Source organism: Amphiura filiformis, chromosome 11 (assembly GCF_039555335.1).
Source record: "Amphiura filiformis chromosome 11, Afil_fr2py, whole genome shotgun sequence".
NCBI classification, from domain to species: Eukaryota; Metazoa; Echinodermata; class Ophiuroidea; order Amphilepidida; family Amphiuridae; genus Amphiura; species Amphiura filiformis.
The window spans coordinates 1,373,377-1,623,376 of NC_092638.1; the positions used below are offsets into that span (position 1 = coordinate 1,373,377).

General features: G+C 36.0%; 4 protein-coding genes across 4 annotated transcripts in view; all 4 read left to right on the top strand.

Moving 5' to 3' along the window:
* Nucleotides 1-21,539: 21,539 nt before the first annotated feature.
* Nucleotides 21,540-156,606, top strand: LOC140164185 (voltage-dependent T-type calcium channel subunit alpha-1G-like). The gene is made up of 32 exons (XM_072187428.1): nt 21,540-21,615; nt 23,060-23,491; nt 24,088-24,219; nt 24,707-24,844; nt 27,555-28,241; nt 29,132-29,481; nt 84,023-84,177; nt 85,151-85,339; nt 85,936-86,050; nt 87,250-87,405; nt 92,832-92,982; nt 96,107-96,309; nt 98,189-98,382; nt 99,454-99,670; nt 110,572-110,663; nt 111,801-111,924; nt 112,738-112,991; nt 113,518-113,644; nt 114,274-114,402; nt 115,465-115,554; nt 116,116-116,335; nt 124,557-124,708; nt 125,718-125,827; nt 126,804-126,934; nt 133,349-133,419; nt 138,500-138,578; nt 139,477-139,598; nt 140,858-141,115; nt 143,330-143,362; nt 149,842-149,892; nt 151,697-151,874; nt 155,849-156,606. The coding sequence occupies exons 1-32, from the start codon at nt 21,540-21,542 to the stop codon at nt 156,604-156,606; spliced, it is 6,174 nt and encodes a 2,057-aa protein (XP_072043529.1).
* A 29,155-nt stretch (nt 156,607-185,761) lies between these two features.
* On the top strand, nt 185,762-220,843 carry LOC140163889 (bifunctional arginine demethylase and lysyl-hydroxylase JMJD6-like). The gene is made up of 4 exons (XM_072187202.1): nt 185,762-186,584; nt 214,768-214,903; nt 218,171-218,300; nt 220,758-220,843. The coding sequence occupies exons 1-4, from the start codon at nt 185,857-185,859 to the stop codon at nt 220,841-220,843; spliced, it is 1,080 nt and encodes a 359-aa protein (XP_072043303.1). The 5' UTR covers nt 185,762-185,856.
* A 1,520-nt stretch (nt 220,844-222,363) lies between these two features.
* On the top strand, nt 222,364-222,804 carry LOC140164186 (uncharacterized). Its single transcript, XM_072187429.1, has one exon. It carries the CDS (start codon nt 222,364-222,366, stop codon nt 222,802-222,804), a length of 441 nt encoding a protein of 146 aa, XP_072043530.1.
* Nucleotides 222,805-244,553: 21,749 nt separating this feature from the next.
* LOC140164187 (uncharacterized) overlaps nt 244,554-250,000 on the top strand; it is a 37,822-nt gene continuing 32,375 nt past the window's right edge. Inside the window, exons 1-2 of the mRNA XM_072187430.1 lie at nt 244,554-244,579; nt 246,100-246,573. Coding sequence (XP_072043531.1) covers nt 244,554-244,579; nt 246,100-246,573 — 500 coding nt within the window. The remainder of the gene's footprint in view (nt 244,580-246,099; nt 246,574-250,000) is intronic.

Sequence of the window (250,000 nt, forward strand, 5' to 3'; positions counted from 1 at the left end):
AACCTATATAAAGATATTAGAGTGAGAAGTGTCCCAAGTGGAACAGTGGAACAGGGAAAAATGTAATAGTATAATATAGTAATACCAGTACCAACCTATATAAAGATATTAGAGTGAGAAGTGTCCCAAGTGGAACAGTGGAACAGGAAAAATGCAATGAAGAGTATAATATAGTAATACCAGTACCAACCTATATAAAGATATTGAAATTGAGAAGTGCCCAAGTGGAACAGTGGAACAGGGAAAAATGTAATAGTATAATATAGTAATACCAGTACCAACCTATATAAGATATTAGAGTGAGAAGTACCCCAAGTGGAACAATGGAACAGGGAAAAATGTAATAGTATAATATAGTAATACCAGTACCAACCTATATAAAGATATTAGAGTGAGAAGTGTCCCAAGTTGAACAGTGGAACAGGGAAAAATGTAATAGTATAATACAGTAATACCAGTACCAACGTATGTAAAAGATAATAGAGTGAAAATTGCCCCAAGTAAGTGGAACAGGGAAAAATCTAATAGTATAATATATATTAATACCATAATACCAGTACTGCAACCTATATAAAAGATATTGAAACGAGGAAATTGTCCCAAGTGGAACAGTGGAACAGGGAAAAATGTAAATGAGTAAATATATAAGTAATACCAGTACCAGCTTCTATATAAAAAAGATATTGGGAAGTGAGAAAGTATGGCCCAAGTGGAACAGTGGAACAGGGGAAAAATGTAATAGTATAATATAGTAATACCAGTACCAACCTATATAAAGATATTAGAGTGAGAAGTACCCCCAAGTGGAAAAGTGGAACAGGAAAAAATGTAATAGTATAATATAGTAATACCAGTACCAACCTATATAAAAGACTATTAAATTGAGAAGTGCCCCAAAAATTGGAACAGTAGAGCAAGGGAAAAATCTAATAATATATATAGTAATAACATAATACCAGTACCAACCTATAAAAAAATATTAAGAGTGAGAAGTGTCCCAAGTGGAACAGTGGAACAGGGAAAAATGTAATAGTATAATATAAGTAATACCAGTACCAACGTATGCTAAAAGATAATGAGAGTGAGAAATTACACTTGCAGTGGGGCAATTAGAACAGGGAAAAATCTAATAGTATAATATAGTAATACCATAATACCGAGTACCAACCTATATAAAAGATATTGAGAGTGAGAAGTGTCCCAAGTGGAACAATTAAGAACGAGGAAAAGAAAATGTAATGAGTATAATATAAGTAATACCAGTACCAACCTATATATGAAGATATTAGAGTGAGAAGTAGCCCAAGTGGAACAGTGGAACAGGGAAAAAATGTAATAGTATAATGTAGTAATACCAGTACCAGTACCAACCTATATAAAGAAATAAGAGTGAGAGTGTCCCAAGTGGAACAGTGGAACAGGAAAAATGTAATAAAGCATAATATAATAATACCAGTACCAACCTATATAAAGATATTAGAGTGAGAGTGTCCCAAGTGGAACAGTGGAACAAGGAAAAATGTAATAGTATAATATAGTAATACCAGTACCAACCTATATAAAGATATTAGAGTGAGAATGACCCAAAGTGGAACAATGGAACAAGGGAAAAAATGTAATAGTATAATATAGTGATACCAGTACCAACCTATATAAAGATAATAGAGTGAGAAGTGCCCCAAGTGGAACAGTGGAACAGGGAAAAATGTAATAATATAATATAGTAATACCAGTACCAACCTATATAAACGATAATAGAGTGAGAAGTGGCCTAAGTGGAACAGTGGAACAGGGAAAAATGTAATAGTATAATATGGTAATACCAGTACCAACCTATAAAAAGACATTAGAGTGAGAAGTGGCCCAAGTGGAACAGTGGAACAGGGAAAAATCTAATAGTATAATATAGTAATACCATAATACCAGTACCAACCTATATAAAAGATATTAGAGTGAGAGAGTGTCCCAAGTGGAACAGTGGAACAGGGAAAAATGTAATAGTATAATATAGTAATACCAGTACCAACTCTATATAAAGATATTAGAGTGAGAAGTGTACCCCAAGTGGAACAGTGGAACAGGGAAAAATCTAATAGTATAATATAGTAATACCATAATACCAGTACCAACCTATATAAAAGATATTAGAGTGAGAAAGTGTCCCAAGTGGAACAGTGGAACAGGGAAAAATGTAATAGTATATAAGATAGTAATACCAGTACCAACCTATATAAGATAGATATTAGAGTGAGAAGTGTAATACCAGCCCAAGTGGAACAGCTCCAAGGAGACAGGGAAAAATCTAATAGTATAATATAGTAATACCATAATACCAGTACCAACCTATATAAAGATATTAGAGTGAGAGTATCCCAAGTGGAACAATGGAACAGGGAAAAATGTAATAGTATAATATAGTAATACCAGTACCAACCTATATAAAGATATTAGAGTGAGAAGTGGCCCAAGTGGAACAGTGGAACAGGGAAAAATGTACTAGTATAATATAGTAGTACCCGTATATAAAGATATTAGAGTGAGAAGTACCCCAAGTGGAACAGTGGAACAGGGAAAAATGTAACAGTATAATATAGTAATACCAGTACCAACCTATATAAAGATATTAGAGTGAGAAGTGCCCCAAGTGGAACAGTGGAACAGGAAAAATCTAATAGTATAATATAGTAATACCATAATACCAGTACCAACCTATATAAAAGATATTAGAGTGAGAATTATCTTAAGTGGAACAGTGGAACAGGAAAAATGTAATAGTATAATATAGTAATACCAGCACCAACGTATATAAAGATAATAGAGTGAGAAGTGCCCCAAAGTGGAACAGTGGAACAGGGAAAAATCTAATAGTATAATATAGTAATACCATAATACCAGTACCAACCTATATAAAGATATTAGAGTGAGTATAATATAGTAATGTCCCAAGTGGAACAGTGGAACAGGAAAAATGTAATAGTATAATATAGTAATACCAGTACCAACCTATATAAAGATATTAGAGTGAGAAGTGGCCCAAGTGGAACAGTGGAACAGGGAAAAATGTAATAGTATAATATAGTAATACCAGTACCAACCTATATAAAGATATTAGAGTGAGAGTGTCCCAAGTGGAACAGTGGAACAGGAAAAAAATGTAATAGTATAATATAGTAATACCAGTACCAACCTATATAAAGATATTAGAGTGAGAAAGTGGCCCAAGTGGAACAGTGGAACAGGAAAAATGTAATAGTATAATATAGTATACAGTGGGAGACAGTACCAAACCATTACCAATATAAAGATATTAGAGTGAGAAGTGGCCCAAGTGGAACAGTGGAACAGGAAAAATGTAATAGTATAATATAGTAATACCAGTACCAACCTATATAAAGATATTAGAGTGAGAAGTGCCCTAAGAACAGTGGAACAGGGAAAAATGTAATAGTATAATAGAGTAGTAACAGTACCAACCTATATAAAGATATTAGAGTGAGAAGTGCCCCAAGTGGAACAGTGGAACAGGGAAAAATCTAATAGTATAATATAGTAATACCATAGTACCAGTACCAACCTATATAAAGATATTAGAGTGAGAGTGTCCCAAGTGGAACAGTGGAACAGGGAAAAATGTAATAGTATAATATAGTAATACCAGTACCAACGTATATAAAGATAATAGAGTGAGAAGTGCCCCAAGTGGAACAGTGGAACAGGGAAAAATCTAATAGTATAATATAGTAATACCATAATACCAGTACCAACCTATATAAAGATATTAGAGTGAGAGTGTCCCAAGTGGAACAGTGGAACAGGAAAAAATGTAATAGTATAATATAGTAATACAGTACCAACCTAAATAAAGATATTAGGGTGAGAAGTGGCCCAAGTGGAACAGTGGAACAGGGAAAAATGTAATAGTATAATATAGTAATACCAGTACCAACCTATATAAAGATATTAGAGTGAGAAGTGTCCCAAGTGGAACAGTGGAACAGGGAAAAATGTAATAGTATAATATAGTAATACCAGTACCAACCTATATAAAGATATTAGAGTGAGAAGTGGCCCAAGTGGAACAGTGGAACAGGGAAAAATGTAATAGTATAATATAGTAGTACCCGTATATATAAAATATTAGAGTGAGAAAGTGCCCCAAGTGGAACAGTGGAACAGGGAAAAATGTAATAGTATAATATAGTAATACCAGTACCAACCTATATAAAAGATATTAGAGTGAGAAGTGCCCCAAGTGGAACAGTGGAACAGGGAAAAATCTAATAGTATAATATAGTAATACCATAATACCAGTACCAACCTAAAAAAAGATATTAGAGTGAGAGTGTCCCAAGTGGAACAGTGGAACAGGGAAAAATGTAATAGTATAATATAGTAATACCAGTACCAACGTATATAAAGATAATAGAGTGAGAAGTGCCCCAAGTGGAACAGTGGAACAGGGAAAAATCTAATAGTATAATATAGTAATACCATAATACCAGTACCAACCTATATAAAGATATTAGAGTGAGAGTGTCCCAAGTGGAACAGTGGAACAGGGAAAAATGTAATAGTATAATATAGTAATACCAGTACCAACCTATATAAAAGATATTAGAGTGAGAAGTGGCCCAAGTGGAACAGTGGAACAGGGAAAAATGTAATAGTATAATATAGTAATACCAGTACCAACCTATATAGAGTGAGAGTGTCCCAAGTGGAACAGTGGAACAGGGAAAAATGTAATAGTATAATATAGTAATACCAGTACCAACCTATAGAAATATATTAGAGTGAGAAGTGGCCCAAGTGGAACAGTGGAACAGGGAAAAAATGTAATAGTATAATATAGTAATACCAGTACCAACCTATATAAAGATATTAGAGTGAGAAGTTTCCCAAGTGGAACAGTGGAACAGGGAAAAATGTAATAGTATAATATAGTAATACCAGTACCAACCTATATAAAAGATATTAGAGTGAGAAGTGCCCCCAGTGGAACAGTGGAACAGGGAAAAATCTAATAGTATAATATAGTAATACCATAGTACCAGTACCAACCTATATAAAGATATTAGAGTGAGAAGTGCCCCAAGTGGAACAGTGGAACAGGGAAAATGTAATAGTATAATATAGTACCAGTACCAACGTATATAAAGATATTAGAGTGAGAAGTGGCCCCAAGTGGAACAGTGGAACAGGGAAAAAATCTAATAGTATAACAAAGTACCATAATAAGTACCAACCTATATAAAAGATATTAGAGTGAGAAGTGTCCCAAGTGGAACAGTGGAACAGGAAAAATGTAATAGTATAATATAGTAATACCAGTACCCAACTATAAAAAGAAAATAGAGAGAAAAGTACCCCAAGTGGAACAGTGGAACAGGGAAAATGTAATAGTATAACATAGTAATACCAGTACCAACCTATATAAAGATATTAGAGTGAGAAGTGTCCCAAGTGGAACAGTGGAACAGGGAAAAATGTAATAGTATAATATAGTAATACCATAATACCAGTACCAACCGATATAAAGATATTAGAGGGAGAGTGTGCCAAGTGGAACAGTGGAACAGGGAAAAATGTAATAGTATAATATAGTAATACCATAATACCAGTACCAACCTATATAAAGATATTAGAGTGAGAAGTGTCCCAAGTGGAACAGTGGAACAGGAAAAATGTAATAGTATAATATAGTAATACCAGTACCAACCTATATAAAGATATTAGAGTGAGAAGTGCCCCAAGTGGAACAGTGGAACAGGGAAAAATGTAATAGTATAATATAGTAATACCCAGTACCAACCTATATAAAGATATTAGAGTGAGAAGTGTCCCAAGTGGAACAGTGGAACAGGGAAAAATGTAATAGTATAATATAGTAATACCAGTACCAACCTATATAAAGATATTAGAGTGAGAAGTGCCCCAAGTGGAACAGTGGAACAGGAAAAATCTAATAGTATAATATAGTAATACCATAATACCAGTACCAACCTATATAAAAGATATTAGAGTGAGAGTGTCCCAAAGTGGAACAGTGGAACAGGGAAAAATGTAATAGTATAATATAGTAATACCAGTACCAACGTATATAAAAGATATTAGAGTGAGAAGTGGCCCAAGTGGAACAGTGGAACAGGGAAAAATCTAATAGTATAATATAGTAATACCATAATACCAGTACCAACCTATATAAAGATATTAGAGTGAGAAGTGTCCCAAGTGGAACAGTGGAACAGGGAAAAATGTAATAGTATAATATAGTAATACCAGTACCAACCTATATAAAGATATTAGAGTGAGAAGTGGCCCAAGTGGAACAGTGGAACAGGGAAAATGTAATAGTATAAATAGTAGTAATACCAGTACCAACCTATATAAAGATATTAGAGTGAGAAGTGTCCCAAGTGGAACAGTGGAACAGGAAAAAATGTAATAGTATAATATAGTAATACCAGTACCAACCTATATAAAGATATTAGAGTGAGAAGTGGCCCAAGTGGAACAGTGGAACAGGGAAAAATGTAATAGTATAATATAGTAATACCAGTACCAACCTATATAAAAGATATTAGAGTGATGGAAGTGTCCCAAGTGGAACAGTGGAACAGGGAAAAATGTAATAGTATAATATAAGTAATACCAGTACCAACCTATATAAAGATATTAGAGTGAGAAGTGCCCAAGTGGAACAGTGGAACAGGAAAAATGTAATAGTATAATATAGTAATACCAGTACCAACCTATATAAAGATATTAGAGTGAGAAGTGCCCCAAGTGGAACAGTGGAACAGGGAAAAATGTAATAGTATAATATAGTAATACCAGTACCAACCTATATAAAAGATATTAAGAGTGAGAAGTGCCCCAAAGTGGAACAGTGGAACAGGGAAAAATCTAATAGTATAATATTGTAATATCATAATACCGGTGCCAAGCTGTATGAAGGTATTAGAGTGAGAGTGTCCCAAGTGGAACAGTGGAACAGGAAAAATGTAATAGTATAATATAGTAATACCAGTACCAACCTATATAAAGATATTAGAGTGAGAAGTGCCCCCAAGTGGAACAGTGGAACAGGGAAAAATCTAATAGTATAATATAATACCATAATACCAGTACCAACCTATATAAAGATATTAGAGTGAGAAGTGTCCCAAGTGGAACAGTGGAACAGGAAAAATGTAATAGTATAATATAGTAATACCAGTACCAACCTATATAAAGATATTAGAGTGAGAAGTGCCCCAAGTGGAACAGTGGAACAGGGAAAAATCTAATAGTATAATATAGTAATACCAGTACCAACCTATATAACGATGTAAGAGTGAGAAGTGTCCCAAGTGGAACAGTGGAACAGGGAAAAATGTAATAGTATAATATAGTAATACCCGTACCAACCTATATAAAGAAATTAGAGTGAGAAGTGGCCCAAGTGGAACAGTGGAACAGGGAAAAATGTAATAGTATAATATAGTAATACCATAATACCAGTACCAACCTATATAAAGATATTAGAGTGAGAAGTGCCCCAAGTGGAACAGTGGAACAGGGAAAAATGTAATAGTATAATATAGTAATACCAGTACCAACCTATATAAAAGATATTAGAGTGAGAAGTGCCCCAAGTGGAACAGTGGAACAGGGAAAAATGTAATAGTATAATAATATAGTAATACCAGTACCAACCTATATAAAGATATTAGAGGGAGAAGTGTCCCAAGTGGAACAGTGGAACAGGGAAAAATGTAATAGTATAATATAGTAATACCAGTACCAACCTATAGAAAGATATTAGAGTGAGAAGTGCCCCAAGTGGAACAGTGGAACAGGGAAAAATGTAATAGTATAATATAGTAATACCAGTACCAACCTATATAAAAGATATTAGAGTGAGAAGTGCCCCAAGTGGAACAGTGGAACAGGGAAAAATGTAATAGTATAATATAGTAATACCCAGTACCAACCTATATAAAGATATTAGAGTGAGAAGTGCCCCAAGTGGAACAGTGGAACAGGAAAAATGTAATAGTATAATATAGTAATACCAGTACCAACCTATATAAAGATATTAGAGTGAGAGTGGCCGACGTGCAACAATGGAACAGGTAAAAATGTAATAGTATAATATAGTAATACCAGTACCAACCTATATAAAGATATTAGAGTGAGAAGTGCCCCAAGTGGAACAGTGGAACAGGAAAAATGTAATAGTATAATATAGTAATACCAGTACCAACCTATATAAAAGATATTAGAGTGAGAGTGTCCCAAGTGGAACAGTGGAACAGGGAAAAATGTAATAGTATAATATAGTAATACCAGTACCAACCTATATAAAAGATATTAGAGTGAGAAGTAGTATAATATAGTAATACCCCAAAGTGGAACAGTGGAACAGGGAAAAATGTAATAGTATAATATAGTAATACCAGTACCAACCTATATAAAGATATTAGAGTGAGAAGTGCCCCAAGTGGAACAGTGGAACAGGGAAAAATGTAATAGTATAATATAGTAATACCAGTACCAACCTATATAAAAGATATTAGAGTGAGAAGTGCCCCAAGTGGAACAGTGGAACAGGGAAAAATCTAATAGTATAATATAGTAATACCATAATACCAGTACCAACCTATATAAAAGATATTAGAGTGAGAGTGTCCCAAGTGGAACAGTGGAACAGGGAAAAAATGTAATAGTATAATATAGTAATACCAGTACCAACGTATATAAAGATAATAGAGTGAGAAGTGCCCCAAGTGGAACAGTGGAACAGGGAAAAATCTAATAGTATAATATAGTAATACCATAATACCAGTACCAACCTATATAAAAGATATTAGAGTGAAAGTGTCCCAAGTGGAACAGTGGAACAGGGAAAAATGTAATAGTATAATATAGTAATACCAGTACCAACCTATATAAAGATATTAGAGTGAGAGTGTCCCAAGTGGAACAGTGGAACAGGGAAAAATGTAATAGTATAATATAGTAATACCAGTACCAACCTATATAAAGATATTAGAGTGAGAGTGTCCCAAGTGGAACAGTGGAACAGGAAAAATGTAATAGTATAATATAGTAATACCAGTACCAACCTATATAAAGATATTAGAGTGAGAAGTGGCCCAAGTGGAACAGTGGAACAGGGGAAAAATGTAATAGTATAATATAGTAATACCAGTACCAACCTATATAAAGATATTAAGTGAGAGTGTCCCAAGTGGAACAGTGGAACAGGGAAAAATGTAAGTATAGTAATACAGTACCAACCTATATAAAAGATATAGAGTGAGAAGTGGCCCCAAGTGGAACAGTGGAACAGGGTATAATAGTAATACCAGTACCAACCTATATAAAGATATTAGAGTGAGAAGTGCCCCAAGTGGAACAGTGGAACAGGGAAAAATGTAATAGTATAATATAGTAATACCAGTACCAACCTATATAAAGATATTAGAGTGAGAAGTTACCCAAGTGGAACAGTGGAACAGGGAAAAATCTAATAGTATAATATAGTAATACCATAATACCAGTACCAACCTATATAAAGATATTAGAGTGAGAGTGTCCCAAGTGGAACAGTGGAACAGGGAAAATGTAATAGTATAATATAGTAATACCAGTACCAACGTATATAAAGATAATAGAGTGAGAAGTGCCCCAAGTGGAACAGTGGAACAGGAAAAATCTAATAGTATAATATAGTAATACCATAATACCAGTACCAACCTATATAAAGATATTAGAGTGAGAGTGTCCCAAGTGGAACAGTGGAACAGGGAAAAATGTAATAGTATAATATAGTAATACCAGTACCAACCTATATAAAGATATTAGAGTGAGAAGTGGCCCAAGTGGAACAGTGGAACAGGGAAAAATGTAATAGTATAATATAGTAATACCAGTACCAACCTATATAAAGATATTAGAGTGAGAGTGTCCCAAGTGGAACAGTGGAACAGGAAAAATGTAATAGTATAATATAGTAATACCAGTACCAACCTATATAAAGATATTAGAGTGAGAAGTGGCCCAAGTGGAACAGTGGAACAGGGAAAAATTTAGTGATTATGGTATTACTATATTATACTATTAGAGTGAGAAGTGCCCCAAGTGGAACAGTGGAACAGGGAAAAATGTAATAGTATAATATAGTAATACCAGTACCAACCTATATAAAGATATTAGAGTGAGAAGTGCCCCAAGTGGAACAGTGGAACAGGGAAAAATCTAATAGTATAATATAGTAATACCATAATACCAGTACCAAGTAAAATAAAGATATTAGAGTGAGAGTGTCCCAAGTGGAACAGTGGAACAGGGAAAAATGTAATAGTATAATATAGTAATACCAGTACCAACGTATATAAAGATAATAGAGTGAGAAAGTGCCCCAAAAGTGGAACAGTGGAACAGGGAAAAATCTAATAGTATAATATAGTAATACCATAATACCAGTACCAACCTATATAAAGATATTAGAGTGAGAGTGTCCCAAGTGGAACAGTGGAACAGGAAAAAAATGTAATAGTATAATATAGTAATACCAGTACCAACCTATATAAAGATATTAGAGTGAGAAGTGGCCCAAGTGGAACAGTGGAACAGGGAAAAATGTAATAGCATAATATAGTAATACCAGTACCAACCTATATAAAGATATTAGAGTGAGAGTGTCCCAAGTGGAAGAGTGGAACAGGGAAAAATGTAATAGTATAATATAGTAATACCAGTACCAACCTATATAAAGATATTAGAGTGAGAAGTGGCCCAAGTGGAACAGTGGAACAGGGAAAAATGTAATAGTATAATATAGTAATACCAGTACCAACCTATATAAAGATATTAGAGTGAGAAGTGCCCCAAGTGGAACAGTGGAACAGGGAAAAATGTAATAGTATAATATAGTAATACCAGTACCAACCTATATAAAGATATTAGAGTGAGAAGTGCCCCAAGTGGAACAGTGGAACAGGGAAAAATCTAATAGTATATAGTAATACCATAATACCAGTACCAACCTATATAAAGATATTAGAGTGAGAGTGTCCCAAGTGGAACAGTGGAACAGGGAAAAATGTAATAGTATAATATAGTGATACCAGTACCAACGTATATAAAGATAATAGAGTGAGAAGTGCCCCAAGTGGAACAGTGGAACAGGGAAAAATCTAATAGTATAATATAGTAATACCATAATACCAGTACCAACCTATATAAAGATATTAGAGTGAGAGTGTCCCAAGTGGAACAGTGGAACAGGAAAAATGTAATAGTATAATATAGTAATACCAGTACCAACCTATATAAAGATATTAGAGTGAGAAGTGGCCCAAGTGGAACAGTGGAACAGGGAAAAATGTAATAGTATAATATAGTAATACCAGTACCAACCTATATAAAGATATTAGAGTGAGAAGTGTCCCAAGTGGAACAGTGGAACAGGGAAAAATGTAATAGTATAATATAGTAATACCAGTACCAACCTATATAAAGATATTAGAGTGAGAAGTGGCCCAAGTGGAACAGTGGAACAGGGAAAAATGTACTAGTATAATATAGTAATGTAATAGTAGAGTGAGAAGTGCCCCAAGTGGAACAGTGGAACAGGGAAAAATGTAATAGTATAATATAGTAATACCAGTACCAACCTATATAAAGATATTAGAGTGAGAAGTGCCCCAAGTGGAACAGTGGAACAGGGAAAAATCTAATAGTATAATATAGTAATACCATAATACCAGTGCCAACCTATATAAAGATATTAGAGTGAGAGTGTCCCAAGTGGAACAGTGGAACAGGGAAAAATGTAATAGTATAATATAGTAATACCAGTACCAACGTATATAAAGATAATAGAGTGAGAAGTGCCCCAAGTGGAACAGTGGAACAGGGAAAAATCTAATAGTATAATATAGTAATACCATAATACCAGTACCAACCTATATAAAGATATTAGAGTGAGAGTGTCCCAAGTGGAACAGTGGAACAGGAAAAAATGTAATAGTATAATATAGTAATACCAGTACCAACCTATATAAAAGTTAGAGTGAGAAGTGGCCCAAGTGGAACAGTGGAACAGGGAAAAATGTAATAGTATAATATAGTAATACCAGTACCAACCTATATAAAGATATTAGAGTGAGAGTGTCCCAAGTGGAACAGTGGAACAGGGAAAAATGTAATAGTATAATATAGTAATACCAGTACCAACCTATATAAAGATATTAGAGTGAGAAGTGGCCCAAGTGGAACAGAGGAACAGGGAAAAATGTAATAGTATAATATAGTAATACCAGTACCAACCTATATAAAGATATTAGAGTGAGAAGTGCCCCAAGTGGAACAGTGGAACAGGGAAAAATGTAATAGTATAATATAGTAATACCAGTACCAACCTATATAAAGATATTAGAGTGAGAAGTGCCCCAAGTGGAACAGTGGAACAGGGAAAAATCTAATAGTATAATATAGTAATACCATAATACCAGTACCAACCTATATAAAGATATTAGAGTGAGAGTGTCCCAAGTGGAACAGTGGAACAGGGAAAAATGTAATAGTATAATATAGTAATACCAGTACCAACGTATATAAAGATAATAGAGTGAGAAGTGCCCCCAAGTGGAACAGTGGAACAGGGAAAAATCTAATAGTATAATATAGTAATACCATAATACCAGTACCAACCTATATAAAGATATTAGAGTGAGAGTGTCCCAAGTGGAACAGTGGAACAGGAAAAATGTAATAGTATAATATAGTAATACCAGTACCAACCTATATAAAGATATTAGAGTGAGAAGTGGCCCAAGTGGAACAGTGGAACAGGAAAAATGTAATAGTATAATATAGTAATACCAGTACCAACCTATATAAAGATATTAGAGTGAGAGTGTCCCAAGTGGAACAGTGGAACAGGGAAAAATGTAATAGTATAATATAGTAATACCAGTACCAACCTATATAAAGATATTAGAGTGAGAAGTGGCCCAAGTGGAACAGTGGAACAGGGAAAAATGTACTAGTATAATATAGTAGTACCCGTATATAAAGATATTAGAGTGAGAAGTGCCCCAAGTGGAACAGTAGAACAGGAAAAATGTAATAGTATAATATAGTAATACCAGTACCAACCTATATAAAGATATTAGAGTGAGAAGTGCCCCAAGTGGAACAGTGGAACAGGGAAAAATCTAATAGTATAATATAGTAATACCATAATACCAGTACCAACCTATATAAAGATATTAGAGTGAGAGTGTCCCAAGTGGAACAGTGGAACAGGGAAAAATGTAATAGTATAATATAGTAATACCAGTACCAACGTATATAAAGATAATAGAGTGAGAAGTGCCCCAAGTGGAACAGTGGAACAGGGAAAAATCTAATAGTATAATATAGTAATACCATAATACCAGTACCAACCTATATAAAGATATTAGAGTGAGAGTGTCCCAAGTGGAACAGTGGAACAGGGAAAAATGTAATAGTATAATATAGTAATACCAGTACCAACCTATATAAAGATATTAGAGTGAGAAGTGGCCCAAGTGGAACAGTGGAACAGGGAAAAATGTAATAGTATAATATAGTAATACCAGTACCAACCTATATAAAGATATTAGAGTGAGAGTGTCCCAAGTGGAACAGTGGAACAGGAAAAAAATGTAATAGTATAATATAGTAATACCAGTACCAACCTATATAAAAGATATTAGAGTGAGAAGTGCCCCAAGTGGAACAGTGGAACAGGGAAAAATGTAATAGTATAATATAGTAATACCAGTACCAACCTATATAAAGATATTAGAGTGAGAGTGTCCCAATTGGAACAGTGGAACAGGGAAAAATGTAATAGTATAATATAGTAATACCAGTACCAACGTATATAAAGATAATAGAGTGAGAAGTGCCCCAAGTGGAACAGTGGAAACAGGAAAAATCTAATAGTATAATATAGTAATACCATAATACCAGTACCAACCTATATAAAGATATTAGAGTGAGAGTGTCCCAAGTGGAACAGTGGAACAGGGAAAAATGTAATAGTATAATATAGTAATACCAGTACCAACCTATATAAAGATATTAGAGTGAGAAGTGGCCCAAGTGGAACAGTGGAACAGGGAAAAATGTAATAGTATAATATAGTAATACCAGTACCAACCTATATAGTGAGAGTGTCCCAAGTGGAACAGTGGAACAGGGAAAATGTAATAGTATAATATAGTAATACCAGTACCAACCTATATAAAGATATTAGAGTGAGAAGTGGCCCAAGTGGAACAGTGGAACAGGGAAAAATGTAATAGTATAATATAGTAATACCAGTACCAACCTATACAAAGGGAATAGAGTGAGAAGTGGCCCAAGTGGAACAGTGGAACAGGGAAAAATGTAATAGTATAATATAGTAATACCAGTACCAACCGATATAAAGATATTAGAGTGAGAGTGTCCCAAGTGGAACAGTGGAACAGGGAAAAATGTAATAGTATAATATAGTAATACCAGTACCAACCTATATAAAGATATTAGAGTGAGAAGTGGCCCAAGTGGAACAGTGGAACAGGAAAAATGTAATAGTATAATATAGTAATACCAGTACCAACCTATATAAAGATATTAGAGTGAGAGTGTCCCAAGTGGAACAGTGGAACAGGAAAAATGTAATAGTATAATATAGTAATACCAGTACCAACCTATATAAAGATATTAGAGTGAGAAGTGGCCCAAGTGGAACAGTGGAACAGGGAAAAATGTACTAGTATAATATAGTAGTACCCGTATATAAAGATATTAGAGTGAGAAGTGCCCCAAGTGGAACAGTAGAACAGGGAAAAATGTAATAGTATAATATAGTAATACCAGTACCAACCTATATAAAGATATTAGAGTGAGAAGTGCCCCAAGTGGAACAGTGGAACAGGGAAAAATCTAATAGTATAATATAGTAATACCATAATACCAGTACCAACCTATATAAAGATATTAGAGTGAGAGTGTCCCAAGTGGAACAGTGGAACAGGGAAAAATGTAATAGTATAATATAGTAATACCAGTACCAACGTATATAAAGATAATAGAGTGAGAAGTGCCCCCAAGTGGAACAGTGGAACAGGGAAAAATCTAATAGTATAATATAGTAATACCATAATACCAGTACCAACCTATATAAAGATATTAGAGTGAGAGTGTCCCAAGTGGAACAGTGGAACAGGGAAAAATGTAATAGTATAATATAGTAATACCAGTACCAACCTATATAAAAATATTAGAGTGAGAAGTGGCCCAAGTGGAACAGTGGAACAGGGAAAAATGTAATAGTATAATATAGTAATACCAGTACCAACCTATATAAAGATATTAGAGTGAGAGTGTCCCAAGTGGAACAGTGGAACAGGAAAAAATGTAATAGTATAATATAGTAATACCAGTACCAACCTATATAAAGATATTAGAGTGAGAAGTGCCCCAAGTGGAACAGTGGAACAGGGAAAAATGTAATAGTATAATATAGTAATACCAGTACCAACCTATATAAAGATATTAGAGTGAGAGTGTCCCAATTGGAACAGTGGAACAGGGAAAAATGTAATAGTATAATATAGTAATACCAGTACCAACTTATATAAAGATATTAGAGGAAGAAGAGGCCCAAGTGGAACAGTGGAACAGGAAAAATGTAATAGTATAATATAGTAATACCAGTACCAACCTATATAAAGATATTAGAGTGAGAAGTGCCCCAAGTGGAACAGTGGAACAGGGAAAAATCTAATAGTATAATATAGTAATACCATAATACCAGTACCAACCTATATAAAGATATTAGAGTGAGAGTGTCCCAAGTGGAACAGTGGAACAGGGAAAAATGTAATAGTATAATATAGTAATACCAGTACCAACGTATATAAAGATAATAGAGTGAGAAGTGCCCCAAGTGGAACAGTGGAACAGGGAAAAATCTAATAGTATAATATAGTAATACCATAATACCAGTACCAACCTATATAAAAGATATTAGAGTGAGAGTGTCCCAAGTGGAACAGTGGAACAGGGAAAAATGTAATAGTATAATATAGTAATACCAGTACCAACCTATATAAAGATATTAGAGTGAGAAGTGGCCCAAGTGGAACAGTGGAACAGGGAAAAATGTAATAGTATAATATAGTAATACCAGTACCAACCTATATAAAGATATTAGAGTGAGAGTGTCCCAAGTGGAACAGTGGAACAGGGAAAAATGTAATAGTATAATATAGTAATACCAGTACCAACCTATATAAAGATATTAGAGTGAGAAGTGGCCCAAGTGGAACAGTGGAACAGGGAAAAATGTACTAGTATAATATAGTAGTACCCGTATATAAAGATATTAGAGTGAGAAGTGCCCAAGTGGAACAGTAGAACAGGGAAAAAAATGTAATAGTATAATATAGTAATACCAGTACCAACCTATATAAAGATATTAGAGTGAGAAGTGCCCCAAGTGGAACAGTGGAACAGGGAAAAATCTAATAGTATAATATAGTAATACCATAATACCAGTACCAACCTATATAAAGATATTAGAGTGAGAGTGTCCCAAGTGGAACAGTGGAACAGGGAAAAATGTAATAGTATAATATAGTAATACCAGTACCAACGTATATAAAGATAATAGAGTGAGAAGTGCCCCAAGTGGAACAGTGGAACAGGGAAAAATCTAATAGTATAATATAGTAATACCATAATACCAGTACCAACCTATATAAAGATATTAGAGTGAGAGTGTCCCAAGTGGAACAGTGGAACAGGGAAAAATGTAATAGTATAATATAGTAATACCAGTACCAACCTATATAAAAATATTAGAGTGAGAAGTGGCCCAAGTGGAACAGTGGAACAGGGAAAAATGTAATAGTATAATATAGTAATACCAGTACCAACCTATATAAAGATATTAGAGTGAGAGTGTCCCAAGTGGAACAGTGGAACAGGAAAAATGTAATAGTATAATATAGTAATACCAGTACCAACCTATATAAAGATATTAGAGTGAGAAGTGCCCCAAGTGGAACAGTGGAACAGGGAAAAATGTAATAGTATAATATAGTAATACCAGTACCAACCTATATAAAAGATATTAGAGTGAGAGTGTCCCAATTGGAACAGTGGAACAGGGAAAAATGTAATAGTATAATATAGTAATACCAGTACCAACGTATATAAAGATAATAGAGTGAGAAGTGCCCCAAGTGGAACAGTGGAACAGGGAAAAATCTAATAGTATAATATAGTAATACCATAATACCAGTACCAACCTATATAAAGATATTAGAGTGAGAGTGTCCCAAGTGGAACAGTGGAACAGGGAAAAATGTAATAGTATAATATAGTAATACCAGTACCAACCTATATAAAGATATTAGAGTGAGAAGTGGCCCAAGTGGAACAGTGGAACAGGGAAAATGTAATAGTATAATATAGTAATACCAGTACCAACCTATATAAAGATATTAGAGTGAGAGTGTCCCAAGTGGAACAGTGGAACAGGGAAAAATGTAATAGTATAATATAGTAATACCAGTACCAACCTATATAAAGATATTAGAGTGAGAAGTGGCCCAAGTGGAACAGTGGAACAGGGAAAAATGTAATAGTATAATATAGTAATACCAGTACCAACCTATATAAAGATATTAGAGTGAGAGTGTCCCAAGTGGAACAGTGGAACAGGGAAAAATGTAATAGTATAATATAGTAATACCAGTACCAACCTATATAAAGATATTAGAGTGAGAAGTGGCCCAAGTGGAACAGTGGAACAGGGAAAAATGTAATAGTATAATATAGTAATACCATAATACCAGTACCAACCTATATAAAGATATTAGAGTGAGAGTGTCCCAAGTGGAACAGTGGAACAGGGAAAAATGTAATAGTATAATATAGTAATACCAGTACCAACCTATATAAAAGATATTAGAGTGAGAAGTGGCCCAAGTGGAACAGTGGAACAGGGAAAAATGTAATAGTATAATATAGTAATACCAGTACCAACCTATATAAAGATATTAGAGTGAGAGTGTCCCAAGTGGAACAGTGGAACAGGAAAAAATGTAATAGTATAATATAGTAATACCAGTACCAACCTATATAAAGATATTAGAGTGAGAAGTGCCCCAAGTGGAACAGTGGAACAGGGAAAAATCTAATAGTATAATATAGTAATACCATAATACCAGTACCAACCTATATAAAAGATATTAGAGTGAGAGTGTCCCAAGTGGAACAGTGGAACAGGGAAAAATGTAATAGTATAATATAGTAATACCAGTACCAACGTATATAAAGATAATAGAGTGAGAAGTGCCCCAAGTGGAACAGTGGAACAGGGAAAAATCTAATAGTATAATATAGTAATACCATAATACCAGTACCAACCTATATAAAGATATTAGAGTGAGAGTGTCCCAAGTGGAACAGTGGAACAGGAAAAATGTAATAGTATAATATAGTAATACCAGTACCAACCTATATAAAGATATTAGAGTGAGAAGTGGCCCAAGTGGAACAGTGGAACAGGGAAAAATGTAATAGTATAATATAGTAATACCAGTACCAACCTATATAAAGATATTAGAGTGAGAGTGTCCCAAGTGGAACAGTGGAACAGGGAAAAATGTAATAGTATAATATAGTAATACCAGTACCAACCTATATAAAGATATTAGAGTGAGAAGTGGCCCAAGTGGAACAGTGGAACAGGGAAAAATGTAATAGTATAATATAGTAATACCAGTACCAACCTATATAAAGATATTAGAGTGAGAGTGTCCCAAGTGGAACAGTGGAACAGGGAAAAATGTAATAGTATAATATAGTAATACCAGTACCAACCTATATAAAAGATATTAGAGTGAGAAGTGGCCCAAGTGGAACAGTGGAACAGGGAAAAATGTAATAGTATAATATAGTAATACCAGTACCAACCTATATAAAGATATTAGAGTGAGAAGTGCCCCAAGTGGAACAGTGGAACAGGGAAAAATGTAATAGTATAATATAGTAATACCAGTACCAACCTATATAAAAGATATTAGAGTGAGAAGTGCCCCAAGTGGAACAGTGGAACAGGGAAAAATCTAATAGTATAATATAGTAATACCATAATACCAGTACCAACCTATATAAAGATATTAGAGTGAGAGTGTCCCAAGTGGAACAGTGGAACAGGGAAAAATGTAATAGTATAATATAGTAATACTACCAACCTATATAAAGATATTAGAGTGTTTCATCCTCTACTAAAGATGTTAGAGTGAGACCCGTTATATAGTTATCTTTTGGGGGTTTATTGTAACACTTTTAAGTGATGGATTAGTAACAATTTCTGCCTATATCTAATTGTTTCTGCCACGGACTATATATATGATTTTCTACTACATTATTTCGTGAGTCCTTACTTGAAGGTAGAACCCATGATTTGCACGATTCTATTGTATTTGATCTGAAATATGTTGCACTAATCATGCTAATATGCCCAGCGTACGTAACTATAATTCAAGTATAAGTTACATCAACTTTTTGCAAAATATTTACAGCAAATGAAACTAGACTGGGGGGAGAGAGAGTCCGAGGTGCGGTTTTCCAAATATTGTGTCCACATCGTATAAAAGCGTTGCCTTCCTTTTTCCCCTTTAGAGGGGCGGGGCGGGGGGGGGTGGTGTGGGGTGGGGACAGGGCCCACCCCACTACTTCATCAACTATCTACTGCTGATATCATACTACTTCATCAATTATCTACTGCTGATAGCATACTACTTCCTCAACTATCTACTGCTGATAGCATACTAGGGCCTACTTCATCATGATACAGTCATGTCTACAGTAGAATTCACCGCGACCTTTGCAGGACTTAAACCCCATTAAAAGCTATTAAACCAAGATAACACTTATTGAAAACAGCTCAACTGATTAAATCAGATCGTCTCTGGTTGAATCCACACTACACATGTTTCTATTTTTCCTGTGCGGTATTGCAATGAACTGGTATTATAGTTTCAGTTGGGTAACCGATTATAAATCAAATGCAAGGTAACAATACTATGTGGGCCTTTGTTCACGAAATGAGACAATAGTATGCTTATTGTTAACCAGCATTCTTGAAAATGAGAAACATAATGGTTGTTGACTTAACACGGTTTGGAAATAATTTCTTCTAATTTTTTGATGGTCGTTTACATATCCTTCCTAAAACACAAAAGTGCGAATATTTTCAAACACCTAAATTAGCTAAAAATTTAGGACATGTTACAAAACTATATTTTCTAGAATTTCAGAGAATACTTTAAATACTGGCCGGTTATTTTTTACACAGTGACGTTAACTAGGCAATATCCTATACTTCTAACATACAATGTTTGTAGACGTCACGCGTCAATGGTGAGAGCACTGTGTATTGTGTATAGGAAAACGGACAGTAACTGCAGTATGTCAACTATCTACTGCTGATAGCATACTACTTCATCAACTATCTACTGCTGATGGCACACTACTTCATCAACTAAACGGTTCCAAAAAAGTAAGTCCCCCTAAGACATATTGGTACAATCCAAAAACGGATTGATCAATTCTCTTGTTTTAAAGTTTGGAACATATACTGAATAGTTATGCATCAAGTGAACGGGGTTTTGTTGTTATCTTTTATCATCTTCACTGTGAAATACCGCCATTTATAAAGGTTTCGGACAAAAAAGTTGCACTTTTCTACATAGGCTTTTTATGCATCACTTTTGGTTTCAGACCTCTTTCACTTAAAGCAAATAAATAAAAAAGGAATGTCTTTATATTTCCCTTTTGGTTTTTTTTATCAAAGCAACTTTATGTTCATGAATTAATTTTTACACATTTCAAACGTGTTTTATGGTTTTAGTGAGAAATCAGAGCCGTTTACGAAGTTTTAAACAAATGTTGCACTTTTCTAAATTGACTCTTTGTATGCATTAACATGCGTAAATTGAAAGTTTTACATTCTAATTAGATTTATTAGGAAGGAACAACTCTAACTTCAATGATAAATCTTGTGTTCATTGATCAATTTAACCAATGAACCAACAGATGTTTGGTTAAATCTTTTATACTGGATCCTATGATAAATATTGTAATGATGTGAATGAATATTGATTGTCCAATTATGACGTCACACTGCGTCTCATAATAAGCACCTGCTTGCTGCAGATCGATATCGGTTTGAAAATAAAAAAATCACACATTTTAATAATTATAAGTTAATCTATATTATATGAAAAACGATCGCATAAAATAATCGATTCTGTGATTGATTTTGAATTTTATCATCCTACTAATTAGTAATTTAACGTGTATACTAGAGGTTTGTGAATGTGAATATTACTGATTGTGAGTGGAAAATGTTATATTCTACCGAGAGAAGATGTGATAATTTAATCAAGTTTCTATGTGTTATATAAAGCAGACGATTTATATGTTGGTAAATTGATAAAAATACAACAATGGCGTTGGCGCCAAAACATCTCTGGCTAATTGTATTAGTTGTTAGTTTGACATCAAAGCAGCTTGTATATTGTGGTAAGTGGTTGGATATTTTCATCATAAAGTGTTTACTATTTAAAAGAGAGATCCTTTTTTTTATCAGGATTTCTCTTAATCATGATTGAATACTACATGTAACTGTGTAGACTCTCATTCATCTGGGTATGTTGAAATTAAGATTTAATTTAAATCTGGTCTACCAGACATACCTATTTTGACGGACGAACCGACGTTGCGACTGAAACCTTCAGTCTTCAGCTGGGTTGTGATGCAAATGACCTTGAGTACCGGACACTTCCGGTATTGATGACAATCGACGAGTTGAGAATATGGTCCAGATAAAGCTGAAGAATTACGTTCGCGGGTGAGTGCGAGTATTAAAAGTGCCAAACCACCTCAATATAATCTGAGCAAGAATGAGTATAGTGCGCTAGAAAGCTTAAAGAAGGATGAAAACATCACGATCCTCCCTGCTGATAAGGGCGTTGTACTGTGGTTTTAAATAGCAAAGACTATGATCAGAAAGCTAGAGCACTGTTAGATGATGCCAAAACTTACACTCCCCTTAGGAAAGATCCAACGAGTGGTATAAAGCGGAAATTGACTTCGAAACTAGGCGAACTTGAGAAAAACGGGTCTATTGACTTCAAATTAAAACATCAGTTATAGCCGACATCCGAATCCATACCGGGTTTTTACGGCCTTCCGAAGGTTCACAAGGACACCATCCCCTTGCGTCCGATAGTGAGTAGTATCGGCTCTGTTTCTTATAATATCGCCAAATATTTGGCTAGAGTTTTGAGTCCTGTGGTTGGCCTATCGGACCACCATATTCTCAACTCTAAGGATTTTTCGGAAAAATCCAAGGCTTAGTGTTAGAATCCGATGAGACTATAACATCGTTTGATGTCACCGCCCTCTTTACTAGCATTCCTCCGAAGGACGCAGTCTCAGCAGTTCGCGAAGTTCTGAACCAGGATACCACACTTCATGAACGGACAAACTTGTCTCCTGATCAATTATGTGATCTACTTAGTCTCTGCTTAGATAACACCTACTTTTCGTACAGTGGAAAATTTTACCAACAATGTCATGGATGTTCCATGGGTTCGCCCGTCTCACCGATTATCGCTAACTTGTATATGGAAAGATTTGAGCGCATTGCTTTGTCAACTTTTCCCGGTATAGCGCCATCTAGATGGTATCGATACGTGGATGATACTTGGATTTTAATTAAATCCAACGAACTTGATAGGTTTTTCAACCACATCAATGAAATCGATCCCCATATCAAGTTCACGCAGGAAGGAGTGTCAAATAACAAACTCGCGTTTCTTGACTGTTTAGTGTCCGTGGAAGAAGATCGCTCCCTTACTGTGTCTGTTTATCGAAAACAGACACACACGGACCAGTACCTTCAATTCGGTTCCAATCACCCGCTCATTCAGAAACTCGGCGTGGTCAACACCTTGTTCCACAGAGCTGAGTCGATCATCACCAAAGACTCAGATAAGATTGCTGAACAACAACATCTTCGCAAAGCGCTGGGTAACTGTGGTTACCAGGACTGGAGCCATAAACAAGGCCTTGAACAAGGACAGCAATAAACCCACCGCCAGTAGCACGAATCAGACGGGGAGAACAACAAGTATTACCATCCCATATCACGGAGACTTATCGGAAAAACTCAAAAGAATCTATCGCGACCACGGAATTACCACCCACTTTAAACCAACGAACACGATCCGCCAGTCCTTAGTGCATCCTAAGGACAAGCAGCCCAAGGGGAGGATCAGTGGAGTGGTCTACGGGGTCCGCTGTTCCGAAGAGCAAGCCTGTCAAGACTCTTACATAGGAGAAACCGCCCAACCTCTTCACAATCGCATGTTACAACATCGCAGAGCCAGCTCAGGTGGAAACGACTCATCAGTGTATTTACATTTGAAAGCCACCGGACACCATTTTGACACCAAGGATGTCCGAATCCTAGATCGCGAGCATCGTTGGTTTGAGCGTGGAGTGAAAGAGGCAATCTGGGTGAGGGCTGAGCAACCATCCCTCAACCGCGGTGGCGGTGTCCGGGCCAAACTATCACACGGCTGGGACAGGATCATAAAGGACATTCCTCGTCGATTGTCATCAATACCGGAAGTGTCCGGTACTCAAGGTCATTTGCATCACAACCCAGCTGAAGACTGAAGGTTTCAGTCGCAACGTCGGTTCGTCCGTCAAAATAGGTATGTCTGGTTGACCAGATTTAAATTAAATCTTAATACTACATGTACTTTTATCTTCCTGGCATTAGTCAAGAAGGGGGATATTGCGATGGTGTGTTCCTTCTGGCTCTATGCGTATGAAGACGTATGAAAACTGTGTTTTTGAAATAACTGAAAACGTTTTTAGGCTTTCTCAATCATTATGATGAAGTTTTAAAAAAGTCAAACAAACTGAAATAATGTTGATATTAAATGAACGTTTTCAATACTTGATTTTAAATTATATTCACAGCTCCAGTTGATGTTCAAACAAACCCGGGGATCATATCTCCTGGCGTAGCTCAAGTAATTGGTGCAGGTGCTACACAAGTCGGCTTATCGTTAGCTGGTGAAGCGGCACCAGCAGCTGCCGAAACGTCTACTGGTAATGTTTAGGGACCAACACAATGAATTGGGGGTTTGATACCAAAATGGTGTAGATAATAAACTGACATCAGCGCAATCTTTATCAAAGTATACAATATCAAGCTGAAAAACAAAAACCCTTTCCCCTCGCCAATACTTCTCCAAAATCCAAATCCTTCGTAATACTATGTTTAAATAAGGTGATTGTTTGTGGATACACAACATTAGAAAAATAAAATATAAAAGTTACAATGAATAAAATCGAGCACTCATTATATTAGAATACATTGCGGGAATGGAGCTGACTCTGGATATATTCACTTTAAGGATAATTAATGGTCCACCATTTTATTATGCACTTTGATATTGTCATTGTGCTGAAGGTGTTTATGTCCTATTTTTCAACAACACATCAAGGAGATTTGGAGAATTATAATTTTTTAAGTTCTCCATTTTGTCATCCCATCTCGATCTCAAGACTCACATTTTCCTTTAATTTATTACAGACCAGCAGCCACCTGTCGACCAATCCGCATCGGTAGCAGCATCTAATACAAAGAAGGAGTACCCAAAGCCAACCTTTCCTTTCCTTGCCAGTTTCAAGTTTCCCCCTCGGACTCCGTTTCGTGTCTCTTCCTCAAATGGTATACAAGTCAAAAAAGGAAATAAAAAGGTAAATGTAAGGCTAAAACAAGGCTTGTGTCATGTATGTGCATTGTTCCTGATCTTGATCAGTTTTGTTACATTTTTGTAAAAAAAAATTAGGCAAAACAGAGTTCAAATCAGTGGAAAATTAGGTTAAATGTATAAAACAGAATTTAAAGAATATCTAATATTAGCAATAAACAAAACTAAGGAAACAAGGTCAAGCTGCTCCCAAAATGAAATGTCCGCGCCCTACAGGAAGAAAGTTTTTTCTTGGCGTAATGATGATTTGATTTTTACTAATAATATCCAAGATGATCATAGTTAATATAATATCTAGAGTGCTGTCTACCAACACTTCTGCTGTCTACTTACTGCTACTGCTGCTGCTGCTACTGCTACTGCTACTTCTACCAGGGGCGTCGCCAGACCTTTTTCATTAGGGGGGTGTAAGAGTCAATGATTGCCGACGAGCCGTCTGTGTGCCGACATACCAAATACTAGAGCAGTTGTCACCATGTAGCTGAACCATGTTGCATCAGCCGGGGGGACTTTGTTTTCATTTTACACCTTGGGAATCATAGGCACACCTTCTTGGCATTTCGAAATAGACCAAAATATGAATACTGACATTTTAAATGTCGAAAGCAGAAGCGAAAATGGTCATTTGATTGACCACAACGTAGGGGGGTGTCTGAGGGGATTTGTCCCCCTGAGAAGTAAGAAACTTTTGCAAAATGAAGACCCAATTGAAGCGATTTGGTGGACCATTTTGACACTATTAGAGTGTAAAATTTTAGTTTGAAAATGCCCCCACATTTGTGAAATGAGCGGTCCATGAAGCCTTTTGCGCGAATTGCCCCCTATTATTGTAGGCCTATAAATTGTGTTAAACAAAAATTTGGAAATGTCAGGAACAGAAGCGGAAATGGTCATTTGTGTGACCACAATGCAGGGGGGTGTCTGAGGGGGATTTGTCCCCCTGAGAAGTAAGAAACTTTTGCAAAATGAAGACCTAATTGAAGCGATTTGGTGGACCATTTTGGCACTATTTTGTGTAAAATTTTACTTTGAAATCTTTCGTGGACAAGTTTTCCCTATTATTGCAAGTGTATAAATTTTGTAAAACATGTTAAACTATAGGGCCTAAACTGGCAAATATTGAAAGCAGAAGCGAAAATGGCCACTTGTTTATCCACTACGCAGGGGGTGTTTGAGGGGGGTTCCCCCCTCAGAAGTTGCGAAATTTTGCAAAATGAAGGTCCAATTGAAGCCATTTGGTGCATCATTTTTACACTATTTAAATCATTGCTTTACAAGACTTGAGACTCACAATATTAAAGCACGCATGTATTGATGTTGAAGTCAGCACGGAGTCCATCTTAATATAATACTGACTTGGTGACAAAATGTGACGACGGGCCCTGCATTTCGGCGGGCCGGCAGTAATTTTCACATGCTTTTAGGACGAGGACCCGCCTGCAAGCAATGCCTAAAATAATAGCAGGCCTATTATAAGACCTACTTCCGATCGACCCGACTGCATGTTTTTTAGGCATAGGCCTACTATACGTGCAATTTAACTTTTTCTCCTCTTTCCTTTTCCCTTTCTCTTTCTTTCTCTTCTCCTCTCCTCTCCTCTCCTCTCCTCTCCTTCTCTTCTCTTCTCTTCTCTTCTCTTCTCTTCTCTTCTCTTTCTTCTCTTCTCTTCTCTTCTCTTCTCTTCTCTTCTCTTCTCTTCTCTTCTTTCCTCTTTTCCTTCTTCCCCTCTCTCTTTTTCTTTCCTTTTCCTCCTTCTACCCCTTTCTTTGCGATTTGCCGACGACGGCACGATTTTGCCGACTGATTTGACGATTGGGGGTGCCACCCCATACCCCCCCTCTAGCGACGGCCCTGACTTCTACTACTACTACTTCTACTCTACTACTACTACTACTACTACTACTACTACTACTACTACTTCTAATAGTAATAATAATAATAATAATAATAATAACAACAACAACAACAACAACAACAACAACAACAACAACAACAACAACAACAACAACAACAACAACAACAACAACAACAACAACAACAACAACAACAACAACAACAACAACAACAACAACAACAACAACAACAACAACAACAACAACAACAACAACAACAACAACAACAACAATAATAATAATAATAATAATAATAATAATAATAATAATAATAATAACAATAATAATATTAATAATAACAATAACAACAACAACAACAATAATAATAATAATAACAATAATAATAATAATAATAATAATAATAATAATAATAATAATAAATAATAATAAATAATAATAAAATGACACGCCGATGTAAACCACGTTGGAAGGTTAAGGAAGAGAGAAAAGAAGAGAAGACTGGATGACTAAGAACACTCACTAATCAATAAGCCAGACCATCCAAACCGAGCATCATTCTCTCTGTGGTTTGTATGTTGCATTATAAAACAAAATAAAGTAAATAAATAAATGCAGTTTTCTTCGCAGTCTAGGAACCACACTGTGAAACGCCCTATAACGGATGAAAAATGAACGAAGTTGACGTGGAAGTCGACATTCTACAAACTCTCCAATACCTTCGGGATGACTAATATGTTATTCTGTTTGCCTGATACCCGTATTATCTTCATGAATAGATAATGTATAATCTTCTCAATCTTATTCTCATACACAGACTCTCTATTTGGCACTAAAGGATTCACCAAACCTAAATTATCATCTTTTAAGCTTGCTAAAATACCTGCTCCCGGAAGACCAGCCAACCTCAAACCAGTTGAATCTGTTCCCGGTGGAAATGACGCTAAACCATCACCAGGGAAACCAATATTCAATCTACCTGGAGGATATTTTCCTAATCAATCCTTCCAAGATCATATTGCTGCAGGTGAAACTGAGCAACCAATACCAGAACAAGGAACAGGTCAACCAAGTCAAGGATCAGGTCAACAAGGTCACGAGTCAGGTCAACCAAGTCAAGGATCAGATCAACCAGGTCAAGATTCAGGTAAACCAGGTCAAGGATCAGGTCAACCAGGTCACGTGTCAGGTCAACCAGGTCACGGGTCAGGTCAACCAGGTGACGGGTCAGATCAACCCAGTCAAGATTCAGGTAAACCAGGTCAAGGATCAGGTCAAGCAGGCCAAGAATCAGCTCAACCAAGTCAAGGATCAGGTCAACCAAGTCACGGGTCAGATCAACCCAGTCAAGATTCAGGTAAACCAGGTCAAGGATCAGGTCAAGCAGGCCAAGAATCAGCTCAACCAAGTCAAGGATCAGGTCAACCAAGTCAAGGTTCAGGTGAACCCAGTCAAGACTCAGGTCAACCAAGTCAAGGATCAGGCCAACCAAGTCATGGATCAGGTCAACCAAGTCAAGGATCGGGTCAACCAAGTCAAGGATCAGGTCAACCCAGTCAAGAATCAAGTCAACCAAGTCAAGGTTCAGGTCAACCCAGTCAAGACTCAGGTCAACCAAGTCAAGGATCAGGTCAACCCAGTCAAGGATCAGGTCAACCCAGTCATGGATCAGGTTAACCCAGTCAAGGATCAGGTCAACCCAATCAAAATTTAGGTCAACCAAGTCAAGGTTCAGGTCAACCAAGTCAAGGATCAGGTCAACCCAGTCAAGACTCAGGTCAACCAAGTCAAGGATTAGGTCAACCAAGTCATGGATCAGGTCAACCAAGTCAAGGATCAGGTCAACCAAGTCAAGGATCAGGCCAACCAAGTCATGGATCAGGTCAACCAAGTCAAGGATCAGGTCAACCAAGTCAAGGATCAGGTCAACCCAGTCAAGACTCAGGTCAACCAAGTCAAGGATTAGGTCAACCAAGTCATGGATCAGGTCAACCAAGTCAAGATTCAGGTCAACCAAGTCAAGGATCAGGTCAACCCAGTCAAGACTCAGGTCAACCAAGTCAAGGATTAGGTCAACCAAGTCATGGATCAGGTCAACCAAGTCAAGATTCAGGTCAACCAAGTCAAGGATCAGGTCAACCCAGTCAAGACTCAGGTCAACCAAGTCAAGGATTAGGTCAACCAAGTCATGGATCAGGTCAACCAAGTCAGGTCAACCAAGTCAAGGATCAGGCCAACCAAGTCATGGAAGGATCAGTCAAGGATCGGGTCAACCAAGTCAAGGATCAGGTCAACCCAGTCAAGAATCAAGTCAACCAAGTCAAGGTTCAGGTCAACCCAGTCAAGGATCAGGTCAACCAAGTCAAGGATCGGGTCAACCAAGTCAAGGATCAGGTCAACCAAGTCATGGATTAGGTCAACCCAGTCAAGGGTCAGGTCAACCAGGTCAAGGATCGGGTCAACCAAGTCATGGATCAGGTCAACCAGGTCAAGGATCAGGTCAACCAAGTCAAGGTTCAGATCAACCAGATCAAGGATCAGATCAACCAGATCAAGGATCGGGTCAACCAAGTCAACCGGATCAGGGGCCAGGTCAACCAGGTTTTCCAGGTCAAGGCAAACCGGTTATTCCTCCAAAAGTATATGAACCGGAAGCAGATGAAATACCTGAACAGCACATTCCTTCATTACCAGACTTCGGGCAACCTCCGGGTGGTGGTCGGGGTGAGAATACTAACCACAATGTTAGACCAATTCCCAATCGTTTCCATCATAACTATATACCATTTCATTCTGAGCACCATCAAAGAGGCTTTTTCTCCCATCATCCTTTTGTGCCACATCATGTTCGAAAGAATGATGTATTGTGGCTACTTCCATATATGTCACCAAGACAGCAAAAACACATTTTGCAAAATATTGAGAAGTCAAATAAAGTAGTAAATGAGCTAGGTACTGGTGATAAAGCCAGTGCGGGCTAAAAAGGCGCATGATGTTGGTGCAGCGGTAGGAGCTGGCACCGGGGCTGTGGCTGGTGCAATTCGAGGCGCCATGGAAATAGAGAAGTCTATTACTGGTGATGGGAAGCTAGGGAAGCAACCAAGTGAAAGTAAAAATAACGAGTCCAATATATCAGGACAATAAAAGCAAGGGAGGAGGAGCAGGGGCAGGAGGTGAAGGAGAAGGAAGAAAATAACCTCCTGCCACAAACAAGACCAAACGATCCATTATTACCGGGAGAATTACAACCATAAGAAGCAGATATTATCCCGTCCAGGGGCGTAGCAAGAGCCTTGGGGGCACATGGACAAGGAACAGTGCGGGGCACTTTTAACATCTCCTTTTAAATAATCATGTTTATTCTATAACACAACAATATAATTCGTAAATTCTCTTCGATAGTTTTTATTTAATTCCTGGTAATTATATTACTCTTATATGTAACGAGACATTTACCACAATTATATACACATAATGTTAACGCCTACTACAGTGTATCACACTGGCGGTATAATTCCCCCCTTTTGAATATTGAACGCTACCATGATTCCTATTCCGACCCTAGAGATACAGGGTGATCCAAAATGAAGTAAACTCATGTTTGTGGCGCTTTTGCACAAAATCTAATAGGAATCCGCTGTAAATGAAAACATCATTGAAAAGAGCAGATTCTGAACGTCTAAATTAAGAAAAGAATTATTGTATTTCCTTGCACCAAACCCGAGTTATACTTATTTGAATAATAAATAATTTTGTAGCGGCACACGTCTTCACTTACCATGTGTATTGATTGATAGAATGAAAGACAAAGATAAAAAGACTAGTTTGCGTCTGACGTCACTGGCAATCAAATTCTCTACGATCCTTGATTGGTTAATAGCGCCTACAAGGAAGGTCGATTTATCTGGTGCCGATCGGAGAAAGGGAATAGCAGTTAATGGCAAAAAATCACGTACTTTTACAAGGCAAAAAGCAACTTTTCTAGGCAATGTTGACATGGTGCCTTCGCGAAAGAAAGTTTCCTACTATAAATACCTAACTTTTGAGATGGTTTGTATGTTTGAAGGTGCAAAATTGACTCATATCATCACGACACTTGTAAACAAACCGTGTTCGAGTTTGATTGACAGATGACGCCAGACGCAAACTAGCCTTTTTATCTCTGTCTTTCATTATAGGGCGCTATATTCGAATACAAAATCCACGGTGTGGTTACCTCCTCGTATAATCACGATAACAAGCCCAATTGCCATTGCAGCTTCCGGTTTTTGAGAGCACTTTTGGGACACTTTGACCTCTGACATATAGGGAAAATTATTGCTCTAATTATTATTCATTTTTTTATTATTGTAATAATGTTATCATTAAAAATATTTAAATATTTAATTTTATAATAAACATATTTTTTGGATTTGTTTTTATTCTAGTAAAACTTTTTTAATTATATTTTGTATGCACAAAAAACAAAGGACAAAGTGTTCTAAAAATGCAAAAACTGTCCCACAATGCATTGCAAATCTCTAATGCCGATTTGGCTTATTCATAGTGTCCCGAACGGTCCAACTGAAACCTGCTTGGGAAATGTTGAGAAGGGGGTTGCATCTTGAGCTGCTGATCTTTGGGTCTATTTCCGGGTCTATTTACAAGGCACGCCTAACTCTAGCAATGTTTACACTGGATGTAGCAGTTCGCGGGTTTCCGGACCTGAAGCTCCAGACTGACATGTACTTGCTTACTAATTACATGTACTTAATATCCGATCAGCTATGGGAAACTGGAGACGAAAGAGACAATGAACTTCACGCAGACTCCTAGTTTCAAAAAACTTTGTCGCCATAATGGAAGTGCCATGTTCTACATGGCTCGTTTCTTTGTGTGCTGTGCAATATGATGAAATTGAAATTGAAAAATTAAACAAAGAACTCTTGAGGACAATCTTTAAGCCATAATGTAGTCCGTTAGGCATTATTGATGGAAACTACTCCTGCCAAACAACTTTATTTTGCATTTGAATATCGCGCTATACCAGTCAACACGCTACCATGATCATAACTACATGATTGTAAAGAGAAATCGTGTGCAGCTACACAAATGGGTGGGTTTATTAAAATGTGACCCCTCGGCACAACTGAGCCCGGATGTCGCCAGTGCCACTATTGAGATATGCTCCATCGAACTTAACAATAAACAATAGGAAACAAAGGATTTATTGACTGTTTTATTGATTTTTCACTACTTAAATGTCAAGTACTATAGACATGATATACATCATTTTAAAGCTAATTTCAAGCAGAATATTTTGGTTGAATATCTCAAAAATGATGATTGGCGACTTCAGGGCCCAGTTGTGCCGAGGGGTCACAAATTAGTATAACTCGGGTTTGCTGAAAGCAAATAAAGCTATTTTTTAATTGAGACGTTCAGAATCTGCTTTTTTCAATGATTTTTTCATTTACAACGGATTCTTTTTAGAGTCTGTACAAAAGCACCACAAACACAAGTTTACTTAATTTTGACTCACCCAAACACAAAACGTTTTCGACATCATTCGCCAAAGGTTAGAAAGGGTTGCCAGAAAACGTTTAAATGTCGGGTTATATAAAGGGTATATAAAGGTTATAAAACGTTTTCATAACATTTAAAAACAGTTTTTGATAACCTCCAACAAATATTCTAACATAAGGTTATTTAAATGTTGACAAAATATTTGGCAAAAATTGTTTGCAGAAAAATAGTTTACAATAACATTTTGAAAACATTTTAAAAACAGTTTTGTAGTGTGTTTTTATACATAACGTTTTAAAACGTTTTCATGACCTTTATATAACCCGACATTTTATTGTTATTAAAACGTTTTTACCAAACCCAAAAACCAAAATATAACCTGTTTAAAACATTTTAAAAACGGTTTGTGTTTGCTGGGTATGGGGTAGCTGGGCAGCAGTGTACCGTTGGGGTGGCAACAAGTGTAATTTTGTACTTTTTGAACATTTTACGACTGGGGTATTCCACGGCTTCGTAGGTAACGTGAGTAAGCAACACTGTGCGGTCCTCTTTCATGTAACAGTATTTAATATCATACCAAGATCAATACTTTGCGTCTTGTTCTTGGTATAGTATGATATTAAATTTTTGCTGACTTGCTTGATGTACGGATGAGCTGCTAGGGCTGCGTCAAGGCGTTATCTCCTTTGTTTTTAGTGTACAGCGCGTATGAAAATATTTTATTCGCGTTTGAGCGAAACTCATTTAGCGAATAATTGTTGGTTACTCACGTTATATATATATCTAGCTTTGTCCCGAAGCCGAGTAATGGAACAATTCAAAATCGGTAAACATGCATGACAATGATAGGCCTATGCTGTTGAAAATATTGAAAACATTGTATATTATATCAGTGCACATTAGTCCCAACTGTTTTTCTCATATTGAATAAATTGTATAATATCAGTACACATTAGTCCCAACTCTCTCTCTCATATTCCCTCGTTTCAAGTTATAAGTTTTTGTTTCTCTTTTGTTCAAGCTGAATGTATTCTACAGAGCTGAGCGACAGCGATTGGTTTTTTTACCCGATGAGGTAGAGCGCTTTTTGTTGCATTTTTCGTGTATACACGGTCTGGATTTTTGCAATTTACAGGATATTTCCACGCAGGTCCCCAAAAGTTTCTTCCAGATATTGGAGATTAGATTCCCATAAAGACGAAACAGTAATCTTTAGTCGGGACCTACGTAAAATTTACATAAAATGTTTACCATCAATTGAGTGTTAATTTTGACTAAATTCAGAAAATATTTTGCCGTATATAAAATTGAAATAAAATTCTCCGCCTCCTAAATCACATAAATTTTAGCACGATTGGGTATCACGAATCGTTATATGTGATGTGCAATTAATATTCATATATTCTTTTATACATAGGATACTTCAGTTTTAACATTCATTTTAATATTAAAATATTTCATTGAAAACCCTCCCACTCGGCGATTTCAAAAAGGTAACCACGCTTCCCTAGAATGTGCAATAAATTAACATTAAAATTTTTCTTATTTTAGCAGCATTCCAGAAACTCTGGCGTAGGCCTACGGCGAGTACTGCTGTACTTGAAATATAAACGGGTTTTTTTTTTCAAACTAAAATTGTGCACAATAATAGTGCCAGAATGGTCCACCAAATGGCTTCAATTTCAGTTTATAAATGTTTCTCACTTCTCAGGGGGACACATCCCCCCTCAGACACCACCCTGCTTTCGCCCTTTTTCTGCTTTGGACACCCGACACTTAATGTTTACAGTAATAATTTATACAGTTAATAATAGTGAGAACTTGTCCACGAATGGCTTTAATAGCTTCATTTCACCAATTTTCGGCTTTTTCAAACTCAAATTATACACAATAATAGTACAAAAATAGTCCATAAAATGGTTTCAATTGGGCCTTCATTTTGCAAAAGTTTCTCACTTCTCAGGGGGCACATCCCCTCAGACACCCCCTGAGTCGCGCAAGCTCTCGATGTCCGCTTCATGCGGCCATTATTTTGATTTTTTTATATAACCCTGACACACCCCCCACTTTCAAAATCGTTCCGCCGCCCCTGACACAACCCATACCTCTCCCTTCTCCACTCACCCATATTACCTCCTCTTACTCCTTCTCCTCGGGATCCTCCCCTCCCCAGTGTCTCCTTCTCCCCTCGCTTCTCCCCATACACTCGATATCTCCTCTCCCCTACATAATTCCTGGGTGTTAGAACCAAATCTTTTTAAAATCCTGAGCATATGTACCGGTTTTGGACACAATTTCCGCTATGTTTCTATCCCATTTGAGGTTGTCCTGCATCCAAAAACCCAAACATTTTGCCTCGGAAACAAAGATGAGAGGAATGTCATTAATTTTGATAATATTGTTGGGTGGAATCATCTTAAAGCAGACCTGTAGGGCTTGAAATTTTAAAGGATTAAGTTTCAGATTATTATTGGCAGACCATTCACTGAATTCATCTAAAACATCTTGAATTTGGCTATATCAGTACAAATTAGTCACAACTGTATTTCTCATATTTATTAGTTTGATATGTATGTGAAATAATTACACTCACAACATCATAGAACACCATGTTAACATTTAAACGTGTATACATATTAACAGGGTTAACTTTAATGTCTGTTGGGCGGGTGAAAAAAAAGCGCCACGCACAGGCACAACGCCTAGACGTTGATCCACAAGCCTCAGCACACTTTACAGGTTGTCGCTGACCACTACGGCCCCACATCATTCCATAAACCATTCAGGGACTTTGCTGCTTTAAGGTTACACACAATTTTGACAAATTTTTTTCAAAAACTGGCTGTACGTATAGCCACCTAAAAAAATTATTTTTTCAAAAAATAAACATGGTAGGCCCAAAAATTATACTTCATCTTAAAGGTGGCCCTCTAGAGATTATTATTATAATATTTTTAACGTCATAGCTCATACACAAATGTACTTTGCAAGTGTTTCAATTTTGTTCACGTGTCATGAGCATGAAGATTTTTAAGACAGAGGCCATAATTTCCTGACGCATAGCCCGATTTTACTCTCGATTTGGCTACTGATTATAAACAGGTCAACAAAGTAATGTAGCTATTTATTTTCTATGCAGCTTGCGTTGATTTAATTTTCATAGCTCAGTGTATTGACAGAATTTCAATGGAATCTGGTACCACTTTGTTGTCATTTTGCAACAATAATATTGTTTTCGTGGAATATGTTGTCGACATAATTCTTAGCTACATTATTTCCATGATCCCTTTACAAACAGCATGTGGTATCCCAGCAAACACAAAAATGTTTTTAAAACGCTTTAAATAAGTTATATTTTGTGTTTTGGTTTAGGTAAAAACGTTTTAATAACATTAAAATGTCGGGTTATATAAATTTATTTATTTATTTATTAAAATCATATTTATACAGGGTTACCCTTCAGATAAATCTGCTATTACAGGGGCCCTGTGTCATGTCATAAAATACAAAGTACATACTAATTGGTCATGAAATCGTTTTAAAACGTTTTGTATGAAAACACACTGCAACAATATTTTTAAAATGTTTTCGAAATGTAATTGTAAACCGTTTTGCAAACATTTTTGGCCAAATATTTTGTCAACACTTAATTAACATTATGTTAAAACATTTGCACCCAGCAAACACAGAAATGTTCTTAAAATGTTTTTTACAAAGCGTTTTAAAAGCATTTAAATGTCGGGTTATATAAAGGTCGTGAAAACATTTTAAAAACGTTATCGTAAATATTTTGGGCAAACATTTTTTGCAAAATATTTTTTCAACCCCAAAATAACATTCTGTTTAGAATGATTTGTAACAAGTTTTCAAAAATGTTTTTGGAATGTTATTAAAACGTTTTTATTCCCTTTATATAACCCGACATTTAAATGTTTTCTGTAAAACATTTGTGTTTGCTGTGCAGTAAATTACCAACAAATGTTTTTTAATGTTATGAAAACGTTTTATACTCTTAATATACCCTTTATATAACCCGACATTTAAACGTTTTCTGACAACCTTTATAACCTTTTGCGAATGATGTCGAAAACGTTTTGTGTTTGCTGGGATGCTTATTTTACTAGGATTCGCCAAAAACGAAATATCCGTGCGTTTATTCGCATCCATGCCGTCATTTTCAAGGATTTCAATATCTCGAGTTATAGCCAATGACAGAAATACACATGACAAAATCACCCGTTTTAACTATACCTTTCAATCTGTTGAATGCGCAATGGACATGATGATTACTAATAAACCTGGAATTGTAATCGCCAACTAAATACTCACCATTTATGTAGAAAAGTGCAAAATTTCATCATAATTAGTTCCGAGATGACAGCGCGTTCACATGTTCACGATTTAATACTTGCAAATCAAAATAAACAGGTTTTGCACACGTCACTGATGAGGTCAACTCGCTTCAGAACCAAATTGACCCAATGCAAATTTGCCCCGCTATGGCAAACAACTGTGTCCAATTTTATCTGCCGTTTTCTTCTTCCTCTCTTTCTTTCTCCCGCACTCCCCTCCGCTGTCTCTTCCTCCTCTCCTCTCTCTCAAAAAAAATAAATAAAATAAATCCATAAAATATATGAAATTTAATAAAGAAGGATACGTAAAAATAACATAGGCCTAAATAATATAAAATAAATGAACAAAAATTTAGAATAACATATAGGACTAGAAAAACCTCTAAATAAGAACAAAATGCATAGGCCTAAACGAAATGCATGAGAAAAAATATGAAAATAAATGAAATAATATTTACCTAAGGGAGTGTTTATAAAAGTTGTAACCTCAGACATCATTCGTAAAAAAGGGTGGTTTTTTTTTTATCATGGGCTAAATATTTTGACCCCCCTTCATAAAAAAAAGAAACCAAAAATATATGTCATGAACTCATTAGCTAAAAATTACCGTTTGGAGTTATTACTCATTTGAGTCATAGTGTTACACCCAAATTGTAAAGTGTGCACATTTTGTTAATTTGAAGCTTGAGAGTAGGCCTATAGGGCTTACATAATTAAATGCTTAACATTCCCTGTAAGGACTGAATTGTTATTATCCCCTTTTTACGACCTCTCCCCCCCCCATATTTTTCAAACCCCCCCCCCCATCACCAAGTTAATTATTTCACTCCATAATGGGCAGATGGGTAGTGAAATAATAATATGGCCCGGGGGCAAATTTAAATGGCCTGGCAAAAAATACTTGCACCCCGCCCCCCTTGGCATGCCAAAAGCCTTGCCCCCACCCTCTCCGCCTGCAAACAAATCCCTGGTCCTATTTTGCAACTCAAAACACAGAAAATACCACCCTTCTCGATCAGTATCCTTTGCAATATGATACATCCCCTCAACAAATGACGCTCCCATTTACTTTGTTTTCAGAGAACCTAATTTGCAAACCCAAAATGGTATAGATAGATAAATACGAGTGTAGTGAGTACTAGGATATTTTTCATACTGTTTAAAAGGAGCCCATAAATGATGGGTGTCAAAAAAGTCGTGTCCTCTTTTGATTTGCCAAATATATCTGCCCCTTCCAAAAATCGTTTCACATTTGCCCAATGGTGCATGCTGCCCCCAACTCTTTTGTGCTATTAATTTTTTTCTTGTTTGTCCGGGGCCACATACTCTCATGTTACGCATGCGCGTATTTTGATGGACAAAATAGAAGGGGCGGCGGAAGATGAAGGGGTGGCAACAGGAATTATTAAAGACAAAAGGGCGGGACAGAATGAGTGGGAGAAAAAATTATTAATTAAAAAGGGCGGATTATTTATGGAAACTAATGTAACTACTAGGTATTCCTTAATTTTGGTCGCCAATAGGGCCACAGCTCGAAGTGGTAGGGGTAATTGAGGTGTGGGGAGGGGTAACACCTCTCGTTCTTTAAATACTTTTTTGCTCCAGCTTCCCCCCGCCCCCAGGCTTTTTAGATTTGGGTCAACCTCGGCCTGTTGCTGCAAGGGGCGGCAAAATTTTTTCCCCGGGGGGCACTCAAATATGACAGTGTACGCATGCGTGACCAAATTTTTTTCAAACACCCCCTAACCGAGTTTTACCCTACCAGCAAATTTAGCCCCTTAATAAGGTAATTTAGTGTAGAATTTACCCCCTAATGAGTTTTTGGCTGATGAAAATGCAACAAATGTACCCTTTTTGGACTCATAATTTTCCAAAAATTTGAAAAGGTACCCTAAACAAGTTGTCCAGTTTCAGAAAACTACCCTTATTCTTGAAAATCACTGTTTTAGACCCTAAACGCGTCACGCGCGTAACTTGCCTTGCCTAAAAAAACACCCCCTTTACTTGTTTTTTTGGTCACGCATGCGTACAGACCATTTATGTGAGTGATCCCCCAGGACATTTTCTTATAGCCCCGGGGTTGGAGCGGCCACGCACGATACGCTTATGTTACGCGTGTAAGTACTGGCATACAACCGACGACGGTGCACCGCGGTGATCAATTCTACCGCACCGGGGGTGCTCAAATATTCGCAGACCAGATCACGGTTCGTACCATCATTGTATTGGAGATAAAACTTACAGTAGGGGGTGATCTCTGAACCACTTTGTGAGGTATTTTTTCAAAACTTGTGGAAATAGTTGTAGTGGCATTGTGTTAGTGGGAAACTGCCTTTTGTTTCATCTGATTCGGTTATTTTACCCCCTGGACATGGGGTCTGAAGATATCGAGCTTTTTTTTGCATGTTGCAGCATAGGCCATATAGGGCCAATTACACCAAGGTTAACCATATTATTTCCATGTTATTTTTGTAACATCACTTGTCATTAAATTTGTTACAAAATGGTATCAATGTAATTTCATTCTTTTGATTTAAAAAAAGAAAAGATCCAGCACCCCAATTTGACATCACAATGACGTCATAATATAGATGTCATATTTGTGGGTTGCCCCAATACGCATGGAAGGTGCATGGTATGCAATGCTTTTTTTCCACACAGAATAAAGGGTGGTGCAATATTTATGTGTACCCCGGGGTCAATTGTAGGGGGTGGCAATGATTTTTTAGCAGGCCAAAAAAAAAGGGAGGGGGGCATTTTGGCAGGTTGAATGGGGGAGGGGGCAAGTAATATTGGCACATATGTTTTAGGTACCGTTTCTATATTATGCTCTAAAAGGTGTAGGAAAATTGTTCAAATATAATGCAAACTTTCCTGCTCACTGTGCTCATATTAGTATGATAAGACAAGGTTTTAAATTTGGGTTCCCCAAAATCATGCACATGTGTGTTTAAGCGGGGCAATTCAGATTGTTTTTGCTTTTGGCATGTCAAAAGGGAGGAGGGCAAAGGTTTTTGGTACGTCAAAAGGGGGGAGGTGATTTTTGGCAGACCATTTTAGGAATTGACCTCTCCGGGGTACACATGATTATTGCACTGCCCCTGATAAGGAATTTACTCTTAATTTCGGCGTCTTGGATCAAGTCTCTGCCATAAATAATGTGCCCAAATATATGTAGATCGAGTAAATGTATACATTAGAGTTGGGTTTTTATGTCCCATATTTGAAACAAACAATTGTAATTGCAATATTTCCGTTTCGAGTCCAAGAACCAAAACTGGGTGCTATACTGTGACAACGCTGGGCTACAAATATTCCGAAGTTGGCAATAGGGATCTGCTTTATTTGCATATTCGTGACTTTCTTTCGATGGCCTTCAAGAGATGTGACTATTTTCAGAAAAGAGATGGGGTTGTTTATTCTGTTTGAAGAATTTAGGCAGATATGAATATGTGGTGGATGTATGATTTGTTTTTGGATGACACCTGGCACATTCAAATTGATTACATTTTGATAAAAATAGGAAAATTCTTTTGAAATCACACATGTGGCCAAACTTTCTTCCAATCAACATGATCAACAAAATAGAAATGAAATGACCCGAGAGGTCAAAGTTCAATTGATTTTAGACGTCAGTAGTATTATACATCCATCTTTGTTATCAGGTGTTCAAAAGCAAAAGATTACATAGGCATACAGGTGGAGATACCGGTGCTGGAGAGTGGTACCGCATGGGGGTCTCCCTGTCAGTCCGAAACACCATCAGTTCGAACCACCGCTAGTCCGCTAATTTTTAGGGTTAGGGTTATGTTTAGGGTAAGGGTTAAGGTTAGGGTTATGTTTAGGGTTAGTTTTATGCTTACGGTTAGTTTCTGGGTTAGGGTTAGGCCTCTTGTCATGGATATTTCGTTTGTTTCCGACCTCATATAGGGCCACCTTCACAACCGGCGTAGAGTGGGTGTGGTTACCCAGGCTGATGTACAGATTGCATTCCCCCCCGGCTGGACATCTTTTGTTTACATTAAATCTATTTTTTGCAAAATCATGACATATTTGCCCCCGATTTGCACACTACCAATGATTCCCTACACTGATTTTCTTCAATTAGGAAATGTTTTATAATACTCTTGAGGAAGGGGTTGGATTAGGGAGTCAAAATATTTTTCCGCCGAATTTCAGCTAAACGATAATTAAGAGATTAAAATTCAGAATCCAACCAACCCATACCATAAAAATATCTCTGAATATTCCATCAATAACATCAGTGATTCTTGTTTTTCATCAGTCTGAGAGTACTGAAAACAATTCTCATATGTTAAATCACATGCTTTATAGGGAGGGCTTCAAAATACATCTGCCGGTTGCTCGCCAGTTCCGCCCGGTTCTACCCGGTTAGATCCGGTTTGTATTGTTCTAAACAATATGGAACGCGATTCAACCGCCACTAACTGCCGGTCAACCGGCGGTTGAATTTTGAAGCCACTCATAAACTATTATTAGCTAACATGTGAGCCTAACAATACTATACATTACAATGCACTAAAATAGGCAAAAACGGGAAAACTTAAGAAGCCATGTCCAGGGGGTAAAATGCCCGAATTGAACGAAATAAAGGCCATTTTCCCACTCACACTAAGTCACTACAAAAATTTTCACAAGTATTTGAAAACTTTGGTTCGAGATCACCCCCCTACTTACAGTGCCATTGAAATTTTATTGATTTTGTTGGTCGTATAAAGGCAGCCGCGGGGCCTGAGGAAATTAGCTGGACATAGTATAAGAGAGAGTGTTCAACAAGACTAATCCAAACCATGTACGTTTTAGGTTTACAAATTGCACGTGTTCCTAACAATTTGGAATTTACAGGGCACACCGGCACAGTGTCATCGCCCCTATATCTTCATGGTAGAAATCACCATGGTAGGTTGAATCCACAGCCACGCATGGCAATTTTCTTCCGATCTTTGATATGAGACGCAGTAGCCAAGTGACCTGACTAAGGCTACTGACAATAGCCGGGGTTGTATACGACATTGCGGTCAATGGTCATACTGCCTCCACTGTGCGGGGGTATACAGTATGGTAGCCGACGCTGGTACTTTGGTGTAGTACCAACGTCGGCCACAAAGGGCTTGTGTACTCGGTAGTAGCAGCGGTAGTAGCCGCGAAGTAACATTGCAGCAGAGGTACTCCGTCGTCAGGAATCTTGTAGTGTATAGCCTGCGCGCTGTAGTCCATACAGGACCAACGCAATATAAAATTAGAATTTTGGTCAGATTTTGAGTTCAAGACGCATGGCCTTTTCTCAAGACGCAAACTAACGACTATCATATCTGTTCATCACACGTATTTTCAAGTGTATGAGACCAGATCTGGTTTCTTGAGACGAAATCATTTACGGGAGATATTCATCATTTTCCACCCCGGTATCCGAAGATTTTCGTCTGATATCAAAATCGTGCATAGCAATTCACGTGTATCGATCCCGTGTATTTATTTTAGTATCTCTGCTGCACCAAATAATTATTAGCCAGGCGATGTCGGTGTGCAGGGGGTGCAAAGATTTTGACAGTCCATGAAGGAGGGCATATAGGGGCAAGCAATTTTAGCAGGCCGTGCAATTTCTGGCAAGCCAAGGGAAGGATTTTGGCTGGTCATTTTTCCATTCCCTCCTCCCACCGGACAGATAATTACCACCCCCGGTATTGCACAGGAGTCCAGCCACATGGCATAATTATGTAGTAGCCTGAGACCCGTTAGCACTAAAGTGACCTGGTGACCTTTTACTGTTTAGTCTATTATAGTGCGTCTATACCAGGGGTCAGTTGTCAATAGGAAAAACTGAAAAAATATTCTACATGAAGCTAAGTGTTTTAGTTTCTACGGTATATTGGCAGTGTTTTAGTCTGAATACTAGGCTAAAAAGAAGATTCATAGGGCAATTCTGGTCGGTAGAACTTCAGCTCCACCCCCAAGTCTTGTTCAGATGCTGACCGCCCTGAAATTTAAAATTAGTAAGCCAGTTTTGTGTGCCTTTTAACCCATTTTTGATTACCCCCCCCTTGACAGTTGCCCTGCCACCTCCGTCTCAAAAATGTCCTGTCTACGCCACTATTCCCTATAATAATTACGCAATATTTGTCAGGATTGCCAGTCACGAACTATTATAATAAATTATTTTTATTGGCCTAGTTTTTATCTTTTTCTGGCTTTTAAGTTTTATATAGGGAGGGCTGTGCGTTTGGGGCCGAGTTAGCACTAGGTCGAGTTGGTTGGTTTGCCTTGGTTGGTTCCAGCCAGTTGGCGCGGCGGCTTGTGCTAAAATACGAAGGAGCACCAAGCTGACTGGGACTGGAACAAATTACATTGCCTTGTGTTCTGTTCAGTTCAATATCTATATTTGAATAGGAATTGTTTTGCCCACTTACAAAATTTTTATGGAACACATTTTCTTCAATATTTTGTCAAGTTGACGTCAAATGTTCTGTTCTATATTATTTGGCAATAGTGTCTTTTATTCAGAGCACATCCAAAGTTGTAATTTTGTGTTTTAGATTGCAAAAATCGGATATTTTTATTCACGACTGTACGTCCGGGGGCTTCGCAAGCATTGGCAAGGGTGCAGAATTCGACAAAACTTTGACGGTAATTTTGCCTGTTTGGACACTAAAAGGCATTCGATCCTTAATTTTGTTTGAATAGAGTTTTGAATAGAGGTAACACAATGAGATATGTACCGATTTTATATACAAAATTGTGAAGAATTGTTTTCAAATGTCCGACCTGTGTACTTTTTATTGATTACAAATTGGCGTGTGTTCGTCCTAAATATACATAGGCACGTCGTATATAGAACTGGTAGCGAGTCTAATACTGTAAAATGTGTTTATCGATGAGACTACTTACATCGCTAACAAGCGTCCCTAACAACCCGTCAACTTTAAGACAAATAGGTGAAAAATAACACTTTCATGATTTGTTTTCATTGATTTTTTTATTTCACGTGATCCATGCTCATATGTGATGCGATCAAGCCAAATCAGTCGGAACTCGGAAATATTGGTTTTGAGATATAGCCAAACAAAGAAAGTTTTTCCTTTTGTTTCCTCTTGTTTTGGAAACTCTTAAATTGCTCAGATCTTTGGAACTGGTTGTTCAATTTCAATGGGGTTTTCTGCAAAATCCAGCTTTGTAAATGCTTTTTACTATCCTACAGGAAACTGAAAATTTATTATGGCCGAGTTCCGACTGATTTTGCTTGATCGCATCACATATCGCCTAGCTAAAAAATGAAAAATATTTTTTAGACTAATCAAACCAATATATAAGCCTATATAACCTTAAGAGCGCACATTCTAGACATTCCACAAATAACCTTTGCAACCAGGGTCAGTTCCCCGAGTTTCGTACGGGTTACAACGAGACAATTAGCAGTAAGTTCCTTGTCCAGGGGAATTTCAAGCTAACTCAATTTTCCCACGAGAGCGTACTAGGCAACGCCAGGGTTCGAACCCGCAACCTCTCGCACCATAGTCGAACACCTTAACGATTGAGCTAACTTGACTGAAATAGTAGGCCTACGTACTATACCCACCTGTCTGGCGATAAATTGTCAACCTGTGCGAGTAGTGTCTGGCACGGTAAATTTGTAGTCGGGCTTTTTAGAATTACCATGATTACTAGACCAACTGGCAATGTTAAACATAAAATGTGACGTGTCATGTCAAAAGGAGACACTTTTGGGCAGATTATCAATTTTGAGGTTTTTACATATCTTAAATAAAGAGATATTTTGCTCCACAATGCCGTTTTCCTCAATGAAATCGGACATTCGTAGGCGAAGATATTGATGTCGTAAGGTATGGTATTATAATATAGGAAATTGAGATATCGGCCTTTAAAAATAGTATTGACTATCTTGAGAGTATGAAATACCTTGAAAAATGTTGGCTATTTCTCCATTTACGATTCTGCCCAAAAGTGTCTCCTTTTGACATGACACGTCACAAATAAGAATAGCCATGGTGGCTATCATAGCCGCACCCACCTGCTCCGACATTGGACTATTCTAATTGAAATTCATACATCACTTATTCAAGACATGACCTTAATCTTCCACGGAGGGAGTGCGAATTTCAAATGGAGTTACCTGAACACCTGAGTGGAGAACTCCATTTGAAATCTACACTAGTTGTGTGGGATATCAAGGTCATGTCTTCCATAGCGGGTGTGTGGATTTCGACTGGAATATCCCATTTCTGCTATATATCAATGGACCTTTTCATGTTTTATGTTTTAGTTTTGGCTTTAACTAAAAGTTGAAGTAAATAACATTGTGATGTGCCCTGAGTAATTTAATTTAATTATTTAGCTTTTTTTACAAGCTGCAAGTATTTCATGAGATGGGAAACCCCCTTGTACTTGCAAGAGTTGGTGTTTTAAGTCATTTTGGGATTCCCCAAAATTATTGTAAACAAAGTCAGATCTATGTTTGGAACTTGGTCAGATCTATGTTTTAGAACTGTCAAGCTTTCGTCAGGAGTAGCTCTGACTTCTTCAGGACAAACAATTTTTAATACAGCAACAGCAACGAAGGAGATTTATGAGTACACGAATGTGCTCTTCGTCATAGAAGGATTAAAGGTCTTCTGTTGACTTGCTGGAGTCTGGTATTTTAAAACCACACATCTATCAAATACAGTGGAGCAATGCAGAAAAAGCCTGGAGAAAGAAAAATGTTTGGAGAAAGCACCAGAAGGAGATAAGCGTTTAGAGAAAGCAGCGCAAGGAGATTATTATTTGTAGTAAGCATTGTGTGAGGATTTTATTCGCAAGGATATTTATAAGTGCAAGTGAACAAATGACGTCGCTGATTTTCGCAGGACAAGTGATTAAGGATATTTACATCAGCCGTCCAGAACATTGCAAGAACTCTATGTTATCTTCAAGAAGAAGAATGCTGATTTAGTAGTAATTAGTTAGAAGAGTTATCATTATTTGATTACCTTTGTATGTGCATTTCTTGTCATATATTGTACCAATCATATTTTGCTTTCAATTAAAGACTTTGTTTATTTAAAGATTTTGTTAGCTTAATCAAACAGTGTATTTGTGTTGTGTATTCGTGTGAGTTCGGGTAAAAGGTGATTTTGGCCTTAAGTCAGTACGACTCGTAACAACATATAGAGGCAGTGCGTCTATCTTCGCTCATGCCAGGCCTGCACTTTATATAGGAAGGAAGGAAGACGAAGGAAGTTATATTAAAAGAGGATCAATTTCATCAAGCTTAGTTGAATAACTCCGACCCACACTCAACCAGGTATTTCTACCTTTTCATATGAGAGCCAAAGATTTTCATATGAAGACCATATAGAATATGTATGGATAATAAGTGTGTGTTAACTAACTTTAACTAACTTTAGCCATATTTTGGTTTACACAATTTATTTGCCCTAAAACTTCACAGGGTCCATGAAAAAAACATGGGATTTCCACCGATACAGGGTGTCCCTAAAAGAACTGTACAGTCAAAAAGTCATTGTATGCCCCAACCAAACAATTAATAACTACGTTTTTTTTTATTAATAATAATTTGAAAATCACACCTCAATTTTCAATATATTCCACAGAACAGAATCAAAAATAAACATTTCTTGAAAATCTTGAAAATCTCATGCTCAGTGCTTGGTGTACTCATAATACAGATCATTAATTGACAGTAAATCCTTGGAATGGATTGAAAACTAGGTATTTTCGTAAAATTCACGAGTCATAGTATATTGGAGCTCTTCTGTACTGCGCAAATATATAAAGTATTCCTTCATATTTAATTCTACGCATCTTCCTGTAGTCCATTATATAATTTATAATTTTACCCTCACGACCCATTATTGAAAATCGCCCAATGTGATTGGTCTAAACGCGTCACGTGAAAGCCCTTTATATAATATGCGTATGCAACTCAATAAAGCGTGCACATTCTACGAAGACCATTCATTACCCGTGATGTCGCGTACAATTGTTTTCGCGCTGTAACTTTCGCTTTACCTCAATGTAATTGTAAACGACTTTAATATTTGGTCAAAAAAGGATATGTTTTCCTTAACTTAAGGTTGTGATGTGCCCTAAATAATTTAATTTGATGATTTATCTTTGTTTACAAAATTACATGAGTGATGACATTTTGGGGGAATTCCCCTCTCAAATTGAGCAAAACAAGTTGAATCATATATAATTTGGAATATTTGGAAACCCCCCTGAGGATGTAAAGAGAAGATGATGTCACGGGATTCCCCTCAGGAAGTGATGTCAGGGGATTCCCCTCAGGAAGTGATGTAATGAGAAAGGTTAATGTTATAAGTAGGACTTGGGAATTTCCCAGATTGAGCATAGTATGAAGGTAGTAAATGGCCCATAATAGAATGGGGTTTTTTCGAATGCTTGATATATAAGAAAATGTAAACACAATTATTGTCACAGTTGATAGTGTTGATCTGGGCTAGCTAGCTAATATGCTTACAGTCCAATTCCTTCAAAGAAAGGAAATTGCAAACCAGAAATATTTTATGTAGTCAAAGTACTACTATTTGCCAGTGTTGTCGGAGAAGATTTAGAATACGTCAAAGAACGTACTTCCAAGAAAGTGATTGCTTAGTTTTGGTGCGATACAACAAATATTTCTCAGTGGTAAATTTTCATTCAATTTTCATTGAGTATGCATTTCAATAATTCCAATTACTTCATTTAGCATTTAGTATGTTAAAAGATAACTGGAAAATAGCAACATTTCATCAGTTTTGGTGTTGTATATATAACCATGAGAACCTGTGATAGTTTGCTGAAAAGTTTTAGTTGGTAGTGACTAGCTTTGGCACCAATTAGGATGTAACCAAGTAAAGTGAGTTGCTTCTCGGTCAGATTGATATTGTGATTGAACCAAAGTGAGAACTCAATATTTGCAGCCACAATGAAATTAGCATAGCACAGGCAAGGCAGTTAAGCGAATGCCCTGGTGCCGTGTGTCGTTACCGCTCATGCACTGATTAACCACACGATAAAAAGATTCGGGAAGCACCGTAAGAAAACTTGGCAAGTGGTGGCAAGAAAGTTTCGCACCATCTACATTGAAGTTCACTTTTCAAAGGGCGAACTGTTGTTACGAAAATCAAAACGACTGGTAAACAATATAACACTTTTAATGGAAAGAAAACTGAAATTGTTCGTCATTTTTCGGCACAAAAATTTTTGGCAAAAAATGACGTCACGGACATAAACAACAATCTCCTAATTAGCATTTAATGGTCGCCATTCCTCCAGCTAGCTCGTCCTGTGATTGGTCCTTTAGTTATCTAGTTTTTATTCTATATCGCTGAGCACAGGAACCAATAATGGTACTTTTGATGGGATATTCATCATTTTGAATATTGCAAAGCAAGCTATAATACTCCAAGAAAATTGATTTTTTACCTGACAAAGGACCGGCTTTGGTTGATCATATCGCTTATACAATCATGACAACCAACATTGACATCATAGAAGGTCTAGATAACCTTGTCAATGTTACAAGCATAAATAGCTCATATATGAAATATTTTTCAGTGGGAAAATATTATATAGATTTAAAGTATTTTCTGAAATTGGTGGATATGAATCCCAGGAGAACCAAGTTTTGATATAAAATTGGATCAGTTGAGCCCATATTTATTGGTCGAGCTATGAGTTTTAAAATATTGGACGAGACGTAGTCGAGTCCAATATTTTACAACTCATAGCGAGACCAATAAATATTGGGCGTAAAACATCCAATTTTATCATTATTATGTTTTGGATCCAATATTATCACAACTTGGATCCATCAAAACATAATAATGGGCAAAATTGGGCTTCTGAAATTTTGCTATGTTTTTGAGGGTGTAGTGAACTAAAATTGGCCAAATGGCTGTAGAGCTAAGAAATTGAATTTTTTCCTTAATTTGTGCTAAAGAGCTACACAATATTGTCAGAGTTTTATCCAAGGTGAGGCTAAAGAACTGGAGCTTGATCTCCAAATGTGTGTCTTCAAAACTGCCAGAGAGCCTACAAATGGGGCCCTTGACCGCCGCACGTTACCTACCACCTTGACATGTGAGTGCTTCCTCCAGGGTTTAGGGCAGATATATGCCCAGGGTGTGGCTTTGGATCGATTCTAAAAAACAAGGAAATTGGTGAAACTTGCTTGTGGGTGTCATGAAACTATTCTGTACATTTTGGGGCCCCGAAGAAGCCATGTACTATATCTGCTTGACACTGATGTAAAGCTTAGCTTAATATGAAAAATCCAATTTTGATTTTGCTCGAGCTAGAGATGAACATTTTAACCATTTCACATGCCTTATTACAGGCAACCTTGACCAGGGAAGACAGAAATAGAATAGTTTGCCCTATTGAAGATATACATAAATAACTAAAAGTGTATTGAGTGATATATCTTGTGGGTTACTAGGCATGTTGGTACCATCTCACCTGCCTTATTTCATGCAACCTTGACCAGGGAAGACAGAAATAGCTAGAATAGTTTGCCTTATTGAAGATATACATAAATAACTAAAAGTATATTGAGTACTATATCTTGTGGGTTACTAGGCATGTTGGTACCATCTCAACTGCCTTATTACAGGCAACCTTGAGCAGGGAAGACAGAAATAGCTAGAATAGTTTGCCTTATTGAAGATATACATAAGTAACTAAAAGTGTATTGAGTACTATATCTTGTGGGTTACTAGGCATGTTGGTACCATCTCACCTGCCTTATTACAGGCAACCTTGAGCAGGGAAGACAGAAATAGATAGAATAGTTTGCCTTATTGAAGATATACATAAGTAACTAAATGTGTATTGAGTGCTATATCTAGTGGGTTACTAGGCATGTTGGTACCATCTCAACTGCCTTATTACAGGCAACCTTGAGCAGGGAAGACAGAAATAGCTAGAATAGTTTGCCTTATTGAAGATATACATAAGTAACTAAAAGTGTATTGAGTACTATATCTTGTGGGTTACTAGGCATGTTGGTACCATCTCACCTGCCTTATTACAGGCAACCTTGACCAGGGAAGACAGAAATAGATAGAATAGTTTGCCTTATTGAAGATATACATAAATACCTAAATGTGTATTGAGTGCTATATCTTGTGGGTTACTAGGCATGTTGGTACCATCTCACCTGCCTTATTTCATGCAACCTAGAGCAGGAGCTAGCAGGGAATACAGAAATAGATAGAATAGTTTACCTTATTGAAGATGTACATAAATAACTAAATGTGTATTGAGTGCTATATCTTGTGGGTTACTAGGCATGTTGGTACCATCTCACCTGCCTTATTACAGGCAACCTTGACCAGGGAAGACAGAAATAGAATAGTTTGCCCTATTGAAGATGTACATAAATAACTAAATGTGTATTGAGTGCTATATCTAGTGGGTTACTAGGCATGTTGGTACCATCTCAACTGCCTTATTACAGGCAACCTTGACCAGGGAAGACAGAAATAGATAGAATAGTTTGCCTTATTGAAGATATACATAAATACCTAAATGTGTATTGAGTGCTATATCTTGTGGGTTACTAGGCATGTTGGTACCATCTCACCTGCCTTATTTCATGCAACCTTGAGCAGGAGCTAGCAGGGAATACAGAAATAGATAGAATAGTTTACCTTATTGAAGATGTACATAAATAACTAAATGTGTATTGAGTGCTATATCTAGTGGGTTACTAGGCATGTTGGTACCATCTCACCTGCCTTATTTCATGCAACCTTGAGCAGAAGATAGCAGGGAATACAGAAATAGATAGAATAGTTTACCTTATTGAAGATGTACATAAATAACTAAATGTGTATTGAGTGCTATATCTTGTGGGTTACTAGGCATGTTGGTACCATCTCACCTGCCTTATTACAGGCAACCTTGACCAGGGAAGACAGAAATAGAATAGTTTGCCCTATTGAAGATGTACATAAATAACTAAATGTGTATTGAGTGCTATATCTAGTGGGTTACTAGGCATGTTGGTACCATCTCAACTGCCTTATTACAGGCAACCTTGACCAGGGAAGACAGAAATAGATAGAATAGTTTGCCTTATTGAAGATATACATAAATACCTAAATGTGTATTGAGTGCTATATCTTGTGGGTTACTAGGCATGTTGGTACCATCTCACCTGCCTTATTACAGGCAACCTTGACCAGGGAAGACAGAAATAGATAGAATAGTTTTCCTTATTGAAGATATACATAAATAACTAAATGTGTATTGAGTGCTATATCTTGTGGGTTACTAGGCATGTTGGTACCATCTCACCTGCCTTATTACAGGCAACCTTGACCAGGGAAGATAGAAATAGATAGAATAGTTTGCCTTATTGAAGATATACATAAATAACTAAATGTGTATTGAGTGCTATATCTTGTGGGTTACTAGGCATGTTGGTACCATCTCAACTGCCTTGTTACAGGCAACCTTGACCAGGGAAGACAGAAATAGATAGAATAGTTTGCCTTATTGAAGATATACATAAGTAACTAAAAGTGTATTGAGTGCTATATCTTGTGGGTTACTAGGCATGTTGGTACCATCTCACCTGCCTTATTACAGGCAACCTTGACCAGGGAAGACAGAAATAGATAGAATAGTTTGCCTTATTGAAGATATACATAAATAACTAAATGTGTATGGAGTGCTATATCTTGTGGGTTACTAGGCATGTTGGTACCATCTCACCTGCCTTATTACAGGCACCCTTGACCAGGGAAGACAGAAATAGATAAAATAGTTTGCCATATTGAAGATGTACATAAATAACTAAAAGTATATTAAGTGCTATATCTTGTGGGTAACTAGGCATGTTGGTACCATCTCACCTGCCTTATTACAGGCAACCTTGACCAGGGAAGACAGAAATAGATAGAATAGTTTGCCTTATTGAAGATATACATAAATAACTAAATGTGTATGGAGTGCTATATCTTGTGGGTTACTAGGCATGTTGGTACCATCTCAACTGCCTTACTACAGGCAACCTTGACCAGGGAAGACAGAAATAGATAGAATAGTTTGCCATATTGAAGATGTACATAAATAACTAAAAGTATATTGAGTGCTATATCTTGTGGGTTACTAGGCATGTTGGTACCATCTCAACTGCCTTATTACAGGCAACCTTAACCAGGGAAGACAGAAATAGATAGAATAGTTCACCTTATTGAAGATGTACATAAATAACTAAAACTGTATTGAGTGCTATATCTTGAGGGTTACTAGGCATGTTGGTACCATCTCAACTGCCTTATTACAGGCAACCTTGACCAGGGAAGACAGAAATAGATAGAATAGTTTGCTTTATTGAAGATGTACATAAATAACTAAAAGTGTATTGAGTGCTATATCTCGTGGGTTACTAGGCATGTTGGTACCATCTCAACTGCCTTATTACAGGCAATCTTAACCAGGGAAGACAGAAATAGATAGAATAGTTTGCCTTATTGAAGATATACATAAGTAACTAAAAGTGTATTGAGTGCTATATCTTGTGGGTTACTAGGCATGTTGGTACCATCTCACCTGCCTTATTACAGGAAACCTTGACAAGGGAAGACAGAAATAGATAGAATAGTTTGCCTTATTGAAGATATACATAAGTAACTAAAAGTGTATTGAGTGCTATATCTTGTGGGTTACTAGGCATGTTGGTACCATCTCACCTGCCTTATTACAGGCAACCTTGACCAGGGAAGACAGAAATAGATAGAATAGTTTGCTTTATTGAAGATGTACATAAATAACTAAAAGTGTATTGAGTGCTATATCTCGTGGGTTACTAGGCATGTTGGTACCATCTCAACTGCCTTATTACAGGCAATCTTAACCAGGGAAGACAGAAATAGATAGAATAGTTCGCCTTATTGAAGATATACATAAATAACTAAAAGTATATTAAGTGCTATATCTAGTGGGTTACTAGGCATGTTGGTACCATCTCACCTGCCTTATTACAGGCAACCTTGACCAGGGAAGACAGAAATAGATAGAATAGTTCGCCTTATTGAAGATATACATAAGTAACTAAAAGTGTATTGAGTGCTATATCTTGTGGGTTACTAGGCATGTTGGTACCATCTCAACTGCCTTACTACAGGCAACCTTGACCAGGGAAGACAGAAATAGATAGAATAGTTTGCCTTATTGAAGATGTACATAAATAACTAAATGTGTATTGAGTGCTATATCTTGTGGGTTACTAGGCATGTTGGTACCATCTCAACTGCCTTATTACAGGAAACCTTGACCAGGGAAGACAGAAATAGATAGAATAGTTTGCTTTATTGAAGATGAACATAAATAACTAAAAGTGTATTGAGTGCTATATCTTGTGGGTTACTAGGCATGTTGGTACCATCTCACCTGCCTTATTACAGGCAACCTTGACCAGGGAAGACAGAAATAGATAGAATAGTTTGCCTTATTGAAGATATACATAAATAACTAAAAGTGTATTAAGTGCTATATCTTGTGGGTAACTAAGCATGTTGGTACCATCTCAACTGCCTTATTACAGGCAACCCTGACCAGGGAAGATAGAAATAGCTAGAATAGTTTGCCTTATTGAAGATGTACATAAATAACTAAATCTGTATTGAGTGATATATCTCGTGGGTTACTAGGCATGTTGGTACCATCTCAACTGCCTTATTACAGGAAACCTTGACCAGGGAAGACAGAAATAGATAGAATAGTTTGCCTTATTGAAGATGTACATAAATAACTAAATGTGTATTGAGTGCTATATCTTGTGGGTTACTAGGCATGTTGGTACCATCTCACCTGCCTTATTTCATGCAACCTAGAGCAGGAGCTAGCAGGGAATACAGAAATAGATAGAATAGTTTACCTTATTGAAGATGTACATAAATAACTAAATGTGTATTGAGTGCTATATCTTGTGGGTTACTAGGCATGTTGGTACCATCTCACCTGCCTTATTACAGGCAACCTTGACCAGGGAAGACAGAAATAGAATAGTTTGCCCTATTGAAGATGTACATAAATAACTAAATGTGTATTGAGTGCTATATCTAGTGGGTTACTAGGCATGTTGGTACCATCTCAACTGCCTTATTACAGGCAACCTTGACCAGGGAAGACAGAAATAGATAGAATAGTTTGCCTTATTGAAGATATACATAAATACCTAAATGTGTATTGAGTGCTATATCTTGTGGGTTACTAGGCATGTTGGTACCATCTCACCTGCCTTATTTCATGCAACCTTGAGCAGGAGCTAGCAGGGAATACAGAAATAGATAGAATAGTTTACCTTATTGAAGATGTACATAAATAACTAAATGTGTATTGAGTGCTATATCTAGTGGGTTACTAGGCATGTTGGTACCATCTCACCTGCCTTATTTCATGCAACCTTGAGCAGGAGCTAGCAGGGAATACAGAAATAGATAGAATAGTTTACCTTATTGAAGATGTACATAAATAACTAAATGTGTATTGAGTGCTATATCTTGTGGGTTACTAGGCATGTTGGTACCATCTCACCTGCCTTATTACAGGCAACCTTGACCAGGGAAGACAGAAATAGAATAGTTTGCCCTATTGAAGATGTACATAAATAACTAAATGTGTATTGAGTGCTATATCTAGTGGGTTACTAGGCATGTTGGTACCATCTCAACTGCCTTATTACAGGCAACCTTGACCAGGGAAGACAGAAATAGATAGAATAGTTTGCCTTATTGAAGATATACATAAATACCTAAATGTGTATTGAGTGCTATATCTTGTGGGTTACTAGGCATGTTGGTACCATCTCACCTGCCTTATTACAGGCAACCTTGACCAGGGAAGACAGAAATAGATAGAATAGTTTTCCTTATTGAAGATATACATAAATAACTAAATGTGTATTGAGTGCTATATCTTGTGGGTTACTAGGCATGTTGGTACCATCTCACCTGCCTTATTACAGGCAACCTTGACCAGGGAAGATAGAAATAGATAGAATAGTTTGCCTTATTGAAGATATACATAAATAACTAAATGTGTATTGAGTGCTATATCTTGTGGGTTACTAGGCATGTTGGTACCATCTCAACTGCCTTGTTACAGGCAACCTTGACCAGGGAAGACAGAAATAGATAGAATAGTTTGCCTTATTGAAGATCTACATAAGTAACTAAAAGTGTATTGAGTGCTATATCTTGTGGGTTACTAGGCATGTTGGTACCATCTCACCTGCCTTATTACAGGCAACCTTGACCAGGGAAGACAGAAATAGATAGAATAGTTTGCCTTATTGAAGATATACATAAATAACTAAATGTGTATGGAGTGCTATATCTTGTGGGTTACTAGGCATGTTGGTACCATCTCACCTGCCTTATTACAGGCACCCTTGACCAGGGAAGACAGAAATAGATAAAATAGTTTGCCATATTGAAGATGTACATAAATAACTAAAAGTATATTAAGTGCTATATCTTGTGGGTAACTAGGCATGTTGGTACCATCTCACCTGCCTTATTACAGGCAACCTTGACCAGGGAAGACAGAAATAGATAGAATAGTTTGCCTTATTGAAGATATACATAAATAACTAAATGTGTATGGAGTGCTATATCTTGTGGGTTACTAGGCATGTTGGTACCATCTCAACTGCCTTACTACAGGCAACCTTGACCAGGGAAGACAGAAATAGATAGAATAGTTTGCCATATTGAAGATGTACATAAATAACTAAAAGTATATTGAGTGCTATATCTTGTGGGTTACTAGGCATGTTGGTACCATCTCAACTGCCTTATTACAGGCAACCTTAACCAGGGAAGACAGAAATAGATAGAATAGTTCACCTTATTGAAGATGTACATAAATAACTAAAACTGTATTGAGTGCTATATCTTGAGGGTTACTAGGCATGTTGGTACCATCTCAACTGCCTTATTACAGGCAACCTTGACCAGGGAAGACAGAAATAGATAGAATAGTTTGCTTTATTGAAGATGTACATAAATAACTAAAAGTGTATTGAGTGCTATATCTCGTGGGTTACTAGGCATGTTGGTACCATCTCAACTGCCTTATTACAGGCAATCTTAACCAGGGAAGACAGAAATAGATAGAATAGTTTGCCTTATTGAAGATATACATAAGTAACTAAAAGTGTATTGAGTGCTATATCTTGTGGGTTACTAGGCATGTTGGTACCATCTCACCTGCCTTATTACAGGAAACCTTGACCAGGGAAGACAGAAATAGATAGAATAGTTTGCCTTATTGAAGATATACATAAGTAACTAAAAGTGTATTGAGTGCTATATCTTGTGGGTTACTAGGCATGTTGGTACCATCTCACCTGCCTTATTACAGGCAACCTTGACCAGGGAAGACAGAAATAGATAGAATAGTTTGCTTTATTGAAGATGTACATAAATAACTAACAGTGTATTGAGTGCTATATCTCGTGGGTTACTAGGCATGTTGATACCATCTCAACTGCCTTATTACAGGCAATCTTAACCAGGGAAGACAGAAATAGATAGAATAGTTCGCCTTATTGAAGATATACATAAATAACTAAAAGTATATTAAGTGCTATATCTAGTGGGTTACTAGGCATGTTGGTACCATCTCACCTGCCTTATTACATGCAACCTTGACCAGGGAAGACAGAAATAGATAGAATAGTTCGCCTTATTGAAGATATACATAAGTAACTAAAAGTGTATTGAGTGCTATATCTTGTGGGTTACTAGGCATGTTGGTACCATCTCAACTGCCTTACTACAGGCAACCTTGACCAGGGAAGACAGAAATAGATAGAATAGTTTGCCTTATTGAAGATGTACATAAATAACTAAATGTGTATTGAGTGCTATATCTTGTGGGTTACTAGGCATGTTGGTACCATCTCAACTGCCTTATTACAGGAAACCTTGACCAGGGAAGACAGAAATAGATAGAATAGTTTGCTTTATTGAAGATGAACATAAATAACTAAAAGTGTATTGAGTGCTATATCTTGTGGGTTACTAGGCATGTTGGTACCATCTCACCTGCCTTATTACAGGCAACCTTGACCAGGGAAGACAGAAATAGATAGAATAGTTTGCCTTATTGAAGATATACATAAATAACTAAAAGTGTATTAAGTGCTATATCTTGTGGGTAACTAAGCATGTTGGTACCATCTCAACTGCCTTATTACAGGCAACCCTGACCAGGGAAGATAGAAATAGCTAGAATAGTTTGCCTTATTGAAGATGTACATAAATAACTAAATCTGTATTGAGTGATATATCTCGTGGGTTACTAGGCATGTTGGTACCATCTCAACTGCCTTATTACAGGAAACCTTGACCAGGGAAGACAGAAATAGATAGAATAGTTTGCCTTATTGAAGATGTACATAAATAACTAAATGTGTATTGAGTGCTATATCTTGTGGGTTACTAGGCATGTTGGTACCATCTCAAATGCCTTATTACAGGAAACCTTGACCAGGGAAGACAGAAATAGATAGAATAGTTCGCCTTATTGAAGATATACATAAGTAACTAAAAGTATATTAAGTGCTATATCTTGAGGGTTACTAGGCATGTTAGTACCATCTCAACTGCCTTATTACAGGAAACCTTGACCAGGGAAGACAGAAATAGATAGAATAGTTTGCTTTATTGAAGATGAACATAAATAACTAAATCTGTATTGAGTGATATATCTTGTGGGTTACTAGGCATGTTGGTACCATCTCAACTGCCTTATTACAGGAAACCTTGACCAGGGAAGACAGAAATAGATAGAATAGTTCGCCTTATTGAAGATATACATAAATAACTAAATGTGTATTGAGTGCTATATCTTGTGTGTTACTAGGCATGTTGGTACCATCTCAACTGCCTTATTACAGGCAACCTTGACCAGGGAAGACAGAAATAGATAGAATAGTTTGCCATATTGAAGATGAACATAAATAACTTAAAGTGTATTGATTGCTATATCTTGTGGGTTACTAGGCATGTTGGTACCATCTCAACTGCCTTATTACAGGCAACCTTGATCAGGGAAGACAGAAATAGATAGAATAGTTTGCCATATTGAAGATGAACATAAATAACTTAAAGTGTATTGATTGCTATATCTTGTGGGTTACTAGGCATGTTGGTACCATCTCAACTGCCTTATTACAGGAAACCTTGACCAGGGAAGACAGAAATAGATAGAATAGTTCACCTTATTGAAGATGTACATAAATAACTAAATCTGTATTGAGTGATATATCTCGTGGGTTACTAGGCATGTTGGTACCATCTTACCTGCCTTATTACAGGCAACCTTGACCAGGGAAGACAGAAATAGCGAGAATAGTTTGCCTTATTGAAGATAAACATAAATAACTAAAAGTGTATTGAGTGCTATATCTTGTGGGTTACTAGGCATGTTGGTACCATCTTACCTGCCTTATTACAGGCAACCTTGACCAGGGAAGACAGAAATAGATAGAATAGTTCACCTTATTGAAGATGTACATAAATAACTAAAAGTGTATTGAGTGCTATATCTTGTGGGTTACTAGGCATGTTGGTACCATCTTACCTGCCTTATTACAGGCAACCTTGACCAGGGAAGACAGAAATAGATTGAATAGTTTGCCTTATTGAAGATGAACATAAATAACTAAATGTGTATTGAGTGCTACATCTTGTGGGTAACTAGGCATGTTGGTACCATCTCAACTGCCTTATTACAGGCAACCTTGACCAGGGAAGACAGAAATAGATAGAATAGTTCGCCTTATTGAAGATGAACATAAATAACTAAATGTGTATTGAGTGCTAAATCTAGTGGGTTACTAGGCATGTTGGTACCATCTCAACTGCCTTATTACAGGCAACATTGACCAGGGAAGACAGAAATAGATAGAATAGTTCGCCTTATTGAAGATATACATAAGTAACTAAATGTGTATTGAGTGCTATATCTTGTGGGTTACTAGGCATGTTGGTACCATCTCAACTGCCTTATTACAGGCAACCTTGACCAGGGAAGACAGAAATAGATAGAATAGTTTGCCATATTGAAGATGTACATAAATAACTAAATGTGTATTGAGTGCTATATCTAGTGGGTTACTAGGCATGTTGGTACCATCTCACCTGCCTTATTACAGGCAACCTTGACCAGGGAAGACAGAAATAGATAGAATAGTTCGCCTTATTGAAGATATACATAAGTAACTAAATGTGTATTGAGTGCTATATCTTGTGGGTTACTAGGCATGTTGGTACCATCTCAACTGCCTTATTACAGGCAACATTGACCAGGGAAGATAGAAATAGATAGAATAGTTTGCCTTATTGAAGATATACATAAATAACTAAATGTGTATTGAGTGCTATATCTTGTGGGTTACTAGGCATGTTGGTACCATCTCACCTGCCTTATTACAGGCAACCTTGACCAGGGAAGACAGAAATAGATAGAATAGTTTGCCTTATTGAAGATATACATAAGTAACTAAAAGTGTATTGAGTGCTATATCTTGTGGGTTACTAGGCATGTTGGTACCATATCAACTGCCTTATTACAGGCAACCCTGACCAGGGAAGACAGAAATAGATAGAATAGTTTGCCTTATTGAAGATGTACATAAATAACTAAATGTGTATGGAGTGCTATATCTAGTGGGTTACTAGGCATGTTGGTACCATCTCAACTGCCTTATTACAGGCAACCTTAACCAGGGAAGACAGAAATAGATAGAATAGTTCGCCTTATTGAAGATATGCATAAATAACTAAATGTGTATTGAGTGCTATATCTTGTGGGTTACTAGGCATGTTGGTACCATCTCAACTGCCTTACTACAGGCAACCTTGACCAGGGAAGACAGAAATAGATAGAATAGTTTGCCTTATTGAAGATGTACATAAATAACTAAATGTGTATTGAGTGCTATATCTTGTGGGTTACTAGGCATGTTGGTACCATCTCAACTGCCTTACTACAGGCAACCTTGACCAGGGAAGACAGAAATAGATAGAATAGTTTGCCTTATTGAAGATATACATAAATAACTAAATGTGTATTGAGTGCTATATCTAGTGGGTTACTAGGCATGTTGGTACCATCTCACCTGCCTTATTACAGGCAACCTTGACCAGGGAAGACAGAAATAGCTAGAATAGTTTGCCTTATTGAAGATGTACATAAGTAACTAAAAGTGTATTGAGTGCTATATCTTGAGGGTTACTAGGCATGTTGGTACCATCTCACCTGCCTTATTACAGGCAACCTTGACCAGGGAAGACAGAAATAGATAGAATAGTTCGCCTTATTGAAGATATACATAAGTAACTAAAAGTGTATTGAGTGCTATATCTTGAGGGTTACTAGGCATGTTGGTACCATCTCACCTGCCTTATTACAGGCAACCTTGACCAGGGAAGACAGAAATAGATAGAATAGTTCGCCTTATTGAAGATATACATAAGTAACTAAAAGTGTATTGAGTGCTATATCTTGTGGGTTACTAGGCATGTTGGTACCATCTCAACTGCCTTACTACAGGCAACCGTGACCAGGGAAGACAGAAATAGATAGAATAGTTTGCCTTATTGAAGATGTACATAAATAACTAAATGTGTATTGAGTGCTATATCTTGTGGGTTACTAGGCATGTTGATACCATCTCAACTGCCTTGTTACAGGCAACCTTGACCAGGGAAGACAGAAATAGATAGAATAGTTTGCCTTATTGAAGATGTACATAAATAACTAAATGTGTATTGAGTGCTATATCTTGTGGGTTACTAGGCATGTTGGTACCATCTCACCTGCCTTATTACAGGCAACCTTGACCAGGGAAGACAGAAATAGATAGAATAGTTTGCCTTATTGAAGATATACATAAATAACTAAAAGTGCATTGAGTGATATATCTTGTGGGTTACTAGGCATGTTGGTACCATCTCACCTGCCTTATTACAGGCAACCTTGACTAGGGAAGACAGAAATAGATAGAATAGTTTGCCTTATTGAAGATATACATAAATAACTAAATGTGTATTGAGTGCTATATCTTGTGGGTTACTAGGCATGTTGGTACCATCTCACCTGCCTTATTACAGGCAACCTTGACCAGGGAAGACAGAAATAGACAGAATAGTTTGCCATATTGAAGATGTACATAAATAACTAAATGTGTATTGAGTGCTATATCTAGTGGGTTACTAGGCATGTTGGTACCATCTCAACTGCCTTACTACAGGCAACCTTGACCAGGGAAGACAGAAATAGATAGAATAGTTTGCCTTATTGAAGATGTACATAAGTAACTAAAAGTGTATTGAGTGCTATATCTTGTGGGTTACTAGGCATGTTGGTACCATCTTAACTGCCTTATTACAGGCAACCCTGACCAGGGAAGACAGAAATAGATAGAATAGTTTGCCTTATTGAAGATGTACATAAATAACTAAATGTGTATTGAGTGCTATATCTAGTGGGTTACTAGGCATGTTGGTACCATCTCAACTGCCTTATTACAGGCAACCTTAACCAGGGAAGACAGAAATAGATAGAATAGTTTGCCTTATTGAAGATATACATAAATAACTAAATGTGTATTGAGTGCTATATCTTGTGGGTTACTAGGCATGTTGGTACCATCTCACCTGCCTTATTACAGGCAACCTTGACCAGGGAAGACAGAAATAGATAGAATAGTTTGCCATATTGAAGATGTACATAAATAACTAAAAGTGTATTGAGTGCTATATCTTGAGGGTTACTAGGCATGTTGGTACCATCTCAACTGCCTTACTACAGGCAACCTTGACCAGGGAAGACAGAAATAGATAAAATAGTTTGCTTTATTGAAGATGTACATAAATAACTAAATGTGTATTGAGTGCTATATCTTGTGGGTTACTAGGCATGTTGGTACCATCTCAAATGCCTTATTACAGGCAACCTTGACCAGGGAAGACAGAAATAGACAGAATAGTTTGCCATATTGAAGATGTACATAAATAACTAAATGTGTATTGAGTGCTATATCTTGTGGGTTACTAGGCATGTTGGTACCATCTCACCTGCCTTATTACAGGCAACCTTGACCAGGGAAGACAGAAATAGATAGAATAGTTCGCCTTATTGAAGATATACATAAGTAACTAAAAGTGTATTGAGTGCTATATCTTGAGGGTTACGAGGCATGTTGGTACCATCTCACCTGCCTTATTACAGGCAACCTTGACCAGGGAAGACAGAAATAGATAGAATAGTTCGCCTTATTGAAGATATACATAAGTAACTAAAAGTGTATTGAGTGCTATATCTTGTGGGTTACTAGGCATGTTGGTACCATCTCAACTGCCTTACTACAGGCAACCGTGACCAGGGAAGACAGAAATAGATAGAATAGTTTGCCTTATTGAAGATGTACATAAATAACTAAATGTGTATTGAGTGCTATATCTTGTGGGTTACTAGGCATGTTGATACCATCTCAACTGCCTTGTTACAGGCAACCTTGACCAGGGAAGACAGAAATAGATAGAATAGTTTGCCTTATTGAAGATGTACATAAATAACTAAATGTGTATTGAGTGCTATATCTTGTGGGTTACTAGGCATGTTGGTACCATCTCACCTGCCTTATTACAGGCAACCTTGACCAGGGAAGACAGAAATAGATAGAATAGTTTGCCTTATTGAAGATATACATAAATAACTAAAAGTGCATTGAGTGATATATCTTGTGGGTTACTAGGCATGTTGGTACCATCTCACCTGCCTTATTACAGGCAACCTTGACTAGGGAAGACAGAAATAGATAGAATAGTTTGCCTTATTGAAGATATACATAAATAACTAAATGTGTATTGAGTGCTATATCTTGTGGGTTACTAGGCATGTTGGTACCATCTCACCTGCCTTATTACAGGCAACCTTGACCAGGGAAGACAGAAATAGACAGAATAGTTTGCCATATTGAAGATGTACATAAATAACTAAATGTGTATTGAGTGCTATATCTAGTGGGTTACTAGGCATGTTGGTACCATCTCACCTGCCTTATTACAGGCAACCTTGACCAGGGAAGACAGAAATAGATAGAATAGTTTGCCTTATTGAAGATATACATAAATAACTAAAAGTGCATTGAGTGATATATCTTGTGGGTTACTAGGCATGTTGGTACCATCTCACCTGCCTTATTACAGGCAACCTTGACTAGGGAAGACAGAAATAGATAGAATAGTTTGCCTTATTGAAGATATACATAAATAACTAAATGTGTATTGAGTGCTATATCTTGTGGGTTACTAGGCATGTTGGTACCATCTCACCTGCCTTATTACAGGCAACCTTGACCAGGGAAGACAGAAATAGACAGAATAGTTTGCCATATTGAAGATGTACATAAATAACTAAATGTGTATTGAGTGCTATATCTAGTGGGTTACTAGGCATGTTGGTACCATCTCAACTGCCTTACTACAGGCAACCTTGACCAGGGAAGACAGAAATAGATAGAATAGTTTGCCTTATTGAAGATGTACATAAGTAACTAAAAGTGTATTGAGTGCTATATCTTGTGGGTTACTAGGCATGTTGGTACCATCTTAACTGCCTTATTACAGGCAACCCTGACCAGGGAAGACAGAAATAGATAGAATAGTTTGCCTTATTGAAGATGTACATAAATAACTAAATGTGTATTGAGTGCTATATCTAGTGGGTTACTAGGCATGTTGGTACCATCTCAACTGCCTTATTACAGGCAACCTTAACCAGGGAAGACAGAAATAGATAGAATAGTTTGCCTTATTGAAGATATACATAAATAAGTAAATGTGTATTGAGTGCTATATCTTGTGGGTTACTAGGCATGTTGGTACCATCTCACCTGCCTTATTACAGGCAACCTTGACCAGGGAAGACAGAAATAGATAGAATAGTTTGCCATATTGAAGATGTACATAAATAACTAAAAGTGTATTGAGTGCTATATCTTGAGGGTTACTAGGCATGTTGGTACCATCTCAACTGCCTTACTACAGGCAACCTTGACCAGGGAAGACAGAAATAGATAAAATAGTTTGCTTTATTGAAGATGTACATAAATAACTAAATGTGTATTGAGTGCTATATCTTGTGGGTTACTAGGCATGTTGGTACCATCTCAAATGCCTTATTACAGGCAACCTTGACCAGGGAAGACAGAAATAGACAGAATAGTTTGCCATATTGAAGATGTACATAAATAACTAAATGTGTATTGAGTGCTATATCTTGTGGGTTACTAGGCATGTTGGTACCATCTCACCTGCCTTATTACAGGCAACCTTGACCAGGGAAGACAGAAATAGATAGAATAGTTCGCCTTATTGAAGATATACATAAGTAACTAAAAGTGTATTGAGTGCTATATCTTGAGGGTTACGAGGCATGTTGGTACCATCTCACCTGCCTTATTACAGGCAACCTTGACCAGGGAAGACAGAAATAGATAGAATAGTTCGCCTTATTGAAGATATACATAAGTAACTAAAAGTGTATTGAGTGCTATATCTTGTGGGTTACTAGGCATGTTGGTACCATCTCAACTGCCTTACTACAGGCAACCGTGACCAGGGAAGACAGAAATAGATAGAATAGTTTGCCTTATTGAAGATGTACATAAATAACTAAATGCGTATTGAGTGCTATATCTTGTGGGTTACTAGGCATGTTGATACCATCTCAACTGCCTTGTTACAGGCAACCTTGACCAGGGAAGACAGAAATAGATAGAATAGTTTGCCTTATTGAAGATGTACATAAATAACTAAATGTGTATTGAGTGCTATATCTTGTGGGTTACTAGGCATGTTGGTACCATCTCACCTGCCTTATTACAGGCAACCTTGACCAGGGAAGACAGAAATAGATAGAATAGTTTGCCTTATTGAAGATATACATAAATAACTAAAAGTGCATTGAGTGATATATCTTGTGGGTTACTAGGCATGTTGGTACCATCTCACCTGCCTTATTACAGGCAACCTTGACTAGGGAAGACAGAAATAGATAGAATAGTTTGCCTTATTGAAGATATACATAAATAACTAAATGTGTATTGAGTGCTATATCTTGTGGGTTACTAGGCATGTTGGTACCATCTCACCTGCCTTATTACAGGCAACCTTGACCAGGGAAGACAGAAATAGACAGAATAGTTTGCCATATTGAAGATGTACATAAATAACTAAATGTGTATTGAGTGCTATATCTAGTGGGTTACTAGGCATGTTGGTACCATCTCAACTGCCTTACTACAGGCAACCTTGACCAGGGAAGACAGAAATAGATAGAATAGTTTGCCTTATTGAAGATGTACATAAGTAACTAAAAGTGTATTGAGTGCTATATCTTGTGGGTTACTAGGCATGTTGGTACCATCTCAACTGCCTTATTACAGGCAACCCTGACCAGGGAAGACAGAAATAGATAGAATAGTTTGCCTTATTGAAGATGTACATAAATAACTAAATGTGTATTGAGTGCTATATCTAGTGGGTTACTAGGCATGTTGGTACCATCTCAACTGCCTTATTACAGGCAACCTTAACCAGGGAAGACAGAAATAGATAGAATAGTTTGCCTTATTGAAGATATACATAAATAACTAAATGTGTATTGAGTGCTATATCTTGTGGGTTACTAGGCATGTTGGTACCATCTCACCTGCCTTATTACAGGCAACCTTGACCAGGGAAGACAGAAATAGACAGAATAGTTTGCCATATTGAAGATGTACATAAATAACTAAATGTGTATTGAGTGCTATATCTTGTGGGTAACTAGGCATGTTGGTACCATCTCACCTGCCTTATTACAGGCAAGCTTGACCAGGGAAGACAGAAATAGATAGAATAGTTTGCCATATTGAAGATGTACATAAATAACTAAAAGTGTATTGAGTGCTATATCTTGAGGGTTACTAGGCATGTTGGTACCATCTCAACTGCCTTACTACAGGCAACCTTGACCAGGGAAGACAGAAATAGATAAAATAGTTTGCTTTATTGAAGATGTACATAAATAACTAAATGTGTATTGAGTGCTATATCTTGTGGGTAACTAGGCATGTTGGTACCATCTCACCTGCCTTATTACAGGCAACCTTGACCAGGGAAGACAGAAATAGATAGAATAGTTTGCCATATTGAAGATGTACATAAATAACTAAAAGTGTATTGAGTGCTATATCTTGAGGGTTACTAGGCATGTTGGTACCATCTCAACTGCCTTACTACAGGCAACCTTGACCAGGGAAGACAGAAATAGATAGAATAGTTTGCCTTATTGAAGATGAACATAAATAACTAAAAGTGTATTGAGTGCTATATCTTGTGGGTTACTAGGCATGTTGGTACCATCTCACCTGCCTTATTACAGGCAACCTTGACCAGGGAAGACAGAAATAGATAGAATAGTTTGCCTTATTGAAGATATACATAAGTAACTAAAAAGTGTATTGAGTGATATATCTTGTGGGTTACTAGGCATGTTGGTACCATCTCACCTGCCTTATTACAGGCAACCTTGACCAGGGAAGACAGAAATAGATAGAATAGTTTGCCTTATTGAAGATATACATAAATAACTAAATGTGTATTGAGTGCTATATCTTGTGGGTTACTAGGCATGTTGGTACCATCTCAACTGCCTTATTACAGGCAACCTTGACCAGGGAAGACAGAAATAGATAGAATAGTTTGCCATATTGACGATATACATAAATAACTAAATGTGTATTGAGTGCTATATCTTGTGGGTTACTAGGCATGTTGGTACCATCTCACCTCCCTTACTACAGGCAACCTTGACCAGGGAAGACAGAAATAGATAGAATAGTTTGCCTTATTGAAGATGAACATAAATAACTAAAAGTGTATGGAGTGATATATCTTGTGAGTTACTAGGCATGTTGGTACCATCTCACCTGCCTTATTACAGGCAACCTTGACCAGGGAAGACAGAAATAGATAGAATAGTTTGCCTTATTGAAGATGAACATAAATAACTAAAAGTGTATGGAGTGATATATCTTGTGGGTTACTAGGCATGTTGGTACCATCTCACCTGCCTTACTACAGGCAACCTTGACCAGGGAAGACAGAAATAGATAGAATAGTTTGCCTTATTGAAGATGAACATAAATAACTAAAAGTGTATGGAGTGCTATATCTTGTGGGTTACTAGGCATGTTGGTACCATCTCACCTGCCTTATTACAGGCAACCTTGACCAGGGAAGACAGAAATAGATAGAATAGTTTGCCTTATTGAAGATGTACATAAATAACTAAATGTGTATTGAGTGCTATATCTAGTGGGTTACTAGGCATGTTGGTACCATCTCAACTGCCTTATTACAGGCAACCTTAACCAGGGAAGACAGAAATAGATAGAATAGTTTGCCTTATTGAAGATATACATAAATAACTAAATGTGTATTGAGTGCTATATCTTGTGGGTTACTAGGCATGTTGGTACCATCTCACCTGCCTTATTACAGGCAACCTTGACCAGGGAAGACAGAAATAGACAGAATAGTTTGCCATATTGAAGATGTACATAAATAACTAAATGTGTATTGAGTGCTATATCTTGTGGGTAACTAGGCATGTTGGTACCATCTCACCTGCCTTATTACAGGCAACCTTGACCAGGGAAGACAGAAATAGATAGAATAGTTTGCCATATTGAAGATGTACATAAATAACTAAAAGTGTATTGAGTGCTATATCTTGAGGGTTACTAGGCATGTTGGTACCATCTCAACTGCCTTACTACAGGCAACCTTGACCAGGGAAGACAGAAATAGATAAAATAGTTTGCTTTATTGAAGATGTACATAAATAACTAAATGTGTATTGAGTGCTATATCTTGTGGGTAACTAGGCATGTTGGTACCATCTCACCTGCCTTATTACAGGCAACCTTGACCAGGGAAGACAGAAATAGATAGAATAGTTTGCCATATTGAAGATGTACATAAATAACTAAAAGTGTATTGAGTGCTATATCTTGAGGGTTACTAGGCATGTTGGTACCATCTCAACTGCCTTACTACAGGCAACCTTGACCAGGGAAGACAGAAATAGATAGAATAGTTTGCCTTATTGAAGATGAACATAAATAACTAAAAGTGTATTGAGTGCTATATCTTGTGGGTTACTAGGCATGTTGGTACCATCTCACCTGCCTTATTACAGGCAACCTTGACCAGGGAAGACAGAAATAGATAGAATAGTTTGCCTTATTGAAGATATACATAAGTAACTAAAAGTGTATTGAGTGATATATCTTGTGGGTTACTAGGCATGTTGGTACCATCTCACCTGCCTTATTACAGGCAACCTTGACCAGGGAAGACATAAATAGATAGAATAGTTTGCCTTATTGAAGATATACATAAATAACTAAATGTGTATTGAGTGCTATATCTTGTGGGTTACTAGGCATGTTGGTACCATCTCAACTGCCTTATTACAGGCAACCTTGACCAGGGAAGACAGAAATAGATAGAATAGTTTGCCATATTGAAGATATACATAAATAACTAAATGTGTATTGAGTGCTATATCTTGTGGGTTACTAGGCATGTTGGTACCATCTCACCTGCCTTACTACAGGCAACCTTGACCAGGGAAGACAGAAATAGATAGAATAGTTTGCCTTATTGAAGATATACATAAGTAACTAAAAGTATATTAAGTGCTATATCTTGAGGGTTACTAGGCATGTTAGTACCATCTCAACTGCCTTATTACAGGAAACCTTGACCAGGGAAGACAGAAATAGATAGAATAGTTTGCTTTATTGAAGATGAACATAAATAACTAAATCTGTATTGAGTGATATATCTTGTGGGTTACTAGGCATGTTGGTACCATCTCAACTGCCTTATTACAGGAAACCTTGACCAGGGAAGACAGAAATAGATAGAATAGTTCGCCTTATTGAAGATATACATAAATAACTAAATGTGTATTGAGTGCTATATCTTGTGGGTTACTAGGCATGTTGGTACCATCTCAACTGCCTTATTACAGGCAACCTTGACCAGGGAAGACAGAAATAGATAGAATAGTTTGCCATATTGAAGATGAACATAAATAACTTAAAGTGTATTGATTGCTATATCTTGTGGGTTACTAGGCATGTTGGTACCATCTCAACTGCCTTATTACAGGCAACCTTGAGCAGGGAAGACAGAAATAGATAGAATAGTTTGCCATATTGAAGATGAACATAAATAACTTAAAGTGTATTGATTGCTATATCTTGTGGGTTACTAGGCATGTTGGTACCATCTCAACTGCCTTATTACAGGAAACCTTGACCAGGGAAGACAGAAATAGATAGAATAGTTCACCTTATTGAAGATGTACATAAATAACTAAATCTGTATTGAGTGATATATCTCGTGGGTTACTAGGCATGTTGGTACCATCTTACCTGCCTTATTAAAGGCAACCTTGACAAGGGAAGATAGAAATAGCGAGAATAGTTTGCCTTATTGAAGATAAACATAAATAACTAAAAGTGTATTGAGTGCTATATCTTGTGGGTTACTAGGCATGTTGGTACCATCTTACCTGCCTTATTACAGGCAACCTTGACCAGGGAAGACAGAAATAGATAGAATAGTTCACCTTATTGAAGATGTACATAAATAACTAAAAGTGTATTGAGTGCTATATCTTGTGGGTTACTAGGCATGTTGGTACCATCTTACCTGCCTTATTACAGGCAACCTTGACCAGGGAAGACAGAAATAGATTGAATAGTTTGCCTTATTGAAGATGAACATAAATAACTAAATGTGTATTGAGTGCTACATCTTGTGGGTAACTAGGCATGTTGGTACCATCTCAACTGCCTTATTACAGGCAACCTTGACCAGGGAAGACAGAAATAGATAGAATAGTTCGCCTTATTGAAGATGAACATAAATAACTAAATGTGTATTGAGTGCTATATCTAGTGGGTTACTAGGCATGTTGGTACCATCTCAACTGCCTTATTACAGGCAACCTTGACCAGGGAAGACAGAAATAGATAGAATAGTTCGCCTTATTGAAGATATACATAAGTAACTAAATGTGTATTGAGTGCTATATCTTGTGGGTTACTAGGCATGTTGGTACCATCTCAACTGCCTTATTACAGGCAACCTTGACCAGGGAAGACAGAAATAGATAGAATAGTTTGCCATATTGAAGATGTACATAAATAACTAAATGTGTATTGAGTGCTATATCTAGTGGGTTACTAGGCATGTTGGTACCATCTCACCTGCCTTATTACAGGCAACCTTGACCAGGGAAGACAGAAATAGATAGAATAGTTCGCCTTATTGAAGATATACATAAATAACTAAATGTGTATTGAGTGCTATATCTTGTGGGTTACTAGGCATGTTGGTACCATCTCACCTGCCTTATTACAGGCAACCTTGACCAGGGAAGACAGAAATAGATAGAATAGTTTGCCTTATTGAAGATATACATAAGTAACTAAAAGTGTATTGAGTGCTATATCTTGTGGGTTACTAGGCATGTTGGTACCATATCAACTGCCTTATTACAGGCAACCCTGACCAGGGAAGACAGAAATAGATAGAATAGTTTGCCTTATTGAAGATGTACATAAATAACTAAATGTGTATGGAGTGCTATATCTAGTGGGTTACTAGGCATGTTGGTACCATCTCAACTGCCTTATTACAGGCAACCTTAACCAGGGAAGACAGAAATAGATAGAATAGTTCGCCTTATTGAAGATATGCATAAATAACTAAATGTGTATTGAGTGCTATATCTTGTGGGTTACTAGGCATGTTGGTACCATCTCAACTGCCTTACTACAGGCAACCTTGACCAGGGAAGACAGAAATAGATAGAATAGTTTGCCTTATTGAAGATGTACATAAATAACTAAATGTGTATTGAGTGCTATATCTTGTGGGTTACTAGGCATGTTGGTACCATCTCAACTGCCTTACTACAGGCAACCTTGACCAGGGAAGACAGAAATAGATAGAATAGTTTGCCTTATTGAAGATATACATAAATAACTAAATGTGTATTGAGGGCTATATCTAGTGGGTTACTAGGCATGTTGGTACCATCTCACCTGCCTTATTACAGGCAACCTTGACCAGGGAAGACAGAAATAGCTAGAATAGTTTGCCTTATTGAAGATGTACATAAGTAACTAAAAGTGTATTGAGTGCTATATCTTGAGGGTTACTAGGCATGTTGGTACCATCTCACCTGCCTTATTACAGGCAACCTTGACCAGGGAAGACAGAAATAGATAGAATAGTTCGCCTTATTGAAGATATACATAAGTAACTAAAAGTGTATTGAGTGCTATATCTTGAGGGTTACTAGGCATGTTGGTACCATCTCACCTGCCTTATTACAGGCAACCTTGACCAGGGAAGACAGAAATAGATATAATAGTTCGCCTTATTGAAGATATACATAAGTAACTAAAAGTGTATTGAGTGCTATATCTTGTGGGTTACTAGGCATGTTGGTACCATCTCAACTGCCTTACTACAGGCAACCGTGACCAGGGAAGACAGAAATAGATAGAATAGTTTGCCTTATTGAAGATGTACATAAATAACTAAATGTGTATTGAGTGCTATATCTTGTGGGTTACTAGGCATGTTGATACCATCTCAACTGCCTTGTTACAGGCAACCTTGACCAGGGAAGACAGAAATAGATAGAATAGTTTGCCTTATTGAAGATGTACATAAATAACTGAATGTGTATTGAGTGCTATATCTTGTGGGTTACTAGGCATGTTGGTACCATCTCAACTGCCTTACTACAGGCAACCTTGACCAGGGAAGACAGAAATAGATAGAATAGTTTGCCTTATTGAAGATGTACATAAGTAACTAAAAGTGTATTGAGTGCTATATCTTGTGGGTTACTAGGCATGTTGGTACCATCTCAACTGCCTTATTACAGGCAACCCTGACCAGGGAAGACAGAAATAGATAGAATAGTTTGCCTTATTGAAGATGTACATAAATAACTAAATGTGTATTGAGTGCTATATCTAGTGGGTTACTAGGCATGTTGGTACCATCTCAACTGCCTTATTACAGGCAACCTTAACCAGGGAAGACAGAAATAGATAGAATAGTTTGCCTTATTGAAGATATACATAAATAACTAAATGTGTATTGAGTGCTATATCTTGTGGGTTACTAGGCATGTTGGTACCATCTCACCTGCCTTATTACAGGCAACCTTGACCAGGGAAGACAGAAATAGACAGAATAGTTTGCCATATTGAAGATGTACATAAATAACTAAATGTGTATTGAGTGCTATATCTTGTGGGTAACTAGGCATGTTGGTACCATCTCACCTGCCTTATTACAGGCAACCTTGACCAGGGAAGACAGAAATAGATAGAATAGTTTGCCATATTGAAGATGTACATAAATAACTAAAAGTGTATTGAGTGCTATATCTTGAGGGTTACTAGGCATGTTGGTACCATCTCAACTGCCTTACTACAGGCAACCTTGACCAGGGAAGACAGAAATAGATAAAATAGTTTGCTTTATTGAAGATGTACATAAATAACTAAATGTGTATTGAGTGCTATATCTTGTGGGTTACTAGGCATGTTGGTACCATCTCAAATGCCTTATTACAGGCAACCTTGACCAGGGAAGACAGAAATAGACAGAATAGTTTGCCATATTGAAGATGTACATAAATAACTAAATGTGTATTGAGTGCTATATCTTGTGGGTTACTAGGCATGTTGGTACCATCTCACCTGCCTTATTACAGGCAACCTTGACCAGGGAAGACAGAAATAGATAGAATAGTTCGCCTTATTGAAGATATACATAAGTAACTAAGTGTGTATTGAGTGCTATATCTTGAGGGTTACTAGGCATGTTGGTACCATCTCACCTGCCTTATTACAGGCAACCTTGACCAGGGAAGACAGAAATAGATAGAATAGTTCGCCTTATTGAAGATATACATAAGTAACTAAAAGTGTATTGAGTGCTATATCTTGTGGGTTACTAGGCATGTTGGTACCATCTCAACTGCCTTACTACAGGCAACCGTGACCAGGGAAGACAGAAATAGATAGAATAGTTTGCCTTATTGAAGATGTACATAAATAACTAAATGTGTATTGAGTGCTATATCTTGTGGGTTACTAGGCATGTTGATACCATCTCAACTGCCTTGTTACAGGCAACCTTGACCAGGGAAGACAGAAATAGATAGAATAGTTTGCCTTATTGAAGATATACATAAATAACTAAAAGTGCATTGAGTGATATATCTTGTGGGTTACTAGGCATGTTGGTACCATCTCACCTGCCTTATTACAGGCAACCTTGACTAGGGAAGACAGAAATAGATAGAATAGTTTGCCTTATTGAAGATATACATAAATAACTAAATGTGTATTGAGTGCTATATCTTGTGGGTTACTAGGCATGTTGGTACCATCTCACCTGCCTTATTACAGGCAACCTTGACCAGGGAAGACAGAAATAGACAGAATAGTTTGCCATATTGAAGATGTACATAAATAACTAAATGTGTATTGAGTGCTATATCTAGTGGGTTACTAGGCATGTTGGTACCATCTCAACTGCCTTACTACAGGCAACCTTGACCAGGGAAGACAGAAATAGATAGAATAGTTTGCCTTATTGAAGATGTACATAAGTAACTAAAAAGTGTATTGAGTGCTATATCTTGTGGGTTACTAGGCATGTTGGTACCATCTCAACTGCCTTATTACAGGCAACCCTGACCAGGGAAGACAGAAATAGATAGAATAGTTTGCCTTATTGAAGATGTACATAAATAACTAAATGTGTATTGAGTGCTATATCTAGTGGGTTACTAGGCATGTTGGTACCATCTCAACTGCCTTATTACAGGCAACCTTAACCAGGGAAGACAGAAATAGATAGAATAGTTTGCCTTATTGAAGATATACATAAATAACTAAATGTGTATTGAGTGCTATATCTTGTGGGTTACTAGGCATGTTGGTACCATCTCACCTGCCTTATTACAGGCAACCTTGACCAGGGAAGACAGAAATAGACAGAATAGTTTGCCATATTGAAGATGTACATAAATAACTAAATGTGTATTGAGTGCTATATCTTGTGGGTAACTAGGCATGTTGGTACCATCTCACCTGCCTTATTACAGGCAACCTTGACCAGGGAAGACAGAAATAGATAGAATAGTTTGCCATATTGAAGATGTACATAAATAACTAAAAGTGTATTGAGTGCTATATCTTGAGGGTTACTAGGCATGTTGGTACCATCTCAACTGCCTTACTACAGGCAACCTTGACCAGGGAAGACAGAAATAGATAAAATAGTTTGCTTTATTGAAGATGTACATAAATAACTAAATGTGTATTGAGTGCTATATCTTGTGGGTTACTAGGCATGTTGGTACCATCTCAAATGCCTTATTACAGGCAACCTTGACCAGGGAAGACAGAAATAGACAGAATAGTTTGCCATATTGAAGATGTACATAAATAACTAAATGTGTATTGAGTGCTATATCTTGTGGGTTACTAGGCATGTTGGTACCATCTCACCTGCCTTATTACAGGCAACCTTGACCAGGGAAGACAGAAATAGATAGAATAGTTCGCCTTATTGAAGATATACATAAGTAACTAAAAGTGTATTGAGTGCTATATCTTGAGGGTTACTAGGCATGTTGGTACCATCTCACCTGCCTTATTACAGGCAACCTTGACCAGGAAAGACAGAAATAGATAGAATAGTTCGCCTTATTGAAGATATACATAAGTAACTAAAAGTGTATTGAGTGCTATATCTTGTGGGTTACTAGGCATGTTGGTACCATCTCAACTGCCTTACTACAGGCAACCGTGACCAGGGAAGACAGAAATAGATAGAATAGTTTGCCTTATTGAGGATGTACATAAATAACTAAATGTGTATTGAGTGCTATATCTTGTGGGTTACTAGGCATGTTGATACCATCTCAACTGCCTTGTTACAGGCAACCTTGACCAGGGAAGACAGAAATAGATAGAATAGTTTGCCTTATTGAAGATGTACATAAATAACTAAATGTGTATTGAGTGCTATATCTTGTGGGTTACTAGGCATGTTGGTACCATCTCACCTGCCTTATTACAGGCAACCTTGACCAGGGAAGACAGAAATAGATAGAATAGTTTGCCTTATTGAAGATATACATAAATAACTAAATGTGCATTGAGTGATATATCTTGTGGGTTACTAGGCATGTTGGTACCATCTCACCTGCCTTATTACAGGCAACCTTGACTAGGGAAGACAGAAATAGATAGAATAGTTTGCCTTATTGAAGATATACATAAATAACTAAATGTGTATTGAGTGCTATATCTTGTGGGTTACTAGGCATGTTGGTACCATCTCACCTGCCTTATTACAGGCAACCTTGACCAGGGAAGACAGAAATAGACAGAATAGTTTGCCATATTGAAGATGTACATAAATAACTAAATGTGTATTGAGTGCTATATCTAGTGGGTTACTAGGCATGTTGGTACCATCTCAACTGCCTTACTACAGGCAACCTTGACCAGGGAAGACAGAAATAGATAGAATAGTTTGCCTTATTGAAGATGTACATAAGTAACTAAAAGTGTATTGAGTGCTATATCTTGTGGGTTACTAGGCATGTTGGTACCATCTCAACTGCCTTATTACAGGCAACCCTGACCAGGGAAGACAGAAATAGATAGAATAGTTTGCCTTATTGAAGATGTACATAAATAACTAAATGTGTATTGAGTGCTATATCTAGTGGGTTACTAGGCATGTTGGTACCATCTCAACTGCCTTATTACAGGCAACCTTAACCAGGGAAGACAGAAATAGATAGAATAGTTTGCCTTATTGAAGATATACATAAATAACTAAATGTGTATTGAGTGCTATATCTTGAGGGTTACTAGGCATGTTGGTACCATCTCAACTGCCTTACTACAGGCAACCTTGACCAGGGAAGACAGAAATAGATAGAATAGTTTGCCTTATTGAAGATGAACATAAATAACTAAAAGTGTATTGAGTGCTATATCTTGTGGGTTACTAGGCATGTTGGTACCATCTCACCTGCCTTATTACAGGCAACCTTGACCAGGGAAGACAGAAATAGATAGAATAGTTTGCCTTATTGAAGATATACATAAGTAACTAAAAGTGTATTGAGTGATATATCTTGTGGGTTACTAGGCATGTTGGTACCATCTCACCTGCCTTATTACAGGCAACCTTGACCAGGGAAGACAGAAATAGATAGAATAGTTTGCCTTATTGAAGATATACATAAATAACTAAATGTGTATTGAGTGCTATATCTTGTGGGTTACTAGGCATGTTGGTACCATCTCAACTGCCTTATTACAGGCAACCTTGACCAGGGAAGACAGAAATAGATAGAATAGTTTGCCATATTGAAGATATACATAAATAACTAAATGTGTATTGAGTGCTATATCTTGTGGGTTACTAGGCATGTTGGTACCATCTCACCTGCCTTACTACAGGCAACCTTGACCAGGGAAGACAGAAATAGATAGAATAGTTTGCCTTATTGAAGATGAACATAAATAACTAAAAGTGTATGGAGTGATATATCTTGTGGGTTACTAGGCATGTTGGTACCATCTCACCTGCCTTATTACAGGCAACCTTGACCAGGGAAGACAGAAATAGATAGAATAGTTTGCCTTATTGAAGATGAACATAAATAACTAAAAGTGTATGGAGTGATATATCTTGTGGGTTACTAGGCATGTTGGTACCATCTCACCTGCCTTACTACAGGCAACCTTGACCAGGGAAGACAGAAATAGATAGAATAGTTTGCCATATTGAAGATGTACATAAATAACTAAAAGTGTATGGAGTGCTATATCTTGTGGGTTACTAGGCATGTTGGTACCATCTCACCTGCCTTATTACAGGCAACCTTGACCAGGGAAGACAGAAATAGATAGAATAGTTTGCCTTATTGAAGATGTACATAAATAACTAAATGTGTATTGAGTGCTATATCTAGTGGGTTACTAGGCATGTTGGTACCATCTCAACTGCCTTATTACAGGCAACCTTAACCAGGGAAGACAGAAATAGATAGAATAGTTTGCCTTATTGAAGATATACATAAATAACTAAATGTGTATTGAGTGCTATATCTTGTGGGTTACTAGGCATGTTGGTACCATCTCACCTGCCTTATTACAGGCAACCTTGACCAGGGAAGACAGAAATAGACAGAATAGTTTGCCATATTGAAGATGTACATAAATAACTAAATGTGTATTGAGTGCTATATCTTGTGGGTAACTAGGCATGTTGGTACCATCTCACCTGCCTTATTACAGGCAACCTTGACCAGGGAAGACAGAAATAGATAGAATAGTTTGCCATATTGAAGATGTACATAAATAACTAAAAGTGTATTGAGTGCTATATCTTGAGGGTTACTAGGCATGTTGGTACCATCTCAACTGCCTTACTACAGGCAACCTTGACCAGGGAAGACAGAAATAGATAAAATAGTTTGCTTTATTGAAGATGTACATAAATAACTAAATGTGTATTGAGTGCTATATCTTGTGGGTAACTAGGCATGTTGGTACCATCTCACCTGCCTTATTACAGGCAACCTTGACCAGGGAAGACAGAAATAGATAGAATAGTTTGCCATATTGAAGATGTACATAAATAACTAAAAGTGTATTGAGTGCTATATCTTGAGGGTTACTAGGCATGTTGGTACCATCTCAACTGCCTTACTACAGGCAACCTTGACCAGGGAAGACAGAAATAGATAGAATAGTTTGCCTTATTGAAGATGAACATAAATAACTAAAAGTGTATTGAGTGCTATATCTTGTGGGTTACTAGGCATGTTGGTACCATCTCACCTGCCTTATTACAGGCAACCTTGACCAGGGAAGACAGAAATAGATAGAATAGTTTGCCTTATTGAAGATATACATAAGTAACTAAAAGTGTATTGAGTGATATATCTTGTGGGTTACTAGGCATGTTGGTACCATCTCACCTGCCTTATTACAGGCAACCTTGACCAGGGAAGACATAAATAGATAGAATAGTTTGCCTTATTGAAGATATACATAAATAACTAAATGTGTATTGAGTGCTATATCTTGTGGGTTACTAGGCATGTTGGTACCATCTCAACTGCCTTATTACAGGCAACCTTGACCAGGGAAGACAGAAATAGATAGAATAGTTTGCCATATTGAAGATATACATAAATAACTAAATGTGTATTGAGTGCTATATCTTGTGGGTTACTAGGCATGTTGGTACCATCTCACCTGCCTTACTACAGGCAACCTTGACCAGGGAAGACAGAAATAGATAGAATAGTTTGCCTTATTGAAGATGAACATAAATAACTAAAAGTGTATGGAGTGATATATCTTGTGGGTTACTAGGCATGTTGGTACCATCTCACCTGCCTTATTACAGGCAACCTTGACCAGGGAAGACAGAAATAGATAGAATAGTTTGCCTTATTGAAGATGAACATAAATAACTAAAAGTGTATGGAGTGATATATCTTGTGGGTTACTAGGCATGTTGGTACCATCTCACCTGCCTTACTACAGGCAACCTTGACCAGGGAAGACAGAAATAGATAGAATAGTTTGCCTTATTGAAGATGAACATAAATAACTAAAAGTGTATGGAGTGCTATATCTTGTGGGTTACTAGGCATGTTGGTACCATCTCACCTGCCTTATTACAGGCAACCTTGACCAGGGAAGACAGAAATAGATAGAATAGTTTGCCTTATTGAAGATATACATAAGTAACTAAAAGTGTATTGAGTGATATATCTTGTGGGTTACTAGGCATGTTGGTACCATCTCACCTGCCTTATTACAGGCAACCTTGACCAGGGAAGACAGAAATAGATAGAATAGTTTGCCTTATTGAAGATGTACATAAATAACTAAAAGTGTATTGAGTGCTATATCTTGTGGGTTACTAGGCATGTTGGTACCATCTCAACTGCCTTACTACAGGCAACCTTGACCAGGGAAGACAGAAATAGATAGAATAGTTTGCCTTATTGAAGATGTACATAAATAACTAAATGTGTATTGAGTGCTATATCTTGTGGGTAACTAGGCATGTTGGTACCATCTCACCTGTCATGTTTGCCTTTGGTGAAAAACATTTCAGTAACATTTAATGTTGGTATATAAAGGTCATGAAAAAGTTTTTAACTGTTTTAAATGCAAAAATATGTTGTCAAAATGTTATTGTAAAATATTATTTGGCAAACAATTTTGCAAAATATATTGAATTATCTACACTTAAATTATATTATGATAGAATGTTTTGCACCAAGGTTTTAAAAACTTTTTGTGTTTGCTGGGAGTCCGTGTAAAATTCTATCTGCCTACTGATGTTGCCATACCATGGAGAGGAGGGAGGGGGGATAAGGTTGTCATAGGGTGATTGGTAAATGCATTTGTTTTGAAAAAAAGAAGAGAATCAAACAATATCATGCTGTTTATAATGTAATGCATGCTTTCAAAAAGTGGCAGATATTTTTTTCAATATACAGTGAGTGATAATGGGCTATTCCAGTTGAAATCCATACACCCCCTATAGATGACATGACCTTAATATCCCACACAGGGAGTGTAGACTTCAAATGTAGTCACCCATTCAGGTAACCCCATTTGAAATTCACACTCCTTGTGTGTGGGGAACATTAAAGTCATGTCTTCCACAGGGGGTGCATGGATTTCAACTGGAATAGCCCGTTTCCAATAATGTAATTAATATAGAAGTGACAAGAAAGATATAGGTTTTGCTAAATGAATTAGTCTGGAGTGCACTTGAAACGGATATGTAATGTGAAACTCATGTTTCTTATTGAATCTGAAAGAAATTATGCTTTATTTTTAGCATAATTTACTTCAAACTCATTTTTCAATGTAATGTAAGATGAATGTGTTCTGAAATGGGCCTGATAGCATCGTATTTTATGCTATGATACTAACATTGTAACTTAAGTTGTCTGGTTTGGGATTTTACTTATCAAGAAAAACAGTAATCGATCGAGGAACCAATTTAGAAACTAATTTTAACAACCAAAATACAGCTTTTATTGTAAAGAACAGTTAATAAGATGTCATCAGGGGCACAGTCGTGCAGCAGTCTGTGACTCATAATCATGAGGTAGATTGAGGTTGTGGGTTCGAGTCCCTACAATGTTAACATGTTATGCACTTAGGCAAGGCTCTTCACCTGTATTGCCTCTCATCACCCAGGTGTACAAGTGGGTACTGACTTTATTCAATGTCGGGAAGGAAATAAGTCTTGCTATGGAGGCTGTGTAGCAATCACCCCACAGCAAATTATATGGAGGAGTCTAGCCCAATCACTTTAACCCCATGAGAACTACTTGCCGATTGGCCAAAAAGAAGTTTTCATTATCAATTGGCCCAATCAGCAACATTGTTAGAATAATTTCACAATGCAAAAATATTGGGGTGAATTATTTGTATTGGTGATTAACATTAAGATATCATGAAATTGACCAATCAGAGGCAATGATAGATCGGCAGGTAGTGCTCAGGGGGTTAAAAGAGAGATGGGCTCTCCGGGCCTGTGAACACCGCTTTGTCACCTTTTTATAACTTTACCTATCATCTAAAACAACCACACAAGAAACAAAAAGAAAAAATGAACACCAGAAGATTGAACAAAAGAAATATGGTAATTTTTATTGACATGACACAGTTTCAACAAACTTCACCCACTTCTTTGACAAAAACAATTAAAGATTCATCAGATCATCTCAGATTACATGTATTGCAGGTAACTGAGTCTCGTATGTCATACATATAAGGCTATTCCAGTTGAAATCCATACACCCCCTATAGAAGACATGACCTTAATCTTCCACATAGGGTGTGTGGATTTCAAATGGGGTTACCTGAATGCGTGACTCCATTTGAAGTCTACACCCCCTGTGTGGGAGATTAAGATCATGTCTTCAATAGAGAGTGTATGGTTTTAAACTGGAATAGCCCATTGCACACCATCAGCTTGAGTTTGTCAAAACAATTCCTAGAATTGGATCCAACCATAAATAGCTATAAATAGGGTAATGCGCCTGCGCAGATTTCATGCTTTGTAATAAGTGATTGACAGATGAGTATAGCGACAGATAAAGGATTGCATATGTAATTTCGAAGTCTACTCTTATTTTCGAAATTCCTTGCGCTCGTGGCCCACAGAAATCTTTGCAATCATAGAATTTAAACAGCAGCTCACCACACTTAAGTCTGTTGGTGGGCCGCTGAGAAAAATTTTGACAGTCTGTGTCAAAACAGATTCAATCAGTTTCGCTATAGTAAACCATTGAGAATGAAAACCTGGCGTGGCTTGTGGATGAAATTTAGAATTGTTTTACACTGTGGTGATACAACACTGAATCAAACAAAGTAACCACATCCAACTGGCGGTGTGGTGATATTTAGGAAGTTGCTAGTTTACGTCTCTCCCATCAGGATGTGGTTGAGTTGTTTGTCATCTTTTTTAATGTCACCCATCAGGAAATCCTTAAACCATGTGGGTATATATATATGTATATCCCACCTCAAAGTTAACCTTTATTTGAGGGTGTATTAAAGGTGGGTGTTCTGGTTTTTTCATATTCTGTTTTATATCTTACATTGCAGCCTAAAAAAAGATATAAAAATACATTTTGGATTTATATAGTGCCTCTTTCCAGATCTTAGCGGATTCAAAGTGCTGTAATTTCGCTGCCATGATGAATCATCACAATCAGATTGCATCAACTAGGCTGTGGCCGGTTGCAGCGCAAACCTATCCACACTTAGCTTGTAACATCTGTGAAGCCCCAAATTGGGTGAAGGAAGTTTTGGATAACAAAAAACTAATCACCGATTATTAAAAGCAGGATTAAACTGGAGATCCCGGAGAAAACCTGTGAGAGCGAGCATGGAATCGGAATAAACCAAGTGCACCTACAGTCCTTGGGCATGGCCGGGGCTTGAACCCAGAACCTCAGTGGTGCAAGGCGAGGGAACTACCACTGTGCCAACTCTCTTTCCCATACCATTTAAGCACCAGTTAGCCTTCCATACCATATGTTTTGAGTTGTATTGCTCCAGCAGTTTTTATATGAGAAGCAAAAACATATATTACAATGGCCCATAGGATACTTCTGGTGGTAGCTCCTTTCTACCACATTTTTTTCACAGTGTCACAAGAAATTATTAACTTTTTTCTGGAATCTCAGAATATCAGTTTTTATGAAGACAAATGGGGATGCGGCTGTTGATTTGAACCGGCATCCTCATGATCATGAGTCATGGCTTGTACCATTATGCCACTGTTGGAGTGTGCAGTATCCATACAGTTAAGTTATCTTAATGGTGGGGAGAGTGCATGGATAGATACAAATGCAGGGGAAGGGGCATGCCTAAGAGCACAATATGATGGTGCCACTTGAGATTCGAACCCACACCCTCATGATCACGAGTCAAGGCTTGTACCATTGTGCCACTGTGCAGTATCCATACAGTAAAGAAGCCTAATGGGTGGAAAGAGTGCATTGATAGACACAATGGAGGGGAAGGGGCATGCCTAAGAGCACAACATGATGGCGCGACTTGAGATTCGAACCCACACCATTATGATCATGAGTTAAAGCCTTCACTGCGCTGTAATCCATGCAGAAAAGTTACCTAATTGTGCCAACCAAACTCAAAGCCTAAAGTATATTGAGTAATATAATGACCTACATATTGCTCCAGTTCTTACATGCAATGGGAATAATAGACGCATAAATTGCCCTGTCTGGTAATGTATTTGTATTGAAACTCGGATCTCTTATGGGATATGTGAATTTGCTTTAATTATTCTCTCAGCCGTCTACTCAAGATATAAATGGTTGTGACTATATCAAAACCTACATTGAGCTATTCAATTTAAAATCCACACTACCCCTGTGGAAGATTTAGCTCAAGTCTTCCATAGAGGGAGTATAAGTTTTGAATAGAATAGACAATTGGGTAACTTCCATTTGAAATACTCCAGCTGTGGAAGATATAGGTAAAGCCATACTACATTTCAAAATGATTAACCCTGATCATTACATTTGAAAAACATACTCCCTCTGGAAGATATTTCCAAAATCTTCCACAGGGGGGAGTTTGTATTTCAACATGAATAGCGCATTGTCTGACAATTAGATTGCTGTCTGGTGCAATTGAGTGTTACAATAGGATCTAATTACAAGTTCATTTATTTCTTATCTTCTCCGTCATCTCTCTCTCTCTCTCTCTCTCTCTCTCTCTCTCTGGGTCAGATGGCACAGGATTGCGCTGCTGTGGTCTTCACAAGAGTACGCCATCTACTTCTATCAAAAGCCAAACGTGTTGCACCATACATTCCGTGTGATGAAACGTTCTTCACATCATTTGTCCAAGATGTTGATGGACGTCCCCTTCCACAATGGCCTTCACCCTAAGTTAATTGTTTCCAAGAATCATCATAAATTTTTTCTTTCCAAGTAATTTATTTAACACTGTTTATTGGATTAGCAGCTGTGATGTGCAGCATTGGGCTATTCCATTTAAAATCCACACTACCCCTGTGTAAGATTTAGCTAAAGTCTTCCACAGAGGGAGTATGAGTTTTGAATACAATAGACAATTGGGTAACTTTCATTTGAAATACTCACTCCAGTTGTGGAAGATATAGGTAAATCCATAATACAGGGGGAGTATGGGTTTCAAAATGATTAACCCTGACCAGTTACATTTGAAAAACATTCTCTTCCGTGGAACATAATTCCAAAATCTTCCCCAGGGGTAATGTGGATTTCAAATGGAATAGCCCATTGCAGTTGCATTAATTGACTAGCGATATGTCACAAAGTCATTTAAAATACTTTAAACATGATGTAGAGGGCGCTATATGCAGCAGGATATGTTTACATAATTTTTGTCTTTTTGACTGATTTCTTATGCATTTTTTAATGTTTGTTTCATCATGGTTTAGTACCTTCTATTACCCTGCTGTAGTATCGTAAGTTTCCTTTTAAGGAAAAAAACTTTTGAAAACTTACGATAAAGTTTAAAAACTTTTGAACATCTCATAATACGGTATTACGTCCTATAAAGCATTTGTATGACCGATATCTTCCATTTTGTATTTTTCAGCCATTGGAACTAACAGAAGCAATTGAAATCAGCAACCTCATCTTCACAAGCCTCTTTGCTCTAGAAATGTTGCTGAAGATCATGGCTTTATATGGTGTGTTTGGATACATCAGTAATGGCTTCAATGTATTTGATGGTGTCATTGTCATTGTTAGGTAAGTGTGTCTTGGGTGGGGTAGGATGGGGAGGGGACCAGTCTCTGCTCTAGAAATGTTGCTGAAGATTATGGCTTATGGTTTGTTTGGATACATCAGTAATGGCTTCAATGTGTTTGATGGACGGTGTCATTGTCATTGTTAGGTAAGTGAGTCTTGGGTGGGGTGGGGTGGGGTGGGATGGAGACTAGTCTCTTTGCTCTAGAAATGTTGCTGAAGATTATGGCGTATGGTTTGTTTGGATACATCAGTAATGGCTTCAATGTGTTTGATAGTGTCATTGTCATTGTTAGGTAAGTGAATCTTGGGTGGGGTGGGGGGGACTAGTCTTTTTGCTCTAGAAATGTTGCTGAAAATCATGGCTTATGGTTTGTTTGGATACATCAGTAATGGCTTCAATGTGTTTGATGATGTCATTGTCATTGTTAGGTAAGTGAATCTTTGGTGGGGTGGTGACAAGTCTTTGCTCTAGTAATGATGCTGAGATTATGGCTTAGATGTGTTTGGCTACATCAGTAATGGCTTCAATGTATTCGATGGTGTCATTGTCAGGTAAGTGAATCTTGGGTGGGGTGGGTGGGGAGGAGACTAATCTCTCTGCTCTAGAAATGATGCTTAAGATCATGGCTTATGGTGTGTTTGGATACATCAGTTATGGCTTCAATGTATTTGATGGTGTCATTGTCATTACGTAAAGTAAGCCTTTGGGGGATGGGTTTGAGGGTCGATTGTTTGATTAACTGTGTGTAACAAATCACGCATGTGTTGCTTGTCTTTGTTGTGTGTCTTTGCATTTACGCAAAAGATCACAAAAATATTCAGTATGTGCGTCGCTGTTTTATCTCTCTCACTTCCCGAAATGATTGGCCCTCATTAACGTGTGATGCTGTGACATTGCCTGTTGGCAATTGGTCTGTTTATGGTTAAGCCTCATCAGTAACGGCTTCAATATATTTTTGTTTCTCACCTACAGTATAACAGAAATCATGCAACCAGGAGGCAACGGTGGACTCTCAGTTCTACGGACATTCCGCCTCATGCGTATTCTCAAGCTCGTACGATTTATGCCGGCGTTACGACGACAGCTCCTAGTTATGTTGAAGACAATGGACAATGTAGCTACGTTCTTTTCTCTACTAGCTCTTTTCATATTTATATTCAGGTAAGCTTATTTGTTTGGTGCACTGTTTCTGAGAAAATATTTTGTTAAAAATAATAAGCAAACAGTTCAATCTGAATTCTTGAGAATTCACTGTCAGGGGGAGTATCTCTCTTCTTTATTCAGAAGACAAACTTGTCTAGTGCAAAGTAAAGGAAGCTATTTGTGCAAAGTATACCAGCCCTGTCCGAAATAGGGACAGAGGCTGTGAACTCTCGAGGATTTCTGATTATCTACTTAAAGTCACTATCAAATCACAAATTTAAAAAGAAATCATCAAAAATCAGATTTGTGCCTGTTTTGTAAAGAGAATGGATGTGTGTGGTAACATTCCCTGCATATGATAAGACTGAACACAGTATAATAAGGGTCAAATGTCACATTTTGGCTTATGTTTACGGTATTTTCCTTGTGGACATTTATAGCTACATGTGATTTTCTTCAATTTGGATTGTACTAATCTGGTATTTCTTAACCTTGAGCAATCACAATAATATGGCCAAAATGTGGATGTTGAAAACTCCCTTTAAAATTTGAATACAACTATTAATACGCTGCAATATAACACAATACTTTTGCATCTGATTGTTTTTCTCTAGTGTGTTAGGTATGCATCTATTTGGGTGTTCATTCTGCAAATATGTCTCGGGTCATCAAGTTTGTGACAGAAAGAACTTTGACTCGTTACTATGGTCCATTGTCACTGTCTTCCAGGTAAGTCACATCCACTATGGACCACAATGGCCTCATCCTAATGCCATAGTTCAATGACCTCAATTAAACAATCATAGAGCAAAATTTGACCTCAAGTTGCAGAGAATGAGTTTGTGTACCCAAATTTCCAAAGGTCATCAAATGAATGTGCAACTGTATTGGAGTTTAAGAAATTTGCCCTGATAGATGAGCATGTTGTGGATCCTAGTGATCTCAAAACTAATGCACTGTGGGGCAAGATTTTTTCCACCTTGAAATTGGCATTCCCTGAATAATACCAACCCGACTCGACCCATCCTAAAAAATTTGGAACAAACCCGCCAAATTCAGACCGATTCATTTATTTTGCACACTGGACTGGCCGAACCGAACTTCTGTTAACCTCATTTTGATCTGTTCTAATTTTTCCAAATCCAATCCGAAGTTTCAAATCAGATCCCGTCAATGTTAAATGAAAATTAAGAATGACCTGAGTGTATGCAATCACCCATATTCATAATAATTAGGGATTTATAATATCACTTGAAGTGAAATTTTACTGTGAATATAGAAATTAATGCTGCTGTTGTGGGATTTTTCCTGTTCCGACTCATACCAAAAGAAAGGACCCCGTTCCGTTTCACTTGGCAAGAACTCACCCTGATCCAGCCTAATCCGATGATATACGCCCCGATCCGTAAATTTTGTAAAATTTCCGATCCGCTTTCCGTCCGAATCGGATTTTCAGGTTGCCCCACAGGGAGTTACTCACAATTTATAAGATGACAAAGGGTTTTGCCCTCAATCCTACCCATCCTCTGAGGTCCCTGAAAGAGACTTTCACTAGCCATCTAATTGGATCGAGGATGTATTGGTGTAGTGATTGATTCGTTGCTGTGCTGCAATTGAGCATGGTTACTGATTCATAACCATCCTCGCAGTTGTCACCAGTTTTCCCCCTGCATTTCTAAAATCGGACCTTTCCGATAATCTTATCTGATTCTACTTTATATGTTGTATTTGTTTGTTTGCTTGTTTATTTTCACGACAGCTCTGTTTTATGTATCTGACCAGCCCAAGCAAAGATATTGATAATTGGGATCGCCATCCAACATAGTGGCTTCAGAGCCACAATTTTATTACTCTCCTTTGCATTGTTTATTTATTTATTAGATAATAACTTAATTAATTTCTATACTTTATTGTGTTTATTTTGCCAGATTTTAACACAAGAAGACTGGAACACAGTACTGTATAACGGCATGTACACAACCTCACAGTGGGCAGCCTTGTATTTTATAGCATTAATGACCTTCGGCAATTATGTACTCTTCAATCTGCTTGTAGCCATCTTAGTGGAAGGATTCTCTGCAGAGGTATGCTAATTAGCTCATTTGCATAATTTATTAATTACATGGATAGGAATATTTTATTGGTATTTTGAATGTATAAGGATGTTTAAACAGGACAAAAACTTGGTATGATTATCTGGTTGTGGTACTTTGAGATTTTTGGTTTTCATAATTTTGGGATTTTAACGGGAGATGGTTTGTTCATACTTGGTATTATAAACCTTCATCAAAATCATTCTTGTTGCACACATTCTCACCACGGTACTTTGAAGACTAACTACAAATTCACTAAGACAGTTTCACTGATGATTTCCTATGATAGGCTCACAGTTTATGTAAAAATAGTAAAATTTTCGGATATCAAATGATTTTATTTTTACATTTATATGAAGATGATTGCAAAATTTGTTCTTTATAGAACTAACAGAATGTAATTCCAGCAAACACTAAATGTCTTTGATTCGTTTGAAACAGGTAATATCTTGGGTTTTGGTTTTGGTAAAAACAATTTAATAATTATTAAATATTGGGTTATATAGGCTAAAGGTCTTGAAAATGTTTTTGAAATGTTTTGTATGAGAATACATGGTAACAACATTTTTGTGGGATATTGATTTTGAAATGCCTGTGGTTAAAGATGTGTGTCATCTTTTTTCTTTATTTAAATTATAATTTATATCTTTCCTTTTTGTAGAGCATTATAATGAGTAATTTTGGTTTAAAAAATCTGATATATTATTTTATATCACTCATACATATATTCTAGACAGTTCATTGGTTGATTACTAATGAATATTGTTACCATTGATCACCACACTGTTCTTACGCCACACAATACATTATGACCCTTTGTGCCGTAGCCGATTTTGATATACACACTCCCTATGTAAGAAGATTAAAGCTATGTCTTCCATAGGGGGTGTATGGATTTCAACTGGAATAACCCATTTGAATTGAATCTATATATGAGTGGTATAAAACAAATATTAACCGTAGTAAATTTTATGTAGTGTTATTGCAGAAATATAATCATATAGTGACATATGTATTGTTCCATTTTACTCGCTGTACCAGCTTGTGAAATGGAACAATCCAGAAAACCTCAGGGTTATCTTTCAACCATCACACTCAACTCATAGCACTACCTGACGATCTAACATTGCCTCTGATTGGTCAATTACATGATATCTTCACTTTAATCACCAATCAGAATGGAGCTTTGCAAATAATACCCAATTTTTTTTTTGTGTGGTGAAATTATTCTAACAATGTTGCTGATTGGGCCAATTGATAATTAAAACTTCTTTTTGGCCAATCGGCAGGTAGTTCTCATGGGGTTAATATTTTGTACAATATTTTTCTTTATTAATTATTGGGCTAGTCCATTTAAAATCCACACTACCCCTGTGAAAGATGTTAAAAATATCTTCTATGGGGAAGAATGAATTTAAAATAGAATAAACACATTAAGGTAATACACAATTTTAAAGTGTTGCGATTTGGTAGTTCACAACATCTTGCGAATGGTAGTGAGTTTCGGCAAAAATTGCATTGCTCATTTCCTTGCGAGCGTGTAGAAGAATTCAAATATCACAGAAATACTTTTATAGGTCCTGTGGTTCTTGAGTTATGTTGTAAAGAGGGCTAAAACAACAACACTTTTGTAAAATGTACATAACTCATTAACAACAATAAATTAAGCAAGTTTTCAAAGTATATGATTTGTAGAATGAACTTTTGCAAAACATCAAAGTGTTATTTTTCACTAATATATTGATTTAGACAATAAAAATCGATTTTTTGGCTGCTTCGACCAACAATACCCTGTCTACCCTTAAGCAGCTCAATTTGAATTTCATTCATCATGAATCTTCCACAGAAGGACATTTCAAATAGAGAAGGTTAATCATGTACTAATTCCAAAAGATATTTCCAAAATCTTCCACACAGGGAGTGTAAACTTTAAATGGATTAGCCCATTAAATCTTCTAATAATCCTTCTTGAATTATTGACTATCATTTTCACTATACTTGCATTCATTCATGCTGGCGTATATCACTTTGCACCATTCCTTATATATGCTTGGTAAGTAATAAATGTGTGGAAGTCCATGCCATGCCTCTGTCTCTGTTATCTATGTGCAGTGGTTTGCTTTCTGATCCCTGTCTATCTATATGTTGCTTGCTTGTTTTAGGGTATGGTGTTTCATGTTAATGCAAGTTGTAGTAATCATTTTATGAGTATGTTTTAGATCCCATCTGGCCAATAATTTTCTGTGACTTCTCTCTAGTCTGAAGGTTTTCTAACCTGAAGGGTCGCTAGTCCAAAAACCAAATTAAGTTCGCTAATCCGAAGGTTCTATAGACCGAATATAAAACACAAGGGTTAGGGTTATATTCAGACTAGAAAACCTTATTTATTATTTGGACTAGCGAACCCTTGGATATTCAGACTAGCGACCATTTTTCAGAATTCAAACTAGCAAATGGTAAATTACGTGTTCGGACTAGCGAACCTTCGGACTAAGGAGCCTTCGAAATAGGGAGCCTTCAGACTAGCGAGTTGTCACCGTGGGCAACCTTTTCAACCCATCTGGCCAATAATATTCTGCCACATACACTTCAAGTACAAAGCATCTGGTGAAGAAGCAGCTAATAACTGAGGGTAGTTTTGTTCAAAAACCTCGCTTATATAGGCTAAAAGAATATATAATGTTTTTCTTCATATTTATGGTCTTGCAGGTGGCACAAAAATTACGGCAGGCCGATGCGGTTTGTGGGCCGTAGGTTGCCCATGTCTGTTTTAGATGTATTTTCTTATTGAATCACCAAACACATATATAAACATTTTTTTTATGAATTTTGTTTTTAGTTTTACTTTTATTGGCATATTGGGCTATTCTAGTTGAAATCCATGCACCCCCTACGAAAGACATGACCATAATCTCACACAGAGGGTGTAGATTTCAAATGGAGTCAAAGATTCAAAAAGTTCAGAAATGTAAATTATCGTGCCCATATTTGGAATCAGCATGAAAATTGCATTAAAATGAGTACAAACAAGCCTAGTATTGGTTGAGTAGTTCTTAAGATAGCTCTTGATATTTTGAGAAAAAATTTCAAAACTGGGAACTTTTTCTGTTGAAGCGCATGGCTAGCAGGTAGAGCATTAAGGGATGTATGAATTTCAATTGGATCAGCCTATTCTGATTATTAGGTTATGTCAAATGTTGAATAATTGATTAGATCAGACTTGACATATTTACAAGATGGAATATTAAAGATAAGTGGCCTTAAAAGGGATATACACCCAAAACTAAGATTGACATTTGATAGAATGTGTCAAATGTAATGAAAAATGACAGAAAAAAACAAAGAAAAACTCTAATATAACCCTGCTACTGAATTTGAGTTCTTCATATAGTCTAAATAGAATAGAGCCCCTGAAATAGTATGTGGGGATTTTTTTTATCTTTTGGCAGCAGTGGTGCTTTTTACTTCTGATTTATTCAAATCACTACATATAACAATGGCTGATTTTTTAAAATTTTCACAAAACAAATCAAGATAATCATCAACAAATCACACCAAACTGCAGCAATTCTTTTTATTGGATATTATTCACGTTATTCCTTGAATTGGTCTTGTGCACTTTGAAGTGTGAAAAACTGTTTGGTTTTCATCTCAGGTCGATCTCAAAAATGAAACCTATTTTGCCGACAAAATAACTGTATATTCCTTTAATACATGTGTCAGGTGCAGTGTTACCATGGTAACATCCCACATTGAGGGACAAGACCTTGTACTTATGTGAGAAGAAACATAATAAACTCAAGACTGGAAACTGTTTTTTTGAAAAGAAGAACTTAGCAGTTGCCATGGCAACTGTTAAGAGCGCTTGAGATTATTGTGAATCAATCACTCTCATATACAGTACTTAATGTCTGCTTATAAAGCAGGTGATTCCGATATTACTACTTATAGCATGTATAGTTCATGTGTGCTATTCGTTTGTGATAGATCAATGAACAATGAAGTTGACTATGAGAATAATTTGTATGAAATATTCAGACTGTGTAAACTTATGCATTGTAGTATTTGTGCTGTGTGTTAAATTATGGACAAGTATGCATATTACAAGTCATTATTTCCCTTTTTCAAATAATAAGAAAATAATACATACAGAATTTCAATAATATAATTTTTCTTTGATGGGTAAAATTACATGCTTTTTTTATTAGCTGTGATGTAACCTTTGATATTAAAGTCCCTATCCTTTCAAAGTAAGCACATTATTTACTATTACAGTCAGAAAGGAATGTTTGGAATACTAAACATACATTGTATTCCTAAAATAGTATTAGTATTAGCAAGCATACAAATGAGCTCACTTTATTATGTGTGGTGTACGTGTTGAACATAACCGTTATAAGAAAAGATTGAGACACTGCTTCAGAAATACAAACAAAAATTCAATATAATATTTTCATGTACCATATTTATTCCATTAACCACCCATGCCCCTATAAGCGCCTTCCCAGCAACTGTACTACACATGATCATCTATCATTATGTGTAGGATCCATGCAAATGTAGCCGTCTATCAAACAATATAAAAAATGACTTTGGTAAGTGCCCTGGGCAGTTAATGGAATGAATATGGTAGGTTATGTCTTGCTCCAGGATGTTTTGTAAATATTTCACTAATCTAGTTTTATACTGCCATATTCCTGCAGTGATCATTGCATTTTACAAATCTTACAAATTCATTATGAAGGTATTTCATACTTCAAAATAAACATAGAATATGAACAATGAAGTACACAGCTGTAGTCTTGGTAGTGAAGTGTCTTTCATTTTAATCTTTTCATCCCATTTTCATCACTCCTAAGTAATTATGATTTCACATCACATTATCCCCAATGCAATATAACCTTTGACCCACTAAATCATATATGTAACCTTTGACCCTTAAAACCTGCAAGTAACCCTCCATGATCAAACCCTGCAGTGCAATAGTGAGGTGCTAATGATTGTGTGTGGATAATTAATATTTAGTGTGATTTTAGTTAATTATTGTATGTGTGTAGTTGGTGTTCGAAACATAGGTTTGTATTTGGGCAAATTCCTGATGATAAATGTACCCTGTACATGTAGTTAGTGAAGTTAGTGATAATTTTTGGATAAATGTAGAGTATTTATAGTACCAAATAGCTGATTGGTCTAATTGATAATAAAAACTTCTTTTTGACCAATAGTCAGATAGTTTTCACGGGGTTAAGTAATGACCCTTCCAACAAGTGAGGACTTTCTTTTTTCAGGCCTTATATTGAAATCAATATGGTAATATAGCTCAAAATTTGTAACAAATATGCATAGAAAATTTAGTAGGAAAGTTTTTACAGCAAGTGTTAACTGATTTCTCTCTCAATTCTCGGTCTTTTTCTTAGGATGAAAGAAAGAAAGAGCAAGCGGTAGCGGAGAAGGAAGCTTTGAGTAGTATGGAGGCATCACAACGGCAAGGTATGTCTGGGGATGAGTCTAAGACAGGAGATGGCAAACATGAGATGATTTCACTAGCCTCCATCAAAGACTCACCAGGTTAGTAATCAGGGCTCTTCTATCTGAAAACCATACCCCTACTGTGGAAGATGTTGGAATTCCAACCAAATTCATCAGTTTAGATTATTCCAGATCCAACCATTTTCATCTGTAGGAATTCAAAAAACCAAAAAACATTGTCTAATTTTAGGCCTAATTGGTCAAAAGTCAACTGAATTTGATAAATGGGCTGTTCCAGTTGAAATCCATACACTCCATTATAAAAGACATGACCTTACTCTATCGCACAAGGAGTGTGCATGTCAAATGGGGTTACCTGAATGGGTTACTCCCATTTGTAATCTGCATCCCCTATATGGGATATTAAGGTCATGTCTTCCATAGGGGTAGTGTGGATTTCAACAGGAATGAGCCCAATAGTTTTCAGCTGGAATTTCACATAAAACTAAGAACATTTTCCAGCTGAATTTATCATAAGGTGCAACCAGTGGCAGTGAAATCTTCAATAGGGGGTTGTGGATTTGAAATAGAATAGCCCAATGCCGTCTATAACCACATGGGTACGAGCCCACATGCAGGTGTAATCCCACCCCATTTTTTTCAAAATTATCTAGAAACAAGGGTATAAGCCTAGCAGTATAATATTAGCTTCATATCCACAAAAAAAGCAATGCCCATGATTGGGTGATTATTTTTATTTGAGTGGAATCTAGTCTAGTCTAGTCTAGAGACCTAATATGAAGATCCTGGTATCCAAGTATCCAATATCTGTCCTAAAATCGGAGACTGAATTAAAAATTCTAATTAGTGTCTGACGATCAACTCCTCACAGCCTGTAATTGGTTAGTATAGTGTGTAAAAGGAAGGTTGATTTATCTGATGCCTTCACCAGAGAAAAGGAATCACAGAAAATGGCTAAAAATAATGGTACTTTTTACTAGGCAAAAAGCAACTTCTTTAGGGCAGGCATTGTTGATATGGTGCTTTCAGAAAGAAAGTGTTCTATTAGTAAGACCCAACTTTTGAGCCGGTTTATATGTTTGAAGGTGCAAAAGTAACCATAGGGCATACTGTTCTACTGCTGCGTTTAGAAATTTCAATCATCATGACATATCGTACACAAATCGTTTCCGATTTTAATTCACAGGTGACGTCAGACGCAATCTAGTCTTTTTAATTCAGTCTCTGATTAGATAGCAGGTGGATTATTGCATTTATATGTTGGTTACCATGGTTACATGCTAGCCCATCCCTCAGTAATAAGAAACAGTCCATAGTTATCACAAACAAGCTTGTTAAAATAAGCAAAAATATTAACATAGAATTGAACTTGTAAGACAAATGACTGTTGTTTGTTTGATTTTGTGTCATTTTGTAACACATATTATGTATGTGATAAGCCAATCACATCAACTTCAAAAGATACTGATATGCAATCACCTGCCAGGAAGTCTTGTAGTCATGTCATCAGATATGGCAGAAAATCATATCCCATGATGCATTGCATCATATTGAGCTATACCATTTTTCACCCTGGTGTGGCAGTGATGTCAACACATTGAGGCAACTGTTTTATGCGCGCATCTATGCGGTGTCTTTAAGCGCTCGAGTGTGTATGCTAGTGCATTGAGCGAACACGAGCGATTTGTAGCAGCGCCCCATGAAATGCGCACTGACGTCACTGCCACATCAGGGTGGAAAATGGTATAGATTACATTATGAACCTTGCTATTCTTTGCTTTATAGGGTAGTCATCAGAACATCAGCAGGGTTAGTTATACACCCTGAAAGTATTATCAAAAATTTAAAAATTTCAGAATTGTACATTTTCATGACCATATTTGGAATTAGCATGAAAAATGTATTAAAATGAGTACAAAGAATCCTACAGTCAAATAATTTTCTCAATTTGGCAACATTACAGATTATGTGCTGGTTATTATCCCTCTCTACACGAGTGTCGACTGCAGACGACAAGTTCCTTAAAAAATTTCAGAATTGGACATTTTGCCGATTCCATATTTTGAATCGGCATGAAAAATGTATCAAAATGAGTACTATCAAGCCCCGTATTGGTTCAGTGGTCCTTGAGATAGCTCATAATATTTTGAGAAAATATCACAAAACTATTTATGTTTTTAAGCCTATGGCCATCACGAATTACCGCCATCACCATAAAACAATATAAAACAATGCATCATGGGATGGTATTATTGGGCTATTCCAGTTGAAAGCCATACACCCCTATGGAAGACATGACCTTAATCTCTCACACAGAGAACCCCATTTGTAATTCATACTCGCTGTGTATAAGATTAAGGTCACATTTCCATAGGGTGGTGTATGGATTCCAACTAGAATAGCCTAATATCTTTGCTGTAGCCAGCAGACAAGCAGCTGGCCATGATGGCAGCATAAATGCCATTACTTCATCTGCTGCCAGAATTAATTGATGACATTCTTTGACAAACCAGATGACATTATGTTCATTATCTTGTTAGAGGAAGGCGTAGTAGATTAGAGTGATTTGACAATCAATCATATGAGTGCATTCGTTCTGCTTTTGGATGTTATTAAAGTTCAAGAAAAAGTTGGTCATTTTGTGTCTATGACCCAGAGAAGGGGCACTCACTGAAAATGGGTGACAGGGGATATGCAGCCACTTTAACCCCAATTTTTTCAACTCTCTTTTACCCAATGACCCTGTTTCTTGTTTTTTGTCACCAAAAGACCCCTGTTTTTTTAAAGTATTCTAAACAACTTTCTAGTAATCTCCCTGTTTTTTTCTCTCTCTAAAATTCACAAAATGTCTTTATTCTTGTTCAAATTTTTGAAAAAAAAAAATTAAATTTGTTGACAATTTCATATCATTATCATCTTTTATGTTTTGGCAAACAAATGACCCCATTTTGGGTGTCAAATCTCCCACCCAAAGATCCCTTGTTTCAAACTGGTATCCACACATCCCTGTTACTCCCTACAAAACCAAGCACAAATGAATACACATGCAATCCCGATATGTGTTGTAGATATAAGCATGACAAAGGGATACTTCCATAAATAGTATATTGCATACACAAGTAATGATAACATTTGTAGTTTAAAAATCATTCTGAAATTTGTCACTCTAACTAAATTTCTCACCAACTGTTGAATTTGACAGATGACAAGCAACTAGTAGCCAACCCAGTCATAGACTCCAGCCAACAGCAGATGGGCAGTTGCTTGACCAGTCCACCAATCATCACTCGGACTGCGGCCACACCAATGGCTACTCCGCAAGGCTCTCCTATGTGTGAATCTCCTAGGGAATTTAAAGGACCATTCTCAGATACTCAATCTATAGACTCGGACTCTCAATCAGTGGTAAGGCCGGGACTAGGTGCATTATTAGATATTCTTAGACATGTGTTTCACTACTATCTCTCTTTCTCTCTCTCTCTCACCACCTTAAGGGTATATGCCCATGAGTTTCATTCAGGGGCGTGTTTGTAAAACGGCACAGCGCATTAGTAAAAAGAATAAAAAATACTAAAAGTTTCACCGGGGTTCGAACCACTGCCAATTTCACTGAATGCTAAAGATGCCTATGCTGTGCCACGGTGACTGTGGTTAACATTCGGCGATTTTCAAAGATATACATATCAACACGTTTCTAGTGTATTGAAAATCATTTTGATTTTGATTTTGGTAGGAATACGGTCATAGAAAGACATATGACTCTACTTGTCTGTTCGTTTTTCATTTAATACAAATTAATTTTGATGAATTGAACTGGTACAACTCTTAGCACTCGTGATAAACGACGATTAATTTAGTAATAATAAAATGAAAACGCTGGGTCATTCACGATGTCATTTGTAATTTATGTCAAAACCTGGGGAGGACCACACACATCCGTGCTGCATGTATACGTGCTCAATCGATACTCAATGATCCAGACAATAGCGTTTGAATATACCGCCCTGCTTGACACATCTTGTCACTTGCGGGAAGATATACTATAGGCCTACCTAGCTTACAATAGATACCCCACCGTAAATAGCTCTGTTCGTTATCTCGCTGTGCTAGTTTATACACGCAGCGTACGGACTTTTGAACCATATTTTGTTCAAAAATGATAGGAAGGGACTGTTTTCAGCTAAAATGTTGGTTATCAGCAGATGCTTAATGATACCGGGAAGTGTTGCAGAAAGGTAAGCGTACTCTTTATTTATTCAAAATATGTATATCAATAAATTTAAATTTGAAATCCAAAAAGTAAATGTCAGGTCAAAATTCTCACCTTAGAATTATTGTGAAATAAAATCAAACCAAATTTAGGCTCCGCAAACAACGTCCAATTATTCCCATTGGTGTTTGCTACACGTGCATATAATAAATTATGATTTGGGACTAATTTGAGAAGAGTTAATGCCTCGAGTTTCAAAATACACCGAGTGATGTTTTTTGATCAAAAACATCGACAATTCAAGACTCTGTAAAAACAAATCAAGAATTTTCTGGGATAATTGCAACTAAGTGCAATGAAAGTTATGATCTAAGCTACCAGATGCATCATTAATTTCCTGACTATGATATTTAGTTGTGGGAAAAGATTACTTTAATGTTTTGGCGGGATTATTTCCCGCCAAAAATTTCAACCAAAAAGAGCATGTAGCCTTAATGGTGGGTCAGAGGGAGCGTGACATAGCAGTGTTTGTACTCAAATATTGAGATAAATAAAGCTGACACACAAAAGTTAAATGGCTAAATACTGGATAAATATGGCTACTGCCATCTCACTCACCCAATAAAGATAACACATGAAAGCAAGGGCAAATCCATATATTAACAAATACGTAGGAACAAATGCAGCACATGCTTTCACATGTTATCTTTATTGGATGAAAGAGGGCGATTCCACATAGGAACAGGCCCTAAAATTTCCAAAAAAAAAAAACAGGAATAAAAAGGAGGAACAGGAACAATGGAGGAAGTAAAAATGAAGAAAGAAACATTCAAATCCTGTGAAAGTGTGTTATAATATCATTGTTATATTCAATTAGTATGATTAACCAGAAAGAAAATTAAAGAATGTTCATATAAGATTTTATTGCCCTTAGATTTGAAAAAAAAATCAGATTTTGGGTTTCAGTCATCATGCATTTGTGATCACAGCGCGTACAAGAACTCTATAATTACAATTTCGAGTGTAATTAACTACATAATAAAAACATTAATTTTATTTCTTTGTTTGTTGCAGTCTTCACTCAACATTTCTCCGAGATTACCCAGAATTCCTAGCACCCAGCACCTTGCAGCTCATAAGTCAGTGGTGTCGAGAACGCATCCATCGGACAAGAACCTTCTGTGTCCTTCTGGTCCTATGGGATTACCAGTAGAGACTGACCATAATGACCATGATAGTGATGGCCACTCCTGTATTAGTATTGGAAGGTAGGAGATAGCCCCTGAGCACTACCTGCCGATCTAACATTGCCTCTGATTGGTCAATTATGTGATATCTTCACTTTAATCACCAATCAGAATGGAGCTTTGCAAATAATTCACACAATTTATTTTGCGTGGTGAAATTCTAAAAATGTTGCTGATTGGTCCAGTCGATAATGAAAACTTCTTTTTGGCCAATCGGCAGGTAGTTCTCATGCGGTTGAAAATTTCAGAGTGTTTTTGTTAGTTTTAGTTCTGGAGTTTTGTTGTTATTTATAAGGAAGGGCTGTATGTTGAGGTGCAATATCATATGGAAATAGGAGTATTAGGTGCAATATAGAATGCTTATCGTTTAAAAGAATTGAAGAATTGCACTCACTTTTAAAGTTGTAATTAATAAAATAATAAATAAAGTAAATAAATGTTGGCATGTATACAGTACCTTTCACATGTATCAAAACGCTTTACATTTATTCCACTGTTGTGTCGTTAGAATATGTTAGCTGCCATACAAAGGCATGCTCATACCTTTGGGTGGCGCTCAATGGACAATATTCCTAACAGCTCCCCATTTCACCCTTAGGTAGAGAGAGGCAACTTAGGTTAAGCGCCTTGCCCAAGTGAACAACACGATGGCACTGCAGGGGCTCGAACTCACAACCCTCCGATTGCAAGTACCGCTGCCTTTACCACTGTCCCTTGTATTGCAACAGACACTATTGGAGTGCAAATTGTATTTTGGTGCATGTTAAGTCAAGATCTGTTGGCAACCTATAAAATTATGACACAGTGGCACAGCGGTACAGACTCTACCTCCCAATCGGAGGGTTGCGAGTGCACTTGGGCAAGGTGCTTTACCTCAATTGCTTCTCTCTACCCAGGGGTTAAATGTTGAGCTGTTAGGAATAATGTCCATTGAGCGCCGCCCAAAGGTATGAGTGTTCCTTGGGCAATGTATGGCAGCTGACATATTCTAATGACAGCGGAATAAATGTAAAGTGCTTTGATACATGTGAAAGGCGCTATATAAATGTCAAGATTTATTTAAAATGTCAACATTTTATCATTTGTTCTCAGACGTTCATCAGTGGATAATTCCGACCACAATGGCTACCTACCAGACTCAGACAGCAGACGTACATCAATAGCTAGTTGTAATGGAGGTTCAAGGCGTACATCATATATCTCCTGCAATGGTGGCTCCTTCATGGCTCAATTAGACACTCAAATACCATTCTCTGAGAAAGAAAGCGGTTCTGATATCATTGAGGATCCTGATGCATTGGATGAAGCTGTAAGTTGGTCATTTTTTTAAATTTTTTTAAGTTGGTCAAATCTTTATGATTGTCATGTACCAAGTATTTAGAAAACTTTACATATAATTTAGAGTTATAGTTGTTATTTGTTTTCAAGGTACCAAGTTTCAAGTTAACATACAGATCATTCTTGAGTTATTGAAACAAACAGGTTTTGTGTTCATTGGACTATTCCATGTTAAGTCCACGCTCCTCCTGTGGAAGATGTAAGAAATATCTTCCAAGGGAATATGAATTGCAAATGGAATTAGCACATTAACCAACTCTTTGAAACTCACCTCTCTCAAGAGGGTGTATGAAATTCAAATGCCTAATGTGTTCATTCCATTTGAAATTCATACTGCCCATGTGTTAAATATTTCTTAACATTGTCCATGGGGATAGTATGTATTGTAAATGGAATAGCCCAGTTAGCAAGCAAGTTTATTGCTTACACAAGAAAAGCAGGTTTTGTTTACATTTTCTTCATGGACAGCATATAATATTACCTGAAAGTTACGTTTTCATCAAATTTGGTGAAAGGAAGGCCTGAATGACTGAATTCACATTAATGCTGTCTGCAGATTATATGTGATGTATGGTTTGATCTAGGTAACACAACAAATTATTGTCAAATTAAGTTGCACTGATAAACTGCATCATTATACATTAGGCACCAGAACCAAATTAGTTTGATCTTTGGATCGACCGTCGATGCTGCTTCAATGCTTGTTATTAATGAACTAACAACTAAATAATGGGAATTAATGCTAAATTTATACTGGTCAATATACTAAGATTCATATGTTATCACAATTAAAAATAGCCAATAAATTGATTTCATAAATAATAAGGATCGACCAAGCATCGATGGTCGATCGAAAGATTGAACTAATTTGTTTCTATTGCCTTTTTATCATTTATTTTATTTTATCATAACAAGGTGCTTAGGTTATTCATTTTGAATCATATTTGAAATAATTTTGCAACTGCATGTCTCATTCATTTCACCCATATCAACCTGTGACTACATCCATGTTAATAATGCTATATGATGACCAACACTTGAGTTGTGTTGAAGTTCAGATAAAATTTATTTCTAATGAGAAATAATGTTGAATCGCCTTTTCGGTAAATCCCGTACACCTTTGCAAGTACAACTGAGATGTCATCATTTGACATCACGCTGATCTGCGCCCATGCACACATCGTTTATCAAACATCGTTACTGCGCATTGCAAGTCAGAGTGACGTCAAATGACGACATCTCAGGTGTACTCGCAAAGGCTTATAGGGATTTACCAAAAAGATGCATTGGTATTCTTAAAATTGTAATTTTAGTTTCAAAATGGCTGCATGTTATACCAGGATGGTATATGATAAACTTTTCACAACATTGGGACTGTATCATCAATCCTATATCCTATAACCTTTGACCCTTAACCTTTATCATTAACCTTTAACATGTAGTCCCAGTCAGCAAACTTTATCATTCATTCGTTATCATTAGGATCCTACTTTTATTTTATCATTTACCTTTATCCCAAACACATCACAATCATCATCATCACAATTTTATTTGTTTCTGCACAATCATCATCATAGTCATCACATTGTAGTAGTTCCCATCATATCATCATCATGATTTCTGTTTATTTGATACAATTAGAGAAAGCAGGCTCCTCATATTGGAAGATTTCCTATAAACATAAGGGTAACTCTGCATTGCTTCATTATGTGCCCAGCAAACTTGCATTATTGAACAATGACCTGTCCATATACCAAAATAGGCCTAGAAAAAGGGGTCATTGATATGCCAAATGGCTGACCCACGTTTGTGGTGCACCCCCCCCCCATGGTAATTTGTAAAGAGTACCTCAGGTTTTACACATGGGGCCAATGGGGCTATTTGGAGTTTGCCAGTCTAATTCTATCAATGATTTTTTGTATTCTTCACCATTTATTTGATCATTCATTCATTTTTTTCATTTGTTCATTTATTCATTTGTTCATTCATTCTTTCATTTGTGTATTCATTCATTCATTTCCTACATTCGTTCGTGTGCCTTATTTTTGCAATCACATCACATCTTCAGGAAGAGAAAGTGGATGTACCATCATCTGTTCTTGGTCTATTACGGGTAAACTAACATCTAGTTCATTGTTAATACATTGATGTTTATTACTCACCACCATCTCTCTCAAGTAGTCCGCCACCTTTCTTCTATCAAAGAAATTCACTGATTGGTTAATTATATGATATCATCATCTGAGTAACCAATCACAATACAGCTTTCTTTATTGCCCTAGCTGCTATCAGATAAATAAACTCTATGTTTGAGTTTACATCATTCTGCAGATTGTAACATTGTACACACTACAGTATTGCAGTTATTTATAATGGTGTATTTTGCACTGCAGTTTTGTAATCTATATATATGTATATATATATTTATACAAAATGTTGCATTGGTGATTAACAAATAATGAATATTGTGCTATTCCAGTTGAAATTCATAACCCCCCCATGGAAGACATGATCTTAATCTACCACACTTGGAGTGTGTATTTCAATAGGGACTACCTGAATAGGCGACTCAATTTGAAATCTTCACCCCTGCATGAGAGATTAAGGTCATGAATGTCTTCCATAGGGGGGTGTATGGATTTCATTTAGAATAACACAATAGTATAGACTTTGCAGATATTATATTTAATATTGGTTGTATATAACATGTATTTTATTCTATTATTACTGTTCGGAAAGCAAACCAAATGAATATTGGAAGTTTTCAAATTGATATTAAAAGAATGTTGAAAGAGACGGAATAAGATGAGAAACAGACAGACAAACTTATCTAATTGATTGATTGACTGACTGACTGACTGATTGGCTGACTGACTGATTGACTAACTGACTGACTGCTTGACTGATTAACTAACTGATTTACTAACTGATTGATTGAATGACTGACTGATTGACTGACTGACTGATTGACTGATTAACTGAGTGACTGATGGACTGATTAAAACTGACTGATTAACTAACTGATTGACTGACTGAGTGACTGACTGATTGACTAAATGGCTGATTGATTTACTGACTGACTGGCTGACAGATTGATTGACTGACTGAATGATTGACTAACTGACTGATTGACTGAATAACTGACTGACTGACAAACACATAAATTGAGACAATTCACTTGCCATGTTTCTATTGGTTTGCTTTCATATTTTTCTTCTATTCTGTGCATGTTGAGAGCATGTTTTGCCAATCTTTTTTTGACATGTGAATGAAAGATATCAGTAGAGGTTAATTAATAAGTGTTAATTGAAGGAGAAAAAAACATAAGATATGTGGCTGAAACAGGTGTAAGCCAGGAATGGAAACATTTATCATTTCCTGGAAGATAAGGCAATTCATTGGGCTCTTCCAATTGAAATCTATACACCACCTATGGAAGACATGACATTAATCTCACACACGTGGAGTGTAAATTTCAAATGGTGTTACCTGAATTGGTGACGCCATTTGAAATCTACATTCCATGTGTAGGAGATTAAGGTCATGTCTTCAATGGAGGGTATAGATTTCAACTGAAATAGCCCTTTGTAAGCTTTATTGGCAAGTTAAAACTCAACAAACCAGTAAAATTCTCAAAAGAAAAGAAAAATATTGCAAGGTTCTTCCAAAACTAAACTGAGCTCAAAAAGAAACTTATAATTTTTCACAAAGTCATATCTTGAAATCCTGTCCATCAAATTGAACCAAAATTACACACAGATTTACTTCAATACTCTACTCTTAACACATGTCAGTAACCAAGCAGTTATCCAACTGACACAACAGCAAAATGTACTGACATGGGACAGCTTCCTGGACCACATTAACAGCCCAGCCCTGTTTCATGAAAAAAGTGTATGAAAAGCAGAAAGCAGCACCGTTTTATCATCTGTGCAAGGACCTTGTGTGCATTCTCACAGAATTTTTGTCCTGGGTGCCAAATGTTGGGCTGTGAAAGTGAAAGAAGTCCGGGAAGCTGTCCCATGACAGTGCATTTTGCTGTTGTGTCAGTTGGACAACTGCTTGGTTACTGACATGTGTTTTGAGTAGAGTATTAAGGTAATCATGTGTGTAATTTTGGTTCATTTTGATTGACAGTATTTTAAGATATGACCTTGTGATTCACAAGTTGTAAAAAATTATAAGTTTCTTTTTGAGCTCAGTTTAGTTATATCTTTTCATCACATGTCAAAATTAATACTTCTCCCAATTTAATGACATTTTAACCCATATTTATCAAATATAATTCGAACTCTTATACTCATTATTGTATGTTATTTATTCTATTGTGTTAATCTTTATCATTATTTGCATGACATTATCAAGCTTGCTGTGTTTGACTTTGTGTTTGATTTTACTTTTCTGTATTCTTCCATCAATGTGTGTTGCCTGACTTTATGCTTCTGACTTCATGGCTGCCATCTTGTATCTGTCCCACAATCCTTTGCAAACCAGAACCCAGATGCATCTCCTTTATTGAAACAAAAGACACTGAAATATACCAAGATAAGAAATGAAGATGGCATTGTGGGTAGAGATCAAAATCATAATGGGATGCGCAGACGAAAACAAGGACAAAAGTCCAAAAATAAACGGCAAGAAAATCAGATTGTGATAGTGGAGACAAGTTTGAATAACAATGAAGATGTTGATTTGACATTGGGGATAAAACAAAAGAAAGAAAGAATTATGAAAGATGTGATTTATACCGAGTTGAATGAAATGGATAATCATCCAGGATCTATTAAAGGAGGAAGGGGAGACCGGTATAAGATTGACTCGGATGTCATATGCTTCTGCTGTAAGGTAATTCATAGATTGCCATCATGTCATTGGACATAATATAGTACAAAAGGCAAATTTCAGTTCTTATTGTAAAACATACTTAGTCCACTATTAGCCCACATGATCAGTTATTTAGAATAATAATATGCAAGTCCAATTGCAGAAAAGCCCATCACTAATTGCACTAGAATCTGTTTTACATACATCTATCTCCCAAAAGCTCACACAGCAACATTAAAAGGCCAGGAAATTCTTCAGTAGTGGAACAATGCCTAATTTGCATAAATCCAAAATGGCCACAGGGATGAAATTTTAAAGTTAGTATAATCTGGTTAAAATTCCACGCCAGTCATCTCATCATAACGATTTAAAAAGTATAGTTTGACCTATTGCTGATGCTTAGTTCTTCAGTTTTTGGCAAAAAAGATCAAAATTCTGGTGCAATTAGTTGTGGGTCGTTTCAAAATTTTACTTGCATATAAGCAAGATTGGTGCCTTAGTAAGCTCAAAATTATATGTGCCACCATCAAGAATTGCGGTCATGAGTGGCCAAAGTGAAATTTTATATCCAAATTAATGTGATGTTATAAAGAAATACATAACAAATTTCTTGAGACTTGCTATGGCCCTGAGCAACATCATAGTCAAGAGTGCATACCGTAAACGTTCGCCTAATGGCGCTATAGGCTCCCTTGACGTTAGTGGTATTTTAGGCACAACCTAAAAATGCCCTCACATAAAATTGCCACCAGTAAATAAGGGCACCGAACCTTAATTCTTGTTGGGATTTCAGGAGGAAGCTCTCTATTTGCATATGAAATTTACCCCAGGTGCGCCATTAGGCGAACATTTACGTTAGTTGACCTGCATAATATTACATGTGATTTTTGGTCATTTAGACCTGCTGTGTAGAGGGATGAGTTAGGGCATAGTTATTGTGGCTATGTAGGGTTTTGTTATTAGAACCAGCTTGGAAAAGCACTAACCCTGAACTGACCATGAACTGTAGAAACTACAGTCCATGAACTGACAATACCACACCTTTGGTAGCCTACCCACCCAAACCACCTCAAAGTGTCATGATTTTAAAATGGTTGAAATCTCACTCACAGCTTAAAAATACATCCTTTTAAAGTTTGTATTTGACCTGAGGAAATCATTCAATGTCAGACACTGTTAGCTCCCATGATCCCCAGGTAGGGTGTACAGACAGCCAGGCGGTACCATGATTGGAACTGACTGTGAGGTCTTTGTCATTTGCTGCAAATTTCAAATGTAGTAATAGAGAGAGCAGATAATAAATTTGTTGATAGTTGCCTCCACCGGGAATTGAACAGGGGACCTTTTGCACCAGAGTCAAAGACCTTAACCCTTGGGCCACGCTACTCTAAGATTTTTAGAGTTGCTTAATGTGTTCATTCCATTTGAAATTCATACTACCCCTGTAGAAGATATTTCTAACATCTTCCACAGAGGTAGTGTGGATTTTAAATGGAATATTCCAATTGGAAAATCCGCCTCTTGCTTTAAATGTGCTTTGCTTACCTTGTTTGTCTGTTTGTTTGCTTTGGTATGTTGCTTGCATGCAGTATATGATCATCATATCTGTTGTCGTAAATCCACATTCAAAGATAATCCAAAATATGCATGAGAGATTAAAGAATATGATAAGGAAATGTAAGGAATTTGTAATGGGCGATTCCAGTTGAAATCCATACATTCCAAATGGAGTCGCCCATTCAGGTAGCCTCCATTTGAAATTCACACTCCCTGTGTGGAAGATGAAGGTCGTGTCTTCCATAGGGGGTGTATGGATTTTAACTGGAATATTCATTCTCAAGACAACTGCTGTGTTTTGATGCGATGGGTAACTAAATGGGAGGAAGATTCTGGAATTCCATTGATTAGGAAGATTCTGGAATTCTAATCGATGAGGAAGATTCTGGAATTCCAATTTATTAGGAAGATTCTGGAATTCCAATCGATGAGGAAGATTCTGGAATTCCAATTTATTAGGAAGATTCTGAAATTCCAATTGAGGAAGATTCTGAAATTCTAATTGATTAGAAAGATTCTGGAATTTCAGGAAAATTCTGGAATTCCAATTGATAAGGAAAATTTTGGAATTTAAATCGATGAGGAAGATTCTGGAATTCCAATCGATGAGGAAGATTCTGGAATTCCAATCGAATTCAGCTGGTTTGGCTTTTTAGATCCAATCATATTTTTATCCAAAAAAAAAAAACAGTCAGAAAGATGGGGAAGATTTTGAATTCCAAACAAAATTTGACATTTGGGTCAAATTGTGCAAAGTTTAAAAATATTGTGACATTTTACACAGCTTCCAGCTGGAATTCAACATAACATGAATACAAAAATTCCACCTGGAATGACCATCTTCCAGAGGGGTGTGGATTTTAAATGGAATACCGTAAAAACTCGATAGTCAGCATATGTGCTTACTATCGAGCGCTTTTGAAACATGCAAACATGAAGAGCCCCATCCACAAAAGTGTAAAGGGTTTTCAGCAAATCATCGATACACATTGTTATCTACGATCAAGTAACCTGCAAATTTGTGTCTCAACCCCATTAGCTCAGTTGGTAGAGCGCCGTACTTTGGTACAATTTTAAAAGCGCTCGATAGTAAGCACATATGCTAACAATCGAGTTTTTACGGTAGCCCAGTTGATCTTTCTCTCAGAATAAATCTTTATAAAGCCAAGGGTTGTCTCAGGTCTCATGGGACGTTGGGAATGCATTACAGTATATGTGCTTTTCCCCTGAATGGTCTTTAAATTATTTTTGGACTTTTTGTTATTATTTTGCTGGACATTTTCTTGAAATAAATTTTTTTTTAAATCTTAAAAAAAGAAATGTATCTGCACGATTTTATAAACGACCATGAAGTGCATGCACCACCATCATTTAATATAGACTACATTTAATAGTCATTACATACTAGTAAATTTTAATAAATTTCATTTATTAATAATCTAACAATTCATGAAATATTTTTGCCATTGTATTTTGTTTCACATGTTTGATTGCCGCTGCATGCCATACGCACATCACAACATAAATGTATTGCTTCTGCACAATGCTCACCCCTATTCGTCAAAATGGTAAGTTCCCAAGCAATTATGCAAAGCATATGCAAATTAGCTGCTTATGTATGCATCAGGTTGTGGTTCATTTGCATTGATAAATGTAAATAGTTGCTATTTTTTCTAAATTTTTCATATTTTTTTTTTCAGGTTTACTTCTAATTGTAATCGTGCTATAATATCTAAAAACTTTGCAAAATATTCACTTGAATTTCTCTTCTCTTTCATTGTTAGCTGAAAAAGAGTTAAAATATTTTATGATATTACTCTATGTAGTACTCTTTGAATCACTATTTACTCTATGTATTACTCTTTTATACTATGTATTACTCTTTACTGTAGGTATTACACTTTACTCCTTGTATTATTACTCTAATGTTTCAAGTAGACAGTTTTGAAGATTAAGGAAAATTTTCATTAAACAAAACCAAATAATTTACTCACTATTGACGGTTTCGCCTATCATGGTCGATAGGCATCATCAGAATGATAATGGATGATCCTTACTTCCGGTTGGACGTATCCTGACTGTAGAGGGTGTATTTACAGCCAGGAAAGGATCATACACATGACTCAGGTAGTGGGCCCCTCGTCTCTGTTCATGACGTTCCTCTTCTCCTGATCCATATTGATTCTTTGACATGTCTTGCGTCATCAGTTGGGACAAAGCAAAAGTTCTCTGCAAGGAGTGTGATGCCTATTGACCATGATAGGCAAAACCATCAATAGTGTGTAAATTATTTGGTTATGATGCCTATTGACCATGATAGGCGAAACCATCAATAGTGTGTAAATTATTTGGTTATCTATTCAATGAGTTTTGAAGATATTTTTCAGAAGTGACCAAAAACCTGTTTTTAGTTCAGAATCACATTGAAGCTTTGAGCCTGTTTGCAGAACTGTTGCAAGTCTACATGTATCCCAGCAAACTCAAAAATATCGTTAAAATGTTACAAATTAGGGGTTCATTAATAGAATTGAGTTCTGACCGATAAACAACATTATTATGTTTTCAGGGTTATTAGGAGTTAAGAAAACCTAATAATGATAATATTGGATGGCTTATTTCGCATGATACCATAACATATCGGATTCGTCATACAAATATCGAACTCGCCGTTGGCTCGTCCGATATTTTTATGACTCATCCGATATCTTATGGTATCATGCTCAGCCATCCAATATTATATCATTGATGCTCTTTATTCATTTAATTATCCCCGTTTGTACATTCCCCAACATTCTGTGATTATACTTCATCAAATTATAACAAAATATAGTAGGTAACATTCTTAAAACTGTAATTTTCTGCACCTTTTTTAAATACTGGAATCGCCACATGAAAGCAGTGGAGTAAGGTCACTCAACCCATCTATACTGTCTCTCATTTCTCTTTCTTTGGTACTATTGGTAAATTTCTACTATAATCTGTTGCAAGGTTCCTTTTATGCCTTAACCACTAGGGCCTATACATGCACGACATCAAGCATGTGCATAGGACCTTGTAGAAAATAATATGCGCTGGACGGTTAGCAGTACGCTTATCTTGTAGAAGGAATTCTGCAAAAAATTATATGAATAGTAATATAATTATAGACTCTATAATTAGAGAATAAACGAAAGGATGGTTTGTTTTTACTATTCTTAATCATGCCATAGAGATCACAGTGTCATAGAGGATAGTCTGGTCCAATATTTTGGATAGTGATGCAGTGATGAATTTTAGTGCTACAAGCTAAACTGCACACACTGACTATGAGTGTATTGTAATTTAGAACATTATCATATTTGTCCTAATAATGTTTAAAACCGATTAAAAAGACTTAGTTCGAATCATCCAAAATGAAGAGTATTAGTTAAACAGATAGTTGTATGGTCAGGCCTGTTGATGTGATTTGGGGGGAAAGTTTCCAATTTTCTAATACATTTCTGAAGTTCATAAGTGTTTGTGTCTGATCGCTGTATAGCAGATAGGCAATGTAATCACAAAATTTGCAGAGAGATTTGTCTATCCCAGTTGAAATCCACACACCCTCCGTGGAAGACATAACCTTAATCTCCCACACATGGGGTGTAGATTTCAAATGAGGTCACTCAGTCAGGAATAACCCATTTGATATTCACACTCCCTTTGTGGAAGATAAAGGTAATGTTTTCCATAGGGGGTGTATGGATTTCAACTGGAATAGCCCATGATAACAAGGTTCATGTTATCGTCGCTTACATTCATCCAAAGTAAATGACAATTGCAGTGTTCAGGATTGTAAGTTTATGCGCAGTATTATTGCTTCAAATACAGTAAGCCAAAAAAATTAAGTTACTAGTTATGTTCACCTCAGTATATCCTAAACAAAGACAGATATGTCATAATTGGAACCAGCAGCCAATAGCTGCATCTTCTAGCTCGAATTTAAGATCTCATTCGTTGATATTGTTCAAGAAATAAAGACACGGCGATCCAAAAACCCAAGGAAATGCCAATTTAAATGTTGCACTTTGCTCCATTGAATGTCCTATTGATTTGTACACAAAGCGTTTGTGAACAACTAGCGTCGTGCTTTCATTGACAAAAGTGCAACTTTTGATTTCGTTTTTTCATTAGGTTTTAGATCACTTTTTCTTTAGTTCTCAACCAATTTCAACAAAGAATAAAGTCTTAAATCGGAGCTAAAGAGTACAGGTATTGGCTGTTTGTTTAAATTTTGACATATTTGTATTTATTTAGGATATACAAGGATAAACCCAACTGGTACCTTAATTCTTTGGCTTACTGTATTTGAATTGAATATATAATAGAAAGAAGCGTCAGTAACAGAATTTTACTTTGTGCAGTGAGTGATATTTGAGATTTATAACAGTGGTGAATGAATGTTTATTGCACATGATGAAATTCTTTGTAAGCTTATTATTCTTGTGTTCTGTTTTCTTTGGTAATATTTAGAATTGCGACTGCACAAAGTTTTTACCAGAGCCTAAGGGGTGCTTCAAGACAAGAGAGGAATACGCACTCTATATACTATCACCTCATAATAAGTAAGTGTGACTGCAATGCAAGGTTATAACTGTGGGAACTACTCCCAAACTAATAAAAAAGCCACCTTATACCGACAGTTCCTGGTCTGATAGAAGGGAGTAGCCACTACTGTAATGTGATTCCCTGATATCAACAGTAGCTGCACTGGAGAGGGAGGGTTCCTGGGACCAAAGTGCTCAAGCCACCACTGCCTGTCCCAAGTTGGGGGCAGTGCAGCAGAATGTTAGATTGATGGAACAGGATTTATAATATGTCTACCTGGGCTTGATACAGCAAACAATAACTTGCTTCATCTGTACACGTCCTTAAAAAATATCGATTGCAGATCAAGCCAGGAAGCAGCCACTCCACGGCTATGGAATTTCACTAGTGCATTACTTAAGGTCATTGCGCTTTACAGAAAGTTGCCAATTAATATGGCCCACAACCAAGAGATATACTATTTAGCATCATACTGGGATGCACCTCTATACAGACACAGAACCCTATTCAGCCTACATATAATAACCATCACAGCCAGGAGCAGCACTCTGAGTTTTGAACGAGTAGACGAATAGATACAGCGGCGGCTCAAACGAATAGATACAGCGGGGGCTCAAACAGTTAAACTCGTATTGTTGAGTACTCGCACACCAGAGTCTAGTTATAGTGCCTCACCAATTGAGCAAAGTGGATGCTAATTCAATGTATAAGATGAAGCAAAATTAAAGAAAAAGGAGAGGTATGAATTATGTAGTCTTGTGTTGTTGATTAGTCTTATGTTGTTGAGTAAAGGCCAGCAGCTAACTATAGATATTTCAAGTTGGAATTCTTGGCCCTGGCAGAACACTCAACTCGCTTGTAGCTCTGTGACAAATGCACAGCATACAATGCTGTCCATAAACATTAATGTGTGTGCAGTACACTGCGTACACACTTAGTATGTGACATGTACAAATTGGACACTTTCATCCAGGGCAAAGAATCACTTGAAATATCGAAGTTCTGATTGCTAGTTTATTTTGTATAAAACTGAATATACCAAAATTATTGGGCTAGAAACTCTATTCAGTAGGTCTCAACTCGTGAATAAACATTGTTGTTGTACTCGTATGTATTTATTATAAATGTTGCCATTGCATATTTTCATTTTTTAGATTTCGTCACAAACTTCAGTTCTACATAGCCCAGAAGTGGTTTGATTACACCATTCTTGCCATCATTTTTACCAACTGTGTGACATTAGCTATGGAAAGGCCTGCTATCAAACCTGATAGTTTGGTAAGAAAACCCTAACTCTAACCCTAATCCTAACCCCCTACATAGCCCAGTGGTTTGATTACACCATTCTTGCCATCATGTTTACCAAATGTGTGACATTCATAGAATTAGAGAAGGAGAATCGGGACTCGGCTGCCATCTTGATACAGGCATAGAGCAAAAATTGGGGGTATTCAGTTTCCCTGGGAATGCGCTCGAGGCAATCTTTGCCATGTAAGAGCGACATGGATGATGGGGCATTTGAGAGACGCACTTAATGCTACCTGCACACGATACCAGGATGCTAAAGATTAGACGCAGAATTGTTTTCGTTCATCTACGCGCACTGTCGGCAAGGACCGGAATACCCCCAATTTTCTCCCCATAGCTGACGGTGCGATTGTATGTGCTAGTATAGGGAGTCCAGGTTGTCTTTCTTCAATTCTGTGGTGCCATTAGCTTTGGAAAGGCCTATACTGGAGATGACAGTTTGGTAAGAAAACTATGGCAATGCATTAGAGGTGTATGAGGAAGGGTATGAAGGGTAGTAGGAGGAGGGGGGTAGGACAAGAGTTGTAGGAGGGGTAGGAGGAAAGCGGCAGGATTTGCAGGTGATGGGGATGGATAGAAAAGATATTGGGAGGGAAAGTTTATTGGGGCGTGTTATTTTTGTTATGTGACATTGAGCTATGGAAAATGCGCATCAAGTTAAATAGCCCATTGCTCAACCAAAACTCTGACGGATTTAACATTACATTTGTAAATGTTGAGATAGGTACGTATGTTTTATACATGCACCCAATGTATTCCTCTTAATTGTTTCTCTAAATCCAGGAGCGCAAGTTTCTCAACATTGCCAATTACATCTTCATGGCTATCTTCACCCTGGAGATGCTTGTTAAAGTCTTAGCCAAGGGGTTCTTCATTGGTAAACATGCATACTTACATAGTGGCTGGAATATCATGGATGGATGTCTGGTAGGCATATCATGGATAGATGTTCTCATCTCGCTGGTGTCATCAAGTAGTCCACAGATCTTTGGCATCTTGAGAGTCTTCAGATTGCTGAGGACACTAAGACCACTCAGGTATGTTTGTCTGTCTGTCTGCATGTGTGTTGGACTGTGTACTTTTCTATTTCTAGGATATAATGTTATAATAATGCTAGCATTGTTATACAGTCCACAAATCTTTGGTATCCAGAGAGCGTTCAGTAGAGCTCCTGGTCTCAAGCTTGTAGTGCAGACATTACTATCATCTCTCAAACCTATTGGAAATATTGTCATGCATGTGTTGCACATTCTTTGTTATTGACATACTGTTGTTTTATTTTATATCACAGGGTGATCAGCAGAGCTCCAGGTCTCAAGCTTGTAGTGCAGACATTACTATCATCTCTCAAACCTATTGGAAATATTGTCATCATGTGTTGCACATTCTTTGTTATTAACATACTGTTGTTTTATTTTATATCACAGGGTGATCAGTAGAGCTCCAGGTCTCAAGCTTGTAGTGCAGACATTACTATCATCTCTCAAACCTATTGGAAATATTGTCATCATTTGTTGCACATTCTTTGTTATTAATATACTGTTGTTTTATTTTATATCACAGGGTGATAAGCAGAGCTCCTGGTCTCAAGCTTGTAGTGCAGACATTACTATCATCTCTCAAACCTATTGGAAATATTGTCATCATTTGTTGCACATTCTTTGTTATCTTTGGTATTTTAGGAATACAAGTAAGTGAAATTAATTGGACATTAGATTATGTTATGTAGAAATTTGGCATAATTTGATCAGAATAAAGGCATAAACAATGATCATGTTCAAACCGATACTATTGAGCTGGGTTCATCACATCCAAACAGTTTAAAATAATAATAATAATAATAATAATAATAATAATAATAATAATAATAATAATAATAGTAATAGTAATAGTAATAGTAATAGTAATAGTAATAGTAATAGTAAAGTGCAATGATTTCTAGTGCTCTAGGCACAGGCACAATGCCTAGACATTGATCCACAAGCCTCAGCACACTTTACAGGTTGTCGATAACCACTACAACCCCACATCATTCCATAAACCATTTAACAACAACTCTGGGACTTTGCAGCTTCAGGAGCACACACCCTAGATTTCCACAATTGACCTAATAACATGTAACAAATAAGTGACCTATGATATCAGTATTTCTTACTTTAAGCAGAAAAGCATTTATCGCTGCTGACAGGCTCTCCACATATCACACATAGCATTATATTATCTTAGTTATATCTGTTATGTCATAGGGTTGAAAGAGTCTCTACATACACATTCATACATGATTTTATCTATTATGTTATTTTATATTTCTTTGCTTAGCTCTTCAAAGGAAAATTTTTCTATTGTGATGGACCCGATATCCGCATGATCAGGAACCGAACTCAATGCGAGGCTAATCCACGCAATCAATGGTTGAATCAGCAGTACAACTTTGACCATCTAGGACAGGTATGTATGAACCATAGACTAGAAAATGTACAGACTATACACCACCGGCCAAAGTCCTCAAGCTTTGTATGCTTTGAATTCTGACATATTCATGAAGTTTGATTGTTTGTGTCTGCCAAATCACCAGCATTGCATGTTTGTGTTCAGGGGAGGATCCAGGAATTTTCAGGGGGGCATGCCCACACGAAGTCAGGCACCGCTCTTCCAAAATTAGGGGGTACAGCACTGCATTGCAAAAATTAGGGGGGTCGTGCACCATTTAGTTTAGTTTATTCTTTCTTTATTGAGGGTAACAACTTCAGTGACCAGCACTGCTTTCCAAGCAGGCCCTCAGTCAATACAAAACATAATATTCATAGTATAATACAGTATAACCTAGTATAATAGTACACAAAAGTGATACAGTATGAGATAAAAATGCAATAACAACAAGGAATTCATAAAATATACTTTAACATGAAATGAGAACATTTGTTCCCCTTAAATCCGCCTCTGATATTATGCGATAGAGGGGTATGTGCATAGCAGTTTCATCGCTTGCACTTTATGGAATGATTGGCCCTCATTAACAGGTGATGCTGGGACTTTACTTTACTTTACTTTACTTTACTTTACCGTTGATGAATAGTCTATATTAGTCTATGGTATGAACTTAATGCGAGGCTAATCCATGCAATCAATTATAAATGGGTCAACCAGTAGTATAAATTTGACCATCTAGGATAGGTATGTGTGAATCCAGATAAGGCACCACATTTTTTCTCCCCAGGTGGACATAGGGGGTCATTTCAGGGGTTATCTGAAAAATCTGAAAAAGTTTTTGTTCATAAAGGTGTCACCTAAAAATGACATGGGACATCAAGGTAGTTGACCGTGATGTCCTGTGCTCTTAAAACATGCCAAATCAATATAGGACAATATAGCTATTAACATGTGAAATGGTCTTGCTGTATAACTTCAAGCCTTTCAATGTTCTAGTTCCCAACATGTGTAAACACTCTCAGTCACCACATCTAATTCTAATTACATATAATGATTTCTTTTCATTTTGATTTCTTGCAGGCATTGATGGCGCTGTTTGTTCTAGCATCTCGTGATGGCTGGGTTGAGATTATGTACAATGGTATTGATGCTGTGGGCATAGATCAACAGGTAAGGCATTGGGCTATTCCATTTAAAATCCACACTACCCCTGTGGAAGATTTAGCTAAAGTCTTCCACAGAGGGAGTATGAATTTTGAATACAATAGACAATTGGGTAACTTCCATTTGAAATACTCACTCCAGTTGTGTAAGACATGGGTAAAGCCATAACACGGGGAGTGTGCATTTCAAAATAATTAAACCTGACCAGTTACATTTGAAAAACATACTCCCCCTGTGGAAGATGTTTCCAAATCTTCCACAGGGATAGTGTGGATTTTAACTGGAATAGCCCATTAAAGGCTTTATCAGTGATTGCTAAATCATAAATCTAAACATCATTAAAAAAACACATTTTCACATTTTTTTAAAGAGTATGTGATATAGGGAGTGTAAATTTTAAATGAGGTTACCTGAATGGGTGACTCCATTTGAAATCTTCATTCCCTGTGTGGGAAATAAAGGTTTTGTTTTCCATAGGGGTGTATGGATTTCAACTGGAATAGCCCGTTGCCTGTTCTTATTTCCAGCCAATCATTGCACTTATTATTTGCGCATTATTATTTTCAGCCAATCCGTGACTACAACGAGTGGCTTATCCTCTACTTCATCTCGTTCCTTCTCATCGTCGGTTTCTTCGTCCTCAACATGTTTGTCGGCGTTGTTGTGGAAAACTTTCACAAGTGTCGTGTGGAGCAGGAAGAGCAGGAGTTTGCCGAGAGACTGGAGAAGAGGAAGCTGAAGATTGAGAAAGCCAGACAAAGTATAAAATGTGGCACTGTAGAGGAGGGTTTGTATTGGATTTCAAATTTGTGCCTAGCTTCTCTTATTTCTCGCTATTGCCTCTATTATATGCTATTACTGTGAATTGCTATAACATCTTCTGGATGGGTTGTGTGGACGTGGATATTAAAATATATTCACATCAAGTTTTGATTTGTCTTTTCTGATTTAATCCCTGATATATTTGTTTGTAGCCAAGAATTACAAAATAAGATAGTTCACACTTATGACTCAAAAATATTTGGCCACGGAGACACTTGTGAGAGGTTTAGGGTCTACCACTTTTTCCCTTCTCTTGACAACTCATGTTTTTATCTTAAGTAAACAAATCAGTCAGCATTTTGATTTAAATTTCCCATGTTATGCCCCTGTAATAGATTTTTAACATCATCAATTTCAAAAGTTGTTATAGTTTTTGGTTTATTGAGCTTATTTCTGGAGGAAAATGCAGGTGATTTGGAAGTTGCTAGCCCCTATTATAGGCCTATTAGTATTATGACAAAACAATGAAACAACTCATCCAAAATAGATGCAATTCACAGTCCTCTATGACTCAAGCAAATTTAGTCTCAATGATATACATAATATTCCTCATTCTCTCTGGCTTTTCATTCAATTTAACATTTTAACTCATGATGATCATTTAAGGTACCAGCATGAAGAATGCTGTGCTGGTATATACCATCCATCCAAGATTAACAAGTAATAATGAACTCCATGGGCACTGCTGACTGAATTCCTGGCCTCTAAGAACTATTTTGATTGGTTACCAATAGTTACAAAGAGAGCTATATCATGTATTGAGCCAATCAGAGAAACTGTAAAAAACGGCCAGTAAGGATGATATGAAGGTGCTAAGAGATCTAAAAGCTCTGTTTTGATTGGTTACTCAGTTGATTGTATCATGTAATCAACCAATCAAAGGCATTGTAAGATTATTATATCACTGTAAGAAAGACAGTAGTGCTCATGGAATTCAACATGTAATATTGAACATTTTCACTTTGTTGGGTGAGGTCTTGAAATCCCTGTTATTGTTTTTTGTTTTGTTTGCTTCATGTTAGTACCAAGGACAGAGTTGGGATTTTTGTTGTTCCATGAACCTGTCAAACCAGAGGGGCAGCAGGAAATCTATTTTTGTGTTTTTGTGAATTAAAATTCAGACACAAAGAATACATATTAATGTTAAGTCAGCATTTTTGGAATTGTTACTCATCCAATCAGGATAATGATCTCAACGACCACACACTCTTTTTCTCCATTAGAACGTCCAGACTGGTTATATGCCAGTCCGTAAAAGCGTCAACCAGTGTGGTTCAATTTGACGTATTTAGATATATTGTTGTTCTTGATGTATTGTGCATTTAAAGAGTTTGTTAGCGGTACAGCTCTTGCCTCACCCACCAAGGCATGATGGGGAGCTGTTTTGCCACATCATATATCATATATCTAAAGTAGAGAGATTATGTACCACAAATGTGGACCAAGTTGACATGAAATAATTTTTTATTTATCTCAGTCAGCGGAATAACATTATGAATCTAAAAGGTCTCATTCCAGTGCCATAGTTCAATAACCTCTATACAATACTAATAGATCAGAAAGTGACCTCAACTTGTGGAGTATGAGTTGGGTACCCAAAACATACAAAGGTCATGTGTGTGTACAAGCATATCAGGGGAATAACTGTGTGTTGATAGAATAGCATAATCGAGATCATAGATTAAATTGTGAAATTAGCTGGTATTGATCTCATCTGCAATATATGAACAACTCTGTCCTTGGGTTCAAATCTTTGTTGATGTCCACCATCAAGTTGAATTGCTGTGTTTAGTTATTATGTGAAATTGACACCAAATCATTTCTACCCTTGTGTTGTCTTTCTGTCACATATTGTATAAAATGGCATAACAACAAACATTTATTCTGCACAGAAAACAAACTGATTCCACAAAACCACCTTCAATCTTCATGTTCAGTATAAATGGGCTATTCCGTTTAAAATCTACACTACCCCTGTGGAAGATGTTAGAAATATCACCCACTGGGGGAGTATGAATTTCAAATAGAATGAACACATTAGGCAACTCCGTTTAAACTTCATACATCCTCTGAGAAAGATTCAACCTGAATCTTCCACAGAGTGAGTTGGTTAATGTGCTTATTCCATTTGAAATTCATACTCCCCCTGTGGAAGATATTTCCACAATCTACCCCAGAGGGAATGTGGACTTTAAATGGCTTAGCCCAATTGTTGCATAGTAAATAGTTGCATGTACACAAATTCTATGATTTGCCATAAAACATTTTTCTGCGTTTCTACTGCTATCTAATTTACACTTTTAATTATTCCAATTAATATTGAAATTAATTTTGTACAAAAGTACCACTCATCATCATATTCTTTCCATAGATTAAAGAAGTTAACAGAAGATATTTTTATTTTTATTTTATTTTTTGTTTTTGTCATTCATCCAAATTATTGCAACTATTTGTCACTATTACTGCTGATGACGTTTAATAATTACATCAATCAAAGAATGCTGACAAAAGAAGCATGTTTAATTCATGTTTATCAACACAAATTTGACAAATCCTTTAGAGATACATGCCATTGTTATAATTCTGTTGTAAGTGATTGTTTTTAAGTCAATCATCTCCAACATGTCTAGAACACTGAAAGACCTCACCCAATAAAGAATAGAAACACTGAAAGATCTCACCCAATAAAGAACAGACAGTTCATTTGACGATATTCTTTAATATTAAATTGCAATCATCTAATATATTTATTGCAGCTTATCATTTTACTCACCAAAAATCATGTCAAATCATTTCCCTAAAAGTGACCATCATCAATTAATTCCAAAATCAAATCAGTTGGTATCAAATCACCAAATGGTATATTTGTGATAAACATCAAATCATTTAGTTATCCCCGAAATGTGATCAGATCACCAAATGAACTAACAGTGATAATCATCAAAGTCACTAAATGACTTATCAATGGTATACAACCATCAAGCCATTTACTATATCACCAAATACTGTAAAATACTTAAATTTCGCGAGGTATTTAATTTCGCATTTTTCGTTAGGACCTGAAATTTGCAATATTAAATTCCCCGCAAATTATAAAATTTTACATTGAAACTAACAGTAAATCTTCTGGATTCAAGAATTAAAAACCCTAAAAAATCCTGCTTTTTCTCAATTTGTGAAATAAAGTACCTGTGAAATTTAAGTGTTTTGCAGTACTTCATTGGTAAGTCATTTAATGGTCATCACATCATAATCATGTGCTGATTATCACCAAAAACATCCCAGTGATTCTACCTTCATCTCATCACACTTCCTATTTATATTACAAGAATTAAAAACTTTTTTCAACCTTTTTTGTCCAAAGTTCTATCAATGTATTCTTGCTTCTATAAGGCATGCATGACCTTTGACATGACCCCTTCCTATTTGACCCCCTTGTACAACCCACAGTACCCCCTCATAACATTACTGTAACTGATTGCAATTCAAATGTGAATGCAAGAGTCTGTTAATTCATTGTGAATCTGCTAGCACAAATTTTGAAGTTGTGCTGCAATATGCTTTCAAAGTCAAACTGTTGATTCACTATACTTGTTAATTTCATGATAACTGATGCAGAATGACATGTCATGACACAGGTGACACAATCAACAGCAAATCAGATATCAATAAAACAATTAAACCCTGTGTCCAAGTAATAGTCTGTGCATTAAGTCTTGGAGCCTATCTTTAACCCCCATATCTTGCATTCACATGAAGAGCTTACTATCACTGTTGAAATAGTGTGTGTAGATCATAATTGATGTCTCATAAAACATGTCAGTCTTATTCATAACTAGTTATTACAAACATACAGTAACCATGGTAACCATTAGTTGATATAAAGGTCTTCTGTGAAGTCTGTGATGGTTTTCATTAAAATGTCAAATTTGATCAAACTTAGTAGCATCAAAGTTGATATATTTATGGAAACAAATGTATACAGAAGTTTGTTTCAATTCAACCTTACTATACTTGTGGAGCAGTGCAGGTTGAGTGTAATTTGCCAACCCAGTCTCTCTACTAAAGTGTTAATATTAAGCACTGTACAACAGTCTTAAAGTACTAATATTGAGAATTTAAAAAGTTTGTTTCAATTCAATCTTACTATACTTTTGGAGCAGTGCAAGTTGATTGTAATTTGCAGTATTAAAGCCATCACAATTTCAAAGGGGATCTGTGTTATGTAGTTCAGAATTAGTAATTGCGTGATTAGTTGAAACATTAATAGATTTATATATAAACACATAAGTATTTAGCATGGTTTTCTTATTCTAGTTATACTAATACTTCAATTTGGCCAAGATATTTCTTCAAACACTAATATAATATTACGGTAATAGTTTTGAATTCGGGTATTTTTTAAAATTTAGACTGCACTATTAAATGCTTATGTATTTATAAGGGAGTTCTGTTGACTCCTCTACATGGATCCTGGGTTTCTTTATAAAAAGTAAGTTTGACTGACATTCCTTCCCACAAGGTATATAATCAGAGGAGGCTTAAAGGCATTCCTACAATGCACTATGATTGGGAAATTTGATCAATATAACCTAATTTTAAAGGCAAAGTCCCCATTGCCACACACACAAAATGGTAATTTTAAAACTGCAGCCAACGAGCTAATAGTTGAGACTTAGGACTGATATTTGATTTTCTTACAGGAAACATTCATATTGTCCCACTGCATTAATTTTATTCCTAAGTCTCGATGTTATGAATGTTAAATAATAGGATGAAAACACCAGATATTTGCACACAATTCCAATGCAAGGCATGATCAAATGTACCACATGTGTACAAAAGCCAGACATACAAGGTCAGAAACCCCATTGGGTTGTGGGAATGTCTTTAAACATCCTCTGGTATATAATAGACGTATAGCATAACAATAGATAAAGCTCTGAGGTTAATCTATCTCCTTTTTATGCAATATGCTTATTGTTTTGTGGAAAGGAATTTTGGTCAAACTGACTTATGGTAGATAAACCTACGATTCACATAATATATGATACCTGTGACAGTTGCCTTTCTAATTCAGTAATTTATAGCGGAAAATACTAGTTTTGATAACCACTTGTTTCTTAAATATAATCAATAAATTAATAGTGACTGCTACATACAAATATAGGCTTAATATGGTTTAATTTTGTGAGTCAATTTTGAAAACGACTTGTGAAATTTGACAAATCACAGCTACGTAAAAAAATATATCAAAAGTCGTTGTGACGATTTGGTAAGAGGTTCATAGTATTGGACTATTCCAGTTGAAATATGTTGATCCCCTATGAAAGACACGATGCCATATTTTCACCTCATGTGTGCGAGACAGTGACGTAGCCAGCACTTTTTCAGAAGGTGTGCAAAAGCGGGCAAGGCAACTTTCGAGGGGAGCAAACTTTTGATGAAAATGGTCAAAAATTAGCTGTCAGAGGGAGATTAATGTCATGTCTTCCATAGGGGGTGTATGGATTTCAACTGAAATAGGCTGTTTTATCCTAAACCTTGTAAATTAACTACGTTTAATCAGAATTAACTAGGTTTAATCAGAATTCAACGTACAGCTAAAAATTATTGTATAGTTTATTTTGCATGCAGCGCAGCTGTTTGTTATTGTCGGTTATCATGCCACAAAGAGCTTGTGCTTTCAGTCCCGCCTGCCGCTTTAATGTGCGCATTTGGCTTATAGGGTTAAGGATAAATAAAAAGTTATAATTTAATTTTAATTTTTGCACTACAAGCAAGGATGCAAATTGCCCATTGCATGATAATGTCCATCATTTTAATAGCTTAGCAAAGATGGCGAGAAGAATTTTGAGCAAAAGAATTTCATGTCTAGTTATTAGAACGTAAAGTTGATACGTTAGAGGTTTCCAGTACAGAAAAATTCAGGTAGAATTTCAGGTAAAAATAGAAAGAAAAAGAGAAATGAAAATTTTAGAGTTTGGTGCATTTTTATTATTTCATGTTTGGCCTCAAATGTGTAGACATTGGCATTCATGCAAGATAGCTTTCAGTGGAGTAAGTGGTATGTATCAGATAAATGGTGCCAAATTATGCACTAGATGAATGGTGCCAAATTCTGCACTAGACAAATGGTGCCAAATTCTGTACCTTGATGTGGCTTTTCTGTTGATTGCACTTGCTGTTAAGCATGGTATAGCATGTCAGTGTGTGCACACACTGCATTCACGCTCTCATATGCTTTGTCCATTGTTATTACGCAGTTTATTTAATGAGTGAAAATTAGAGCATGTTGACATGTAGTTTTGATGTTAGCTGATACTTGTATGTTCGTTCCACTCATCATATGTGCTCTTTTGGTGAGCTGTCACTGCTGCTTTCACACCTGGATTGATTGAAAGGAAACAAATGAAAAGATGTTTAATATCATCAAGAGCTGAGTCAGAGGTCAGAGGTCACTTTGAGAAGCTAGCCACAAGGTCAGGTCATTGTATGAAAGGTGAAAGGTCATGTCAGCCGATGTTTGATTCTTGAAGAAAGTTTACAATTTAAGCGTGTGTATAGATTAACAACACTGTCACTGCTGATGGAAGTAGTTGATAATTGAGTAAAGTTATGTGATAGTAGTATTTGAGAAATCTTTGCGTAGTGAAAGGCTGAGGTAAAATTAGCATACATTTTGCATAAATTATTCATTATTCATCTTTTTTGACCTGACCATTTTGTATAATCCAAGCAAACCATTCTTGTAATGTTAAATACTAGAAATACCAATTGTTAAATACTAGAAATACCAATTTGTATTTGTAATTAAGGAAATAGCAACATTAGGTCACAAGTCTGTAGGTATATATTGTAATGAAGTTTGTACCTTCTTTAGATCTGCTTACACTGGGATAAAGTTGTTATTTAGACTCACACTATTGAATTCGGTGCCAAGTATAATTGTGTAAACAGGTGCAGTCATTAGTCAATTATGTCCCTATCAAATTTTGCTTATTATAAGAGCATCAGTTAGTCATTTATTTGAATTGCATCTTGCTGCTATAAACCCTCATTCGCATTGATTTTGCTGAAGAAAAATTAAAGCTCACTTCACATTAACCCAAATATGACTGTTAGGCCTACTAAACAACCATTGACTCAAATTAATTTAATTCTCTGTCGCAATTGAATTTGAGATCAGAATTGAACTGGACTATTCCAGTTGAAATCCACACACCAGTATGGAAGACATGACCTGAATCTTCCACACAGGGAGTGTGAATTTCAAATGGGGTTACCTGAACAGGTGACTACATTTAAGTCTGTACCCTGTGTGGGAGATTCAGGTCATGTCTTACATCTGGGATGTATGGATTTCAACTGGAATAGTCCATTGTGGTGATGTTTTCTTAGTGTAAGCAGGGTCTTAATTAGTACTTGAGTAAATGAGTAAATCAGTCCCCAATTACATCAAGACTGTGGGTTTGCAAGGCAATACTTTACATAGTCCATTCCACAAGGTCCTGCATTTGGCCCATCTTTATTTATTGCTATTAAGGTCTATTGTATCTATCATACTCTTAACAAATTTAGATTTTATATGACCCTCGCTTATATATTTGTATATTTTTAATTCAAAACATTTTATCTATTGCTAACATATATCTAGCTTTTGTAATTTAAGCATGCTCGGTTCATCATAAATTAAATATTTACAACCCCTCTCATGCCTATTCCAGTGTAGGAAGCATATAGCATTTTCAACCAATTAAATTATATAATACCTTTTTTATTGACTTAAAACAGATATTCTTGTAATATAGAACCCATTATCAAATATTTATTCAATATATTTACTCATATAACCCACACTGACACATTTTAAGCATATATTTATGATAATATGACATTGCACTGTTTCTAACTTTTTTCTTATTTTTCTTGTCCTGTTTTCTCTGTCTATATCTTTTCACTGCTATTTGTCTTTATTTCTGTCAACTTTTATTCCTTGTTTTGCTTCTGTCTGCATATATGTTTGTCTCTGTTTTTCATGTGTCTGTCAAAATATCTATCTTTTTGTGGATATATCAATGTCATTGTCTGCCCTCATATGTCTGTCTCTCTGACTGTTGTCTTTCTCTTTGTCACTCTGTCTGGACGTCTTTCTATCTGTCTTTACATAATGATACTACCTACAGAAGCACGAGTGATCCCATACTATAGCAGTTACTCTCCATACCGTCTCAAGGTCCATGATTTTGTCATCAACAAGTATTTTGATTTAGCCATCGCTGGGATCATCTTCCTCAATGTTATATCCATGGCATTGGAGCATTATGGGATGTCCCTGGTAAGTATTATGGGATGGATGTGATAAGTACTTAAAGTTCAATAAAAAAGTGCAGTGATTTATATAGTGCGCTACACACAGACACAAGGCGAAGTGTCCAGGGGAATTTCAAGCTAAATTTCCCCCAAGAGCGTACTAAACCACCGTCAGGTTTCAAACCTGCAATCTCTTGCACCATTGTCGTGCGCCTTATTGATTGAGCTAACTTAACTAACTTAATATATTCTTGGCAGAAAATTGTTGCGATTTGAAAAATAACACTATCATTTTTCCAACATGTAAATTTCATGAAAATGATATATATTTAAATTGCGAATCCATGTCATTAGTGAAATTTTCATTCACATGATCAGTGAATGCTTCTCAGTATTTTAAGGTAATATTATCAACTGAACAGCTCTATACTGTGTCTTGTCTTGTCTCAAGTTGAGAGTAACACCATGTTGGATTTCTTAGTGACAGATTCAAAATGCGCACACTAAGCGAATCGTGCATGGCGTATATGCATAGAAAGGCGATTTGTCCATAAGCTGGCGATGCAACCACGTAAACTCGCCGATTTGAGTCTGCCACAACTCTCAACTTGAGACAAGACACACTATAGTGTAGGGGTTCAGTAAGTCTACACTAACTAACCAGCATTGTAGTGCCTCTTACAAATGATTGATTCAATAACTATGTTAAATTTGTTCCCTATTTTAAGCAATGGGTGAGGTCTACTCCTGATTTAAGAAAAATACAGCGCTAATTTTTGTGGATTAAAACGTTATTATCTTGTTTTGCCAAATGAATGGTAGCTAACTCCTAATGCGTTATTAGTTATTTCTAACTGGCAATAAAAATCAATTTCAAATTTCAATATTTGGTCAATTTTTGGAAACAAGGGCCAAACCCATGCATTTTTAGGGCATTTTTAGAACTGTTCTTAAAGAATACTGACATATGAGCATGCTTGAAATCCTAGTATCAGTGATGATGCAATCTATAATGAGCGTTCTTTCTTTTTCAGGTTCTGCAAGTAATCATGCAATATCTCAATTACATTTTCACGGCCATATTCATTATAGAAGCGTTTGTCAAAATCGTTGCTCTTGGGTTTAAAAGATATTTCAAAGAGAAGTAAGTGGCATGGTTGTTATTTTATTTTAATTAAAGCCTTATACTTTGATCAGCTCGTAATCGGCGGGAATTGTTAGGTTTTTATCACTACGCCAAAAAGTAGACCGCCGTTAAAAGTGATATAGTTAACCTGAATGGTCTATATTTGCATGTTAAAGAAAGTAGGCAAAGTATTATGACTTAATGAATAAATTATTATGCTTCTGGCAAGATGCCATAAGACAATCCTCAAAATAAAACATATTGATATTAATCTGTGATGTTATAAAGCCTGCCGATTACGAGCTGATCAAAGTATAATGTACCATTTCCTTCAAATTTTCAATTTGTTATTCTATACTCAAAATGCTGAAATAATACTTGTAATAATTGTCAGGAAGGGTGGTTTCTGTCCATTTTGAGCTAAACTAACAAGGTAAAGTGAAAAAAAAACCCTACTGGTTATTTTGGCTGTTTAACATGCAGTTTTATAGGAGGACATAAAAGTCATAATTCATGGAGGACATAAAGTCATGAATTATGACTTTATGTTGATCTTTGCTCTGTGGACCTACAAACACAACAATGACCACAATGTCGGTGATAATATCTAACCAAAACGTGTGATTCAAGTTCTGGTTGACATGATTTAATTAATGACAATTCAAATATTTCCCAGATGACTTTTAGCTGTAAAAACATAAATTTGCTTGGAAATCAATGTTTTGCAACCCCTAATTTAAACTAATTAGCAGTGAGTTGTCCATGCGTGTTGTAATAAAGAAGTGTAAGAAGATGGAAGCAAGTGTCGGGGTTTGTCATAGATTTTACTTACGACTAAATTGGTTTTATATGAATGCAAAAATACTTACGTTCAAAGTTTTGACAAACCTGCGACAAACTTCGCATATGATTGTTGGAAGGTCATATTCACAAACCCATCCTTGTATTGAGCAGTCTCTTACACCATCAACCATGTTGTTGCTTTTCTGTACAGATGGAATCAGTTAGATATGTTAATAGTGGTTCTATCACTAGTAGGCATCGTCCTGGAAGAGATGGAATCAGATGTAATCCCTATCAATCCAACCATTATACGTATTATGAGAGTCTTGAGAATAGCAAGAGGTAAGATTCACAAACAAACAAATGATGCTGAGAGGAAACATTCACAAACAAACAAATGATCCTAAGAGAAAACATTCACAAACAAACAAATAATCCTAAGAGAAAACGTTTACAAACAAACAAATGATAAAACATTGACAAACAAACAATTGCTCAGAGAAAACATTTGCATACAAGCAAATGATAATTTTTAAAAGAGAAGATCACAAACCAATAAATGTCAGTAAAAATATTTTAGAATTCATTAAAATTCCATAATTCTTAAGTTTGCTGATCCATAAATTCTGTATCTCTTTCATTTAAACCCAAGATAATATTATATTTAACCCAATATTGTTTATCATTTTGATGATGGCATAGTGACGAATCTTAGATAACTAAAATCAGTCTTTTTGTAAGATAGCCACAATAGAGGCTGACATAATTCAACTTTTTTGGAATGCAAAGCAGTTTTTCTATCATCACTGTCTGTGATTAGCTAATTGCATCACACACTTCACTGGCTCTGATGATTTATCATAATGGACTATTCCAGTTGAATTCCATACACCCCCTATAAAGACATGACCATACTCTCCCTCCGGCTCTTCCATATAGGAGTGTGCATATCAAATGGTGTTACCTAAATGGGTGACTTTATTTGAAATCTACACCCCCTGTGTGGGAGATAGAGGTAATGTATTCAATAGGGGTGTATGGATTTCAACTGGAATAGCCATTTGTCTATATGCAGAAATCACAATGATACAATTGTTCATTTATTTATAGAATATAATTTGCTTTCAATTAAAGTACCTTTTTAATTTAAGAACAGAATGTGATATATTTATAGATCATTAAATTGCTATTATCAGATCCTTAATACTTGACATTCTTCAGCAATAGATCTAACAATTTTTATAGAAATTTGTGTAAAATGCACTCAATTCTTTAGCATAGATTTGCTGCTTTGACCTCTTAAACCAGTTTAATTAAGTCAATACCTAACTAACTTGACCTTTTGTGTAGAATGTATTTGACTAACCCATATTTAGCTCAGCCATTTTCCTATAAATTGTCCCGTTGTGTGCCTGACTGCAACTGAAATTGCAATTTTGCACCATTTAGTTAATAACCAAACCTAGCATAGTATCTCCACTAATCCAGTTTAAGGCACCAAACTTAGATTAGTGTCTTCACTAATCCAGTTATATGGCAATTTTATATCCAAAGTTATAATTTATTCATAGAATCTCTATCAACATTTTCCTAGTTAGTCTAACACCCTTTGTTTCTAGAATATGTGTTCATCCAGTAGAGTGTAGTTAAAGTAGGAAGAAATCTAAAAATCTATTTTTGCAGTAACAAAATTATTAGTTATTGAAGATTAAATAAATACATTTTCCTTTTCAAAACAAATGCACACTGTAGAATTATTAGTTTCAGGTGGTTTATATTATATAATTATCATAAATAAAATATGAATAAATTATTTTGATGTTGAATATGTAAAATTTTTCATTAAGGATATTTTTATTTTAGATTTATGCTAAGTACCCAGCACAAATGCTTTCTTTGCACCAACGTATTTGCACATTTTATTGCTCTGCAATTTATTTACCTTTCTTTCTTTTTTATTGTCATTTTAATGATATTGATTACAATCTTTAAAAAAATCTATAAAACATTGTTATTCTCAAATATGATTTATTTGTCTCAATTAAATTTTACTTAATCAAATTATTTGTCTATAAGTTTTGTTTGACCAATTTAATCACATATTCTGATTTTTGATTTTTGTAAAATAGTTGGAGGTAAAGTGATATTGAATTTGTTAATTTTTGTGTAGTTTTCACTAATTTGGGGCCCTTATACAGTTAATTTGTAAACTATTGTTAGTTTCAAATACAAATTAAACTATGATTATATTGAATGATGTGCAATAGCAATTTATATATAAATTAACAAATATAAATATAGACAGCTTTAAATTAAATGTTGAATAAATGACTTGGTTTAATTTTGAAACAGACACTGGGTTCCAGTTCCAGTGTCTATGTTTGAATAATATACATGATAAATTTGTGAAACTAATGATTTCAGAAGTCTTGGTGCTGTACACAGTTATTTTCTGTATAGTGTCTGTACCGGGTCAAAGTTCAAACAGGTCAAGGGGCTATTCCAGTTGAAACACGTATCTAAATGCTTTCCAATGGCAGTTTGATACAGACTGTCATATGAGCTGACAATAGTGTTTATGTGCTTCACGTCTAAATAGGCTCGCTGCACAGTTGTCTTACAAATGCTGTTTTTAGTTTTTTGGGTTAAAAAAAAAAATTAAAATTCTGGTCAAAATTTGTCAGGAATAAAAAAAGTAGCAAAAAACTATGGAGTTCAGAATATTAACATGGAACGTTGTAGCAAGTACGTGCAGGCACTTTGACACAAAGGGTTAATTGTTTTGGCCTTATTTTAAAAACAAAAATGACTGTGTATTTAGAGAACCCATGAAGACTTCTGAATTCATTGAATGCAGAGCACTAAGCATGCAAGCATGTCTTGTTGCTAGGAAGCTATGTTGTTGCTAAGGAGCCATCTTGAATTTGTGCAAAACTTTGTCAGCTAAGAATCCAAATGCAAGAACAGAATCAATCTGTGTTGGGGTGAATGTGTGAGAGTTGGTAAGACCCACCAAACATGGGACTTTTTGTCCTCATCAAACGAGTATGAAGAGGATACTGTAAAATGAGCACTGTTGCCTGTGTACCAGCAAATAAGGACACATATAAGAAATAGAGTCGATGCTAGGCATGACCACAAAATTTTCAAGTAGGATATTTCACATGGAAATTATTTTTGTTTAAAAAGGTGATTATTTAACTTAAAAAATGGGGGGTCAACCATGTCTGTAGGTCAAAAATCAGCAAAGTTATGGGCAAATGTCTGTTTTTAAAGAACTGCATTTTTCTGTGGCTTTCATTGACAATGCCTAACAATGACTTTATGTACAAAAAAGCAATTTTTCACCACGACGATCCATTTTACACAAAGGAGATTTTATGTGATGAAATCTAACTATCACTGCATGATGACATCTGTATCAAGGATAAAGTACCAGCACTTTTTAGACTACGTCTCCTAGTTTCAGGTGTCCAAATTTCAAAATTTTGTATTTCCCTATGGGGATTTCACAGTTAAGCCATTTACTGTGGTCGCAACATTTTGAGTTGAATATCACCCTCTATAATAAGCAATGTGGACATGCCTATTGATGCACAGGGACATCCACAGTTCCTAGACAGTGTTACTAGATCAAAAATGGCATAAAAATGCATTAAAAACAACATGCATTTGGAGGTGTTGGTAGGGCAACACGTCATGTTTAAAACTAAATGGGAATGAACTCAAACACATGGGTGCCTTTTTAAACACGAGCAAGCAAACCGGAAAACACCTTGATGTATATATGTTCGTGTTACTCTGACTATAGGCATTTCACAAGTAAAAAACTAAGCTGACAAAGTTGATGTACATTGGGCTGTTTTAATTTAACATCCATACACCCCCTATGGAAGACATGTCCTTAATTTCCCACACAGGGAGGGAGTGTAGATTTTAAACAGAGTCACCCATTCAGGTAACCCCATTTAAAATACACACTCCCTGTGTGGAAGATTAAAGTCTTGTCTTTCATTAAGGTGAATGGCTTTTAACTGGAATATCCCATTATTGCATGGGCCTTGATACAAATGCATGTTGCTACAAACCTATGCACAAACTGAGCATACTCTACAAGTCTTTCTGCCTTCCTATCTTCTCTATTCTGCCTTTATGCAGCTTATTTAGCTAAAGAACACATTTTAAGCTACTTATTTTGGATACTGCATATTTTTCTTTGCAAACAATAGATTTTTGCACAGTTTTTAAACATAAATAAACAATTGAATTCTAACTGATAACTAGGCTAAATTATATGTAACATATTATGCACAAATAGTCTGTTTCCAGTGTTTAATTAAATTAACTTTGAATAAGGTATAAGGACTTGTTAGGAAGCCTGAGATGCATGTTATTGTTAGATAAAACCATCTTTAATTAAAGCATGACCCACATACTAAACACTGTCCAATTCTTAATTTCAGCCAAGTTCCAATAAATACATACTTGATCAACAAACTTCTGTAATATAAATCTAAGAGGGTTTACAATCAGAGAAGGTATCTTACCCTTCCCATAATCCTTTGCAACATGATGCATTACCTCATTTGATTAAATGACACTCCATTACTTTTTACATGTTCCCTTTGTTTTCATGTTGAGAACAGATTGGCTAAACAAGGGTGAATAGTCAAGAAATTAAAATATTTTTTCAAGATCTAGATGCGCTGTTCATTGAGGTACTTTTTGATTCTATCGACCCATGTTGCACTAGAGTTAAATTAAATGGAAGAAATGCATTGTGGGAAGTATACAATATCTTCTCTGGTTTACAGTGAATCGGATACATATGAATAAATACTTTTTATCACATGATATGATCAATCCTCAACACCATGTTAATACAACTTGAAGGCAGTGAAGTTTTATCTATAATTAACTTTTTATATTATAGTTATAATGTTCATGTCTTGATAATTGAAATTTCTACTGTATATAGATATGAATAACCATATTGTATACCTCATCTAAAGTTTCCCGCCATCTGATTGGTTAAAAGCGTGGGCATAATTTTGACTATTCCCCGGGCATAGTTCTGTGTGTGCTTTGTTCCCAGCTTAAAATGATATTACGCACACGTTAATGTTTTTGCGCATTATAATTACGTGGAAAATTGCAGATTGCAATCTGTGTCATTCGCATTGAAACTCTTAATTTCTCTTCCCAAAATCGATGACAAGAATCTTAAGATGTGGTATATAAAACAAATATTGACACCTTTTTATTCAGGGCATGGTTAAAATTATAGGCTGGTGGTGATCTCAAAACCATGACTAATGTGCCTCGGCTACGTCTCGGGCATAGATAGATATGGGTTTGAGATCACCTTGAGCTTATAATTTTAACCATGCCCATCTTAGCAGTCAATATTTGTATATTATTGGCGTGCAGGTTTTGGCATAGGGCTAGTAGTATACACAGATTGTTATGATTCAGATTCAATCAATTGTTTAATTCTTGGACAATTCTTGATTATACATTTGCACACATCCAATCCAATGAGTTTGAATGATTAATTGAATTTGTTATTATCAATTGACCTTTGTTATTATCAAAATCCCCTAAGCCTTTGCAAGTACACCTGAGAACTCGTCATTTTAAATCATGCCAACTTCCAATGCGCAGTATTAAATGATGTTCGATAAATGATGTGCGCATCTGCGCATATCGGTGTGACATCAAATGAAGAGTTTTCAGGTGTACTCGCAAAGGCTTATGGGATTTACCGAAAAGGTCAATATATAGATTCTGTTATTAATCAATGTATTGGTTATCAAAAGATGCTTCACCTATGCCGAAACCTGTAACCTCTTGTATTGTGTTTTCATGTGTAAAGTGAGATGTGAACCCAATTTCCTGAAATATTTATATTTTAATGAGGCATTTTGCGATTCCAGCAGAATTAAGATACCATCTCACTTGTGAAAACACAGCATTTTTTCTTTTCAGGGTTTTATTTAAAATGCATTGTTTTAAGAAAGTGAACTAATTTTTGAAAGATAATATATATAATATATAATATTTACACACCCTATTTTATATTTAAGCAGCTAACTTGTTCACTGTAAATATTTTACATGCAGTGGGTTTTGAAGCACTGATATTATTACATTATTATATTCTTTTGGTTTTGAAAAATAACAAAAAGGAATTTTATTTGTGTGTGTCATAACAAGTATTGTTTTAAGAAATTCACAGTACTTACAAATTTGTAATTATTTCAAAATTAATTGAAAAATAATCAAGCACACCGATCTCAGAAGCTTAGAAGGGCAAAATTGTTTATTATTTTATTGAATCTGAAATGTTGGTCTTCGTATACAGAATATTGTTGCTTTCTTTGCTGCTTTTTGCTAATTAACAAGACATTCTTATAATGAGCATGTTATGTAGGTTGGGATCCATTCAGGACTATGAGAATATTACCATATTTTATCAAATTCAATTTACAAATTATATTATACAGGAAGTATTTTGATCACAGAAGGCCTTGAATTTGTTTCACTTAAAATGAATAAAGATTCTTTTTCATATTAAAAATTCACAAAAAGTGGTTATTCCCTGCTACTCTCAATTATCAGTTTTCATATTAAAACAAAAGACAAACTGACTTAAAATATCACCTATTCTGTGACACCAATCAATCAACCTGCCATTATTGTTCATAATCACATCTTGCTCACTCCATCTTACAAATCCTCCATCTTGCGTCATCAGTGCTTAAAATAATGAAGACTATGAAAGGACTACGGGAGCTACTAGCAGTACTAATGGGTGCCATTCCTCAGGTAAACAAGGAGTCAGCACCTCGCACTGTGCTCCTCCTCCGCCTCCTCACAGGACCCCATAGTCACATGCTATACTACTTTTAATGTTGTGTGCTGATTCTCTCCAATTCGTCTTCTACAAGTTTTTTTTAGTGATAGGTGTACAGGCAAAGGCTTAATTTGTATTTGGTGATTATAAAAGAGGTCAATATTATGCAAATGGTAAAAAAAATGATCGTTTCAGACATTTGCTCAATGTTTGAAATGTTTGTCCTCGATGTGGAAATGTTGTGATTCACCAAATACAGTTTTGCCTTCTGTCTACTCTAGGTGGTTTAACTCGTTCTAACACTTATTAATAATTTTACTTAGCATCTTGATGTTGCTTGATATTTGCATGAATCTTTTTATATTATTTGTGATATTAATGTTGTATAATTATATATGTGTGTAGTTGTAATAGACTAATATGTAACTTGTGTTGTATCTGATGATGTGTGTACTTTGAGCTTGCAATCATGTTATGGGAGTCAAATATGTTATATAAGTGCATTGCATTTTGAAATAAGTTATTTTGAATTTTAGTTTATCCATCTAAGTTGAATACTTCATTTATTGAATTTTTTCAAATCTTGATTTCAAACCCAGAATATAATTTTGAATTTTGTAAATTTTGATTTTGTTCCTACTTATCAGTTTATATTAAAAACTCCAACAGTGCATTGTGGGTAAATTCAATGGAAAATACCCATAATGCATTGTAATTTCCCATAACACAATTGATTATTATACCCATGATGCATTGCTCTAGCATGTTAGTTATAGTACAGTACTATATTGTATAGTTCTGTTAGTGACTCTATATCTTGGTAGTCAATCATCACTAATTGGGTGGTAGTATTAATGGTAGTATTGATGGTATGTTTTTGTTGTTTGCCGGTGTTTGCTTTTCTTCCACCACGGTTTCTTCTCACCCATCCATCCATGCAACCATCTCTTTACGTACGTACGTATGTAGTCCTGAAATTGTTGAAAATGGCTAAAGGTATCCGTCAGCTTCTAGACACTGTGGCGAAATCGCTACCTCAGGTAATCTATCTTAATATGTGGTAATATCCTCATTAAGGTATAGGCATTTCTAGAAACCATTGGATTAACAGCAGTGGAATGTGTAGGAAGGAATGTTAGCCTTTTGTCTAACCTATATGAGGATATTACCAACTTATGATTCTCAGGGCTGGAACTGAATTTTAGGGAACATATTTGGGGGGAGGTTTAGGCAGAGGGAGAGTGCGAGAGAGAGAAAGAGTCAGAGAAAGAGAGACCGACAGACAGTAAACATAATTTTGAGTTTCAACTTGAAACAAGCTGAATTTTAGTAATAGTTCCAGCTCTGAGTATGTTTCCTATGAAATCCAGTTGAAATCCAGTACACCCCCTATGGAAGACATGACTTTAATCTGCACACAGGGAGTATGAATTACATTAATCAGTGATTCCATTTGAAATCTACATGTCTTCCATAGGGTATGTATGAATTATGATTGGAATAGGCAATCTCTTTTAGTTTTGAATTCTGAAATCTTGGATCTGTAACAATTGATCTCTCATACCTCATTTATTTAGCTAAGTGATATCATGACTTGTATGCAGGCCCGTAGCCAGGATTTATTTTTTTTTTTTGGTGTGGGGGTGGGGCTGATTTTGAAATGAAATCAGTTGAAATCCACACACCCCCTATGGAAGACATGACTTTAATCTGCACACAGGGAGTATGAATTACATTAATCAGTGATTCCATTTGAAATCTACATGTCTTCCATAGGGTATGTATGAATTATGATTGGAATAGGCAATCTCTTTTAGTTTTGAATTCTGAAATCTTGGATCTGTAACAATTGATCTCTCATACCTCATTTATTTAGCTAAGTGATATCATGACTTGTATGCAGGCCCGTAGCCAGGATTTATTTTTTTTTTTTTTTGGGGGAGGGGGCGGGGCTGATTTTGAAATGAAATCCAGTTGAAATCCACACACCCCCTATGGAAGACATGACTTTAATCTGCACACAGGGAGTATGAATTACATTAATCAGTGATTCCATTTGAAATCTACATGTCTTCCATAGGGTATGTATGAATTATGATTGGAATAGGCAATCTCTTTTAGTTTTGAATTCTGAAATCTTGGATCTGTAACAATTGATCTCTCATACCTCATTTATTTAGCTAAGTGATATCATGACTTGTATGCAGGCCCGTAGCCAGGATTTTTTTTTTTTTTTTTGGGGAGGGGCGGGGCTGATTTTGAAATGAAATCAGTTGAAATCACACACCCCTATGGAAGACATGACTTTAATCTGCACACAGGAGTATGAATTACATTAATCAGTGATTCCATTTGAAATCTACATGTCTTCCATAGGGTATGTATGAATTATGATTGGAATAGGCAATCTCTTTTAGTTTTGAATTCTGAAATCTTGGATCTGTAACAATTGATCTCTCATACCTCATTTATTTAGCTAAGTGATATCATGACTTGTATGCAGGCCCGTAGCCAGGATTTATTTTTTTTTGGGGGAGGGGGCGGGGCTGATTTTGAAATGAAATCCAGTTGAAATCCACACACCCCCTATGGAAGACATGACTTTAATCTGCACACAGGGAGTATGAATTACATTAATCAGTGATTCCATTTGAAATCTACATGTCTTCCATAGGGTATGTATGAATTATGATTGGAATAGGCAATCTCTTTTAGTTTTGAATTCTGAAATCTTGGATCTGTAACAATTGATCTCTCATACCTCATTTATTTAGCTAAGTGATATCATGACTTGTATGCAGGCCCGTAGCCAGGATTTATTTTTTTTTTTTTTGGGGGCGGGGCTGATTTTGAAATGAAATCCAGTTGAAATCCACACACCCCCTATGGAAGACATGACTTTAATCTGCACACAGGGAGTATGAATTACATTAATCAGTGATTCCATTTGAAATCTACATGTCTTCCATAGGGTATGTATGAATTATGATTGGAATAGGCAATCTCTTTTAGTTTTGAATTCTGAAATCTTGGATCTGTAACAATTGATCTCTCATACCTCATTTATTTAGCTAAGTGATATCATGACTTGTATGCAGGCCCGTAGCCAGGATTTATTTTTTTTGGGGGGAGGGGGGCGTGGCTGATTTTGAAATAGTCGACTTTGTTTTAAATATGGACCTTTTTGGACTGGGGAAGGCGGATTTAGACATTTTTGGAACAAAAAGGCATAAAAAACCTCTATTTTTTGCTCGCTATGCTCGCAAATGGGACTTTTTGGGCCTTTGGCATTTTTTGGGGGTATGCGTCGCACCCCCTGCACCCCCCTGGCTACGGGCCTGCTTGTATGCCTTCTACCATCCAAATGTTTGCACTAACAATGGCTAATCTATTTACAGTACACACACCCCTGTGTAAGATTTTGAAATATCTGCTACAGGGGGAGTATGAATTTCAAATGGAATGAACACATTAGGCAATTTCATTTGAATTTCATACACATCTGAGAACCATTCAACCTTAATCTTCCACAGAGGAAGGATAAGTTTCAAATAGAGTTGGTTAATGTGCCAATTTGAAATTCATACTCCCCCTGTGGTAGATATTTCCAAAATCTTCAACAATGTGAACTTCAGATGGATTAGCCTGATCGATGCACTTTATATATGTTACTGGATTTGATATGAGAACTGGCAATTTTTCGTCTTTTTATGTTCAAATCAAGATATTTTTGTAAAACAATTCAATAACATGAATAGCATTTACCTCATGTTGACCTCATTTGTGCATCAAATGCAAGGTCACATAATTTTGGAAGTCCCATGTTTCATGAATTAATATGAATGTCAAAAATGTGCAAAGTTCAAATTAGTTAAAAAAGATTTGCGATGACTTCATTAGATAATAATGATACAAGAGGATACCTTGAATATACAAACATCTAGAAAGAAAAAGAGCAAGGTATACCAATGAAATTTGAACAATTTAGGGAGCTTTATATGCCTCTATATATGTACAACAAATGTTGCACAACTTTCCATATTGTACCACATATTTGCTTTTTGTTGACTTACCACAACGTTGACATATTTCCTCATTTAACATGGAACCCTCTCATCTAGATAATGATGAGAATTAACATGTCAATTTTGAAATGACAAAAGTGACTGTTTGTTTGATGATCCAGTAACATATGTTTAGTTGTCAGTAATGAAAGCACTTCACTCTCCATGTTTGAATCTCTCTCAATGTGCCTAGAAAGAAATTGGATGTATTTATAATATTATTTATCTATTATAGTGTCATCATTCACTATGCAGCTGTTTCAAATGATTTTGCAATTCTCCCATCATAAAATTTGTATTAATTTCTTTAATATTATATAAAACAACATCATACCAATTTTGTATACAATATTTCTGTCAAAATGTCAACAATTATATGATACAAAATAATCATGTAAAGATCGCCCTTAAGTTGTGTCAATACAACCAAGCTCATAATTCTTTGGATTGGTAAAGGGATGATTATCAAGTATTTTGGACTCTTTTATGGATAAACAAAAAGGCTTAAAAATGCTTTTGTTTCTGAATTTGTAGCACAGTTTACCGTCAATCCTGACACCCCTAATTTAAAAAGAGAAAACCTTTTACCTGACATCAGTGTTTTCAGTATACCTACAATAAGCAATCATGTTATTGGTTTTAGGCTTATGACATTATCAAAGAAGAACCACTGGCGTTCAATATATTTGGTTCATTTCAGAATATTATAAATCAGAATACCAAAGAATTGGTCATTAGATAAAGAATTCCAAAATCTTCTGATGTTGGATGTTGGGATAATTCACATGATCAATGACTGTATTTCAATTGTATGAATCTTATAAAACAATACTTAATGGAAAAGAATTGGCCATTAGATAAAGAATTCCATATAAGTTTGATGTTGGATCTTGGGGATATTGACATGATTAACGACTCATGACAATTGTCTCAAACCACAACATGATTCTAACAGCTTTTATAATTGTTTGTTACCATGGTAATATAGGTTGGCAATCTGGGCCTGCTGTTCTTTCTACTTTTCTTCATATTTGCTGCACTTGGAGTAGAATTATTTGGTAAATTAGGTAAGTATGATGCAGCACAAGTGATTTTGTATTGCTAGTGATGTGAGCAATGGGCTTTTCCATTTGAAATCTGTACACCCCCTATGGAGAACTTGAGCTTAAAATTTTACACAGGGAGTATGTATTTTAAATTTAGTGGCCCACACTTTTTCTCATAATTCTGATTGTTACACAATTGTAATGTACTTTGATGAATTTAAATATGATGAAATCTTGAGATTTACCTCATTAGTTTAGCTCAGAATGATTGATGATAATCTGGTAGTAGAGAAACAAACTGAATTAAAACAAGTGAGGTATCAAAACTTTGTGATGTGTTTAGAAGGGCATCACCTGATCCTGTGGTATCCACTCTTTGGTCAAGTCATGTGATAACATAGTATTGGGGTATTCCAGTTGAAATCTATACACCCCCTATGAAAGACATGACCTTAATCTTTTGCACAAGGAATGTCGATTTCAAATGGAGTCACCCATTCAGGAATCCCCATTTAAAATACACACTCCCTGTGTGGAAGATTAAGGTCATGTCTTCCATAGGGTGTATGGATTTCAACTGGAATAACCCATTTCAAGATTATACCAAATTTACACTATTTTGTAAAGACCTTTTGCACTGGCCTACCAATCATGTAAAAAGAACTAGGTTACATCTGCGTACTGCACAGATTTTTTGGTGAATGAGGTGCTGATGTGATAATGATGTGATTCAATTAGCCAATCAGAACCTGGGTATGTCGTAAACTGTGCCAAATCGAGAAAGAATGAAAGGTCTTTACAAATATACCAGACATTAGTAGATGAAGAGGAATGTGAACAAAGTGAATAAATTCAATTCAGAAAAAATAATGTTAACTTTTTTCATTCTTGTTTTCCCTCCAAAATATCCTGCATGCAGACTGCACAGATGATAATCCATGTTCAGGTTTGGGTCGTCATGCAACATTCAAGAATTTCTTCAGTGCTTTCCTTACACTATTTAGAATAGCAACGGGTGATAACTGGAATGGAATTATGAAGGTATGTAGGCAAACCAGTGTGCAGTCTTTGTCCATCATCTTTGTCACCTTTGTACCTGTTGCTTAAAATTTTTTTGATTATATGTAATTGTTCATGATTGTTGGGAACTGGTGGCTCATTTTGTATGTCTTTCTCCCTCCACCAGTTCCAAGCACAGGGAATAAAAAATAACAACTAGTGTGCAGTAAAATAAAAATGGTTATAAACACTACTGATCACTTTTGGCAAAATGAAACTATGACACTTATGAAAATCAGTGATAATTGAAATTAAATTATGAAGGTAAACAGGCAAAAGTAGGTAATGGTGTCTCCAACGGACAAGGTACAAAACACACCAAGGAGCAAAGGATGATACAAGAGGATACCTACAATATATAGAAATAGAAAGATTCAAGCCAAATATACCAACTTGGTGTGGGGAACAAGACAAAGACAAGATAAAAACTAATGCAGTATGTAAACCATGGTGGTGTACACTGTTACTACACTAGTAAAAATCCAAAACCACAGGGATTGTAGACAAAGTTAAACAAAAATACAACCGACGTTTCGAGCAGATAAACTGCCCTTCCACAGGAACAAACAACAAAAAATGTATACGGCAAATAATTGAATGTAGTTACAAGTAGATAGCAAGCATAAAAATTTATCAAATCATAGCAAATAATTAAACCAAGGTAGCAAGCAAAATATCATAGAGCTCTGGCTTGCTACTGAACAGGCAACCAATCATTGATCAGTAAATAAGCAGAAGAATTGAAGTAGAGCTATTGCATTCACATAATGTGTGTGTATAAATGGAATTAATGCAAATGTGACTTATCACATCTAAACAGCAATTGTCTTTGACAATTTTTATTAAGATTTTTCAACCTGTTTATTTACTTTACAATGACATCTCAGATATTGATGTTGGATGTAGAATTTTATGTAACTAACTAGTAACAGACACCTTTTCTTTATAATCTTTAAATGAGTAACATTACATGAGTCAACAATGGTGGGGAATTGGGGGGGGGGGCTCTTGTAAATTACCCTATTGAACACTTTTGATGAGCATTGGTAGTATCTCTGACTTTAGAATCTCTGATACAAGAGTTGATGGGATAGATTACTATGACACATTAAATAATGGCATGAAAAGCAAAGAGGTCACCTCGTCTGTGGGAATAAACGTCTATAATGAATTTTGTTTATAAACGTAATATTGACTGATCTTCAAGTTATTGTTATATTTTTCATTTTCTTTACCCACAGGATACATTAAGAACTGACACCTGTGATGACTCTGCAAGCTGTGAGTTCAACTGTTGTGCCAATCCATACATGGCACCTATTTTCTTTGTGTCCTTTGTATTGATGGCGCAATTCGTCCTAGTCAACGTCGTTGTGGCGGTGCTGATGAAACATCTGGAGGAATCGCATAAATTAGAGCAAGAAGACGAGGAAGACATGGCTCAGCTTGAGGCGCATATTAAGGCTGATGAGATGGAAGCTAGAAATGGATCTGATGGAGTAAGTAGCTCTTTAAACAGGTTGAAGAATGAATTTAACAAGGTTTAGAAATGTTTCATGCTAACCAGGTGTGTAAGTTATTTTTGGTATCAATTTTTAATATTTTTTCTACATTAAGTTGGCGATATGTTTATTGCCAGTACCAGTAAGTATAATATTTTGAAAGATGATGACTGTAGTTTGAATTTATTTAACCAGGTTATAGGATTTAATAACTGGTTAATCTCTAGCTCCAACAGTGATCAGGTAGATTATAATATCTAATAAGGTGATAAGAGTGAATATTGTAACTATAAACCTAGTTAAGTTAGTTGTAAATGTTAAACCAAGGATAGTAATTAGTATGTAGGTGAGATTGACTCTTTTACAGGTATTTTGATGGTGAAGTCGTTTAATTGTAATCAGAACTTAAGATGAAAAAACACATTCAGATGAATGTATTGGGCCATTCCAGTTGAAATCCACACACCCCCTATGGAATACATGACCTTAATTTTCCACACGTACTGTTCATGTGAACTTCACATTCAGGGTTACCTGCCTCTGTTGGAAATCTGCACACCCTGTGTTGCAGATTAAGGTCATGTCTTCCATAGGGTGTAATATCACATGGAATAACCCATTAATTATCCAAGGGTTTTGTATTCATGTAAGATTTCCTTAAAACTGTTGTGTTGTGCATTTTCTGTCTTGTCTTCCTTGTTCAGAATGCCAAAAATTACAATTTATTATTAGCGATTAAAATTTTAAGCCCCCATTATCTATTGTGAATCTGTAAAAATAACCAAATTCTGACTCTTATGTTGCTGTTCCATTTTGCATTCTCACTCCCTGCATTCCCACATGTACCTTTGAGACATACACCCAGATGAATACTACCATAATTAAATGCAATTCAGAAAAAAATTTTTAAAGTTTAAATTGACTTTCAGCACAGCAAATCCAACTAACCGTGAATTTTCAATGTGTGACACACATCTTCATCAGAAGTCCTAGAATGTTGTGCTGGACTTCAAGTTAAAAGCTTCAATAAATTCTCATTTCTACTATTATGAACCATAAGTAGCAAATGCCTTGTGCTTTTAATTTGCTTAGATGAATGATAAGTTTGTTAAATATTGCAACTTTTGGGCAACTTCTCCGTCTTTGTGGCATTGTCATGGTAACTGTAGATTTTTTGTCAATTGGGCTATTCCAGTTGAAATCCTTACTCCATAACTCCCTATGGAAGACGTGGCCTTAATCTCCTACACGGGGTGTAGGTTTTATTAACAGTTCACACTCCCTGTGTGGAAGATTAAAGTTGTGTCTTCAATAAGGGTTACCAATTTCAACTGGAATTGTCCATTTAGCGTTTCCCTGTAAATGTTTATTTTTTTCTTTTACTCCTATTTGCGAATTTTATTTTGTATGTTGCATTGCAAAATCTCAGCAAATTTAGTATATAGACACAATAGGCTTTTGTTCTAAAATACCCAATAATCTTACTCTCCTTGTATCCTGCACTGGTAGATCTGACTTGCTTTATGTTAATGGGCTATTCAGTTGACAATTCACACTCCTTTGTGGAAGGTGTTGGAAGTATCTTCATCTGGGAGAGTATGCATTTCAAATGGAATGAACACATTTAGGCAGCTTGATTTGAAGATTCAGATTGAATTTTTGTAGCAAATGTTCAAAAATTCAAATAGAAGTGAATAATGTGTTCATTCCATTTGATATTCATACTCCTCCTGTGGATGATATTTCTAACATCTTGCACATGGGGAGTGTAGCTCTTAAATGGAATGGCCCATATCAAACCCAAACTCGCTGCAATCTACTATAATTTAGATATTTGATAACTCCTTGAATAGATTATTTATTTGTATTTATCAGCTGTTGAGATAATGACAGAAAATGTTGTATTGGTTAGAATTTAAACCTTTACTCACAGCTGAAAGTGTTCATTCATGCCAGCTTTCAATATTGTGTCTTTTTCATACTGATATTACTGATCTTGGTGATGTTTGTTTGAAAGAAATGATCAAGATCTACTGATATGTTTTTTGTAATACATCATGCTAAAAGATACTTCAAACAGATACAAACATGTTTTCTGTAATTAATTCTTTGCATTCATACTGCGTATTCCTTTTGTTGTACTGACCCGTGTCTATCTTGTCTTTCTCTTTCTTTTCCTTTTTATTTTTCATCTTTTCTCACCACGTCTAGGAGCAAGAGACGCCCTTCACGCCACTTCTTAAGGTACTTGACCTTTGTGTCTATATATATGTCTATATATATGTCATTCCACTATATGTAACTCATTTGTGTCAGAATATTTTAGTCCATAACTGTTAATTATTTTTAGTTAATATTAGTGTAACAGATCTATTTCCAGCAAACATATAACACCCAAAGATTTAGATTGTATCATATATAATGCTATGACAAATCCGCCATCTTGGATTGTCACTCATGGAGGCCACTTTAAGTTCGGCATTCTTCTGCAAGGGCTGAAATTGAATGTTAAGTTTGAGCATTTGAATGGTTTGCAGTTCTTAGCACATTTTGTGGCACAATGCAATACACACAGAAGGCAAACAATGATGCTCTTTGAATTGAAGGGTGCATAGCCCCGTGCATAGCGAAATAATCAGGAGGCCCATATTTTGCCCTCCATGAGTGACACACAAACATGGTGGAGTCGGTACCTCATTGATTTCTAGACATATGGTTTCCATGGTTACATCCAATTTGTCACTGCATTTCTTATGTATTTTAAAGAATTGGGTTGAAAACAATGGTAAGTAAACTGTGATGAGAGAGTTTTGTTCATAATACCAGTGTAAACATTGCAGCAGTGTGTTTTGCTTTATATGTAGCAAAGCCTAGGATGTTATCAGCGGAATCAGAAGATCCCATGCTCATCAATGGATTGTAAATTGTCATTACTGTCTGATATTGTCTGGTATCAATTTATTAAATGTGCATAATGGGCTATTCCAGTTGAAATCCATGCACCCCCTATTGAAGACATGACTTTAATCTTCCACACAGGGGAGTGTGAATTTCAAATGGTGTAACCTGAATGGGTTATCCATTTGAAATCTACACCCCTTGTTTGGAAGATTAAGGTCATGTTTTTCATAGGGGGTGTATGGATTTAAATGGAGTATAGTCCATTGCAATCCTCTGTAGCAATCCAATTGAGGTCAAATCGAATTATGGCTTTTCACAGTTTAAATGGGGTCATTGTTGAGGCCGCTTTTCGTAAAATTGTTGGTGGTTACTAAAATGATAATATGCAGTAAATATTTGTCTTACATGTCTGTTATGTAAGTACTTGATGAAGAGAAAAAATCAGCAACTTTGAAATTTCCTTAATATGAGCCAATACTATTATATTGGTAATCAGTGTTTAGTGGCAAAAATTCCAAACAATCTTAATAACAAGTTGTTTGGTATTGTTTTGTACAGTAATTTAATGTCACAATCAGCTTTATGTGATGTACATGAGAAAGTCACTTGATTTACATGTGTTACCTACATGCTGCACATGTGATTCCTTTACCCTGCACATGTGATAGCCCTCTAATTAACTTGTGAGACCTTTATTCTGAACATGCAATAGCTACCTAATTTACATGTGAGACCTTAGTTCTGGACATGTGATGACCACCTAATTTACATGTGAAATCTTTATGCTGAACATGTGATGGCCACCTAATTTAAATGTGAGACCTTAATTCTGGACATAGGATTGCCTCCTAATTTACATGTGATACTTTATGCTGAACATGCAATAGACCCCTAATTTACATGTGAAACCTTAATGCTGAACATGTGATGGCCATCTAATTTACATGTGAAACCTTTATGCTGAACATGTGATAGCTACCTAATTTACATGTGAGACCTTAATTCTGGACATATGATTGCCTCCTAATTTACATGTGATACTTTATGCTGAACATGCAATAGACCCCTAATTTACATGTGAGACCTTAATTCTGGACATAGGATTGCCTCCTAATTTACATGTGATACTTTATGCTGAACATGCAATAGACCCCTAATTTACATGTGAAACCTTAATGCTGAACATGTGATGGCCATCTAATTTACATGTGAAACCTTTATGCTGAACATGTGATAGCTACCTAATTTACATGTGAGACCTTAATTCTGTGGACATGTGATTGCCATCTTATTTACATGTGAGACCTTTATGCTGAACATATGATAGACCCCTAATTTACATGTGAAACCTTTTTGCTGAACATGTGATGACCACCTAATTTACATGTGAAACCTGTATGCTGAACATGTGATAGCTACCTAATTTACATGCGAGACCTTAATTCTGGACATATGATTGCCTCCTAATTTACATGTGATACTTTATGCTGAACATGTGATAGACCCCTAATTTACATGTGATACCTTATGCTGAACATGTGATACCCATTTGATCTACATTTGATATGTACATGTTGTACATATGAAAGAATATGACATTTTCACCCGTACATTTCTACCCTCAGAGCTATTCCTCCACAGATCTTCTTATCTATTCTGATGAGAATAAACGAATCATGGTTAAGGTACTTTTCTTGACTTCCCTAGACTTATCTCTCTCTCAATTTAGCATGCATTTTTGAATAACCCTTCAACAACGTTTGACACCTATGTTGAGTTTGGCCATGTTTGACCTTACTTTTCTGACTTGTCTGCTTTTGCCACTCTTGTTTAAACATTTAAACCCAGAAAAGATATCTTGCCCTCACCACACAATCACACAGAAAGATACAATTCCACATGCATGGGCCACATTCCAACATGTGTGTATTTAGGGGGTGGCTTTTGGGGGCGTGAGCCCCCTGGGGTAAAAGCAGAGAAAATAAAAGAAGTGGCGGCAAGAAGAATTATTAAAAAAAATGCGGGACAGAAAAGGCGGCAAGAAGAATTATTAATGAGAAAGGGCGCTAAATTATGTAAAACTAATGTAACTATACCTTTTTTACCTTTTTGGTCGCCAACAGGGCCGCAGCTCGAGGCGGTTGGGTAATTCTGGGGTTATCCCAATTCTCTAATTCTTTAATAAAAACAATTGGTGGAAACATTTGTGCTCATACCCTTCTGTTTAGATTTTCAAGAGCCATCCTGGCTGGAAAAAATTTGGTCAACCTTTTTGGGCTGTTGCTGCAGTGGGCAGCAAAATTGACATTTTCTTTAGCCGCCCCCCCCCCCACCCCCCGGGTAGGAGCAGCCACAATACACCACTGTTCCAGTGTACATCGTTTTACATTAAGGCTTCTTGGTAATCCAATGTGACAGATCTCCTGTAGCTTATACTGGCATGGGGCTGCTAGAGGTTGTTGTGTTTTATAGGCACATATCCGACCCTTTACCCCACCCTGATAAATTCCTGTAAATAGTACAAAATTTCACATAATTGACCAGAAAATAGCCAACTCCACCCTGGTTTTTATGTCATTTATTTATTTTCTTTTATACATTCCTCCCTCATTTGGGCTTGGCCCCAGTTGTCCCCCCCCCCTCCCAAAAAAAATTGAAAAGCTCGCTATTGTAGGTAAAAACTGCCAAATTGTATGCAAAGTTTCAGATTTCTCAGGATTCTCCTTGTTTTATGAACAAATGGTGCCAAATTCTTGACTCGACCATCGAAAGATAATATTGATGGGTGTCATTTTAGAAAGCGTTTGTATAGAAATGGTCAGCGGGCACATCCACATATATTTTTTAGACTCCGTCCCCCCTTCCTCCCTGGGTATGCAATAGGTCAGAAAATTAAGGTCAATAATTGGTTGAACATTGCCTACTACTGTTTTTCTATGTATTATTTAGGTGTAGTATTTGTACAGATATTTATAACCACCTGGCTATTGGTGGATGCATGGGGCTATAACAGTTGAAATCCGTACATCCCTTGTGGAAAACATGACCTTAATCTCCCACACAGGTGGTGTAGATTTTAAATGGAGTCACTCATTCTGGTAATCCCATTTGAAATTTACACTCCTTGTGTTGAAGATTAAGGTCATGTCTTCCATAGGGGGTGTATGGATTTCAACTGGAATAGCCCATGGTTTGCAGTGTTCATTTTATCACGCCTTTTTAGGCTAAGAGTTATGCAGGATTTAATTTGTTATTGCATTTTTGGCCATGTCTCGGCTAAATTTTACATCAAAAAATCTTATTTTTTTGTTATAAAAATGATTTTTATACATTCTGCACTGTCATCTGAGGCAATCTGTTTATCCTTATTTTACAAACACAATTTCTTTTCAAGTTCATTCTTGTATATGTATATCCAGTTACAGAGATTATTTCTCCAGACCTGAGTGTATCATTTAGAATTAAAACCCACCATGTGTTTAGAGTAATGTGTTTTTTGCTAACAAAATTAATATTATTCTGCTGCACTTTAATCTCATTGCTTTGAGATATACAATTCATGAAAACATAAGCGAAATAAAAATAGGGAAAAGAAGCAGAGACATGCCTTTTTAATGAAATTTACATTTGTCGTCTAATTTTCCTGGCTATGTTCAAGAAGATAAGTCCTTAAAAACTAAGATACATTAAGGGTCATGATTGCTTTAATAAAAGTTTGTACTTTTCAAGGCTAAAAACAATTTTTAGTCATTTTCGATATATAGTACCTTCAGAAAAAGTAGTTGCCTATTACTAAGACCTAACTTTTGAGATGGTTTGTATGTTTGAATGTGAAAACTAACCATAGGGTTCGCTGTTTTTGTGTGGCGTTCAGAAATTTTAATCATCAAAACAAATTGTAAACAAAATGTCTCCAAGTTTGACAGGTAACATAGGCTATGAAACAAAATTAAGATCCCGATGTTACCAACAATGTTACCAACAGTGTGATTCCGAGAGTAACAGTGAAACAGTTTGGTATAGTTTGCATGACCTTTGAATATTTGTAAATACCAGTAGAAGTTAATTTTAACAAATTAGTAGAATTAGTTTACACCATTTCATCTTGAGGAAATCCCAAACCATTTATTCATTTATTTTGTCATTCATTCTATGATATCTTTACCCATTTTCTTCATTTCATCCTTTTCAAAAAATATAAAATTTTTCGTAATGTTTAAAATTATTTATTAATAATAAAATTGATTTATTTCATTCTAAGTAAACAGTAAATACTTAGAGAAATGACTCAAAACTTGTATTTTAAGTAAAATTGGCTTACAAATGTTGATGTTTAAAGTTTAAATAACTATGTTTTGTAGAAGTGGTAGTTATAAAATATATAAACTTTCAACTGCAGAAATGTGGGTCAAATGTTTCTCACATTATGTGCGCATATTATTTTTTACTCTTCAATAACACTGAGCTGTATATCAGCTTTGAAATATTTTGAAATTCTATAATCTTACTCAACAAAGTTGCCCAAACAATATCACGCTGAGACATTTGATTCCCTTGATAATTTGGCATTCTATAAGACCTTCAGTTTCTTTATCTTAAATCTATTGGGCTAAACCATTTAAAATCCACACTACCCATGTGGCAGATGTTAAAAATATCTATCACAGGGGAGTATGAATTTCAAATGGAATGAACACATTAGACAGCTCATGCACCCTCTTTAGAAAGATTCAACATGAATCTTCCACAGAGGGGATGAGTTTCAAATAGAGTTGGTTGATGTGCTGATTCCATTTGAAATTCATACTCCCCCTGTGGAAGATATTTCCTAAATCTTCCACAGAGGGAGTGTTGGTTTTAAATGGATTAGCCCATTAAGTAATTTAACACATTTGCTATAAACTTCTTACTGATCCAATTGAGTAATAATAAAGATGTGGTACTTTACTAACAAATGATTTATTCTGCATTTTGGTTAGTTTATGATTATGTTGCTAACAAATATGTTATTTAGCTTTTAAGAAAGCACATAATACAGTATGTTCATTACATTTAAGCACCAAGTGCGGTATTATTTATGCATATTATTAACATTTTCATACAATTATTATTGATTTATTTTCATTTCATGTTGTGTTTAACCCCATGGCCACTATTGCCTTTGTTATGTTACAGGGCCACTGATTGGTTAATTATATGATAAAATCACCTGAGTAACCAATCAAAATAGAGCTTACAGATCTCTGAACAGTTTTAAGCTTTGTCTCCTTCAGCCGTACTGACCATTCTTACCATATCTCTGATTGGTTCAATTCATGATATAGCCCTATTTATAACCAATCAAAATAGTTCTGAGATAATTTGACTGGCAGTGCCCATGGAGTTAACTCAGAAACACCATCCACACATGTCATTTATTTTGTGGCATGGAATTTTCATGATGAATATAGATATTTTTATAGCAGATTTTCACTAATTTATCAGATTCTATAATTGCAAAATGCAAAATGGGTATAATGGTGAGACCTTGTTTTGGGTCACAACTTTATTTGGGGTCAAGACCTACAAGTTGTTTTGTGGTCAAGACATATATACAAGTTGAGAACTCCTGATGAAAGCATCCTGATGAACAGTGTATGACATGTTCCAAGTTGTATATTGATGGGAAACCTGTACTACTAAAATTATAGTAAACAAATAACTTACCAATTGAAACTATCATCATTTATTATTATCACTTCATCTTATTTATATGTTCATTTTCTTTCATGTTAAAAACAACTTCTATGTTTTTTCATTCCTCATTTGTCTTCTCCTCTCAGCCGGTTGCCCCTAGCGACATTATATTAACAGTGGGCACTCCACCATTAATGGTAAATCTAATGGAAAATTACATCAATTTAAATCGTTTTTAATGTGTTCACCATTTTTGCTTTGTAGACATCCCAGCATGATTTCACCTCAAATTGGATAGTTTGTAGTTTGCAATATTTTTGTTTACACATGCAATAATAATCAGTGGCAGCACCAGACAGAAAAAAAGGGGGGGGCATTGGGGTGAGGAAATGAATTTCAGGGGATGGGGAATCTGAATTATGGGTATTTATTGGGGGAAAGAGTTCTGACTGGGGGGAATTTCCCCCATGGTGCTGCCTCTGGCAACAATCAAGTTTAAATTCTTTTTTCTCCAAGGAAAAGACAGCATGTTTTTTGTAGATCTTTATATAATTTATGTAGAGTATGAGTATAGTATGTATAGTATAAGTTTGAGCAACTTAAAATCAACTATACTGATGTGTGCATGCCAGTGCTTGTGTTGTGGTGGGGGTGCACATGAGGGTGTGTGAGGGGTGTGTGCTTGCAAGTGTGGTGTGTGAGTGTGGTATTGGAGAACAGGGTATTCCAGTTATCTATACACCCCCTATGGAATACATGACCTTATTCTTCCACAATGTGGGTGAAAATTTCAAATGAGGCCACCTGAATGGGTGACTGCATTTGAAATCTACACCCCCTGTGTGGGAGATGAGGATCATGTCTTCCATAGGGGGTGTATGGATTTCAAATGGAATAGTCCAATGTAGGGTAAATTTCTCAGTTAATTTGATTTTAATGTTGCTTGCATAATTATGATTATGTTGCTTTATTTAGCACAGCAGGTGAAATAATTTGCATGTTTGTTTTAGGTCAATTATATTGTTACCAGTGGTACAAGGATGTTTCAAGTTATAGTAAGGTCTGTACCCACCTACGATTTCATCAAGATACATCATTGAATGATTTTGCATGGATGTTACTTGCATTTGAAATCTATGGGTTAGTAAAACCACGCAAACAATGCAGACTCATCGTTGTTAAGCGGTGATGAGCAACGGTGAAACATGATTGAACATCAGGATAAAAATGAATTGAAATAGATAGAAATGAATTCTTATTGAACAAATATTGTACATCAAATATTTGGAGTTTAATTATAATGGCCCTCAAGTAATAGTGACAGCCCCACCTTTATAGGGTTGGGTGCTGTGAACTTTCAATTTGATGACAGAACAAGAAACACTGTACCAAAGGACAAAAATCTAGAAACACTGTGCCAAATGACAAAAAGGACAATGTCAATGTTCTGAATAAGTAGAGGATCATGCGTCAGTCAAGCTACAGCGGCATAGCCCAGATTTTCACAGGGTGGAGGCTTTCAGGGGGGGGGCACTTTAACAAAAGTAATCAAAAAGGTCTTAAAACTTAACATTTCTCATCGGCCAATATGATGTTCCACAGAGGAAGGCTATGTAATTTCACATCGGCCAATATGATGTTCCACAGAGGAAGGCTACATGTATGTCACTGACTACAATGTTACACGCTAATGACAGAGAAAGGTTTTACTTGACTTGAATCCAGATTGACTATCTCATCATACCGCTAAATCATTGCTAAACTGTCAACTTTGGCCAATTACCTACACTGCTCACATAAATCATCTTAGTACATGCATGTATCACAATTGAAATCACAATTGCTTTTTCAATCTCAAATTACACAATATGTTAAGTTTATTCTAATTTTATGCATGTGCAGAAATCACAGTCGTTTTTCAATATGCACAAAATGTCCCTAAACGTAAACAATTTGTCAAGTTATCCTGGCCATAACCGTTTCATTTTGTTGCATTTACAGCATAGCAACCCAGCATCACGTCAGAACATACCAAGACAGATGTGCCATCTACAGCCGTGTTCTGCCGCTAAAACACTTGTAACAAGAGTCCACTCTGTGCCTGATAATTACCAGTTTAGACCCCCAGCTTACAGTACTAATGCTACCACAGCAGATGATAAACAAGATGAAGATACAGGTAATAAAACAAAAATATCCCTTTAAAAGGGAATGTTATGTGTCTAGTGTTTAGACCCCCAGCTTACAGTACTAATGCTACCAAAATTAAAGCAGATGATAAACAAGATGAAGATACAGGTAATAAAACAAAAATATCCCTTTAAAAGGGAATGTTCTGTGCCTAGAGTTTAGACCCCCAGCTTACAGTACTAATGCTACCACAGCAGATGATAAACAAGATGAAGATACAGGTAATAAAACAAAAATATCCCTTTAAAAGGGAATGTTCTGTATCTAGTGTTTAGACCCCAGCTTACAGTACTAATGCTACCACAGCAGATGATAAACAAGATAAAGATACAGGTAATAAAACAAAAATATCCCTTTAAAAGGGAATGTTCTGTGTCTAGAGTTTAGACCCCCAGCTTACAGTACTAATGCTACCACAGCAGATGATAACCCAGTGTCATTATATTATTTTTGCATAACTCAAAACTTGGTGGGAACTGTCTTATGTAACCAAGGTCTTAAAATGCACTTAAACCCTTCTATGTGGACAAATAAAAGTACCACATATTATATTTCATCACTTTAAGACCTATAAATGTCTTTTTCCCTTTGGCACGTTTTATTTTACCAAATTTGATGGTAAATTACAGCATTTTATCAAAACTTATATGATAAATTACCAGTGGTTTATTTCACTTATTGATTTAGAACACTGCATGTTATATACTATTTTGTAGCTTTTACACAAAATTACCATCTGATCAATTGTATTGTGTCCTTATAACCCTTCATCTCACAGCATCCTATCAGGATTATTCACCCAGATCTGAACCGTCCACAGCACCACCTCAATCTCCTATTGAGCCCCTCTACTCCACAAGCATAGCTGCACCTGTAGGATCACACCCTCAGGGTATTGAGCCCCTTATTATCCTACATAATGTAGCTCCAGTTGGATTAACTCCTGATCCAGAGCATCCAAGTTCTGTGTCAAAACATAAAACACATACAAAACGGAAATCAGTTATATTAGATTCCTTACACTTGGAAATGCCCAAAGATGATGCATCTGCTGTGGAGACGCCGGATGCGGGACCTTCTCGTAGCATGAGTCCGCGCCAGTCTTGTGTCATTGAATGTCTTGATTTAGAGACATTAAGGGCAGAGGAAATGCGACAAGCTGAGGATCGTGTTAAACAATTTATCCGAGGGCGCTCGATGGTGAACAATTTGACAAGCTATTTTGAAAGTTTAGGTGGTGATGTGGAAAAACGGGAACGCTCTTCTACTTGGTTGTAAACTTGCAAAGGATAGTTTGATTATGATTAGGAGGTAGATATTGCACGTGACCATGCATGAAGAATTCTAATGAATGAAATCTTTACTAATTTACTGCATTGAAGCAAATTTACTAATACAGTAAGAATCCACCTACATAGTGTTACCGGTCACTTTAGTTCCCAATAAGAGATATCTACATTAAATCTATAATACATTGTGGGACAGTTTTGGCAAATGATGGTACAGCTGAAAAAATATGTTGTTAAATATGTCAGTAAATAGATGTATTTGTATGATTGTAGATAAATAATTCAAACATTTTTTGCTTGACAAATCCATTAAATGAGTACTCACAACGTTAGCTTCACCATCAGGGCTGATGGAAGTGATGATGTTTTTGTTTTGTGCAGTGGGTTGTATCTCCCGATCACATATATGATCCATTGCTCAAAACATCATCACTTCCGGGAAATGTTGTGACTACTCATTTAATGGATATGTCAAGCAAAAATGTTTGAGTTGTTGTTAAAAATGTTTCAATAAAAAATTTAAAAACACAAACATTTTGTAATATCAATTACAATAGTTTTGTGTTTTTTAAAGCTAAGCATTTTAAAACAATATTTTGTGAGCTTAAAAAGGCAATATTCCTGATCAGTTCAGCTGTACCACAACATCCCATCTTAATTCTTTATCTGTTTTTGAGATGACCAGTTACGAACCATACAGCAAGAGACAGTATGTGGCCTACATGTTGAGTCACTTAAATCAGATTACATTTGTCAGTCCAGCTTTCCAGAAAGTGACTGGTCTTGGGCAAATTGTTGACAGTATGTAACAGTCTCATACTGGAAGTATTTTGACCAGCATATGGTTGAATGAGTAATATCCTCCCCCTTTTTCAGCTAAAATGACTTGGTAAAATATGTGTACATCCATATCAAAATGATACACATGTCAGCTGCTACATTTGTCTCATTTCACATAATAGCTAGGAATAAATACCAGACTCATCTCAAGTGGAGGTCACTTCAAATCATCCCCAAGTCACATTGGTTAAGGAATGTTTTCTGTGTATTCATAAACCATGTGACTTGGGATGATTTGAAGTGACCTCCACTTGAGATGAGTGTGGCATTTATTCCTAGCTATGTAAAAAAACAAGACATGTAATAGCCGACAAGTGCATCATTTTGATATGGATATACACATATATCAAATCACTTGAGGGATTTCATTTAACACTTAACTGCATGCCATTTAGTGCAAGAATAATTGAATTTAGAAAAGTAAAATAAAGCATGCTTTGAATTTTGGTGTAGCCTGTTATATCTCTTTTACAATTTAGAAGACCCAAATTAATCTTTTAATGAAAAACAGTATGATTAGACAAAACTCTTGCATGTAGTATATATATGTAATCACTGACAACTCATTTTACCAAGTATGGACCCTGTGGCTTTTTTAGTTCCAAAGATATGTTGTAATAAAGCAATGGTCACAAAGAGGAGATGAAGTAACAGGAGGAAGCCTTGTTACACAGGCATAGATAAAGAGCATAAGTAGAATATCTATGCCTTGTTACACAGGCATAGATAAAGAGCATAAGTAGAATATCTATGCCTTGTTACACAGGCATAGATAAAGAGCATAAGTAGAATATCTATGCCTTGTTACACAGGCATAGATAAAGAGCATAAGTAGAATATCTATGCCTTGTTACACAGGCATAGATAAAGAGCATAAGTAGAATATCTATGCCTTGTTACACAGGCATAGATAAATAGCATAAGCAGAATATCTATGCCCTGTTACACAGGCATGTATAAATGGGGGAAATAGGGCATGTGATAAGAAATCCCATACTAAACTGCATTCAAAGCATGATTCCTGCTTGCTTACTAATATCATAGCATTCATTTCAATCAGGTGTCTCATAATTCTTAAAAATCAAATTATTTATGTAATAAAAGGCAGAAACAAACAAACAAAATTGCAGGGAATGCATAATAAAGTCTTCGAAATAAACTTTTGATGATGAAAATGGACAAACAGTAAATATTTTTGTTAGTGGCCAACTGACCACCGTAGAAGTTCCACATAACAATATCAATGCCTAATTATGGTCAGGATAACTAGGGATGGCAGACTGCCCCTTCTGTATTTTTATTCATGTGAAATCTGGGATTGTTTAAGGATTGGGCTTTTTTTGCCCCTTGGTCGCTCAGATTGATTACGTACTTGAGTGTGATGATTACTTTTGGGATATGTGTATACAGTAGTCATACTCATAATGTGACCAACCTACATGTAGTATCACAACTTGGGAGTTTCCGAGACGTTCCCATTGTTGAGTTGATATGCTTTGTTTGAAGACACCTGTATAGTCCTTTGTGAATGGGGATAGAACTGAATAGAGAGTATTATTGATCCCCATTCATAAATGCCATACCACTGACTATACAGGTGTCTTCAAACAAAGAACAGCAACTCAACAATTAAACATCTAAAAATTCCCAACTTGCAACTTTACGCTCATTATCGTGGGAGCATGTAACATGTTTTGCATTTTTTGCACTTGCTTGTTTTTATATTTGTTTTCAGTTTTCAACTTTGATTAAACTATGCATTATGCGCATAATTTAGTGTTCATTAGCCATACAAATCTTAATTCATCGTATTTATTATTTCCTCCCTCTTTAGGTAAATCACCAGCAGAGACTAGCCCTTCCAATATCCCGGCATTGCAGCTACCGCTACCACAGATCAACCTTCCATCCTCATCACAAGAATCTATACCTGATGCCATGGCAACGCAAGGAACTATGGGTAATGCATCAATCTCTAGTATGGACTCATCAACAGGGAAGCAGCTCAGCCAGTTATCTGCTAGTCCACGTGATACATTCTCCTCCATGTCTGGAGGCGGAGGGAGTGGGGGTCATGGAAGTAATGGCCCTAATTTGACTAGTTCTGATAGTGATAGAAGTGCAAAGACCATTGTGCCTAAGGAACAGCATCATGTACCTATGAGCTTAACTGTACCGAATAATCCTTTAATACAAATACAAGAACCAATTGATGATAAGGATACAAAACCCCCACAGAGGGAGGATGTTTCATTGCCTAATTATCGTCCTTATAGCAGTGACTCTTCTGAGGAATTGAAAAGATTAGCAAGGTCTGAATCCGAAGAGGAAACACGGAAATCTGTTGATTCAAGACATAAATGTAGCCCAACAAAGGGAGTAAAGAAACATAGAAGAAGAGCCTCAGGTTCACCAAGAAACTGTAGCTCCTCGGGTGGTTCACACTCGGTGAGTCCAGCGCCCTCGCGTAGCTCAAGTGATAGTGATGAGCAAGCGGCAACCTCACCACAGAAACGTAAAAAGAACTCGGCGGAGATCACGGAATCCTTCGCCTGTGTCGGGGTTGCTTACTGGCGAAAAAAGCGGGCGTAAATCACCACAAAGGGGAGCTGAGGTCAGTGACATTCCAAAATTACGAGTTGAACCAATGAGACAACAGGAAAGTGAAGTGTATTGGGATTCACATAAAGGACCTGTGCAAGAGACTAATAGAGGGGAGGATCGGGCAAGTCCAACACAATTTGAAGATGCGCCCTCCCCGACCCCGGAAACGGAGCAAAAACCAAGTTACGTGCGAGCTGGTGTATCTCTGCATATAGAGGAACCTGGTGATGTAGACAAAAACAATGTAACAAATACTTCGGAGTATCAAGTATGACAAATAACAAAAATCATGCAAATTTAATAGTTATTTCATGTTGAAATTTTGATATGTTGCGATAAACCTGAAACGTCCTTCCCTTGCAAAGCACAGGCGTATCATTGGTAGAGTATTTTGGTACCAAAAGTGTTTTTAGATGATAAAAGAAATGTAATTGCAAATTGTGAGGTCATATACTAGAAATGCTTGTGTGGTTTTGTTGACATATTTGGCTGTTGTTTTTGTTTTATAAAAAGTTGATTGACAGTTGTGTTTGATTTAGGCAATGCTATGTCAATTGATATGTGAATGTGCACATTATCATGGAAAATGCACTCATGTGGCTTATTTCTAGAAATACTGTTTACAATTTTATACCATTTTCAGTTAAACATAATTTTTCCCAAAATCTCCCTTTTTATTGAAAAGTGGATAGTGAGCTGTGTGTTAATCAATGCATGTTGTAATAAATAAATATATTATGCATTGTTTTGTGTCAATTTTAGGCAAAATGTAATATAGGACAAATTATGCATTCCCTTTGCTAATATGGAAATTTGTAAAATTAGAAATAATATGTTGAAAGTGGCTATAATTGAACTATTAAACTGATCTTGAAAATGGTTTGTTTCCTTTACATGGATTGCAATGGGCTGTTCCAGTTGAAATCCATACACCCCCTATGGAAGACATGACCTTAATCTCCCACACAGGGAGTATAGACTTCAAATAGAGTCACAAATACAGGTAACCCCATTTTAAACTGATGCTCCCTGTGTGGAAAATTAAGGTTATGTCTTCCCAAGGGGTTGTGTGGATTTCAACTGGAATAGTTTTCCCAACTGTGCGTTAATGTTGACTTAATGTGACTCAATCTTGCCCAAGAAAACCTTGACTAGATCCAAACCTCTGAGTAGTCAGTGTACGCAATCAGTTGACATAACCTAAGGGTCAAAGGTCACTATATAATATAAGCAGCCAATGAGATAAAGTATTTTATTAGTGCATATATACAGCAGCACAACAGAATTTGGAAGATTTTTTAAAGGAAATTTTGTATGTATACTTTATATAATGTCAAATTGACAGCGAATGTTGTTGAAAGCCGATAGATAGAATGTTGGATCACAAAGTGTATTTATATGTAGATCTCTAGAGGGCGCTTGTTAAAGTAAAATACAACGATTTGTATAAATATTATATCATGTAGGAAGCCATTTTGTTTCCTAATCAGTTATAAAGCAGACAGAATGCAAGAATATAAACAGAAAATGTTCAAATATTCTTACAGTCACTCGGAAATATTTCATTCCTGTCAGGAATCTTGTTTCTTCTGGTCTGGTGTTTCTAGATGTTATTTCCAGTAACACTGTTTTCTGGTTTTGATGATGTCACCAAACGTCCTGGTTGCTGTATAAGTTGATATTAAAATTATTCTGTTTGTGTAACATCTAGAAACACCAGATCAGAGATTTCAGAGTGAGTTTTGAATAGTTTTTTGTCTATACCATATTTCCTCAAATAATTGACCCCTGCGGGCGTTGCAGTTTCCAAACGGGGGCGTTTATTAAAGGTCATTTTTAGAACAATAATTCCCGTTAAAATCATTAGGTAAGCTTAAAACTCACGCATAAATGACGAACTATGAGCTAGAAACACTGACTTCTGGTTCACTTCCGGGTTTCCGGCCAGGATTTTTGCCAATTACCGAAGCCATGTGTGCAACTTGGTAAGGTAAGTTGACAATATTATTTATAAGGCCTACCCAGTCGCACTGCGGTTTTTAGCGGGATCCCGCAAATGGGGCGTACCTCATCCCATTTTTTCACACTTCTGTAGTAGCAATTAGCACCTCTTGAGTTTTCCGATAAAATCAAGGATCATTAATAGTAGTGGCACCAGTCGCGGTACGCCGCAGTACGACGGACCTCTGCACTGGTGCACATTGAAAAAACAATGTTCATTGTTTACTCTGGTTTAAATCATGGGTCAATATAACTAAAAAAAGATTCTAGGGAGTGTGTGAATGTGTGGGACGAATATAACTGTTTACTGTTACAGTATTAACCATCTATTGACAGTATTGGTAGCTAGTGATTTTTGCTTCACAGCCGACACATTGTGTTATCAAGGTGCTGTGTATGATGTATTGAATTCGTGTTGGAGCTGTTTTGGGGTTTATAAGATGGGTCCGAAAATTGGGTTTGATACTTTGATTTACTGATTGTATTAATAATATTAATACCACTGCACGTCGGTCTTTTTACGTGTATGACATACAAGATACAATCTACACTTCTTCATGTCAAAGTTTCACAAAAAAGAAACACCCAGTTATGTTATTTCCTTATTTTGTTGAACGGATCACCGTCATTCCTCTCATACCGGGGGGAGGGGAGGGTTGGCGATCTTCAACCAGAAAGATTAAGGTGATAACAATGCATTGTTCACCTTTTTCTGAAAACAGATAGCTTTGTTGAACGGATCACCGTCATTCCTCTCATACCGGGGGAGGGAGGGTTGGCGATCTTCAACCAGAAAGATTAAGGTGATAACAATGCATTGTTCACCTTTTTCTGAAAACAGATAGCCTAGGCCTATTATGCGTTTGTTGGTAAAAAAATAACTTATAGGCCCCGAATTAAGCCAGGTTTTCCCGGCCCTCGGCCCTCTCCTCCTGTCCAGGCAAAAATGCCATAAGAGTAAAGTTTGTTTCATGTACATACCGTATAGACCCACACCGGTGACCCACACTTCGTTTGCAAGCAAAAACTGATGAGAAATCTTCCAAAAATTATTTCCCCGTAGGCCTACATTTCGCTTACAATATGAAAAGCCGATGTAACCCCTGGGGCACTTGTAGGCCTATGTCAAAAGCGTTACGTGGATGACGCATGCATGACCATGCATGGACGTGCGAACTCATGGTCCCTTACGAGATCCCGTGGGGCATTGCTTTGCAGCTCCCTCCCTACCTGTCATGAGCCAAAGCATCCCCGGGGAAGCATGAAGTATCATAATGTCTTGTTGCTATAAACCTCAGCTCACACGAAGCCTGGTCGGAGATATCTGCCTGCCCAGACCTAGCCCTTGGCCCGATTAATATTTCGGAGAAGTTTCACTACCAGGTGCTTCATAAAACGACTTGACATGATCATCGGAAAAAAACATGTTGAAATTTTGAAAACAAGTCTCCGAGAAGGCGAGAATATGTAGCGGGCTATTTACTTCCTTGCCATCTAGGCCCAGAGGGCCTGATCTAGGCCAATAATTTAGTAGCCTACCATGGCAACAGTTGATGTTATTTCTGGAATGTTGCCAACATACCCTCTATCCCGAGACTAGTATACCAAGACATCTAGTTGTAACCATGTTATTCAACATGGGACGATGGTCTTTGTGGTCAGTGTCTGGTGTACGTGCAACCAATCACAGCGCTGTAGTTGGAAACAAGTTCACCTTATTATAATTTTATGAATGGGCTGTTGTCAACATATTACTCGATCCCTGGTACTTATTCCTACTGTCTTAAAGCCATATTATAACATTTGCTGAGGAGGACGCCCTCACTGAATTTTTTTTAATTCATTTTTTACACGATTAAATTGTACTTTATTAAACCAATATAGCCTGCAAAAATCAAGACTCTAGGTGCTGTAGTTTTGTCAAAATCAGAGATTTTGAATAAAAGGCTGATTCAGCCCTTTATTATTACGATGGAATTGTTAGTCGAACGCATACACGATGTTCATAACACACAGTACTACGCGGCGTGCGCGACGGTGATATACACAACAAAGGGTCGTACCACAACATGACCGAAGGAGTGGTACGTATTGGCGACATGTGCGCAGGTAGTAAATTCCAATTTTCTTTGCTTTGAAGTAGTTGTTCGGCTCAAAAATAAAGGGATATATCTGACAGTAAAAGCTAACATTTTATGGCAAAGAAATGCTAATCTATTTTGTTTGAAAATGTTATAATATTGCTTTAATTGATCAGGTTATTATTGGAGTGCCGGGTGGGGTCCCGGGGGTTGGGTGTCAGGCTTATAAATAAATAATTGAGGGGTCATAGGCAAGCACGTTGTTACATATAGTTTCCGTCAATATTCCTGGCCAATAAGGGGGTTTTCATTTTCTTCAGGGGGGGGGGGTGTCCCAAATATATATGGGGGGTCATATTTTTTGGAAAGATTACCAAAATTAATGGAGGGAGTCACAAAAAGACTGGTTTCAATACAATTTTAACCTTTTAGGGGCCCAGCAAACACAAAAACGTTTTAAAAACGTTTTAAATAAGTTATATTTTGGCTTTTGGTTTAGGTAAAAACGTTTTAATAACATTAAAATGTCGGGTTATATAGAGGCCATGATAACGTTTTAAAACGTTTTGTATGAAAACACACTACAACAATATTTTTTAATGTTTTCAAAAAATGTTATTGTAAACTATTTTTGCAAACATTTTTGCCAAATGTTGTGTCAATACTTAAATAACATTATGTTAAAATAGTTGAACCCAGCAAACACAAAAATGTTCTTAAAATGTTTTTTTCAAAACCTTTTAATAACATTTAAATGTCGGGTTATATAAAGGTCATGAAATCGTTTTTAAAACGTTATTGAAAATATTTTGGGCAAACATTTTTCGCAAAATATTTTTTCAACCCCAAAATAACATTTTGTTTGAATGTTTTGTATCAAGTTTTCAAGAATGTTTTTGGAATGTTATTAAAACGTTTTTATACCCTTTATGTAACCCGACATTTAAACGTTTTCTGCAAAACATTTTTGTTTGCTGAGCAGTAGATTATCAAAAATGTTTTTAAGGTTATGAAAACGTTTTATACTCTTAATATACCCTTTATATAACCCGACATTTAAACGTTTTCTGACAACCTTTTATAACCTTTTGCGAATGATGTCGAAAACGTTTTGTGTTTGCTGGGGGTAAGGTGTAGGCCTATCGGTGGTGGTGGGTGGGGATCATTTTGCCGAAATAGGGGGGGGGGGCGCAATTTTATTGACACCGACTTTTGGAAAAGTTGGGACACCCCCCTCCCGAAGAAAATGATAGCCCCTTAACTATAGGCTGGCAATAATAATTATGAGCCCGAGGGGATTTCCAAACGGCTTGCCAAACATCACTTGCCGCCCCCCCCCCACCCCCACTCGGCCTGCCAAAAATTGCTTGTTGCTTTCCCCCCACCTGTCCTCCCCCTTCTCGGCTTGCCAAAATCTTTGCCCCTCCCCTCCTTTTTTCCACATGTCAAATTCTTTGTGATACCAATTTGCAAACCTAAAATGGTTTATATATTGCGAGCAGGAAAATTTGCATATTTACGCATTGCCGTACTGTTTTCGCAAGCCTTTTTAGAGCGTTTTCTTTTAAAGGCGCCCCATGAATGTGTGCCAAAATCATTTTCCCCCCTCTCGTCTTGCCAAAAATTGCTCCCCCCGAGCCTCGGCTTGCCAACAAATTTACCCTTCCACCATGGAATGTGCATGCCTTGTACATTTTACCCTGTACATTTACCCTCATTTTTGTTATTCCCCTCTTTTAATGCCCAGCATGTTCTTGATCCCCTATATTTTCCAACCCACCCAGGCGGCGGATGACATGATCGAGCCAGCAACCCGTGAAACCGCCCGGCCGTATGGCATTTTCCATATACTCAGTTAGTTTCGTGGGGTTCATTATCGAACCCCAACGGTTTTAGCTTGTATTTATATTATTTATCAACATAGGCCTATTTGTTTGTGATATTTCAAGCGTTTTAAAATTTCAAAATAATCCCATTCAATTACACGGTTGACGATGAAAATTTACTGAATTTAGGGACTGCACGTCATACACCACCTGACCCCACCAAAGTATTTATGAACACTCCCATAGTCCAAAATGCGTGCAAGCGAGACATTCGTTTTTAAATGTAATGCAATTTTCCTAAAAAGAGAAAAAACAAAGATTATTTTATCAACGTCGTTTGTTGATCCCCAAAGTTTTCTTTAGCTTCCCGAAAAAATGAGGTGATTGTTAAATTTAATACAATTAATTAATTAAATGAATTGATTTTGGTGATGATGAAGAAGAAAGAAAAAGGATGACACTTGTGAGATTCGAGCCAGGAATGTCCATTATCATATCATAGGCTAGACAGGACTAAGAGTTTTACCACAGGGTTTTTTTTCAACGTGAAAATTAGAGTACTTATACTTTATGTGATAAATTATATAAAACCCAGACAAACACATAAAGTTGCGTTCTTTCCCTCCAATTCCAATTTATTTTGCATCTATTTACTTTCTCAATAATAATTTCAATTTTATGGGCCTTTATAAATGATAAAGATCTGATAATTACCCGGGGGATAATTAATCATTATTTACAGATATCGGCACGTGCATGCATCTTCCGAATTGTATATACACGCATGAACGTCATCACAGATTTATCAATATTCAGTTTCTTCTTGTTTCTTTTTTGTAAAATTTTTCCTGCTTGTCTCACAAATATCTCCAATATCATATAACCAATAGGCCAACAAAAGCTAACAAATATCTAGAGCATTCGATTATAATGTGGATTGGAATTAAAATTTAGAGCATAAAAAGAAAATTTCGAAAGTTAATGTGACTTTCTTATAATACATATTTTGCGGGAAATGGTGCCGGCAGGCATGATTAATAATTAATGAGCTATGCAACTTCTACCGAATCACTATACGCAATGGCATCGCGCTATGAGGTTATTTTCTCTCATTCATTCAGGCGGCGGATGACATGATCGAGCCGGCAACTCGTGAAACCGCCCGGCCGTATGGCATTTTCCATATACTCGGTTAGATTTGTGGGGTTCATTATCGAACCCCAACGGTTTTAGCTTGTATTTATATTATTTATCAACATAGGCCTATTTGTTTGTGATATTTCAAGCGTTTTAAAATTTCAAAATAATCCCATTCAATTACACGGTTGACGATGAAAATTTACTGAATTTAGGGACTGCACGTCATACACCACCTGCATTCATTCATCAAAATGACCACGTGACCATTAATACGCCGTGATCTCGTGTCGGAAGCATGTTTTGGGCGGGGACTGATGTAGTTGGCCCCTGGATTTTATTATTATTTCTTATTTTAATATACGAACAGGTGGAACTTTTTCTGACTGAAGTAAATAGGATAGTAAATAGGTCCAAGCAGAAGAAGATCTTCTCTGGTCTAAGGAATCAAACTGTGAATATCAAGCATGCGTTTTAAATATAAAAGGCTCTGACATATTTCGATAATAAAATCAATTTTAGAAACCAAATTAGATTAAACTAGTAAATATTTTATCATACACTATTTTTACATCGATTTGACAAAAAATACGAATGCATTCAAGGATTTTGAATTTTTTGGGAAAAAATTTCACATTTTTGCAACGGTTATCTTGGCTCCTTTTCCTTCTCTCTCTGAAAATTAGGCAGCAACCCAGAACTGTTTTAACAGCCAGAGAGGGGGGGCGCAGGGGACAGGAGGGCAGAGTGCCCCTGCCAAAAAATTGACATTCACGGGTCAGGTGCATCAAGATGATATCATGCTGTCCGGTTCGCAGATGGTCCTGATTCCTTGAACTGAAGCGTGTGGGGGTGTGTGTGGGGGAAGTTAGGGTCATGTGAGGCAGAACTTCTCTTTTTTTTTTTTTTTTTTTGGAGCGCCTTTGGGTGCAATTTTTTCCCGGCGAAGTTGTTTTTCGTTTTTCAATTTTAATGTATACCTTCACAGAGCTGGGTAGGGATTTTTTTTACTCACCAGTGAGCCAGGTTGTTCAGTTCCCCCGAATGGAGTCTGATTTATAGGAGTGTAAGGTGTAAGAAATGACTGATTTTCCCCGAAAATGACTGATTTCCCCCGAATGACCAACAAAAGTGCCCCCCCCCCCTTTGCGCACGCCACTGGGGTGTCGGGGATGTGCGGTCACATTGACCCGCATTTTTGAACTCTCTCTCACCCAATGACCCCCTTTCTTGTTTTACTGAACTCCTTCTCACCCAATGACCCCCTTTTGTTTTCTTTCACCAAAAGACCCCTTTTTTCAAACATTTTGGGAACATTTCTGATAATCTCTCACTGGATGACCCCATTTTTTCATTATTTTTCTTCAAATCTTTTAAAAGTTTTGTATCAACTTTTATATCTTGACCCAAAATTGTTCCCAGTCTCACTGAATGACCCCTTTTTTGGTCAGAATTTCCTCAGTCTCACGGAATGATTCCTTTTTTGGGACCTTCTCACTGAAAGACCACCTTTTTTGAGAAAGGCGCAGGATTGGTTGTTTTAGTAAATTTCCTATACTTAAGGTATAGGGAAATTTTACATTTCGCCACATATATAAATTGTACAAATAGCACAAATAGGTAGAAGTAAATGCAACAGACAAGGGTTTAAATGGCTTTAACGTACTGGCCATATAAGCAATTTTGAACTTAGATTATTTTTCTCATATCCTAGTTGCTTCCAATGATCGCTATTTGTGCAATTGGTGGAAAGGGCTTTAACGTGCCGACTATATAAGCAATTATGACATTGATCGCCAAGTCCCTTCTAGCCGTCAGCAATTTGTGCAATTTATGCAATTTTGAACTTAGATTATTTTTCTCATATCCTAGTTGCTTCCAATGATCGCTATTTGTGCAATTTGTGCAATTGGTGGAAAGGGCTTTAACGTGCCGACTATATAAGCAATTATGACATTGATCGCCAAGTCCCTTCTAGCCGTCAGCAATTTGTGCAATTTATGCAATTTTGAACTTAGATTATTTTTCTCATATCCTAGTTGCTTCCAATGATCGCTATTTGTGCAATTTGTGCAATTGGTGGAAAGGGCTTTAACGTGCCGACTATATAAGCAATTATGACATTGATCGCCAAGTCCCTTCTAGCCGTCAGCAATTTGTGCAATTTATGCAATTTTGAACTTAGATTATTTTTCTCATATCCTAGTTGCTTCCAATGATCGCTATTTGTGCAATTTGTGCAATTGGTGGAAAGGGCTTTAACGTGCCGACTATATAAGCAATTATGACATTGATCGCCAAGTCCCTTCTAGCCGTCAGCAATTTGTGCAATTTATGCAATTTTGAACTTAGATTATTTTTCTCATATCCTAGTTGCTTCCAATGATCGCTATTTGTGCAATTTGTGCAATTGGTGGAAAGGGCTTTAACGTGCCGACTATATAAGCAATTATGACATTGATCGCCAAGTCCCTTCTAGCCGTCAGCAATTTGTGCAATTTATGCAATTTTGAACTTAGATTATTTTTCTCATATCCTAGTTGCTTCCAATGATCGCTATTTGTGCAATTTGTGCAATTGGTGGAAAGGGCTTTAACGTGCCGACTATATAAGCAATTATGACATTGATCGCCAAGTCCCTTCTAGCCGTCAGCAATTTGTGCAATTTATGCAATTTTGAACTTAGATTATTTTTCTCATATCCTAGTTGCTTCCAATGATCGCTATTTGTGCAATTTGTGCAATTGGTGGAAAGGGCTTTAACGTGCCGACTATATAAGCAATTATGACATTGATCGCCAAGTCCCTTCTAGCCGTCAGCAATTTGTGCAATTTATGCAATTTTGAACTTAGATTATTTTTCTCATATCCTAGTTGCTTCCAATGATCGCTATTTGTGCAATTTGTGCAATTGGTGGAAAGGGCTTTAACGTGCCGACTATATAAGCAATTATGACATTGATCGCCAAGTCCCTTCTAGCCGTCAGCAATTTGTGCAATTTATGCAATTTTGAACTTAGATTATTTTTCTCATATCCTAGTTGCTTCCAATGATCGCTATTTGTGCAATTTGTGCAATTGGTGGAAAGGGCTTTAACGTGCCGACTATATAAGCAATTATGACATTGATCGCCAAGTCCCTTCTAGCCGTCAGCAATTTGTGCAATTTATGCAATTTTGAACTTAGATTATTTTTCTCATATCCTAGTTGCTTCCAATGATCGCTATTTGTGCAATTTGTGCAATTGGTGGAAAGGGCTTTAACGTGCCGACTATATAAGCAATTATGACAATGATCGCCAAGTCCCTTCTAGCCGTCAGCAATTTGTGCAATTTATGCAATTTTGAATTTCTCGCCGGCAGGACTTGCCGTAAAAATCTTAACTCGCCGGCGGGACTTGCCGTATGATGCCTAGGATGATGATGATGAGGATGACAAGATGCCGATGCCTCAAATTAAGCATGACTCGGATGATTGGATATAATGATGATGCCTAGGATGATGATGACTTTGATATGATGCATAGATGATGATGACTCCGATAATGATGAATATGATGATGGTGATGATGATGATGATGATGATGATGATGATGATGATGATGATGATGATGATGATGATGATGATGATGATGTAGACGACGACGATGATGATAATGATGATGACGACGATGATTACGCTATTAGCTGGAATAAGGGCTAAATCAACCGGGAAATTTTGTGTATTAGCATTCCCCCAACCAAGCCTAAGCATAATGACAAAATGAATGAAGGTGTCATTTTATTAGCGATATTGAAATTAGGGGAGCCCCGAAAAGTTGAGTGTTACCGTAGTTACTGCGGTTTTCGGACTTGTTTTTTCTTTCTAAACATCCTCGTACGTATCATTCTTCCTTAAATTTTCTCGGTTTGTAATAAGGTGGTTCTCGAAAGCAATGGGACAGCGCTATTTTGGGAGTCTAATTACCCTATTACTTAGCAGGAATAAGAGCTAAATCAACCGTGAAATTTTGTTGATGACGATGCATCGCATGATATAGACTTGGATTATCATGATGACCATGATGATGATAAGACGGCGATGCCTCAGATCATGATATCATCACACTGCCGACGCATCTTTTGACTATAATGATGATGCCTAGGATGATGATGACTCCGATAATGATGAATATGATGAATATGATGAATATGATGATGATGATGTTGACGACGATGATGATGATAATGATAATGATGATGATGATGATGATGATGATGATGATGATGATGATGATGATGATGATGATGATTAAGGCAGCCCCGAAAAATTTAGTGTTAGTGTTTTTTAGGGCGGTTTTCGGACTTGTTTTTTCTTTCTAAACATCCTCGTACGTATCATTCTTCCTTAAATTTTCTCGGTTTGTAATAAGGCGGTTCTCGAAAGCAATGGGACAGAGCTGTGTCGATGCCCTTAGATTCAGGATGATGAATTGAATATAATAATATCATCACACTGCCGACGCTGCTTTTGACTATAATGATGATGCCTAGGATGATGATGACTCCGATGATGATGATGATGATGATGAGGAGGAGGAGGAGGAGGAGGAGGAGGAGGAGGATGACGATGACGATGACGATGATGATATGAAAGCGGTTCTCGAAAGAAATGGCACAGCGCGAGCCCGGAAAAGTTGAGTGTAACCGTAGTTAGGGTTGTTGACGGATTTTTTTTGCTTATAAACATCCTCGTACGTATCATTTCTTCCTTAAATTTTCTTTCCACCAATTGCACAAATTGCACAAATAGCACTTACTGGAAGCAACTCAGATATTGTCCTCATTGCTTTTATAAATTGCATAAATTGCAACACCTGTGGCTATTTCTACAATTTGTAAAAATTGCTTACGTGCATGGCTATTTGTACAAATTGCACACTTTCTTGCAACTGTAGGCAATTTGTGCAATTGACTGACATAAATGGCACAGATTGCAACACCAGTGGCTATTTATGCAATTTGTAAAAATTGCTTACATACGTTGCTATTTGTGCTATTTGTACAAATTGCACACTTTCCTGCAACTGTAGGCTATTCGTGCAATTTACTGACATAAATTCCACAAATTGCAACACCTGTGGCTATTTATGCAATTTGTGAAAATTGCTTAAGCAACTGGCTATTTGTGCAATTTATGCTATTTATACAAATTGCACACTTTCTTGCAATTGAAGGCTATTTGTGCAATGACCAATCCTGCGCCTTTATGCCTTTTTTTGGGTGTCTAGGCTCTCATCGAAAGACCCCTATTTTCGAACTGCTGTCCGCAGATTCCCGTCACTTCCAAAGTCGAGTGCCCCCGGGCCTACAGCTATAAAGGTGACGAAACACACTGAGCAGCAATTTTGTCACGGGAAATAATATTGAAAGTGCAGTCTTTCTAAAATATTTGTTTTGTTTTAAACGGTAAATTTCGTTTTTTAAAAACGTATTTGTGGTCAATTAGAATGCAAAAAGATGAAAAATGGATTTTTATAAATTAAGGTCGGTATTCTTTTTTACACTTTTTCCCTTTTTCAAAATTAGGGCGGTCGATTGTGGCCAAATATAATAATGTCATTGAAAGAAAATCGAATTGGCCAAAATACTGCAGATTGTAAATGTTTTTTGATTTGAACTGACTGGCAACACGAAAATCGAAGTGGCAAATGCGATGCAGATTATAATAATATTATTGACTTGTGGCTGCCAAATCCCATGCAATTGATTTAATCTGGCAATTAGGTGTGAACTGCCAAATCCCATGCAATTGATTTAATCTGGCAATTAGGATAGAGTTGTAAACACGGTCCTGATCCCGGCCAATCGAGAACAATTCACGCACAGTGGTAAACAGAATTAACAGATTAGCTCATTATACCATTGAATGCTCAAACAATGTTAATTGGGGCGGCGATTCAATCAGGAGGTGTATTGGCGATCAGATAATGACAACCTACGAAATAGAAAATTTACTGAAAACAAGGAAATACTGTACATTGTCACAAACGTTTTCAGGACTATAATTATTTTTATTAATGAAGCTTGGTTGATCATAAACATGAAATTGATACGACTCGATTAAAAAGGTACGACTTTGAAGCATGTTTTAGATCGCCCAATGTTTTCATTTATCATGAAAAGGGGAAACCCCGACTCTGTACATTTAAGTACATTTTAAGGAATTAAGCTCATATAAAATTATATAAAAATCAGATTTTTCTCTCTTGGGAAGATTTATTATAAATATGGACTACACTTTTCAGCATAACTTCTGATTCTGATATAGTAGAAAAAAATATGCAGGGAATACTTGCACCCTCCTTTCTAGAAATACCGCGAAACTGGAAAAGATTGCCCTTTCGCACGGGGTGTATGAAAACACGAGGCGATTGTGCATATTTTTAATGCGGAAAAGGGGATTGCCGTGATGCCGTGTATTGCATGCGACGAGCGACTGATGTTTTCAGGACAGTTATCTGAAGTTCTCGTGGTATAAAAACAGTTCTATAACCCATGTAACATTACCATGAGGAATTTTATCATGCTACTATTAGGCTCATTTATTTATTGGTGTGTTGAAATCGAAAACCTTTCTAGGTTAAACCCAGGGTCTATGGTTAAACCATTTTTTTTACCATTTTACCAGCGATTTTAAAATGAGTCTTATTTTCAGGGTCATTTTTAATAAAGAAATCATTAATCCAGAATGGCTCACAATCGGCTTTAAAAAAGCTAAAATCCAAAAGCTTCAACCCCGCCAGGCCATTTCCCATATAACTATGTTAATTAACAATATAAACATGATTTAAGATAAGTGAACTTGAGTTTTATACATCCAGATCGAGTAGATAGTGACAATGTTTGTTCTTCCATGCTTCCAAATAGGTGTATAAATAGATCGGTGCTGGAAGCTTACCGCGGTAAGCTTCGTATTGAGTTGATGCGATAGTGTTTATTGATCAGTCTCACACTTTTTGGTGATAAAACAGATTAGCCGATAACAACTAATTGTGTCGGCGGCCTGCGGTATAAAAAACAATAGATGCGGCGCGTCCGTTCTACTGCAGGAAACCTTATAAATAATATTGTCAGCTTACCTAAGCTTACTACACAAGATAGCATGGAAATATTGGCATTTTTTAAACATCTTGGTTGAAAAAAGTGGTGTGGGCGTTTATTTGAAGGGGGCGATTAATTTCTAGGAAATACGGTAGATGCTTGAATCTTGTCTGTTATTATGACAACTGAACCTGATGAATATGATTCAAGAATGACAGAATATCTTTTAGTGGCAAGTGCACATATATTTCATTGTCACTTACTGCATTCAGCATTCACCAGGTAAATTATTTTCACTGCTAACCTATTGTGATACCAACTCACCATGTATCTATGTAAATGATTATTATATTGATATTTTTGTTACCTACTATTTTTTATTTTGCTAACCTGTCTAACACCATTTGTATAACACAATGTAAGAGTACAATTTATCAATTTTGTGCAATGAAGGATTATGATATGGGAATAATGTTGATGTTGGTTCTTAAACTGGGAAAAATTAATAAAAATTTGAAATTATATGGATTTTATTACTGATACCTCAGTCATGAGGACTCAATTGGCAATTTTTTCATTACAAATAAATAAATATTTTTTTCACCAAGTTGACAAAAAGATTTTGAAATGTTGAAATGTAAATATTTTTGGTTGGCAATGAAATTGTAAACATTTTGATTTATTTGTCAAAGTCACATGTTATGGTTAGTATTCACAAAGACAGGCTAACTTCAGTCCTCACATTAAACCTAGCTAAGCCTATAGGACAAAAAAGGTAATTAGTGGCTTACGTAACCCGACATGCCTTAATATTTATGAGGAAAAAACCTGTAGGTTTAGAAAAGCACCCAATTTGCCAATTTGGCTGCATTTTGAAATAAAATTGGAAAATGCATTCAAAATCACACAATTTGGGTTTTAAAATGAAATGTAAAAAATATATAAAAATGCTTGACCGATGAGATATAAGCAAATACTTTGGGTATTGTTGTTAAGCTTAATTCTCTGAAATGTCATAAAAGTGGGAAAATAAAATAAGTGGTCCTAGCCCATTTGAATATTCTCCCATTTGATATAGGTCACCTGAATCTGTAATAAAATCTATAAAATTCCAGGACTGAACTTGATGCTCCTTTGTGAATCCTAATCTATTAGATTTCTGCATATCTGGTATGAACCATTTTGTTTTCACTATTTTTGATGTCATCTTGGATAGATTTATTAATATCCACAAATTGTACCTTGTATATTTGATAATTACTTTGCACGTTTTATTTTTGATGTATTAATGAATTCTAATGATGTGATTTTATTTAAGAGCAATTTATATGTCTGTTATTTTGTTGTACCATTTTGATGTGATATTCTATGTGGTTTGATGTTGATGTGATGATAGTGACTGTTTTGTGATGTAGTAGAATAGTGAAATGCATGGGGTAGATTAAAATGCAACTGGATTGAGGATATCTGGTGAATTATTACAGAAAAAATTAGCGAATATTTGAAAACAGTTTGTTAATTGACATGCTTGGGGCACATCCGACATGAAGTGTAGACAGAATTTGAAAAAGAATTTTGGTGGGTCAGTTTCAAATATACCAAATGTGGCTGGTTATTCTATTTCAAAATGTTTAAAAAAACCCCTAAATTTTCATTTGGTTAGTAACAATGGTGACCGATCAATATTCACACTCAAAATTCTTTTTCATTTCATGATGAAGTATGTTGTTTTACTGATTGCATCGGGTCATGAATTACCATGCAGATACCCAATTAAATTCACATTAAGTAAAGTCACATACATGTAGGATACTTCACCTTTCTGTGGAAAGTACCAAAGGATTGTTACAATGACTTTGCATTAGCATGCATTGGTTGAGGTACTAAAGGATTGTGACTGTGACTTTGCAGTAGCATGCATTGGTTGAGGTTCTAGTTGTACTGTGCTGGTGTGTACATTGTTTGATGTCAATTATTTCCCATATTATATACCCGATATGCAGAAATCAACTGATGGCAAAAAGTTATAACTGATGCCATCCTTGTATCAGATGTGTAGCAGGTGAATATGATCACCTATTTGGGGGAAAAAGCTATGTATTGTGATTGTTACAGAAAAACACTTGCCTTTGTCAAAATGGTTAATTCTTTACAATAATCTGTGACAGATGGAAGTAACCTTAACATTATTAGTATGCAGTTACACTTACTGTCCATGTAAGGTGATATATTGTGGTAGTTATTGTATACAGGTAAAAATGGCAATATGAAGATTGTGAGTTCACTTTAAAATTCTTAGCTCCAAGCATAAAATGCAAAATGGTTTATTTTTATTGTATTATCCTGTGTTAAAATGGATGAAATGTTGTTTGTAAAGAAGAAAATGAATTGGTAATCCAGTTTTAAAACTCATGCTTAGGCGATTAAAAAACAACAACCCACCTTCATTTATGGGTGGATGGACTTTTCTAATAGGGTTGGTTGGTCAGGATTTAACCCTAAAATATCCATGAAAGCTTGACAAATCTGGAAAAATTTGATGAATTTTTGCAACATATTTTGAGAAAATGTATTTTGGCCAAAATACAGCTGATTTTAGCAAAATTGAAAAACAATAGAAACATCCTCCCAAAACACAAAATCATTAAAAAATTGTCATTTTATGTTTTTTCAAAACTTTACAAAAATTAGCCAATTTTAGCCGAAAAATGGCTGATTTTACATGGTTTGAATTGATTTGGTTGATGACGGGCTGTCTGAAGGTACTGCAAGCTAAACTTTAAAATACAGAAATTAGACCCCCTGGCTTTGGACTTGAGTGCCAGTTTTTCTTTGGGGAGGGGGAAAATAAATTTTAAGGGTGGGGAAAATGAACTTGTTTTTTTATTGCCCCAAAAGTTGAAATTTCACCAATTTCTTATGGGGTGAAAGTCCAAGATTGGGGGACATTCCCCCTATATCCCTGCCCCTGGCACCACCACTGGACAGGGCAGATGCCAATGGTATATTTCAGTAGAAATCCATACACCCCATATGAAAGACATGGCCTTGATCTTCCACATAGGGGGTGTAGATTTCAAATGGAGCCACCCATTCCGTTATACCCCATATGAAATTCACATTCCCTGTGTGCAAGATAAAGGTCATGTGTTGCATAGGGGGTGTATGGATTTCAACTGGAATAGCCCAATATGTGATAACAACCTGCAGGTCAGGATGGACAAATTGTGATTCCAATATTTTGTGAAAGAAAGAAAAGTGTGTTTTATTTTATTTTTCATACCGCACCATTTGTTTAAAATATTTACATGTAGATTGGATATAAGAAAAGATTACATTGTTTTTATTGCATGAAAACAGAAATTGAACGAGCATGTGTTCAGAGATATTATATTCGGAATGTATTTGCCTAATAATTTATTGTTTTATGAAACACATTTTGCACTTTCAAATTTCAGAGCACTTTTTTTTCTGCATGAGAATTATTCTTTATATAAATGTATGATTGCTGCTGTGGGGACCTGCACTACATGAGCATCTCCTATAGGAGACCTGTAGGATGATGCATGGGTGTTCTGTAGGAGACCTGTAGGATGAAGCAAGGGTGTCCTATAGGAGACCTGTAGGATGATGAAAGGGTGTCCTGTAGGAGACCTATAAGATGATGCAAGGGTGTCCTATAGAAGATCTGTAGGATGATGCAAGGGTGTCCTATAGGAGACCTGTAGGATGATGAAAGGGTGTCCTGTAGGAGACCTATAAGATGATGCAAGGGTGTCCTATAGGAGATCTGTAGGATGAAGCAAGGGTGTCCTATAGGAGATCTGTAGGATGATGCAAGAGTGTCCTATAGGAGACATGTAGGATGATGCAAGGGTGTCCTGTAGGAGACATGTAGGATGATGCAAGGGTTCATTTCAATAAGTTGTCTTCTGAATGTATGAGCGTATGTTGTCCACATATAGGCGTAATGTACCTGGAACAGCCTAATTGTACTGAGCTTGATGCACGAGGGAGTCCAACCAGACATTGGAATATCTTTGTGACATTCAAGATTGTATTACTATATTGCCTATTTTGTTGTCTTATAATATTATTATGATAAAAATTATTCTGAAGTTCATCACAAAGAAAAATCCTCCCCTTTTGTATTTGTGTAATAGCTGAAAATTTTATAAGTCAATTCAAAACTTGGGATGAACTTTGGAGTAATAAAAAACTTTGATAGCAGTATGGTGTATGTGACTTATGTTTGCTGATATGATACTATTTTATCCTGAGCATAATGGCACATAGATTTCATGAAATTTAGTACTCAACAACAGTCACAAAATAAGGATCAAGAACAAAAGGAGGTATAATAATAGCACAGTAAGCGTGACATACACCATTCTACTGTTAAAAAGTGCCAGTATGTTTATCAATGTGTATCAATATAACAATGTATAATAAAACAAAAGCACAATTAGCAATCATTGATACTCATGTAAGCTGTGTTGTGTGTTGGTCACTGTATTGCCTTTATCCCGCCTGCTGCCGTCACACAACAAACAAATAAACAGACTTCTGGTACACTTATGTTGTGCTGTTTAGATTAGTAGTAATATATGTACCTATTGGGAAGGGTATGGGTGGAGTAAACAGGTGCAGCTGAACAAGGGAATGAAATCCAATAGGAATCTAATGCTAAAACACTGATTTCTACTTGTACTGTTATAATTGAATGATGAGAAATAAGCAAAACATTTATTTTGTGAAATCAATATAGGGTGGTTAGCAAACTGGTCAACATCTGTTTGGATCATGAAGTAATCTGAGCTATTAAACACAATGATGTGTTGGAAAATTAACTGAACTACATATATTGTAGTTACAGGTTACCTTTTATAGTATTCAAATGTCCCAACTTTTGTGACCATCTGACCAGATTTTCTTCATTTAAATAGGGTGTCATTTAAATGAGGTGTCATTCCATAAGTAGATGATCTGTACATGTTTACTAACAGAAGTAAGTTATATTTTGTATTGACCTTTGAAAACATGTGTATAACATGACCCCATGACTTGTATAACATAACCCCATATTTGTGAACCAATTTCTACTTTCCATTTGTAGTATTTTATACTTGAATTCTAATGCCTCAAACACAAAGAGCAGTCTTTTGCAGTCAATAGTGCTCACATTAGGAATGGTAGTGCTTAAAATTTGCTCAATTTTTGGAAAATTTGTGCACAATCATTACTAGGTAACAAAACTTGGAACAGTGAAGTATGCAAGATATTTTGTGTTTGAGGACTTAAGATTGAACTTATAGTACTGTGAACCTTTCGATACAACCATAAGTGTTCTTGAATTTGAACCCTGGTTTGTAATGGATGTGGTGTTCATACCCATGTGATGTACATGTGATACCCATGTGATGTACATGTGATATCCATGTGATGTACATGTGGTATCCATGTGATGTACATGTGTTGTGCATTTGGTATCCATGTGGTGTACATAATAGTATACACATGTACAATAAATTATATGCATGAGCACAGTATAGATTTCACATGATGTGCATGTGATAATACACATGATGTGCATGTGATATACACATGATGTGCATATAAACTCATATGGTCGAAGTGAAACACTTTTTATACACAGGCCAAAATTAGGTCTAGACTCTTGCACAAGCTTGTAATATTATGCTTTGTAGAATGCACATTTGTTGTTATGCAGAGTCTATTTTGTGAACAGAGCTCAGACTACAGTCAATTTGATATAGCTGTATTAAATTGTAACCACTTTACATAAAAACAAATAAACATACAGCCTTTAACATTTGGGATGAACTTTTACAATTAGTGCACCAGAAAACCTTATAAGAATAGCAGCATGTCTCTGATGACAATGTAGACATTGTGTGGCTGAATATATTTTTGAAGAAAAAGTCTTTCATATTCAGGCCATATTAACCTTAACAGTTCATCTTGAAACTGCTAAAGCAGCAGATCTGGCCAACACAAGAAAGCAATTATATGGTAATATGAGATACGTTTGTTAAATAGTTTTTAAAAATTCAGCGGGAACTGTTACAAAATTGTATAAAATCACAAATATAATGTGCAAGATGTTCTATAAGAAATAACTTTTGTATAGAGAAGCAAATTTTGTGAAAACTTGTGAACATTTATGTCTGTTATCACACTTGCTGGTTGTATCAATACCAGAGGGCTAGTGTCATTAAATTGGCGACTGTCATTGAAATCTTGAACTTTGACATTGGTTTTTGTATTCAAGTTTAATGCCATTGCCTATCCTTCCCCAAGTGCTTGTGAAAGACAAACCGTGCTCTTGTTTAAACCAGTGACTAGTTATTAAACCTAGTTAAAAAGCTTTAAACTTGGATTAAATGACCAAGTTGGTGTTTAATCCCAATTAACTGCCATAACACGTTAGCTAGGCATGTAAATTGTTCATAACTAAGCGCCCATCTCCTAGCAAAACCTAGTTAACTATGCATGCCATGAACTAGAATAAACATAAACTGTCTAGTTCATTTTGTGTTGCAGGTTTGTGGAGTTTTATTGAAAATAAATGTTTTGATAAGTTATCCTAATTAAATATCTTCTAAACTTGGTTCAATATATGTGTGTAATAACTTATATCTTAAATCAAGTTTACCTACCATAATATGCAATAAAATTCCATATTAACATGTATACATCTGGTTTAGCTCTGCCAACTTAGGTTATTGTAGATATGTTAGAGAAAACTTTAGTTAGTAGAGGTATAACTCTAGCTAGGAGAGTGGTAACCCTAATAAAGAAGGAGTTAAAGTTAAGATTTAGAGGAGCACAATGCTAGTGAATGTTTAGTTTGTTCACTAGGCAATTTATTTGGTTGAGGTTTCACAACATTATTAGGCAACTCAAAACTTGTCTGTGATAGATGTGGTAAAAAACATGTTAATTTTGATCAATTTGTAACTTTAAAGTAAACATTAATAAAAGTTATTACATTATGCAGCTGTGTTTTATGTTTGAGGGAGAAAAATGTAACTGGCCATGGATAGGTTACCCTAAATATATGATTGCTTTATGGAATTAATTATTTATTTAAAGGAGTATTTCGTGATCCTAGCATCCTCTTTTTATGACATTTTTCAGTACATATCCACGAAAAAGCCTATTCCCAAAATTTCAGTTGATTCCGATTTTGCGTTTGCGAGTTATGCATGATTATGTGTATTACACTGCTCCATAGACAATGCGTTGTAATTTCGTTCTGGTGCACCAGAACGAAATTCAAATTTTACGATATCTTTGCTAAACGAATTAATCTGCAAGAAATATTTTGTACATAAACATTATGTAGCCAGAGGTTTCCAGTGATATAAAAATCTCAACTTTTTTGAGAAAAGTGGGGGATGAGGCTGTGGATCACGAAATGCCCCTTTAATTTGTAGAAGACATGTTTTTTTCCCACAATGAAGAGTGCATTCTCAAACTTATCACTTATTGATTATGAAAGTGGGTTTTGATTTCAAATTGATATTGACTAATGGCCATGGTATCAATTGATTTTTTTTAAATACAAATTTCTGACAAAATAAACCCAGACAGGGTATTTAGGCATTTATATTAAACTATTAAAACATAAAATAATGGTAACCCAAAAAGTATTATTCTCAACATAAAATGAAATTAATTTTTGATCTGCACAGATTGATAGTATGCTTATAAAGCATGTTGTATTTGAGAATAATAAAATTGGACATCAACACTACTTGTTTATTTCAGCACTACTTGTTTATTTCGGTAAGCGAAATTAGCAAGTCGTGTTGAAGGCTAATTTGAAATTATTTTCATTTTATTACCACTAGTGTATGAATCTGCAATTATATACAAGTTGTATTTGTTATAAACTGGGTTGAATATTATTCAATCAAAGTTAAATTAGAGTTACCTACTAGTGATTGTGACCTAGCTACATGGTTAATCAAAAGAGCATGCTGGCTTGTAGGATGTCAACCCTATGAAGTACCATGTAATATTTAGGTTGTCAATGTCAGCCTTATGAATAAAACAATGTGAATTGTACATTTCTGTTAGAGTGTACACAATATATGAAATGAAATTTATTAAAAATGGACTGCTTTTGTAATAAAATTTCACAACAGAAAAAAAATGTTGTATGTTGTTTTATTTTCAAAATTAATTTGCCTTGAGAACATTATCGGCTTGCTACCAGCAGTAGATAGTTGATGAAGTGGTGTGGTATCTGTGTAGATAGTTTACGACGTCATATGCTATCAGCAGTATATAGCCAGTGAACACAATTCATTTAAAGTTAACATGTAATGAGTTTTGGTTAAAACATTTTAAGAATATTTACATGTCTGGTTATATACATGTAAAAGTCATAAAAATGTTTTTAAAACAGTTTATTTGGAAAAGCAATACAACCTTTGATAAATGTCAAAATGTTATTGTTATAAAATATTTGTTGGACTGCCTAATCACGAAAACCTGGCGATTTCAACTGTCACTGATGACTGTCAACTGACGAAGAGGGCAGGGTGGCACATGACTTCTGCTGTACACATGATCTTACCCAGATCGTTGCAGAAGCCACCCATTAGCTTGACAGCTGCCTAGATCTTATCATACAGATGCCCCCAACCTGTTGACCCCAGTTATCATACATCACAACATTGGTACATCCGACCACTACCTTGTCCAAACAACATTGCAAGCTCAACCTCTCTCTGCACAACCACCACCCAGAAGAGTATGGCTTCACAAATAGACACATTGAAATGTTTTTTAAAAGTGCTTATAGCCGCAGCACCGTGGAACACTTTGCTCACAACCAAGGCAGCTTGTGATATTGAGACCAATGTCATCTGTTAGGCAATGCATGCGTTTATATCACAAAGATCTGTGCACTCTTATGTTAACTACCCAGAATGGTGAAATGAGACTTACGAAGAAAGATAGCAAATGGAGACCCGACTTGAATATAACAGAGCCAGGACAGAGTACACATCTGTGTCAAGAAAAACTGCACCTACAGGAGAGTGGTTTTGAATAGATCAACGTACGTCTGATGTCTACATTTGGAAATCGCAATGTCTCTAATACTTTGGCTTCAAGGTGCACAATACAAATAAATTTCCCTATACTTTGTGTACAAAATGGCCTCTATTCAAATGGTTCTACCTACCTTACGAAGCGACTCAAGCGATGTGTAAGAAGCAGGCCTAGTTGGTAAATGATAATGGCCTTTTGACATCGTGTCTCTATTTCTCTAGTGATACTTCCATCCTCAGAAAAGATACTTCCCAAGTACTTAACTCCTTTGTCTGTTTTAGCTTGCTGTTGTTAATGGTGATGTCATTATCCTTGGGTAATCGGCTAACTACCATAGTCTCTGTTTTGGATATGTTGACTTTCATGCCATATTTCTCACATCATGCTGCATTTAGTTTGTTGGTATGATCGTGAAGTCCTGCAAAGTCCTTGTGGATGAGGCTATGGTCATCTGCAAAGAGAAGCTCATTTATTTCTCCACTAGTTGGATTTGCTTCCTTGGCGATCTTGTCCATATAAATCAAGAAGAGCACTGGCGACAGCACACAGCCTTGACGTACCCCTGATGTTACTGGGAACCACTTTGACTGGTCACGTCTGGTTCTCACCATGCATTTGCTGTCTTTATAAGAGCTCTAACATTATCTAGCAGTTGACCTCTTATACCATAGCCCTCCATTACAGCCCAACACTGTTCTCTATCCACCATGTGCAGTTCCTGGTTGAACTCGATACACTTTTCACATAATGGTCGTATCGCGAAAATGGCATCTGTCTCACGTAGTTGCAGCTCCACTTCGAAGTAATATTTTCCTGAAAGACAAACAAACAAGCAAGTAAACAAACAAAAAGAAATATATTGGTGACTATTGAATTTTCGAACTACTGGACCGCTAAGATTTGCTCATCCCATTTTCAGAATAGCGTCACTTGTGATTTTACCTAGAAACCGGCGTCTTGAGAAATACATTAAAAATCTGAATAGAAACGCAGCGTCTTTTTAAATCTTGGCAGATGCTTGATTCAAGCCTACATTTAAAACATGGTACAAATTTTTCACAAAATCTGAATAAATTTTTTGATATTTGATATTGATTTAATGTTCAACTTTTACCGAAATGTAAAAACACTGCATCGGGACCATTATTTGGTGATGTGAAATCTTCAGGGTTGGCTACCTCTGATAACATATGTCTCCCATCAGCTATCAAACTCCATCAATAACAGAGAAGAAAGTGTAGAAGTATATACAGTTACCTGCCTGGACATCAGTAAGGCTTTTGACAGGGTATAGTATCCCAACCTCTTGGCAAAGCTATATGTTCTAGGTTTTATTGGTAAGCTGCTGAAATGGCTGGATAACTACCTTACAAACCACTCGAGAGTCTCAATTTATGGCATTTCATCAACTGAAAACCTATAAATGCTAGTGGCTAACAAGGCTTCATCCTTGGTCCTCTTTTGCGTATTATCTTCATCACGGCATTACTTCAGGACTCATCCTATATGCAAAAATAACCCTGATGTCATCAACTATGTCCAAAGAAGATAGAATAGGTCCTGCAACGTAGACCTCAAGGCGACAGAGACGTGGGCAAACAAATAGAATGTTCTGTTTGGTAACGCGAAGTGCAATACCACCACTATTTCCAACCGCAGAGATCATACTGGTCTCTATTGTCTCCCCTTTCTTTGGAACAACTCTGGAAGAGGCAGATAGTGTTGACATGCTTGGCTTGGTCTTACTGTAATTAAACAAAGACCTGTCGTGGACTCATGTTATGAACAAGATGGCAAGAATAGCCAGCATTTCTGGGCAAAAATTATGTTATAACGTCAAATTAATGTCAGATTCGGATTTCTTGGGGTCGACTTACCGGAAAAAGTGTCTTTGTACACGATTTTAGGTCCTCTTGTTCAAAACTAAATTTTTCAAGATGGTGCCGGCCACCAACTTGGATTTCTGGGTGAAAATGATGCCGTAATGTCAAACTAATGTCAGAATCGGAATCCTTGTACTCGACATATCCGAAAAAGTGTCTTTGTGCATGATTATAGGTGCTCTGGTTCAAAACTTAAATTTTCAAAATGGTGGCGGCGGCCATTTTGGATTTTGGCCTCTAGCGAAAAATGCCGGGGTTTTCGCGAGGGACATGGTGGCTATTTTGTTTCTAAATGGTCCATAGAAGTCGAATCAATCGTCAAACATTACTAGCCAGAGAGTGGTCACCAAATTGAACTTTTTCACCTAACTATTTACAACATAAATCAAGAACCACAGGACCAACAAGGGTTTAATGTGATATTTGAATTCTTCTACACACTCGCTACGAAATGATCAATGCAATTTTTGCCAAAGCTCACTACCATTCGCAAGATGCTGTGAACTACCAAATCGCAACAGTTTAAAAAAGTTGCTAACCTTAATGATTAGGCATACTAAAATAGTGTGTACGTCAACTAAAATTTTATACAATAATAGTGTCCAAATTGCCCACCAAATGGCTTTAATTGGGCCTTTAATTTGCAAAATGTTATACATTCTCAGGAGAGAACATCCCCCTCAGACAACCCCCTGCGTATGCATTAAAGAAGTGCCCTTTTTTGCTTCTGCTTTGCACACCCGGCACTTTATGTTTAAAGCAATAATTTTTACTGGGCTTTCAATTGGGCTCTCATTTCGCAAATTTTCGCCTTTTAGTTTTAAAATTTTACACAATAATAGTGCTAAAATGGTCAGCCAAATGGCTTCAATCAGGTCTTCCCAGCAAACACAAAACGTTTTCGACACCATTCGCAAAAGGTTTATAAAAGGTTGTCAGAAAGCGTTTAAATGTCGGTTTATATAAAGGGTACATTAATGGTATAAAACGTTTTCATAACATTAAAAAACATTTGTTTATAATCTTACCCCAGCAAACACAAAATGTTTTACAGAAAACGTTTAAATGTCGGGTTATATAAAGGGTATAAAACGTTTTAATAACATTCCAAAAACATTTTTGAAAACTTGATACAAAACATTCTAAACATAATGTTATTTTGGGGTTGGAAAAAATATTTTGCAAAAATGTTTGCCCAAAATATTTGCAATAACGTTTTAAAAACGTTTTCATGACCTTTATAATAACCCGACATTTAAATGTTATTAAAACGTTTTGAAACATTTCTGTGTTTGCTGGGTGCAAATATTTTAACATAATGTTATTTAAGTGTTGATAAAATATTTGGCGAAAAAATGTGTGCAAAAATAGTTTACAATAACTTTTGCTGGGTTCATGTTGCAAAATTGTCTCACTTCTGAGGGGGACATATCCCCTTCAAACACCCACTGCGTCACGCAAGCGCGATGCGATTTCTTCGGGGCCATTTGGTAAATTTTATTATTTTCTCTCAAATTGGGCCCGTGACTACTCTGGATCCGCCACTGATTTGAAGGAGCATTATGCTATCAGCAGTAAGTAGCGTGATATCAGCAGTAGTTGATGAAGTAGTGTGCTATCAGCAGTAGATGGTTGATGAAGTAGCGTGCTATCAGCAGTAGATGGTTGATGAAGTAGTGTGCTATCAGCAGTAGATGGTTGATGAAGTAGTGTGCTATCAGCAGTAGATGGTTGATGAAGTAGCGTGCTATCAGCAGTAGATGGTTGATGAAGTAGTGTGTAGATGGTTGATGAAGTAGTGTGCTATCAGCAGTAGATGGTTGATGAAGTAGTGTGCTATCAGCAGTAGATGGTTGATGAAGAAGTAGTGTGCTATCAGCAGTAGATGGTTGATGAAGTAGTGTGCTATCAGCAGTAGATGGTTGATGAAGTAGCGTGCTATCAGCAGTAGATGGTTGATGAAGTAGTGTGCTATCAGCAGTAGATGGTTGATGAAGTAGTGTGCTATCAGCAGTAGATGGTTGATTGATTGATTGATTATTTATTTATTTATTTATTTATTTATTTATTCATTTATTCATTTTTTTCTTTCTTTCTTTCTTTTCTTTCTTCTTGTCTCTTTTTCTTTCTTTCTTTCTTTCTTTCTTTCTTTCTTTCTTTCTTTCTTTCTTTCTTTCTTTCTTTCTTTCTTTCTTTCTTGGGACTGGGGAAGGAAACAAGTTACTCCTTAGCCCCACTGCCTCTTTCATATAGAATAAAGGTTCTGGTTAAATATTTTTAGATTGAAGCAATTATCTTTTTCTCACATGAAATCAAAGAAACGAGACAAACTGAGTATGAAAAACCTTAACCTGAAAAATTGTGTATGCAAAAAGTGACAAAATTGCAGTTTTGTGAATGAAAATCCCAAAACGAAAAAAAAAGAAGAAGAAAAAGTTATTGAAGCTGGGTACCGGGCCTGGGAGATGACTATTTTAATCTTGCAGAGTGAAAATATGAAAAGGTGAGCCAAAACAATACACCGGATAGCGTGTGTGGTCCTGTAGGGATTCGAACCCTTAGTCAGTTTTCACACTAGACCCAATACTAGTAAAAAGCAACAAAGCGATGTAACCACTACACTGAGCCAGTGCACTTGAACGTAAGTTTCAATTAGTCTATTTATACTTTGGTGTGACTGCGACACTAACTAACTGGTACGCTCATGGTCATCAGCAACCAACGGTAAGTATGTGGAAGTTATTCTATAATTATATATAGTGATTTACTATGCCAAAAGGAGATAATATCGTTAATATAGTGATTTATTGTGCAAAAAAGAGATAAGTTTATGAATTGTCCAATTGTGAAAAGAATAAGTAAACGAAAGAAAGGAAGAGAGAAAAGGTAAAGAACAAGAAAGAATTAGAAGAAATATGGAGAGAAATGAAGATTGAAAAATAAAGAAAAATAAATAAGAACGAAAAAGACAGAAACGAAGTACGAAAGGGAAAGAAAAGACGAAGTAAGAAAAAAGGAAAGAATTCGCCAATGAAAAAGGGAGTACGATTGAAAACATTCAAAAGAAGAGAAGGAAGGGAAAAAAAGGTTCGGAAAAAATCAGATTAGACGTATCATGATGAATAATTGCACGAATGTAATTCTGGCACTGTCAATGAACAGAACAAAAACAATACGCCGGATTGCGTGTATGGTTATGGACAGGTATGAGTATAGAACCCATGCCTTGACATTTTTTTTGGTAAATTTTATTATTTTTTTATGAACGAAGTAACCATAGCACAGAGCCAGCGCACAATTAATAGACTGTTTTATGCCATTTAAGTTTGCCAGCACGATTGCACCACACTGAATATAATTGTATGACGTCATTTCATTCATTCTGACTATTCACTGTGAAAGAACAAAAAACACCCTTTTGTATTACGATTATAAATACGCACAGAGCTCTACGGTTTAAAGGTCAAAGTGTTTGCTTTCATTTAGTACCTCATTATTTGGGCTCAATATTGGTAGAAAACATTCCTGGCAGTTATATCATGGTAGGTATAATACCTACCATGGTTATGTTATTAGGGGCTACTAATAATTACTTTATGAAAAGTATACCACATTTATTCCGGATTGAAATTGATAGAAATCGTTTCCGAAATTTCAGCTCTATACGTGCTGTTCCCGGGCATTGCTGAGTGGATGCTGATTCTGTTAATAATAATCTTGGGCATGCTGGCGATATTGCGTAATCAATGTTGTTCGTTCATGGGCTTGTTTACGTTGGTTACTGATGACGCTAGAGGGCTCTGTCATTGGTTTATTGTAACATTTTTATAATAAATATCCTGTATATCCACTCCTTACAAAATACAGATTGCTAGCATTACTATGTGAGGACCTATTTCATAACATATTGGAAAACAATTAGTAGTTTGCCTTTGATATTTGATTTTATATACTACAAAAAGAAACTGAGCAGTTTAAGGGAAATATGAGTAGGCAATTTGATCTAGAAACACTTATCGTCGGCTGCATCGCACAAAACCACGTCCAAACCAGGAAGTAAAGTGGTGTTTCGATCAAAACAAAACAGACCGACTAATATAACGTAGTGCAGTGGTACAGAAATTGAAATACTTCAAAACAATGACTAAGGCAGCTAAAGTAAAGGAGCAGTTGGTACGAGAACTCATACGGTTGAAGAGACAATCTTGTCGAAGTGGGTTGAAATCTGGCGTTGTTCGTCAAGTGTTTCTCAACTCATGTGCCGGCTTCCAAAGTGGTAGTAGTGGTAGGCAAGCGAGTGATAATAAAGGCACAGATTTATCGTCGCGGAATGACATTACTAATTCATCAGATACACGGAAAGTACGTCCAATTTGGAGAAGAAGACTAGTAACTTTCACCTTTGCACTTATTCCAGTTCTTTTAGGTGTTCTATACGTATGTCATCGAGCTGAGTATGATTGGGAGGACTTTATGAACGATGTACGAGAAACTCCATGCATCATAGAGAATAACTTCTTCATCATGGAAATGGCACGACCACTAGCTCCATGCGCTATGTGTAAAAACCTAACTAAAGTACCAACTTATTATCTCATTGACAAAGAGGAATTCCTCAATAAACACGCTTATTCAGGTCGACCAGCTATCATATCCGGAGCTACAGCAAATTGGACTGCTATGGAGAAATTCAGTTTTCATTTTTTTCGAGACCTATATAGGAAGTACCCAGGTTCGTTTGATAAGATTGAAGATGAGTGTCAATTTTTCCCCTATAACACTGATTTTACATCATTAGAAGAAGCGTTTAATATGTCGGATGATCAGGCGGCTATGAGGGAAGGAGAAGCAGGCTGGTATATAGGATGGTAAGCTGTCAATTATTATTATTGTAATCAGTTAAAACTTTATATTGCACAAAAATAACATCATTAGCATGTTTGCTTTTTGTCCCATCTTCTCCATCTCGTAATTATGTTTTCCTCTTTTGTATTTTAGGCTTACATACTTTGGTCCTTTTTTTGATGAGGTAAAATTAGCCTGTATAACACTATAAAATTATGTAAGATTTCCATTGACCATGAAATATTATACTGGGCAGTGACCTACAACTAGCAATAATGTGTAAAATGACCCACCATTTGAAATAAATCTCTTTAATATCAAGATTAAAATGCATCACAAAAAGAGACTTGTTATCAACTCATCTTTAATCTCATATTTCATATAATATCAATTGGATCAGTAAGGTGACGTACACAGGGTATCATGTGAATGGGTGCCTTGAATTATTGAATGGAATTGTGACCAAACACGTCCTGATGAGGCTCTCACGGATTGGTCAAGTATGTTATAATAATGTACCAAGTTGAACTTTTTGATCAGACACATAACCATGATTATAACGTTTTGAAAATGGAAGATGTATTTTTGTACTTGTCTGCCCTAAACAGGGGGTGTGGGGGGTATACAGAATTAAATCTGAATTCTTGAGAAAATATTTTCAGGCAAATAAATAAAGTGCAAGTTAGATAGACAAAAAATTAACACTGCAGAAGGAAGGTCACTCTTTCATATTAAACTGTTCAAAATAGCTACACATAGTCTATTTTTGTACAGAGTTTTGTCCACCTTTGCATGAACAATTTTGTTCTACCCCCCCTCGTCCCCACCTAGCAACCTGCCTGATTCATGTTGATCCTGTTTTGTCCAAATCAAATACAATATTTCTCTTGATTGTTCATCCCAGTGTTGGCACATTCTCATGTTTTATATCGGAGGTTTGACCTGGTATTTGTATCAAAAATTAATCATTTCTCTGTAAAATTTGTGTGACTTATATTTTCAGTCGCTTGAGAAATGTTCCACTATCTTGTATCTTGTAAAGGTGTACATTTACTCCATGTACACACAAGTGTGGCATTGAATTAAATTAAGCAAATACAGTATTGGAACAGAAATCAGCTAAAATATGTTAATTTAGAAGTGACCCTACAGCACACGGTAGCATATTAAGTAACATAATTTAATAGAAACAAGTAACAAAATGGAAATTGCAAGATAGAAGGTTATGAGGCAGACTAAATGCAATCTTGGTTTTCTGTAACAGGAATTGTAATCTAGGTCCTTTGTTAAATATTTCATGTCCCCATTCCCTTCATGATTGCAAAAAAAAATTGTGTCTCCACATATTGATCACATTTCCTAAAAATGTGTGTGCCAGGTCTCTTTTACCAGAAACAATTGAATACCTGAATGCAACAATGGCTCAAAAAACGGACTTGGGTCATTCTTGTATTTAGTTATTCAATTGTGCCCCCTCTTCTTTAGGGGAAAAATGTGTTCCCCAAATTCATCCATTTCCCCTGGGATAAACATAATCATATATGAGGAGAAATAATTTGTTGAGAATGCTGATAAAATCAAAACAATTGCTATCTGCTTACAGTAGGGACTAACACAGAAGATTCAATTTTAGATTAATAAAATATTACCGACCAATGCTATATTATTTCAAACAGTGTTGAGAAATCAGTGGGTAAATACTCTGATAATTTCTGCATGTCAGCATCAGCTAAATGATTGATTTTTAGATGCTACTACAATTATAAAGGTGCTATTTATAAAACAAAAATACAATTGATTGTACTTGTACGAAGCCTTAAACTAAAACAACGGATGTTGATTTTTTAAGAGAAAGAAATCGAGAGAGAATGGCTGAGCAAATGACAAAACAAATAGACAAGGAGAGAAAATAGACATGGAGATGTGAGCGAAGAGCATGAAAGATATAGAGGTGTGTAAATTATTAGAGGAGAGGAGAAAATGAGAGGAGAAAGTAGAAAAAATTAAATAAAAAAGAAAGTAAGGCAGAAAAGACAAATGAAAAATAATATATACACATAGAAATCAATTTAAAACAAAATCATTAATCTTTGTGCCAAGGGGCAACCTCATCTCTTCACTTACTCCAAAAGTTTAGATATATATCATCAGAAACGTAATCTACATAATGTTTGTGTGCATAGCATTGCAGATTTGGTCGTTTGACAAAGACATTGTCAAACGTGTTCTCCGCTTTAGAACATTTCTTGTTCTCTCATTTAAAAACCCACACTTCCACTGTACTTGTCATTGTTTACATTTTTACAATGTTTACGAACATATTACACATCCAGTACCTCCTTAAAACAAGCAATAAATATTCAGAAACCTGTGTGTGTATGTCAAGAGAGACTAAATGACATACGGTAACAGTTCCTTTGTGAGCAAGGTATAGTCAAATTCTCAATCTATGTTCAACATAGATATCAAATAGCGCTATGATAGGGTAATGGACACATCCAGAAGGTATTGTGTGACATATTTTATGAAAAACTTTTTTATCATCAAAGGGAATAATGGGGTAACTATCTGCAAATTAATAAGAATGACTTTCTTGTGATTGGATCAAAAGTTTGAATCTTTAATCAATCCAATGGGAACTATTTATGCTCAATTTGTTGATCTATTAATAGTCAAGGAAGCACTTTTGTATACCGGTATACAAAATATTGTGGCTTTAAATTTATTTAACATGTTCATTGCTTTGCCTTGTACTCAAGTGTAATTTAACCATCAAGTGTTGCTTTATCGCTACCACTTTACACAGCTGCCTTAAAGGAGTATTTCGTGATCCTAGCATCCTCTATTTATGTCATTTTTCATTAGATATCCACGAAACAAACCTATTCCCAAAATTTCAGTTGCTTCCGATTTTGCGTTCGCGAGTTATGCATGATTATGTGTATTAATTACACTGCTCCATAGACAATGCGTTGTAATTTCGTTCTGGTGCACCAGAACGAAATTCAAATTTCACGATATCTTTGCTAAACGAATTAATCTGCAAGAAATATTTAATACATAAACATTATGTAGCCAGAGGTTTCCAGTGATATAAAAATCTCAACTTTTTTTGAGAAAAGTTGGGGGATGAGGCTGTGGATCACGAAATGCCCCTTTAAATTGTGTAAGAAGAACTAGGAAGAGTTATCAATATATTAATACGAATGGCAGAGTTGCATAGAATCTTATTGATACATGTTCTTGGATTAATGTTTTGAGAGCAGCAGCTTACTGGAAAACATTTTCCGGTATTCAGAATCAAGAACACACGCCATGATTCGTTTTATTAAAAAATGCAGCATTATTCTGTTTTTGCAGATTAAACCTAGATAAATTCGAATCCTTTTATTAGCAATAGCTTTTGGTACACTTTATAGATGGTATCTATTTGTAGCAAGAGACAAATTACTGGTTAACCATGGTAACTCCTAGTAGTAATAATGTACAGAAGATTGGATGAAATCTTAGAGCAACTTATTATGGTTGAGTTGCCTTTAGATCAACTGATGAAGACACTGCTAAGTGACATATTGATTATTCTCTGTCATTATAGAAAGACAAAAAAATATCTCATTATTTTGAAGAAAGAAGAAATAAAAGGCCGGAAAACATGAATGCAGAAATGCGTGAGATATTTTGTGGGAGGGGTTTCAAGATGTAGACTTTTAAAAAGTTGCTTGCCTGTTGTGTGGATGTTCACTCCATTTTCAGTCAAAAATGCTGTTATTTTCTCTTAACAATTTGAATCGTTTGGGCATAGTTTTTGCACAAGTCCTAACAATTGATGGTAATTTTTGGTTACAAACGGCATGTCTTTATGTCCCGTGAATACTTAATTTATAATTATGGTTTCTCCAAATGAAATGCTCTATGTACAAATCTGGGTAACTGCAGTGCTCCTCTCATTTTTCAATCTCATCCATGTTCTTGCCATTTGATGTACAGCATCAGATTTAATTATGAGTTTAACATCTGTATTAAAGATAGATGATATCTGTTACATGATAATAATATTACAACATAAATATGAGCATGATGATATTAGCAAACATTGCGTTCCAATATCTGTGATTAAAGCAAGATATGATTTCATACTTTCTTGGTCTAGAACTCATCCAATTGCAGACAATGTAGCTGACATAAAACAACAGTTTGTTTGGACCACAATGCTAGTTAACTTGTTGCATCTGTATACCCTCTGCAACAGTTAATATGTAATATCACTTAAAAAGAAAACATAAAGCAAAAGGTGCACCTGATAAGGAAAAGTCAGAAAAAAGGAAAACAAATAGAAAGAAAAGAAGGAAAGAACAAAAAGAATGGGAGAGTGAAAGGAGGAAAGAAAGGATGATATCAAACAAGCAAGCAAGAAAGAAGTAAAACAGGAAATAAAATTGAAAGCTTTATACTTATTGTAATAATTTATCCAAAATGTATTCAGAAGAATAGCAGAATTACTTTTTAAATTTTGCAATAGATAAAATGTTCACGCTTTGCTCAGTTTACCGTATTTTAAAGCCGCAAATTAAAAAAAACATGTACAAATATGTCAGCACCATGGAGTATGTAATGTCTACATCATTGGAACTGTGAACTTTAATAAATGTTTAAAATCACACAAAATCATTTTTGTCTTGAACGTGTTTCTCATCATGACCTTTAATATCATGAATAAATACTTCCTGATATGCAAGGAACATTCACCATTATTGTCATTACATGTTTATACAAGTGAAAACCGTGCATTCTTTTCATAAGAACGTGTAATGGTAGTAAAGAAATGCCACGCCACGCCAAGAAAATCAATGGACCCTGCCTCATCAGTTGATTATATTGACTCAAATATATATTTAGCCTACAGGGTATACATGCCAGAAAAACGATGTTATCATATTGATAGAAGATGTTTGGCTAAGATGTTTGACATTACAAACTTGTACATGTATGCTTACACTTCTGCCAAATGTGAATATGATGAGGCTTTTGTTGATATTTTGTACAATGGTACATTGTTGTTTTTGTTGTTCAGCAGCTGATGAATGAACGTTACAAGAAGAGGGCTGTAAATTTATACTCAACATGACTGTTCAAGTTAAAATAGTGTGCAAAATAGTACTTTGTTCGAGAAAATTATTAATTACATTATTATTAAGGATTAATTAATAAGGATCTGGAATAGATTTCACAATGGAAAATAAGTAAAACGGAAAAAATTAAAACAACAAACAAAACCTTTACTTTCTGATTTCGCAGAGACGCAGGTGCACTGCAAAAGAAATGTGAAGAGCATAAATGTGACAAACTATTTCCATTTTGGATGGTTGAGTGATTGCATTAATTGATTGTGGAAGGTTGACCATACATATAAGAATCAAACAACCATGGTATTGAAATAGCAATGTAATATCAATATTCAGTTGATCTGTAATTTAATTTAAAGAGATTAATGACAAGTGACACAAAAATAATAACAAAACCACACGCTGAGACAATCTATGAATAGTTGCATGGACACAATAATTGTACAAAGTTATTAGTTCAGATAGTGACGGATGGTAAGTAGCGGGGAAGGATGCACAAACTGCTCACTATGAAAAATGCTTTCCGATGAAATAAAAATGAATTCTTTTTGGAAGCTCCTACTCCTCTAAACAAGACCAAATTCTCAGTGAATGGGTTTCCTTCCCCCATGGAATGCCAAGGCTGGTTATATACCTGGGTTCAGAGTAGTATCATAAAACCAACACTATTGGCTTTGGACGGTGATTGTGTATGGGGGTGAGTAGGGGTGGGGTATGTGTGGGTGTGGGGTGAGAGGGGGGGGGGGAGAGAGAGAGATCAGAGAGGTGTGTGCATGGGGTTACATAGTATGCACAAAACTACTCACTGCTAGTTATTCTATTCTTTTGGCTTTTTTGGAAAAACTCAGAATTTCTTTACGATATTGCATGAAATAATCCAATAGCCATTTGTAAAAGCTTTATAATCAACTGGGATTTATATTGTGTGTAAATTAAACACAATTCAAATCTCAGCTGGCTAGGATTGCTTCCAATAACAGGATGTTTAATTCCAAGTTATATTGCAAAATATTTATAGCCCAATTGGGGCATTTGTGATAATTTCTTGTCACATAGAAAGCAATGATTAGGAGACAAATTGGGTGACTGTTTTGGGATTTGACCGGTAACTTGGGCGGAAAATTTAATTCTGTGTGTCATTTTCGGATTAGGAACCAGAGTAAACTAAAGTGATAATGACAGCGATGATGAAAAGCAATTTGTTTTGAAATGAAACAGAACGACATTAGGTAACTTCATCTGAAAAGATTCAGGAAATTGATATAGCGTATATTTAATTTGCCTGGGAGATAAATAAATAAATAAATAAATAAATAACAAGTTTACTTTACAAGTGACTAATAAATAAATAAATAAATAAATAAATAATAAATAAATAAATAAATAAATAAATAAATAAATAAATAAATAAATAAATAAATAAATAAATAAATAAATACATAAATGAATGGATAAAATGAATGAATGATAAGGTTAACATTTGATTGAGCAATGTTGAGAAATCTGAAAATTCAAATAACACGTGCATTAATACTACGATCTACGATCCAGAAGTGTTACACAAGCTAAGGTGAAGAATTTAGGTTTTTTTTAGAAATTAATATGTACATAATTGTATTTTGCCACTGCTGATGAGAACCTTCACAGGCAACTGGATGGACTCTAAACCACACGCGACACACTGGTGCGGTGGTCCGAGACCAACTGTTTCAAATTGGTTCACTCTGATGTTTGTTTGTATTCCAGTTTAAATAACTACTTTTCATGGTACATGAGTGACCTGAAGACACAGGTGTAAGGATTTCAGATAGCACGCTTTCTGCTCTTTACATCTTGTGATTCTTAAGATAAATATAGATAAAAAGATACAGATATGCTAAAGGTGGAGCCTTTTGGTATGAAATATAAAACCTACTGAACTAGAACCAATAAATGACATGTAGCAATTGAGAAAGTGACAGACAGGACAAATACATGTACATAAACAAATTTGATATTGTAAAAGTATGATAGGGATGTTGGGATTTCAGCAATAGCAAGATTGGTTATTGTGCAGAGTGATAATGATAATGTAATTTACAAATTGCTTTCGTTGTCCTGGTTGGATAAAATTGTATCGCATTGTTGAATACATCCCCCGGTAATAAGCACATCGGTATTGCTACAAGAGAAAACAAATTTCAGTGTTTGATCAAAATAGTCATTTACCTGAGTTTTACTGCAATATTATAAACATTATATAAACTACAAAAACCCAAGATTTTATATTTAAATGGATGTGAGAGTGCATTAAGTTAAAAATGCATTAAGTAAAAGTTCCGTAAATTAATCATTCACACACAGCAAACAAAAGCATACATATTTTGAAAGACAAAGAGTCAAAGAATCCAATAAAACTAATATACAGCATTTATTACAAATGCATTTCTGAGACTTGACAGCCGCCTTAAAAATACTGGCCTGTTCCATCGATCTGGTATTTAATTTTTATCCATGGAGCTCTGTGTTAATATCAATCTAATTATTACTGTATATTGAAATAGCCACGAATAGCCAATTTTGATTTAAGGTCAAAGCTCAAAAGGTGTCATCTGTAGATTATCAACATAGATTATTTACTTTATTACATACTTCAAATAGAAGTGATAATAAAAGAATATGAGAAGCACGACATAATTATAAGATTCATAGGAAATATCAAGAATTGATTTGGTACCAGAACTAATATATTAATATTTAGTCTTTACATAGTAGAATGGGTGAAAAACCTAAACAACATGCTTTAGATTTATGTTATTGCATTGGCTTACTGAAGAGTAATAACTTTATCTATGGAAAGAGCTCTTTGGACAAAAGATATTAAAAGATTTAACCGGATGTTTTGCAATATAAGCCACTGATTTTGTCACAATATGCATGTGTGTGAACGTCATATACATGTATAGCTATGATTATCTTGATTCATGGAATGGCATTTAGAAATTGACATTCATATTAATACTTCTGCCTTCCAAATAAATCCAGTATGATGCAAATAAAACACAAGACAAGATGCTGCTCTTTACTTGGGAGACAAGACAGTGTTTTTTAATCAGATATTAAAGTAAAAATGTAATATGCATAAGTAAACAACGCAGTAGATAGCGTGTTTATATTTTGGAGTCATTATAATGTGATTTGCTTTGTTCATAAAGTAATCAAATACCATCTTTAGAAATGGTAGGACAGACATGTGATGTTTTCTTTTTCAAATAACTGGATCATCACATAATTATCCTCAATGCTTGTATTAAATACGGGTATGAAATTGCTTGACAGTTTGATAGTGAAAGTATGTTCTTTATTATAATACACTCTTTCCTTTCACCAATTTACAATTTAGTTTAGTGATGCACGTGTCATTTTGTTTGTGAGCACCCACGAATGGTATAGCAGCTGATTTATTGTTTGTCATGTGTACATAATTAAAATAGCAACATTGTTTTTAGGATTTGTTTGTTTCATTGATTGACTATGTCAAACAAGTGTGTAATTTATCATAATTTTAAAAAGGAGCATATGTTTCTCTGTGTTTGTTTAATTAAAGTTAACCAAAGGCTTGTATTCCTCCTCCTTCTTCATTATTTACCTTTATTATAGTTAAAACATAAATATGCCATTAAAACATAAAGGGTGCACAAACTGCCCAATATGAAAAAATTCCGATGCAAAAAAACAACGAAATTCTTGTTAAATCAGCCGTTATTGGAAGCTCTTACTCATCTAAACAGGACCAAATTATCAGTGAATGGGCTCCCCCCCCATGGAATGCCAAAGCTGGTTACATACCTGGGATCAGAGTAGTATCATAAAACCAACACTATTGGCTTTGGACGGTGATTGTGTGGGGGTGAGTAGGGGTGGGGTGTGTGTGGGTGTGAGGTGAGAAGGGGGAGAGAGATCAGAGAGGTGTGTGCATGGGATTACATAGTATGCACACAACTACTCACTGCTTGTTATTCTATTCTTTTGGCTTTTTTGGAAAAACTCAGAATTTCTTTACGATATTGCATGAAATAATCCAATAGCCATTTGTAAAAGCTTTATAATCAACTGGGATTTATATTGTGTGTAAATTAAACACAATTCAAATCTCAGCTGGCTAGGATTGCTGCCAATAACAGGATGTTTAATTCCAAGTTTCCAGAATAGCATATTTATAGCCCAATTGGGGAATTTCTTGTCACATAGAAAGCAATGATTAGGAGACAAATTGGGTGACTGTTTTGGGATTTGACCGGTAACTTGGGCGGAAAATTTAATTCTGTGTGCCATTTTCGTTTGATAGAATCACTGGAGATAATATTATTTGATACTCAAATGTTAAGGGTCATTCTTGGATTAGGAACCAGAGTAAACTTAAGTGATAATGACAGCGATGATGAAAAGCAATTTGTTTTGAAATGAAACAAAACGACATTAGGTATCTTCATCTGTAATGAGTCAGGAAATTGATATATAGTGTATTTATTTTACCTGGGAGATAAATAAATAAATAAATAGATAAATATAAATAAATAAATAAATAAATAAATAAATAAACAAATAAATAATGAAATAAATGAAATAATCAATCAATGAATGATAAGGTTAACATTTGAGTGAGCATTGTTGAGAAATCTGAGAATTCAAATAACACGTGCATTAATACTACGATCTGTGATTAATACAAGCAATAATAGACCTGCAAATAATAATAATAATTGAACCAATAAATATTAACAAATTTTCCAGAAGTGTTACACAAGCTAAGGTGAAGAATTTAGATTTTTTTTAGAAATTTATATTTACATAATTGTATTTTGCCACTGCTGATGAGAACCTTCACAGGCAACTGGATGGACTCTAAACCACACGTGACACACTGGTGTGGTGGTCCGAGACCAACTGTTTCAAATTGGTTCACTCTGATGATTATTTGTATTCCAGTTTAAATAACTACTTTTCATGGTACATGAGTGACCTGAAGACACAGGTGTAAGGATTTCAGATAGCACGCTTTCTGCTCTTTACATCTTGTGATTCTTAAAGATAAATATAGATAAAAAGATACAGATATGCTAAAGGTGGAGCCTTTTGGTATGAAATATAAAACCTACTGAACTAGAACCAATAAATGACATGTAGCAATTGAGAAAGTGACAGACAGGACAAATACATGTACATAAACAAATTTGATATTGTAAAAGTATGATAGGGATGTTGGGATTTCAGCAATAGCAAGATTGGTTATTGTGCAGAGTGATAATGATAATGTAATTTACAAATTGCTTTCGTTGTCCTGGTTGGATAAAATTGTATCGCATTGTTGAATACATCCCCCGGTAATAAGCACATCGGTATTGCTACAAGAGAAAACAAATTTCAGCGTTTGATCAAAAAAGAAAGTTGTTTACCTGCGTTTTACTGCAATATTTTAAACATATATACACTACAAAAACTCAAGATTTTATATGCATTAAGTTAAAAAAGCATTAAGTAAAAGTTCCGTAAATTAATCATTCACACACAGCAAACAAAAACATACATATTTTGAAAGACAAAGAGTCAAAGAATCTAATAAAACTAATATACAGCATTTATACTCAATGCATTTCTGAGACTTGACAGCCGCCTTTTAAATGCTGGCTTGTTCCATCGATCTGGTATTTTATTTTTATCCATGGAGCTCTCTGTTAATATCAATCTAATTATTACTGTAATTTGAAATAGCCACGAATAGCCAATTTTGATTAAGGTACTTTAGATCAAAGGTGCCATCTGTAGATTATCAACATAGATTATACTGTGTTACATACTTTAAGTAGAAGTGATAATAAAAGAATATGAGAAGCACAACGTAAATATAAGATTCATAGGAAATATCAAGAATTGATTTGGTACCAGAACTATAGATATTAATATAGTAGAATGGATGAAAAACCTGAATATCATGCTTAATATTTATGTTATTGCATTGGCTTACTGAAGAGTAATAACTTTATCGGTCGAGTTATGGGCGCTTGAGTGGCTTCAAGTTGGATTTTGAAAGTTGCACTTAGCTTCTATTCAAGACATCTTGTTCAGAGCATGCGACGAAGAATCCAGGCAGTGATAGACAGTGATGGTGGGCACACCAAGTATTGAGATGTCAGCAGAAAGAGTTCATGAGATAAGTCAGAGAAAAGTAAAGGGTAGCAAGTATTGAAGTTGGAAGTCGAAGGAGTAAAATAAAGTAAAGTTCATGGTTAAGTAAACAGAGCACAGAGCACATCGGTGTCCTTTGTCTTGATTGTGTGTGCGTGTGTGTGTGTGGGGGGGGGGGATGTACACGACGAACGCATTTGGCTTGAATAGGAACTAAGTGCAACTTACAAAATCCGATTTGAAGCACTATATTTATGTTATAGTGAGTTCCTATCTACCCCTGATAGCACTGTATCGATGTTATAGTGAGTTGCTATCTACCCTTGATAGTATTATATCTATGATCTATGTTAAAGTGAGTTGCTATCTACCCCAGATAGTACTATATCTTTGTTACAGTGAGTTGATATTTACCCCTGATAGCACTATATTTTTGTAATAGTGGGTTGCTATCTACTACTGATAGTGCCATCTATGTCACAGTTTAGCGTGTTGCTATTTCCCCTGATAAAACTGTATTTTAGTTACATTTCGTATAAATGTATTCCTCCCCCTTCTTCATTATCTACATTTATTATAGTTAAAATATAAATATGCCACAAAAACATAAACACATAATATGTGTTTTTTTTCTTTGTCCTTGTCCTTTTGCCCCACACAACATATCTATTTGTGAATGTAGATCACTTTCTAAGAACAAAAGAAGTCTTCCTTATTTCAGCATTCTCACGGTAAATAACCTTGCACTCAGTTGTGTACTACAACTTCACTTAGTAACGGCCCTTAGTTGCATGGTATTTCAACATGATCTTCTTTGATGGTTAAATAGAGGTACACGTCACTAGCTGTGAGAATATTAACCATAGAGAACACCATTTCAAGTGTGATGGTTTAATTGTCAATCTTATCAAGAAATCCTGACACTGGTCAGCAGATTGTGTTTCAGTTTCATTCCATAGTAACCATTCGTTTAGTGGTTGGTTTCCTGTAATCAATATGCTCATTTGTAATAGCAAACACTGGGTTCTTGAGAGGAGAGGCTAAGCAATATAGCTGCTGTGTGATCACCCGAAAAAAAAAAGCGGTGAGACCATTCCCTAAAATTGGAAAAAGTATACGAGCCCTCGTAACGAGGCGCATTTTGTTGAGCATATAGGATGTAGCTTCATATGCACAGTTTAATGCCATATTGTACAGTATTTTGAAATGAAATTGGTTATTTTTTCAACTTAATGTTTTGGCATATTTGTAAGGTTACATGTTTCCCAATATACGCTTAATTGAATCAACCAAATTCATTGAATTTCTTTGATTACAGAGTTATTTTGAATTAATGTAATTGTGAAATTAAATTCCCCATATGACTCCACATAAAATGGCAAAGATTGCCAGTGGGGTTTAGTTTAGTTTACTTCATTATTTAGACGACAGAAAACAGTTATTACTGATATTTTTGCATCATGTTTGGTAAAGAATTAATATTAACGTTCCTTGGATCAATAAACCCCTAATTATTACATAACAAAGAAATTTGGGGATAAATAAGTGCAAATTTCTCCCTCTCCCCTTTGAATAATATCCTTTGGTAAAAACGTACTACGTAGCAGCAATTTGAGCTACTAAATCTAGGTCATGACAGGATACAATGATATATAACATGTCATTTATCATGAGTCTGTTAAAACACGATGCGATACAAATGCTTACACAGATTGCTTGGTAGCTATAGTATATCTGCAACTAGAATATCTGCATCGTATCTTTACAATGATCAAAGAAATTCATGGTTTCATTAAAACACCAATTCTGTATGAAATATTTACACACATATCATAAATAGCCCCTGTTATTTTCCTCAGAATGCATGTTTTCTTGACAGGAGAGGTGAAGTAAATTACGTGTTCTCAACATGCTCAAGAAAGGGGAGCGATTTGTATTTAGTCAAAGGGTAAGAATTTTTGTGGCTGGCCTAAAGACAAAAGCTTATTTTGGTACTGGTATATCAAAAAGAACCACAAAATAATTTCTGGTTCACAATATTCTGATGCTGAGGCACCCTTTCAATATTGCGCATACACACAAATCAGACGATCTTATGATCCAGGAGCACAGTTGAAGGGTAAAATCTCACATGTACTTGATAGTGCTATGTTTAACGCTTCAGAAAAAATAAGTAGTGAATTAAAAGCATACTGGTCACTGATGTTAACATTGGTTTTCTTTAATGCTTATCATCAATGTGCTTTATAGTGCTTTATTTGAACACTTCAGCAGAAGCAGTGGATAAGAAGTGTACTGGTGACTGAAGCAGACATTACTTTTGGTTTGAAGTGTTGATATCAATGTGCTTTATAGTGCTTTATTTTAACACTTCAGCAGAAGCAATGAATAAGAGGTGTACTGGTCACTGAAGTAAACCTTGGATTTGGTTTGAAGTGTTGACATCATTGTGCTTTATAGTGCTTTATTTAACACTTCAGTAAAACCAATGAATTAAAAGTATACTTAGTAAGTGAAGTAAACATTGGTTTTGGTTTGAAGTGATAACATTAATGAAGCCAATAGCCGTAGAACATGAATGCCAAGTGCTCAAGATGGCCTTTAGACGCAAATGTACTACTCGTACATTGAGTAAAATCTACAATCCCGCAGTTATGTTTGGACTTTGCATTAATGTATGTCTCTACTTTGTGTGACCATTATTCCTGGATATCAGGCGAAAAATTTTGTTCCGAGTTTTTTTTTTCTTGAGTCTTTTATTTGAACACGCTTTTCTATGGACCTTTACTTATGAACTTCCATACAAAAACGATCCTTTGGAACAAATCGTATTTGGAACAAAAGAACTTCGAAATATAGAACTGTACCATCTTGTTTTATGCTTATTTTCTAACCTCCCAAATAATAGTATTAAATCAACTTCCTAATGAGTTCTAGCAGTTTACAAACAATACTAGCATTTAATTTAGTGACATTTCATGGAGTTCTGCATCAGTAGGTTATTGAAACAAGAAACTATGTCAACGTTTGCTAATTTCTCAGTTATAATCAATTATTCATAATTATCATCTATTTTTGTGACGGAGTTTATCACACAAAACAGTAATGCATAGCTAAATGGAAAACAGCCATGGCTATCTTATGGTGTAAGCATTAGCTAAAAAGGCTTTTAGGTTTGTGTCATATAGAGGCAGTGGCTAAAGTTTGTTTGGTTTATATAAGGCGGAAAAAATAAGATCATAACGTGTATTGATATACACCAGGCACAAAAAGAAACTCGTCAGTTATATTCATCCTTGCTGTTCAACAACTTGATAATTTTGGAGATATGCGCCTCCAAACTCTCAAACCCCAAAATGAAAAGTTGCAATTTTAACGATTCAATTGTGCCTGTTTACAGTGTGTGTGTTATTGATTGGCCCGTGGGGTGCTTGTGTGCAATACAACGATGCGTTCCCATTGAAAATCGTTGAAAATGCAACTTTTGATTTTGGGGTTTGAGGCTTTGGAGGCACATATCTTGGTCAATTCTTGTTCGTTTTTCACGAACAGGGTGTCAAATGACAAAGCAGTCCAATTAACAAGATGTATATTTCAGAATAATCCAAAATTATCAAGTTATTGAACAGCAAGGATGAATATAGCTGACGAGTTTTTCTTTTTGTGCCTGGTGTAGAATGGCATGCACGCAGTTGGGCGCAATGCTTACGCTAGTTGTGCGTTGCATCAGAGGAGGCTTAAAGGCATTCCTACAATGCACTATGATTGGGAAATTTGATCAATATAACCTAATTTTAAAGGCAAAGTCCCCATTGCCACACACACAAAATGGTAGTTTTAAAACTGCAGCCAACAAGCTAATAGTTGAGACTTATGACTGATATTTGATTTTCTTACAGAAAATATTCATATTGTCCCACTGCATTAATTTTATTCATAAGTCTCGTTGTTTTGAATGTTAAATAATAGGATGAAAACACCAGATATTTGCACACAATCCCAATGCAAGGTATGATCAGCTGTACACATGTGTACAAAAGCCAGACATACAAGGTCAGAAACCCCATTGGGTTGTGGGAATGTCTTTAAACATCCTCTGGCGTTGCATAATGCGTGACTGGCGCATGCTTATGTGAATTTACGTGAGCGTGAGTTGGGACTTTATTAACGCGTGCAGTAACAAAAGCCGAATAATTTCCGCCTTATATAAGTCGAAGAAACTTTAAAAGCATTCATAACCTCCACGTATCACGCAGGTGCGTCCCAATCACCGAGCACTGGTCCCAATCAAATTGCTCATTGAATGACTTAAAGCCATATTATAACATTTGCTGAGTTAGCTAGTTTTTTAATGGAAAAAATTGTTATTCTTTAAATAAGGAGTTCAAAGTGGCGGTTACGAATTAGATTCGCAACTTCAAAGTGCAATAGTATTTTGGTTAAATTAATATTTGTGTGCAATATGGTACTTTTCTGATCTAATACTTTTTCCCTATTGATGCAATTTTTGATGTCTTTTAAAAGATCTTAAAGTGTTTAATATTTTTAATGTTTATATGTATGTTCAAATTGTAATTTTAAATGTAATTTGGCCGTTTGGCCACGATATGTGAAAAAATAAAATACCGATAATAATACCGATAATAAAATGTATTTTTTTTCATATAGAGTTGGAGAAAACTCTGAAATAAGCCATTTCATAACCTTAAACCAGTGATCATAACCTTAAACCAGTGATATCTATGCGTATATTTCATGAACAAACAGGGTCAACTAATAATAACTAAGCTTGAAAATAATACACGAGTTAGAATGCTAGCTGAAGCTATCTGTGATATAGTTAAACCCACGACAATTAACCCTGTTTACCCATGATCCATCATCGTCATCCCATAATAGTAACAAGTCTATTACAGGGAGGAAGTCAAACAGATTGAATTTCCTCAAAATGCACTTTTACTTTCTGTTAGAATACTGAACTTTTTAACAAATACGGCGTGGTGCACGCGAAAAGGGTATGCACAATAAATACACCGCGAAACCTGAAAAGGGTGTACACAAACCCATCTAGTGATGTTTGATGATTCAGACCGCGTAGAAGACCTGTGTGATACATTAAATACACGAGGGATGAAAAATGGTGTAAATTTTAGGGTATCTACAAAAAACGTCTTTAAAGTCACAATAACATGCGATGTAGAAAACATCGACTTTTGTCTGCCGCCGCCTTAGCGTGGTGCTTGCCACACGGTTAGGGTGAAAAATTGTGTTATCTATGACTAGATTCTGACAATGGTAGCTGGTTTAGATTGTTAAACTCATTTCCAGGAGGAACCTTGTACTCAAAGGTGTGACATCATCACGGAAAGTGAATCATTTGTAGCAGAAACTATAAACGATGAAATGTGACAATAAAAATTCCCTTTAAAAGGGAAAGCCAGCCTCAATGTAGAAGAGGTCTTGTAATTAGTTTTGGTCAATGTGAAAGGCATTTTTAGGATCACGCTTACATCCATGGGATTGTTACATGCCAGTCCACCAAACCATCAACGATGAGAACACTGAAACAGCAGAAAACATTAATTTATAATCTCATGTCAACTCTTTAATTCATTACTCCAAATTGTTCTGGTCTGTTTTTTTTTTTTTTTTTTTTTTTTTTTGTCTTTTCAGCTTTTTACCCACGATATCTCAATTTCCAATTTTGTAATACCAGAACTTACGAACTCAATATCTTCGCTTAGGAATGTCCGATTTCACTGCTTTCGATAGGCCTACCACGTCACAAATACACTGCCTGTTTGAGTTAACTTACATGTACATTTTATTTTAAAATAACTTGATATTAATTCGCAATGTATAGTTTAAGCCTACTATAGGCCTATTATAATAGATAGTGGCCAGCACATTTATAAAGGACTGATTACTCACTACAATCTTCACTCTTAAACCGTGTTTTTCTGAATGTGATGATCATGTTGATTGCTATGGGCATGGCATCTTACCTACTCCATTCTATAAGTATAACAGTCTGCTAGTGCCTTGTGTGTTTTCTCTTCAATCATTTTGTTGAATGTAATTTTATGAATCAAATAAAAAAGATAAAAATGTGAACATAAGTTATGTGTCATTTTATTTATAATAAAGAAGTTATTAAATTAGTAAGACAATTTATTTATCTATAAGTGCATGTCAAATAGGGTAGCCTACATTGTTCAATACTATAGGCCTATTATATGCCCATATTATAGCTAGGCCCTAAAAACTTTATTTTGCATCGGATTTTTCCTGTTGAAAAGACAAAACTGATGTTTATGATAGCAACCATTTCATCAATAACATTTTGAGTCATTTTTATCCATAAAACGACACAGGATATGATAGATAACTACTTTCACATCAATATGGTCCATATGATCACAGATTGTTGTGTGATATGATGAAGATTTTGATTCTATAGATCTGTTAACAACATGATATCACGCTGTTCAGTGGTCAAGGAGTAAGGACCCCCGGTCAAGGACACTGATATGACATCATAGGTGATGGATGTAATTTTCTTCTGCTGACCATATGATGCTGTATATTAACTATTATTGTTAATACATTTAGGCCTATACCTATAGAACTTTTAAAGTCATAATTAGTTCAAACGTAACTTTGGTAATACTCACTTGTTTTCATTCGTTGAAACGGCAAAACATACTTACTTTTCCTTACAAATCGAACAACAATAATTTTAAAACATTTCACCTCAAAAAGTAAAATAAAATAATTCTTATCAATACCAATAAAGTTAATCTCTTGAGCATACAAACCCAATCTCAGAAATAGATACCAGCCCCGCGTATGGGCTGGCGAAAAGTTGTTTTAATGTCCGTTGTATTTTATTGTTTACAAGAACATGTGAACTATCATCGCTGATCATATCTGGGGAAACCCAACTGCGTTATTGTGATGTGGTATTTTTGGAATATTGCAGTTTATAACATGGGCAAGAATATTGAGTTAAAGTAAAAATAGAAATGGAATTTATGAGACAATTGGCACGTTTTGTGGAAGGTGTTTTGTATATTGATAGCCTTACAACATTTTTTGTTTTGCCAATTTTGCACAGATTTTAAAAGGAGTATTTTCACATAAAAACGGATAGAAGATGACTTGTTATCTGCCAAGATATTGCTCAAATAATTAACAATGGTTATATTCATATAAACTGAATATAAACTGAATTAAAACACACATCACATTCACAATTGTTTTTGCTCGTCAATAAATCACATTTTCTAATTATCAAGTGGAAAATATGTTCAGAAAAAGAATGGTTACAAATATAATCGGCTTTTACAGTAGATAAAAATTAACGTATATCTCATTACAATGAAATTCTGTTTATAAAAGTCTTTGTCTCGATGCAGTGATGCACAGAGAGCACGGTACTGAAGCTAAATACTATATACTAATTTAATGAACACGTAATTTGATGAGTCTACGTTTAAATATCATACATGATACTAAGTTTTAATTTTCACAATTTGTACAAGGTGAATGCACCAAGAATAAATATATTAGCAAATCCACAATTTCCACACAAGGCAAACAAATAAATCAGGAAAAGAAATTACCACAGAGTAAAACCTAAGCATAGCTCATTGGGGAACTTTCTTTGAAAAAGAAGTACAAATTGTTTCAGCATATCCTTTCATTTTAAAGAAGCTTTTATTTTCTTTTTCAACAAATTGCCTTAACTAATTCCCAGAGGTCGAATGTTGAAATCCTTCTTTTCTCCTCGTAGCGCGCATCGCACTTAACATACTCAAGGAAAATGGGTCAAAAGTGTCAGCTTACAATAACGCTTTTCACAAAGTGTGTTGAGTATGTGACACCTAATAGCATTATACAGTGAATTCTTTAAATGAGGAAAATTCCTGGGTCTTGTCATTGCGAATGTTTACTACAAGAAAACTGTCAAACAGTGTCAAGTTACAAAAACACCTGAAGTCATCGTTGTAAACAAAGGGCGACATTTGCAAAGAGGACCAGTTCTATACCCAGAATTAAAACAGGGCTAATAATGTGTTCCTATTGGTTTAGCGTAGCCTGTATTTTATACACATTTATGATGTAAACTGTTTCTGCAAACCCAGTACCTGTTCTTACAAATCCGGAAAATAACAACAATCGTGAGTTTGGAGATAAATACCTTTGAAAGAAACATACTTCAAAAATATATGAAGTTGACATAGAGCCATTGGTTGTGACACTGATGTTATCAAGACACAAGGGGGTCATTTTAAAGATTTTTTGACATGCTCTGGGTTTTGTTAATTTTATGCAGTGATCAAGATACAATGCTTATTAATATTTTCCTAAATCTTCATGATCATTTTAGGACTAAGAACCGGAACTTGTTATGTTATATTTCAAAATTAGGTTTTGATTTTAAAGTTTGACTCACTCTGAATAATCAGAAACACAAGACATTGATTCCCTAATTTCTCATTATAGAATTATAGATGTTGAAGATTATATATTGAATAATATGGATAGTGAACGTGATACTGGAGCAATATTTCTTGACCTTAAACAGGCTTTTGACTGTGTAAACCATTCTCTCTTAATTGAGAAACTGTATTGTTATGGTGTTCGAGGTAATGTATTAGAGTTATTCAAGTCTTATCGTAATAATAGAGCTCAAGCTGTAAATATTAATTCCACACTGTCTAACGTTAAAAACATCAATATCAGAATTCCTCAAGGATCAATACTTTGTCCCCTTCTGTTTATCATTTTTCTAAATAGCTTACCTATTAATTGTAAATGTACTATGTGTGCTGATGATACCACACTTCTTTGTACTGCTAATGACCATTCTACTCTTCAATCAGAATCACATATAAACGTTGATCATATTGCTGATTGGTTCAAGAGTAACAATCTTACTTTAAATGTTAAGAAAACTAAGTTTATGGTCTTTGGTACACGTCATATATGGGAAAAGTTCAAAAAATTTCACATATATTATAATAATGATAACATTGAGCGTGTAGATAAATACAAATACCTTGGTGTCACATTTGACCCTATCTTGTCTTGGTCAAATCACATTAACAAAATGTCTTCATGTATTTCCAAACGTTGTGGTATTATTAGACGTATAAACTATTATGTTCCTAGAGATACTCTCATCATGCTTGTTAATGCACTTGTCATGCCAAACTTTGATTATCGTAAGAGGTTATCCACTTCACTCATGTGTGACTTCTAACAAAAGGCACTGGTTCCCGTAGTATTCCTCATTCAAACTAATTCAATGCTCGACCTCGGAGTTACCTAGATGACCTTGGCGGGCTATTTTGAAACAGTCATGGTTGCACATGCAGGTACTTCTTTAGAATGTCCTAAACAAGGTATAGCAGTCGTTGATAGGATATGCAGCTTATAGAACATGGATAACCTCTATTAGAACACCTGTTGATGATATGATGGGTATCTTACAATGAACAAACTAAATGATAGGTGGTCTAACCAAAATGTTGGTACTAATAAGTAATATTCAAATGCCTTAATGGTATGGCTCCTAGTTACATATCATCTCAATTCAATTTCATGAACAGCATGCATTATTAAAGGCACCAGGAGTCAAACCAACGTTAATCTCCATGAAGTGTCATGGAATATTAATGCAGGGAAAGGGACTTTTACTTCACGTGCTGCTAAAATTTGGAACAGTCTTTCTGCTGATATTAAATGTAATTGTGAATCCATGAGTCTTTGTCAATTTAAACATATGATTCTTGCTTCATAAATTTGTGTATTCCATCTACATTATAGCAACATCTGTGTATTTGTAATGTAATTTTATAATTGTAAAATAATTAATATAATCTATGTACTTGTATGTAATTTTATCATTTTTAATTGTTTTTAATCGCTGTTTAAGAATCTTGTACTTTTTGCTGCAGCCTCCTTGGAAATCAGTGTATTAACATTTAAAGGGCTACCCTGGCTAAAGAATAAATAAATAAATTAATAGATAAATAAATAAATAAATAAATAAATAAATAAATAAATAAATAAATAAATAAATAAATAAATAAATAAATAAATAAATAAATAAATAAATAAATAGCTCGGAGAATGTCCAAGTTCAAGTAAAGTATGGTCGTCCAAATCACACAACCAGTTGTAGTGTGATAGCAGGTCTGTTTGTACAATGCTTCAGCTTTTGTACTTTTTGAGTCAATAGGGTAAGGAACGACTTAATTGCTTCATTTTTGTCATAAATGGGTAAAGTGCTTTGTCCTAAATAAGGACACTCGTAAGTGCAATGGTAACATGTAACCCATTAGAAGCAAGTTCTGTGTAATAGGATATGTTTGTGAGGTGTTTATTTTCACTTTACACGGTTTATTTCAGTACCGCAAATTTAAAGACCCGCAAAAATAAGTTTTGACTCAAAAGCTTTAATTAGCGGCTGTTTGAAACTGTGAACCCGCAATCGAAGTATTTTGTGAAAATTTGTACAGCTACAATATTCTGTTATACAGTACCATGAAAGTACTTGAAAAGTACAGCCTGTCTCAAAAAAAATTAGAAAATACCGTTGTGACATGATGCTTACACCAACGTCAATGGCGTTATTTTAGCTCTCAAATGCCGTTTGTTCTGTTCAATTTGCTTGTTTTAATCTCGAGATACATTTAGTTAACAACGAAAGAGTAAAATTACAATTGTGCCACTTTTACCAGGGAAGATCAAGAGGACTGTACATGTTAATCAATGATAGCATCAAGTTTATCCAGAGTTTATCCTTCGTGATAATTTTCCATTTAAAACAGATTAAAAGAGAAATAGATATTTCACATTCTACTGTAAAATTAAATATAATTAAAATTAAATATAATGTGCAATGCACATGGTGCATGGCAATGTCACTCAACATGTTAAAAGACAAACAAATATTGCAAACTTATAGGTTAATGAACGCGTATTACTTATTGGGAGAGAAATTAGACAAAATGATGTTGATGCGTCTTATGCACGAGCCCCGAAGTGGGGAATGCATTAGACGCATCAACATAAGTTGTCATTTATTTACATCAATGCCCTCTTCCCTAGTAAAAGTGGCACAAGTGTGATTTTACCCTATCAAACATTTCTCGAGATTAAAACAAGCAAATTGAACAGAACAAAAGGCAATTGAGAGCTAGAACTGCGTCCTTGACGTTGATGTAATAAGCATCCCGTCAAACCGGTATTTTCTAATTGCCATAGAGGGCGCTTTTCACTTGCACTTTTTTTTTTTATAGAGACAGGCTGTAGAGTAAAATGCGTATTAATGAACATAAACTCTAACGCACTTATGTCCCCATCCTCAGTAAATGAATGAGATGGATACCGGCAAATGCAGGAATTAACAGCAATTCAAATTACAATGAGAGTCAAAATTAAAATAATGAGTGTAAAATCTTTTTGTTTTATCAAATTTAATCTAAACTAAATTGTGCGCCAAAGCAACTTACATATCTTGCCATTTTGGTTCATCATACTGCAGTTACTGTCCGTTTTCCTATACACAATACACAGTGCTCTCACCATTGACGCGCGACCTTTACAAATAGTGTATGTTAGAAGTATATTGCATTTGCCTAGTTAACATCACTGTGTGAAAAATAACCGGCCAATATTTAAACTATTCTCCAAACTTCTAGCAAATATATTTCTCTAACATGACCTAAAATTACAGCTAGGTTAGATGTTCAGAAATAGTCGCACTTTCGTAGAATATGAGTGAGGGCAAAGCATAGCTAGCTCATAGCTAGCCAACTCCCCGTGTTAATTGAATGGAGATTTGACCGAAAATATTGAGCTATATTGGTAATGGACCGCTCCGTTCTGAAGGATGCCACATTAAAACGGTACAAGCTACATTTAAACTATTCTATGAAATTCTAGAAAATATAGTTTTGTAACATGTCCTAAATTTTTAGCTAATTTAGGTGTTTGGAAATAGTCGCACTTTTGTGTTTTAGGAAGGATATGTAAACGACAGATAACACCAAAATATATGAAGAAATTATTTCCAAACCGTGTTAAGTCAACAATCATTATGTTGCTCATTTTCAAGAATGCTGGTTAACAAAAAGCAGGCCATTGTCTCATTTCGTGAACAAAGGTCCACATACCATTGTTTCCTTGCGTTTCCTTTATAATCAGTTACCCAACTGAAGCTGTATTATAGCACCTCATAGCGATACCGCACATATAAAACAGACACATGTGCACAACCAGAGAAGATCCGATTTAATCAGTTGAGCTGTTTCAATGAGTGTTATCTTGGTTTAATAGCTTTAAATGGGGTTTAAGTCCTGCAAAGGTCGAGATGAATTCTACTGTAGACATGACTGCATCATGTTTTGTGGAGACACCAAAAACTTGTGTAAAAAGACTCAGCGCGTTTGTGTCATAAAATGCACTAGTGACCGATCCTACACAATATCACAGTCACATCCCCTCAGATAATTGCGTCTTGTTTGGAGGTGAAACACAATCCAAAAAAAGCTGATTTGATATTAAGATTAACGTTCAGTCCATCCTAATGGGTTTTAGCCCCAAAAGACATCTCGACCTGGCAATTGTGAGCTAAAATATTGGTCACAAGACTTTATGAGTAACAACGGAAAAAACAACAAGAATTTTGTTAGCGTTTTAGGGCCAGTATATGGGTTGATGTCATTTTGCGTAATTTTTGCTGTTACAACAGTTGGAGAGGTAATTTACCACTGCAGCAAATATTTGCTGCAACTTCGAGATTTTAGGAAGCCGAACAGATCCCCAAATAACGTTAAACATTTATTTGTAGCCGAGAACCAAGTTGCAACAGAGAGCAGAAAATATGGCATTTGCTGCAACAAAAAACACATGCAAAAACGTTGGACTATAATTAGACTGGACCTTACTGCCAAAAATTGAGATGAAAACACGTTGCTTTGGGAACCCCTGGTTATCAATTTACAATCATAATCACTCATGCAAGTCTTACAGCCTGTATAGGCACGCATAGGCTTTTATTGTGTGCTGCTTATTTTATGCCATTACACGACTTGTTTCCGGAGTATTTGTGTCAAAAACACATCCAATCAATTTTAGTCAACATATACACGGAAGGAGTCTAACATAAAAGAGTCATCAATCATGCAGGATTTTGTTGCTAATTTAATCCGTTTCTGATGGATTTCTAATGGATTTAATTCAACATGCTTTTAGCGAAGAACGGATAAGTTCTTCATTGAGTATGATATGAGTATTATATTTAGCAAAGGTCATAATTATTATCAATTTGTTGCAATAATGTGAATTTTTGCTCTGTCAAGAATATTTCAGCTTCTATGGAACTTAGATTATTCTAATAAAAGCATATTTCATGTTCCAGTCATATATTGTTTACTTATTTGAAGCACATATCACTTTTGGTCAATATTTTAAGTGTTTCTAAATAATTATGCAATGTGATATGCCCTGAGTATTCAATTTGATAATTTAACATGTTTAAGTTTTATTTACTAGTTACAGCTATTTCATGAGAGATATGAGAAAGGGAAACCCCTTTCAAGTAATTATGTACGAAGTTGTGTGTTATGACACATTTTAGGAGAAGCACCCATTGGTTGCAATACTCCATTCTTTCAAGGTGTATTATAATCTTGGGAAATTCCCAGTTTGCCACAATGTTTAGTGGATTGCATAAGATGTATAATCCCTGAGTTATTGATAGATTTTCGGTTTTTGTGAGTTTTATAAAGAAAAGGAAACTGATCACATTTTCGCCGTATAAGTGATAATCGAGTAGTGTATTTTCATTGTGTGGCACAAATACTTGATTGCCATGATATTCATAGATTAAACTATTGCACACAAGAGCAGTCTCTATCAAGGCGTTAAAATATTTAATGATTATAGAATGCCAAATATATATGGACACAAAATAGAATGATAATATAGGGTACAAATACAGATAAATGACTTCAAAATTATTACTAAACAGAGATCAATACACACAATACCTAAAGCATGATGCCCGAATAACCAATAAAATAATAAAAAAAAACATCCCGATTCTTCATCACCTGAATGCAACGAAAAGAAAGAGCAGCTCAAGGGTTGACACACAGATATATTCAAACACAGGAATATCCAAACATACATAGCAAAATATACAAACTGTAGTATTGGTGTTAACCGTGGTTTTCTGAAGTTTGATTGTGTCTAAAATACGGATACAGAACTATGTCCTTTCTGTGACGTATCATTGTGCTGATATTTTATAAAATTCATCTGATTATGTTGAAATTAAGATTTAATCTTAATCTGCATGATCAACCAGACAAACTTATTTGAAAGAACCGACGTTGGAACTTATACCGTCGGTCTTCAGCTGGGAGATATTTGATATATTTTAGGGAATAACCGAAACAACGAAGCTGCATTTAATTATGCATAAATACCAAGTATATTCGTAATTAAATATGCACAATTCAAAGCTCTGTGAGATGAGGAAAACGATTGATCTGAAAAAATGTAATAAACTTGTTTAAACGCTGTCCCATCACCTGCTGAGACTGTAACATTGATTGTGTAATCTACAGTCAGATATTGTAGAATGAAGCAAAAGTGACAGTATTTGATTGCTTTGTTGAACAAAATAGAATGAAAAAATTTTGGTTATATGTATTAAGATTGTGATCATTTGATTCATTACAAAATCAAAGTGATACTTGTTTTAATTATTCCATTGATGATCATAAAACAGTTATTTTTGTTTCAAACCTGACGCTTTGGCATATTTGTAATGTTTACACATGTCCCAACTTGCACCTAAATGGAATCAGCCAAATTTTTTGTTTTTTGTAGGTCAACAGAGCAAAGTTCGACATAATGTCATAATTCAAAGAATTATGACATTATGTCCTCCTATATAGAACTGCGTGTTAAACGGCCAATATAAACAGGTTTTTTTTTCACTTTACCTGGTTATTTCAGCTCAAAATGGACAGAAACCATTCCCGATAGTAATTATTACTAGCATTATTTCAGCATTTTGACTATATATTTAACAAATTTAAAATTTGAAGGCAATCGTACATTAAGGCTTTAAGTTGTGTGAACCTAATTTGAGTAAAGGAATTCATTTAAGTATAAAGGAATATAGTGTCTCTAATGGACAAGAAAAGACATTAATTTTGTTGGTTTTTGTAGGCCTCTGTTCACTGAAAACATAAATACTCTCGGCTCTCAAAACATTAACTGACTAAAAGCCAATAAGAGAACCTAAATGAATGTCTCGGGCGACCACAATGAAAATAATAACATTACAAATAGGTGAGACCTACAGCCCCTATGTACTACATAAACCACTTGTCCTGAATTTAATGCATTAATAACATAAGATGCTTTTAACTCCTCTAATTTGGGGCAGAAAGGTGGGATGAGGAAGGACTAAGGGGAGAGAGAGAACGATAGAGATAAGTCAGTGGAAAGGACAGGGCAGAAGAGAGATAGATAGGGAGAGAGAGAGAGAGAGAGAATAAAAGGGAGAGGAGAAGGCAGAGGAGATGAAAGAGGGAGACAGAAGAAAGTAGAAAGAGCAAAAGAAGTTTAGAGAGAAAGTACAGAGAGTAAGAGAGAGATGAGCGAGCGAGAGTACAGAGGGAAGAGACAGCTATAGCATGAGAGATTCCTGGATATTGATAACGCCGTGCAAATATATCATAATAGGCTTTAATCCACGTTAAACTAAAGTCTTACTGAAAGTTACCAAATTTAATCTCTCTTAATCGTTTAGTCTTGAAGTAAGCCTAACTTAAAAATAACGGGAAAACATCTGAAAATAAATGCCAAGATGTCCCTGTCAAAATACCAGGAAAACTGAAAATTATATTAAGAAATACATGGATTATAAGAAATAAGAATTATAATCTTATAGAATGTGTTTACGATTATCAAGATGAAAACTATTTCATAAGAAATTGTCACTTTTTATTGAACTAAAAAACTACTTAGGTAAAGTAGATTGTTGACTCTTGGCGTGTTGTTAGTTGTAACGGTTAATCTAATTTCAGTTGGGATATGTGTGATCAATTTTTGTGAATTAATCCTCTGACGAATCTTTAATCTAATTTGGATATCTTCTCTCTCATTTTATACATCTTGTTTTCTTGATGAAATGCAACAAAGAACTGAAGTTTTTGTACAGGAGGTTTTTCTCAAGGGAATGGAATTACAATTTGTGACGCTTGTGTTGAATTATATTGTCCCTGATTGAATGGTATACTGCAAAGAATTCTGATCAATACAATATTGTGTCTGCGTATTGTAGGGTAATAGGTAAATACCACACATCTTATCATGTAAAAAATGAATTCTGGGATTCAAATAACGTATCTTACATTTCAGAGAGGTGTTGCAAATTATGGCTACGTGAGTTTGAGTGAGATGTGTTGTACGGAGACGCGAGTCTGTATTACTTGGAAAGGATCTCAAAAGCAGCTCCTTTGGATGTCTGTGAGATCTTGACATCAGACAAGGCACTTGCTTCTATTTCGTATGCTTTCTGTTGTTGGAGACATGTCTAAATGCTAGATACTATTGATCAAACATAATTGCTATAGTGTACGCCACACTAAAAGCAAACATAATAGCGATGTTGTACAATGTTAATTTTTATGTAATGGATTACCTTGTTCATGTATTTACTCATTTTGTGTAATGTAATTTCTAACCTTTTGTTTTCAGTGTAAAAGGTAATAGCCCGCCCCGTCAAGCCTCTTTGGACACCACATCATTCCGTTGCTTTGGAAGTTCTTAATTTCATTTAATCTATTACAAAAACATTTTTGTTCTTGTTTTCTCCACACAGGAGTAATTGTGATCAACGCGTCCAAACAGAACTAAGAAAACATTACGAGAGACCTTACTTCATACCACCTACATCAGAGTCAAGTGCCTTAGACTGGATGTTCATGGGTGGTCCAGGGCCTGGTGCTGATATTCATGTAAGTTAAGAATATTAATATTTACCAAGTGCCTTAGATTTGGATTCATTTTGCTTAAATTTAACAATATTTCTAAAGCAAGAATTTCAAAGAGGATACAGGGATGGATTTTGGAAACATAATCAGTCCTTTATGAATGCTCTTTCTCCTCTAACTGGGACAAATTTGACAATGATCAAGATTTTGGCCCCTCGGATCGGAATACCGAGGCTTCAACATCACCTGACATGCCATGTACATAAATATGCAGAAACGGTGAGTTGGGTTGGGTTTTCGCCAGCCCATTCGGGGCTGGTACCTGTTTCAGGTTTGGGGTCAGTTTACTCAAGAGATTATATTTTAGTGGTATTGGAATGATTTTTTTTTACTTTTTGTGGTTAAATTTTTTAAAAATATTTTAATTCGATTTGTTAGGAAAAGTAAGTATGTTTTGCCGTTTCAACGAACGAAAACGAGTGAGTATTACCAAAGTTATGTTTGAACTAATTAATTATGACTTTAAAAGTTTAAAGGCCTAAATGTAACAATAATAGTTAATATATATAGCATCATATGGTCAGCAGAAGAAAATCTGACATCACCTATGATGTCATATCAGTGTCCTTGACCGGGGGTCCTTACTCCTTGACCACTGAACAGCGTGATATCATGTTGATAACAGATCTATAGAATCAAAATCTTCATCATATCCCCGGATCATATCACAGATTCTCAACAATCTGTGATCATATGGACCATATTGATGTGAAAGTAGTTATCTATCATATCCTGTGTCGTTTTATGGATAAAAATGACTCAAAATGTTATTGATGAAATGGTTGCTATCATAAACATCAGTTTTGTCTTTTCAACGGGAAAAATCCGATGCAAAATAAAGTTTTTAGGGCCTAGCTATAATATGGGCATAATTTATGCATATAGTATTGAACAATGTACCCCATTTGACATGCACTTATAGATAAATAAATTGTCTTACTTTATTAATTTAATAACTTCTTTATTATAAATAAAATGACACATAACTATTTGATTCATAAAATTACATTCAACAAAATGATTGAAGAGAAAACACACAAGGCACTAGGCAGACTGTTATAGAATGGAGTATGTAAGATGCCATGTCCATAGCTTCGCAGGAGTTTCCGACTAGCAATCAACATGATCAGCACATTCAGAAAAACACAGTTTAAGAGTGAAGATTGTAGTGAGTAACCAGTCCTTTATAAATGTGCTGGCCACTATCTATTATAATATAGTAGGCTTAAACTATACATTGCGAATTAATTAAGTTATTTTAAAATAAAATGTACATGTAAGTTAACTCAAACCGGCAGTGTTTATATCGAAAGCAGTGAAATCGGACATTCCTAAGCGAAGATATTGAGTTCGTAAGTTCTGGTATTACAAAATTGGAAATTGAGATATCGTGGGTAAAAAGCTGAAAAGACAAAAACCCAACGACAACAACAACAACAACAACAACAAAACAAACATACCAGAACAATTTGGAGTACATGTAATGAATTAAAAGAGTTGACATGAGATTAGGAATTAATGTTTTCTGCTGTTTCAGTGTGCATGTTCTCATCGTTGATGGTTTGGTGGACTGTCATGTAGATGTAAGCGTGATCCTAAAAATGCCTTTCACATTGACCAAAACTAATTACAAGACCTCTTCTACATTGAGGCTGGCTTTCCCTTTTAAAGGGAATTTTATTATTGAAACATTCTTTGATGTCAACATTTTTGTGAACCACAACGAACTATCTGAGATTGAAATGCCTATTTGCAGCATGTGAATGCACTCTTGCAAATATGCCCTCTTGCAATGGAGTTTGATATACCTGTTATATCTTTTTAAATTTGAACATAGTTTGTTGACCAAAACGTAAAATAATCCGAGATAGATATGCACAAGGTGTCCACTTTAATATACTATGACCTAAAATACTCCTATTTCAATAGCAAAATAACCTCCTTTCAACAATCATAGCTTCATATAAATTACCTCATTATGTATATGAGTATTTTTAAAAAGTAAACATCATCTCGCTTGTTAACAAAGTCTACGAGAAAAAAGTCTGAAACGTTGAAAATTATCATAAAATTATCTTTAAGATATTTTCAAATCTTGCCCAGACCACCTCAAACACGTAGCGGGCTAGTAATTTTCATGCATTTATCAGATGACTTTAGAACGTGACACTCAACTAACAGGATTTGCTATTGATCAAATACTTGATTCAAATAGAACTCAACAAAGTGACTTATGATGTTAACGGAAAAGTAAGCATCTCAACACTCAAGTATCACACTTAGTAGATTAGTCCGATAGTAGTTAGCACTTTTGAGGTGAGGCGGTGTATGCTCAATGCAAATTTACTTTGATCATGTTGATTGGGACATGCTAAGGAACATTCTAAGATAAAAATGAAAGATAAATCAAATTTTAGGTTTTTCTCAGTTGCGAGGCAAATTTTATTGATCGATAAGTGTTGTTGGTCCTCGCTACATGAATCGTCGTGCCTCTTGCAATGTACTTATCAGCACTTGACCGAATACTGTTAATTACCCCTGCATCAAAAAAAGAATGTCGAGAAGAGGAAACGTCAAACTATAGAGTGGCCTTTACCATATTGAGGAGAAAGGCTTTGTAACTGACAATAGCTATATGTGACTCCTCGCCACAACTGAGCCCGGATGTCGCCAGTGCCACTATTGAGATATGCTCCATCGAACTTAACAATAAACAATAGGAAAGAAAGGATTTATTGACTGTTTTATTGATTTTTCACTACTTAAATGTCAAGTACTATAGACATGATATACATCATTTTAAAGCTAATTTCAAGCAGAATATTTTGGTTGAATATCTCAAAAATGATGATTGGCGACATCCGGGCTCAGTTGTGGCGAGGAGTCACATATGTAATATCACCCTTAATAGAACAGTTTTGTCATTAATTTGTATACAAATTATCACAATAAACACCACTGCTATTTTCAAAAAGTGATATTTCGACAATAAAAACTATAAAAAGGACTTGGGGATATTAACGCAATTGTTGTATTATTAACGTGGTTCACTATTAGTGTAATACTATTTTTAACTGAACCTTTAGGCCTATTTATTACATTTGGCAAAAAGTACAAGCAAGACATATGTGCAAGAGAGCCAAACATTTGATCCAGAAGATCTTGCAGGCAAATCATAATTTTACAGTTTTTAATCATGATTTATTTTGTGTTTATGTTTTTCTTTCACAGATTGATAATGTTGATAAGCCATCATGGCAAGCACAGATCTCAGGCAAGAAAACATGGCAGCTGATACCACCACCTGAATGTGAAGACGTTTGTCAAGCAGTGGAAGTCACTGTCAACAAAGGAGATATTAGTAAGTTCATTAAGGGCTCTGGTAACAACGTTTGCACAGTATTTCATGTGGGACATGAGAGCACATCAGGCATATCGCATTACATTCTGAATACGAAGAATGTCCTTCTGATATCAAACAATTTTGATTTTTTTGAAATTCGCGATATAGTACAAATTTTATGACAAAATATTAAAATTTGATACAGGGTGTCCCCCCCAAAGAAGAGGCCCCTCATTGCGCCCTATTTTTCTCCTGTTTTCGAAAAGTTGATCAAGTATATGTTGGTATGTAAAGAAGCCTTAACCCATTAGCTTTAATAAACCGAAACAATTATTTCAATCGGCTCATAACTTTTGAAGATATGCCCTTTTAAAGAAATGTATCCGTTTTTCACTCTGTCCACGGAGGAGGTTTGGCTACTTCAAAGATTGAAAAGTGCATAATACCATGCATGAATATAAAACATTCCTCGGTGATAACTTTATAAAATAACAACTTTATTTTAGGGAATGGTCTTTACCGGTGGGCTTATGGGTTATGGATATTGTTAAGTGTCATTAATTTGGTGTGGGATGGGACCTTTTGCTATACTTGAAATTACTTATGTTTTTCTCGGTTATTTTATGCCTTTTTGTTTTATTATGTTTGTTATGTTTTTTTAACAGTTCTTGAAGTAAAATTTATAAATCTAATGATATTTACTTAAAGTGTATGTAGCTGGGAGGAAAAACCGACGATCATTTGAATATTTTGGTCTTTCGTATTAAAGAATTTTTCCCCCAAACACCTAAAAAAATTGAGGTCTTTGGGGGGAAAAATTCAATAAAAAATGTCAAAATTTTCCAATTATCGTCGGCCTACCCTCCCAGCTACATACACTTTAAGTACATATCATTAGATTTATAAATTTTACTTCGAGGACTGTTAAAAATGAAAAATAAAAAAATATAAACTTTTAATAATTTGCAATAAAATTTCTATCATATCGCAAATTTCAAAAATTCCAAATTATTTGATATCAGAAGGACATTCCTCGTATTTATAATACAATTCAATATGTCTGATGTGATCTTATGTTCCACAAAAATACTGTGTAAACGTTGTTACCAAAGCCCTAACCACATACTTTTGGCAATCTGCACGGCGGACACTGATGGGGAACTCCCGTCTAAGACACTAAATACTATTTTGTTGGCACTATCTCCTTTAAGACGTAGATAATAAGTTCAGCTTGTCTAAGATCTTTCATTTCGTACAACATTGCTCGCAGCAAAACTTAATAAAAAGATGACCTACTTTATATAAAATGTTGTTATGCTTACGCGTTAATCTGTTGCATCAAAATAATACAGATTACTTTTGTGAAATTTTCAATTTTGTATAATATAAAATATAAAGGTTACTAATTTCTACTGTGGTAATAATGATAATTCCCAATGCCACAAAATGTCTGTACAGAAACAAGCTGAAAAAGCAAAAATATGTTATATTGCATTAAAATTGTTTTGAAAATATTTTTCGGGGTTAGGGGGTGTCCAAGATATCATTTTTTTGGGTTTAACACGTAAACATGATATTTTCATGAACATTTGTTGATTTGCAGTATGTCATGAAACAATATTTTGTCATTAAAAATCAGTTGGAGTCAGAGAATGTAACGACTATTTTCGAATAAATTTGTATGACTAATGTTTAAAATACATAGCCGGCCAATCTAGATCGCTGCCAAATTGAATGAGGACACTAAACTCTCGTCTGGTTTTGTCTATACGATAAAACATGTTCATTGGAAATTCTGTCCTTTGTTCTTCCTCTGTATGATAAAGCATGTACAGGTACATTGTTTTTCCTCACGACATTTGCCCCTGTGGCACATTTTTTACTGCTAAAGCGATGACAATAGGTGGCACTATGATAGTATTTCGTGACAGTTAAATGCAAATATTTTGACTATCAAGACCACTTTCTTTCAGTGTATTTAATTAATTAGTTTTTTTTTCCAAAAACAGATGATTCTCATCATTTGCAATGATTTTAAGCTGTCCCAAATTGTCATAATTATCATCTAAATCTCACAGAATATTACCTCAATTTGTGTTATTTGGTAATAAATGCTAAGGAAAGTGCTCAAAGAAATTACAGTTAGAACTAAAACAACGTAAGAAAAACAAAACAACTGCAAGAACAGTGTACATGATAAACAAAGGCATCAGAAATGCATGTAACAAATTTAGGGGTTGAAAAAGGGACATGATTAACTAAATCACATTATAATATATAAAACAATGTACACAAATCATTATCTTTTGTGACATTTGGCTAAAAACTGGTTCACAAGGTCACGTCATGTATGATACATGAGGGACAATCAACTCCCTGAACTGTTTCAGAGTTCAGCAAGCCATATGATCTAAAATTTAGTGAAAAAATGAACACAACCTAAATGTACATACTTCTTATGTTTAATTATTGCAGTTATAGTGGACACAAACCAGTGGTATCACAAGACAACTATTCATCCTGGAGAGATCAGCATCACTATTGGGTCTGAGTATGATTGAAATAGGTATGAGATGATATTGAAGCAATGTACAAAAATTTACATTTTGCTAAAATATTTTGCTATAACTTGTCATGAAAGGAATTTGTCACATATGTAAACTATTATACATGAGCAGCTCCCTGAACTGTTCCAAATTGCAACAAACCATATGATTTAAAATTCAGTGAACACATATAATTTGAAACACAACTTAAAAGGGCATTTCGTGATCCACAGCCTCATCCCCCCCCCCACTTTTCTCAAAAAAAGTTGAGATTTTTATATCACTGGAAACCTCTGGCCGGCTACATAATGTTTATGTACAAAATATTTCTTGCAGATTAATTCGTTTAGCAAAGATATCGTGAAATTTGAATTTCGTTCTGGTGCACCAGAACGAAATTACAACGTATTGTCTATGGAGCAGTGTAATACACATAATCATGCATAACTCGCAAACGCAATATCGGAATCAACTGAAATTGTCATTGTGGGCCTTTAAATGTTCTTATTCTTATTTCTTATGTTTAATTATTGCAGTCATAGTAGACACAAACCAATGGTATCACAAGACAATGATTCATTCTGGAGAAATCAGCATCACTATTGGGTCTGAATATGACTGAAATATGTATTGGATATGACGCGGGTTATGTACAAATTATTCATCCTGCTGAAATGAGCATCTCATTTGGATCTGAATGTGACTGGAATAGGTACGGGATGGTATGAAATGATGAATGACTTCCTTCATCTGCATGTAATGAAGAGGAATCTTATAACACAATTCTTCATCATGTAGAGCTAACACTCACTGCTGGGTCTGAATATGACTACAATATGTATGAGATGGTACTGACAGGATGAATGACTTCCTTTACCTACATGTAATGAAGAGTCACAATTCCCCATCATTCACTGTTGGGTGAACACTCACTGTTGGGTCTGAATATGACTATACTATGTATGAGATGGTACTGACAGGATGAACGACTTCCTAATACCTGCATGTAATGAAGGAACATCATGACACAAATTATTTATCCTGCAGAAATCATAATCTCTGTTTGATCTCAATGAGCCTGAATTTGGTATGGGATGGTATATAATGATTAAAGACGTCCATCACCTGTATGTAATGAATGAGCATTTTATTAAACAAATCATTATCCTGCAGAACTTAGCATCTCTATTGAATCAATCACCCTGCTATCAGAATCCCTGCACTGCTTGCCAATACGCACTGCTTGCCGATAGTGGAGAGGCTGCCTAGCGCCAATTGCAACGTTTCGAGTCAGCATCCGCAAAAGTTGGCCTTCGCCTCTATGCCAGTAAAACAAAAGTCATGTTTATTGGCGACACTCCTCACATGGACATTCACACGACATCGGGTACCACCCTGATGGTCTGCGATGACATTAACTAGGCTGTAACGTGACAGATAACACTAGTGCTTTCCAGCGAAGGAGATAGGTTGCATGGGTCGCAGCTCGGCGACTTACCACTGTGTGGAATAGTACGGCCAGCGATGGCGCCAAAATGCAACTCTTCAAGTCCACTGTCGAATCTGTTCTCCTATACCGCTGTGAAGCTTTGGTTATCACAGACACATTGGGTAATTCCATTGACGCTTCTCACCGTGCCCTGATGCGCTACTGCCTTGGAGTGCATTTTCCAGATCGCCTATCAAACGACAATCTGTATGCCAGGGCAAAAGTTGCACCCGCGACATTGACACTCACACGCAACAGGCTACGGATTGTGGGCCACGCAATAAGGAGACCGGAACTGCCACTTTCCATCATCCTCCATCCTAACAATCAGGCCACAGAAGCCTATCGCCGTGGTGGTGCACTTCGCCGCACATATCTAGCTCAGCTCATAGGCGATCTCAACGCCATTAACTTGAGAATCAAGGACGCCTTCAGAATAGCGCAAAACCGCACAGAATGGCAGAGACTTATGGGATCTATGGGATAACTGTTTATTATAACTCTTTTAGTCACAACGCCTCATGTTCTTGAACTTGAGTTGCGTCACCTTAGTAGTAGTATTGAATCAGAATGTGACTGGAATAGGTACGGAATGATATGAAATGATGAAGGACTATATTCACCCGCATTTAATGAAGGAGCATCTTATGACACAAATTGTTCACCATGTCGAATTCAGCAACACATCCGGGTCTGAATATGAAGTAAAGTATTTGGCATCGTTATTACATAACATTCAAGATACTTTATCTGTTAATGACATAATAAACACATCACTAAAAGTAACTCCAAATCTTTGCATCAAATTTTAAAACTTTAGCAAAAACAAACCTATCTTAGTGCTGCAAATTTCAACACCTCATTTGTCTGAATAGCTCACTTGAATGCAAAAAGATGCAGAATCAAAAGTAAGTTGCATTCAAAAAGCTGTTCCCGTCAGTGTACAATTACAGTCTCTATATATTTGGTCAAAGACAGGAACGCTCTTAACAAAAGCAACATTTTATGAGTTTAGGTGTAACTTTTGAATATGTATCTTTTTCATTCAAAGGGTCACTATGGCAATACATTTACATCAAATTTTGCAGAACAAAACTGGATATATTTTTGCTATTTCAGTTTTAAAATGTGATGCATAGATGTATGTAAGATAACATCATTAAATACACAATTAAAAACAAAATGACCAAAAATCACTATACGTAACTATGGAATGAAGCCGACGAATTGCCCAAGTCATTTTTTTTTTGCAATTTCAAGAACAAGTACAAAAAATGGTCATTCATTTAAGCATATTTATTCCCCAATCTTTGCACAACAACAAATGATAATGAGACACATTAAAAAGAATAATTATAAATGAATAGGATGATTATGTCATCTACTACTAACTACATTACCTCAGAAATAAATTACAATGGATAATACGTGAATGGAAAACTTGGAACAATAGAATTACAATGGATAATATATGAATGGAAAAGGGCTAGATGTATATCATTGGCTAACAGATCATGAATAATACGCAGCCCACTGCCGACTTAATAGCACAGGTACGAGAACTTAGAACTGAAAAATATTACCAATTGGGGTAGAATTGTTTGATTTACGATTTTTAAATGCATGGGAGGTTATTTGGATTTGGAGGTTTGCGCCCCTAATACTTCCACTGAACATTATGGGCGTATTACACTAAATCACTGCGCGAAAGGTGCAATGGTGATGAGTTCCGGTTAAAAGTATATGGCTATTTATGGAGAAAATATGGTGTCCCTAGGGACCATGTTCTTCGTGAGGTTGGCATGTTCTGATTTAAATGAAAGATGCTAACCTATTAATGACTAAAATAGATATGAATTTATACAAATCGATTTCACAAGAAAAGTAGGCCCTGTCCGAATTACTGCTAGCGGAACAAGTTTTAATGCTAGTTTTGGCGTTGAAATAGCGGTGTCGCTTTTCAACATTTTTTAATAAAAAACTGAATCTGCAAGGTTCCCCAAAATTGAAGCTTAAATGAAATTTCAGTCCTTAATTAATACAAGGATGACGTTAAAAAGTGAAAAATATTGTTACGTCTGGTAGAAAACACCGCTTAAAAAAGTTGATTTTTACGTGCTTTTCAATGGAGAAGTTATTTGGTGGTTTACGCCCTTATTATATATTAAGGAACGCCATCAATACATATTGTAATTTTCATGAGGACATAAATAGGTGGCGCTTCACAAATCAGCCATAAGCCATGATGGCTACAACTCATGAATAGCATCTTTTTACGTAGCATTGCAGGTTATACGTACGAAGACTCGAAAAGTAAGAAATGGAAAACTATAATTTCTTCAAGGTGAGTTTGTACCATTATTGTAAATTGAACAATAACCGCACACCGACACCGCCTGGCTAATAATTATTTGGTGCAGAAGGGACACTAAAATGAATACACGGGATCGATACACGTGAATTGCTATGCACGATTTTGATATCAGACGAAAATCTTGTGATACCGGGTTAGAAAATGATGAATATCTCCCGTCATGATTTTTTCTCAAGAAACCAGATTTGGTCTCATAAACTTGGAAATACGTGTTGAACAGATATGATAGTCGCTAGAATGCGCTTTGAAAATTGGCCGTGCGCTTTGAACTCAAAATTTGACCATTTTATATTGCGTTGGTCCTGTTATGGACTACAGCGTGCAGCGTGTAGTACAGCTGCACTCACTGTAGGCAGTCTAAAAGTCGATGACCATTGACCTCAATGGGGTATACAAGCTTAATCACGCACAACCAAGATCGATTACCCGGCTATTGTGAGTAGCCTTAGTTATGTCCCTCGACTAATTATTAGTTTAAAAGAGGTTTAAAGTTTTGAACCAAATGGCTAATCGTGGCTGTGGATTTAACCTACCATGGCGATTCCTGCCATGAAGATATAGGGTCGAAGACACTGTGAACCGTAGGAAACAGTAAAACATTCAGATTCCTCGGGAAATATCTCAACTGGAAACTAACTCTATTGAGCTAATTGGATATATGAAGTGTTTATATCCAGGTCATTTAGCTGAACAATATAACTATCTTTACAGGGTGTCTCTATAAAAATAGGCCATGTGGCTTTAACTTAAAATGTCGGCAGTAAAATTAAACTTTTTTAAAGATTCAAAATCATGACGTTTCTTCTTTAAAATGATGCACAAATCATCAAAATCATCCGTTCACACGTCACCGAGATAATTGGGATTATACAAATAGACTCATTTTTGGACTATTCCAATTGGGCAATACCAAGGGGGTGACACTAAATTCACGGTTGTTCTATTAGCAACGCAAAACCTATGAACAATTCCGCTGGTTTACTAGCTAGAAAGTGAGGCCAGTTATCGATCCGTTATGAATAATTCATGTTCGACCCCTTGGATCATGTTAATTGCTATTGGCAAATAACAACGTTGTTAGTTTTGCGAACTTTGCCTGTTCAATGAGAGTATAGCGCGCCCTCAATACATCTGGGCGCAAACCAGGCGAAAACGATCCAGTTTAATGAAATGGCGGACGGATATTCCCATCAGGCACCAGTGATATGTTTGTTTCAAAGAAAGTCTACTAATTTGATATGAAATGACATTTTGCAATAGCAAAGTCAAAATTAGGACTTGAGGTCAATAACATGAAGGAAATACGTGACAGAGGCAAGGTGTCAAACACAAGTAGTATTTGAAGTTAAAATAACCTTTGATACCCGACCTGACCTTCCATAGCTTTCCATCATGGCGCCTTATTCGTCTTTATGTATTTCTATATGCTCTCAAGTAAAATAAAATACCAATATGCACTAAGCAGACAGAATGTTACTTGGCTCCCAGCATGAATTATTGATTTTATACGGAGGTAAAGAAATACACAGTTGCCTGCAAGCCGTGCACCATACTCCAAATACTTCGGTAAATCTGAATAATGGTCACATGTAGACATATCATGTGTTCGGGAAATCACGTGGCAACATTTTAAGATTTCAGACTTGTTTACTAGTTAAATTGTCATTTGTACTGTTGATTATTTATCTTTGTTAATTAATATATCTTTTAAATGCTGATAAATCGTGGTTGGCTGCCCATATTATATGTTAAATTCAATGTTTTATGAATATAATTCTACCACGCAGAGGGGGTCACACAGCATAATTTCACACTACACGATTTAGCTAGATTTGGAGCTCTGCACTTCAAATTCACGTCAATTTCAAAGTTTATACACTTAATATATTTAATATAATACTTATTTTTTGTTATAACAAACTGGAACACGAAATGTACTAGCTTATTACCTATACAGAAAGGGATTTATACACATTCACTCAGCAATTTGACATGCCTGGCGCATCAAGACATTCTCTGTCTGGATAACATGACTGTCGCCCTCAATACGTCTGGGCGCAAATTTAAATAACAATACGCTATTTACATATGAATGCGGCTTCATGCTAATGTCTAGTGCCGCTTCCAGGCCTATTCCGTGGCAATACACATTAAACACTAATGTGCTGCATTATAGCTTAGAATGGACAAAATGAAATGAAGTAAACTGTCAGTCATGCTGGGTACGAGTTTAAAAAAATCAACCAATCAATTAATCTCTCAAAGAATATTTTTCACACCTTTTTCTGTGGGTTAGCAATATGTGAAAGTACATCTTCTAAAGATATTGTTTCATAGTATACACATGCGTGACCAGAAAAACGTAAAAAAAAGGTTCTTTGCCAAGAATGAATCTCACGAATGGCGTTTAGGGGGTCAAAAACGGTAACTGATGCGCCACGAGAGATTTTAAAAACATAGCCTAAACAGAATTAACCATTTTGAACAAAAACACCCCTATACAGGAATTTAGCGCATTTTAACAACAAATAATTAATTTTCAGCGGCTTGTTAACCTTGGCGTATTATAGGCATATCATCATGCTGAGATGAAAGTAGACATAAGACCCGGAGACCACTTAGTTACGATTTCTTTAAACTTGACTAGTGATCAGGCTTCCTTAGTCAGCAGGCTAGACCTACCAGTATGGATCCATTATTAATTTATCTTTTTTAAAACAAGGCCTATTGTGGTCAAACATATCACATGAGCCATTTAGGTACTCACATTGCTAAGCCAGTCAGAAAAAATAGGGCGAACACTCCCAACTATCCCCTACAATCCAGGGCAAATGACTGAAATAAAGACACTTATTATGGCATTGGTATTATCAGTAATAAAGTTAGATTAGGTTATAAATCTTTGCAACTGGACTTACTGTTTTTGTTGACTACAGTATCACGTCATATCTCTGACGCTTCATCAGGCCTAGTGATGTGAATTGGCTCTGTGTTATTGACCTGTGACGTCACGGTGGTAGGAGTGACGTCACACTGGAGTCGCCGAGGAATTTTCCTGATCGTTGGTTCGTAGCTGTGAGACAGGTTGTGGCGTAGTCCCCCCTCCGCGATTCAAAGTTGGTTCCTCCCTGCGAACATATACAGGGTGTAACAATAAAATTTGTACAATTTTGAAAATAGAATGACGCAAGTATGCCGCTTATGTTGTGGTTTGGTATTTATATGTCTATCAAGATAATTATTTTAACCACCAGCTAAGCTTTGTTTCAATAAAATCGTAGGTATACAAGTGAAGATATAGCCAATTATGTAACCTAGTCTTAAAACCGCTTGGGCCACTTTTGTCTAAACTGTTACAAAAGTGACTAAATAGAGTTGGAACCATGGACGATGCTCTTATGATAGGTAGTTTTAAACAATGGGGTATTCGAAGTGGTAGAAATGATTACATAATAGAATATCTCCTTGAGTTTTTGAAAGTCACAACTAATCACTGACATAACAACCTCATTTACTAGAAATCGTGGCTGCAGCTCAACAACTTCAACCCCAATTCACGTTGGAAGAGCGTATTTTTATGGTTGTGACATTCGGTAGCACATGGAGTCAAGCAGAAACCATAAGATTGTTTATAGCTCATTTTCCAAACTCATGTCTTCCATCAAGGCATACAATTACATATAACTATGAGAAGTATAGCTAAGTATGTGGAATTGGTTAACAGAAATGCTAGCAATAGTGGTCGCCCCAGAACAGCTAGAAGCCAAGCTGAACTTAATTTCAAAATCCTATTGTTTTGTACTTATGGATGCAAAAACTGTTCTCAGTTTTACCAACGATATCACAGGGATATGAGAAATTACTTTATTTATAAGATAATTTGAAAGAAATTTCATGACTTCATTTGTAGATATTAAAGAAAGATCATATTATCATTAAGTTCATGTTAATTATATGAAGAAACACGACTTAAAATTCTTTTGTGTCAGTTCTTTGATGTTTAATGCACGATAGGCATATCTATGCGGTACAAACTTGATGTGCGCAAACATGGCAAAAGTGGCCCAACACGTTTTCTGGACGTTTTAATTAATCGGACATAACTTTTGAACCCAAGCTAGTAAAGAAACCAACTAAACGCCTTCTTTTAGCCAAGATATTACTGATTGTATTGCATATAACAATTGTGCCATAACTCTTTTAGTTTTTTCCTGAGAAGTCAAAATGCAATTGTATAAATTTTATTGTTACACCCTGTATTGCTTCCTTTACCCCTTTGTCGAGCACAATAACGTCTTTATCCTCAAAAGTATGCTTAGCTGCTTTGAGGTGCGTATAAACGGATGAATCGTTTAACCCTGTTGAGCTGGGGCGACGATGTTGGTACATCCGTTTATGGAGCGGTTGTTTAGTCTCTCCTATATAATAGTCATCACAGTCCGTATCCTGGCAATTGATGGCATACACGATATTACTTTGTTTGCGCTGAGGAACCTTGTCTTTAGGGTGGACTAACTTCTGTCTCAGTGTGTTGCACGGTTTTAGTGAGACAGGGATCTGATGTGGTCCAAAAATCCTCTTTAATTTCTCAGAGACATCTGTACGGTGTACCATCTCCGCCAATTTCCCTTTTTTAATTCCCCTTTTTTTTAATTTTTTTTTTTATATTTCCCTTTTTTTTTAATTTCCCCTTTTTTTTTTTAATTTCCTCTTTTTTTTTTATTTCTTTTTTTTTTAATTTCCCCTTCTTTTTTTTATTTCCACTTTTTTTTTAATTTCCCTTTTTTTTTTAATTTCCCCTTTTTTTAATTTCCCTTTTTTAATTTCCCTTTTTTTTTAATTCCCCTTTTTTCTCACAAAGCAGAATCTTGGCCGAGGCACATACTGGTAGTTGTCCGAGAATTTGCTCGCTTCCTACTGCGTATGCTGGTCTTTACGCACTGTAGTCTTTACGTGTGAAGCTGCCCTGGGCTATATCAGTGGTGTATTACACCACTGATATAGCCAGGAAGCGCCACTAAATAGTGGCACGTCCCTGTATAGCCTGTGTGCTAGGGCCGTAGACTTATGTCAAGTCACGGGAAAACCATAAGAATACTAGTATATAACTCGCAGTGGTTTTATCCCGGTCCGTGAGGGGGGGGGGGTGTAATTTTCCCAAGGCGTGCCAAAAAATTGCTTGCTTCCCTTCTGGGCCTGCCAAAAAATCTTCGCCCCCCTGCTTTGCACATGACAAATGTTTTAAAATTGCCATTAAAATTGCCATGTAAAGGGACGGCATATTAGAACGTTTTCGTACTATTTAATAGAGCTATTTTATGACTATTATGTGACTATTTTTGCATTTTTCTCACAAACTAATAACACACTGGTAAGGAACTGCATTGGCTTCCTGTCGTCCAATGAATTGTTGTTATAACTTATGTTGATTGTATATAAATGTAATAATGATATTGCTCATGATTTATCTGAACTTCTTTCAAATTATGTTCCCACTCGTACTCTTCGATCTGGAAACATGCAACTTCTTCAAGAAACAAAATAACAGCACGTGAGTCATTTGAAATTACAGCTCCACGTCTATGGAATGAACTGCCTATATATTTTAGAACTGCTAAAAATGTAACTATGTTTAAAAAGATGTTAAAAACTCATCTTATGTCGGGGTTTGCTCAGGGAAATTTGAAAATGCCACCAAATAGTGAAAAACTGTATAAAATGTCTAACTTTTGTGTTGATTTGCAAAATAAAACAAAGAAAAGTGATTATTTAGCAGTAATCAACCATTAAACAATAGCATTAATTTTAGGCCTACGATGCAAGGCTGCCCATAGGCCTAGTGCTTTATAGTGGACACGGAAAATCACGGAATAACACGGATTTTAAATTTTGTAACACCATGAACACGGAGAAATCGTGGCTTTAGCTATATGCCGAATAATTATATATTAGCTACTTATACAGTGGAAGGGTCTAAATATTTAATATATTATTAATAATTATTATTGTAATGTAATCTAATTCAAATTAGGCCTTCTTTAATATAAGCCTCGTGATCACTCTATATCTATTGGATTCGGATTGTTTTACTAGGTTTGGATTTAATTTTGTCTTCACTATAGGCCAAGATCCCGGGGCCAAGATATAAAAAATAGAAAGCTATGCGAGCTCTATCCATGTTCAATTGGATAGCTGTGTTCAAAGATAAAGTACGGACGAAGCCTTGACTAAAGCTAATGCTCCCCGCGGTATACTAAACTGAATCCACTAGCTGCAACATTATACGCACATCAAAAAAAATATCGGGGAAATTAAAAAAAGGGGAATTAAAAAAAAAGGGAAATTATTTCGCAAAAAAAAATGCATATTCATCAAAAATTAAACTTTGTCCGATCGGGCCCAAATTTGGTGGGTGGCATCCTTGATACAAGGGGAATATAATGCGCGAAATAAAATCGAGGTCAACCAAGGTCAAAGGTCATTACGGAGGGGTCAAATTTCAAACTTTGTCCGATCGGGCTCAAATTTGGTGGGTGGAATCCTTGATACGAGGGGAATATATTCCCGAAATAAAATTGAGGTCAAGCGAGGTCAAAGGTCATTATGGAGGGGTCAAATTTCAAACTTTGTCCGATCGGGCTCAAACTTGGTGGGTGGAATCCTTGATATGAGGGGAACACGTAAAACTTAAAATCGAGGTCATCCGAGGTCAAAGGTCATCCAGGAGCTACATTTTTAACTTAATCCCTAAGCTTCCCTGGGTGGGCGCTTTATATTGGGGCATGGGCGCTTATTGGAATGAATACGGTTGTTATCAATTAATTTATTAAATGAAAACGATTAAATAAAGAAATAAATATAAATAAAATAAATAATTAATTGATCAATAAATTAATAGCCTAAATAAAAGAATTCATTGATTGATAAATAAACACATAAATAAGCAAATAATCAATTACCGGTAATTGTTAAATAAATACATAAACAAACAAATAAATCAAGGCAGAGAATTTTATTTCAATTTTATAATTATATATGCCAAAATATTTTCTGAATTTAGTCAAAATTAACACTCTATTGATGGTAAAAATTTTATGAAAATTTTACGTACAAATGTAGGTCCTAGACTATGCCATAGTCGATTTTTGATAAATAAAACATGTTATTAATCATGATGAAAGCATTCAGTTGAACTCGAAATTATACTGATATTTATTACATCAAAATACTAGTATAAAATGGTTATGAAAAAGTTTATATAATTATAATAGTGACAGTAAAGGTTAAGTTAAGTATACGTAGGCTTATATTATTGAATGCAACATCATGTCATTATATAAGCACTTCAATAACTGGAAGAAACTTTGGGGACCTACGTGTAATTATCCTATAAATTGCGAAAATCCAGACCGTGTATGCACGAAAAATGGCAGGTTCTATAATGTGAACCACATGTATATACCCGGTATCCCGGGCCCGGTATATAGGAGTATTATAGCACGTGCAGCCGGTGCGGCCATACGGCCTAGCGGGTTCAAATCGATAATGCATGTATAATAATTGCCCATTTATCATGTTTATTAATTTATTAATTTATTTATTATTAATACACATTAATGTTTTTAACAAATAAAATTCCAAAATATGGTACATTTTCTCCCGCATTTTCTGCCTTTGCTTGTCACGTGGTAGGCCTATGTTGAAGTTGCGACCATATGTTCAAATAATTTTCAAAAGTATAACAATATGACAAGTGGCCGACTGGTCTAAGGCGCTGGGCCCACAGAGTATCCAAAGCCCTGCGCCGTGAGTTCGAACCCCGCCTCTGCCAAACTTTATTTTACTTGGGGAAATTTAAAAAAGGTGAAATTCAAAAAAAAAAAAGGTGAAATTCAAAAATAAAAGGTGAAATTCAAAAAAAAAAAGGAAATTCAAAAAAAAAGAAGGAAATTCAAAAAAAAGGGGGAATTAAAAAAAAGGAAATTCAAAAAAAAGAGGTGAAATTCAAAAAAAAAAGGAAATTAAAAAAAAAAGGAAATTCAAAAAAAAGGGGAAATTCAAAAAAAAGGAAATTCAAAAAAAAAGGAAATTCAAAAAAAAGGGAAATTCAAAAAAAGGAAATTAAAAAAAGGAAATTCAAAAAAAAGGAAATTAAAAGAAAAAGGAAATTAAAAAAAAGGGGAAAATCAAAAAAAGGAAATTCAAAAAAAAAGGAAATTAAAAAAAGGAATTAAAAAAAAAGGAAATTAAAAAAAAAGGGGTAATTAAAAAAGGAAATTAAAAAAAAGGAAATTAAAAAGGGTAATTGGCGGAGATGGTACACCGTACATCTGAGACGTACGGAATAGTGATGCCAAAATTACGAGTGCTCGACGAGGTGGTGGAAGCTTGTGTAGGTGGAGATGGATCCTTCCGCGGTTTCAAGGCTTTTTGAAAGGTCCAATCCTTGTATCCGCAGGTACCTAGGGCTGACTTGAGGTGTTCACGTTCAACCGATTTAGCTTCCTCCGTCGAAGGGATGGTTTCAGCACGGTGATAGAGTGTTTTAATCACACCGAGTTTATGGATGAGCGGATGATGGGAGTCAAACAGTAGATACTGGTCCGTATGTGTGGCTTTACGGTATACTGATGTTGAAAGAGTGCCGTCACCCTGAATTTTAACCAAACAGTCCAAAAAAGGCAACTTGTTGTCATCCGTGCCCTCTTGGGTGAACTTGATATTTGTGTCCACCTGTCTCACAGCTACGAACCAACGATCAGGAAAATTCCTCGGCGACTCCAGTGTGACGTCACTCCTACCACCGTGACGTCACAGGTCAATAACACAGAGCCAATTCACATCACTAGGCCTGATGAAGCGTCAGAGATATGACGTGATACTGTAGTCAACAAAAACAGTAAGTCCAGTTGCAAAGATTTATAACCTAATCTAACTTTATTCAACTACCTGGATGATTGAGAATATTCATAGATATATTATCAGTAATACATTTTGATTTTGGAATCTTATCAAAAATATTGATATAAGAAAAGTAAATAATTCATACATGGCGTTGCAAAATAATGCTATCTGCCTACCAATTTAGCAGACGTACACACAGAAATATACAACGCTGGTGTCGGTGGCTCAGAATAGCCAACAGCGCCCCCACGTGCCAAATATTGGGGCTGATGACGTCCCAGAGAATACTGATGAAAGCTTCCTCTCGGTAAGCAATTCTCGCTATTCACAATAAGGGCGCCGCCAGCGGATTTTGCGATGTAATCGTGATGTATCATGGGAAAAGGTCGACATCAAGTCCGCGCAATACGAATATTACCATGCTATTACATAGGAACACGTGACAATATTTTTTAGTTTGTCAAAATAAAGGTGTTACACGCGAATCGATACTCAATAATACTCAATAATGTGATTTGAAATGTGCACAATTAATTTTTTCTCTATCGATTTGCGTGTAATACCGTTATATTGACAAACTAAAAAATATTGTCACGTGTTCCTATGTTATAGCATGGTAATATTCGTATTGCGCGGACTTGGATGTCGACCTTTTCCCATGATACATCACGATTACATCGCAAACCGCTGGCGGCGCCCTTATTGGGAATAGCGAGAATTTCAAGGTTGTGAGAAATAAGAAAAGTTAAACATTTCTGCAAAGCATTTACTTACAAATTATGGAGTTCTATTCTTCATGTTGTTTAAATTGACATTACTATTTTCCTTGTTATACTCTGGTAAAACAAACTGAAGTTCTAATCAAGTTAATTTTAGTACGTCCTTTAGGCCTGAAATGTCACGCCGACTGATATTTCCTTGAATTTATGTATTCCACAAGCCAAAAATAATGCCTTGTGGGAAGGATGACCAAATTCGGAAGTAGAAAGTCATATATTTTAAACATTTAGGGGCAAATTTATCTATGTGGGAGGTCTGGGGCTCATATGAAGGCAATTTGATAGAATTGATTTTCCGTTTGTCTTATGATAGAATCTGTTCCCATTTTTCGGAAACAACCGGAACAACTTGTTTTATACCTTTACATTTTAATTAAATTTGGGGTCAGTAAAACTTTTTCAAAAGTGCCTTTAGTCGAAAATACAACGTATTTTGATTAAATTTCACAATATTTGAATTGTTTTGACTTCTCTGCATCTGAAAATTCAGAAACTTGTTGCAAATGTTTACAAAATCCACTAATGAACGTTAAAAGTGCGCTTTATCAACCAAGGTCACAACAACCGGTTCAAAATTTGTTTGTTTGCAAAGATTTAGCGCTATGAATTTCCAGTTATGCTACCAAATCACGCTGATGGCGACAATAATTATGAGTGTCCTCAAAAGGGATTTTGTTGAGTCCTCTTCCTTTGTAATGAAGAATAGATAAGAGGGATTAGTCACATGTGATCGATTTCGTTGTGATTCCTTCTCATCTACTATTTCCATGGTAATCTCCAAAATACTAGCGAGTCCTGTAAAAAGAAAATCGAGGCCGGTCAATCTATTCAAACCGTATGGCATGTACGTAAGCATTTGTTGGAACTGGCTGTTGACTAAGTCCGCTTTATTGGGCTATTTATCGTAGGTCAACCAGTAATGTATCCCCACTTAGATTGTAACATCCACTAATTATCTCAGCAGTTCCCCAAATTCCATTGGGTGCATGATGCAGTCATGTCTACAGTAGAATTCATCTCGACCTTTGCAGGACTTAAAACCTATTAAACCAAGATAACACTCATTGAAACAGCTCAACTGATTAAATCGGATCTTCTCTGGTTGTGCACATGTGTCTGTTTTTGCATGTGCGATATCGCAATAAAGCTGGTATTATAGCTTCAGTTGGGTAACCGATTATAAAGGCACAATGGTATGTGGACCTTTGTTCACGAAATGAGACAATGCCCTGCTTTTTGTTAATCAGTATTCTTGAAAATGAGCAACATAATGATTGTTGACTTAACACAGTTTGGAAATAATTTCTTCATATTTTTGGTGTTATTTGTCGTTTACATATCCTTCCTAAAACACAAAAGTGCGACCCTCTCCAAACACCTAAATTAGCTAAAAATTTAGGACATGTTACAAAACTATATTTTCTAGAATTTCATAGAATAATTCAAATGTAGCTTGTACCGTTTTTTGTGGCATCTTTCAGAAGTGAGCGGTCCGATACCAATATTTTCGGTCAAATCTCCATTCAATTAACACGGGGAGTTGGCTAGCTATGCCTTGCCCTCACTCATATTTTACAAAAGTGCATTTCTGAACATCTAACCTAGCTGTAATTTTAGGTCATGTTAGAGAAATATATTTGCCAGAAGTTTGGAGAATAAATTAAATATTGGCTGGTTATTTTTCACACAGTGATGTTAACTAGGCAAGTGTCCATTCTTCCAACATACATCATTTGTAGAGGTCACGCGTCAATGGTGAGAGCACTGTGTATTGTGTATAGGAAAACGGACAGTAACTGCAGTATGGAAGAAAGTTTTTGATAACTTATCGCCGATTTTGAAAGCAGGAGGAAACTGGATATCCAGGATTATGATACAATTTTAAATTTAACCAAAGCATACATATGCAATATTATAAGTACAACATGACAAAAGCAAGCACACCAACATGGTAAAATGTGAGTTATGTGACCGCGAACTAACAGGCCCATAAACGCGTAATAACCAGGAGAGGATAAATTACCAGCCCTTGCACTCAGCATTCAGCAAGATAAACCGTACAATAGCCTTATCCCTAACAGGACGGTATACTACAAAATACTACTTGATATGCGCTGTTCGTGCATGCATCCCACGTGGTGTGATGACGCAATCGCCCTAAGTGATATATAGGCACGGTTTCGCTGGCCAGCGAAGCCCAAGACCCGTGGCAAAGTGTCGCCGACCCAGTGCCTGGCATGCGAGGGGTCTCGGGTTCGAATCCCACCCAGAGCAAACAACATCTTTCCTTCTTTTCTCTCCTTATTCCTTCCTTCTTTCCCTAACAGTCGCCAAAAAGCCCTTAGGGTCATGTTTTTTATACTGGGCACCTAAAAAGGGTGGCTTTGTTGCATTCTTACTCATCAAAACATGTTTACATGCATGTAGCTTGTTTATTTGATATTTATTATGAGCTTGTGTAGTACTATTTTTTTCCTTAGACATTGGTCTTTCTATTTCTGCAACAAAAATTAATGATTTTCATTTGTACTAATTACTGTAACTCATTAAGTCTAATTAGTCAGGGGTGGCTCATGTGGTGGAGGATCATGTGGCGGAGGATCACAATGCTGTACAATGGTGATCATGTGGCGGAGGATCACAATGCTGTACAATGGATTTCTACTTGTTTCTGTACTTGATCTCAGCCAATTGATATCATGTTTAGTATTCATTGCCTCAGTATTTGTTAATTAGACGATTAAAAATTACTAATTACTTGTTTTTTCATTAAATAAAGTTCGTTGACCTCTGTATTTGAATAGGGATTTAATGTAGGCAACATTCAAAAGGGTGCCACAGACAAACGAAACATGATAAATGGCTCAAATTTCTTAAGCAGACCTTGGTTGTGATCCTCTTTACTTCAGTAAACTAAAAACTAGTAAAACATAGAAAGTTTGCCACAAATCTGAAAGAGCGCCCTCATGCTCAATTTTGATCCAAAAAGTCCATTTTTACAAAAAAGCTTTGTCGAATTCTCTTTTAACTTTCAAAACTGGATTGTTAGATGCCTCAATCATGAAAATTTGAATCTCCACTGCCTAATAAGGGGTGTTTTGAAGAAATTCATATAAATAAAAGACAGCACAAGTCCTGCCTGGATGGACTCAGAGGTTCGGCATCTACAGCAAAAGAAATACACTGCGTGGAAACGTGCAAAGAAAAGTGATTCGGCTAACCACTGGGCCAAATTTAGGAAATTGCGCAATCGTCTCAAAAACCTGATCTCACGCAAGTATGATGATTACATTGCCGGGTTTAGTTCAACGCTGTCTGACAACCCAAAGCGCTTTTGGTCTTTTTATCGATCCAAAACGAGATCTAAATCCTTGCCTCAGTTTGTGAGTCACAATGGCACGTCAGCTTCCACTCCCAGTGAGAAAGCCACACTTTTCAATAACTATTTCTTCTCTGTTTTTACTCAACCTAGGGTCCGTGCTAGTCTTCCTACAGTTTCCATCCGTCACCATGATCTTTTGGGTACTACAGTAATTCAGGAAGATAAGGTGCTTAAAATCCTTAAAAGCTTGATGTATCAAAGGCTATTGGTCCGGATGGATTGTCACCTAGAGTGCTTAAAGAATGTTTCCATCAAATCGCATATCCTTTATGTTATATCTTTAATGTATCTCTAGCAGAGGGTAAACTCCACAGCCAGTGGCTTGATGCTAACGTTGTCCCTGTGTTTAAGAAATCTGACAAACAGCAAGCCAGTAACTATAGACCTGTCTCATTACTATGTATTTGTGGTAAGGTTATGGAGCGTGCCATTTTGATATTATTTTTCCTGTAGTCAAAGACCAGATTTACCATCTCCAACATGGGTTTATTAAGGGCCGCTCCACAGCTACTCAGCTTATTGAGGTATTCCATGACATTAACTCTGTTCTTGACAACTCTGGGCAAGTCGATATGGTGTATTTGGATTTTTCCAAAGCTTTTGATAGCGTTTCTCATGACCTCCTTGTTCACAAACTCAGTTCTTTTGGTTTCCATTCCGATCTTATTTGTTGGTTTAGAGCTTACCTGACAGGCAGACGTCAACGAGTTGTTGTGGATGGTACTTACTCTGACTGGCTGCCTGTGGTTTCCGGTGTCCCGCAGGGATCCATCTTGGGTCCCCTCCTCTTTGTGTTATATATCAATGACTTGCCCAGTGTTGCCAAGAATACCAAAGTTGCCCTTTTTGCTGATGATGCTAAATGTTTGTTGAATATTGACAGTTTAAATGATTGCCAATTGCTCCAGAATGATCTCAATGCACTTGTTGATTGGAGCAGCACCTGGGAGTTAAATTTTCATCCCTCCAAGTGTCAAGTTATTTCGGTCACCAGAAAACGAAAACCATTTCATTTTGACTATTTCATGAACAACATTAAACTTAGTTCTGTTAAATCCATTAAAGATCTTGGTATTGAAATATCTTCAAAACTAGACTGGAATACTCATATCAACAATGTAGTCAAAAAGTGCAATAGAAAATTGGGTCTGATTAAGCGCACTGTAGGTTTTAACGCACCTGTGAAAGTCACCAAAGCCCTGTATCTAGCCCTGATCAGGAGTGATCTTGAGTTTGGTAGCTGCCTCTGGAGTGGTACCTCCAGACACAATGTTGAGTGCCTGGAAGGTGTCCAGAGGCGAGCTACCAAATTCATTATGCACTATCCTGATCTGGACTATCGGGAGCGCCTGTGCCAATTGAACTTGCTCCCTCTTACAATGCGTAGGGAACAGCTTGACCTTTCATTGTTTTTTAAGTGTATTACAGGTGTGTATGACCTGGACATTGACAAATATGTCAAATTTTGCAACTCTGGGTCTGGACAAGGGCATCCCACCACTAGATCATCTACTGCTCCTCTTCTTCTTAAGGTTCCTTTTTGTATGACTGAGGCATTCAAGTCATCTTTTTTCAACCGCATTGTATCTTTGTGGAATCGGCTTCCTCCTAGTACTAGGTCTTCTTTATCTTTTCTATTTTTAAAACTAATGCGGTTCTTTTTTTAAACTCAAAATTTGATTCAAATTTCGAAGCCAACAGTACGTGCACGTGGTTTTCTTCATGTAGCTGCACTATGTGCAGGTCTACTTAAAGGGGGGAGGGGACTGGGCATGGGCGGCTTATTTTTGGTCTTGAGGTGGGATGGTCTTAGAGGTGATACGCACCTGTTCGTCCCATTCTCTGCACTGGTATTAATTCGTATTTTAAACATGTATATTATTGTAATCTTTTCAGAATGTATTTTGCTATTTTATATTTAACTGTTATTATGATATTGTGCAATCTCCAGTGTATAGAGTCTAATAAATAAATAAATAAATAAATATTGATAGATTTTGACCACCCTGTATCTACATAATTGATGTATTTGACCGCTAAAAGTTCCATATGGCTGGGTGGGCAATTAAGTGAACTATATTAAACATGTGTCAAAACTTTACATTATCAATGTACGTCGAGGGGTGACACCCCTAACTGAATTAATATTTTCATCCTTATTTTGCTTGTTACACCCTGTATATTATATGGGTCACCCTGTATAATGACTCCCATTGTATCGTTTCTGAAATTGTCTGAGTATATGCGCTCAGAATATATATACTTTTATTGGGTTCTAATGTAAACTTTTGAAGTTATAGTACCAAACCTGTAAAAGCATGTGATTTGTTTGAAAAATACACATGCATCGCAACTGGTGCCCAACATAAAAAAACATGACCTTAGGCGGTTAGGGTTCATGAAAATATGAGCGTTATGAATTAATAAGTCCCGCCTCCACGAAATATCCTATATCACCAGCTTTGATGATAAAATATTATCTAGAACCTCACACCTGTTTTTCAAGGCCTCTCTTTTATCTATTCACCTCAAAGAAATGATTAAAATTAACATAATAGAGTCCCTGGCCTGATGCAGCGCATTATTAGTGAGTCGCTAAGGGATTTGCATGATATGAGCGAACAACGTATGACCACTACATAGGTCAATGGCCTTATTGTGATCTGGCGGGTTTTTTAAAAGCACGGTCCCTGAACACAACACAATGCGTGGGCATATTGCCGGGCAAGGAACAATAGAGACAAATTGCCTGGCAATTGACGTCACATATCAACCTGGTCTATAGTGTGATCAGAACAATATAGTCTGGTGATCATTATAGTACGATCAGTACCAGAGCGATTTTAATGTAGTTTCTAAAATTAAAAGAACCACTTTTTAGCGGAAATGTTCGTAAGTTACACAGCTGAAGTTATGAAAGGGTTGAAAGACTACAATATTATGGCATAAACCAGTATATGTTCGTTTGGTATTTATTCCTATAGCCTGTTCCTTAAGCTATTATCAAACGAGAATTATGACACTAATTTGTCAAATTAGTGTCATTTCAGAATACATATCAAATTGTTGGGACAAGCCTTTAGTGGCGTCATGCTTGCTGCTTTAAAAAGCCGACCTTTATGTTTTGGTTATTCTAACGCTAAAAGTGGTTTTTGTCTATCGGAAAGAAAATAATAAACGAAAAAGGAGAGAAGATGAAGAAAATGGAGATTTTCCTGGATTCGACCCAGGCACTCTATCGGCGACCGGTAGCCAAGGGTGTTTTACTGGCTAGGTCCGTAAAACTTGGCTCCATAATACAATATTAATTAGCCTATATTTCCCTGCATTGAGGCCTACATTAGCCCAAACTCTGTAGAATCTCACAAAATCATACAAAGCAAAACCTCTGCGTATGCATGCATCCAACGTATATTATAATACGTACGGTTTCGTAATGTTTATGTCCAACTAGCAAACGCCTACATCACTGCTAAAATAGTCCATCTTAAAACTAGAAAATTTCCAATTTTCAGTGGAATTTGTCAAAATGAACAAAATGCGGAGTTACAAAGAACCCATTTCTATTGTAGTGCATGTTTTAGAAATTAATTTGAATTTAGGTATTGCGCAAATCGAGCTCATGGCATTACAAGTTCAATAGACCTTTCCTGTTTATTCATATTCAACTTGATATACCTCAAATTATAGGTCGCAAGTGTTATCATTCATCCAGATAGCACTTAATCAAATAACATGATTGTTTAAACAAAATGAAATTGACACGCAATAGTAGTTTCAAATGACACTTCGGTTAATGTAGACTTAAATATTATATTTATATAATACATACATTTGTAGTTTTGGTTTGTTTTATTACCTCAGATCATTCAATTAATTTATTCACTTACTTCATCATGTACAATACAAGCTATATAATGATGTTCCTGAAGCATTAGTTGTCGTAATCCTCTGCTAGACAATATTTGATGCACAGGATAGGGAGGCCTGATTAGCTTTTATAATAGTGCAGTAGGAGGGATTTCAATCAAATATTTCTGTGTGTAAAAACTAAAATCTTAGATTTATTGTGTTGGGACACGTGGTCAATTTTACTCCTTCCCCAGTCACGTAAACTTTAATGGACGTTTTTCAAATAATGTTCTACGTGTAGCTTCAACCCTCCTGTATGCTATATCCCTCCCCTTCCCCCACCAATCAATGTTGCAGAGCCTGATGATAAGACCCCGATCAACATTGTTACAGGGGGGAAGGAGGATCGATTTTAGTTCATGGTCCTAAACTGTCCCAAGACTAAATTCTATGATTGTAGCATCTGATTTATAAAGGAATATATTAAAACCAACTGTACACCATAACTATTCGTGATACCCCAAATCGCGTTTTAATTGATCTGGTTTAGAAGGTACACGTACAGTGGTCATTTGAATTTTATTTACACTATTTTTTTAATTTAGGGAAAATGAAGACTGAAAAATGGTTAAAAGTCTATATATATAAAAAATTCGAAATACCCCATTAAAAATGACTGCTATTCTAAGTACTGAAAGAAACTTTAGAGTAATTTTTGTGTAAAGTGTAAAAATCCATCGCCTCTTCACAAGATTCCTTGACAAAATAGGAAATTAGACTTTCCCTGGCAATTTAAGTCTGGGGCTCAGACTGCATGTGGTTTTGGTTTGTTAGGAACGATGAATGTTAGAACCAGCACACTGAATGGTTTATTGTTCTATTGTGTCCGATTTGAGCGCTGACATATTGGAAAATGTTGCCAATCAATATTCACGAAGTCGTGCTATTGACACCTACAGTTGTTCAATTGGGCGACTTTATTGTTAGGTGCTTTTATTCATACATTGGGCGTATCGAACTGCATCGGTTGGCTTGCAAATTTTGGTCCGCAATTATATTTATATAGGGTCGTTTTATCTTTTCTGTTTCGGTTTCCGGTTTCGGTTCCGGATCTCATTGTTATTTTGAAGTGTTAGCATGGTACGTGTGAACAATCCTTTTATTCTAGTCTTTTGTTGACTACAGAAAAGTTGAACGAAGATAACTTCTGTTTCGGTTTCGGGAGTTATGTTAATTTCTGACATGAAAAAGTGAGATGAGAGGGTTGATGCTAATCTAGACAAAAGAAGTGTCTAAATTTTACGGTCGTAAATTCGCGATAAATTGTACGGCTTCAATTGCCTTGCGTTGGGTGTATAGGTACTCCAGCCTAAGCGGGAGTAGATTGTGAAAATAGCCCAGCGTAGAAATATACATTAGCATGATTAATATAAATTAATCAATAATAATCAGTGTTGCCAAGAATTACGTATACTTGTTCGTGCAATCGCGCAAAAATCGGTCATATTATGATTATGTAGCGATTAAACGGGGAATTATTTTCGTCCCAAATACACCTTAAAACTTGGTAATATGCAACACCAGAGAAGTGCGTTGAAGTGAAACTAATAGGATTTCTTTCATTGGAATTGGTAATCTGATAATTGCTTATTTTAAATGTATATTATTTGAGAGAGTGGGATGATGAGACGAGGAGATGATCTGGTGGAGGGGGAGGGAGGGGAGGGAGGGAGGAGAGGAGAGGAGAGGAGAGGAGAGGAGAGGAGAGGGAGGAGAGGAGAGGAGAGGAGAGGAGAGGAGTTTATTCCGTTTATTTTGATTTTCCACGTTGATCATAGGCCTACTGCTAAAACAGTGAGAGGGGGAGAAGGGTAAAGGAAATACAACATCCAATATAATTCAGATATCCACATAATTCAAAAGATGGCACAGGTGAGAGTTGGGGAGGGGAGAGACGGACAGACTAGAGAAGAAAGCGAGAGGAGAAGAGGCAGGGGTCCTTTTTTAAATGTCATAGTAATTGTGAGCATTGTGAGACGTTGTGCTAATCAGTTCATGAGACACGATACATAAAACAGACGTCGTGAGTGTGCGATGTTTTGTTTTTACAAAAGAATCTGGTTGTGCACATGTGTCTGTTTTTGCATGTGCGATATCGCAATAAAGCTGGTATTATAGCTTCAGTTGGGTAACCGATTATAAAGGCACAATGGTATGTGGACCTTTGTTCACGAAATGAGACAATGCCCTGCTTTTTGTTAATCAGTATTCTTGAAAATGAGCAACATAATGATTGTTGACTTAACACAGTTTGGAAATAATTTCTTCATATTTTTGGTGTTATTTGTCGTTTACATATCCTTCCTAAAACACAAAAGTGCGACCCTCTCCAAACACCTAAATTAGCTAAAAATTTAGGACATGTTACAAAACTATATTTTCTAGAATTTCATAGAATAATTCAAATGTAGCTTGTACCGTTTTTTTGTGGCATCTTTCAGAAGTGAGCGGTCCGATACCAATATTTTCGGTCAAATCTCCATTCAATTAACACGGGGAGTTGGCTAGCTATGCCTTGCCCTCACTCATATTTTACAAAAGTGCATTTCTGAACATCTAACCTAGCTGTAATTTTAGGTCATGTTAGAGAAATATATTTGCCAGAAGTTTGGAGAATAAATTAAATATTGGCTGGTTATTTTTCACACAGTGATGTTAACTAGGCAAGTGTCCATTCTTCCAACATACATCATTTGTAGAGGTCACGCGTCAATGGTGAGAGCACTGTGTATTGTGTATAGGAAAACGGACAGTAACTGCAGTATGGAAGAAAGTTTTTGATAACTTATCGCCGATTTTGAAAGCAGGAGGAAACTGGATATCCAGGATTATGATACAATTTTAAATTTAACCAAAGCATACATATGCAATATTATAAGTACAACATGACAAAAGCAAGCACACCAACATGGTAAAATGTGAGTTATGTGACCGCGAACTAACAGGCCCATAAACGCGTAATAACCAGGAGAGGATAAATTACCAGCCCTTGCACTCAGCATTCAGCAAGATAAACCGTACAATAGCCTTATCCCTAACAGGACGGTATACTACAAAATACTACTTGATATGCGCTGTTCGTGCATGCATCCCACGTGGTGTGATGACGCAATCGCCCTAAGTGATATATAGGCACGGTTTCGCTGGCCAGCGAAGCCCAAGACCCGTGGCAAAGTGTCGCCGACCCAGTGCCTGGCATGCGAGGGGTCTCGGGTTCGAATCCCACCCAGAGCAAACAACATCTTTCCTTCTTTTCTCTCCTTATTCCTTCCTTCTTTCCCTTCCCGTCGCCAAAAAGCCCTTAGGGTCATGTTTTTTATACTGGGCACCTAAAAAGGGTGGCTTTGTTGCATTCTTACTCATCAAAACATGTTTACATGCATGTAGCTTGTTTATTTGATATTTATTATGAGCTTGTGTAGTACTATTTTTTTTCCTTAGACATTGGTCTTTCTATTTCTGCAACAAAAATTAATGATTTTCATTTGTACTAATTACTGTAACTCATTAAGTCTAATTAGTCAGGGGTGGCTCATGTGGTGGAGGATCATGTGGCGGAGGATCACAATGCTGTACAATGGTGATCATGTGGCGGAGGATCACAATGCTGTACAATGGATTTCTACTTGTTTCTGTACTTGATCTCAGCCAATTGATATCATGTTTAGTATTCATTGCCTCAGTATTTGTTAATTAGACGATTAAAAATTACTAATTACTTGTTTTTTCATTAAATAAAGTTCGTTGACCTCTGTATTTGAATAGGGATTTAATGTAGGCAACATTCAAAAGGGTGCCACAGACAAACGAAACATGATAAATGGCTCAAATTTCTTAAGCAGACCTTGGTTGTGATCCTCTTTACTTCAGTAAACTAAAACTAGTAAAACATAGAAAGTTTGCCACAAATCTGAAAGAGCGCCCTCATGCTCAATTTTGATCCAAAAAGTCCATTTTTACAAAAAAGCTTTGTCGAATTCTCTTTTAACTTTCAAAACTGGATTGTTAGATGCCTCAATCATGAAAATTTGAATCTCCACTGCCTAATAAGGGGTGTTTTGAAGAAATTCATATAAATAAAAGACAGCACAAGTCCTGCCTGGATTGACTCAGAGGTTCGGCATCTACAGAAAAAGAAATACACTGCGTGGAAACGTGCAAAGAAAAGTGATTCGGCTAACCACTGGGCCAAATTTAGGAAATTGCGCAATCGTCTCAAAAACCTGATCTCACGCAAGTATGATGATTACATTGCCGGGTTTAGTTCAACGCTGTCTGACAACCCAAAGCGCTTTTGGTCTTTTATCGATCCAAAACGAGATCTAAATCCTTGCCTCAGTTTGTGAGTCACAATGGCACGTCAGCTTCCACTCCCAGTGAGAAAGCCACACTTTTCAATAACTATTTCTTCTCTGTTTTTACTCAACCTAGGGTCCGTGCTAGTCTTCCTACAGTTTCCATCCGTCACCATGATCTTTTGGGTACTACAGTAATTCAGGAAGATAAGGTGCTTAAAATCCTTAAAAAGCTTGATGTATCAAAGGCTATTGGTCCGGATGGATTGTCACCTAGAGTGCTTAAAGAATGTTTCCATCAAATCGCATATCCTTTATGTTATATCTTTAATGTATCTCTAGCAGAGGGTAAACTCCACAGCCAGTGGCTTGATGCTAACGTTGTCCCTGTGTTTAAGAAATCTGACAAACAGCAAGCCAGTAACTATAGACCTGTCTCATTACTATGTATTTGTGGTAAGGTTATGGAGCGTGCCATTTTTGATATTATTTTTCCTGTAGTCAAAGACCAGATTTACCATCTCCAACATGGGTTTATTAAGGGCCGCTCCACAGCTACTCAGCTTATTGAGGTATTCCATGACATTAACTCTGTTCTTGACAACTCTGGGCAAGTCGATATGGTGTATTTGGATTTTTCCAAAGCTTTTGATAGCGTTTCTCATGACCTCCTTGTTCACAAACTCAGTTCTTTTGGTTTCCATTCCGATCTTATTTGTTGGTTTAGAGCTTACCTGACAGGCAGACGTCAACGAGTTGTTGTGGATGGTACTTACTCTGACTGGCTGCCTGTGGTTTCCGGTGTCCCGCAGGGATCCATCTTGGGTCCCCTCCTCTTTGTGTTATATATCAATGACTTGCCCAGTGTTGCCAAGAATACCAAAGTTGCCCTTTTGCTGATGATGCTAAATGTTTTTGAATATTGACAGTTTAAATGATTGCCAATTGCTCCAGAATGATCTCAATGCACTTGTTGATTGGAGCAGCACCTGGGAGTTAAATTTTCATCCCTCCAAGTGTCAAGTTATTTCGGTCACCAGAAAACGAAAACCATTTCATTTTGACTATTTCATGAACAACATTAAACTTAGTTCTGTTAAATCCATTAAAGATCTTGGTATTGAAATATCTTCAAAACTAGACTGGAATACTCATATCAACAATGTAGTCAAAAAGTGCAATAGAAAATTGGGTCTGATTAAGCGCACTGTAGGTTTTAACGCACCTGTGAAAGTCACCAAAGCCCTGTATCTAGCCCTGATCAGGAGTGATCTTGAGTTTGGTAGCTGCCTCTGGAGTGGTACCTCCAGACACAATGTTGAGTGCCTGGAAGGTGTCCAGAGGCGAGCTACCAAATTCATTATGCACTATCCTGATCTGGACTATCGGGAGCGCCTGTGCCAATTGAACTTGCTCCCTCTTACAATGCGTAGGGAACAGCTTGACCTTTCATTGTTTTTTAAGTGTATTACAGGTGTGTATGACCTGGACATTGACAAATATGTCAAATTTTGCAACTCTGGGTCTGGACAAGGGCATCCCACCACTAGATCATCTACTGCTCCTCTTCTTCTTAAGGTTCCTTTTTGTATGACTGAGGCATTCAAGTCATCTTTTTTCAACCGCATTGTATCTTTGTGGAATCGGCTTCCTCCTAGTACTAGGTCTTCTTTATCTTTTTCTATTTTTAAAACTAATGCGGTTCTTTTTTTAAACTCAAAATTTGATTCAAATTTCGAAGCCAACAGTACGTGCACGTGGTTTTCTTCATGTAGCTGCACTATGTGCAGGTCTACTTAAAGGGGAGGGACTGGGCATGGGCGGCTTATTTTTGGTCTTGAGGTGGGATGGTCTTAGAGGTGATACGCACCTGTTCGTCCCATTCTCTGCACTGGTATTAATTCGTATTTTAAACATGTATATTATTGTAATCTTTTCAGAATGTATTTTGCTATTTTATATTTAACTGTTATTATGATATTGTGCAATCTCCAGTGTATAGAGTCTAATAAATAAATAAATAAATAAATATTGATAGATTTTGACCACCCTGTATCTACATAATTGATGTATTTGACCGCTAAAAGTTCCATATGGCTGGGTGGGCAATTAAGTGAACTATATTAAACATGTGTCAAAACTTTACATTATCAATGTACGTCGAGGGGTGACACCCCTAACTGAATTAATATTTTCATCCTTATTTTGCTTGTTACACCCTGTATATTATATGGGTCACCCTGTATAATGACTCCCATTGTATCGTTTCTGAAATTGTCTGAGTATATGCGCTCAGAATATATATACTTTTATTGGGTTCTAATGTAAACTTTTGAAGTTATAGTACCAAACCTGTAAAAGCATGTGATTTGTTTGAAAAATACACATGCATCGCAACTGGTGCCCAACATAAAAAACATGACCTTAGGCGGTTAGGGTTCATGAAAATATGAGCGTTATGAATTAATAAGTCCCGCCTCCACGAAATATCCTATATCACCAGCTTTGATGATAAAATATTATCTAGAACCTCACACCTGTTTTTCAAGGCCTCTCTTTTATCTATTCACCTCAAAGAAATGATTAAAATTAACATAATAGAGTCCCTGGCCTGATGCAGCGCATTATTAGTGAGTCTCTAAGGGATTTGCATTATATGAGCGAACAACGTATGACCACTACATAGGTCAATGGCCTTATTGTGATCTGGCGGGTTTTTTAAAAGCACGGTCCCTGAACACAACACAATGCGTGGGCATATTGCCGGGCAAGGAACAATAGAGACAAATTGCCTGGCAATTGACGTCACATATCAACCTGGTCTATAGTGTGATCAGAACAATATAGTCTGGTGATCATTATAGTACGATCAGTACCAGAGCGATTTTTAATGTAGTTTCTAAAATTAAAAGAACCACTTTTTAGCGGAAATGTTCGTAAGTTACACAGCTGAAGTTATGAAAGGGTTGAAAGACTACAATATTATGGCATAAACCAGTATATGTTCGTTTGGTATTTATTCCTATAGCCTGTTCCCTTAAGCTATTATCAAACGAGAATTATGACACTAATTTGTCAAATTAGTGTCATTTCAGAATACATATCAAATTGTTGGGACAAGCCTTTAGTGGCGTCATGCTTGCTGCTTTAAAAAGCCGACCTTTATGTTTTGGTTATTCTAACGCTAAAAGTGGTTTTTGTCTATCGGAAAGAAAATAATAAACGAAAAAGGAGAGAAGATGAAGAAAATGGAGATTTTCCTGGATTCGACCCAGGCACTCTATCGGCGACCGGTAGCCAAGGGTGTTTTACTGGCTAGGTCCGTAAAACTTGGCTCCATAATACAATATTAATTAGCCTATATTTCCCTGCATTGAGGCCTACATTAGCCCAAACTCTGTAGAATCTCACAAAATCATACAAAGCAAAACCTCTGCGTATGCATGCATCCAACGTATATTATAATACGTACGGTTTCGTAATGTTTATGTCCAACTAGCAAACGCCTACATCACTGCTAAAATAGTCCATCTTAAAACTAGAAAATTTCCAATTTTCAGTGGAATTTTTCAAAATGAACAAAATGCGGAGTTACAAAGAACCCATTTCTATTGTAGTGCATGTTTTAGAAATTAATTTGAATTTAGGTATTGCGCAAATCGAGCTCATGGCATTACAAGTTCAATAGACCTTTCCTGTTTATTCATATTCAACTTGATATACCTCAAATTATAGGTCGCAAGTGTTATCATTCATCCAGATAGCACTTAATCAAATAACATGATTGTTTAAACAAAATGAAATTGACACGCAATAGTAGTTTCAAATGACACTTCGGTTAATGTAGACTTAAATATTATATTTATATAATACATACATTTGTAGTTTTGGTTTGTTTTATTACCTCAGATCATTCAATTAATTTATTCACTTACTTCATCATGTACAATACAAGCTATATAATGATGTTCCTGAAGCATTAGTTGTCGTAATCCTCTGCTAGACAATATTTGATGCACAGGATAGGGAGGCCTGAT

Bases quoted from the DNA above. Each gene is read 5' to 3' on its own strand.
- LOC140164185 (XM_072187428.1), top strand. From the start codon at position 21,540: ATGGCGTTGGCGCCAAAACATCTCTGGCTAATTGTATTAGTTGTTAGT. The intron at 99,671-110,571 runs GTAAGTTGGTCA...GGTAATATTTAG, and splicing joins CTGATGCATTGGATGAAGCT to AATTGCGACTGCACAAAGTT. The intron at 115,555-116,115 runs GTAAGGCATTGG...TATTATTTTCAG, and splicing joins CTGTGGGCATAGATCAACAG to CCAATCCGTGACTACAACGA.
- LOC140163889 (XM_072187202.1), top strand. From the start codon at position 185,857: ATGACTAAGGCAGCTAAAGTAAAGGAGCAGTTGGTACGAGAACTCATA. The intron at 186,585-214,767 runs GTAAGCTGTCAA...TTCTCCACACAG, and splicing joins GCAGGCTGGTATATAGGATG to GAGTAATTGTGATCAACGCG. The intron at 214,904-218,170 runs GTAAGTTAAGAA...TTTCTTTCACAG, and splicing joins GGCCTGGTGCTGATATTCAT to ATTGATAATGTTGATAAGCC.
- LOC140164186 (XM_072187429.1), top strand. From the start codon at position 222,364: ATGCAACTCTTCAAGTCCACTGTCGAATCTGTTCTCCTATACCGCTGT.